At 42.2% G+C, this 288358-nt stretch overlaps 4 protein-coding genes across 10 annotated transcripts; 1 reads left to right on the top strand and 3 right to left on the bottom strand.

Annotated features, from left to right (window-relative positions):
• Nucleotides 1-59849: 59849 nt before the first annotated feature.
• On the bottom strand, nt 59850-73127 carry SPRY1 (sprouty RTK signaling antagonist 1). Of its 7 annotated transcripts, XR_014226434.1 has the most exons (4): nt 69532-70196; nt 67962-69212; nt 60206-65024; nt 59850-60086 (listed from the first exon to the last, which is right to left on the bottom strand). XR_014226434.1 is itself a non-coding variant. In XM_082282505.1 (3 exons), the coding sequence occupies exon 3, from the start codon at nt 69155-69157 to the stop codon at nt 68195-68197; it is 963 nt and encodes a 320-aa protein (XP_082138631.1). In that variant the 5' UTR covers nt 69158-69212; nt 70238-70365; nt 73026-73127; the 3' UTR covers nt 65038-68194. The 7 variants fall into 7 exon arrangements, 5 of the variants coding, with proteins under 5 accessions (XP_082138631.1, XP_082138629.1, XP_082138630.1 ...); XR_014226433.1 differs by having other exon boundaries at nt 59850-65024; XM_082282505.1 differs by lacking the exons at nt 59850-60086; nt 60206-65024; nt 69532-70196 and adding exons at nt 70238-70365; nt 73026-73127 and having other exon boundaries at nt 65038-69212.
• A 16556-nt stretch (nt 73128-89683) lies between these two features.
• On the bottom strand, nt 89684-253287 carry AFG2A (AFG2 AAA ATPase homolog A; the record flags this gene model as incomplete). The annotated part of the gene is made up of 16 exons (XM_082282222.1): nt 89684-89898; nt 123169-123333; nt 204778-204904; nt 216691-216770; nt 217171-217224; nt 228509-228718; nt 232844-232998; nt 244621-244876; nt 246153-246276; nt 246979-247035; nt 247674-247803; nt 249888-250505; nt 250698-250756; nt 251936-252093; nt 252628-252752; nt 253155-253287. 16 exons carry the CDS (start codon nt 253285-253287, stop codon nt 89722-89724), a joined length of 2628 nt encoding a protein of 875 aa, XP_082138348.1. The 3' UTR covers nt 89684-89721.
• Nucleotides 253288-253372: 85 nt separating this feature from the next.
• On the top strand, nt 253373-265698 carry NUDT6 (nudix hydrolase 6; the record flags this gene model as incomplete). Its single annotated transcript, XM_082282223.1, has 5 exons — nt 253373-253532; nt 254470-254673; nt 259460-259515; nt 261910-261964; nt 264937-265698. The coding sequence occupies 5 exons, from the start codon at nt 253373-253375 to the stop codon at nt 265326-265328; spliced, it is 867 nt and encodes a 288-aa protein (XP_082138349.1). The 3' UTR covers nt 265329-265698.
• Nucleotides 265699-265747: 49 nt separating this feature from the next.
• On the bottom strand, nt 265748-285031 carry FGF2 (fibroblast growth factor 2; the record flags this gene model as incomplete). The annotated part of the gene is made up of 3 exons (XM_082282224.1): nt 265748-265989; nt 269522-269625; nt 284851-285031. The coding sequence occupies 3 exons, from the start codon at nt 285029-285031 to the stop codon at nt 265804-265806; spliced, it is 471 nt and encodes a 156-aa protein (XP_082138350.1). The 3' UTR covers nt 265748-265803.
• Between the last annotated feature and the right edge of the window lie 3327 nt (nt 285032-288358).

Raw genomic sequence — 288358 nt, 5'->3', positions numbered from 1 at the left:
CACATGTGCAAGGGGCTAGATCAGTTAGCACAGACTTGGCAAACCACCTGGAGACATCTTCATGACTATGAAATTTTTCTTCAGAAACCACCAAGGCCACATTTGAAAGATCCCTACCCATGATTAAACTTCATGGTGCAACCTGGACCAACAGAATTTGAACATGTACTAGCAGATATTTCTGCTCTGGTTTTCCCTTACCCATTCCTCTGGTATCAAGTATCAGGCCTTGCTCTGTGCCTCAAGGCTTCAGGTAAAGTTACAGATCTAGCCTGGGAATCAGTCTTTCCTTTCCTAGGAGAAATTTCAGAGCCTGTATTTGCATACAACCTGGAAGAACCCAGCCCAGACCAGGGTACCTCCACAGCATCCCCTACTACAAGATGTATGCTATACCCTTCCCTGAGACCAACAGCCAGGAAAAAAACACCTTGGAAAAGCTTTCAGAAGGAATTTGGTATACCTGAGTCCCCTTTGGGGAAGGAGCAATCCAGGGGACTTGCTGCAGATCAAAGCTTCCAGCCATGATTTCTCTAAGTCCAGGATATGCCACAAAATGCACCAAAAAAAAGTGTTCCTGTATGAAGTTTGTAGAAATAGGGGTGTTTGAAATGTTCATGTCAAAATCAAAACCAAGCTGAACTTCTCTAGTTTAAAGTTCTGCTCCGCAGCCAAATAGAAATAGAAGCTTATCATGTGTGAATGAATTCTGAATTATTTGAGCTGGCTTACAAATTTAAAATGAAAATCAAGCACCCCTGTGCAAAAACTAAGAATAGCGTCTAAAGTTTCACAGGAGGAAAAGCTTTACTTCCAAAACTTGGAAACAGCCTTTGGTATTTTTGGTTCTTTTTATCACCTCATGACAAACAAATCCCCTTGATTTTTAATAAACCCAGTTGTACTTCCTACAGTTTGCATGACTGACAATTAAAAAAAAAAAAAAAACAAAACAAAAAATCAACTTCAAACACACAGAGCTCAAAATAGAATTTTGGAGAAGATCATTTTTATATGGAAGTCATCAAATCACAGAGAAGACTGTTTTTACAGCCTGTTGTTCTCCAGGGCTTGTTCTTTGAGCAACTTTTCCAAGAGCAACATTGGTTCTGTTTGCAATTCATCTCTCCAGTGAGCATTTTTAAACTTGAAGAAGTGGCAGTGGGGAGAAAACAAAAAAAAAAAAAAAAAAAAGGAGAGGCCAGAAGACAAAAATGTGGACATATTTAAAGTAGGAGTCCTGTAGGAACGAGAGGGTTCAGCTTTGCGTGCATGTGAATGTATTTTGGATTTAAAGGAAGTCTCGCTTACGAGGCAAAACCGCTGGCGGTGTGAATTATATGAGTCCAACTTCCTCCAGTTTGGCAGGGTGGTGAGAGCCCTGCGGAAGGCAGCCACTGTGGTTTGACTCTCACTGATAATAGGCGACCCTCCCTCCACCCCCTGAAAACTCAGCGCTCTAAAAATAAGAAGGAAGCAAAAGGAGAGCCATTTCCTTGCCAGCACCAGTAGCTGGGAGGCCTGGAATGATGCCATTAGATACCCTGCTATTTATTGCCCATTTCCACCCCATAGGAAGCTTGGGGAAGTAGTTGCCAAAAGAAAAAAAGAAGGGAGAAAAATAAACCTTCCTGTTTGGCTTAACATTTGACAGGACAAAGTCAGATAATTCTAGCTCTACATTTTGCACGTTCTTGCCCACAGTTGTTTTCCTCCAGAGGTTCCTTCTGAAAACAAACATGGATTTTTATACATCACAGCTTACAAAGCAAACACAGGAAGTATCTTCTCCATTCTCCTTTGCTGCTTCACTCTGTCTTCACTGGGCACTTCCATTCTGGACAGCACAAAACCAGGAGCATTAAAATATATATACTCCTTAGTTCAGTTTCCTTCAGAAATTACTGTTTCATCAATATCAAAAGCTTTGCAAGTTAGTTGTGGTTTTAACAAGTTGTCTCAAATCACAGACATAACTCTGGGGGAAGTAGTGGCAAAAGAGCAATTAATTGAAGACAACATTATTTATTATGTCCTCACTGTCCAGATCAGTGAGGATTCAAACTGGTCTCCTGCCTGCCCAACAAAGTCACACCTGCTAGGCTGGAAAGGTACTTCAGCATGTTCTCCTAAACTTGTTCCACTCTATTTAAATCAAGGATTAATTAAAAGGATCAAGGCAGACTATCACCTGGTGGAGCTAAGCTAGTCACCTAGCTGAGGATCTCCAAAGCCTGCTCCTTTGAGGAGCTACGACTTGTACTGGAAATGACAATAAAATAGAAAAATTTTCAAAGCTGAGATTAGGTGAGTGTCTGGAGACCTATTTTAAGTGTCTGGTCCAGACTGAAGCTGGCTCAGAAATGGTCCTGATAGAGCCCACTTCCAGTGCAGAGGCAGTCCAAGCAGTGATGCAGAAGGATAACCACCCAACCTGCTCACCCAAGTTTGAGTGATCAGGACTGGACAGATTGAATCCCTCCTGACCCACAGCCTACAAACGTGCCACAGCACAACAGAAACTGTGTATGGTGGGAACATGTGAAAATACATCATTAGGACAGGGTGGGAAGCTTGTTTCTTGTCCTGCTAACATTTCTAGGATTACTACAACAAATCCTTCTGCACCAGGACACAAAAGAGGAGACAAAGTGAGAGACGTACCCTCCAAGCCCTTCTCTGAAAAAGAGGCATCCACACAGGACAGCCAAAAGCCCAGTAGTCAGAGCTTGTAACAGTGAAGGAACAGGAACCTGAGAATCAAGACCTCATGTTTGGCAGACACATCTCCTGCATTCCCAGGAAAAGCTTTACCCTCCAGGGTATTGGCTATTCTGAGCTCTCTGCTCTGGCTTTCTACAGGAACTCGGTGCCAGATCACAGAAATTTTTCCACGCAAAAGTTTCATCCAAAGCAACAAGTTTCCATGAAAAGTTTTGACGAAAAGAAATGTTTTCTTGGAAAATTCCTAGCAAGCTCTAATCTTCACATTAAATCATGGCCATGGATTTACAGCAGTGTGCTGCACACATGCTGACTGAAGCCTAGTAAAACTCTACTGAGCTCTGGTTCCTCCTCCACCCCTCCTCTGGGACATGTAAAATCTTGTATCCTCTGGGTCCTATATAACCTCCTGGTCAAAAATGCAGTGGTGGGGTTTTTTTGGCTTTGTTTTTTATTTTTTTTTTGGGGGGGGGGGGGGCAGGGGGGGCGGGTGGGTTTGGTTTGGGGCTTTTTTTTGTTTTGTTGGGGGTTTTTTGGTTGGTTTTTTTTCCTTTTTTGGTGTGATTCAAACTTCTGTTATTTCTCAGGAGCAAAGCATTAAGACCTGAGTTTTTGTAACTTTCCCTTTTGTTTTCACCTAGTCACACCAAGTGATTCCCCCAGCAGGGATCATCTTAGATATCCTCCTGAATGGTGTGGCACAGACTTTACAAGCACAGAAGGTTTTCTGTCACTTGCAAAGTGTTACAAGCAACTGAAAATTCTTCCCTTGCTCCCTGCTGTTTTGGAAGAGCAGTGCCATCTTCAAAATAAGCAGGGACAGTTGAAAACAGTGATGAACCTCCCTCCAGTGCAGTGTATAATATCACTGAAGCTACTTCTGTAAATGCAAATGTTTGAATTACAATTGTCAGCTTTAACAGGATTTCTGCTTGCATAGAAATTAAGTTATATTCTCTTGGCAGCTTTCAGTTTCAAGGGGAAATTACATCTTTCTTTCACGAGCAGTAAAGATCAGGAGGCAGCTCAGCCCCACACACTTCAGGTTTCTAGAAGGATGCTTTCCTGTTCTTTCTGAAGCCTGCAACCTTGCCACTCACAGTCTCATTATTTCCTTCTTTCAAAGGACAGCATTGAGGACTCAGCACAAAGCTACCTCTGACTGCATGTCATCCATATTAGAAACTCCAGATCCATGTTAAATTTGGGCTGAAGTACAACACAGTTGTCATACTGGCAACTAAAAACTTATGAACATCATACACTTCTATGTGCAATAGACAAAGAACAGACACTGAGGGCTAATCTGGCTTGAATTATCTCATATTTGGTGCAGGCCAAGTGCAAGTACGTGGACAGTTCCCCTCGAGCAAGTGCTGTGCAGTAATGTTATTTCACAGCAACTCATCTGCATGCTAAACCTTTTCACTTGGAGATATGGCTCAGTCAAGACACAGTGTTGATCTGACCTTGACAGGAAGAAGCTGAAGGAACTGTGAGCCTTTGGTCTCTGAGCAGAGATTTCTTCCCGGACAGGTATTAAACCCAGGATTATTCCTTTTTAACTATATCTCTGAACAGTCAGTGTGCATGTGAAACATACCTAGGAGGGGAATACATATGGGAGCCATTCAAGTTTCACATATAACCAACATCACTGATTCTACACAGTTTTCTCTTACTTGAAAATAATCAAGGCTTGTGATGCCAAAGCTTCAATCCCCGTTCTCTCACAGCACTAAATCCTGAGAAATCAGTGTCAGTAAAGAGCTACTACAATATGCATGTTGCAGATGTATACGGTGAGTTCCAGTGGATTGTAGCACCTCCCAGTTTCTGTGCAGTACAATAGAATATGGGAAAGAAAAAATAATACTTTCCTTTAAGCCTGCTTTCCTTATGCCGTCAAAACATCAACTGCTCTGCCTTCTCACCCTCCCTAGCTGATAGCACCCTGCACTTTTACACTGTTTGTACTTGCTCTGCTAAGAATTCAATTTCCTCTGGTGATCTGCATGCAGGCAAATATTGCCCAGGGCACTAATGTATATTTGTTCTTCTTGAATTGCACACAGAAATATTGTTGCTATGCGGCGAGCACAAAACAATCCAGAAGTCACCTGACATCCTCCATCAAACATTTAGGAGTCATCAAACTTAATTTCCCCTTTGTGCCATAAAACACCGAGAGGAAGCTTTAATAGATTGTATTATGTAACGGTTCTATAAAAATAGCAGGCCAGCACTGGAGCACTTCCTTCCTGAGGCCCAATAACCTATGCTGAAAGGATACACACTGGTTTCCCTGGCAACCATGAGAGATGACACTAGGGGAAAAACAGCAACAAAAGGACCATTTTTTGCTTAGTAAAATAAGGTCTGGCTTCAAGCTTGTGATACAGTGAATACAGAGTGCCTGACAGAGAGAGAACCGGTTAATAATTCTGCTCAGGTCCCAGTGACCTTGCAAGGCTGTTCATGCTTTTCATTTCTTTTTGTACTGCCTATGAAAAAAAAAAAAAAAATACCAAAACCACAACAGCAAACTTACTTCAGCAACTAGTACAGCTTTAAATCTTTTCTTTTTAAATTAAAGAAAAAAAAAAAAGGAAAAGAAAAAAAGGCATTTGATGCAAGACTGTGTCAGAGATTGATCTGACCTGCTAGCATTTCCACTTTTCTCCCCTCCACTTGCATAGATCTTAGCATTTTCACATTTTGGGTAAAAGACTCCTTTATGTTTCCAAGCCTGCCATGCTTAGTATTCCATTGTCTAGCAGACAGCTGTTTTCAAGGCAGGTCCTTTGCAAGTAACCAAAAAACAAACTCCCTCCCCAAAAAAACTCATGGTGATACAACACAGCACTAAAGGCACAACCCAATGAGCTAGAACACTTAACAACAAGATCATCTCTCTCGCCTTATTCAGCCCTTCCACAGCCCCATGCTCCCACAGTGAGCCAGAGAGAAAAGTGACAAAAATGCCTTTTTGTTTCAGTCCAACCATGGGGGCTGGAAGTTTCCTTGTGGCATAACCACATGAGCTTATTCTTGTCACCTTCAGCCTTCCCTGGGCAATTTTTAACCCTTGCTTGTTGCAAGAGTTCCTGCTAAGGCAGCTCCCACATCAAGTTGCTTTCTTCATTGGTCCCCCAAAAACCTCCAGCACACTTAGGTATTACACAACGTAGTGGCAGTAGGCAAACACATGCTTTTGAGAAGATTTTAAAAAAAAAAAAGAAAAAAAATCAGTTGTTTTCACTACAATCTGGAAAGCAGCTGTCTAAGGCTCATTTTCAGCCTTTCTGAAAAATTCCCTTCCTCCTCCTTGTCAGTCAATAACAGGAGGAAACGCATTTGAACAGGAAATGTAGTGGCACATAACTCTCCTGCTGAGCAACTCCACCATCTTGAAGCGATCCCGGGCTCCTCATGCAAGCGAGAAAAATGTCACACATCCTGCAGAGAGGGAAACCCAGGAACAGAGACAGTAAGTGATACATCCACAAAACCTCATTACTCCACAGCAGCAGGCATCCTGGCTGGAATGCTATTTCTGTCATTATACTTCCCTTGCTAAAAGCGTGTCTTGAGTCTTCAAGCGGATATTTGGATATTCCTCTTCATTTCCTCTTGGAAGTGAAAAGGTGTTTGCTGTGGCTGCATTTCAGTGGGGGATTAAGTCACCCCTACGTGTTACCTGCTTCACAGGATCACACACGTTCCTTTAGACCTGTTCACACCAGGTGAAATACTCCCCTATGCACAAGGCCAAGGCATTGCATAACTACTTAAGAGGTTAAACAGGATTTGAGGGGCGTGTAAGGCACTGTAGCTGGATAAATTTCCCTCAAGATGATTTAATTCTGACACACTGACCCTTTCAAACACATACATGAGGCCTTTATGAAGTGTTTGGTTTAGGTGGAAGCTGGGGAGAAAAAAATTCTTCCGCCACCTTCAAGGAAGTTTCATGCAGACTCTCTTGTGCACAAATTCTGCCCAATTCTGACTGGGAACAGGTCACCAGGGCACTGGTGCTGTGCTCTCTGGCTCCCAGTCCCAAGGCTACCACTGACACAAGTCTCCACAGCAAGGTAGCAACAGACCGTAAGGACAACTGTCACAGTGAAGTTAGGCTCCATCAAATCCAATTGCCCAATGGGATATGCCCTAATTTAACACAGAACAAAGGTTCTGAATGGTGCACAAGCAGCTGCAGCAGCAGTGAGGGAACCTGGCACAGAGTCCCAAGAAGTAAAGAGCCCAGCACCAGCACAGTGCCCGTGTGTCCTGTGCTCGTCCAGCGCCACAGTTGGTAGGTAGGGAGGCAGATGGAGTAATCCCTCAGGTGTCCTACAGCTCCTGCTCCTACCTGCACTGGCTGCCTGGGAGCTCCCAGCCCAGCAGCCAGATTTGCTGACTTCATTGCAGGCTTCATTAACTGAGAGAGAAAACCCTCTCTCTATGAGAAGTGCTTCGCTCACTGCCAGTCGAGCAGCCGCTAACAGTGCCCGCTCCCACTCCTGACAGGATGCCAGCTCCGACACAGCTTACTTGCAGCCCGGTTACTTAGTATGCTAATTAAGCACCTAAGTAGGTAGTGCATTAACATGTCAGGATTTCAAAAGTTAATATGAGCTCACTGGGCATTTCCACTTCCGAGTCACAGCAACCAGAACAGGAATAATTCAATCAGCTATAAATGCCTCCAAAACGTAAGGCTCATGTAAGACAGACTGTTCCTCTGGTGTAAGATCAGAGTCCAATGCTGTTTGAATTTTAAGGGCAAAAGCAAACAACATCTCTGCCTCAGAATATTTTAACACAATAAAGGCAAAGTCACAGTCGGAGAGAGTTAAGCCTGCAAAATTACCCCCAACGTACTTAAGGCAACACAAACACGCAGCAGTCCTGAAGCAAGCTGTAACGGGGTGAAACAGACACCTGAGAGCATGCCAAGGCAGGTTAGTGTTGCCAATTAGAGCATGCTGAACTTGCAGCCACTAGTACCTGCTCGCTGCCCTGCAGACACACGGGCTGTTAACATTTAACCAGGGCCCTGGGGCCACTGCAGTACCTTGGTGAGGCTGTGGAAACCTACACGAGCTCCCTGGCTTTAGGCTGCACCTATAGGTTCAACACACATAACCATGGCATTCTTGGAAGATGACACAAGCAACTTCCTACAGGATTTGTCCAGCCAGGAGCTAGGCCTGGATTACAACAGCTAGGCTAGTGTACTGATCCTGGCAACAACAGTAAAAATTAAGGACAAGTATTTTTTTATTCTCAAATTAGCCATTTTCCCAGTTTACCTGACTATGTAAATTTTATCATTTCACCTTTCTGACCACACCAGCGAGAATAGGACCCCCAAAGGCAAGTGAAGCTTTTGATATTTTTAGGTTTGAAAGAGAGCCAGCTTCCAAAATACAACACACGTCAGGATCAGGTCCTTCAGACTTACATCTTAATCCTTCCAGTAACAAGCTCTCAGCTGTTTAAAACAGGTGCCCATGCTGTAATATTTTCTCTTGTGGAGAAGGAGGTTATGTACGAAAACATAAGAGCTACCATGCTGTCTCTGAACAAACCACCTATCCCAACAGCCTGTCCCCAAGTTGTGGTGGAGAGCAGATCTCTAAGAAGGAGCAGAAGAACAGGGTGAGCACACATGATACCTCCTGGCAGTCTCCCAGCAGCCAACCATTTGAGGATCAGAGACTTCCTGTGCCAGACTCCTTTTTATCTATTTAGTCACCCTCAATTAATTTCTCTTTCATGAACCTGTCCAGTTGACCTTTGTACCAATAAAGCACACTATCTGGTTGCTCTAAGTGGATAGACAGGTATCCATGGTATGCGAGGCAGCAGCATTTTACTGCTACTGAAGGGAGGAATCTACAAGCCGAGAGCCTTTGCGAGACTGCCTGCTTAACACAGCTCGTGATTTCCCCAGCGCTGCTGCCCACCACGCGGGCTACGTGATGGAATCAAGGAGGTGGGATAAAGCTGGACATCTCAATGCTACCAAGTTTGTAGGGCCACAACAATTAGAAGCCTGAAAACATCTCAGGGTTCAAGGGGGATTTCTGATGGCTGAACCGAGCCTCTGAAGTATTTTAAAGCAAGCGGGAGTTTGCAGGAGCATCCTTATTTAAAGTGCTATAAAGATGACTCTGCAAGATGCATCAGACAATAACATGGAGAAATTTATTTCCTTAGCTCCAAATCCATGAAGAAGAAACCAGTGACTGAAATCATCAAATAGCAATCTTTAATTAGTGTCTCACTAAAAGCTTGTTGTGGTGACACATTAAATGAAGACAGGGACAGAAATGAAGCAGCATAGAAACACTTCAGACACGCTACCACGACTCTGAAGCCAAAGTTCTGTCGATTCTCATCACAGCAAGAAAGATCTCATAAGACTAAAAATAAACCCACCAGAACCATCAAAAGCAAAGTTACTGTCTCCTGGTACTACTGAAAGATTCACCCATAACCCTACTCACTGGTGTGCCAGCAAGAACTGCGGTACTTAAGTCCTACTTGAGCATTGAAAACAGCCTTTAAGTGGCATTGGAGTGAAGCAAAGCAATTGTGCAGAGCCCTTGGACAGGAGGGAGTTCTGCCATCTGTGCTCAGCATCTGCTCAATGGATCACCTTCTGTTACTGCGTGCAGCAGTGGAGCAAAGCACCTTTCCCTCTGGAGCCTTTTTCCATGGTGAAACTGAGGCATACACATCACCCAAGCTAGTCCTCTGATCGCAAAGAATCGCTGTTCCTGTTATACAGATTCAAAATTAACCTGGGAAGAAGGTGGAACTTGAAAACCCTTTTAAAAAAAGCTTGGAAGATCTCTGCAGGGAAACCCACAGGAGAACAGATTCTTGAAGACCTCTAATTTATTTACTCTGCATTGAGCAACCTTGACTGTAAACCAGAAATGGATAAACCGGGTCCCAGAACAACTACATTATTAAATAAAAACACATCAAAGACACTTAACGAGTCTCCTGAGAATAAAACCACGGAAAATCCCCTAGCATCTTCAGTCTCTTGCCTGGAACACAGGCAGAGAATGCTTTTGCTGCCTGCAAAAGGACAGAGAGGGAAAGGTCACGATCTCACACTTGCTCTGCACCAGAGCACACACTTCATTCTTGGTAAGGATGCTCATGCTGTCTCTCTGATTTACACTCTCCAGAGACTCCTGGAAGGAGTGGAGTCTCTGGAATCCTGTCTGAGCCAGCCCAAGCACTGTAAGGATTCCTACAGCATGTAATCCAGGAACACCATCCCCTACCCTGCCTCCAAAAGCCATGGACAAGCATTCTACATGCAGATATTCACACTCTCTAAAAATAGAAATCCTTATGCCTGCAAGCATATCTCACCACCACGTATTAGTTTCTATCACTGGAAGTGTTGAGGAGCCTGCCAGTTATGTAGCACACTATGAATCAAACCTGAAAGAGGCAGAGAAGATAATGGGGAAAAAATTTTAAAAAAGGTAAAATCATATTTTATGTGTCCAGCACTGAGAACTGAGTCTACCTAAATCACAAAAAAACTCCATGTTCCCTGCTGCTCCCAAGTATAAGCTGTACTCCAAGCAGATCCTGTGCTGCTAGCTGTTACTTCCTTCAGGCAACTCCTGCAGGGCAGTTAATTCTGTTTCCAAGTCACATCTTCAGGGCTCTTTTTGCATGTTTGCTGTCAGGCATCCAGCACATCAAGGCAAACATTTGGAATAAAGCCTTGGGTGCAAGCCACATTTGTTGCTAAATAAACAAAGCCAATGCTACAAAAAACAATCATGCTTCGAGGTATAAAGCAACTGGGTTTTTGGCCAAAGAAACACCCAGCCCCTCATTGTAGCCCCCATTTGGGAAGATACCTGGTCAAGTGATATCACAACTGCCCGAAGCACTGATAAAGGCCAAAGGCTGGGAGTGGCCAGGAGAGGAGATAAGCCATTGGACTGACCTAGCAAATCACACCCTTTGTTCAGCGTGTTTCCTGGGGATTTGAAACAGCTCTTCCCATTCTCTCTAAACCCAGATAAATAAAGAGTGATAGCTTTAGAGCTTTTCAAGTGACAAGAGCAGGAGGAAAGACAGGCCTACAGTAATGGGCTTTAACAAGGGTGCTATCAGCTGACATAGGGACCCACATATTGGCTTATTGAGCAGATTCCTCCCACAAACTGTGACAATAGCTCGTTCCTTCACATACAACTCCAGTAAAGCTTTAGTACTTCCTACATCTATGTTCCTGACTAATTAAAACAAAAAAAAAAAACAAACCAACCCTACCACAACCAAAAAAAGCCAACACCATCCTGAAAAGGCCAACCTACAGCACAGTACTGGGGGGGAAGAAATTAATTGTCAGTGCTGTAACCCCCCCACGAGTCTTATCAGGTGTCAAATATTTGATAAGTATCTGACACCCCATGACAATTTCCAAGTACTGAAATTTCAGTACAATGCTGAAAAAAAGGCAATAATAGTATTGCAGGTTGCGTGGGACAAACACTCTGTGCAATTAGAGGAGCAAAGAGCTGGCACAGAGCACAACAACCTTCTCCATGGCATCTGTTCTTACTGGTGCTAGACCACCAGAAAAACAGTGCTGCTATCTGAGCATTCTGAAGGAGTAGAAATGGCATAACTGAGCTGCAACATACTCTGAGAAAAATGATTTGCAACTTTTCTTTCAGATGTGCCCACACTCTCCATCTAAGCTGAATAAAGCACCCACAAAAAGGTTTGTGGTTAGGGCAAAAGTAAACTCATTATCAAATTTCTCTGAGACTATCCTGGAAGTTTACATTGTAAGAGGAAAGCCAAATTTTATGCATCTGATTATGAACACTGCACACCTCAAAGTAAACATGGCTAACCTGATTTGGGACTATCTGGGATAGAAAAGGTTCAACAACCACAGGAAGAAATGTATTTGACATGGGGAGTATTGTAAATGAACTCTAAATTCTATCAGCTTATTTTCACAGTTCTTACTCACTAGAAACAGTCCTCATCTTTAGTTTGGTTCCTTTAAGTTCAGCACTTGTCTGAATAAATGTTTTGTGCTCAAATATAGCTGTACTGACAAAAATGGGTGCAATATTCCATAATGCTCTACAGATGGATAAGGAATTCTCTCTATGATGCTTCTGACAGTCCCTCTGTGCAACTCAACAGGTGTATCAAATATTTCCAGTTATCCTCTCACAGTCATAAAAGCAGAAAAGAAAATTTAAGGCAAAAATGTAAATGCTACAGCTGGAATACAGAAAGCTGAAGTTATTAATAGATTTTGGACAAAAAATATAAAATGTGTTTTGTAGAAGTGTGGAAGAAATGAAGTCAGCTCTAGACCAAAAGATGTGTGTTTTGGGATCTGCTAGGTTTTTTCCTTCTAGGACTCAAAAAAGACTTCTCATTGTAAAAGAGGTTTCACAACTTCAGGACAGATCAGTCAAGCAGACAAATACATACAGGATGGCCACTAGAATTCCTGGTAGTTTCAACATCTGAAACCAATGAGGATCCCAACAATTATATTAGGAGTTAGGTACTTTCTCCAAGCAATTTTGTTGGTTTGAACAAAATTTTTATTTTTGCTAAACTTTGGGATTCAAGTAAACTGAAAACCTCAGAATTATTCTCAGGTCAAACCCATGAGATCCAAAGAAAAAGGGCTAATTTCACATAGTTTTGGTACTGAATCATATGGTAAAGCTGGGCTCACACAGTAGTTTTTAGGACAACATGTTTTCCCAAAACTGGATAAACAAAATCTGTGAGGAGTTCACCCACAAGTGCATTTCTAGAGTTCTTTCTTGGCACAGACAGGGACAACTCCCATGAGCTTGAATGGAAAACTCACCTGCTTATGCCAGGACTGACTTTGTTCTCCAGCACCTGCAAACACAAGGCAGAGGACCAGCATCCCCACAGCAAACTGAAATTTCACACCTTTGTCAGGTCACTCTTTTTGATGACATGGACAGCAGTGGTCAACAAGGATGTGGGCTGGTGTGTTCTCAGAGATAACCAATATACAACAGACACTGTGCCATATTGAAGCAAAAAAAAAAAAAAAAAAAAAAAAAAAAGGAGCACTCCTTCACTCCTTCTGTCCATCTTAAGGACTTGTTTGGAATTATAAAGACATATGGTATTTTTAGAGGCTGAAACAAACATACTGACTCACACTCACCACTGCCAATTGAGAATAAGGCACATTTACTGATGTAACCAATGTTCCACTTCAATCTGCTTTCCCATCAAACCTCAACGTTTTATTTTAGCTGCAAAAAGGTTTATTAAAACCCTGCAGCCACATGATAATTTTCTCAACAAAGAAATGCAATGCAAGGCTCAAAAAACCCAAACCTATGCAGCTCCACTCCTGTTAAAAATCACCCTAAGTTGCATAGCATTCCACAGAGTTCATATTTTATTGTGCTGTTTAAATGAAAAGAAAAACAGTTGTTCCTCTGATTTTTTTTTTTTTTTTTTTTTTTACCCAAAATCAAGGAAGGATGGGGTAATATCTCCAACTCTGTCACCGAACCCACTTTGTGGATTCCTTTTGCTGTCCTTAACTGGCAGAAAATAATGATTTGTATTTGTCCTACAACAGCACCTTTGCCCTCCTCCCCACAAGCTCAGGTTTTCTGTTACATGAGTTAGACACAGCTGAAAAGCACATAGATGCTTACCCACCCATTTCAGCAAGAGCTGCAAGTTTAAATCCTAGAACCTGAGCTGCATGAGGGGTTTAAAACTTGTTAGATGGAAGGTGATGAACATGTTGTATACATCAATTGGTCACAAAGATACCTCTTACACATGAAGTAAGAATATCTTTGCAAGAAGACACCCAAGATAGGGTATTTTCGTTTTCTCTGTGTTCTGCTCCCAGAAAAGCAGCTGAGTGAATGACACATCACTTTTCTCCTAGATGACAGCAAACAAAAAGCACAGGAAAAAATTATACTGTAGTGAATCACATGCATATTTTGACTGGTGGAAGTTCTGCCAGAGAATGGAAAGAAAGATTAATTTAGTTGGTTTATCCCTTCCTTGGACTTCCACGCAGACTAAAACAGTGCCTTCTCACAAAGGCTGCCCACACCCTGGCGTGGCTCCAGGCAGGCACTGGTGTGTGCCGGCTGTGTATCAGACAGCACTTTGTCCTGGCCAGGATGTGGTCTGCCTTTGTAACGAGGCCTCTGCAAACGGGCGCCCATCGGCCCCTGCAGCCGGCTCTGGCAAACACCACTTGTCCCTTCACTAGACATAAATGAACTGTAACTACCTCAAAGGAGAACAAACAATATAAAAAAAGAAGGGAAAACATCCAGATTTAACCAGATTAACGACAACGGCTCTCCCGAGGGAAGGCTCCCTGAAGAGGGGAATTCAGGGAGTTATTAGCAGCCATTAAGCACGTTTCTGGTTTGTGATGTGCCATCCAGTGAAAAATACAAATCTGTGACTTCCACTGTAGAAGAATTTGGGAGGATTATTAGCTTCACAGAAGACAGATTAGCATATACTGCTGCTCTAAAAGCTTCATATTTGTTTTGCATCCCCAGCATCCTGCTAAAAATAAAAGTGACAGGAAAAAACATCTGTGCTGGGCTTCAAAGCAAATGCACAGCACCACCACCATTCTTCTGTTGCACTAAATACTTGTTATTCATCTTGAGCCCTTATTTTTGTCATTTCACTTAAGCCTGGAACACATGGACTTCAGAAAAATTGGTTCTTATCAGAAATTGCTATCACAAGTTTGTATTAGGAGAAAGAGAAACAATGAACAGCAAGGAACTCAAAGTTTTTCCTCAAACTTTCTTACCTTAGTCCTGCCAGAGTGTTGTTAATGCACGATCTTGAGAAGAAGGATCAACAGAATTTCCGCTGTGTCTGTTTTTCAGGAAGGCAGGACTCCATTTCTGAAAGCAGAGAGATTAGGGTGACTGAAATCTGAAGTACTGATACTGTGCTGGAAGAATGGGTGCTGACAGCAAGCTCTTAACTCATCAGCAGATGCAGGTCTTGTCAACTGTATTTAAACTCAGTCACAGAATCAAAAATCACATGAAAGCAGCGAGAAACAAGGAGCAGCCAGACTGGCCTCTCTCATAATTAACACAAGATAACCACATCTTATCCATCTACAGACTCCATCATTCTGGCTAGAGAAAACACAGTTTCAAGGGACTACTGGACCCAGATATATCACGTTTGGATAGTGGCACACTTGAACCAAATTAAAGCAAAGATGTGTCTAATCAGGTACAGCTGACACAGAAATAAAACTCCTCTCAGAACCCTCAGCTGTTCAGCAACTTAAATATTGGTTCCCAAGTGTTAAAGACCACAGCTCCTCAACTTTCTTCACAGGTCTTAGGCCCAGGACAAATTATGCAGATAATAAAAAGTAGAACAGTTAAGTGTGTTGGACCCAGCATATTTGCAGCATCCTCAAGCAAAGAGATTCCTATTCCATCCTGACCTCATCACAGAAGATGTTCAAGACCACTTCAACTAAATCTCTTCACCAAACTTCAAATCAGCAGGGTGATACAGCCACCTCTCCTGTGCCAAGCAATAAAACAGAAATTAACACGCTTTGGGCTATTCCAGAAAAAAAAAAAAAAAAAAAACGAAAAACAAACAACCTGCTGTTTTCAACTCTTTTTACTCCAGAAGCTTCTTATGGAATACCATGAGTAAGAGCTCCCACCATTAAGCAGAGCTCAGTCAGGAAACCCTGTGTCAGTAATTTAATCGAATTTGAACCTGTGGTCAGCTATTCCTTCTTTGGGAAAATTGAGGACCCTTCATCTTCCACAATTTTTTTAAATGGACGCTCCCCAGGTGCCAGGCAGAGACAGACTGTAAACTGCATCCCAGCTAGAGTCACAACATCCATCAGCATGTGCGTGGCACAAAGCAGCTCCCTGATTCTGGTTTGGGAAAGAGTTTCTCCAGCCAGGAAGGAAATGAAGGGCACAGCAATGAGAGGCCTGTCCCCTCAGGTTGCTCAACACAGAAGGGGCTCAGCAGTGCTCCTGGTCTTCACGTACTGCTCAGCTGATGCTTTGGAATCCCTTTATGTACTAAAACCTCATTGCTTGCACTGCTGTTGCAGCTGAGGGTCAAGTCAGGGGTGGATCCAGCAGAGCCTGACATTATTCCAGGGCACTCTGAATTGGTGCACTAAGAACTGTTGTGACAGAACATCCAGCCAAACCTCTTTTTCTTTTTAATCTCAGTTATATCAACACTGGGGTCATACAACATACTAGAACAACCTTCCAAAAAAAATTATCTTTGGGTTTATAAATCTTACTTATGCACTTACAAATCACCTGTGCCTGTCTACAAAGATTCCAGTTTGGCAATAACACTTGTCTGTGTTATTGCACAGTCTCCAACAACTTCTTGCTTCTCATTCTCTTTCGAATGTTTTTGTCTCCCTAGAACACCACCCCCTTCCCCAGCCAGTTCCACTCTTCTCCTAACGGAGATAGGGTTAAATTTACAAAGTGTTTTTATCCTAATTACAAGTCTTTCAGCTAGTACCTTGCTCTCAGCCTCAGCAGGAAATGATATGCAAAATATACTTTCATGCATCTGACAGTCCCCAAAACTACCGGTCATATAAATTCTGCCAATTTACTCTAATTAAAGCTAAGCAGTGTCGTGTGTGCTTAAACGGTCAATCTGTCTTGAAGTAATTACACCTGAAGGCAGGAATACATCAGTTTCCTTCTCCAGGAATTAAACTCAGATGGGGCAGCTGAGAAACAGTCAAGGGACATTTGCTAATGATTAAATCCAAATCACATCTCCTTTCAGTGCTCTTACCAAGTACGAGCTGCTGCATGGATGCTGATGGATTTGTGGAGGAAGGAAGCAGATGGTACAAGGCACTTGTCAACACAGCACTGCCTACACAAGACTCTCTCACACCCGGTGCTGCAGAGGCTCCTGCTCTGAAGCACTGCATTAGGGAGGCAAAACGAGACTCTCTGGGAGAATGTAAAATATATACTATGCTTGCAACCAGAAGAGCCAGCAGGCAGAGCTCCTGGTGTGCTGGAGAACTCCCACCTTCCACACTTCCAAGCTGAAGATGTCTCTCATCTCTTGATGGTCCTTTAGAGAAGACCAAAGATGACTTCTAGAAATAGCAACAACATTGACTCAGTTAGGAAAAGATGAAGAGGCTGCATTGCTCCATCCAAATCCTCCTTCCTGCTCTCATGTACAGAGCAAGGAGCACAGAAGGCAGAGAAGGAAAGACAAAAAAAGAAATCATTAACCACTAACCACACTTACACAACCATATTTTGTCGTGCCACTCAACAGCAGCACGTAACTCCAAATTCCCATAACTCCTGACACAGTGCTCAAAGACTGTTAGTCAGAAGGATGCTTACTTTGGCCCCCTAGGAGCTGACAAATTCCACTTTATCTCCCTGGGATCTGACAAGCCCATCCTGTCACACGGGAAGACGATTATGAATGACAATGCAATGAGTAACTTCTTAAACAGGCAAAAAAAAAAATCTGACTTGAATATTCTGCTTAGATTCTCATCCTTTGCTGGTTCACTGACATGTGCTAAGTTTCCCAAAAGGAGAAGGACATACTACTAGAAGACAAGTCTACTTCAGCAGGAACCAAATTTACTACCATGCAGGAGATAATGTCATCAACTTACAAAAGCTTATATAGATGCATCACTAAAAGATTAACCTAAATCCATGTTCAGCCTCCAAAAACATAGTTTGAAAGATGCAATAAAATATGAAAGGACAAGCCAAGCACCTGTGCAGCTCTTATCTCTAAGCTATCCATGATTTGCCCACCTTCAAAACAAACCAAAAAAAGCAGCTTTTCGTCAAGTTTATACTTGCAGCCCTTTTACAAGAAGTGAAACTATGTCCCCTCCCATTATCCCATTAATCATCTTCCTTATTTAAACACAAACATGGTTTTATTTGGGTTAGATTAAAATATTCTGAAGGATACCTATTTAGGAGTCAGAATTCTTTATTCCATAATTACAATACAACCCAGCCATACTCCCCAGAACAGGCCAGTTCTTTCTACCCTCTGAACCGGGACCTTTCAAAAATGCTAGAAGCAGATCTCTTCTGGTGTATGTAAAATAATCTACTGGCACTTATCTAGAGATATTTTGGGTTTTCAAAATGCAAGCATAAACATGGAAGAAATCACCCTGTGACTGAATGTCACGGTTTGTGTCTTGTTAAAATATTCCAGAAGATTAGCCTGCTAAAACACTTGGGGGTGAACGGGGGGCTTTAAAAAGCTGCTTTGGCATTAAAAAGTGTGCAGTATTGGGCACAGGAAAGAAGGGAAAAGACAAAAACAAAGAACACAGTTTTCCATTATCAGAACAAGGCAAAGCAGGATCACTGCTATTTGAAGATAATTTGTTGTTGTGAGAGACCTCACAGAGTCCCCAAGGCTGCATTTTTCATTCCAGTCTCACCACGGAGTATTGGTTGCAGCAGGACTGTTAATCACTGCTAATTGTGAGGACAGCACCGGGGCAGGAACAACTGTCCTCAATGAAGCCAGCTGAACAAGTAACTTCATTTTAGCTTTCTTAAGGGCTTTGGATGTTAGTGGTTTCAGGTCACTAATAGATGTGGGTAGGTATGTGCCTGCTCTAGCAGTGAAGGATGTTAGGACAGTAAACCTATTTTCTTATTTTAGCCCAGATAACAACAGAATAAAACTAACTTTTACCATTAAACCTGAACCAAATAGCCTAATCCAAGTGTAAGGCTTCTCACCCACAACTGTCTTGCCCTTTAAAAAAAGGAAAGGAAGAAAAGCCAAGTAAATATTCTCTGTGGAGACATTTAAGATTCCCTTCCTTTCCCCCTGCAGCAGTAATGTATGTATCTTCATCTTTTGGACTTTTTCCAAAGTGCTTAACTTTGGAATTTACATATTATGCTTGCCACAGCAAGTGTCTCTTTAGACTAACGCTCTTCTCCCATACAGGTCTAAATTCTGTCACTCCTTCTCCCCAGAGCTTGCAGTAATGAGTGGACAGCTTCTCTGCAGCAATTGTGGTCTGTCAGAAAAAACAAAGCAGAGGAAGTATGTATCATTTGGCTGTCTCCTTAATTTTAGTGTAACAATTCCATTTTTAGGTACAGAGAGTCCGTAATAGAATGGGCATATCCGAGTTTAGCACACAAAGCTCTAAATAAGACTGCTGCTTTACAAAACCACAGCACAGAATGGCAATTGTTTCTAGCGTGGTAACCGCAGTGATTGAGAGATGCCCAAAGTAACTTGTTTTTTAAAGGGGAAACTTCAGTGTGTGGTGGCAAGCTCTGAAACCACCGATATAAATGGATTAGGCCGTGAGCACAGCAAACAATAGTCCCATTACTTTGGCTTAGGTCTGTTTCCACAGAGCTAGAGAGTACTTAAAAAAAAAAACTCATCTCCTTGGTCTTTCCAATATCACTGGAGGGCTGAGCCGGGACAGAGGCACTTTCTGCAGGCGCACACCAGGATGTGCTAATATTATCAAGCCTTTTGCTTTGTTGTCGTGCTATTCTTACTTAGCTTCTAATGCTCCATGAATGCACGACTGCTGTTTCCAGTCCACATAACAGCTATATTACTGGAGCTTCCAGCCTGTTGTTTTTCTTCGAAGCTAGGCTTCAGCCTTGGTTAATGTTTGCCCAGAAATATGTAATTGCGGACTTCCTCCTCATAAACCGTTCCAGAGCACAGGCTGCCATCCTTCCATGTTATTATTATCTGTGTGCCTGCAGGCTAGAGCAGGGTGTGCTCTCACATTCGAGAGGAGAGATAACCCTTTCCTTGCAGGAAAGGCACTCAATGCCTTGGATTGAGGCAGCTGCTACTAAAAGAGGTGACCTGGAAGTTGTACTGGTATTATTTTCTGCCCTCAGATTATAGAATAAAAATACTTCTAGCACAGGCCAAGTAGGTCACAAATAAGTGTAATGGAAGCTGAGTAAAAAAATCATAGAATTATAGAATAGTTTGGAAAGGGCCTTAAAGATCATTAGTTCCAACCCCTCTGCCATGGGTGGCAGGGACACCTTCACCAGACCAGGTTGCTCAGAGCCACATCCAACCTTGGGCACTGCCAGGGATGGGGCATCCACAACTTCTTTGGGAAACATGTACCAGTGCCTCATCACCCTCACAGTAAATGGACCTTTTAAGCCATTTAGTTCATAGCCACTGCATATACTTATTTGTGCTTCTTAATTTTTTATTTCCAATTGTCCACACATTAAAAAAAAAATCCAAGTTTTTAAAAAAACAAGTTTATTTTCTATTTTTTTCCCATATAATTAAATACTGTCACCTATGGAAGGAAATAAGAAACCTGGAGTAATTTTTGTGTAAACTCAGATTTTCAGATGGGAACATATTAATTCAGCATAAGAAACATTTTCTGGAGAAACAATCAGCAAACTGAGCACACATTTTAATTTTGGGCACAGGTCTTCAGTACTAGAAATGCAGTATCAGCCATGACAGCAAAGCCCCAGGCATTAGCAGAAGGTAGGTAATGTTCAGGATTTACAGTGGTAAACGTGCCCCTGTAAAGAAAGCCTGTCTGATTTTGAGCTACTGAAATAGATTTAAGAACCGAACCTCTCCTCTCCTAGGGATTGCCCACACCTTCCATGGACACCATGAAGAATCTGGGGGTATAATCTTTGCAATATTATGCTGAATGACCAGAAGGTTTGTAATGAAACAAACTCAAGAAACATGAGAAATTAAACAGATGAAATCTCTTCAGATACTTTGTAGGCAACAGGTCTTCTAAGGTCTTGCCCAGATCCCTGCTGGAGATAGCCTGGCATACTTTCCAATCTTGACATTCCCTTTTTGCCCTCAAACCATCCAGATCTGGGACCTGTCAGAGTGTGTTAAAGCTCACATCCAGTCTATTCACCTGGATTGCCTTTAAGGGTAAACAAGGGTAAAGTGGAAGCCAATTTGAGCCCAGAATCTCGCTCTAATATAGACTCAGGGTATGTCTGGCACATGCACCAAGTCCAGGGAAGACCTGGGTGAAGACCAATTGGGAAGACCTCCTGGGTCAAGTAATCAAGCATAGTCTAAGGGGTTCACTGTCCTTGAATAGACAGATCACAGGAAACAGGGTGGATCAGGCAGAACCCGCACACTAAACTAAACAAACCCACGTCCAGCTCCTCTGCTCAGAGAAATTAGTGAATATCTGGAGTGCAATGAACTAAAGCAGTACCTCAGGTGGAGGAGTAGTACAGTGAAAAGCCTTCACTTCCTCCCAGATTTAAATTCTTTGACAAGAGCAACTGCTGGAAAAAGCTTAGCCCTCACTTAAACCAAAAGGTATCTTTATTTCTGACAACTGCTGGGTTTGAAACACGATGTTTTTAGTAGCTTTCAGATGCCTCTTCTTCCTGAGCTCACTGCAAACTGCACAGTTTAGAGAAGGGCTGTGTTCCACATAAAAATGAGATACAGCAGAAAGATATTTTAAAACAAAAAAGTAGTGACAGCTTAGAGAACAGACTTACAGTGACTAGGTTATTTTTGGAAGGAAGGGGCTAAGCAAGTCTCAGGATAACAAGTCAGAGCTCCGGAGATATTGAGGACAGACTCTCACAGAGAAATTACTGAAGGGCTGAGAGTTTACTCTCAAGCCAATTGCAATTTTCCACGCAAGGGAAGTCACCTAGTCAGGCTGAAAGCACACATAAAATGGAAATTATCTTCTAAATAATACTAGAGTAGTAGGTTTCCATGACTGACAAACCCATTGTCAGCTCAGATTGTCAGCTCAGACTAACTCATGTAACGATCATGGACACGTCGTTATAGCCTGCCCTAAGACATCCCCCTATAAACACGAATACTTGGTTTAGCAAAATACTCAAAAAAGTCAGTAGGAGTTTGCTTCAGTAAGGAGTCACTCAAAACTGGAAGATGAGCTACAGGATTGGGCCCTGGCAATCACAATATTAAAAAGCAACTAGAGTGGGATAATTTTTGAGCATGAATTCCAACAAAGCCAGCTTGTTGCTAGAAGGTTGTTCAGCTACTGAAGATTTGTCCTTGGATTCCTGTTGAAATCAATCCATAAAAATCATATTAAAGGATTAGGCATCGAGCATTTGTGTGTTGATGTGCATAAGAAATTCTTCACTCACAGACTGCTGACCTTACATTCTTAAGAGGATCTTTTGGCCCGTAATAAAGTGTTCACTGTCAACAGTAATTCTTGTGCTTCATGCATCTGTTGACGAGGCCTGAACAGGAAGCTTTTCTGCAGGTAAAAATCTTAAATGCTGTCCTTCCACAGGGCCTTTGTCCAAAGCATGATGTAGGATTTGGACGTTTTGGCAGCCAGCAAAGTACCGGTCATGATATTTATGCTACAAGTGAACTGTGAAACAAGGAGATGCTACACATTTACTTCAGAAGTTTGACAGTTCAGGAATTAAACAGCTCTCCTTGCATATCTATCCTTCTGTTACCATCTGTATTCTTCAGGCACAGATACACTTCTAACCACAATTATGCAGAATAACTCATGAGCACTCAGGAGTGCTTATATTATGTCAACAATCCTCGACTGTTGAATTAATAAATTTAGCCTCCACACATTTTTATAAAAATCCACTATTTCAGGTGTCTGCAACACTGATTTCACAAAGTACTGAAATCATCCCTGTGCATAATCCATGCACAACACTGAAGGACCAAAATGACATGCCCAACATAAGCCACCTGTGTTAGTAGGGAACTCCAAGCAAAGATACTTAATAGAGGCCCAGGAGAAACACTTTCTCTCTACAACTGACTGACCAATTCCCAACAGCAAATCCAGGGAAGAATCAGGCACAAAACTGCCCCACAACTGCCTTGTAGGCTGCAGCTACTTGGCCAGAAGAGGAACAAATCAAATTTTCTCACTGCAGACAGGACAGCACTCTCTGCCTTCTTTCTCTCAAATCATGCAGCAGTAATGGTGGCCTGGCAGGATTGAAATCCCTGCAGAAACACATGGGGCACCAAGGTCTGCTGTGGTCCCTTGCTCTCTCACTGTCTTCCATGGGGACAAGTTGTCTCATGTATTTAATCTTCCCTGATCCTTCTGTCTGCTTAAAAAATAAATCTATACTCTGATTTCTTATTGCTGGCATCTCCAGATGTTCCTTTGCTCAGGAAAGCTGCATCAGTTCGGGCTAAAGCTCTCAGCAGATGTGCAGCATTTTGCATGCCAAACACTTGCTTTCTGCCTGCACTTAAACTAAATGCACTCAGATACAGAAGTTACATCCATTGAATTGGTGTTAGGAAGGGTCAACTAAACACAAATTGCCAGCTAGAAATTCTATCTCCAGTGCTCTGCAGAAAATTTCCTAGCCAGCCCCTGGTGAAAAAGTCCTGCTCAATGGTAATTGAATTTACTGCAAGAAGATGGAAACAACAAATACAGGAAAATAACAGTGCTTTGTATCTTTGGGTAAAATGGAGTGCTTGTGGCTTCCCCAGCTCCACAGCTTGCCCTGTTATACCTCATCTATCAGTCCCAAAAGCATCTTTTTCTTTTCATAGAATAGTTTACTTTGGAAAGGACTCCTGGGAGGTCATCTAATCCAACTCCCAGCTCTGAGCAGGTCCAGTTAGATCAGGTTGCTCAGGGACTTGTCCAGGAAATAAGAGATTCAGTATTAAAGCACTGGGAAAACCATGAAACAGTTCAAGGAAATCACATAGAAAAGTAATTAAAGTTAACATATGGAGCCTAAAGAGAGAGGCCCCAAGTTTGACTCCAGTTCCTAGATCCCACTCCTACCTTAGACCACAGGTGCTGAAACCAAGAGCTTTCTATTCTACACACAGAGTTAAGAAATCGAGGAAAGATAACAGTCACAACCACCCCTGCATGGCACAGGGTGGTTTCACCAACAACTGCTTTTGCATTTTGGGAAATGCATTTTTAGGATAGCTTTCTTATAAGTAGAGAGACCAGGTCCTAACCTGATGCAAACCAGAGCCTACCAGCTGACACCAATTGGGAAACTGCCCCACAATTTGATTCTGTCAAGAAAATTCTCAGTAAGAAAATCTTGCATCTTCTATTGAAATGCAAGAGACAAGAAGATTCTATCAGACACCCCCTGGTTCATACTGAATCACTGCTAGCACATACATTGGAGTCTTACTCAAAAACAAAGGACAGAATACAGGGCAACAAGCAATCAGTCACGTCTGACACGCACGCTGTTTCCACAGAATTACTCATCTCTGTGAGGTCTGATACATGTTAAAGGCTTTTTCCTAATTCACACACAGATGCCTTGTAAATAAATGGCAACTATTCCCATGACTAAATAGCTACTTCGTAGGTATTTTGACAGAAGTGCTCACGGAGTTTCCAATAATGCCATCCTCAAAACATAAACTTGCGCACTTCCCCTCCTTTCACTTGTTTTTCAGGAAATCCTATTTTCAGACTTCCTGTAGCTGACACAGCCTGGGTAGGTCAGGCTGTGCTGTATCACATCCCACAGCACGTGGCAGAGTTTGAGCTTCCCACGGTGATGCTCCACGATGCAGCAGGTGAGAGAGTCAGACTGGGAAATGCAGAGCAGCTTTGATTTGTTTCAGTTTTTTCATTCCTGACATGACCTACTGTTAAACAAACTGGCTGCCAAGGGAAATAGGAAAGGGATGCTCTGAGCTTAACTGTGTGGTTAGCACATTACATCTTTCTAGGAGTTAACCTACAAAGTTAAATCCAAATGATGGATTTGGGCATCTCTCTCTGGTAGCACCATCTGCTTTCACACCCTGACCTAGCTAATCCTAATCCTGCAGGGCTCTAGATTTTCATCAGCAGATAAATTCAGAATTTGATTCCTAGAACACTGCTTTCTCAGCTCCTTCTTTATATTTTGATGGGATTTTCAGGCTAACTTTTCTTCTGCCTACTGCACTTGCAACCCTTGCTCCAGAAAACACACTGGCTGTGATCACAGGATAAGATCTAGCCCGAGAAATCTTTCAAAAAGACTTCTTGGCAGCAGGTAGGGAAAGCAGGCATCCCCAGCATAGCCAACAGCTGTTTTCCTACAGTTTCCATATCCCAGAAGACCGGTGATAGGGGAAGAAAAGTGTATGCAGCAGGACAAGAGAAGAAAGATGAGGTGAGAAATTAATATTCCAAATGTTCACTGGAGCAAGGAGCTGGTGTCCCTCTCCAGACAGCTCAGTGTCCTAGACACCAGACCACTATATTATCTCTTTAGCTTCCCTAGTGCTTCACTATGAACAGTAGAACAATCTCCAAAAGAACAAACTATAAGCCAACACCACCCCATGTTTCTGATTCTGTAAGAACCCTGCAATCTGATCTGTTCATCCTCCCTTAACAGCCAAAGCCTGTCCAATACCATGCAAATGGAACTCTACACAATCCTTTTATTGCAAATAATTTTAGCAGAACCATAGAGCTAATAGATTCATTCCATTATTAGCGACAGCTTGGGATAGTGAACTAATCCATAGCCCAGGGTGCCGAGGGGGGAGACAGCAAATCTAATCAAGTCCCTACAGAACTTATACCTAGAATCCTAATTTACAATTAAAAGCTTTGAGAATAGTTTCCTGACAGCCATTTTTCCACCTTTCAAGCAATAACAATATATCACATTATACACATGATCAAATTATGGTCTTACTGCTCTACAGATCTATGCATTCATCAATACCATTTTCTCCCTAGAAGGGTGAACAAATGAGAGAGACAACTCAGAATCCTTTTGCACTTACACTTTGATGTCCACACCCTTGTGTGTTAGATAATAAAGGGGGTTGTGACAAAGGGATTACAGATAGATATCACTAAGTTAGCTTTCATTTATCTGCATATCCCGTTCCTATTAATTACTGTAAAAGTCAGCATGCCCAAGGTCAGTGCTCTTCCAATACTCAGATCCGGCACCTGGAATGGATGCTCTCCACCTGGTCACTAATTACCCTCCCAACTGGCTAATAACACTACTTATCTGGGCCTTGTCTTCCAACACACCAGGAGAGTTGTTTCAATTCTTTCTGTTGCCCTGTATTTGCCAAAAAGGCACCCATGCAAGTGGAAGCTGTTGCTACACCCATGAACTCTACAGCTCTGGAAGGGGCTACACCCAGCGCCATGCATTTTTCACCAACATGGATGCTGCAGAACAAATAATCTGCTCCTTCACTTAGGAATCCTTTGGTTCAACACACAAAAAAATGGCATTCCTTGTGAAGCCTAGAGCATAAAGGGCAAAAGCAATGCAAGGAAAGCCGAGCTTTTCATCTGTTTGTGTAGCTATCTGCTGTGTAAAGCCAGAACGCCTGGCCAGAGCTGGAGAGAAACACAACAGTGGCACACAAAGCAATCCACCATCCAGACTAGTTCAGTCCTGTTTGCTTCTACCCAGTTGTGTTCATGGGTTCCTGCAAAGGGAAAAACTCAAAGCCCCTCTGTGCAGACATTCAGGCTGGACTTGCACAGCGAGAGAAGAGAGGTAAGTGTTCTCCTCTTTCCCCTTCTCACCTTGCTCCCTCTTTCTCCACATATTTCTCCCAAGTAACTGCTGGGATATAATACAGCAGAGTTTTGTTTAAACCTCTCTAACTAAACCATGACTGTGACTTAGGCAGCAAAAGTATTAAGCCTACATGCCTTAGGAGGAGGCAGGACAAATTCTTGCTTAGCCATATGATTTATTTTAACAGTAGCAGACCTGGAAAAAATTTTAAAAGGTAACATGGGCAGACATTATAACAAAGGCACTTCAAAAAACTAATAGTGCAATATTAAACAAACATGGCAAAGGGCACATTTGCCTTCTTACAAGGATTCTGTCCCGTATCTCTCTGCACCCACATCTCACTGGCCTCAAGCTGATCACTACTAGCATAACCATGGGCATTATAGTTTGCCATGCAGGATCTGCTTCAAAACCCCAGAATTAGCTTGAAACGCTGCAGCTCCACTTCTTCCAGCACATGAAATATTAGCAGTCAAGCTGCTCTTAGCACTGAATAAAATGCATAAGGCACTTGGCTTTTGTTAACAATGCTTATTTTGGATGTGCAACTCAAGCAATGGTTTGGATCTAAATTCACAGTAATCTTCAGTACAAAACTAGGCTTAAAAAAAGTTACTGAAGTCCAGATGCTACAATAAAGCCTTCAGGAACAGCCCTGATTAGCTGGTGGGGTGTAAGTGCTCTACCCTTGGAATAGCTTGGCAAGGAATTGTCGGAATTCCTCCCTCCTCCTTCCTGGGGGGAGCGGATGCAGTAACAGCTCCCAAGGGGACGACACTCCCTTCCTTTCGCCTGCTCGGCTCCCTGCGGGGAATGGGTCTGGATTTGTTAGGCAGGACTGTGAGGAGAAGGGGGGGGATGTAATCCTCACTCCTCACCGGATATGGACACAATCCGAGCTCAAGTTATTGACTTGTAACCTCACCACAAAATGAACCATTTGAATTTTTGCTGCACTGTAAGGCTTGTGCAAAGGGCTGTTAGTGAATTGTCAGGGTTTTCAGCGCCCCGTGACGCCAAGATCTGAGAGGAGTCTCAAACACAGGTCCACACCTTCTGCTACAAAATCACTAAGAGCAGTGCATAGCAGCACTTAGGCAAAAATCCACATTATGCAAATAACCCAAAGGGATCATGAAAAAACCTCCAAAAATACCCATGTATGGATTGCAGGGTTTGGGGGGGGTGCAATAATCTTTTGTTGAATGTGTGAGGAACTTCTCCCCTCATTCCCCAGCATGTCACAAACTTTCATCACCCCACCATGGCTGATATAATCTTTTTCTTTTGGCACCCACTGTTTTCAGGTCCAGGAGTCTGAAGCGTGGTTCATCCAAAGCTTTGGCATCACAGCTGTAACTTCAGAAGGGAGATGATGAACTTAAGGGAGGTAACAAGGAGCACTCGTACAGCTTTATCTTGTTCTGACACCGCACACACAAGGCCTGACAGCACCGGTCTTCCCAGGCTAATCAGTGCAACCTTTGGCTCAAGTCCACAGGCATTTTGCTCATCCAAGCACCCTCACAGGGTTACTCATTAGAGCCATTTGATTACAGTGCTGCATTCGTCTCCTCACCATCTCTCAGAGCACACGGAAGAACTGGGAAAGATTAGGGGAAAGGCACCGTGGAAAGTAAGAAGTAAAGGACAAATTCCAGACAAGAAGAAGCTAAATAAATTAGGACATGCCAGCTGGCTAAGAGAGGACAGAATCAACATCTGAAAAATAATGAATGGAATGATGTGGTAAAAAAAGGGAATTATTTACTGTATGTAATAAAGGAAGTCAGGATGCCTGTTTTAAACTGGCAGCAATTTAAAAACAAAAGGAAATGCTTCTTCATAAAACAATTACAGCGTGGAACTCAGTGCCCACAGGAGCTGGTCGAGGCAAAGCAGCACACAGGTTCAAATGGAGATCAAAGGAAGGAACCATGAATACACCCAGGAGAAGGTATCAAGCACATGTCAGTCTAGGAAGCAGCTACACAACTCTTTGTTAGAAGCTGAAAAGATAGAGCAGGGAAAGATAATTTCAAGTATATATCTCTTTTCTGAGGCCCTTTCCGCATCCTGCTCTCACTGGCCTCTGCCAGAGGCAGGATACTTGGTCATAATAATCTTTGATCTAATCTAGCGTGACAGTTGCTGTGTTCTCATAAATTTCACTGAGCTTCACAGATCATTGAATCATTTTCCATGTTTATTGTTACAGTGAACAACAGGACACGTTCCTTCTTTCACAACTTCTTGTTTTGCACAGACAATCTCAAAGGATGAACCTAATTCCCTCAGTACAATCCACATTCGAGCAAATATAATGGAAACCAAATACAGCCTCTTGAATATTATTCTGGTTTCACATATCAACAATGAAGACACAAGGGACTACATAGAAAACTTCCTGTGGGATCTAGTGAGCCCTGCATCTTCCTCAACAGAGTTAGACTGCAGTTCCAGTGTAGTAACCCTTTACAGTTATTCAGTGCAACATCTCTGGTGCTTCTCTTGGCCAAGGAACCACTTAGCAACAAAGTTCACTGCAATCCTCCAGGTTTATGAGGAGTTATTTCATTTGAACACAGCATGCTCTGTTTGTTTACCTGCTGTTTGGTCTCATGGTGCAACCTGACATTCTTCAATCAGTTCAGAGTGCTTGTAACACAGCCAGAGGCTTTGTCACCCACAGGAGACTGTGGGCTTAACAAACTTATGCAGCCAGACGCCGGTGAGTTATTCTTGCACAAAACTAATTTTAAAATAAATAAGAAAAAAGAAACACACACGGACCAGGTTGCAGCCTTCTCCCTTCCACTCCACTCACATCCTCCTGACTAAAAATCCACAGAGAGGGAGGCCAAGGCCTTGCAGCTGGTTATGGAGCGGGGCTGGGCATCCGGCAAGGGAACACAGCTGCCGGCCACATGACACACGCCCTGGTACTAGCGACGCACGGCGCTCATGGGCAAATCAACTCCCACCACAGAGCATCTTGTGATTATTTGCTACTCTGTGCTTTCTCCCACTTCCCCCCAGAGGATTTTGGACTAAACATCGGAAAGAAAGGCACTAATCACAAATAATGCAGTTCCAATTACAGTGCTTGAAATGTTCAGCTCAAAAATATGTCCTCACTGTTTCTTTCTACTTGCTGCTTAGGCTGTCCCATGGATGTCACTGCAGTGGACACACCGGAGTGGATGTGATCAGCACAAGTATAAAGATCAGGATTAACTCCAAATTCCTCTGCTTTCAAGGAACTGTTTAGTTTAATGATTAAAACCTCATGAGTGCTTGGATTGTGTGAACACCTGTCAGTGCTCTCTGGAAGAAAAGGTATTTGCTTGCTTATTTATTTGAAAACTCAAGCTACATACTAGTCAAAGGAATTTTATTTGGTTTTTAAAACAGAATTGAGACGACAGTTTCAGCTGAAAAATGAAGCTCCAGCGCAAAGCCAGCACACACAGCTTTAACACTCAGCTTTTGTTCCTGTGAGCACTGACTTTGCTGCAGGGGTGCAGTTAGAACTGAAATCTGCACCTTTAAATTTCCTACTACTCTGCTTTTGTGGGTAGCTGTACTAGGACACCCACACCCCTGCAGACTTAGAAAGTCTGCACACTTAACCTGTAAAAAAAAGAGAATTAGGATTTTAAGCGTTGAAGTCTGCCCTCCCAACCTGATCTCTGCCTTTACACAGCCCATTTGCATTACCTTTTGCACAAATCTAGATTATTCAGTAATTAAAATAGCATTCCCCAAAAGCTCATCAACAGTTACATCCTTTCTACCTAAAGCTTATTTGGACTCTGGATCTAATTTTCAAAAAAGTCAAGAGCTTTTTTCAAATGGGCAAGAGAGGTCCATTGCCTCAGCTCCCTCCAACATTTGCATCCCTGCTTGGAAAATAAATAATTAAGTTGTGACATGGCAAAGAACAAGCCAGGAAAACATCAGCCCAAAAGAGGCAAGTTTTGGAGAGCTGGAAACAAAGGATTACAATAGGAATGCTTATATAATCTTAATTACAAAGGATCCTTCTCCCATAACCACAATGGCATACACATGGCCTACAACTGCATATGTTGGAGAGAACAGTAGTTATTCCACTGGCTTCTCCCTGTGCTTACCTCCCTCTTACCACAGTTAACAGGGCAAAGGAAATTCATTTACATGCCCTTCCCCCAAAATGGAAAGGTTAACCATAATTCTGAGGGGAGATGAAAGCGTTATCACTACTCCAGAAGGATATCAATCTAAATAACCCTCACACTCAGTAAATCAATAGGATTCTTCTGGTTGCATCAGACCAGCCACACAGTGTTTGCATAGGGAAACAATCAATATGAATGTCATCCAAATACGGAACTGACAACAGCAGGGAATGTGAGCTAAGGGAGGAGATGGGGGGAGGGAAAGGGGCTGCGCAAGAGGAGAAAAGGAAAGCATCGAAGGTGTTGGAGTCAGGAAAACCCTTCCAAGTTTTAGTGCCTCAGCAACCTCCATTCATATCTTGAGAAATGTCAGAAATCAGGAAATATTACTTCGGGTTGCATGCTTCTGTCCTGGCCTATCAAACACACAAAGTAGTAACAGCAAATTACTGGAAACTGCACTTTGAACTTAGCCACTGGCAAGGATCCCAGTCAAACAGAAATGTAAAAGTTCCTTTCCTCCATGGGGCCTCTTGTGTGGGGGTGTCCCCATAGACGTTCAATAGCTGGTTGCAACAGGTTGGAATGAGGCCCTGAGCCAGAAAAACAAGCCCTGACCAGTATTATTTCCTAGTGCCTCCGTTGTTTATTAAAAGATATTTTGACACATCACTCCCAGCTTTGTTGGGCTGCATTAGAGGCTCGAGGCCCATCGAGGAAAAACTGGCACCATTTTCACCAAGTGTTTACTCCTCCTTTTCTTCCAGCATTCTGCCTCGTGCTTCCCTGTGTGCACAGCTATAGGTGCAGCACAAAGATATATTTAAAGAAGAATTGGAAACAGTCAGACTGGTTGCTAAGCAAAGGCTCTGTATTTCCTGCAAATACAGAAGCAATTAGATTCTAAAACCCATCAATATTTCTAGCATAGACAGAAGAAACAACATTTTTCTACATACCAGACTTTTGTAACACAGTTTAAAAAAAAAAAATCCAACCACAGAGTGTTCAGGAACAGTAACTTAATGTTATTAACAACCCAGGGAGTGCCCAGTGAGTGCAGAAAGGCATTGTAGCCTTCCCCCTTCCGGAGGCAAAATGATCAAAAGATTGGCCTCTTTACAGTCTGTTGTATTTCTGTCTAAGAAAACCCAATTTGCACAAGCAAATAAACTAGCTCATTATAAAACTGAGGGGTCAGCCTGAGTCAGATAAACTCCGAAGTCAGACAGCTGAAGAAACAAACTTTTATTTAAGCCACAGCACAGGTGATCCTAAGAGGAAACAGTAAATCCCCATAGAGCCACAACTTCCACATTGGGCAACAGAGAGCACGAGGAATGGAGGTGCAGGGAGTGCAATTTTCTAACACCACACGGCTCAGCACACATTTAATCAGAAACAACAGATCCCAGCCTTGCATTCAAAGGGGGGGAAAGCAAATAGAAAAATCAAACCCTGTCCTCAGAATGCAGGGAGTCAAACATTATTGAAATCACAAGGACTAAGCAGTTTCCTGCCTTTTCCTTCGTTTTTAAGAGACCAAAATTTCTTATTCTCTCCACTCCAGGGAAGAAAAAACAAACAACTCCCTCTCCCTCCAGAAAAATCCCAACCAATCTTGCTCTTTTGGAGATTGTCTAGTTACCAATAAACCATCAAGCACAGGTTCAATCTTTCCCTTCCTGATGAAAGGAATAAAACCTGACTGCATCAGGACCAGGCAAGAGGAGTGACTTGAAAAAAAAAAAAAGAGAGGCAGAATGCCTTACCAGGCATCTTGAAAATATTTTTTTTTTCTCAGTAAGTTTAAATATAACCTTCCTGGTGGCATATCAATAACATTCTGTTGATTTTATAAGCTTGATAGGCATTTCTAATACACTGAACTTCCCAGGTGTTTCTTAGAGATTCCAGATCAATAAATCCTGATTCCATTGAGACTTGCAAAGGTACATGTCCAGACCCAAGGGAAATAAAGAGTGTTTATGACAGCTTCAGCCTGTTACTGTATGTCCTAAGGACAGTTCTGTTCATGCTGTACTCTAGGCCACTTTCTTGTTACCTTGTTGGTTTTTTTCCCTCACTAAGTAGAGTTACAATGCAGGTCGCTAAGAGAGATTTACCCCATTGCACTGTATTCTATGGAAACATAATAATCATTGTTTAACTTAAAATTTGCCACAACTTCTGTAGGAGAAAGTACTTTTCTGTGTAATACCACATAGTCTAATTTTGGTCTAAAAATACATCTCTTTCTTCTGCACTTGCAAACTCAACATATGGAAAAAATGTAACACTTGAACTACCACAGGTGCTTCTGTATGAAAAAAAAATTATTAGATACCACATCTAATAACTTAATGTTATTATTCCGTGACACCTGCTCCAAGAAACAATGTCATGTATCAAAATAAAGGTAGATATTTTGTAATGGCTGTACAATAGAGAACGGACACATTTAGACATTTCATACATAAACAGACAGAAAGATAAATAAATAAATATGTTGAGGCATTTGCTGGTCTTCGTGAATGCAAGAGACGCACCACAGCTGGCAGGAACATGCCTTGTCTCAGGTGTCAGCTACGTTTTCCCAGCTTTCTGCATCCACTTGCTTCAGTGGAGCAAGATTTTGTAACTGTAATCCAGAATCTTTGATACAGTATGCCATTATGACACGCAGTAGGCTTTTAATTTCCCCAAATGCTTTCTCATGCATGAAGTTTTGCTAGTGATTTTCACATTATACACCAGCAAATTGAGTTTCATGCTGTATTCTGCAGAAGGGCTGTAAGTAGTTAATGCCAGTTTGAGGTGTGCTTGGTTTTAAACCATACTAGTGGTCTCTGTTAAATGATGTGGATTTATTGACAATAAACAGAAAGCAAAAACTGAGCACTGAGCTGTTCCTACAGTGTGGAATGACGTGTCCACTAATCAGACCTGGAGCTGCAGGTGAGCAGATAAAGTAGAAGGAACAGACAGGAATTCAGTGAAGCACAGTTTTACTAAAATAACTTTTAAAGTGTTACCCACCTTCTGCACTTCTTGGACTTCATGAATCGCTAAATTTATCCCAGAGAGTTACATGAGATGTCACCACAAATTCCACTGCTTAGCTCATTGCAACACACAGCAGTTGAGAAGTCACAGCTGACACATTGTCAAAGGAGAAAACCCACTGAAATCAGGAGCAAGAACTGTTCTGGAGAATGAAAGAAGAAACAAATTACCACAAAAAGCTGAAGGTTAGGACATTATCCGAAATTATGTCACTAGACATTTTTTGTTATTAATAATAACATGGTACTGATTTAGCACTTTCATCATGGAGACTGTACTGCGTGCCTCATGCAAGGACATACTGGTTTGGAGGGGTTTTCCCCACTTTTTCCCCTTCAAAAAACCCCAAAAGTTCATGCTGAGATTAACAGGACAGATCAGTAGGTAAGCAATATTAAATCAAGGGCTTGATGGAAGTTGCTCTGTCATGATCTTGTTTTATTCCCCCTGCTGCCAGGCTCAGACTTGGGAGGACTCATTTGTTAATCCCACCGGAGCTTCCCCCTTTTTCAATTTATAGCACTGGTTTTTTCTAATGTTATATTTTAGAAGATTTACCAGATTAATGTTTCTTGTCCACCACAACATTTTGGTTCCTACCACCAAAATTAGGTCTGACTCCATGTAAAAACATTCCTATTGCATGGGTAATTTTTTTTTTTTTTAAGTTCTGTTTAAACACTGGGTATGTATCTCACTTGTTCCCTAATTTCCTGGATATGATATATATTTCCTCACTGAAGTCATATGACAACACAGGCCTACACTACAGCTAGAGCAGCATTGCTCTATCCTGTCAGAGGCATCAAGTTACTAGGAATGTCAACGGACTTCTAAGGAGAAATGGGTTAGGGGAGAAAGACAAATAGATATAGTAAGATTTTTCCAGAGAACACATGTTGCCCTGCAGCAAACACTTTAGTATGCAGCTGATTGTGTCTGTATAGAAAATAAATTTTTTTTAATAAAGGGGAATGGTGTTTTTGTCTGAAAATCTCCATTCCTTGAACACAATCTAGGGCAGAAATCTAGGGCTGAAAGTCTCCCCAAAGCAAACATGGAAGAGCCATCCTAAATGCTGGAAAACTACATGTTAACAGTATGGAGCATGCCACACAACTTTCCAATTATTTCACTTTTCATGCAAGGGCAAGGGATGAAATTCTGTTCTTAGTGGCACTGGAAAGCAGATGATGGACCCCTGAGCTGGCTAGGGCTAATCTCAGATCTGAAGGGGAAGAGGAGAGGCTGATTCCCTTCCAGAAGGAAACATTCTCTTCTCCAGCAGCTGAGCAGGCCCTGTATGCTATGCAACATGCCAAGAGGAATGGAAGGAGAATACAGTCAAAAGGAAAAATAACTGGAGGGGGGGGTGGGGATGGAGAATGTATAAAAATCACAGCTGATACCATTTCTCCCATACACTAATACCTTGAGGAGTTCAAAGGTTTTCCATGCCTATGGCATTTGGCAATTATAATCGCACAGTAAAATACCTAAGGTTAATGAGTAACCTCTAAAGGAAGTTACTTCACATAATGACAGCAATTTCTCTGAACTAAATGTTAATAATCAGGCCTGTAATACGGTGAGAAGGAAATAGTGGGCAATTGGCAAATGAAACTCTGTTACCTAGTAACAAGTCCTTGAGGTATGAGCCGAAAAAATTTGAGCAGGCAAAACATTTCCAGGCAGGCAGAGCAGCTTGACAAACACAAAACATTTTGCAAAACCAGCAACTGTCCATGACACGGAAAGTGGAAGCAGATGCGGCAAATTACCTCGTTAACAGGCAGTCTGAGGGACAATTAGCTAATGGCAAAGCAAAGGGAATGCTGTCAGGTAACCAGCAACAAGGGCAGGGCACCAAAGTTCAGGTTACTCTGAAGATAAATGGGAATCCTGTGTCTTATACTGGCGTTGTTCATTCCCAGCTCTGCCGCTCCTGTGCCCTTTCCCTGCCCACCAGCAGATAAGGGGAGCGCTGCCGTAACTCCAGGCACGGTGTGTGAACCAGCCCCGCTGCTGACTCAGCAGATCCACCCCGGTACCACGTTAGAGACGCTGCTGCACGAAGGGTTTCGACACCTTTATTATGAATGGGGCAACGCGTGCTCTGGTCCCAGGCAGAGTTACTGCAGCTTGCCACGAGGAAGAGCACCAGGGTGATTGCCACACTCAAACACACCAAACAGGATTTCCCAAATGTTCCCTTACAGCGACAAATGCACTGTCAAAATCGTCTTAACAAATCCGTCTCCTTTCAGGCACAGTGCAGGAAACCACGTACCCACCTTGCTCTCTATCTCATAAAATCCTTTTGACAGGTACAGGAACTGCACAGAAAAAAAATAAAGGTTTTCTCAACCTCTCTCGTGCATTTTTTTGCCATAAGCAAATCGCAAGTTTTATCTGTAAAGCTGGATAAACCAGCTCTTCACAGAACATTGGTAAATCCCGTGTAAGCCACGACTGAAAAACATTTCCTACAGCAGCCTTACCCTCCCAATGGCAGCCCCGCCCCTACCATGCTCAAAAGCATGTCCAGAACCATGCAAAGTCTTGGATTTGTGCACTCCAGCATAACTCCTCACCAGTATCACCAACGGAAGCACCACAAAGGACATGAGTGGTGCCTCGTTCCATCCTAGCTCACCATAAACACAGCTTTCACTTCCTGGCTGAAGCTGTTCATCAATTTACAAATAATGAGTGTGGCAAGTATTTGCTTGCTTGTTTTAGCAAAACCTACCAAAAATTGGCCTCACCACATTTTCTTGGTGAATAAAATCCTGCTCCTGATTTTTTTCCCTTGTCTTAAGAACAAACAAGGAAATTTGGTGTTTAGATGTGATGCTAATGCAAAAGTAAATCTGATTTTTAAGATTCACAAAGTCCAGGAAATTCACATTTAAGCTTAGTTCTAAGCTATGAGCAAAACCAGCATTTTCATTCCTTGGCTATGATTCTGGACAATGCAAGACACTTCAGTGCTCCTGTATTTGCATAAATTCAGACCCAAGCTAATCCCTGCAGGAGATGACTCCAGGAAAAGAAGCCCCAGTAAAGCAAACGCATCAGCTGGGGAACTGGGGACAGATGAGGCCATTCTTTGGGTGATAAACCATAGGCCACAGCATCTGCTGGCTCCCCTCAATTTCCCTTTCCTTGCAAAATTCCTCAAAAAAGAAAGTTTTACTTAACGTGAAGACAGATCATACCCTATAGCCTAAAGACAGCAGTGAGGCAGAGCTTGATATTTAAATAATCCTGATACTGAAAACTTGGGATCGATCGCAATTTCAAGTCCCTCAGTAAGAACACTTCTCAGGAGGAAACAGCTGGTTGGTTTTCAAGTGCTGTGCTTGCCACACATGCCCTCAATCAATTTGGTCTAATTTCGCTAGCTTGAAGTACTTAAATCAGCTACGTGGCCTCCTCATCATATTTGGACTCAGAAGAGAGCGTAGACAGAAGTGACTGAAGAAAACCATTCCAGCAAGAGTCACATGAAAGCCTTTTAAAACTATCAGATCTTGCTGTAGACATTAAAAAAAAAAGTAAGATCAAATTTGGCAGAACTCTGTGTTCTAACGAGTTTCCACTATCAGACAGAGAATACATGTGCTCATTTAGACACCAAAGCATATCCCTAAATCCTGAAGTACAGGCACAGCTGCAAGGATTGCTAAAAACCATGGGCCAAGTCTGATGGTACTGCTGCAACATTACTTCTAACACTTGAGCAGGTTCACTTTGTGACTTTATCCTATGTCAACAAGCCCAACTTTATCCTAGGTCAACACATATGGGCAGGATGTTTTTTGGCGAACAAAAGCCAACAGCACAGCGGTAAAGCATTGGCTATAAAACCACGGATTAATACAGAAAGAATTAGAGATTTGGCACTTGCCATTGTTCAGATATCTGACTCCAGGGACAGGGGAGCTGCCTGCTTTCCAGGAACAGCCAAGCACCCACTGGGGGCCCCTTCACAGCACCCAAAACTAGCAGCAATCAGAGACACAAAGCGCATTCTAACCTGTCCTGACAGAAGCCAATATTCAACATGGCACATTTGCCTTCAAGGACAGCCTTGCAAGAGGATAGCCAAGAATTAGGAAGCTCCATATGGCCCATGAGCAAGCAGTGTACTCCATGCACCAAGGCTACACTGAGGCGTCTGGCAGCGGGGCTGGATTGGCACTGGGGCCACAGAGCAATCGGATCCCGTGCCTGTGAAAGGTGGCAATACAGCGGAGCTACTGGAGCCAGAGCCACCAGGTCATCCTGGGACACGGCCACATCTGCGGTTTTGTTCCTTTCCATAATGGCCAGAGCCACGAAGCTCCTGTGGAGCTGCTGGCAACACCACCTGCGAGTCGTTCCTGGAACGAGTGCTCTGAGGTGCAAGGTTTGTAGCCCAAGGCATCTGGCAATATCTCGGCTTTGGCAGGCAGCTGCAAGGTCAGGGAAGCTGCCTGCCCCTCACCCAGAGCTTCACCCAGGCAGGCTGGAGGAGCTGGGGGGCCCTGGCTGCAGACAACATCTTTTCACACAGCCAAATTCACGAGATGCAGAGCCATTTGTTAAAGAAAAATGAGATCACTGATTTTTATTTATCTATCTTAACAATAACCAAAGGTGCTGCTAAAAACCTTTCCTCCCTCTAGTACGTGCCCTAAGAAGACTTCATGCCAGAGGCCGGCAATAAAGATGTTTCAAACAAACTCCACACTGGACTCATCATCTGCACCTCCTGCCTTTGCATACGCCACTTGTACAGTAGAAGAACTCTTATCACCAACCAATCTCAAGTGACTCATTCTACACTTGTGCTAGGGAGATCAGAAGGAAGCCTCGTGACTTATAATCCATAGTTAAAACTGCAAGAGCATAAAGACAAGTTATCTGGCAAAATGAAAGTTAAATAAATACAGGTGCCTTGTGGTTGCTACTTGCTGATCTGGCAGCAGTTGTTAGTCATTTCATCAGAAGGCCCATCTGCAAGGATCTAAGAGTCAAAAGCTTTGATTGCCTGCCCTTTATGTTGTCTGGCTCCTCTTCACTCATTTTTGAGAGCCAATGAAGGCTCGGAGTAGTAACAGAAACCTATCCAAACCATGCTGTTCTGCAGATGTTAAAAAGATAAATGCACAAACTGTGAAGGAGCTCACACAATACATGGCAAACGTTTTGATTAACTGCCCTAACTGGAAGTCACAGACTCCAGGCTCTCCTAGCGTGTGTTTTGGCTTTCAAGAAAGGAAGTCTGTAATGGGGTTTTCTGTGAGTGTCTGTCATCCTGAGGTTGCTCAGAGCCAGGCTCGGCAATGGAAGAAGGCTGCACTGTAGTGGAACTGGTGTAGTTGCGCTGCAGGGAGCAGCAGGAATCAGATCCTTTTCAGGGAGGCAGCAACAGCACCATGGAACACTGCACCCAACACTGGGCTCCAGTCAGCTACTGGGGAGCAGCTCCACGACTTCAAAGGAATTCCTCCTCCTTCCTTCAGTCTGCCCAGTGGCCTGGATACGGGGGTCAGGCACACAGCCCTGCGTTTGGCCCTTTGGGAATCACAAGCGGAAAGAACCACAGGGAACAAGCAGAGCATGAGGCTTGCTCCCAAGCACATGGGACTTTCTTCACAGCCCACCAGGGGTTGGAGCTTTGCAGGAAGCCAAGTAACATTTCTCAGGCTTAAAAACCAGAACAATACCTGCTATAAAATATTTTGTGCCAAAAGAGAGAAACCAGCATTGCATTCACAAAATACCTCACGTGTCCAGCAATGAAACTGGCCCAGTTTCATCAGGGAGAACATGGCATCCATACATGCAACTTTGACGCTTGCTGCTGAACTTGTGTCTCTCAAATTTCCTGTCCTGAACAATATGGGACAGCCCCAGAGACAGAGTGTGCATTGCAAAGGGTGTTGGCACAAACTGACCGAAACCAAAAGAAATTCAAATTCAAGGCTGAATCGCTTTCCTTACCTCATCCCATTGTACTTAGTTGTTTCAGCACATAATTGCTAACATCCTTCATTGATCTGAAATTCCTGCGGATACAATAAGGCCAGCCACGGATGGATGCTAGCCTTCACTCTGAGTTTACAGGCCTTTGTCACAGTCCCTGGGCTCAGAAAGTATAAAGCTTTCAGAGTGTCAGTGACCTAAATACATCTCTGAAAGCCCCGAGTGCATCTGTGGGCGCCCCTCATGATGCATTCAGCCCATTTCCTGCAGCCACGCCAAAAGCCTGAGGCTCCCCTGCACACAGCAGCTCCTCTTTCCCAGCCCTGTTGACTTGTCCTTTTTCCACTTACAGTCATAAAATCATTTCCTCTTCCTCCTGGGCTCTGCATTAGCTATGATTAACTGCCACAGGGCATCCTACTTTTAAATTCCCTGTGCAGCCCCATCTGAGGAGTTTGGTGTCGGTGCTTGGAGAGAAAAATTCACTGGCACATAAAGGTTTTATTATTCCGAGAGTGGGGACAGATGTGCAGGTGATTTTTTTTCACTCCCAAGGTGAGAGAGATTACTGTAACACACAAGAGCACAATGTAAAAGTATCGTAATGCAAGTTAAGAGCAACAAATTGGGAGATGTGTATGAAATTTATACACATTGATAGCAACACCAATTTTACACATAGATACGAATACTTTCAATTAACTAAGGGGAAAGATCATATAATAGATATTTCTGACACCTAAACAATTATGAGCATCATTCTTTTAAAAAACTATTTGAAAATCATTTGAACTCATGTACAAAATATACTCCAAGAAAGCCTTCAAGATTACTTCTCATGGTTCAGTAGAAATAAATGCTCTATTGAGCTGGTGTTTGAAAATATTCAGTCCCAACACATCTATTAGAAGCATACCACCCTCGAGGTGAGAAATATATTTTAGGGTTTTCCTGTTGCTTTCCAAAAACAGCTTAGAAGACAGTGGTGAAATCAGTGCAAAAGTGACCACCTGGGGTTTGTCTGAGTGAGCAATAAGATACAGAAGAAAAAGGGGATAAAATACATGGAAACAACAGGTCCTCCTTCTTGTATGCAGCAAGAATACATTTTGTTGGCATGGAGGTCCTTAATGCACAAGTATATTTAATAAATATAATATCCAAGCCTCCAGTAAATCTACAATCAAGATAAGGTAGAGCTAAAACAGGGCAAACCTCTGATTTTCACAGACACTGCAAGAAGCTCATTTTAAATAGCTGCTCACCCCCTCCCTCCAGTAGGATCAGTCTTGGATATTTTAAATATGTCCCTCTAAAATTAGATTTACCTAATTGTGATGGTCCCTACAGTGAGGAAAAAGTACTGTGGAAGCAAATGTTCATTCCAGAACTAGATTTTTGTTTTACTGTGACTTTTTAACACCCATCTCAGCCTCCCTTTGGTTTTCAAATATTATTGACAGAGACACGAGATTCCCCTGCTAAAACTCCTATTTTCTCTTCACGCATCACCATTTTTTGGGACAGGGACACAGCTCGAAGCCCCGGGGCTGCCTCAGGGCTGAGCGCACTTGGCAGCAGCTGGAAAAGTGGGTCACTTGCTGGCAGTCGACTGACCCCGTTCCAGGCGGGATCGCAGGATGTGTCCCAACCTTTGGGGAACGGCAGGGTTTGTTTGCTGTCGGGGAGGTGCGGGTTATCAGCTCGGCAGGGAGCGGAAGCAATCCGGCGGGGCAACTTTTGTGAGAATAAGCAAAGTTCCAGCAGCCCTGGGGCGGCCTCTCCCCTTCCACGGGAGGCTGTGTCGGCGCAGGTATAAAACCTTATTAACCTGCCGAAAAACAGTGACCAAGCCTTCTGGCACATCTGGAAATATATGAGTGAAGTCTGGGGCGCCTTCCTCCCCACAGGGACAGCCGGCGAGGCTCCGCACATCACCTCGGCCCTGCAGCCGGCTGGGCACCATGACACCGAAATGGCACAGGAGACAAAGCTGCAACCGGGCTTTCCACGCCTCCCAGTGTGGTCCCGGGGAAGAAGGCTGCTGGAAAACGCCCAATTCCAGACATTTTCACAGCGGGTTCAGCACGGCCAGGCCCGCCTTGGGGCGCCTCAGGCTGTGCGGGCTCGTGAGGGAGCTCAGTGGCGGGAACGCCGCCGCCGTTTCCTGTCCCCCCTCACAGCCCTGAGGCGGGCGGGAGCCGTGAGGGGGCACCTGAGGCATCGCCCACTGAGAGGGGAATGGCGCCAGCGCCCGGCGCCATCGCCCTCCGTCCCCTCCAGCGCCTGCGGGCACCTCCACACCCCTGCCCTGAGAGGGCTGAGGGCAGCCCTGTGAGGGGGAAAACCCTGTGTCACCTCTGCGTCCCCTCATCGCCTTTGCGGTGAGGTGGGCTTAGCCCTTCAGACAGAAAGTGGGCAAAGAATCCCCCAAGTGCAGCCACTGACCCCCATTTCTGTTATCTCAATACCCACTTTCTTTGCTATGGCCATTGCTTTCTAAAAACTGGGACAAAAACATCTTTCCAGGAGGCTGGTGGGTGCTTTTGGCACACCTAGGCAGTGTCAGAGCTCCATTCCAGCCTCTCAAGGCATTGGCCACATGGAAGTGTACTTCCTACAGATTTCAGCGCACTTAAAATCACCTCAGACCACTTAACTTCACACAGATAAAATCTTCTAGCCATAGTGGCACTATGTGCAGCATTAGACCTTACTGCCACGAAAGGGAGCATTAACATGAAAACAAACCCCTTCAAGTTATCCTAAAAAAAAAAAAAATTAAAATCTTTAAAGAGCCAAAAATGCAATTCAAGCATCCAGAGATCATCACTTAATGGTTGCACATGTGCATGCTGTGCTGCAGCCTGTGATACTGGGTTGTGTCCTCAGTGACTCACAGCATCATTTCAAACCCATCAGCATGCCAGGAGCTCCTTTAGGGGAGATGCCAGTGATTTTCACCATCATTCTTTCCTCTTTTCCTTTCCCCACCCTCCCCCAAAGAGCCAACTTTCACACAAGCCCCATTTTTTCTCAGGTCACTCTGAAGAAGACACTGTTTTGACAGCGTTGTGCGTTTTCCCTCTTGCGAGTCCATGGAAGCCCTGCCAAAGAAAGTGATAAATGACCAGAAAGAGACCCTCACCCTAATTAGAAGCCTTCACTATTCAGCAGGGTTTCAAGAGGACAGAAGCCTGAGGCAGCTGGGTGGGAATATGAACCATACCATGCTCCAGCAGCTTTCTCATATTCATCCAGTGACTGAGATCCATCTGTTTATCATCAGCTGCAATACAGTTGGAGACAAAGTGCATTGTTAATAGGGTGTGTTTGAGAGAAAAGTCACAAGGAAGTGCCCTAAACTAAGTGATTTCTAAAAGTAATGGCTACGGAGCGCATAACACACAGTAGCGCTGAGCTAATGGATATTTTTCTTCAGTCATGGCCATTAATGGTGTGGTTTTGCCAGAAAGATCCAAAAATAAAATAGAAGGCGTGGCAAAGCACCTTATCTAGGTAAGATATTTCAATTTCTAACTAGTTCTAACTGTGATTCCTTTTTCTTGTAAGGAAGACAGGATTTGCCATGCGTTATCAGTACAACAGCTCCTTTTGGCCACAAGCTTGTGTCTGACAGTAACCCTGGACAATGCTTCAGAGCATGCTGAATGTTCTCCAAGTAACACGATTACATATAGCAATTCCCAAGCGTTAATTAGGTTGCTTCATCACCCTCACTCAAGTTCCTGTCTCTAAAATAACAACTCATGTATTATCACATATGACTGTTATAATATATGAGTAACTATTATTACATATTGCATGTTACTTAGAAGCTGGAGATTGTGCTTTTAAGGCCATAATCCTATTATTTTCAGCACTGTATGGAAAGGAGAAGGAACCAGGAGATGCCACCACATTTCACTAAGGCACTGTGAAAATGCAACTGACCCGATGCCACTGAGGGATGCCCCACTCAGAGTTTGGATATTGGATCACTGGAGAGCAACAGATTCTCTGCTGCTGAAGAAGCAGTGGCCACCAAAAAAAGTAAATATATATATATATATATATATTTTTTTTTTTTTTTTAATTAATGACAATGTAAGGGGATGTCAGAGTTCTTCCTACAGTCACCCGCCTTCACAGAGCTACTTGGACTTATATTGATTAAGTGTGGAGCCCCTTGTAGATGGGATGAAAAGCTGGGCACCAGAGAAGCAGAGTAACTGGGGGAGACTATGAAGCACACAAAATGCAATCAGGTCAGTAGAAGGCTTGCAGTCCTTGAAGCCTCTAAAATTCAGAAATAGAGACACCTTGCAAGCAACACACCCAGGCTTAGTTTAAAATCAAAGGTTATAGGGTGAATTTCTTTTTTTTCCTGTTGCCCATGTTTCAGCTTTCAGAAATTTATGACATTCTACGCTATCAAAGCATTCATTCTTCATCTTGATTTCTTGCCCCTCCCATTGTAAACTCTATTCTACCACCTTTTGCTCACTTCCATGCAGTCACTCTTCTTAGCAGGCTCACAGGGAAGATTATCTGGAGGCAAATAGACACTCCAGTAACTCAAGCAGATTAGTTCATCTGGTACAGGAGGTTTTATAAGGATGCTCATTTTATAAAAGTTTGTGCACTAATTTCATAAAAGGTAACTTATTGTAAAAATTAGCAGTTTTCTTTTCTATACAAATGAAAGATGACTTTGTTTGCTAATAGAAGTTTGAATGTCTGAGTTTGAAGTCAGGGCAGAAATAAAAGCTCGAGCTGGACCTCTTCCAACAGGACCTAGACCCGGAAGAATTACAGTAGTCTTGTGATCCAGCGAGGAATTATATAACACTTGCCGGTGCTGTGTGGAGTTATTTCTAAGGATGATGTCACACTTTGCTCTGTGGTCCTGTTCTGTGAGGTGATTTTCACAGCAGGCTCGGGCTGCCATCTACTATTGGAATGCATGACGCCAGCAAGGGAATCACTTTATTTCCTGCACTCACGAAGTCTGTACGAGAGGTCATTTAATCACGGTCACCTCTCTGCTCATCCCAGCAGCTCATGTTTGGTTTAAGCACTGCTTCTAAGTAGGGCTGCAGCCCTGACCTGAATAAATCAGGAACTGGGGAATTTATCACTTTCCTTGGTAGTTTATTACAGTGCTTATTAAACATCCCTGCTAAAGATACATGCCTGTGCTCTGAGTATTCTGGTTTCAAGTTCAGTCTTGTGACTTACCCAGCTGAATTACAGAGCCCTTTAGTACATATTTCCTCTCCACAAAGGTGCTTAAAGTGCTGTAATCAAGTCACTCCTCAACCTTTGCTTGTGATAAGCTAAATAGATGGAATTCTCTATCTCTTTCTCTCCATGCAAAACACAAGCCTTTAAACCAGCTCCCAAGCTTCCTGCACTCTCCCATCTTTTAGCACCCTCTTAAATGCACAGGCAGCTAGAGGGAATGCTGTACTCCAGTGCATCAACTATTGCATGAACACTTGTGTCCACTCTGAGCTCCAAATCCTTTCCCAGATGTTTTATGGAGTATAAGTCCCATTTAGGAGGCATGAATCTGGCTCCAGACTAGCAACCTCTGAAATTTGTGTATCTTGTTTTCTGACAACCAGGAAGCCTCCTTCACACCCCTTCCAACAGTAGGAGCACTGCACAGAAGTGGCGTGGCCAAAAGAGGCCTTTGAGCTCTCTCCCATTGCAACAGTCTTGACACTTTTCCCTTCAGCTTCCACTGGAATTGCCACCAAAACCACCATTAAATGGCAATACACTTCAGATTAAAGGAAATAATCTCTGATTTAGATTGTGTTGCAGATGACTTTGGGAGGAAAAGCACATTCTGACAGCTGCTTCCATTTCATTGTGCTTTTTTGTTTTTGAAAGAGAGAAGACCATTTGTTTTCAATTTGTCTATAAATAATAGAGGAAAACACAGCTGAGGGGCCCAGTGTGATTTTTATAGAATGCTCATTTTTAGAAATCTGATAAGCTTAACCACATATGTTTGAAATCATAGTAATATAAAATACAGAAATTTTTTAAAAACCCCTACTTGTCATGCAATCTATTATTTATTTTATCTAGTACTTAGCAGCATTTGTCAAATATTGTGTGTTGGGGGCAACTTTGGACCTAAATTCTGAACATATGGAGAAGTATCTTGCGGATGGAATTAACAGATTAGGGCTTAACCTTTATGAGGTCAGAACTGTGGGGTTTTTTCCCTGGATTGAGAGTGACCTCACAAGCCAGCATGGCAATTAATTAGCTCCTGTTTATCCAAGTGAGTCAGGAAGGCAATGGGCTACACCTGAATTCCGCTCAAGCTGTGTAGGTACGGGTCAGACCTCGCAGGTTACCAGTGCCATTGGTGATACCTGTTCCTCAGCCAGGGTACAGCAGCAAACCCCTTGTTTCTAGTCCCCTTGTTTCCTCAGAAAGACCATATTTATAAATAAATAAATAAAGGAGGTGAATTATGCCACTCATGTACCAAGAGAAAATCGCCCAACTTGGAGTATTTAGTGTTTTACCTGACCATTCAGAGGACTGCTGATTTACAGTGCTGATCTATAGTGCAGCAATCTCAGGAAACCGGAGCAAAAGGGGAGGGGGACAGATATGTAGCTCAGATGTAATACTATGCCTTAGAATGTTAAATTCTCTCTTCCCATTCCTAGCACTATAAAAATTGTTTATGACCCTATTTGTCTTCTGGTCTCCTGAAGTAAAATCACATCATGTCGCACCCGTGCCATTTAACTGATATATCATGGAGTGTTTGTTAGTAATGCGGCATTAAAGAATATTTCTGATCTGACTTGAATTTTTAGTGCAAGTGGGTGAAGCCAGTGGGAATGGTGTTGGAGAAAGGCTGTTTCAGTTGCAGCGTAGCGTGTGAATGCTACAGGAAGCCATTAATAAGCAGAAGGGTTTTATTACAGAGGCTCTGGCCACTACCTTGTAAGGTCTCCACAGCATCAGAAACCCAGCCTGTTTGTATCAGCACAGTGCCTGGAAGAGATACAGCAGCCTGGAGAGACTCCTAAATCTTCACAGGAGGTTGCACTTCTAAGTGCAACTTCCTATATAAGGAAGCAGGCTCTGTGTTAAAGGAAAAGCGAGACTTACGGGAAGATTTGAGGACGTGAGAACACTTCCCATGAGACCAGTTGGCTGGAGCCATCTGTCCAACATGGGGAATACTCATAAGAGCTCGTAGGAATGACCAGGCAGCAAAAAGACAAGTTTGCCAAGGGGCTCAGGGCACTGCAGCAATCATCCCTGTCCTTTCCTCCATGTCAGATTCCTCCAGCAGGAGCAGTATGGGGTACCAGAGGTGGTTATGAGGGAGTCTGAGGGGAAGAGAATGGGACAGCAGCCATTCCCACTACTGGCTATGCAGGATAAGCTCAGCTTTCAAGCCTTTAAGAATTCCTTTCTCTTGTGTTCCTGTCTTAGTAAAAGCCACAGAAAGACCTGTCAAACTAACAGTGGTATACAAAGATTCCTGCTTAAAAATAAAAAGGTATTTCCTCCAGTTTTAATGAGCTGGTGTTTGCCCAGTACACTCAGCTATGGTGTGTGCTGCCCTGTCTAGCTGATGGTACAAATTGCAGATCCGTCACATCCAGACTTTCAGAGAGACAGAAGGGGAATTGCCGTGTCCACTGTCTTCTCAGACTTCCCTCCAGGTGCTGTGCTGGCAGCAGGCCCTGTTGCTCCCCAGAGAGGCAAGCAGCACTCTTGACTCAGAAAATTTTAGCAGACAATAACTAGTCATTTCAAGAATATGTTCTGTTTTCAGATAAACACACACAGAACATGATGAAACAATACTTTTTTCACAAGGGAGACTGCCCTGCTCTCCCTGGACTCAGTCTTGATTGCGCTTGCTTAGACACTCAGCCGTTACTGGAACCTAAGGGGAGTGCTTAGCAAAGTGCATTAGGGCAGGAGGTTGCTTAAAGACCTTGGCTTTAGCCCCCAGTGATTTTGAAGCACTGAATTTAAAGCCACCCACCATGATGTCTGTGTTTGTAATATATTGATTCACATTGCCCATGTACACACCCTGGGAGGACATGACGGATTTGTTCCTGTCATCTTCTACCACTCCTTAAGGAAAATATGTAACCAGCATCCCACCTGTCACATATTGAGTCACCTCCTGGTTAAATACATTTCTTATTTGTATTTTTTTCTGTTCAGCAGATAAACATGCTTTACTTGTCAGTACAGTCACTTCCTGAGGAAAAGCACTGAAGGTTATGCTCTATCAGAATGCAGATCACCCACCAAAACACTTGCTGCAAGACAAACGCTCAGACCTTAGGAACAATAAAGGTGCTGGGACCGATTTCAATCAGGTGCTGCAGGAAGGGGATCATCTTAGGCTGGAAAGGGAATAGCTGAGTTGGCATGGTGGCCAGTTTGGTCATCCAGAGTGAACATCCTGCTGTCACGAAGTAATTTAAGCGTGGTGGTTTTACACACTGCAGTGCAGTGTAAACCATGGATGGAAAGCTGTCCGTGAGTCACGGGAACAGATAGGCTCCCTGCGGACCTAAGCAGCTCACAGCATCCCATGGGCACCAGGTCCCCACCCAGGCCAGGAGGTCCAAACCAGGAGCAGGAGTGGGCTGCAGGAGTTCTCAAAAGTATTACACAACCTACTATTGAGTTTCATTTACCAAAGTTAATTTTTTTTCCCTAAGAATCTCCATTCACCAAGCCTCCTCTACACACTACAGGGAATTTTTTTTCAATTCATAGAGGGGCTCAAAGTTTAGGGATCATAAATGGGTTGTTTGCTACAGCTCATGGGGCAGTCTGGCAGCAGAATTAGGAGCAAGTTTGGCATTCCCACTATCTTGGCTTTGTGCTTTAATCAAACTTTATATAAGATGAAGGAGGCCCAGGAACTGGCCGTACTATCTCTAATGTCAGGAACTGATTACAAAGGCACCAGTGCTTCTTGTTCTTGCCAATACAGCTCCAGTCTGATAGAAAATTATTTGACTGAGGCTGGTTCGGAAAGGAGCCATAAACTGATAATACCCACATGACTACAGGAACCAAGAACTTAATCTCTGGTGGTTATTTCCCAAAGTAAATATTTAAATAAACTAACATCTAAAAAATAATAAAATGTAATTAGAGATAAGCAAGGTTATAAAAGTTATTTTCTTGTAGGCTGCAGGAAATTTTACTTCCAAATCCCCTCAGCATACAATGGGATTATAAAATCACTATGATAGAAATAGACATTATAACCCAAGAGCAGATTTCCTCTGAATATCAAAAAGCACTTCCTGTAATGGGAAATTGTCAACAGACCTGCGTAGTGGCAAAGCAAGGGTTAGTTTATTACATGTGGATATCCTGCCAGTGTATTTGCACCTGCTTACAGCCTCCAGACTGATTTACAGCCACAAGGGAAGGCTTCAAGTCCCTCATCAGGAAAGGTGCATCTCTTATCCAATAATCCAGGCAGGAGGCATTATGAACCCACATATATCTTTACTCTTGATTTTTTTTCTTTTAACATGAAAAAAGCCTTGTTTTTCTGCCCTGAAATTTCCAAGTCTCCACTCCTCTATTTCAAAAGCAAGCAGTCACCATTAATCTGTCTGCTCCATCTCTCCTTTATGTTCTTTAAACCCTCCAAAAAAACCTTGCCAAGAAAAAAAAAAAAAAGAAATTCATAAAAAGCATTTTAGTCCCATAACTGGGGAGTAGGGATCGCAGGGAACTGCAGCCAGGTCGAGCATCAGCCCAGCTCTGCAGGCTGCCAGCTCTGTCATCGGAGCTCGGGGAGGAAGAGGAGGAGTGGAGGCTGCAGCAGGTGCTGTGCCTGAATTCACAAGCGCAGTGACCCTCCCTAGGAGCATGGCAGGAATTTCAAATGGGATTAGCCACCCGGACAAGGGAAAGGTCATACTTGACATTTCCACTGGAAATTCTGATGCAAATAGACCTCTGATACTCATGACATTTTTTCACACACATCTAACAGCCATACATGTGTAAAAGGAAAATGATAAAATGTGATGACTAATTTATGTAAATCTCATAAAGGCAGCAAGGCTGAGGGCTGAGCACATAGAAACATTAGTCAGGTGAAGGAGCACATGATTGGATTCCTCTTTTATTTGCTACCATTTAAAATTGGTTTATTTTGATAGGGTTATTATTTGTTTAGCTTTCAAAAAGTGCTCGGTGCCTGTACGAGGAGTATAGGACATAGAGCCCTTGCTCGTAGTAAGGAGCACAGTGATCCCTCGGCTTTATTTGGAATGGTGTTGGTTACTGCCACGAGGGTGGGAGCTGATCGAGGCAGAGGGGCTCTCTAGGAAGCCAGGGATTTTTACAGCCTACCTCAAGCTTGCATATTTACACACGGAAAAATCCTGGCTGAAAACCCAAGGAACACATGAATTTTTGGAATTAGATCCCAGTGCAATTCAAGTAGGATACTTACAACATGAAGATTACATGGAATATAGTTCTACAGCAAAGCTTTTCTCACCTCAAGGAGCCTTAACAAGAGCATGAGCATTGCAACATGTTCTCACACTTACAGCTATTTCCACCATATATCTTGATAAGCAAATTTCCTTATCAGATGTGTTCTGAGGTCACCAAATTAGACAGAAATAGAGTGCTTGGTTAATCTACCCAAAGAAGAAAATTAAAGATATCAGGCTGAAGGACAGCAGAGTGGATGGAAATTTTGATTGTCGAGCTTTTGTTGCTGTTTTACACAGCAGACCACTCTGCTCAGCAAACCTGTGGTGAGCAGAGCTCTGTGGTATCTGCAGGTCACCCAGTACAGGCAGGAATATAAGTCAAAGCTAAACTTAAACTGAATAGAGAAAACCCAATTCTCTCAGCATCTTATTCAACGTTTTGCTTTCAACACAACCAAGGGTGGTTTTACCCCACTCCCCATCATCTCCCGTTTTATTTCAATATGTCTATTCCTGCACTTTTATATTATTCCAAAGGAGAGTGCCTCATTTTCCTCAGCTGGGGGGCTGGGGAAAACATTTATTAAACTCCTTCAAGCTTGTTTATTTTTCTTAAGGCTAATTACCTGCCTGCAATGACTTAATTTCGTTTATTATGAGTTTTAAAATGACAAGTTCATCTGCCACCAGAAAGCAGCGATCTTTTAGCGACAATGAAATGCCAGCGTCCTGCAAGCACTTATGCATATGCTTCACGTTTTGCATGTAAATAGTCCCATTGACTAAATCCCAGTTCTTTGAAAGGGAAGAAAAGAATGAAAGGCAATCATTGTTTTCCCAGGCAAACAGTGCTGGAGAAGAAAGGAACAAGTTAGGAATATAGAAAATTAACTCATTTCCCGTCGCCCACCACATGCATGCATATCCTGAAACTCCTGAATTTACTTCAAGTACCTAGAGTCTCTTCTGTATACAGCCCGGTTTTTCAGTGTCTTAATGCTTTATTAGTTTTCCAAGGCAATTTATTTAAGCAGATCTAACATGGCACAAAAAACTTCTAAAAGATAATTCAAGAGTGATCAAGAGATAATTCATTGTGAGCAAGCAGAGAGCAGCTCTGATATTCAACCTCTTCCATAAGGATAAAAACAAAAAAGGAGAATTCAAACAGCTATCAAGGAAGGAAACATGTATTCAAACACTGTAGAAATTAAATAATTCAATGCTCTCTTCCCCTGAGCTTCCCAGTTAGCTCCATCTTCATTTCCTCCATACTGGATAACAGCAGGTGTATTGCTTCAGTCATCCTAGGTTTAGACCAGGCAGGACTGATCATAGAATCACAGAATGGTTTGGGTTGGAAAGGACCACGTAATTGCAATCTCCTGTCATGGACAGGAATACCTTCCACTAAATCAGTTTGTTCGGAGTCCCATCCAGCCTGGCTTTGGACACTTCCAGGGCTGGGGCATCCACAGCTTCTCCAGGCAACCTGTGCCAGGGCCTCACCACCCTCATAGTGAAGAACTTCTCCCTTGTGTCCAATATAATCCCACCCTCTTTCAGTTTACAACCATCTGCCTTTGTCCTATCATGTGTTGTGAGCTCGAAGTGGTCCTGGACCTAGCAACATCCTAGAGGATAAGAAATCTCCTGGCTTCCCTCTCTAACCGAGGAGGAGAAGCAGCTCACAGCCTTGACCTGAAGGCCACCTCCTACAAAAAAGAATGGAAAAGACCAAGATTTTTTTCCCCCATCTCTGTCCCCCAACACCCCAGCCAGAAGTGCTGAGGTGTGTTTAAGCCCCCTGACACTTGAGCATAGCTGAGAGCCCTGTGCTGCAGCCCAGCACAGGGACCCACGAGGTGCAGTCTGCGGGCAAAGAGGTGTGGAACAAATCTGAAAACAACATTACTGACGGTTGTGGGCAGCTGATTAACAGCAGCACTGACATTAGCAAGTGGAAATAGTCCCCTGTTGCACACACACACACACTACACGTGGGCTCCTGCACTGAAAACCAGATAGGCTGCTTTGCCTCAGACTGGCTCATGTTTTTTCCACTTGATTAAAAGTCATGAGTTATTCTGAAGTTTCTTCTATCACCGACTTCTTTCAAACCTGAGTAACTATCGTACCACCACCACTGAACCCACATGAGAGATGTGACAAGTGGAAAGAATTAAAATAAATTTGCTAGTATGAATTTTCCTGTAGTTGTTCTTCATCAATTCTCATTAAAAAAAAAGTATCCTGAACTTGCACAAATTAAAAACTTTACAAAAGCAAATTAGGCTGGAACCACTGCTTTGAGGTTCCTTCCAATCGAAAATATTCTAAGATGCAAATTGCTTATCATAGCAATAACTTTGGCACGGGAGAGAAGACAGAGCAGCAGTCATTGCTCTGATTACAACCAAAAGATATGGGGACAGATATGGGTTCAATTACCACAGCCTGTGTTAATTGAGGAGTTCTTGTAACCTGGAGAACTACAGCTGATACAACCTCTGCTTCTCAGGTGCCCTCAAGTTACCACCTGACAAATCTTCCAAGCAGGGCAACAGAATCTATACAAATATTTCATATATGAAAGTTTCTTACTGTCCAAAGATAACACTTATAGATAACCAAGTATAATTGATAAAATTACGTAAGATAACCAAAGATAATGAATAAAATAGGGGTGTGAGGGAAAAAATGCATGGAATTAATTAAGAATCATAAGCAAACTCTTCCTCACAGAGAAGTCGTGTGACATCTAACAGTGACAAAACCAACAGGCTTGTGGAGCAGATTGCTCTGAGAGCCAGGAGAACCCAGGTGAGGGTACCTGCCATGGTGGCACCTTGGCTGGACACCATTCCTCACACAGCCCAGGATTCCAGCAGCTGGAGCCCAGACAGCCAGGGAACAGAGCTCCCAAACTGCCTTCGTGACACGGAACATGTCCAATTCACACCACAGACATTTGTGTGATTTGCCAGATGAAGGGATGGCCTTGACAGAATTAAAAGCTGCTGATGAACAGTGAGGCCAAGAGAGCTGATGCATATTTTTTTTAAAGGTTACTATTCAAGAAAGCAGTGTAGTGTACAGCAGTAACAAAAGGATTGTGGTAAACAACAAATTATTCCCTGGAGAAAATTCCTTCAAAATTGGGTAGTGACAGAATCCAATCGGGGGGGGGAAGCCAGACAAAAAACCCCATCAGACCCAAACACAAAGAATAAAAACCTTGCAGAACAAGGATCTTTCTCCTTTAATTTCTGCAGGACTGGAAACCAGATGTACTTACTTTTTTTTTTCTATTTAATTCATTTTTTATTTTGTGAGACTGCCTAAGCTGTCTTGAACACATTGAATACCTAATTCAAAAAACACCCCAAAAACAGCTTTCTTGATTTTAGCTTACAGATTACTAAGTAACCCACAGGCCACCAGCTTCTCTCCTGCTATTTGTAAGTCAGTCCAGATCAAGCTGGATGGGGAGGGGAAAGGCAGGTTTGGGGTTTGTTTGGTTTGGTATTAGGCTAAAGCTCAAGGTCCGTTTATTTAGGAAAGAGATTCCCACCCCCCAAATGATGCAGTGTATTTTATGTTCAATAGAAAATAATACAGGAGCATATAATCACTATGCCAAGGGAGGTGTAATGTACACTCAGTTCTAGGTTTTGGGGTTAAAATTTCTCTAGAAATGCCTATTTTTCTCTTTTACTACATTTTACAGAATTTCCATGACTTTCCTTAAATGCTGACTTTTTTGTCTACAGGTAACTGCTAGGATTCCTTTCTAAAGCTCTCAAAACTGCCCTTTGGAAAAGGATCAGTTATTTCCTCCAGGGCCTGAGAGCATCTCCCCAAATAACTCCTCCAGCCACCCAATCAGTAAAACACTGAGCTCAATGCCAGCTGGAGGGCTTGGGAGCAGGTTTCAGCTCACCTGCCTGAGCAGCCAGGCACAAAAACCCCGTAGAAAAGGAACAAGGAGCAGTTTTGCCCCTTTGCCTCCAACGGGGATCCAACGGCTTGGAAAGGAGCTCACATCAAGCGGTTCGCATCAGTGCGCAAGATGAATATAAAACCCAAACCAAAACACGATTTGTTTTTCAGTTTATTAAAGGAAATGTTTTCATATAATTAATCATGGTCCGCGAGGCCGCTTTATCCAACGCCGTTCCTCCCTACCCCCGCCATCCCACATGGAGCCTTAGCCGGACTAAAATTTTGCAAAGCCTTGCATTGTTCTCCCTGACACCGGATCAGCGGACACAAAAAAGCAACTGCCAGCTCAAAAGCAATCCGGCGATAGAGCCTGGTGCTATCTAATCAAGGGCAAAAGGTCACTTCCGAACAACTGGGCAATAAAAGATTATTTCCAGCCGCAGAACAGAAAGGCCCAGTGGTGGATGCCTGAAAGAGGGGGGTGGAAGGAGGGCAAAAGGGCTCCCGTCTGTGGGAGGAAGTGCATTGAATAAAGCCAGCAGACGGGAACCATCTGGCTTTGTGCGTGGTCTGTTCTTCAGAGGAGAGAGAAAGCCCCCTCAGCGGGGCCAGTGACTCCATGCAATGATTCAAGCTTTTCTTCTTTTATATTTTTTTTTTTCCTCTCCCCCCTCAATTTTAAAGCAGCTTTCCCAGGCACCAAAAAATTGGAAACGGGACCTTTCCCAACAGGCAGATGGACCCATCTTATCAAGTGCAAGCTGCAAGATGGAGCCCATGTTTTAATTTGGTCATGGAGAGATGGCTCTTATCAGGGAGCAAGGCCTGTGGATGACCAGACATGGCTTTTTTTGTTTGTTTTGTTTTTAAGGATGGCTTCAGAAGAAGCCTCCCACGGACCCAGCAGACTCAAATTCCCAACCCACCCAATACACTGAGGTTTGGTTGCATTTTTAAACAGCAAACTGCATTTCCAGCAGTATCACCTTTATTATGTATACTTCATGCATTTCTCCCCTTCCTCTCTCTCCCCACTTGAATGAAAGCAAGAAAATAAAAGGGCCAGATTACATTCAATCCAGTTGCCATGGCCTGTGGGAGGGCAGAATTGCAAACACTTGAGTACAAATGGTACAATCCCTCCTCCCTCCCCTCAGCCCTGCAGTTGTCCTCCATGTCCTCACTTTCCCTCGCTCTGTGGTTCGCACCGGAGGCCTTTGGCACTCGGCGGCGAGGAGCTGAATCTATTCAAGCGCCCAGACACCTCCTCCGTTCACCAGTGAATTAACTTTAAGCATGCAAATCACACTAATCCAGAATTCACAGGAGAGGAAGTCAGGAGGGTTCCCAGTGGTCTGAGAAATATTTTTCCTTTCGGGAAGGGAAGGGGAGGGGGGGTCATTGCACTCTTCTTTAGAGCTCGCTGCAGGTCACTCTGGCTCATCTCAAAGAGAGTTTAGTTCAGAGGCTCAGCTTGACATTCATTGGTTTCTAAATCGGAACCTCTTGAGCGATTGTCCCAGCAATCCCAGGGATTGGGGCTTGAGCAAATAGCCCCCGACTAATTCTGCTGTAGTAGGGGGGAAACGAAGCAGTTAAATGTCCAGTTTATCAACAGAAAACAACAACTGAGCCTTTGTCCTAACAGGGTGCAGGAGGAAACCGTTTTGCGTGACTCATCTGCATGAGAAACCCAGGCAGATGGGAAACACCAACAGACGGCTTGGAGGGAGAGCCACGAAGACATCGGAGGAGAAAAATATTCCATCCATCGATTTTCTGTACAGCCACCTTCAAAAAAGAAGCAAAACTCTGGAATTCTGAGTAAGTCAGACACAGCTTGACAATTGAGGGGCTTTGTTTTAAAGGGAAAAAAAAAAAACCCACACCAAAAAAAACCCACAAAGCAAGAGTTTAAATAGAGAAATGTGACACAGCAGGTCCTCTGCCACAGCCTACTTGTTAGAGGACAAAAAAAAAAACCACTACCAACAGCAAGGTGACCAAATGGCCAAGCCAACAGCTATGGTATTTATTCTCTGCAAGTGTTTCTGCTATAGCCTCACCAAACAGACATGGAAACACAGAGTGCAATTTGGAGATGCAAAGCCAAAAAGGAAAACCATGGAGTTGAAATGGACCTACTATAAAGTGGGTTAAAAAAACCCCAATGTCACTCCTCCTGCTCCTCACCTTTTTTTTTTTTTTTTTTTTTGCCACTCAGTACTGATCTAACCTCAGTTTTACTCAGCAAAGGGTTTCTTAGCAGTCACAGGCATTTTTCTCTAAGGATTTTTAGACACCCAGGAGTGGTTGGAAAAGCACAGGCAAAGGACTTGCCCACATTCCCTGTCTCTTCAAGAGCTGAGCAAAAAACCTTGCCCTATCATTGCTCAGGGTGAGGTCTATAACCTATCTGGCAGACATGGAAACTGCATTCCACTTGCTCATCAAACCCAGTGGGAAAACAACCTGAAGGTGGGAGAGAAAAATCCCAAATGTAAAGCAGGTGAGCCCCAGGTTAAGGCAGCTGCTGCTTTAACAGCCACTTTCAACACTTGAGAAAGTGAAACCACTTACTGGAACAACAAAGCTCTGTGAAGGAGGAGGGGACAGCTGAGAAAATGTGTCCCTGGTACAGACCCTTTAGGGACAGGCCAAGGCGAGGTGATGAGGTTATCACCAGGAAGATCACAGCCCCCAACTGCAAGGTCATAACCCGCAGGAACTTAGACAAAGCTTTTAAAGAGAAGCAAATCCAGCATCTTCTGGAGTGCCCCAAAAGAGAAACCCACCCAAAGGGACGCTTCCATAGTCCAGCAGCACAATATTCACATTCCAGCCACAACAGAGCCAAACTGCTTCACTGCGGTGAGGGCAGCTCCTACTCCCACGTACCATGATTAAAAACCTGGACACTCACGGTTGTTTCAGAGCTTCACCGGCATTCTTTGAGGCCAGAGCATGTGCTACACTGAGCAGCCACCCTGCTTTCCACTCCACTTAGCATTAATTACAAGCCTCTTTCTTGGATAGCTTGGTAGCTTTGTGGTTCAAGGGGGAAAGGGGGAAAAAAAAAATCTCATCCTATTAAGTGTAGCCCAGAGACCAAAAGACTCTGAAAGATAGGAAGCCCTTCTCAGCGTGAACAAGCAGCAGAACTGCACTTTAAAAAACAGGTTTTAATTGCAAGTGGTGTTTCCAAGCTATCCTGCTCCTGGGGCCACCTCGATGAGGGCCAGACGTGCTATCAGACAGTTAATACCCTCAAACAAACAGCTTCCCATTCCCAGCCACAAACAGGGTTTTAAACATGCCCCATTTGTATCACAAAAGGCAGTCAAAGCCCCTGTCCTTGCAGGAGGCGCAGCTCTAGTTAGGCACCCAACAAAGACTAAGTCGGTAAAAACATCCATTTGGTCTCTCCGGCTGACTCAAACCCAGCATTCTACTGGGAGCAGATTCTGTAATTCTGGTACCAAACCCCTGTAGCTCGATCACAGATCTCGGGCCACTTGTAGCTGACACCCTTAGCACCGACTCACCAAATCAGTGCAGCTCCAGAAGGGATGCAGGAGCACAGCACAGCTCTCCTGTCATAAACCCTTGGGTTTAAGGCTGCAGGTCTTAGGACAAGTCTGAAGGGGATCAAAACACATACTGTGACCTGCCTGAAGAAGAGCAGACCTGCTTTATACCCCTCTATAAAACCAAAGGCTCTTGTCCTGGGTGTCCCCTCAGCTGTGGGGAATTTGGGCCCTCATCATTATGTGGAGTATCCAGGTGTTCTCAAGGGGCAGAAAGGAGTTTGCCACCACCTGAGTTGCTCAGAGCTTTCCGGGCAGATTTTTTTCGTTTTACCCTGAATTTACAAACTCTGTAGCATTAGTCTGCCATGTTCTCAGCATCCTAACTGGCTTAGCCAACAACACACACACACACACACACACACAAACACACACTGCAGCGTCGTGCTGATGTGGGATCCTTTAGGTTTGTAACCAAAGGGAAATATATGCCAGTAGTCTACTGTGCAGATGAGGCAAGCAATCGCTATTCCTTACATCCAGTTGTAAATCAAATGGTTTCCTGCCTAAGTCTAGATAAGAATATAACCCCCAGGCTATGGACCAGCTGACAGCACCGAGTCCTTTTGTTAAGGAAATTATCGCAGATGACTCACTGCTTTCACCTGTTCTCCTTTGCCAGGTAGCATCTCCTTTGTATGCCTGGACTGAGCTGAGGCTTCAGCAGAACCTTGAAGCTGAGGCTTCTTACACATGAAATTCCATCTGCGGTCTGGCTTCACAGGCCATCCCTGCATTTCCAGCACAGGAGGGCAATGGAGACAGAGCCACCTCCACCCAAAGCATTCCATTTGCAACCATATCCTGGTGAGATCTGGCTCCTTCACTGGGGGAAGTGCTTAACTCCAGGTTTTGCTGAGCCTGGCAGCCTTTAGCCTCCAGCCCTTTCCATGCCCTGTGGCAGTCCTGTTGCGAGAGACTGCTTCGAAAGCAAGCTGGTGGCAGAAGAAGGACATAGGGAATTTTAAAAAGCATTTTCCATTCTGACTCTGGTGTATCACTGTACAGCCTTGTCCAACTCCTCCGTTGCTTTGTGGCTGTTGTGGCTCACACTTTTCCTGTCTCACTGCTGCCCTTACTACCCAGCGAGTGGGTTCGCTCCGTGGGATGCTCCCACTGTCGCTGCAGGCACGAAACCGAAAACTCTGATGTCATGTCTCGTAACCCATCAAAAAGTGCCTTGTTTGAAACAGGGAGATGGGATGAGGTCATCAGGAGTTGTAACTATTCTCTGGTTTTGGCACACCACCTCCTTATCGGGGTGGCATTGCAGGAGGGCACTGTAAAGGTTACGTTAAAATCAAAACAGAATTGTCAGGCGTTCCTCTCCCCATCATTTGTTTTGGCAAATTTACATCCTCTGAAAAACATGAGGGAGGCATCATTTTCCGCAGCAGAACATCACGTACGAGCGGGGCCGACACAAAGTCTGCCCAAGGGTGCTGGGGAGGCCTTAGAGGCAGGAGAGGAAAACCTTTGGTGTACACTGAGTGCAAATATCCCCACGTGTGTCTGTGCCCACAGAATGCAGGAGGAGGAAAGGGTTATCCATCGTACAGCTCCTGTCATGGGCGACATTTTCATTATGATTTTATTATATTCTATAATTGCATTGTCCATAAGCACAGAAGAGCCAGAAAGGCCCTTTGCATTGGCACTGGCATCTCATGGAAGTGCTGCTGCAGAGTCACAGGTGGGAAAGGCGATAGGCACATACCTTGTTCATTCATAACTCCTCTATCTCCCTAAATTACCTGCAAGGAACTGGAGAAAGGGGGAAATTATCATGATCCCCTGACAAACCTACCAGTGAGGCAGTTTTACAGCTTGGCTATAAGCCTCTGCTCAGAATCTCTTCCTCCTCTTTTTCAGAGCTCAGTGGAGATGAGCAACAGAGGGCATGGGCATCCTTCCATCTGCTCCCGCTCTGGAGAAGAGATACATCCAAAATGTTACAACTGTGCAACCCTTTCCTCCTACTGGGATAAGCTTCTACGGTAAGATTTACAGCCTAAAAGATACCACTGAAGTCATAGTAGCAAGAGGGGCAGCTACAACAGGAAGGAGGAGAAACAGACGTATTTTACTGAGTCAGACAGTTTTTCCAAGCCTTGCAGATGGTGAGAACAGGATACAAAAATCATGCTCACAGTTAAAGCTAATGAAATTCTACAATCCCCATGGGAAACTCAGAAACACAGGCATGAAGTGCAGAACTGCCTCTTGTTTTAATTTATTTTTTAATACTTTGTTTACATGTTCAAATGCAACACGTGGATGGAGTGCAGGGACTGAATTGCCTCAGGTGCTGCTGGATACATGCCATTTTTGGTTCATAGCCCTGCATCCACGTCGGCAGTCCCAGTAGGCACCTACAGTGATGAGTCTTCAGGCAGGGAGGAAAGGAAGAAGAGCACATCTAACACAGAGAGGCATGAGCATCCCAGTTTAGACACTGTCCATCTGCTCCAAATAATTTTTTGATAAATTTTAATAACATTGCAAGAGCATCTCTTTTTATCTTCTTTGGAGGCATCCACAGCTCTCCATTAGCAAGATAAGATTAAACAACAGCCACTTACATCTTTATGTGGTAAAACAAGCTTCTGTATTTAAGATAAACTTTACAGGACAGGTGGTTTCCTAGAACAGAATATCCACAAGAAAACATTTAACTATCCTACATAAACGTCAACAAGGTATGAGAAGAGTGCACCTAATAAAGGAGATAGAGGCTACAATAAAAAGGGGCCCTAAATCAAAGAGCAGGTTCACACCAGCAAACACTCACACACACTGGGCTGATTGAAACAGGGAGCCTGTCCAGGCTCAGCGCTCAGCATTGCTGGCAGCCCAGCAGCTCTTGTGGTGTGTCTTTCCGTGCCTTTGCTTGGAGGTTTGACCCACACCATCACCTTGCTGGGCTTGTGGCCAGGACTGCATCCACAAAACTGCCCCGTGCGGGTTCTATATTGGGAGCTCGGTGTGTACTTCTACCTTTATCAGCTCTTAAAAAAAAAAAAAAAAAAAAAAGAAAGAAAGAAAGAAAAAAAAAGAGGAAAAAAAGGGAAAAAACGCAGAGCAAACATTATCTATTGTTAATTACCTGTAAAGTAGGGCTTTTGCCACTTCCCCAGTTTCTAAGAGCTCTGAAGTGAAACCTGAAAGAAGCCACCCATTGTTTCCAATTGTGCAAGAGCCAGGAGCAAATAGGGCTCAAATTGCAGCTCTGAAAGGCAGCAGGAAATTGGCAGCCCGGTAATCTGCTCCCCACCATTCAGGGGAACAAAGGCGACATTCCTCCTCAAGTAGTCACCATTAGAAACCCAAGGCTGATCTATTTAGTAAGGCCCACAGAATAAATCTGTGGAAATAAAGAGTTTTAATTAGAAGGCCATAGGATATGGCTCTAGTTTCCAGCCCCGCAAGTAACATCTATTAGTTAGGCTCTTACCTCGTTTCCCACATATCCAAACGCTGACACCCAGAGAACAGCACCGCTGCCATTTTCAAATAGTATTAAAAAGAAACCCCAAGAAGTAATAAATGTGGAAACTGTTCATTACAGATGGATCATACCGTACAGTCTGCTGTACCAAGAACATTTCAGATTGGTCTCTGTTTTGGGATTATATATTTTCCCCTTAGAGTATTAACAAACCTTCTAACCCACCACACATGCCCCACCTATGGCATGTTTTAAATATTCTCCAGAAAGTGCTACAGTTTCCAGCAGGAATGGTTTTTTCCTTCCCCCACATCCATCCATCCATCCATCCATCCATCCATCCATCCATCCATCCATCCATCCATCCATCCATCCCTCTGCACAGAATGACTCAGTAATTAGACACTGCTGGTCAAAGGCTCCTGGCTGTGCCAGTGCCACACAGCGTGGCTCCACACAGCCCTCCAGTCCCAGTTTTCCAAGCAGCCAGAGAGAAGTTTCCTTCAGAGCTGTTTCATCAGGCACAGTTAATTTTAAAGAATTTAAGTCCAAGTGCAAAATGCTCTGAGATACTTTGCGATTTTTGCCACCTGAACAGATAAAGTTCTCCCAACCCCAGTGTGTTAGAGCTGTCAGCAGGAAGCACAGATTAGGTTAACTTTCCCAGGGGATGTTATCTGCCCCTGGCAGCAGTGATGGATGACTCTGGAACTACCATGGCATGCACTCCAGCTCCAGTACAGGGCAAGGGATGGAAAGTGGGGAAACAAGCACACAGGGCCTAGAACTCCAGGTTTGAAAGCCCACACAAAAGTCTCTGCGGAGACTCCAGAAGGGCATCTTCTATCTCTACCACTTGCTCCAGAGAGACCCTCTGACTATTTAATGCAGCAGAACTGATGCATTTTCAACTCTAACAGTATTTCCTCACATACCCTTGGCAGATCAGTAAACTCGAGCCCAGGTACTGCCAAAGTTTGGCAAAGTTCATACCTGGAGTTGAATTTCAGAACAAAACAAATTCGTGACATCCAACTATCCTGTACAACATCCTGACTAACCAGGTTTATCCTCACCTTGATTTGGATGAGATACAGGACATGTAAAAATGTATTAATCAACAAATACCTCAGTGACAGCCCAGGTGCTCCTGTAGTCAAAGCACATTTCATCCAGGAGAACTTTGCATGCCATGTAGAAAAATGAACAAGTGGACAATTATTCCCTAAAAAGAAGGGGTCAGGTAAATAAGACTAGATTTAGATAAGACTTTGCTATAAAAAGAAGGCACTGTGCAATCTCCCAATATCTGGGTTAGAGGAAACCTCCAGCACTTTCCCCTTCCTTTCAGGCAACTAGTTTCTTCCTTTTCATCTGGAAGTGTCCCGCTCATAAGTGCACAGATCCAAAAGCAACAAATCAGACATCACACAAGAAACAAAGCTTTGGAGAGAACCTTTACCAGGTCACGTAAATTCATCTCTTCCTCCTGCTTGGAGCGTGGAAGAGGAATCCTCCCGGCACTGCAAGAACTCTCAGGTGGTTTGGAAATTGAAGCATGTGCCAGAAAACAGGAGGTTTCATTTAAAATAGCCATTAAGTAGTTAATCAGTTATGTAATTTCAGCCTGTGTTTAGGGTGCTCCAGCTACTTCTCACAGTCACTTTATCCCACAAAGAACATCCTAACACGTAGGAAACCTGGGCATTCCTAAGGCAGTGCAAGCACTCTGTTGCCTGGCCAGCTCATTCACTGCTGTAAATCCATCAGCTCATTCAGAAGAAATATTCCATGGAATAAACCCGGTCATACTACGGCAGGGGGTCAGGCAGGATGTCCCATTGTGCTACTTCTTGCACAAACACAATGGGGTTCAGCCCCTGGGGGCAGAGCCTCTGTCAGGCTGTTTGTGCCTCCTGCCATCGTGTTCTGCAGGATGTTTGTTTTCAGGTCGGGGCACCGTAAGTGTAGACAAAGGTTCACAAAACAGGGCGTGCTTACAAGGCCAGAGCCACGGCTATCAGGCACACCTTTCTCAAGGGACTGACCAAATGTATGCTTCTCTGCTCCAAAATGAAGAGCAACTACACTTTCAAGCTAATTTTGGAATATGCACTTCTTCTGCAAGTACACTCTTTCTTTTTTAATACTGTCACATGCATGTGTCAGGAATATTGAAAAATCCAGGTGAATTTCTGGTTCTTCTTTGATGCTAAAAGGAAAAGTTATTCATTGAGACTAGTGTTTCACCCCTATATACGTAAACTAAAAAGGCAGACCATGTGTGGTTTGCAGGAAATCTTTCCCAAATTAGTATTTATTGGTAAGTAAATGAGGGAGTATCTCATCTCAAGACATCTTCACCAGGAGTGGGAATGACAGCTACTGGGAAAACCAACAGCACTGCATCTCTTTCTCACAAATATAAACTGAGCTGTAAATATCACTCTGGAAATCACGAAGTTTTTGAACAGATCCTTCTGTTCAAACAGGAACAGGAAGCTCATTACCTCGGGCTCCATATGGGGGTAGCCAATGCCGAGGGGAGAAGCCATGCCTTGGCTCCTCACACGAACCAGAGGAAGGTGGAACACAACCACGGGGAAGAACTACAAATGATTAAGAGCTGCCCTAAAAGCAACCTGCCCCCCAAATGAAGGGTCATCAGAAGGAGACCTGTGCAGCCCCATGTGCTGTGTAAGGCTAGGAAATCCAGCTGTGTGACAGCACAACAGCATTTTATTCCAGGTTTTTTGAAGCACCACCATGACTGACACAAATGCACCAGCTGGAAGAAAGCCAACAATTAATCAGGATTCCTTAGAATTTGGAGGTAATTTTAGCAGAACAAGAAATGCAGAAGTATCAGTGAGTCCTGAACATTCCTCCAGGACAAAAATCTATTACTTCATATAAGTCCATTAAAACACTTCATCTAGCCCCTTTAATCCCTCTTAACAGATTTGCTTTATCACAGACAGAGGAGCTAATCCTCTCCCACCTGTCTTTTGGATATGGAACCATAAACAAGAGCAAGTACTTTTCATTTGTTAGGCATTATCCCCCCTTGGATAATGCCCTCACCCACTCCAACATTAGTGTAATGGAGCCGTCTTTGGAGAAACACCCCAACTCTGAGGGCAAGTTCTCACCCCAGCCATGGATTCCTCCAGTATGGAACGTGGAAACTTTATCTACCTACTGTTTTTATTGCTAAATTATTGTTTCCTAAACTCCATCTCTTATCATACGGTTTGAGACACTAAGCAAAGCAAGAATTCCAGCTTGCTGGACTTCCCTTTTTCCTTCAACCGAGACCTTACACATCGGAGGCCTCCGCTGTTAGAACCAGATGGCAGCTTCAGCCAAATCCATCACCCACCCATGCAATTAGGTCAGTAGGTCAGCTGAACTTACTGCCTAATTACACCATCATTTTACACAGAGTTCTCCTGGCTTCTCAAAACATCTCAGAAACATCAGAAAAAAAGTACTTTTTATGGCCTACATTGCAACAGGCTCTGATGGTCTGGCACTCTGCAGACATGGAGGGGTAGCCTCGAACAGCCCCCTGACAATTTTTGAGTTGAAGGACTGAAATCTGCACTTCAGTGCCCTAATTGCTGGAAATCCCCTCAGCAAACCCCCTTCCAACAGAACACCGCATCCTTGGATGGCCATTCCACTGTGGGAAGTGGAACACACTACAGTGGCTGACCACTTGGGGCATATTTAAAGTAACCTGTGTCTCTTCAGGCTGTGGAGGCTTCGCAGCTTCACTTCATCCATCTGTCAGCTCGCTCTGGTCTCTTTCAGCTGGAAAGACATTCATGTGCCCTTGTGCAACCCTGCGTGGTTCTACACCACAAAATCCATCTGCCTGAATGAATTCCCAGTCATTTCCATGACATAACAGCAATGACCTTGCGTTCCAGAGAGTACCTGAAAGTGAACTGAGATACATTTGTACGTTAAATACAAAGCATACAGCATCTAACCCAAGAGAAAAACATTATTCTCATTTTTCTAACACTGCCTGCTCTACCTGGCAATTAGAAAACCATGTAAGACCTGCAAGGAACTGTTTTCTTCTCATTGCTCTGTAGGTCCAAGTCAAATATTTCTCCAAAGGAACTGCAACCTCAAGTTATTCCCAAAATCTGGTTAGTAAAGGGAGCGTTAGCATGACTAACTAGATCATAGCTTTTGTGGATTCTGTTTTAAAAAAAGAGATCTGGATCAGTGCCATGAGATGGCTCCTGATGGAAGACAATCATTAAAGGATGGAGAACACGTGGGTCCTTTGGGATTTCTTCTCTTCTGCTAGGAACCAAACCAAACCCCTGGATGAGTCATCTGGCTGAAAAAAAAAAGACAGAGGTACAGAGGGTAAAGTTTTCCTTGAGGAGGCACAAGCAGCACCCTTGGAGCACACGCCCTGAGCAGGGAGCTGGCTGTGATCCTGCTGTGAGGAGGCAGTTGGCTCCGTGTTCCCGGGTGTCAGCACAGTTACCAGTGGACATCTCTGGCCAGCATGGGACAAGGCCCCCATTGTCTCTGCAGGGCTGCTTGCAGCTGTCGCCGTTAGAGACGCGCGGTGATAGTGAAGGAGTGCGAGTCGCTGCTCCTCAGGAACATTCTTCTCCTGCATTTGCTTCCTCTCAGGAAATCCTGGACAGCAGAATTCGTGTACATCCACTGCTGCCCCATGAGCCCCCCAGCCCGTCACTTCTGTCACACAGAGAGGAGCAGCAGCACCCGCATCCTGCGGAGCATTCCTAGGAGTACTCAGGTGATGATTTCACTTTATATCTCTCAGGGGTCATCTGTGCTGTTTAATAAAAATGCAGCTTTTCAGTCAGCTCCATTCCATGACACTGCATCAGCTGGGATGGAATTAACTACAAAAAGGCAAGCTTACTGAAATCATCACTGTGCTGGGAGTCAGAGCAGCTTGAATATGGCAATTCAAAGCAGCACGACTTAAAAAAAGCAAGATATGACACATTTGTCAAGTCATTGCTGTGTTCTGAAGTGGAGTTTCTCTAGAACCACTTAGTCTGAACACCATGTGAAATTACATCCATTTAAAACTTTTAAAGTTCAGGAGAATTGCTATGTAACCTTGACCCATATGAGGAAAAGAATGAGGTCTCCCCATTCACTCTTAATGAAAAGCTTTTTCTGTTGAATGTGTGTTAAATGGCCACAAGTAGCTGTGACACTTAGGTCACCCTTAAGAGCCTTTAATTTAAAGACAGAAGATTCAGTTGACATTGGAAAATGTATGGGAAAAGAACCAAGTAAGGCAGACATAGGCCCAAACACACACACACATTCCCAGATTTCAAAGCTACCAAACTACAGCAACACAATTGCTACTTTTCATCCTGCCTCTAGCTTTTTGTTTAGAATTGAGCTGGGGAGATGAATTTCTTCAGCTGCTGCACCATTTAACCAGCCAAGAATTTCTATATAGGAAAATTTTAAATGGCTTTGCATGTTAATGTGGTATTCCTTAAGAAACAACAAAAAATAAACCCCAGCTTGGAAGTTGTGGTTTCCTCCTCCACAACCGTATTTCCAAATGCTTTGGTAAATAAATAGAGCCTCCATTTCTTGGCACTGTTAAGCACAACATCGATTCAATTGTATTAAACATCCCATAGCAAGAACTTACTTGATATATAGTTGGCTTAAACTTAAAATTAAGTAAACTAAACTAGAGCACAGACTAGTGGCTTTGAAGTATCAATAGGAGGTTATTTGCCACCTGACAGACCTGAAGGAGGGACAGCCCAGCAATACACACACGTAGCTCACAAGCTGTCATTGTAACAAAAGAACTCCAGAGCCATGTTCATTAATTAATATATTTTCTGCATTATAGTTAACATATGTACTTTCTTCGTGTCATCCTTATTTCGTTAAGTATTGATATTTTGTTATATTCAGACATGAGTACATTTTTGAAGTCTTTTGCAATAAATATCATAAAATAATAGAGATTCACATAATAAATATTCTTTACAATAAAAAAAGTTTTAACAGACTTTTGTCTTAAAAATAGTTGGGATTCAACTTTGTGTTTTATACATAAAATATACAAAAAAGGACCACAATTTGTGGCTAAGGCAATAAAACAGGGACAGAATAAAATTATAAAGCACAGAGCAGAGCTAAACTCACTAAGCCAAAAGATCACAAGAGACTTGAAGGATTCAAGAACATTTAGGTGACTCAATGACACCTGAAGGCCGTTTGGATATATGAACACCACCAACTTTAATATCAACTGATACTGACAGACTATAAAAACAGGATTAGGAGGGTGGAGTGAGCAATATCCTTCAAAGATTGGACAGCAAAAGAAACAAATGAGTATGTTGCAGCCACAATGTCTCCAATGTGAAGATCTACATAGTGTAGCAAAAACTGAAGTTATATTGAAAATGTAATTTAAAAAGAAAAAAAAAAAAGGAGGCAGGGCAATTCTCAGGTCTGAGAACGTTCCAAAAGTTAAGACAAAAAGAGAGGGGGGAAAAAAAAGATGCAAAAAGAAGCAGGCTGCCTATGGAAGAGTCAGGCCTTTCATTTGGTGAAGCCTTTATTTTACATCCCTCTCCAGAAAGAACACACACAAAAAGTTAGTTCACAATCCAGCTCACTCAGGAAAGTAATTCTTCCTTGGCACCTGGGAGGTTAAGGAAAAAACCCATAAAATGCTGAGAACAACAACAACAAAAAAACATCTTTGGGAAGATATTCACAGAGCAAGAAGCTTCAAGAGCCCAGTGAGCCCTGACTGTCTCTTTCAGGAGTGGTTCAGTTACAACCTCAAAGACCCTGCCCAAGAGAGTGGCAGGTGCAGATACCAGGTCCACACTTACCAAAGAGCAGCAACGACTGCGTGAAATGCTCCACACTCAGCCAAGTCAGTAGGAGGAGAGCAAAGATGCAAGGGGGAGAACTCATGTATCTGAAGCTGGGGAGACAGAAAGGAAAAGAACAGTCCTCCCAAAATGGGAGAGGAGGGGGGAAGAAGAAAAGATGGAGAGGGGGAAAAAAAATCAGCTACAACCTGAAAAACTGAAGTTGGAGGAAGAAAACCTCCCTCCCAAAATCATGAGGGCTTGCCCTGACCCCGGGAGGGGCAGCTCTCCAGTTTACAATAGACCGTGTTGGAGTTCTTGCACCGGCACCCCGGACGATTGACGCGGTCGTAGCACCCCCGGCAGAGTTTTAGGCATCCTTTGGCCGGAGGGTAGCAGAGCAAGCAAGGCAGGAACAAGGACATGGCTCCCATGCACAGGTACCTAGAACAGCAGTGTGACTGGGAGCAGGAGCAGGGATTATCCGCGTACGAGTCCCCTTCATCGTCGTTGGAACAGTGGTAGAAGATCCCTTTGACCAGGCACATGCAGGTGCCGTACTCCACCATGCTCTCGGCCGAGCACAGGCACTGCCGGTTGCAGGCCAGGCAGGAGGGCAGGGCCCGCGGCGCCGTGCACTCCCCGCACTTGCACTTCCCGCACTGCTCGCAGATAAACTTGTGCTGCGTCAAGTCCTCTTTCAAAGGCCCCTTCAGATCGTCCACGATCAGGGCCGACTGCTTGGGCTGCGCGCGGATTGTCCGATCGGATCTGTGGCCGGAGCCCGGCCGGGACGGCGGCGAGCGCCCCAGCAGCCCTTGCTCCGAGGAGGCGCTGCTGTTGCTGCCGGAGCTGGCCGCGCTCCCCGTGCTGGTCGATCGGCTCAGGACGGGAGCCCTGGCATTATGCTGATGTGCCACGTGCCCCGCATGGCCGGGCCTGTGTTCGTAGTTATTATTCACATTAATTGGTATAATCTCATGAGTCCTTTCATGCTTCTCCTGCCTCGGTGCCGTCCGCGGACCCGATTTTTTCACCACAGACGGTCCTTCGGTGTATTCGTTGCTGCCCCTGATGGCCTTGATCTGGTCCAGTGACAAGATGGTCGTGGGCTGGCTCTCCCTGTCATAGTCCAAGCGCTGCCGGCTGTCCAGGGAGGGCTGCTGAATCACCACCAGGGAACCGCCGCTGCCATGCTGACTTTGGGGCTCCATCTGTAGTGATCTCTGCTGCTGGCATTCAGCAGGAACCTGGCATGCATCTGAAATCCTAAAATAAGAAAGGAGACAGAAGGTGTAAATAAACACTGCGTGTGTACATATACACATGAGATCAAGGGCAGCAGAGGGATAAAGCACGGGATACTTTCTGAAAACAGAAGTGATCTGGCAAAGCCCAAACTGCCCCAGCCACCTGGTACTGATCACTTTCAGCAGGGGATTACAGCAATGCTGAGGATCTGGCCAAAGTCCAGTAACGGGGAGAGTCTGGGTATGGCATCATAGATGAGGAATGCAAAGGAGACCCCATGCCATTTAAAAAAAAAAAAAATTGAAAAAAAAAATCCAGTATTAACTTGTACGCTTACTTGGCATGCCATGGGAAGTGCCTCTCCCTTGCTACTGAACTCAACATCTGTCTCTAGCAACAGCAATTCTGAATGCCCCCGAAACTGAGCTGGAAACAGCCAGGAACACCACCACGTTCGTGTTCCGTGTGGCAGAGTGAGGAACATGCCCAATTCTCACTCTTCTGTCTGAATCGGCAGCATCAGAAAGCTCCACAGACTTGCTTCCTAGTGCGCTTGGAAAGTCTCCCTCTTAAAGTGACGTATGTGCATTACAGAGTCCTGAACTAAGTGCTGTCAAGTGGCCAAGACATTTTCTATGAGAAAGTAACTCGGCCTACAAATCTAATATGCTCCTTCATAAGATTAAAGCAAGGGTGCAAACAACCTGCTTTCAAATGTTTCCTGACCACAGGCCGGAGTGTGAAAGAAAAATGGGGTAGAAAAGGCTGAGATGAACTAGGTGTCAGACAAAAAGTACCTGAGGATTCATAAAAATGTTAAGAGCAGATAAAAACCCCTCAACAACCTCAAAACACAAACAAAGAACAAATCCATTTTCACAAGACAGATTAAAAGCTTCTCAAATAAACAGAACATCTGCTAGTCTATCTTTTAAATAGTAGGAGAATAGTAGAGATGTTACACATTTCCATCCCCTTCCTAGCTAGGGACATGAAGATTGCAACACTGACTGAGGAAACTGCAGTGACAGTTCTGTACCTACACAAAAATGTAGCTGAGTATCTAGGTGCCACATTTATGCAGGGAACCAAGACAACAAATCGCTTTTCTTTACTGTCAGCTGAAGGAAAGTCCCTTTTTCATCCCCACCGAGATGCCATAAGTGTTTACCTGAAAGCAGAGAAAGGTAAGTGCTATCAAGCATTTCCAAAACTCTTGCCTACCACAGCTGGCATGGAGCTGTTCCCCACTCCAGAGAGAAAAGGGCATCGTGGTGTGGAAGCACAGAAAGAACAAGAGGAAAGGTTTCTAACAGGCAGTCACCATGGGCAGAAAGTGACAGCTTCTGCCGGGACACAAAGTCTTTGTCCTCATCCAGTAGTCAAAGATTTCATTTTACATCGAACATCACCTGTGTGGGCTTTGTGGTCACCAGATTAAATAGAAACCCAGACACTCCCACTTCTAATTGACAGAATAGAATCACAGAAGGGTTTGGTTGGGAAGGGACCTTAAAGACCATGCAGTTCCAAAGCCCCCGGCCATGGGCAGGGACACTTTCCACTAGAACAGGTTGCTCAGAGCCCCATCCCACCTGGTCTTGGACACTTCCAGAAATAGGGCATCCACAGCTTTTTCCTGTGCCAGTGCCTCACCACCCTCCAGCAAAGAATTTTCTTCTACCCCACACAACAAGCTGCCTTCTTCACGAGCACTGAATACAAATCCACAACAGGCCAAGGGTGAATGAATGCGAAAAGGGAAAGATTTACAGCTGTACCAGCCAGGAGCTGGGCTCCCTAGGGGACGGAAAACAATATCGCAAGAAAATGCGAAAGACATCCAGTGCCATCTTTGGGGGGAAAGCGCAACATCAACGCGGCGCAGACTGACAAGCCCAGCTGCAGACCGGGGCGAGAGTTGAACCAGCCACCTCCACCCCCGCGCAGATCGCTCGTAAACTGCTTCCCCCCGGACAATAAAATAAAAACGAGTAAAACAAAATAATAAAATAACGTACGGCGCAGGCGGCGAGAGCCCTCACGGTTCTGCACCCGGGGCTGCGCTCCCTCACCGCACCTCCGGGGTGGGATCCCGCTTCCCTCCCCTTCTCCACACCCGCTCGGACACGCCGCCAGCCCCCCCGTCCCGCCCCGCTCCCCGCAGCCCCCAGGCGGGCAGCGGCGGCGCGGCGCTCTCTGCGCCCCGAGCGGAGCGGAGCGGATCACGGCACTGACGGAGAGGAAGGAAGAGGAGGGGAAAAAGGGTAGAAAAAAAGTTATGAATGAAAACATGGGCTTTTTTTTTTTCCTTTCCCTCCTTCTCTCCCTTTTCCACAGGGGAAGGCAGATCTCAGCCCGGCACTGCCTCTGGAGGGCGGACTGCCCGGCACTTAAAGCAGCCGAGCGGCCGCTCACTCCCGGGGCTTCCCCGCAGCAGGCACCCCCCGCCTCAGCCCCTCTGGCCCCCACCTGCGAGGAGCATTGGGGGGTGTTTTTGACGTTCTGCTCGTTTGCAGCCGGTCGCGGCCCCTAGCAAGCTTTCCCGCAGCAGCCCAGTGCCTCCATTCCGGGAGAGGGGCGGTGGGAGGGTGGTCGGGGCCGCCCCTTGCCGGGCGGGCGCCGCAGCGCCCCGCGGCACCTGCTCGCCGCGGCAGCGCCGGCCCCGGTGTGAGCGCACGGCGGGTCCCAACTTACTGATGTGCAGGGAGCCACGGGGAACGGCAAATCCAGCGGGCGGGGGACAGCGGGGTCCCGGCTCCTCGCCCTCCCGGACCCCGGGGCGGGGAAGCCCGGCGGGCTGCGCTCCTCGTCCCCGAACAGCTCTCACTCGCCGATCTTCACGTCCTATTGGGCCAGCGGAGGAAAGCCCCGCTCTGCTGCTCACCGCAGCCCCCCTCTCCCGGGGGTCAGCATGCAGCGGGCCGGGCCGCCCGGGGAAGCGGCGCTCTCCTTCGGCCGCGGCTCTCTCGGTCCGGAGGCGACGGGGAGGAAATCCAGCCTTTCCTGCAAAGCGGAGTGCCTGGATCGAGCCTCAGGCGGCTGCAGGCTGCGGCAGGCAGCGGGGCTGTTGCGATGCACGTCTCCGGGAAGAGGCGGCGGGTGCGCGGCTCCTGCTCCGGTTGTTTGTTATTTCCCTTTGCGATCGCAGAGTGCAGGGCTGCGGTCCCGCTCCAGCGCTCGGCTTCACCGCATGGTCCTTGCCGCAAGTCCCGTCTGGCAAAGTGCAACCACAACCTCTCGTGCGAAAGATTTGGTCGGGTTTTTTTTTGTTTTTCGTTTTGATTTTTTGTTTTATTTTCTTTTTAAAGCAATCACGAAGCGGCTCTGGCTCTCCAGGCAGAGCTCAGCGAACTGCTAACGAAGCGAGAGGGAGCGCAATGCAATGGCCCTGCGAGCTCCCCGCACACAGCCATGTGCTGGCTGTCGCTGCCGGGGGCCGAGTGACAGGCTCGGGGCAAGGGCAGGACGCGGCAGGGAGAGGTGGCCCCGCACGCCGCAGTCTGGCACCGAGGTCTCCGCAGGCTCGAGAGGGTCGCGCAAGGCTCCGAGGCGCCGGAGACCCTGCGTCGGGCGGGACGGGCGAGCACCGACCCCGGAGATTCTCTATGAGCAGCGAATCGCGCCCAGCTCAGTGCTGCTGGCCCGGGAAGCCGAGACCCGGCTCTCCCGCCCGCTGCCCCGCAGAGCAGCGAGCGCGGCTCGCCCGCACCTCCCGCACGCCTCGCAGCGCGGCCGCCCCCAGCGCGGCGCGGGGAGCCCCGGCCGCCCGCCCGCACCTGACCCGGCGGGAGGGGTGTGTGCGGCGCGGCGAGCGCCGCCCGGGCTTACCTACGGCCGGGGTGAGCGCCCGCCTCCCGCGGCACATTGGCGGCACGGATCCAGCCCGGGCAGTGCCGGCAGCCGCTCCGCGCTGCCCCGCCGCCGTTCCGGAGTGACTCGGGCCGCGCCCCGCCGCCTTTCAGCGCGCAGCCCCCGCCCGCCGCCGGCCGCGCCCCCCTGATGTCAGTGCGCCTCCGAAATCCCGGCGTGGATTCCCCGCCCTCCCGCCGGGAGCCGCTCCCGCGCGGGCACCGCCGCTCCCGCGGGCCGGCGGGAGGGAGGGAGAACCTGCTCCTCTCCGGCCGCGGGCACGGCTCCTCGCGGCCCCGCCGGCAGAGGGAGCGCTCCGGGGGCTCGGCCCGGCGGAGCTCGAAGGTGCCCGGTCCGCACACGCTGCCTGCGCTCGGCCGGGAGGGCAGAGCCGGGGCCGCGCTGCTGCCGCGGCACCGCCGGACACGGGACTCTGCTGAAGGGCTGAGTTCTGCCACGCTCCTTTTGACAGCGTTAGAGAGAGATTCTTCTCTTTTACCATCAGCGCCTTTCAAGCCAGATGGAACAGTCCTTCGTTTATATTCACAAGATATTTTCTGCTTCTTTCAAGCCTATCTCAGAGGCAGCTGAGGACCTCGGGAAGCATTCACTCTTGTCATCCTGCCATCGGATAGGAAGCGGCTCTTCCCACCCTTTTACAGCTGGCACTGCAGCATCAAGAGATGATACGGGTTATTGACCCGGTTGTCTCTCTCCCACCTTTCCAGTCCTGCCTCGGCAAGATCCCATCCAAAGCCCATCACTGCATCTCTGCCGTGGTGCCAAAGAGATACAGGGATGCTTTCCAAGCCAGTAGTTTTATGGCCAGATATTATCTTCGACGTATGTTTTGGGGAGCGGGGGGGGGGGGGGGGGGGGGAGGGGGTGTTTTGGTTTGATTTTTTTTCACTGAGTGGAGTATTTTAACAAATAGACCACCAAAAATAGGCCACGAAATAGGCCACCAAAAGAACATGGGAAAGTGATGTAAAGCACATCAAAATTCTGAGAATTATTTCCTAACAACATACAAAGTGTTGGAATGGTTGAGACTTCCAGTACTTGGTTAAACACCACTGCAGCCCTAAGTTTATCTGAAACATACTAACAATCCCTTTCACAAAAACCCCATATTCTCCCACCTTTTGTCCCAAAGAAAAGTATGTGCTAAGAATGCGTGGAGCTGCTTAGCAGGAACATTCATCCAAAAGCAAACAATCCCAACAAACAGGAACACACCAGCACAAAGGTGGTGCTCGATGACAGTCTGCGCACCACGCTCATGGATGTAGCACAGTTGTTTTTCATTAAACTTCACTGAGCTTGGAAAGAAATCACCTAAACTGCATTTTTGAAATTTTCATCACTATGCGAAACCTTTACCTGAACCACCTACTTCTCTATGAAATAAAATTTGTGTGCATTAGAGGTTCTATACTGAATACTAGAATATAGTACTAGTGGTAATATGACTTCTAATACTTCTGAGTTTGTAATTAACAGATTGCTGATACAGACAAACCCTAAATACCATCTTCCAATGACAGAGGCTCAAAGGACAAACAATGGCATAAAAATCCTTGGTGTGGAATAAAAATATTCCAATTCAGCATTAATATTGCTGGGGGATTTAGAAAATGTGGTAGTCCACCAAAAGCATTCTTAGGCACACCTCGAGCACAAAGCACAAAACCATTTTCAGTGAAATCCCTCTGAAAACCTTGGAACCTGTAAGAGTTCAAATGAACAAAAAATCCAACTGAAGAACCAAAATTACTAAGAAAATGAAAAAAAACCAAAATTCCTGCAGAGTAGTCTTAGTGGTGCAAGTTCACCTCGGAGCCTGTGGTGGTAGCAGGGCTCTCTTCCACCACTGAAAAACACATTTACCAATTGACTATGTTCTCACAGAAGTCTGTATGCATTTTTCTTAGGATATTACCATAAAAACACCTCAATACCTCTCCTTTCTCATCTCTAAAGCCAGTACCACCTTAAAAAACTATGCCAAGTGTAAGAGCTTGATTTCAGAAACATAATACTGGGCTTTAATGGGTCAGTCAAATAACCAGGAGTAGGGGCAGGTGTTTACTATCACCTGGCACCTGAATGAATACTTCAATGAAAGAAGGGAAAACGCTCCAGTGATATCCAAAGGCTCTCCACAGGCTCAAGCAAACATTTCTGCACCTCACAAAAGCCCATCTCATCAGATTATTCCTGGAAATGATAGCAGTGAGAAGTTCTGATTAGAAAAAGGAGAAGTACATTCTGGAGAATAAACTGGCACTTATGGGTACATCCTGGCACGACCTTGAGGAGTGACAGGCAGGAATCCGATGCAACCAAGTTATTTTCCATCTCCAAACCATCATCTAGAGGTGCCCCGACTGACAACAGGTCAAGAGAGACCAGCCCTCTACATCTGAAGTAAATCCTTCTGAAAAACCTGTCAGAATGGTGTTCAAGAGACTGACTGATGGCCAAGAGCAGTGATCCAATCCCTGTTTCCATTTTCACTTTGAGGATCACATACTGGAAATTATCCCCACCTTCTGCAGTCAGATGCTACTTCCCCCTCATGGCAGCCTGAGAGTGCCAAAAGGTGGACTGGACAGAATAAAAGCAAGTCCTTAGCTTTTTGTTTGGTTTTCTTCCTTAGCCACACCTAGAAGCAACTTTTTTCTCTAGGTGCCTTAACTGACCTTTGTAAAGATGCACTGGATAAACTCTGATCCTCCCACTATCAGTAACAACTACTTCCATGGTGCACCCCACCTGAGAATATTATTCTGTTTCACCCTAAGCAGCATCTCTTAGCCCTTGCTAGGGCACAAATCCCAATCCAGAAGGAGGACACACAGTCAGCCCCAGTCACAAAGCCAACATGGCTTTGAGGAAACTCAGCAGAGAAAGTATTTCCCTTTATGCAAGTTACTTGTCACTTCATAACTAATCTTCACAGCTGCAACAACATTTCTAAAGTTACAGAGGAATTCAAAGGCAATTAAACACCCCCCTCCATTAGCATTTATAACAAAATTATTAGCCAAATTGTTTTGCCAGCCTTACCTGCAGCATGTGTAAGTCAGGTACTTCCCCCACCAGTGATGATCTTGCAGACGTGGTGTCAGGAGAACTGACTGGAACATGCAGCTCCCCAAAGCTTTGCGTGTCAGCGACTTTGAGGTTGTGTCAGGTGGATCTTTGCAGTTGTCAGTGCTTGAACAGTCTCAGAGACTCTCAGTACTTGTTGGGGTAAGACCAGCATAACTAATTTTTTAACACACCACTAGGCCTATATACATACTACAAGGCATGAGGAAAAGGCCTCAAGTTGTGCCAGTGGAAATTTAGATTAGGAATCAGGAAAAATTTCTTCACTGAAGGCATTGGAACAGGCTGCCCAGAGAGCTGGTTGAGTCACCAACTCTGGAGGGATTTAAAGGTGTGCAGATGTGGCACTTGGGGACATGGTTTAGCGGTGACTCGGCAGCGCTGGGTTGATGGCTGGACTCAGTGACCTTAAAGGGTTTTTTCCAACCTAAATGATTCTGTGATTTAAAAACCCCAACAAACCAACAAAATCTAACAGCTATGAAACACTGCTGTAATAACAAGTGCTGTGGGCAGTTTCTCAGCAGCTCACATGAAATCTTGTCGGCCCTGGGTTAAGCTGGCACATGAGACGAATAAAGCTGTCCCAAGAGCCAAACACCACGGATGTCGTCGTGAAGGCATACCCTGACAGGTACAGTGAATCACTTCAGGACAAAGAAGAGAAAGCAAAGGCTGATGTGCTAGCGTTTCCCATCACACTTTCTACCAGACAGGTTGACCTTTATCTGAGATCAAAGGCACCGGTGGCTGGGGATTTCTTCAGCTCCTGTGCAGGGGCTGTTCTCAAAGCTCTCTGAAGACGCGCAGCCCGTGCACCGCTCCCTCTTGCCGTCACTGCGAGGGCTGCGGAAAGGCACACAGGAAATCCTCAGTTACAAATAGAACCTGCAGTTTTCACTTCAGGAGATAACATCAGTTTTTCTTAGAGGCAGAGGAGACAGTAAAAGGCGGCAGCCAGGCAAACCTCCAAGAACAAAGGGACAAACCTCGACGTGAACCTGCCTCATGAACATTTGAATGTGGAATCAAAGCAACGGGGAAATGCTGCAGAGAGAGGGGTTTGGTCTGTGCCCAAATTCACCACAAATTAAACAGAAAGAAAATGCCAAGGTCTGTAAAATAGGTCGAGAGTCTGAGAACACACCTTCCCTTTGCCATCTCTTGCATTGTAGCAAAGAAATTGGTATTTTCCTTGGGTAACCAGAGGCAAAACTTCACTCTCCTAAGGGTAGGCCACAGCAAGTCTCTTTATTTTCCACTACTCCTTTGCCGCACAGGCAACTGGTACCTTTTCACCTCTCCTTCAGGTATCTATAGTTATTGTTTTCTGATCAAGCTTAATTTTCCTTGGAGAACTGCCTCTGTAGCCTTCATGTTTAGTTGCTACACAAGTTGTCTGCACTTGCACAAGATACTCTGATAAGCTACTTGACCATGTCTTCATTACTTTGTATTAATTGTTAACTATTTTAGCTAATACGACTTCATCTGCCTGTATAAACAGCTTTGTGAGAAAGGAAAATTGTCATTATTGCTGAATACCATAATAACTTACTCCCATCTACCATAAATTATCTGCAACTCCTTGTCTCTTGTCCCAGCACTGAGCATGCTGCCTTTTACCATCCACTGAGACAATTCCTCACACAGACACAAACCCTTCCCATTTCTGCTGCTCCCCAGGAGTGGGCTGCTTTACTGGGGGAAGAGGAGAAACTCTCTGCTAATTTAAATACACAGCTCTGTGCATGTTTCTATTACCTAAGCACTTGTGGCGACTCGGGTGTTAGCACAGCTCCAGGAATGCCTCCTGTTTATCAGGTTGTGCAATCCGTCACTGTCAGCTGAAGGAGGTCTCAGCAGCAGCGTTTCTAATTTGATTTGAAAATATACATGGAAACCTGAGCCTGCTTTTAGCAAGAATGATGGGGTTGGCCTAATGAACACAATCTCTCTTGTCGCTCTCAAGAACAGTGTGTCAACAACCAAAGTTTAGGTTCCCTCCGTGGCTGTAGCAGCTTCTGTGGGGAAGCAGTAGCTTCCCATCTTTGTCACTTTCTTAGTTCTGCTTTACCATCAAAAGCCATTTCAGTAAGATTTTAACAGGCAAATGCAAACAGGGAGGAAGTTTTTCCATGGATCCCTTGAAGAGAAGTTTGCAACAGGCAATTATTTTTCATGGCAACTTCTTCCTCTGAGCCTTCATACACTTGTGTGCTACCAAATGGTGCTAAGTGTGTATCTAGAGAGCCAGTTCTCAAATAGCTCAGCAGTTGTCATTGCTTTCCCACCAGAAACTGGATACAGGAAAAGGAATATGCCACAGGAGCCACATGGATTTCTGGCCACAGTATCACCCACTTCAATATATACAGATTTTAACTTCTCAGGGGAAAAACCAAATAAACAGTCCCACACCTTTCTTGTACTCTGTTATGGCTGAAAAGATAAATCTCTTACCACAAATCTACAAGACTACAGTGATGTCACTTTGCCACATCCCAACGAGAGAATGATAAAATATAATTTGCTATTAACCCGTATTTTTTCATCCTTTTCCCATTTTCTGGGTCTTACTTCTCTGACAGATTCTGCTCTGCATGTGGCAATTCAAGTATAAAGTGCCAAGACACCCCCTGCATGTTTGATATGGTTTGTTGTACTCCAGAAGAGCTTGCCAGTGACATCTTGGAATTTTGATCTGCAGTAACAACAACGACCTGCCAAGGAATATTCAGTGCCAAGGGCTGGATTCTGTTCCTGGGGAAATCAAAGTTAACCTTCATTCCCTTTGAGATTGAGGAAGTCAGGAGACTTTGGTATTTTGGAGACAGTGTAAAAAATATTATCCCTCAAGAGCCTTTGGGTTGAAAAGGCCAGATTTCTCCCACCAAAAAGGACTGGGAAAACCCTTGACAGTGAAGAACAGAAAACACACATGCCCCTGCACATACTGTCACATTGCTGATGAAAACCCCCCTCATTTCCATCGGGGTGGGAGACAGGCTGCTCTAGTTCCACCCAAGCCATGGGGAAAGCTTGCACTGCCTCTCATGCTGGCTCCCACCCAGGAGGACATGTACAGACACACACTTAACACAGGGAGGTTGTGACACCAGAAACTGTGTTTGTGTGTGTTGGGGGGGGTGGTCCCTCTTTTAGATTCCTCAATAGCTCTCATTTTGAAACCATTCCCGTGATTCTTGTTTCTTTCCCATATCAATTAAATGCTGTCCTTGAGAAACCAGAGAATTTCATTGTACAAGAACCACATCTACTACTGAAACATTCCCAGGTTAAAGTATCTCAAACCCTAGTCAGGATCCTGTATCTATTGCCTCCCAAGTTCGGTAGTTTTAAAATTAAAGCAGAAAATGTAATTTCCTCCTAAATTAGCCTGCCCACTAACCTCCCAAAACACTGCAGTGATGCTGCTGCAAGGTGACATTTCTTGGAGCAGCACTGTAATACCAAAGCATTCCCAAGGGAGGACTGCACTGTTGCCTACAGCAATCTTTCCATAAATTTACAGCAGTATAATCCAGCCTAAAAGAAGCACCTGAATAAAGATAAGAACACCAAGTGTGCCCAGTTGAAAATTAGAAAACACATCTTATATTAGCTTAGAACTGATATGGACATCATTGCCTGGCTGAACTCAGTGTTTGCAGCAATTCCCCGTACTGTTTATTAAATAAAATTTTTTTTTAAATCCCTGACAACAATTCCCTACGGGGTTCTAGTCTTTTCTACATGGAAGGCCAGACAGAGACCTCAGAGTATTCAAGAAAGGTTGTCTTCAGCTCCAGCAGATATTGAGGTCAACTGCTCAGCTATTATTTATGTCCATACCTCTCAGAGTAGTGAAATAGCTGTCACCACCTGGCTGGATTTCAGCTCTGCAGATTCATCAAAACCCATTATCAATTATCAAAACCTAAACATCAATCTGCTAGAACTTAGACACCACTCCGTCCTCATAGCAAACTAACACGACTTTTAAAATTCCCCTCAAAATGTCCCATTTCCAGAAAATTTAAACCTTTATGCACCTAAGATCCTGTTTTCAGTACATTTTACCATATTGCGAGTCTTTGCTGCAGGTATTGTACAGGGGGAAAAACAAACAAACCAACACCACACCTTTCTTTTACTCTTCTATGGTTGAAAAGGCATGGAAAAGATCTCTCACCACAAGCCTACCAAGAGCACAGCGGCTCAGCAGTAGCGCTACTCATATTTCATCACACACAAACAGTGTGAAACATGGGAAGTAAATGGAAAACAACATTTTTGGAGCTGGACTCATGTCAAGAATTACCTTTCAAAACCATCTGCTGTTTTTTTTAGAACTTGCCACATGAAAAAACAACAACTTTGAGTCAATTACAAACACTCCTGTAGACTCGTTAACTCCTGCAGACTTAATTTTCCAGGGTGCCAATTGCTATAAAGTGCTCAGCACTTCTCAGGAAGACACAGAAAGAATCATTTGCTCAGAGAGTTCTTTCTAAGACAGGAAGGGACAATTCCCATTGTCAGACCTCCCTGGGCAAAGAAAAGAGAGGCTGAAAGGACAGACCATGTCAGGAAAACCAGGCTGAGATGCTGAGAATTTCCAAGGCATGCATTTTCTAAATCACATCTCTCTTTCCTTGTGCTGTTAGGTACTTGGATACCCAAATGTATCCTAGTTTGTGTTTATAAAGATGCAAAGTAAATGTGAGAGATGTAGTAAATGTGGAATTATTCCCTGTTTGCTCCTTGAGGAACAGCTAAAGCAGCTCTACTGTTCCTGTTAAAGGTAGTTTAGACAGGAGACAGCTGGTCCGTCAGCTCTGTTTTAAACTTAGGCTCGGAGTAAAAGGAAAAAAAGCCTGAAAAAAATATTTTCCCAGTGTATTTCATGACAGGATAGCTCAGCCAAAGCTTATGAATGTTACTGCATTACTTGTTTGTTTGAGGAAACTTGCCATGTTCCAAATCACCTCCACACCATCAATATTTTCAGCGCCAGTGGCTGCTCTGCTGAATTGTGTAGAGGAAAACAATCCTTCCTGGAAGGTAATGGGAAGGAAGCAGCACAGCAACACCTCCGTTAAGAGATATGACTTCCAAAGGTGTCACAAGAAGAGCTGACTAGGATAGTAGTTCCAGGGAAGGAGGAATGTGGAAAGGACAGAAGTTGACAAGAGCTCAGCAGGAATAGATTGATACAGTCAGACCGATGTTTTGTCAGAAAAGTGTTAAAAGCTTCTTTCACATTTCACAAGAGGATTTATCACTATAATTCCTCTGTTGTCAGCACCTTTCCCCCTGTATCCAAACACCATGCCTGAAACCACTTTGTTCCAAGTTATTCTCTGCTGGGAGGTAAGTGAACACCATCTATGGTGAGACAGGCAGTGACTGAGGTCCTGGAAAACAAACAGCTCTGTAGCATAGCCCATATCTTATTATATATACTACTTATTAGCAGTCATTAAATGAATTGTTGTATCTGTTAGCAACTAACAGAGGCTGATAGCACCTGCACCAAGGGGTGGCTTGGTGGGAAGGCCCAGGAAGGAGCAAACCTCCCTCTGTCCCTGCTCTGAATGAGCCATCGCAGAAAGGCTTTGGCCAGGCTACATTCTGTTCTAACTTTGTCTTTCTCTGTTTCCCCACCCAACTTCACACAAATTCTTACAAAGGTTATGTACAGACTTGTACAAAATGGAGACTGACACTGGCTCTTGGAGGGTTTCCCAGAGCAAGTTTAACAGAGATTATATAACACGTTACATCTGTGTTGGTTAGTTGGGGTTTTTTTATTTTTAATATAGATGTTATTACACTACCAGTTTGTCCTTCCTAGCTTAACCCTCCAACCACCCTTTCAAAATAGTTCATTATGTTTTGCAAAGATTAAAAACCTGAGGTGATGATGTGAGTTTTGTTTCCAGCCCTCACTTAAGACAGGGCAAGTGTGTTACAACTGGAGGGGCTCAGCAAGTCATAACCACCATTATTTTCCTTCCACAAACACTCTACTATCAAAGTCATGAGGGGGGATGCTTAATTGATGTAACAGCAGAATTTTAGAGCTAACACAGAACTTTACTTCTATATCCTATTTTTAAATTGGAGATCTTAAAGTAGTCTGCACAGCTTGGGCTCAACTTCTGTGGCTGTGACCCTTCCTCCCAAGACAATCCAGCAGGATAAACCCATCTTAAAATCCAGCATAGGGCACTTGTTAAGGATATTGAGGATGTTCAAAATATCAGGCTAAGTCACATCCTAACAGAACTGACTGTAAGACATAAAGCCCACCTTTGTGCAAAGCCATCCAAGATGCTCTTCTTGTTATTGTTGCTGTGGGTTTTCCTTCTTCTCCATCTCATTTTTTTTTCTTGTGAAGTTTAAAAATAAACAATGAGCAGACTTAGAGGAAAGGAGGAAATTTTCCATACAGGCTTTCTAGCAATTTCTTTTCCTCCCCACTTCTTCTCAGATTTCTATTCCCCCAACATCTCCTCTTCTCATTGAGAAAAGGGGCAGAATTCCCTTCCTCCCTCTTGATACCACTACTGGACACTAAATTTCTGAAAAAATCAGAAGAGCAGGATCTTTGTCTTACCTTTTTTTTTTCTGAAGTAATCTCTACCACTTTTCTATGCACCTTAAGTGCCTGAAAGAGTCAAGCTCCAGAAACACACCTGCTACTCCAGTGCTGATGGGGTTAATGAGATCAAAGCCAGATTCCACTTTGTGCTTAGCAGTGAGACACTTCCTACCACAGGGCCACGGTGACTGCAGCCCTCCTTCAGTTCACCTAAAGCAGCATCAAAATAACACAAATCAGCCCCTACTCTGATTAGAATCAGTATTCCCACTTCCTATCTTCCAACTCCATCAACCCCCCCCACCCTTCCACATTAAAATCAGTCAGTGATGAATTCCAGGGTAATTTTTCTAATTCACATGCTTATTTTCAAGCATTTTCTCCATCTATCCCCTCTCCCACACTCCCCTCACTGTCCTTAATCAGTAAGGGCTTCATGTGCTCTGAAGCCAGCACTTACCTCCTCACCCAGCAGACAAAGTGATCCCAAAATTCAGCTCCCCAACAGCCAAGTAGGTAAAGAACAGCTCTCTCAACATCTTAAGCCTTCCCAGCCAGCCAGTGCAGGAAGGGGCCTAACAAAGCTGTATGCAGCCAATTGTGTTATCAGGGCACTTGGCACTACCAGCTGATCCTTGATTACTATTCATCCCTCGGGAAAATAAAACACCCCTTTGTAGTAAAAGTGTAACCGGTTACTATGAGGCATTACACATTAACAAAAGCAGCTTTTTACCAAAATCGCAGATGATGAAAGCCTGGAAGTGGAATCAGACCAAGGTAACTGGTTGTTTCTGCATGTTTCAGATAGAAAGCTGACCGTATAACCAATATTTTCACAGTGCTAAGAAGAAACTGCTGGGTGAGTTGTGTCACATATTTGTACATAAAGTGGTAGGGAGTTCTGTAAAACAAATTTTAAGGATAAAATTGTAGCAACCTTTGTGGTGTAGCATCCTACATATGCTACTGCCAGCACTGCAGCAACCTAGGTTTTCACAGGGTCTTGAACATTTTTAACAGCTCTTTTTACCATTTTTGTGCTTTTCTTGAAATCCACACAGACACTTCCAATATGCTTTCAGATTTTCCTTTTTTTAAAACCTAAGAGTACTGCTCATAAAAGAACACAGCTCTCTGAAAGGCAGAATTTACACTAGGTAGAAGGATAGAATTTGCCGTCTTGGTGGAATAATCCCTACTTAGGTGGTGAGGAAACATTCCAGAATATTAAAGGATTTGTTTGTTTGCTAATCTACTTAAGCACCTATAGGCTTTAACACCCACAGCTTGTGTGCTTTAGGGATCTTCCATGTCCATGGCCACTCTCACTGCCACAGTGCGGCATTAAAGCTGCAGATTCAGACCGCAAGCTGCTGATGGGACAACTGGAAAGAGCTTCATGGCTTTGGTCCACCCACCCACCAGATCCTGCTCCACATTCCTACATTTTAGGTGCAGTCGCAACGTACAGGTCACTCTGCTTCTCACATCCTGTGCTCCTGCATCCCACCCACCCAGCTCTGGGACAGGACAGCGATCCAAGCACCAGGAGCCCCCTCACAGGCCCTGCAAACGAGGCTGTGTGAGCACGTTTCACACCCTCAGTTTGGGAAGAACTCGCTGACAGGGAAGCAGGGTAGCTTTAAAGGCATTAAGCAGAGCAGGCTTGGTGTAAGCAGCTGCCCCTGTGTGAAATCCGAAGCTCTTGCCAGCGGTGTGGAGGAAAGACATGACCTCATTATTCCACAGCCCAGATAATCCGTTCCTGGATAAAGTGAGAGCTGACAAGTGTTTCACCTTGAACGTTATCAAAGCCCTTTCCACACTTGGCTGATGCAGAGCCATTTTACCAAACAGGGATGTGAAAACTCCTCAGTGTTAGCAAAGGAGATAAAAAAATCCCCGGGGTGTGTGGTTAATGCCACACACACCGGTATGAGAGGAAAAGACCAGCAGCATTTCCAGAACCATTTATGCAAACAGGATATATTTGCACAAATTGATAAAATATTTTACTCAATATATTGAGGGTCGCTGCTCTCAATTCCTTCCATCTACCTCGAGGCGCTTTCTCTAGGTAAGTGCTGAGGGCCTCTTCTGACATCAGGACCTCCAGAAAGGCAGTTCAGCTCTCAGCTGGGATAAATCACTGTCTGGACCATCTTCTAGTATCTTCCCAATGGTTGCCAAGAGTGATTCCACTCCCCTAATCTTCTAGTTAGAGGAACCCAAGCTTTCACTGCCATGGATTTTACACAGGCACATGCAAACAACATGCTAGCCTCCAGTTTTGTTGGAAGGGTATCACAGAATCATTTACATTGGAAATGAACCTTTAAGATCATCGAGTGCAACTGCTGGACGCACAGTCAGTGTGAGCAATGGGGAAGGAGTTCAAGGGGAAGGAATGTCATCTGGTTGCCATTGCCTCTTCTCACAACACCTGCACTCTCGCTGGAGTCCTGCCATGCAAACACAGAGTGGGGCTCTCTCCCCCTCACCCCTCCTGTCCTTGGCAGGCCAGTTAACAGAGAAAACACACATCTCCTTCTCCTATCAGGGCTCTGGAGCTGTTGGATTTGAGTCTGTGTGGAAGAATGACACCATTTAAAATGTTTAACACAGAACACATAAAGCCCTGGTGAAAACGCATGGTAAAGTTTCCAGCAGAGGAGGTTAATAAATGAGCAGGTAGCACTTGCAGAAGGAGCAGACACAAACCCCAAGATTACGAGGAGGTTTCAGCTGAAATATTTGTCTTCCAGATGTTGACCTGCCAAATGGACAAAACATGTCCAGCCACAATAGCAATTCTGCCTCTTGCACCTACTTCCTCAGGAAATCTCCTTATCAAACTGCACACATTAAGATCAGTTGTGGTATTGTCTTCCATGTCAAGGAAAAAAGGGCATTAGCAAAAGCAGAAGATTTTGGGGTTCCTAGAAGACAAAAATTACTGCACTTCACTACAACCATAGCAACAATATTAAATACAAATACAAAAGGGTCACAATGCAAAACCCATTTTCCAAATGTATCCCACTGCAAACCACTTCCTATGCCCTAGAGTGCATCAGCGCAGGAGCAACCCCAAGGCTCAGGAGTGTGAATGGAAGCACAGTCCGTTTTATCCCAACTTTGGGATCACAGGCAGCAGGGCAAGTTCTTTGTGCCTACTTTTTACTAATTCTTTCAGGGCCTTTTGCCAAGGCTGTGACACCTTCCAGTGGTGACTCTTCATCTTCCAGGTCCAATTCCTCCCAAGTTCTAGCACTACATACTAGGATACCACAACCCTTGGACACTGGCATTTCTAGTGCTGGCAGTTCTGTTTCACCCGCAGATCAGCTGCTTTCTCTGGCAGAGCCAGAAACAACCAAAACCCTTCAGGGTCAGGCTCCACACAGCCCTGACTACAATAAGCAGAGACAATTCTCCTGCCCACCAACCTGTGTCCATCACTGAACTTCATCTCCCTGGGCACTACAGGGCAAAACACCAGATTTGATTTCCACTTTTCCCCTCTCCACACACCATCAGCAGAGTCTGACTCCTCCTTCACCAGGAATCATCACTCCCAACCTTCCATGGATGCTCAGTTGCAGGAGCATTGTTTGGCACCTGCCCAGTTTCTGGAGGGGAATCCCCACACTTTGACATTTAAAATGAGTAATGAAGCTGAAAGGAGAGAGCCAGCATACAGAATCCACAAAAATCAGCTTTAAGGATATAGTATTTGAAAGGGCTGACAAGGCTAAATTCAATGATTTTGAATAACCATCTTTGAAATAAATGATCTTTATTCTGTCCCTGATTCTGTCCCTTTGCACCTGAGCCTGGTAAAACTTATGTTCTGCTCTCATTTAGAGGCTGCAGGAAAATTATCCACAATAAACTTCATTCTTTTTTCCAGGATTAAAAATTGTGTATCATACTTGCAGTGAAAATCTGTTTTATGCATCAGGCAGAACACAGGACTGAACTTTTTTTTCAAGTTAAGTGAAGACAATTTCGCCTTTTGATCATAAATTATTCTCCTGGTAATTTCTGGCCAAACTGTCAAAAGACATTTTATGCCATTTTGCAAGAGCTTGTTATTGGAGGAAAAAGGTAGACTTTGTATTTAAACAAAATGTGCCTGAAACGTTGAAAAGTTGATTTAATGTTAACAATTCTGCAACTCAAGCAGTATTTGGGCCAAAAACCAGCCCCAAAAGATAATAGCAGGCAGGAAAAAGACTGTGTTTCTAAAGAACGTAAAGAAGTAAGCCTAGGAAGTTTAAGCAGTTAAACAGAGGATGGGACAGAGATGTTCTTCTCAGATGCTTTCTCTGCTGAGGTTTACTGAGCCTCAATCCTTTCGTTAAAATGAAATCTCATGGAAACACAACAACAAAACCGATCAGAAGAGAGAGAGCTTCTGTCTTTGAGTTGCTCTGCAGCACAGAGGTGTTGAGGCTTTTATGGGCTCGCAGTGCAAGAGATCTGAGTGGGTGCCAAGGCACGAGGTGTTCAGCAAAACACGTTGTGAGGAGCCAGCTCTGAAGCAAAACTCGCTCCTGTAAATGACAGGAGATGCTCCTGGAGTGCTCTGTCCTACAGTGCCCTCATCAGTAAATTCCAATGAGAGGCTCAGGGTGCAACAGCTCTCACCAAGCTGGATTATGAAAGGGCTATGCTGCCCCTGTGTTTTGACCAAAACCGAACTTTTGGTCGTTTTCCAGAATTCTAGTAAGCAGGTTTCAATTTGCAAATCCACAGTAACAGTGATCTGTCTTTAGGAAAGAGACAGGGAATCATCATACCTTCCTTTAAATCTCAATTTATCAGTGGCTTGGGATGAAGTAAGATCCTGACTGGCATCAGACTGGCAAAGTTTTCCAAAAAGAATTTTTTGGGAGCAACAGACACCTCCCAGGGACTTCGCAAATTTGTCATTGCTTATTTTTTTTAAAAGAATGTCTTACTTTTTTTAAAAATCAAATTCCACAAACCCAAGGATAAAAAAGGGAGCTTCCTACATTTAAAATCACTTCAGGCATATGGGTGTGTATCAAGAGATTTGGTGTCCTGTGGATAAATGTGGTACCATACAGGTACAAGAATAAATGTTTGCAGGGATGGGATTTTTCCCAAGGCACAAGCAGCAGACATGGGCCAGCATTCTCTCCTAATGTCCTAAAATTCAATGCGCAAAATTTCCCTCTGATGGCAGCAGGATTCCACAAAGGGACAGGGCAGTCAGCTCCTACCTGCCCCTCTTGTAGTTTCTCAGTCCACATTCACTCCTTGGTGCATGTTCCCAATAAACCTGAGCACTTCCCAAGGAATGGCCATCTAGTTTTAACACTCATCTGGAGCACCACGTAGTGTTATTTTTAGGCTACAAAATCATTATTGGCAGTGAAAACTGCAGTCTCTCTTTCCTCCCTTCAGGAGCAGACACTGGAGTGAAGTGCCAGGGGATAAAGGTATGGCATTTAATTTCTGGAAACCTCAAAACTGTAAGGGTTATGATGAATGGTTCACATCCTGAGCTCCAAGCTGGAATATGTAGAATTTAGAAAAGAAGGATAAAGTAGTTTCAGATGCAGTCTTGATGCCCAAGGCAACTTTTCCAGTTTATAATTTTCTTAATTCCCTCTGTCTGTTGGACTATTAAAGAGTCAAACAATGAAAAAAAGAAAAAACCTCACACACATCAGCTGAACTAAGTAAAGGACCCCCTTTTCCTCATCCTCTAATCCTTTACAGCAATACTAAAATTAAATGCTAATTACAGCAACAATAGGTTAGAATGAGAGTAATAAAAAAGTTGTCATTTAAAAATAGCAGATTTCTGTTCAAAAGCTACAAAATGCCTACAATGTGGAACTAAGTAAGGAGAGGAAAAACCATAATCAAGGTGAAGAAATTACCTTTCTGTTGAAGTTTGTGTTGGTTTTCGTTTACTTTTCCCTCAACTTTTTATGTCTGGACTAGAAAAGCTCAGTCTTTCTGTTGTGGGGAAAAAGCTGAATATTAGTTTGCTTAACTGCATTTCATCCTGAGTGTAAGAGCAGAGAGCCCACAAGGACCTGTCATCATTTCAACAGACGATATAATAAAGAAACAACTTGAGAAGATTTTATCTGTCCCTGAAGTATTTTGTGGTCATTTATAACAGTTTTTGCAAGGAGGTTTTCTCATTCATTAATTAGGATTCATTATGGATTTCCAGTGGCCAGCTTTAAATTACCTATTTATTTATCAACATTCCTATTTATTTTGATGGAAACAAACGTCAACAACAAGAATCTTCTGCTGACATGTGGCAGTGGGATCAGGTTAGTGAAGGGGTGGACAGTTTTTAAGGTGCCTACCTGCCAGCATGTCTAAAAAGGAGTTGGTGAAGACCAAAGATAAATGTTTGGCTGTAATCAATCAGGATGCCTTGGCTTTATCTCAGAGAGCCTGTTTGGCAGCTTTGCTGGAGATCATAAATCAAAAGATTCACAATAATTTTAAGCATTTTTTGCAATGAGGCCACTCCAGAGGTCTGTACCTCACTGGGATGGTCCCTGGGCTTAAACTGTGGTTGAGGCAGGAACAAATCAGGCAGTAATGGCCTCTGTTGCTTCTCTATTTAGGGCCAAGAATCTACCAAAAATTCAGAATTTGATCCTTTTTTTGGATATATGGATATACACTGAGATAATCTGACTTAAACCAGAGATCTGACTACCTCTAAAAGGCAGATTATACCACTGAAATGGTAAAATCTAAAATTTAGGATGATGTCTATGACACTCAAAACTCCCACAGGGACTTTTATTACAGCAATTCTGCATTCAGTTAACTCCAGACACTCCACTCACTCACAGTACAAAACTCTTTGGCTTCTGACAGCTTTACAAAGGAAATCTGCCATTCACACAGTGAATGGGGTATGTATTAATTTGCCTTTCAGAGCGCGTGCAGTCCACTTTGCTGCTGGTAATCTGCATAAAACTGGATTAACGAGTCAGGAATCCTCGGGCTCACAACCGTCAGCGCGCTCCGGAAGTGCCGGCCCGTGATAGATTTGGCATGGATGTCTTCCTGAAGAGCTAGGAGGGCTGCTTCCCTGCAGACTGCTGTTATCTGCAAAGAAACAATAAAAAACCAACCACGCAGCATTATTATTATTATCATTATTATTATTATTGTTGTTGTCGTTATTTACATTACTTGAAGAAAGAGAACACAAGAACATCGAATCACTCCAAATGCCAAATAATCACAAGTAGAGTTTTTCCAAAATTTTTTTTTAAATAAATGAGGTTGTGGGTGATTAGGACATCCAAGAAACAGGATATAGCTCGAAATTCAAACCACAGTTACACTACAATTCACATTACAGCATGCTGCAAATTAACTCGCTAATCATATTACCTTGTGTTAAACTCCCCACAACACCTGATAAATTCAAATCCCAACCACCAGCGATATATTTTTCCATCCCCAAAGTGCAAGAGCAGATATTCCCAGGCTCTGCGGGCACTTTTCTTTCCCAGCCTTGCACTGGGAAAGAAATAAAAACAATTAATTCCAAAAGGAGGCTCGGAGGAGAGGGTTGTGTGGAAGGGGAGGAGGGTTAAGGTCTCATACTCTGCAATGTGTTTTTAAGCTCTCTGGACTTCAGACAGCGGAAACAGACTGATGCCAGTGTCACTCTAAAGACACATTACTGTGGTGAAAGGAGCTTGTGGAATGAAAAGAGATATTGTGATTTCCAGTGCAACAGGGAAAACAGTGATTGATATTGACTGCTCCCTTATATCTGTAAATGAAAGAGCCAGCTGAAACACATTTGTCCAGCTATTCAGCATATTTTCTCTGTTTGTTCACTTACTGAAAGGAGTTCCCCCGCTTATGCTCTACTAATGGTTGCCAAAGCCGTTTAGTAGCTTTTTAGGGGATTTAGCAGCATGTTTAGGAAGCTTTCACAAGAAAACATGCATGGATTTAGATGGCTTTGTCAAGTTACAACAATATTACTATTAGTTCTGTGCTGCTCTAATGAGCACCAAAGCTAAACACTGCTGTTACGCATTTTAATGCTTTTCAGGACTTCAGAGACAGCTGAACGTGGAAGCACAGCTGAGATTTAGTGCACCAGCTTCTCGTGGAGATCAGTAATACATCACCCAGAAAGTTAACAGAGAGGCCCTGGTCTTTCTGTGCAGGTTTTTCTCTAAGCAGACATTGTGACTATGTCCCCATCTCTAACAGGAATATTAAGCTACTTAAAGAAAAAACCCACACCAGATCAAACTCCCCCCGCACTCCCAGCCTGCCACTAAACCCAGAATTCTTTCACAAGGGAGAAGTCTCTTGATGGAAAAACAGATCCCAAGCCTCCTAGACTCTGAACCCATGCTGGCCTTTGAAGGAAGGGTCCACTTCCCCTTGATAAATATTGCACTAAGGCCACAAAATTAAGAGACCCTCTGGAAGTTCTCACAGGCATTATTAAAAAATCCCCAAATGTAGTCCAGCAAGTTTTGAGTGCCCTGTTCTTCTCACAGAGACCTTCACCCATCCACAGCATGAAATGCTGAAGCAGGGTGTCACTGACAAGGTGTTCACTTGTCAGCAGTTGTTTTACTGAAGGAGAAGCTGAATGAGACACTGTCAAGTCGCCACATCCAAAACCGAAGGAACACCACTGCCAATCCCATTTCTTCCCATTTCATTTGTACACTGATACACTCAGGAGGAATTCGCCCAGAGGCTGATAGTCCTGATGATGCTTTCACCTGTTCCCTATGCCCTGCCAACACCATCAGTAACAGCGATGATAATTAACCTCCAAAGGATTTTTTTTTGTTTTAATTTTATTCTTGAAGACTGAGCCACAAGTTCTGTGATAACTGAAAATCACTAGACATGAAGAAGCACCAGAAAACTGTTTATTTTTGGCTTCTCAAAAGCATTTCATCTGGTTTTAAAGCACGAAGAAAAAATTTTAAGGCATGAATTATTGTTCTCCCTTTTCCTGGCTGCACTCAGAATTTTTGTGGACTAAATCTTTTCTATATTATTGAGTAATAAACAGCAGGTGTTATGGCACAGTGTTGAAAATTTAGGACCTTGTGTCTGGTCACAGAGTCACATGGAGTTGCTTCCTTTCCTTGTCTAACCCAGGGGATCAGGTTTCTGAGGTAGGAGATTCAACAAGGCGAGTCTGATTATTTTTCTTTGTTCAAGTATGCAAACTTTAAAAAAAAAAAAGGAAAGAAAAGTCCTTACAAGCATTCTCACTAGCTGGTAAAACTAAATCACTCGTGGAAAGCAAACACAGTGCAGCCACAGTGACAGGAGAGTGACTTCATGTGGTGAATTAGGTATTATTGGCCTTAGGTCACCGGTCTGTCGTGGAGATTCCTTGTCACAGCCATGTTAGGACATTTCTTACCAGATGGAGCAACTGAAGGGTTTTTAAATGTCATTTCTGTGGATTGAGGCAAAAAGGGAAGGCAGCAGAAGGGGCTGTAACTGACAGCAGAGGAAGGAGACCCTTTGCAGCAAGACATGGATCTTTCCCAGGCTTAGCAGCACTCCAAAGCCAGAAGCTGCATACAGATCATCAGCTTCAAATCCATGCAACAGGCCTATCCCCAATGAATTTCTCCTGTGACTTTCTTAAATCTCTTCTTTTGGCCTCTACAAGATCATCCTGTATCAACTGCCACAGTCCAATCATGCCTTATATAATAAAAGCACTTTTGTTTGTATTAAATCTGGCAATTTCAGCAAGTCCTCCTAGCTCCTGTGTTATGAGAACGGTGATTCATCTGCTCTTCCCTGTTCAACTTCCCTGTACCATCGATGATTTTACAGAGTTTTATCTCATCCCCTCTCAGTCAAGTCTTTGCAAGCTGAAGAGTCCTCAGTGACTCAGACCTTGCTCCTGCCCAACCTGTCCATCCCTCTTCCCATCTGCCATTGTTACCTTGGCTAGTTCTGCCCTGAACTCTCACTGCTGAGTGCCTGAAGGGCACAGAGGGGGCTGTACCAGGCCATAGCTCTGTCCCTGGCTTGCTTGCAGTTCCTTTCTTATCACTGTATTTGTGTATTTTTCTCAGAAAATTATCCACACTGCCTCCAGTATCTTTTCCCAAGTACCTAATTTAGGCCAAATTATTTGAGAACTTGAAGCTTAGATGAGATTCTTTTTTCTCCATTGCATTTAGTAGGATGAATAGCCTCTGCCTGTCTCCATAAATGAATGCTGAGAACCAACACTACCTACCTGCAAGGCAATTCTTAATGAGTTCCAAACACAAATACAAGGAATCATGATTTTCACCTTTTCAGTATACAAAAAAGAAAAGACAAATAAAAGCACACTCTTTTAGATCTCTGGGTTTTGTGAGGAGTAGGAATAATGTCCTAGTCCTGTTCCAAAGGCGAAACTGCAGCTCACTGTATGGAGGGACAAAATAGATATTTTGTGACTGCATCTAAATCCAGAGTGGCTTTCAGCACCCACTGCTAAGGCAGTAATGAAGACATGAAGTGATTGTCAGACATAGCAGTGATTAAACAACAGACTAGGCACCAGGTAATTACGCTGTAACTACTGTAACTACATGGGTGCTACTGCAGCAATGAAGAGCCAGCCACGTGGGGTAAAAAGCTGCTGAATCTATGAGTACCAGAATATCCCCTAGTTTGGTTAGTATTATTATCATTATAAATGGAAATTTAACAAACAGAATCCTCATTTTCAGTGGAGTCAGAGCAATTTACTGACTGATGCATTCATCTGCTGCCTGCAGCCGTCTCTTAGCATGGGTATAGTTTTGGATTCATGTATGAAAAACAGTACATTACTATCTTAAAGGACTGATTTATCATCTCAGTAAGTGCTTTAAGATCAGAAAATAAACAATGAATCTAGAATTGTGCTTCAAAGCCAAAAAGGCACTACTATCAAGCTTTCCTGGGAAGAAAGGAGAATTAAAATTTGCTGTCTGAGCCACCACACAGAGATCAGTAAGAAGCAAAGCCACATACCATCTCACAGCTATGCTGCAAACAATGATGAGCGCCCCAGAAGAAAAGGATTTACACCTAGTCGTTCCCTCCTTCCCCATTTCACTCCCAGCAACAATAAAATGCCCAGTGCCAGTTACTGTTCCCTGAATAAACAGCATTTAGCATAGCCCATCTTTCCCTCGAAACCAATGGTTACACTGGCTGATTCAGCTGGGCAATCTCCCCCATTCTGGCATTAAGCACCAACTCTTTCCAGCGGGCTCAAAGTCCCTTTCAGCTTCTTTGTATTTAAAGTGTTCTAAAAAGCTTTAAAGAATATCTAAAAAAAAAAAAAAAAAAAAAAAAAAAGGCGCTTCTGTGTTAAAGCCCTAGGTATTTTCAAGAAAGTGGTTTTGTTAGGGCCGAGTGTGCTGGGAACACCTGTGAATGTCGGGTTTAATTGGGCTGCAGCTGGTGTCGATTGTGTATGCCGTAACTGGCAGCCACTGCCTGGCCGTACATTGTGTTTCATTTTCCTTTTTCCTTCCTTTTTAACTCGCTCCTCCACCCCGCCAGTTAAAGTTGTAAGGGACTGTGTGTGAGAGAGGGATTAGGAGCCTGGAAACAAGAACAGTGCCCTGCGGGTTGTGAATAGCGCAAATTGGGGCGCTTCCTGGCGGAGCAGTACCTGCGAGGCTGAGCGCCCGCCGGGCACCTCAAAGGGAGCCGGGACCAGGTCTGGGGACTCGCCTTTCCCGCTTTCCCGCTCAGCCAGGGAGGGATAAAAGCTTCACACACGGCATTTGAAAAAAGACATGAATAACCCCCGGGTCTGGACATCTGTGTCTCACTCGGGCGAATTCCTGCCCTACCCCTGTGCCAGGAGCTGCTCTGTTGGAGCAAAAGACTTATCCCCACAAAACGGGTAGAGTCGGAAAGCTCCCGGGACCCATCTGAGACTAAGGAAAAAGGAGGGCATGGATGCCTTTCCAAAGCGAAAAGCTGCTCCGTAGGCAGAGAGTAGCTTGGGAGAGGCTGCTGATTGTACTCTAAAATCCACATAAATAATTCAATGCAGCTCCAGCAGCGCACGACTTCCCACAAGGGATTTGTAGGGGGCTCAAAGCAGCGCTGGGCAGAGATGTAAAAATACCTCGAGGTTTGTGCCACCCCCAGCAGGTCACTCCTGCTCAGTGTGGGGCGCCACGGCTCCGCTTTCCCCTTTCTCCTTTGTGTAGGCACCACCCGCTGCCGGCTGCGGGCTCCCACCCGGCTCTTGTGCTGGCTCCGGCGCTAAGCTGGCCCTTTCATTCACCGATTCAATGCACCAGACCATCACAAAACTAATCCAGAAATTAAAAAAAAAAAAAAGCCTTAGCTTGCTGCTGGGGTATTGAGATGGGTTCAGGGGGGATTCGACAAGTCAGCATGGGAGGAGTGGGGAGCACAGCAAGCGAGACCTGTTGTGCTCCAGGAGCGGAGAGCTGCTGGGGAGACCTGCCCTAGATAAGATTGCTATTTTAAGATGTCACAAATATCAATTTTTCTCTTTAAAATGGGCTAAACTGAGAGGGTCTTAGCTGCTGACAGGTGAAGTGTTTGATGTGTTTCAAAAAGGCTTAAATGCAGTACTTCTCTTGTGTTTTGACTCCCCTGTTTCACGTATAAACCAAGGAAAGACAAGAAAGCACGGGTTTTTTCTCTTCTCTGCACAGAGAAATTGTTACTGACTGCTACAAATCTTGTTCTGTACAGAGGAAAAAGTTTCCAATACTATGGTATTATTGATCAGCTTGTGATAAATTTTGACCCATCTTTAAAAAGACGAAGAATCACCCTGTATGTGCATCTCTTCATTCTGCTCACTTCTATGATCTGTAGATTTAAATGGCATGGATCACAGGATCAAAGAATGGTTAGGGTTGGAAGGGACCTTAAAGATTACCTAGTTCTAACCCCTCTGCCATGGGCAGGGACACTTTCCACTAGACCAGGTTGCTCAGAACCTGGCTTTGAACACTTCCACAGATGGGGCATCCACAGCTTCTCTGGGCAAAATTATACAAATTATACATTTGGGCATTTTGCAAAGGGAAGATAATAATTTTCTGCTTAGAACACATTAAGTGTATTAGCATCGTGCTTTTCAGACAGTATCCATTCACTCCTCAGATTCATGTACTGAACCATGGAGTGGATTTGCTTAGGACATGATTGTTGCTCCATAAAATTTTCCCAGCTGAAGTGTGCAAGGCCCTCATAGGCCACACAAATGCCTCAGTGAGACAGAGGCCTCTTTGATCTCCAAGCAGCTATGTTGTAAAATGTTATTAGCTTTCCTCAAGTTAAAGCACTTGCATCTCTATGGTTCTGTATTTAGGAACACTGCCTTGGAACAGATGAGTTCCTACCCTCAGCAATGATAGTCTATAATTAGATATTATTTTTTTATAAAAATATAGACTTCTTTCTTCCTTGTTTATTAAAGAGACATTTGGTGTGAGCAGACACTGGACTGCGTACTTTAAAAGAGGTCTGCACTGGTGAAGCAGCATCTTTGCAATTCTTAATTGGAAAGGACAGGTATTACTTTTTGAGTAACCTGGTCTAGTGGAGGGTGTCCCTGCCCGTGGTAGGGGAGTGGAACAAGATGTTCTTTAAAGTCCCTTCCAACCCACACCATCCTGTGATTCTATAATTATGTGTATCCTGTGTCTCTGAGCAAATGATCTCTGCTATTCCTGATTCCTTTCATGAGAAATTGTTAAGCACATGTAATTGAATAAAACCAGCTCCTTTAATGATGTCTGTAAGTGACCTTAGTTCAGAGCAGTCTGCCCCAGATCTTCACAATTTAATGTACCATTTGCTTATTTGTGTAATTTTGTGGCTTGATGTGCAGGTGACCACGCATGTGGGTGTCTACAGCTTACCTGAGGTGCTGCACAGGGACACAAAGCCATCCTGCTGCCTGAATACATCTGATTTGACCAGGACGGGGGTTCCCACTCGCCCTTTCCATGGTGGCCACAGCAAAGACCAAGTCCTCCTGCTCTCTTCTCCTGGTCTCAGCCAAGCTTCAGATTCAGCTGAAGGTGAGCCAAGAGCTGAGCCAGACAACTGGTCAGCTGCACTTGTGGGTCAATCACGGCAACAATTACTGAGGCAGAGTGACCCCAAAATGCTGCTTTTAATTGCTCTTCCAGTGCCAGAAACTGAGCAGGGGCTGTGCCCGGGCAGCAGACAGCATCACATGTATCAGTAGCTCCTGTTATTCTATAAAGCTCACACATGCCCAGGGAAGGGAAAGATGAGGTATGTAGCCAAAATTAGGTGTATGTATCATAACTCCAGCACATGATGACAGCTAAGGGGAATAAAGCAGCTCTCTCAGTGGTACATGCTAAGTGTCATCACACATACCTCTGCTCATCCCGACATGTTCTAACAGAGCGAAGCCTCAGCTCCATCTGCAAGCTTTCTTTTTTTCTTTCTTCCACTCTCTTAAAAATATTACTAGATGTGGTATCCTTCCAAGCAATGTATAAAACATGTAAATTCCGATTTCAATTTTGTAACTACAAGCCCAAAACGCAGCTATTTTCCAAGAGGCGCTCTGCCGATATGGCTCCCATCACTTTGGCAGAGACATGGCATAGCTACACCTCTCACAAAGGAATTCCGTAACAAAACGAGTTTTTACATGCTGGGACTGAATATTTTTAAACAGCACTCTCTGCCAACTTCAAGTTTCATCTATATTTATGTAACTAAAAAAAAACCCCAAAAAACCAACCTCCCCAAAAATCTCATGCATGTTTCTATACAAGATTAGGCTGCATTTCTGGTTAACCTCAGAATTATTTCATTTTTATATAAACATTTAATGGGAAAGTTTAACTTCTTCCCTTCAATGAGGAAAAGGAAGCCAAGCCACTAGAAAACCAGAGTCTTTCTATGTGTGTGTGTGTGTGCACGCACTCATTTTAATTAAAAGTAATTAAGAGAATCCTGTGTTCTCACTCACAGTCTGCTGGTGCTGCAGAGGGCCGGGACACAGAGCCAAGGGTATTCTGCTGAACGCCACCGGCAAGAGAGATTGGATTATGTAACTAAAAATTTAAAACTAGAAGACTTCATCATTAGCTGTGGCTGTCATGAGTTTCTACCTAGAAAAAAAACCTGTACAAAACAGATTTGGGAGCTCCTACCTTATGAAACCTATCAGGATGGAGGTGTTAAGTGGCTGCTGCATTTGCTTGCTTGTTTTTCAGAGTTTGAGGCACTTAGGAGGTTGGGGAATATGTTCAGCATATTCCCTATTTCTTGCACTGGAAAGTAATTCTTGCTGTTCCTTTCTCAAGTTTAATCTGAGCAGAGGCCTCAGACTCCTATCAAAACAAAGCAAATAAAAGCAATTCTGCAAAAGGAACTGGGAGAAGTGCTCTCCCTTCCCTAAAAATATTTTTTTTTTGGTCAATAGAGCACAGCCAGTCTCTATTGTCTTTCATCTCCTTTCAGCTCCAGCTGCATTTCTATTATATTATATCACCATTTAAAGGTAGCTATAGCCCTAAACTTTTGGATCCAACTAGCAAAGAAGGAAAGCAAAAAAAATTGTTTTTTCATGGGTTCATTTAAACTCTGCCTTTCGCCCTGTCTTTGGAGCCATGGTGAATATTGTCCCGATTTGGATTTTACACAGCAGGTTAGAAATAGCAACTGTAGTTACCTACATATGAGCTATCATAATACAATACAGTAAAGGCAAACTCACTAAGTTAAGGATAATGATAAATCTTCTAGAAACTTAGTTTTTCTGTCAATTTGGATAGAAAACACAGAAATCCTACAATAATAAGACTTACACTTTCTATGTCTCCCTATGACACATGCATACACATCCTGAGTTGAGGTAGGAGGTGAGAAAAGACATTTGGGGAGAACACACATAAGGCTTTTGGATTGCAAAATTAGTAATGCCCTTAATGTAAGCTCTCTAGCGTTTATTTATTGGGTTCTCAGTTCCTGGAAGGTGCGAGATGTCTCCTGTGGAGTATCTATTTCCTCAGCAGAAAGCTGAGGAATTTCAGGCTGTTTCTAAGTTTACCTCTTGGAGCTTCCCATAGCACCCAGCTGCTCATGTTTCCCAGGAAAATCAGGGAGGGCTACCACATGCCTGTATTCCAGGGAGGCAGAGTGTATCTGGGAGGACAGGAAGACCTAGAAAGCAATAGCATTAAGCCCCAGCAAAATGCCTTTGTGTATGGTTGTTACTCCTAAAGGAGGAAGCAAAAAATGCTGTAAAGAACTTATTCGAGTTTTAATGCAGGTTTTGCTTCTGCAAAAAAAGAAATGAAGCAATTATGGCAAGAAAAGAAACCACAAATGATGCAAATATATTGAACAAGAAAAGTGGGGTATCAACTATTACCTTGAGTTAAGGATTTACGGAAGGGGTATATTTTAATGGAAGAGAAAGTCCATTACAGTGTCTGTTTTTGCACCATCAACATTACAACTTGTCATTTGGGTGCCCTCCTCCAGCTGAGGAAACTGAATCCATGTAATGTCTGAAAGTCATCCAGATCTGCTTACTCCATGGTTAACATCTAATTTAACAAACTCTTCTCTTTCATATTTGTGAATTCCTTCTCAATTTGTGCCATGTTGTTGCAAAAACCTCCTTGGTCTCCTGGGTTTTCTCCCCCTCCTTCCTTGTCTAGGCAAGACAATGTAATGCAAATTTCCAACGCTGTGAAGACTTAGAAAATGGGTCACTTGAATTTCTCTTCATAAAGATGCTTTACATTCAAAATTTACCCTCAGCATTTCTGCAAATATGCATAGGGGGATGCAGAGGAGTCTCCCTTCCCCTTCCTCCACATTGTGTGCAGCTTTGCTTCTTAATGTTAACACCATTTCAGCTTCTAAGAATTTGCAGGCTAGCACAATACTCAAACAATATAAGGCCAGAAAAGTATGAAATTTATGCTTAATAGTGTTCAAGGGAGGAGGGGATGATGCCCAAAGAAGGATGCCACAAGAGTGAGCTGAGAAACTGTAATAGAACTAAAGACCACAGCTGAAAGACCCTAAAAATCCACAGAGAAACGTTAGTGAAACCAGCAACAGGACACTCCCAAAGCGATCCCAAGGGATACTTTGAGGGACACTTACAAATTGAAGTCACCAAATTGAAGTTTTTTGCCTCCTGCTGTAGGGTTGCTTTGCCTACCAGAACCTAAATTCAGTAGGGAAAAAAATTCTGCTCCCCATCCAGTTTCCACTACTAAAGGAAGGAGTTGTATCCAAAGGAATTGTCCAAACAGCTACAGAGAGAAAGGAAGAAAGAAAGCTGAAAGGAACAACTATTACAGCGAGCAACAGGAAAGACAGACAGGAGCTGGGAAGGCTTTTGGCAGAAGGGAAGAAGGACAAAATGAGAAAATTAGAAGAAAAACAATCCAGTACCATGGGTTGTACAGATCTTAAACATCCCTCAAATCTATAGCCTGAGAAGTAAGAATGAATAGCAGCCTTAGGCAGTACTGCAACCCTCTACACAAAATATGCAAGCCTGGATCCTCAAAGTATCTCCCAGTCTTCTTTTGGGGGAAGCTGAGTGAATACACAGGAAAAACCATCTGCTCCTCTTACCTGCAGTGCTGTGGGTGCACTCCTCTCACTAGAGACTGCAGCACACATATGCCTTCTCCTGAACTTCCATAAATATTTTACTGTGCTGAATTGTGTGGCCAAGTCATATAATGACACGACAAAGCAAAACTGCACTCCCCGGAGTCATTCCCGCCTATTTAACAGGCTCAGGAATCACCCAGCAGCCCACTTTGCGTGCCACAGAGGAGGACTCTAAGGATGACAGCATCCAACAGCACATGCCAAGTGGCCATGAGTCAATGGGGTGGTAAAAAAAGGACACCTTAATTGTAACACTGACTTTGTCCTTAGCAGATGCTGCTCTGTCTGCCTTGTGTGGATATCTAAAACCGGAATTGTTTCCAGACCCTTGCCAAGAGCCGAGTTCAGAAGATTTGCTCAGGAATTGCTTATGTGCATGAGAAAGTGTGAACTTTCCACTTCCTTGCGTATTGTATTTACTCATTTCATGTTAGAGGTACAGACAGTCTGTAGGACTCAGATAGAAAGTCTTAACCCCTCTGCAAACACAATAAAAGGCGACCAAAAGAATGAAGGCAGCACATACAGGATATGCCACAGAAGCAGTTTTCCATACTGACCCAAAAACCAAATAATATTTTCTCTCAGCTTTGTAATTGTTCAGTACCACAAAGATCAGGAGATGTTCTTAACATTTCCCATGTGGTATCAAATTTAATACTTTTCATGCTATCTGGAAGGTTCTTTGATATCAATCACTTGGTTTTTATGGTGTGAGCAAGTTTTAAATGCATGAAATCTCATGGAGAAGCTGGTCTTTATTCCTTCCTTTCATTTTGCATGATACCACACGACTGGTACTTCCCTCAGCAGCCCAGACTGGGGAAGGTGCTTGTTTCATCCCAAAGGGCTGTGATTCAGAAAGCCTCTCTTGTGCTGCAACGTGCACCTCCTGTTTATCAAGTGACGTACAGATCAAATGGATAACTCTGAGACTTGGAATGGGCACAGCCCCACACTGACACTCTGGCACTGAAGCCCCTTTCCTCCCCCACACAACCATGTTGGGAACAGCAGCCGTAGCACCAGGGAGCCTGAAACAAGGTGGGACTCTCACTCTGTCTCATTAAATGCTATTTTGCTAAATTGAAGGCCACAAATAAGTCATATTGTATCCATAAGCACACGTATGCCACAGGCCTTTCCCCTTCCCATATTTCCCTCAGCTGTGGATCATTCAAAATCCCATGGAAGACACATTTCAAGTTTTGGGTTGGTTTTTTTTTGGGTGGTTTTTTGTTTTTTTTGGTTTGTTTTTTTTTTTTTTTTTTTTTTTTTTTGGTGAGAGGAGGACCTTCCACCCCTCAGTGGACACAGCACTCAAACCACACTGCCAAGTATTATATGATGTCCTTTCCAGAGTTAATTTTTAATTTCCTGACTCCACTGCATGAGAAATTTTCAAATTGTCTTGGCAGTCACTTAGAGGCATGTGCAGACCTAATTGCAGGAGTGAATGCAGCGTCAGCCCAAATGCAAACCTCCGGACTAAGTGAGGAATTTCTGTAGAATTAGTTTCTTGGTTGAATTAAGTTCCAGAGAGACCCACAGTCCAAGGAATGACTGCAAATGTAACGAAAAGGGTGCAAGCCTTTCTTGCCCTAGCCTGCAGCCAGGGGAGGCAGGTGTTTTCAATGTGTCACTCAAAAACCCGACAATTTTCTATTTTCATTTTTTAATGCCACAATTCATAACCCACAGATGTTGTGCACAGCTATAAATCTTGGCACCCTCTCCTCTGCAAAAGAATTTCTCTTGGTATTCAACTTTCCTTGCTTTACCTTAAGTCACCCTAATCATGCTGACATCTACTATCGATGATTATATTAGCCCTAAAAGATCCTTAAACAAATGAAAAGGACTGACTTCCACTCCTAAAGTTCTGCTTCCAATTTTCTAAAGGAAATTAAATAATGTATAAATCAAATGCTGGGCGCAGGCCCAGGCAGCTGAACATCGCTTTGTCCTTTCAAAGTGAAGACGAAGTGTCTGCTACGGAAGGGACAAGCCAAGAGAAATAAAGCTTAACCTCAGCTCCATGTGAAAGTGATTTGGGATAATCGGGGGAATCTGCAAAGAGGTTAAAACAGGGACCACATACTAACAGGAGAACTTCACACAATGATCACAAATATATCAAGAGCCGCCCTTCACCTGGAGGAGCTGCACAACCCTGACAGTTGGTTACACTGGAGCGGAGTGCAAAGGGCAGGAGAAAGAAGAGAGGAGCAGGAGATCAAAAATCTATTTATAGCTGGCATTTGTCATGTCTTGGTAATCTTATCAGGGTGGGTTTTTTTCAGTTTTGCAAGATTTATAACTAAGTACTGCCTGACAGCCTTGCAGTAAGTGTACACGCTACTTCCCATTTCTCCTTTAGCTAGTACATCCTACTTAGATTATTAAATCAACCACCAAGGGACTTCTTAATTTATGTGCTATTGATGGACTGATGATCCTTCTCTTTAACACAGTATATACATCCAGAAAAAAAACCCAGTAAAATGTGCTACATTTCTTCCTGGTATTATTTTCTGAGCAAGCGATTGCTTTAATTGCCACAAGGCACTTCTTAAAACTATTGGGAGCAGATGTATTTTGTAATATGATTTCTCGATTAAAAGAAGATCCTAATCAAGTGTATATTGCTTCAACATGAGCTCACACTGACATTTCTGCACACAGAAGAGTGGGTTTGAAATCTCTGATCAGCACTAGACTTCGTGGTTAGGGTCAACTTAACCATATTCACATACCCCAAACTTTGGTGGAGAGAAAAAAAAGTGACATGCAGCTCTCAGTGCCCCAGCTATGTACACTCATATTCCCAAAATATTCCTCTCCTCACCTTTACCAAGCACAGAATATTTCAGATGTGATGCAAATAGCCCTTAATCTTAGATGGTGGAGAAGTCTCATCATTACACTTTCTTGAGAAACCTGCAAAATTTTTTTCAGCACTGTCACTTAGCAGTTGTTTGGTCTGTCACCACACAAACTGAGCAGCTGGCAAAGCAGGGACAGCCATGTAACACTTAGGTGTGAATGTGATTTCAACACACATCTTGCTTAGCTGTTGCAAACCCATAAGGAAATGCTTCGCCGTTTAAAAAAACTCGTAACATAAATCCTCAAACAAAATTCCTATAAATTTATTTCCCTTTTAAAAAGTAGAGTCTGTATACATGCTCTGTTATTGTAGAGTTGAAGTATACAATGAGTGCTACTGCCATTTAATGGGATACAAATTCATCTGAACGTCAAGCACACTTGATTCAGAAGAACCAACAAGTTTACTGGGTTCACAGATTTATAATTTACTGACAGGTATCCATGTCTTTCATATAAAAAAGCTATAAAATATTAGAACACGCTTCAGGAATGTTATTACCATAAAAGAGGCAATTCAACCAACCTGTGAGCTGGGACATTCTCCCATCCATCTCCCTGTCTCCTGACAGACCCCCTGCAAATGAAGCACCAACCCAGGCTACGGCTGTGTTTGAAAAAGCAAAGCAAGCAGTGGAACTGAGGGGGATTTCATGGTACCACAGGGCTTCACACAAACACTGCCAGAATAAACTCCTCTGTCAGACCTCCAAGTTTCGCATCACTTTGTCTCCACAGGTTCCCAAATATCAATAGCAAGAAGAAAAAAAACAAACCATAAAAAAGGATGGGAAGAAGTAGGAAGTTTTCACAGAGTGTGGTTGCTTGCCATCCTTGGATTTAAATGAAACCAGGCACACAGTGTGTTACTCACACATGAAAAGAGGAGAGCCAAGAAGGGAAGGAGAGACTTCTCTCTTTTCCTCTCCCCCTGTTTCAAGAAAGCATCCCTGAGATCACATAGGCATCTGTTTTGGGTTCCTCTGACGTCAGCAAACACGACTGAAGTAAAGCACATGTTTAAATATGTTCCAAACCCCTTATCTGCTTTTAATAATTGGAAGCTAAATGGAAGCTGTAAGACATTGAGCAGGACAAGTACCATGAACAAACCCTTTTTGCCTTTAAGGTGATGGTACTTACTGGCTCTGCAAAACTTTGGACTCAGTAATACCCATTATCAGAAGCAGAGACAGATTTTAATGCAGGATTCAGTCAAATTATGAAGGCTAAAATTCATGCTCTGGTCACAGAGAGAAGCTGTGATTAATGCCAGCGTGTCACATTCCTTTGGTGCTTTATATTTCTACCTATTTTTTGTATCTTGATGTCTCCAGTAAAAGGAAAATAGGAAGAAACTCTGGTACAAGGCTACTCATCCCTGCCAGGTCATTTTGCTGCAGTCAGTAGCTCAGGCAGCGTGTGGCTGGTGCTCTCAGAGAATTTGGGAGGGGGATAAGAAGTATGGGAGAGGAGTAAGAAATATGGTCTCTTCCACCAGGGTATGTGAAACATTACATGCCAGGGATCCCAGCAGGGCTAGGCAAAAGTCACTCCAAACAGGAGTCAGCCATTTGACAATCCTTGAGAGGGACTGAATGTAGGTTTACAGGTCTTGGGTCTATCACAAATGTCATTTGTCACCACCTAGCAAGCTGTGCTGACACCTGGGATGAGCTGCCTTCCTCATGTCAGTGCTCATTCACGTCCCAAACCTCACGGACCATCAACAGTGGAGGTGTTACAGCAGCCACTGGGGTGCCTGGCATGGCAGGGACTGGTTGCAGGGACTGGTTCCAGGGGCTGCCATGGGAGTTACTGCAGTGGGATCTAATCCCTCGGTAACAGGCAGGATCAAGTTCTAAATTAGTGATTCCCGGCTTTCATTAAGTTTATTCATCCTTAGGCCAATTTACCTGCTGGCATAACTACCCTGAGGATTGTGCCAGCAAAGACTTTGGCTTAATAATTTCAGATTAATTTCTGTAGCATCGTCTTTGTGTGGCTTTGGGAGGGCTATTTGTATATCCTGCTACAGACTTTGTAGAAACAAACACCAATCATGAAGGAAAAATTTTGACTACACAACTACTCTTCCAAAATTTTAAAAAAAAAGAGTAGTCTAGACCATGGGCAGAAAATCCAGATGGAAATATGTTTAACAAATATGGAAAGCGAATACTTTCCTATATATTGCTTTGTGAGTTATTAGCACCTAAATACTCTCCATGGTCAAAAGTGTATTAATGAGCTGGAAGACAAAGTGATGTAATCAGGAGGGATCAGCAGTAATTTATCCTGCAGAAAATTTACATGCAGCAGCCATGTGTGTTTGTTTATGATCCCTACATCTGGTAATGAGCTCTTGACGCGATGGAAAGCTGTGGTGGAATAATGCACCCTGTTCCTCACACACACTAATTAATGCTCTATTTAATCCAGGAAAAGGCACTTTAAAAATAAACACTCGTTTCCAGCAGACCATAAAGGATAGGTAACAACTGAATCACACCACACAGGCCTAAAAACTGGTGTGTAGCAACCTCTCAAGCATTAAAAAAGGTGAGTTTTAACTCCCAGAGCACCACAGGAAGAGTGTGTGCACACATACACCTCTCCAGCACTACAAATACACACTAACAGACCCTAGATACCCACAGAAATGATCAAAACTGGAGTGATAATCTGTAGGAATTAAGAGATGGCAGAGATAAAATATTCCCCATCACACTGGGTGTTAAACTACATTTTGTGTTCACAAGACACCTACAGTAACACCATTTGCCATCACCTCATCCACCTCTTTCTGACAACTAATAACTTGAGCAATAAATCATGATTTCCACAATGACAGGGAAAGCAGCCAGTGCAAAGATGGTTAGATCTTGTATTTCAACTGAAAAAAAAGGCCTGGGAGACGGTGTCCAGCCTGTCCTCTGCCCGCATGGTTGGCTGCTGAAGGGGGAATGCAGTGTCCTCAGCTTCCACTGGAGTCATTCCACTGCTTTTAGTCACTTCACCAAGGCCTTGTCTCCACAGGATGTTATGCTGGAACATCTACTGCATTTACATTCACACCCTATCTCATTCCAGGATAACTTCCTCACATTGACGTGCCCTCAGAAGTACAAGAACATTCATCCGTCTGTGGCTGCATTTAGCCCTAGGCTGGAATCTCACAAGGTAACAGAGAATAGAGATTTGGCTTTATCTTTTAAACTGTGCTAATCTCACCACCCTTTGGATTGGAGCCAACTTCTTCCCTCTAATCTCCCAATCATTTCCAACAGAAAACTTGTACTTTCTTTAGCCCATGAGAGAAGACAAAAATCAGGAAAATCAGAGGGATTGCAGAGCATGGAAAGCCTGTATCCAAGAGCAAATTTCCCAGCCTGAGGTACCAGAGCTATGAAATGGCCCCTTTCAGAGACAGAGAGATTGCCATGATGGGTAAATGAAAACCTGCTTATGCTACAAGTATGGAGGAACAACACTTCAGAGCCTTGGGATGGATTTAAAGGTAAATCAGGTAAAACAGATAAACACAGATCAAATATGTGAGTAGAGCTTGAAACTTTCCATGTATACTGAAGTGACAGTGTCAAAACAGGGTTTCTCCTGCCAGGCACAACTCCTATCCTCACACTCACACATCCAGTGTACAAAGTTTGTAACTCAGGACTTCTTGTGTGCTCTTCAGCTGCAATAAAAAAAGGCATTTTTGCAGTGCTTACAGCTCAGACCCCAATCCACACCCACTGAGACCATCTGACACATCCCTGCCTTCCTGGTTCAGACTTCCCAAAGCAAGCAGAGAGGACCAAGGAAGAACCTCATGTCTAACAGGGATATTCTGTCATGAATGCTGAGTTGTCAAAATGGAACCAGCAACTCCCTAAAACTAGTTTGGTTTCAGGAGAAGAATGTGCAAGCTGCCGTCTGCAGACAACGTGCTGGGCTCTGCCACAGCAGCGAGTGTAGATGGGCAAATGGCAAGTCATTTCTAGAGGTGGCCAGTCCACTCTGCACTTCCACCAAGGCTCTCCTGATAAAAAAAGTTTATGTTTTTTTGTCAGTGCCTGAACTTCCATGGGTTCCTAGATCTCAGAGCATCTTTGTTCTGCTTAGACTAACTCTTTCTTTTTTTTTTTCCTTCAGAGACAAAAGAAGCCAGGGCTTCAAATCACGTAGGGTTTTAATGCTGCAGAATCCCCATGTACCCACTTCCTCTCTTTCCTCAACTCTTCTCTATCTGATTTACTGTTTACTTACAGACCATATGGGAAACATGTCGGGAAAGCACGCATCCGGGTTCACACTCACAATAAATACTTTTTATGACTATTCCCATGACCTGCAGCAACAGACTAGATTAGTCGCCCACAACTATGTATAATCACACAATCATTTAAATACATTTTCAAAACAGAATACATTCTGAGATACAGATCAACTAAATATTCCTCTTTCTAAAAACTATTTCCTACAACTTCACCATTTCCACCTGAGACAGAAGGTCTTATCTTTCAAGTGTGGAGTCAATATAAACAGAAGAACATGAACACCTGGGTCCATGTGAAAGTGCAGCCTGCAGATTATTAGTCTGGGCTGCTCAGTTTTCTTAGCAAAAGAATTATAAAGTGAAACAGGAAAAGAGCTGAAAATACATGTTGATGCTGAAGTCAACATGTATCTATCAAAATGTGAAAAAAAACCCTCTTTTTTATTCTCTGTTTCAGAAAACCAAACTCCCTCTAATTTTAAGTTGATCCAAAAGTGGAATTGCAAAAGCATTCTGTGGAATAGAGAGCAGAATATTTCCCAAGCAGAATGTATTATTTAATCCAAAGCCAAATAAACAAAGGGTCAAATTCAACCTCACCCATTCCACTTAGCAATAAAATTGAAAGGAAATCTTGAAAAAGTAATTTTGAATTGAAATACTTAAAATATTTTCAAGGTGAAGCATTCTAAATTCTATTTCTAATGTAGAAAGTTAAGTCAATACAGAACCAAAGAAATTATTCAATTTAGTGTTTCTAAATAATTTTTTATCAGAAGGAAGTCTAAAGCAAAATTTATAAAAGTAAAATTAATATCTACATTTTCCCCCACATAAGTAATGAGACAGCTATATCCTATACCACTTCACCTCATTCAAGATTTAAATTTTTTTTTTAATTTCCCCTCAACCAATGGGTTGAAGAAAAACTCAGTGTGTCCCTTTTGCTTTGGGAAATGGTTCTGACAGTCTTTTAACTCGCAACTGGCAGGAGCGAAGAATGCTTGTAGCTCTCCCCCACCTCCTCTCCCTGCGGAAGCTGGCAAGCTCATCTGCTGCAGGAGAACATCTCCTCGGCCAAACTGACTGATTGCATCATGTTCCAAGACTTAACCAGAACACATGGAAATACTCCTTTTGTTAAATGCATAAAGATTTAAAAAATAGAGATTTCACAAGGTAACTTGGCTTTGTAGAGCTCTTTGGCTTTATGAAATGGAAGTTGGGTGTTGTTTCTACAGGCAGATGTTGGGATACTGTTGTAACCCTCTAAAAATGAAAAAGGGGGTTTGTTTTCTTTCTTTTTAAGGAATGCTTTCCCCACAGGTTTTTGAGATGAAGTACAAAGCATTGTGAAGTGTTTCCATCTCACTGCAACACTGGGCTTCAGCAAAGCACTGAGCAAGGGCTCAGCTGGAAGCACCGTCCTGTCAGAGAAGGATCCTGCAGGAGGAGGGCCCAGTGAAGTAGCTGGTGAGCAGCTTTCCCGGGCAAGCCGGGCGCTCGCTGTCAGGCACGCGCGAGCCCCGGTACTGACCCTGCTTTGCAAAGTCAGGCTGTTCCTGGAACAGCCAGCGATCCATCTCTGCCGGCCTCCTCTGCCAGCTCCACTCCAGCTCGGAAAAGGTCGTATCTGGAAAATGGTTTAAAACTGCACACTTCCATTCAACAGGCCCTCTTGTTGTTCTGCTTGTTTGGGGGCAGAAGCAGGAAGGGTCATTACATGGTGGAAAAGCAAAAAAACAGATTTTCATGGGCAATTGCTATATTAATATGTATCACTTTACATACATAGTACATCTACATATGGAACCTATTATTATTGAGGAAACGTTTTTTTAATGAGGAAGACTGAACAATACTTAAGAGAGAAAATGTTCAAACCAATGTTAATTTGCAGCAGAAGTAACAAAATATTTTAATAAAAAACAGTAACAAGAACTGGCCTTCCTATCCAGGATCAGCCCAGTCCCATGTTCACACCTTGAGAATAGAATTCAACTTCCATGGCTTTTTCAAACTTTGAAAACCTCCTAAACTGAAACTTAAACTCTGACTCAAGGAGTTTTAAGAGCAAGACCTGCTTCAGCTCTACACAGAAACAAAGATAGCTCATTATATTTCTGTTTTCCAGATGCATGGAAGCATTTTTCCTCCCACCCTTTTCTTTTTACCAAGCCTGTGCCTGCCTTGCCTACCTAGCCCCCAAACTCATCCAAAAATAAAGAAAAAGGGATTTAGGTAATACAATTATTTCTGTATAAATGTAGTTAAATATAGTCTCAATTGCTGAGCACTGTTTCCTTTCCCTCTCCCTGTATTCTGGGGTTAATTAAGCTTTCCTTAAATGTTGCATATGAATTAAGAAGAAACAAACAGCAAAAAAACCCTCCCTATTTTCAAAGGGAAAAATCTGGTGCTAAAAGGTCCTGGCAGGCTAAACATTAGTACAATAAAACTGCTGGATTTCAAATGGTAAAAATAAAGTGACTAAAAGCTCTGTTTGAAAAATGAGGGACTTTCAAGAAAGACTGTTTCTGTAGGAAACAGATACTTTCCTTCAGGAATCATCCCAAACCCAAGGATGAATTATTAGTACCAAATATAAACCTCAAAATAGACTCTCCCTGTTATCATAATGCAAATATTAATGTGTATTTGCTATTCCTGTCAAATGTTATCAGCGTTGTTCCGACTCGCAGGGAACAACCTGTTCCCTGCGGATCCTGACTGGGCTACGACTGGACTTGGTTTATCACTTTAACACCAGGATCATTGTTTTGTTCACCTTGGGAAACCACAGCAGGAGCAATGATCACAAGGAGATCCTGCACAGCTCTCTGTGCTGGCTCTGCTGGAAAAGCCTGGAGAGCTCCAGGATTGCCAGATGAGCAGAGCAGCTCCTGCAGTCCGGGGAGTCATCACTGGTCTTGGCTCCCACCACCACATGAACTGACCCCCCCTTTTATTTACTTTATTTAGTTAGCTTTAAGCCCTTTTTAAATAGGTTGAATGACTTCTGCTGTACAGCACAGGAGTGGAATGACACCGAAACCAGCACCAGCCATTCCAAAGTGGTTTGATGCAACCTCCTGGTAACAACCCTCAGGAAACAGGTCCCAAAACAAATGGGTAGCCATGAAACACACCATCTGTAATAAAGCCCTAGAGGTATTTTGAATGTAGCTCCTCATTTTGAATCTGCGCACAGCAAAACCAGTCCTAGTTTGTATATGGCAAGCAATAAGGTGAATTGTAATTTGCTCTGCTCCCTAGGTTGCACACAGACACTGAATACAACAGACTGAATACAGCACTGAATGTCAAGTCTTATGTAACAACGGATTTCAAATTATAAATGTCACCCAGGCATCATTTCAGGCTTTGAAATAGTTTACTTGTTACCAAGTATGATGTGTCAAGTGATTTATCAAATCCATAAGAAAGAAGAAACCAATGAGACAATCCAACAATCCATCCTATCTCCCAGCAAGTCCAGGACTGTCCCCAATCAAATGTATGCTGGCAGAAGAGAGATTTATTACCTCAGTTTCTTAATACTATGTTTTGTATTTAGCAAGTGTTCCTATCATGCTCCACAGGGTACTTTCACCGAGCACAGCAAGCCCACCTGGACTCCACCACCTGCCCAGCTCAGTAGGTCACTCATTACCCGCACATCTTTGATGCTACATCTCTGTGACAAACTTCTAGAGACTAAGCTGCCACTGAAAGAACTTATTGTGTGACAATAACCTCTTTATCTGCTCCAAAAAAACATGGTAAGAGCAGCAGAGTTGTTCTTAAGGGTCAGGCTGCTCTTTCACATGCCAACATTAGCACTGAGGACACACTGAGTTTTTCAAAGTGCTGATTAAAAGGAGAGGGATTCCTCTGGCCAGTGCTCCTCACAAACACGTGGATTCATGTTTCTCATCAGAAATCTGTAAAAAGCAATACGGAAAGACCTGGAAATATTTAGAATGGCTTCGCTTGGGACTAAGTGACAGTGAAAACACACCTTGTCTTTCATGCCATTAAAAATCAAGGGGTTTTCTTGGATATGGAAAAATAATTGTACTAAAAAAAAAAAAGAATTCTGGAATGGTTTGAGTTGGAAGGGATCTTAAAGATTGTCTTGTCCCAACCCCCCTGCCATGGGCAGGAACACTTTTCACCAGACCAGGTTGCTCAGAGCCCAATCCAATCTTGCCTTGAACACTCCCAGGGATGGGGCATCCACAACTTCTCAGGGCAACCTGTGCCAGTGGCTCAGCACCCTCTTCTTCCATATGTCTAATCTAAACCTGACAAGTTATTTATGAAATCCTTTGCACATGCAGAACTGAAGGAAGCTGACTGCTTTAATTCACATCTAGTCATTGGTTTGAAATGGCTATAAAAAGTAGTACATCCTCAGGATGAATTTCTGAAAATGCTTAATATTAGAGAAATAATTAAATATATGATAAAAGCTCCTCCATGGCTGCATAAGTAAGAAAGGAGACACAAATATTTATATACATTTACACATTTGTAAAGAAAGGGTAAAACAAGTAGGACACAAACCCCAAATGAGCAGCACCTGAGTGATAATACTACCAACTAATTTCTAAGAAGTCTCTAATGAAAGTTGAAATCTTTTTCCATCACATGAGAGAGATGTTTTGGCTGTATTTATACAACATCCTGAGCACACTGGCTGAATTGCAAAACCAGAACACTATGTGAGAATAATGAAAGGAATGAAAAATACTTCTGCCTGGGACTGACATTTATCAATACAAAAGATCCACTTTTGCCATTGTTTGAAGTAAGGGAAGCAATTAAAGTGCACAAAACCATTTTGATACCAGCACCCTATTTCCTGCACATGTTGGTAACCACGGAGCTCCCCCTCCCTCTTTTGGTGCTGTTCATTAACTCTCCACAATAAACACCATCCTCCCATGTCACACGTTCGAGAGCACTCCGAAACTGGGAGATTGGGCAACAGCACTGCTCTATGCAAAACCAGCCAAGTCCAGTCAGGAAACAGATTAATTTGAAAGCCTTAATTAATGACTGAACGTTTATACAGCCAAGATTTATGAGTTACAAGGAAGTAAGTCCAAAACATAACACACCCTCCAGCATGCAAGCTCTCTCTTTAATGGTAAACAACTAGCCTAGGGTAAGATACTGTCTCAGTGCTCCAGTTCCCTTTCTTATTCCAACTTCCAAGCACTGACAAAAGACAAATTAATTTCATATTTCTTTTTTTTTTCTTTTTTTTACTGCTCCTCTAGAAATATTGTTATTAACAAACATGGTTCAATGAAGAGAAACTAGGGATTTTTTTTAATGAATAAACCAACTATTTTTTTTTTTTTAGCTCGTGTGCAAAGAGTATATAACAAAGAAGAGGAAAGAATAGAATCTTTTTTGTATGGGTAAGTTCACAGAACTTATTTTCTTGTGAAGAAAATCATAAACAAGAAGAGAAAGGTCTTTATACATATAACCATATACAAAAAAATCTCCTACAATGCCCCCAAGCCCCAGGTTTTTCAGCTTACTTCACAAATACTTTTGCACATTTAGTAGCAACAAATGTTAAAAATGAACAGCAAGTTTTCAGCTTTTAACATTTTGACTATATTCCATACTCCACTTCTGAGAGCTGACTTCTCATTATGATGAGCTCTTGCTATTTGAATACTAAAACAAGACTACCAACACCACTTCTTTGGAAGTCCTCAGGCCTTAAACTAGAAAAGTCAAAATCAAGAAAAGTTTTGTTCTCTCTTGTTTACACTAAACTATCGCACGCATTTTCTTGCCTTGCAAATTCTGTTTCACTAACAAAGGAGCGCACTTTGGTTCTCTGCCCCTTGGTTTATATAATACAGAAATACCCAGAAATGACCACAGAAATGGCAAGATCCCATGAAATGAGGAGCCTGTGATGAGCCCGCCAGCCATACTATGCCCTCCCTGGCAAGGGGACTCCCCAAAATCCCTCTCTCCAGATACACAGCCACAACCACCACTTGCACAGGTAAGCAGAAACACAAGTGGCACGTGGCTTTTGGTTTGGGGTCTGAGTGTTTTGCTTGCTTGTGGCAGTGTGGCAGTGCTGAACACCCAAGCTCCTTGTCCTTGCTTGTCATGGGAAAAATCCCCAACAACCTGTCCGGCTGTCTCCTGCTCTTTGGTCCCTCATCCCCAGCTCAGCAACAAAAACCACGCTGTGCAAGGGAAATCAACTGCTGAAGAGACTGAGCAGAAAGAGTTCTCCTTACACAGACTCACAAAGAGTTCTACTTACACAGACTCACAAATACTTGCAAACCCACAGAGTCTGACCTATGAGCTGGGTAAAATTTTTTTTTACCCTCTTCATTGGTTTCCATCAAATGAGAGCTCACTGGGAGCAGTTCTGGAAAAAGACAAAGTTGGTTTATCCCAGTAAAGAGCACGAGAGGACAAAACAGAAGACAGACTGCTGCTCTCCCCCTCCTCTCCTTCCAATGGTGTGTTTCACTGTGCAATGTTAATATAACAGTAATTTTCCAGTTTTATCACAAATTTATTTTGTTTGCTAGGAAATGAAGTAACAAAGACCATGTCTGTAAGACGCCAATTACTTTGAGAAAGAAACTCCCACCCCCAACTTCCCTAAATAGGAAAATAAACCATCAAACAAAACCCAAAGCAGCTCTTTTAAACTGGACAAAACGCTCTTGGTTCTCCTCCCCTGACAATGGGGATGTCAAAACCAATTAGCACTTGCAGTCATCTTGGGGTTTGCTCCGTTTTCTCCCACTGCAAGTGGTCAGGCCAGATCCGATGGCTCCCTTCTATACACGCAATGCCATGGACAAATTACAGAAGACTAAGACCTGAAAGGTTTTTTTCCTACCCAGCTATCCTTGACATTTTCATTACTCAAAGACAGGAAACAAAAAGCCTAAGCTGGGAACTAGGTGATAGTTTGAAAAAAGTTTAATTAAAAAGTAAAACAGGCCATGGAATTGCTTCTAACATAGCTAATAATTTGCTGCAGCGTTATTATTGTGCTGCTTCCATCTGCCAATAACCTTTTAATCCTTTTGCCAAAGGCAATCCAAAGCTTTTCCATATGTATTTAAGGGTAACCATAAAAGATAACTTGGAAATAACAACTTCCAACTTCTGCTACGCAAAAATCCGAGCTACAGCAGTGCTTGTGCCCATCAGCTTTCCAGCAGGGCTCTGGAAAACAGAAGTTACATGGCAAGAATGAAAATTGCCCTGTTTGATGATGTAGGTTTGGCTGAAATACTTGAAAGATTCCCTGTTCCCACCTTCAGCATCAGTGACTATTTTAATTACTAACAACTTCTCAAATGGTTTCAGAATTAACACCGAGCAGCTTAATCTCACCAGAAAGCCACCAGCTCCAACACTGCCATTGCTAAAGTTTGTGGATAAAAAAAGAAAGTGGAACAAAAGCAGACATTTCAACTGTTCTATCTGCAAAAAATCTCACTTAGGAAAATAAAATTACACATAATCAAAACCTCTTTGAAAGGAATATAGCAGAGTGCATTTTCAAACTCAACTTTCTGGGATGACGAGTGCATAAACCTGTGCCTTATACACATTTTTAAGGAGAGGAAGTATCAAAGCACATCATAATTAAAATGTTAAGGAAGAAACCAAACCCCACTCCCCCTACCCCACCTCCAAATATTTTATCAGTAATGATCACCCCTTACAAAATAAACTCAAAATTCACTTCACACAAGTCAAATATCATTTCTATCATGGGAGAAAGCAATGAAAGCAGAATAGTTGGTGCATGTACTACACAATGGTAGTTTTACCAGAGAGGGCATTTAAGCTTAAAATTAGGTACATTTATTGTTCAAGAAATTCACAGTCTATTGTGATTTGATTTTATTAGATACTATTATTCATTATTAGGTTCCAAATTTTTGCAACAGAAACAATGACTTTTTGCAGATGACTGCCAAAAGCAAACATCCTATTTTCCCTGCACACAAAGATACCAATATATGTTCAAACATTTTAATTCACGCACACCCCCAGCTCTCCAATCTTTGCAGTTCAGTGAAGTGTAAACAGTCAGTGCTGCCATTAAAATAACATGTTCTTCATTCACAGCAACAATAGGCAGGTAGATTAATAGGCTTTTACACCTGGGCCCTATTATTCCTCTGCCATTCATTAACATTTCTTCTACCATGACAACAATTTAACTGGCACAGTCCCAGAAACACAAGTAGGTCAGTACAAGGTGTTCCTCTGGATGCTTTCATCTGGTAAAAACATCCTGAATTAGCCTTCAGGTACTATATCTAAATATTCCTAGTGCCAATTAAGATCATAATCAGAACTATTTCAGATCTCATTGACCAAGTACAACCCATGGTTTTGGAGGGCTGATTCTATTAAGGATGGAAGGTAATTTCACTGCAGAAGTGGGGAGCCTTCTGCGGCTCTCCTGGCCAAGCTGATGCTGGAGATTATGCCTTGGTGCTACCTCCTTGAAATCACAGAATCAGGAACAGCCTGGGTTAGAAGGGACCTTAAAATCCTCCAGTTTCAACCTCCCTGCCATGGGCAGGGACACCTTTCACTAGACCAGGTTGCTCAGAGCTCCATCCAGCCTGGTCTTGGACACTTCCAGAGATGGAGCAGCCACAACTTCCCTGGGCAAGCTGTGCCAGGGCCTCACCACCCTTACAGGGAACAATTTCTTCATAATAAGCTAATCTAAACTTATTTCCTTTCAGTTTGAAAGAAATTGCCCCTTGTCCTGTCACTACATGCCCTTGCCAATAGTCCTTCTCCATTCTTGCAGGATCCCTGCAGGGTCCCTGGAAGGCCACAATTAGGTAATCCCAAAGCCTTCTCTTCTCCAGGCTGAACAATCCTGATTCTCTCAGCTTTTCCCCATAGGAAGGGTGTTCCATCCCTCTAATCAACTTGGTGGCCCTCCTCTAACTCAGCATATCCAAGGGGAAAATGAATATACATGTAAAGAAAGATAAATTGAACACTGAGGATGGACAGTCAGACATTGTGTACTATTAAAATTAATCATAACAGGCACATAAGCAAGCCAGACACTTGCTAATCTTAAGGGCATAAGAAATAGCAATGGGTATGTAAGATTATTTACTTCCCCCATTCACTCCCACCCTGGTTTATGAAAAATGTGGATACAAATCAGTGATTTCATGGAAAATGAAACAAAAAACTTCAGACTTATCTTTTGCTAATGTACTAAGACATACTCAGTATTTACAGCAACTTGTGTATGTCGAGAGGATCTGGCCCTGAAGTTGTCATGTAAGAGTGACAGACCAGGAATCAGTTTTCTCTGAAGTGCAATAACTTTTTGGTGACTTTCTCCAATTTGTATGCCTTGTCTTATACTTTAGGACTAGAGTTGAGCCAAACTCCAAGCAGCAAGTTTACTCCTAACCACATACCCCATGACACATCATAACTTACGAGATCAAGTGCCAGCACTACAGGTTTAAATCAGAAAAACAGGTCAGTGTGAGGAAAAAAATCACTTATTATTTTTTCTTTTCCTTTTTTTTTTAACATAAAAACCAATTCTACAACTCTGAGCCGATATAAGCATTTGTATTACGCCAATGAAAGTACTTCAAAAGGCAGAAATAAGCCAACACTTTCAATTCCTTCCTGATCACTGCAAATGCAATTTTCACTCTGAACTTTAAATACCCCCACTTGTGATCATTGCTATACTGAGACTGTGTGCTTTAAGACACTGAAGAATAATCCCCACTGTCTGATTCAAAAAAAAAATCAAAAGTTGCTAGAAATAACTCACAGGCAAAAAATAAAACTCAAAGAAAACAATAGCAGTAGCCTAAAGAGACATATTTTTTCCTTCAGGAATGAATTCCCATCTGCTTTTAAAGAGCAACATGTTTTTCCATTGCTGGGAATTACAGCCAAACCCAGGACAATAAAGCAGCAAAGCCAGAGGCAAAAGCAGAGGGCAAGTGAAGCTGGCTGACAGAGGCTCAGCCTAGGTCCCTCTTTTATAAGCCTGTGTGACAGTGGCAGTGCCCTGCTGTGCTGGCAGCACACTCTCCTCTGCCACCCTCAGCAACCAGGAGCTCCTGGTTACTCTGCCACAGGTGAGGTTGTGGGGAAATGGGAAGGAAAAGACAGGGAAGGAGGCAAACAGCAGTTGGTGCCTCAGCTGGTTTGGTAAAACTACAGCTGGTTTGGTAAAACTACAGCTGGTTTGTGCAAGCTCATGGGAAGGGAGCTTGCTCTGACACAGGTGATGCTTCTGCTGATGTTCTTTCTCCAAACACTGGACACAACACAAAACAACTCTGCAAAACCACAGGGAGAACAAAAGCAAACACAAGAGTCCTCACTTACAGAACATGGGTGGATGATATCTTTAAAGTACTTAATGAAGAAAAACATGTTGAAATCAGCTGTAAAGTTCCTGCATCTGAACTGTTTCAGCATTTAAAGAATCAAAATATCAGCCCTTTGGGCTTTATAGGGAAAAAAAAGTCAGGTTTGAGAAACAAGCGAAATTTCATACCTCAGCACTGTTTGGTGCTCATTCAAATTCCCTCTGGCTTTTTTCCCCAAGTTCCCCTGAGGATAACTGTTCTTAGAGTTACTTAGGAAGCAGCTTCGACTGTGTCCCCCTGGGCTGTTAATGCGTCTGACCTTTTCGGAAACACTAATGTCCCTTCATCCAGATGCATTAAATCTCCCTTGCTTGATTAAACTATTAGCAAATCATTATCTCACTGAAGGAGAAAATGTTCTTTCCCAGATGAGCTTGCCATGCATAAATTTCAGTGCCAATACTCCCCTCTACACCAAACCTTATGTTTGGCATAAATGTGCTGATTGCCAGCCATACTCTATACCCTCACTAGGTCAGAGCACACAGCTCTGTGTCAGCTGAGACACATGATGAAAATCCATCCACTCCAGGCAACATCTCAGAAAAATGAGTGACGGAAATCAGATCTTTCTGAAGTGACTGAAAAGAGCAGGGAGAGGCAGAGTAATGCCCCAAACTTCTGTTTTCAGCACTGCCACACCAGTGCCATTCTAACATCCCCAGGTGCTCACACTGCCCTCATTCCCAGTCTGCTCAAGCACATTCTGCACGTAGGAGCCTCCTGCGAGACCAGCAGCAGGCAAAATCCCATGGGAAGTCCTGTGTAGTTATTTCCTTTCCGGTGATTCATCTCCTTTATCCCAAACACCAACATTTGGAAAACATTCCCAATGCCAGGTATTTCCTCACCTTCCAGACACCTGTGCCAAACACATCTTTAGCACTGTGTAGGAAGGAGGTGATCCCATGCTACCCATATTGGATGATGGCAGAGACTTTTCCTCACCCACCCACACAAAAATGTTCACTTTTCAATGAGCAATATAAATTAACAGATCCCCTGCAACGTTCCAAGAGAGACATCAGAGGTTCATCTGAGGCCTTAATCTTGCTGCATTTCAGTTTGATGGCATTCCTCACCTTGAAAATCACATTTCACTGTAATACTTCAGGCTACTATATAGGATTGAATCCACTGTTCTTTAATAATGTTAAGCAGAAACACTCTTCCTTAAGTCTGGAAGATCTTTTCCTTCATGGAAAGCTAGATGGAAAGAAGGTAACACATCCTTATCTTTTGAATGTCCTTTTTTTCTGCTATATCTAAACCCTCTCTCTCCTTTACTGTAGATATTCTTTACTAAATAGACAAATTTTTCCCAATCTCTTAAAAAAGTCTTCACCCTCCTGTGCACCTAGGATGGAACACATCCTCATTCCTTTTGTACTTAGTATCTTCCTCTATAAGAAAGAGAGGAATTTGGAAAGGGTGTGGTTTTTTGGGGTGTTTTTTTAATTAAAGTTACTAGTTTAAATATGTCAATATCTGGTAAACAAGAACACGCATGTTTTGAAATACATATTTTAAGAGTCAAAGACTCGAGTTGATTTGAGCTAGTTTGCTGCTGCAAAGATCTTTTTGGCATCACATCTGCTCTTATTTGAGCCAGAGCAAACCTTCATCAGCTTGCTTTTCTTCCCTTTCATTTTCTGTGCTCCCATTGCGAGTTATTGCAAAGTGAGAAAGATATTTTTTACGTTAACTGTTCCACTTCGACTAAGAACCAGTGAAAGATTTACAGGTTCCAAGATTCCCGCTCTACTATTGTGTCCTGTAAGCATGGAAACTGATAATACTATAGAAACCATGCCAGCCTTGGCTTTCACCATGACCTGCTTTCCACCAATTTAAAAGTAGCCAGTCCCATTATCTTACTTTCATAAGCACACTCGTCTGAGGGGTACTGTCATCATACCCAGATTATTTAATTTTTTATTAATTCCAACCGACTTTAAACTCAAAACAACTCAACACTTGATTTCAGTTTCTGCCTAAAACCTCCCTCTCTGCCTTGTGAATTGCAACAAAAACATCGTCTGACTGTGGCTCAGACAATAAAAGAATATCTCTCACTCTGCTGGGTTTCTTTTCCTTTTTATCACTTACTTTCTGGAACAAAATATTTCTCCAGTGGGGAAACAGTCTCTTCATGCCTTGCTTGTCTAATCCCAAACTGAAAAATGGAGCACCTGAGTTTGTGGAAAGCCCATCTTTCCTAAGGCAAGCTGGCTGTGGCAGCACCATGAAAACAAGCAAATGAGACTCAAAGAACTCACAGTGCTTGTACTTAAAAACATTGCTTTTAAATACTTCTGTGGTCAGATCTCTAATTATTCCTACTTCAGTGGGAAATGAAACAGATAAAACTTCCCAGCATGAAGTACAACAGTGAAAATGCTCTAGGAAGAGCTGTGATCAAACTGTGAAACAACCTCTGAGTGAAGACGTTCTAATCATATAAAACCATTAAAAAATTATCAGTTTTATAAAAGCTGGACCTCCTGCAATTTTGGCCAAAATAAAATGCAGTATCCCTGAACAAGAGCCCAAGCACTACTGCAGAGCACTACTTCAGAAAGGCCTAGAAATGAAGACTGAACCCGAATATTTTCAGAAAGCTGAGGATTTCTTCGACCTAGAAGTTAACTGTACAGACATTGCTCATCTAATGGGTTTTTTTATTACTTTAAACTTCACTTACACACGAGAGAAGGAAATTGTAATTCACCCTCATAAATTATCATCCACCTTCCCTCACATGAAACAGTGGGAAGTAATCACCCTATTTTGCTATCTTGATGTATCTTTAAAGGTAGTCATTAAGAGAAACGTACATCCAGCAGGTGAACAGAGATAACTGGTCATAAGTGATGACAGGCAAAAATACACAACTATCTGATCTGAAAAGGGGCCAAGTTGGAAGCCAGATGCACACTGAACTATCCACTTTCCTGGCTGTTTATTCAGCTCATGTCAGGATGATTCAACGCATCTTTACACGCAGCTCCCTATTCATACAGCATCTTCTAGTCACAAAACCAGGCATTTTCCATTTCTTTCTGTGAACAAAGGCTAGAACAGTGGAATGGGAACTTGCCATTCAGCAGCGGAAACTATTTGTAAAGCTGGGAAGCTGGAGACACTGGGAAGAAAAGGCTTTAATGAAACTGGCCACTGTGTGTGCCAACTGCCAAGACTATATATTCTTCCAAGGAACCCTGACTGAGGCTTTTTCTGTATTTACTCTTTACATCCCAGTTATTATAATACTTTGCATGATGCAAAAGAACAAAATTCGTGAGAAATACCATATTAGAAACAGGCAGCTTTTTTTTTTCCCCCTGCAACCAGACTGTAGCTGCACTCAATGACCCATTAACTTACTTTTGGTTCCGTACAAAGCCAGCACCAAGACATTTGTGACTCATTATCAACCAGGCACTGGAATTCACCACTAGCTTTTCAGCTGATCCAGATCCAAAGGAAATCCCCATATGCTTGGAATTTCTAAAATACAAGCACGCAGTTGTTGCCTGGTAAGGCGAGAGTTGCCATATGCAACAGAGGATATGTGTATATTTATGGTTTTGGAGGCTTGTAACTCAGCCAGAGGCAGATAAATGTTCCCAAGTTGTGTCACTGTCCCCCAAATATAAACATAACACTGTTTCAGGTCAACTGCTCCAAAATGTGGAAGCAGTAGAGCTGTGACAGTTTTCCAGATCAACATTTAAGCCTGAAATTCTTTTTATTGTTGCTTTTTTTTTCCATTGTGAGAGCCCACATTCTGGGCAAAAGGATGTGCTACACAAACCAGCTCTGCTCACTACATGGCTTTCATTCATTCATTCCCAGAGTGCAGTCTGCCCTGTGCTGTGGAGGAGGAAAACTCTCGTGGGTTTGGCTTTGGTGTCTGCTGTGACACAGCTTCCCAAAATGACCCCACAGCACACACAGCAGTGCCCTCCTCAGCCAGGGTTTAAGCTGCATATAAATGCAGCACAGCATTTTACAACCTACCAGTATTTAAGTGACAGCTAAATGAGGAGAAGCCTTGCCTGGAAGCAGCATGTTCAATGAGCAGTCTGTTGAGAAGGACCTTCAGCACTACAGCAATCACACAAATCCTCCACAATCACCAAAGACAAAAGTTTAGCTTATTTCCCTGCCCTTGTAAACAGCACACAGAGATGGGGAGCCAAGGCAAGCACATGACATTTTCCATTCTGCTATGGAAAAAGCAGAAGGTGGCTATGTAATGAGACGGTGTGATAATGCAGACACTAGGGCTGGCTACAGCAAGGTGGAAATTCTGGTATTTCACACCTTTCAAGAGCTTGACTTGGCAACCTTATTAACATTCTTTGAATTTTTGAATTAATATAATTACTCTCAATTAATTAAAATGAGGAAATATCCTTTCATGAAACACTGATATGAATAATATTCAGGGAGCAGAATGGTGACCACTGAAGTACTGACTTATAAGTGCCAGGCAGCAGCATCTGAGAAAGTTTCTCCTTCTACCTAGGACAGGAAATAATTGTCTGACATCCATTGTCAGAAGCTAACTAATAGCAACAAGCTATAACAGTAAGCACTGCTGTGAGGTCTTGATTACATGGAATAGGAAAATACAAGCTTTAAAGCGATTCCTTTGCAACCCCCCTATACTGTTCCCCAACTCCATCTCTCCTTTCTCTACCTGAGGCTCTCAGTCACAAACCTACATTCAGAAGATTCCCAGAGATGTGGAGGAATTGTTTGGGAAGTCTGGGGGAACTTGCCTCCACCTCTCTCCACTCCTGGCAGCACATCCTTAATGAGGCCATCTGCAATTGTACAAAGGCTTACCCTAAAAGAGACCCTTCCCCTAGCAACCCTCCTCTGATGCTTTTTTGAAAGTTAAAAAGCCCCAGCCTGCAAAAACACAGGAATATCTGAAATATTCCCTTTCCTAATTCTGACCACCACTCTGAGAAGGCTCAAGAGATATCTGGATGGTATTTGAGCTCAACTTTAAACACCAGCTCCAGGAAGTTTTACCTCTGCCCCCGAGTACTTCTGTGTGTGTTCCACGAGCTCAGCCAAGCAGACATCATCGCTGACTGGCATGGACTGGAAACGAAGCTTGAAGATTTCCTGGCGAGTGGCTGCATCTGGCAGTGGCACGTAGATAATTCTGTCTATTCGCCCCGGCCTCAGCAAGGCCTGCAACAAAAGCATCACAGTAAAAGTTACAGCACATCAAGGAAGCAAAAAAAACCACAACTCAAAAACAACACCACCACCAAATAACCAATAATTTCAGCAAAAGCAAGAACCTGCACAAGAAAAGACAGTAAGCTACTTAGCTTATGAAATACCAGTTTATGGAAAAAAGGAATCATAAAGAAACCATAGTCATTTTCCTAAAATAATACTTCTAGACTTGTTGCAAGGTGTGCTGGAATGTTAGGACTTGGCAGAAAGACAGGTGGCAATGGACACATCCCAAGTTCAGATCTTCCACCAAGACAACAAGTGGAGAAAAGAAGGGTTTTGTTGGAATGAATCTTGCATTCTGCATCCATGTTGCTTTATTAGAGCTGCACATACTTACAGAAGAGCAGATTACTCTGACAGGTTTTTTTATGCAAAATAAGGTAACAACAGAGAGAGGCCAGTGATGCTCAGCTTCATACACATGTGTTTGGCCTTGCACTTTGGGTGTTCAGGGTTACTCAGATTATATTGGAGGTGGGAGGGTGACAGAGCAAACAGTGACAGACAACGTAAGAGGGGACAGTGGCCACGAAGGGCAGAGTGGAGGGTTCAGACTGGATGGGAGGAAAAAACGTCTAGAAGAGAAGCACAGCCTCAGGGCAGGTCATCAGGAAGGCTGTGGAAACTGCTCTCAAGGGTTTTATGGCTCAGCAGAGGAAGCCACGCTCTCCCCGATATGGTCTGGTGAAAGCCCTGTGTGTGCAGGAGAGGGATCACTGGACCTCTGGAAGCTCCCTTCAGCTTTCTGGACACGGTCAAAAAATAAACTTTATCTATATATAAAACAATTATATCCGATAGAGAGGAGAAGCCAAGCTCTTAAATTTATGAGAAGGGAGGAAGCTCATTTCCCTATGTTTATAAAAAATCTCCAAGATTTTTGAAAACCATCTACAGTAAAAAAAGTAAAAACCCTCCCAGCCTTTCTTACTTGACATTTGGAAAAAAGAAAAGTGAAATACAATAATCCCATGCACAGCGAATGCACATAAATAGTATTTAAACTATTTTATAAAAACTGAACAATGTTTATAAGATTCAGCATGTAACCTAAATTGTTTTTATGTTATGGTTCTCCCTTGGGTAGACTAGTTTGAGTTCCAGATGACTAGAGATACTGCATGGCTGTCCTGGGCTGTCAGCCAATAAGTCTTTTCCCAGCCTGATCATGTCAGTGAAAGTCATGCTGAAAAAATAGTAGGAAAGAGCTTTCCTTCCTGCCCAGCATTGATCAAGTTAACACCCTTCCTAGAGTTTCTTTAAAAAGACTGTTGTGGTGCTTCAGAGTGGAAAAATGTATCCTGAATGTTAAGAGATGTCTTGTTATTTTTAAAACAGAACATGAAAATGCTCAGCAGAAAGCACTGTGCTGTGGTACTGCAGGGAGCTGTGCAAGGATAGAGTAAGGCTGGGAAGAGCACAGATCCATATCCAGTCCAGTACCCTGTCCCTGCAGTGGCCAGTGCTGGATCCCTACAAGAGTACAAGAAACAAGCTGTCCACTGATACTTGTTCAGCAGACTGTGCTGTTTTCCACAACTGGTATCTCGACCAGTGTGCAATCCAGCGTCTAAATCATGCGTGTGTGTCAGGATGTTGCCATTTTTTGCCAACATACTTGAAAGAGAAATTTGCATGTTTCAAGACTAGGCTTGGAGGCTGAGGAATTAGACTGCAATTGTGTTCTGTGTGCTCTTAAGGAAATGCCCATAGCTAATTCTATTATTTAGAAGAAAAAAGAAACGTTCACATGAGCACAGTGGTGTGCCTCTTTCAAACCAAGGCAGGTTTCATCAGGACATCCAGGTAATTAGAATGTTTTCTACAGCCAGCTTAGCTTCCCACTGATGAATGACCAGGGCTGTGGTGCAGGTGGGACAGGGAAAATGCTCACTGTCAATCAGCTGGGAGCAAGTGCTCCATTGCCTGGCTCTCAGTTCCGAGACACAAAAAGCACAACTGCAGATATAACACAATGAACGTACTTTTTTTGATCAGTGACTAAAATCTGTGTTTCTTCCAGTTTGTCCCCAATGCTTTGCATTTTACTTATGGTGGTAGTTGGAGGCCCAAGTTTTAAGCATGCTATCATTACTTTTTTGCTACAATCAGGCCCAGGGACCTTATCCAAGGCGACCAGATGTGCTGGTAACTGTACAAAAAAAGCACAAGTCAGTCGCAGCAGCACCTGCTCATTACATCAACACAGACAAAAAGGAGAGAAAATATTCTGTAACCTCAACTTGAGACAAGAGTCAGACTCCCTCCAGCCCCTGGAGACAAAAGGAGATTGAACTGAGAGCTGGTCTGTGAGAGCCCTCCTAACATGGTGACCCTGGGAAACCCTGGGCACAGCCTGACTGCTCCTCGCTCTGCTGTCATCACCTTGGCCCTTTGGCAAGCCACCAGTCTCCCCCTCTCCATGCTCCTGAGGAGCTAAAATCAGCAGGAGAGGCGAGGCCTTGACCCATTCTGTGTTACTGGAGGACAAAGGCCTGGTGAGGAGCCGCGGGTGGGCTGCAGAGCTGCTCTGCTGCCAGCTGCTCAGAACGCAACCGGAAAGCAACAGCAAGTTAAGGCCTCTCTCGTTTGCAGGACATCACACTGCCCTCTCAGGTGTTTGGTCTCTGCACGCTTCTCACGGAGATGCTTTTCCTTTCTGGCCAAAATAATTCAGAATTCAGAACTGAGCTGCACACAGAGGTCAGCAGTAAGGGAACAAGACATCCCTCATGACGTTTTTGCTCACTGGAAGGACGTGAGCTCTTCTGGGTTGCTTAGGGAAGCCTGCTGAGGCACAGGATGTGGATACCTGCAGCAGTGGCGTCACTTCAACCCCGAGGCCCAGGTCATGCTTACCAGCATGCCGGCAGCAGTGCTGAGTTGGATGGGTGCTTTCTCCTCAACACCACTTTTTGTACAGACCTAGAAGCCACTGTTTTTCTCAGTGGGATGCTGCATGATCCAGGCTTCACTACAGGTAGGGCTTTGGAGGTGGCTGCTCCAAGCACACCATGACTTTCACAGGCTCTTCCAGAAGATGGAGCTTCAATCTTGCAACGTGCACTTTGAAAATGGAGAGGAGGGCAATAAGGACAACAAGGTCACCTCTGGGCCAGCCTCACTGCCCTGGGCTGGGTGCACTGAGATTAGGTGGTGACCCACTGGCAATGCACAAGGATGGATCCACACTGTGGAGTGGGAGGAGGAGGAGGAGGAGGAGGGATTCAGCAGGAGCAGGCAGTGGCTTGGCTGAGCAGGAGCAGAGGCAGGAGGGGGAGGGTGAAGAGTTGAAGCGGGGCTGCAGGCCCAGGCAGATGCGGCTGCCAGGAGCGCGAGATGAACCGCTCGTGGCTGGGAGAGGCAAACCCGATTTGGGGCGAGGAGCACACAGAAGGTGGGAAGTTGATGGGGCCAAAATTAATTGATGTGTGCACAGAGCTACATAACTCAGTGATGTCAAGATGCGAGGGTTGCATAATTTATGTCGGCCAGGAAGGGCACAAAATTAAGTAATTGGGGTTTTGGTAGAAACCAGAATACTTTCAAACCAGAATACTTTGTACCACTGAGCAATTCTTCTGCAGGTTTATGTGATTTTTGTTGTTGTTGTTGTTACCACAACAATTATGAAAGGGGTCTAAGTGCTCATGCATTGAAAGGTTATGAGTGCTACACAGATACAGGGCTCCTCTGGGGAACACTAGCAAAGTGGGATAATTGTCATGTAATGCAGAGTATCATCAACAGCAAAACCACAGTTTTTTAAGGAGAAACTGCTCCCCTCTCAAAAAGAAACATTTCTCTTTTTTTATAATTAAAATGGAGTATTTCCTCAAAACATATAACTGGAAAAGACAGCTAGGTCAAAAATGTGTATTTTGTGCACAGTTATGAAGATAATTATTTCAGGAAAGAAAACTTAAACAGGTAAAGATTGAAAACTATTTGTGGTTCTTGTTAATGGAACAGATTTAACCTTTGGGCTTTGCTAATTTCCCTCCTCCTCTTTCCCCTTTTGTTTTTTTTAAGCATTTACCTTCAGTTAGCTTTCTCAAAGGATACTTGGCGATTTCAAAAATCACACTGTCAAAGAACGTAGAACTACAATAGTGGCAGAAGCATAACCAGCTGATGAGCTTTCAGTGGGACAAGAAAAAAAAATAGTTTTTCTACTGATGTATCTCCACAGCCATGCTTAATTCATCAAAAGCATTCTTAATCAGATCTTATAACAAAAAGTCACACATGAACTGTGCAAGAGGGTAACCTAACATTAGAAAAAATAAATACAACTTAAAAACTCCCAAGCCTTCCTGTAGTCTGGGTAAGCAGTAGCTGTTTGTGAGATGCTTTCCATGGTTTTGCCCACATGTCAGGACAGATGCGTTGCAAGTGTGGGAAACGTTAAGGCCTTCTTGTGCCATCATTTATCGCTGGCAGGAGTGAAGGCAGCTCCCATAAAGGTGCTTTCTCCTACGCTTTTGAGGCTCACCTCAGTGCCTGATGTTTTTGTTCTCGGTCTGTGCCAGAGCAGGTCATGCTCCCAGCCCAACAGATCAGGAAGCGCCTGGCATTTTAGGATCTTTGAAAGTTTCAAGTACTGGAATCCATCCTGTTTGCTAGAGAGATTGGTGGAGGCTTTTTTACAACCACGGGTTAATTACAGAAATTAGAAGGTGCTGAGGGGAAAAGACACAGTGGAGTGTCACTATTAAGGACTTAAAAACCGCAGTCAAGTGGAGAGCTAAATTTTATTCTTCCACAAGGTTTTTATTCCCACTCCATCTGGCATGAGCTGCTTCGGGAGGCAACCCCAAATTCCTCTGTTCCAGGTGACACGCTTATTCACTGTGTCACAAGGCTGGAGTCTTGTAATTACAGGCTCCCGAGTCAAGTGATACTGCTTTGTTCCTGCCAAGAGCCCCTTTCCTCACACTCTTCCACCTCCCCACCTTCTTCCTTCTGTGCCAATGTCTGTCACCACCGTCAGCACATGCCAACACCTCTAACCAGCTCCCCTCTTTGATGACTTTTTTTGTTGGTCACCACCCTTGTACATCTCCCAGGATCTGCGCAGATTACTCTCTGCTGTCATTACACAACATCTACGACTCCTCTCAGGGTGGAGCACTTTGGTTCCGTAACCTACAGTACATCCACTACTTCATAAAATGCATTTGCTAACAGAGTTTTATCAAATATTATTAGAAACCAGCTCCTAGAAAATGCTGCAGTCCCCTATGCAAAGGCTTCACTTTCTACACAGATTTACAAAAGCCAGGCTGCACAACCCTTCTGTGGTGTCAGTCTTGCTCAAGACCCAGAGCGTTGTGCAAGTTGACAAGAAGGGACATGATAGTTTGACAGCAGGTGTTCAGCAGGAATGTGCTACCGAGCGGCAGCAGCGCAGCAGGAACCCTCTGCTCAGGCATTCACCAGAGCACAAATTGAAGACAGGGAGCAAACATGTGGTTTGATACAAACAGCAAACCAGCTCCAACTGGGAGACAGCTGATATGATGCCAGTCCAAAGCAAGACGAAGCGATATGCAGAGTGAACCATCTCCAAAACAAGAACATTATCTGTTCCTCAGATGCCCCTGCCTGTGTAACAACTACTCCTTTTGTTTATCCTCCAGGTACACACCTTTAGTTCATCTTTTCCCTTCAACCACTAAGCCATACCTGTTTCCAGTTTGTCACATCAACAGTGGGAAACTTCTCCATGTAATTCAATGCATCTTCTGGAACTGCTCTCTTTGCTGGCTACCCACAGAAACTAACACCTTCAGCCAGCACTACAGATCAGTCTCTTTGCTATTACAGCAAAACAGTTTATCCTACAGTGTGCCAGTGTGCAGGAAAATAGCAAACTCATCTTTCCTTACAAAATGAAACCTGGGGAAAGAATTGCCTTGAATCAATAGAAACCACTGTCATCTCCTGCTGGAACGACATTCCCTGCTTCTGCATGTTTCACAGCAAACCAGTCATTTCCACTAAGGATGGTGATTCAAAACAGATACGAGTATAACTTCAGTAACTACAAATAGGCAGTGCTTGAAGTGCTTCAAGAGAGCAAAAATTTCCAGAGTTGATGAGAAAGAATATCGAGCCTCAAAAACCCCTAAGGAAGGCCAGGCTTGGCTTTCCAAACCTGCACAGAGCTGGATGCCACAAAATATTATCATCTTTTTAATCAGACTAACAGCAGTGCTCTGACCACTGCACATCACCATCCTGCCGCTGGCAGAGTTTGATGTTTGATTAATACAGCCAATTCACAGGGAATCACAGAGAAAGAAGACTTGAGGAGACTTGTTCCGTTGCAATGAGACCGTGCAAACACAACTGTGAGGAACAGTGTGCTCCTTGGCCCATGCAGACAATACCAGGGCACGTTTTTATGTAGTTTTATTCAGATAGAATTAAAATATCTCAAGAAACCAAGTTTCAACCACTTCTCTTGGCAGAAGCATCTGCAGGCAGGTACTCTGCAGCTGCAGAACCAGTATCTCTGTGCTTTTTTTTCCCACCTGATATTTCAAACAGTTAAATTGGTCAGTTGGCACAAATCACTGCAGTGCTCATTGGGAGCCAAGCTTTGCCCAGGCCTCCATCTATGAAAGTCTAAACCTGTCAGAAACACGGCTCGTTTTCAATGCAGTAAAAGCAGTGCAAACCCAAGCAACCATACTGATACAATTCCAGGTTTTGGCACCACAGAAATTCAGCTCCAAATTACGTGTGTTTAAACCCACTGAGGCACCAACAGGGAATCAGGCTCACAATCCCCCCTGCTTTGTCAATATGGCCTCAGAAAGGCAATTTATTCTTCACAATCTGCCCCTACCTTCAGGACACTCAACCACACATTTTAAAGCCACAAACTTCCTTTGCAAAGGGGGTGTCAGACTCAAGGTCTTGTCCTCTCCCCATGTCTAGTCTGAGCAGTCTTACCACAGTGGCACAGAGGATGTCCCAGTTTTTTGGCAGTTTTCCTGCAATTTTAGCAAGGAGCAGGGATGATCTAGTCCTTTGCTATTTGCTGGGTCTCACAGTGAGGTTTTAATGCAAAGACACTGGATGTTGCCCACTCCATGAAGCTTTTTCTCGCCCATTTCTAATAAAATGATTTTTAGTAAAGTTAAAATTAAGTGAAGAGGAAAAAAAAAATCTATCATCAGCTAATAAACAACATAACACACCCTCTTCAGTGTATGTTTACATAAGAGAGTCCTCCATGCTCCTGTCTAAGAGGTGCAAAACCTCAGGAATGCCAGCTCTTTTTTTTCTTTCCCTCTTTTTTTTTTTCCCCTTTTTTTTTTTTGGTGGGGGGGAAGGGGAGGTGGGAGTTTAATAAAAGAACCCCTTTAGAAAAAGATAACAATTACATGTAATGGAACCTGGAACCAGACTCTTTTGGCAATTAATCACCCAGGAGCCGTTGCAATCCTGCAGGCTGTTTCTGACAGATTTTGAGAGCTTTACAGGAATCACTGGGATAAGATGTGCCTGGGCTGGCTTCTGACAGGGACTGATCATGTACAAAGTATATTGTTGGTTTTGAGTTTTGTAATTTTTTTTAGCTTGTATATTCATACACACACACAAATATATATATATATACACACTCATACACACAGATGTGTGCACCCATATCCATATTTCCATAAGAGTCTTTCTTTAGATACATGGAGCAACTGCAGAACTCATTTGCTGGCCCAGAGGCAAAAAAAGAAAGAAAAAAAAAAGAAAAAAAGCCTTTTCTTCCTCTCAGCAAAGTAGAGCTATCCATCACTTAACAGAGATACTTCCTGTTTTCAAGCAGTTGGGAAGGCATGACTTCCAACCCAAATACTTGACTTGGCAAACCATTCCTGTGTTGACAGATGCTTTTATTACCACTTCATTCCACCTGAAGTTTCAGTATAAAAGGAGGTGGTTTTCGTTGTTGGGTTTTTTACCTTTTTTTTTTCTTTTCTGAGGGAGGAGAAAGGGAAAGCAGAAAGGAGAGGAAAGAGAAGGAAAAGGAAGGAAAATACCGCAATTATAACAGCTGGATGACAGAGGTTAGCATAGCTCTGACAGATGTTACCATGTAACCTCAAAATGACATGTTAGAGAAAAAACAAACCACCAAACCTGTTCCTTGTAGGAAAGAGAATTTTGAACTCCTGCCAAAATAGCACAATTCTCCTCAGAAGCTTTCTAACACTGCAACAATAATCTACCACATAATACATTCTTTTCCATACATAAGCTTTACCTTCATATTACCAGTACTCTGATTAAATTACCAGCATGCAATGAGATGTTTTTTCTGAGAGACAACTTAGCTTCAAATGACAAAAACTGACAGCAGGTCAGCTCCATCTGGACCTGCCTTGTAATAGCTTTTCATCTCCTACTTTCTGTTTTCCTACGATTCACCCACAGGACATGCTCTGAACACTTCTCAAGACCGAATACTTCAGTGTGTGACAAGAAGTTAAAATGTGCTGCAGACAAGATGCACGATCCATTTTACATAACCTTTTGTAATACCAGTTTCTGTATTCCTTGCACCTGGTTACTTCAGTGACTACCCTACCACAAAAATCTTCATGACTTTTCCTGGCCTGTGACCAAACTTTAGGACCTGTCTGTAGCAAACTACAAATAAACAAAGTGTAAAAGAAATGTTCCTGGAACAAACCAGGTATGTGAAAGCAGCTGCTTCTAAAGAAAGAAATCAGAAGAGAGGTAGGCAACATCAAGGAAACAATTCAGAAACAGTTTCAAAAGGAAATCAATGACTTTCCGTCATTACTGCCAACGCTGTGGCTGAAAAAAAAATAAATTTCTGGTTTTCATTATTTGAGAGATCTTATTTTACTACTGTGGTTCTGGATGACCATTTTAAGCAATAAAGTAGATATTGATCACAATAACTGTAAGCTAAAGGAAAATCATTCAACTCAGAGAGAGAATAAAGCCACAATACACTAAATACCACTCATTTGTACTTGAAATTGGAAACCAAGGTGATTTTGCCTTTTAAAAGCCCATCTTGAGGCTTATATTCCAGGGAGTGAAAAAACCAAATCCCGGTTTAACCCCCTCTCTTTGGGAGACACAGCCCTCCTCTGCCCACTCACAGCTAACATATATTGGGTACAATGCAGGTGCCAAGCCCATCTGAGGCCGACTAAAGCAAACTTGGATCTCTCCCCAAGGCTGCCAGGTGTTCCCAAGGGTGCCTTCTCTCTGCCAAGGGCATAGCTGGTGGCCAGGCAGGAGCCTGCTGAGCAGAACAAACAGCACAGGATGCCTCTGTTCATCGAATGCCAACCACGCTTTTGATACAGAACAACCAGAAAATACGCTATGAGTTTTAACTCACTACACAGTAGCAGAAGAATCACAGACTGAGTTGGAAAGGACCTTAAAGATCATCTCCTTCCAACTCCTTTGCTATGGGTACATGCCTGAACACCAATGAAGCCCCTTCCTCCTTTCAAAAGGTGCACTCTTAACCTGTGTTTAAGTTATAAATTGAGGAGAAAAAGAGAAGCAGGTGGGTAAGAAGCCTCTAACCAGCACCCACAAAGTGATGCTCACATAGCAAAGCACTATCTGACATAGAACATCTAGCAGTAGACATGCAACATGAGTCTTTAAGCAGTTAAGGAACTTTCTTGGGTCCAGATGAGCAAAAAAACTTTGGGAACAGCCAGATGTGGTCACCAAGGCTGCAGCTGGTGCCACAGAGCAGGTGACACGGTTCCACAGACTGAGAAAGTCCGGGTAACACTGAAGAACTGCACACTTGACTCCAGAATCCCAGATAGATGCATGCCAGGATATTAATGGAGTCAAGACACAGCTAATTAAGAACAGCAGTGCACTGGCTGGGTCAGAAGCCAAGACACTCTGCCTGGAGAAAAGGCCCCACAGACATGCCTCCTCTTATTATTGCAAGCAGACAATCACTGACTTCCTCCACCCGGATGCAGGAAGACAACCTGGTGGTTTTCTCCCTCATACCGGCAGAAACCACTTTGTGTGTTGATCTTAGAGACTTGTGGGTGGTACAGAGTTTACATAAATTACAGAGCTCACTGCAGCTGCCAGTTGCAAGCGACAGAGAGAGCTGGAACTCTGGGGTTAAAATACGTCCTTTCTGCCCACTGGGACTAGAGCGGTGCTGATAAAAGTCCTGAATCATTCTGCCAAGCATTTTACATCTCACAGATGTAAAATATTAGATGAAAACCTTTGGTGCCGCTGCACTCACATTTTTTCCCTACACTGCCGAGAGTTCCCTCAAACAAATGCAGGATTCTGCTGATTGTTGTCCATCTGGTTTTCTCCTTGACTGTCCCCCACTTTGTGAAGCCACCTGTGATGTTTCTGGTTCTAAGCACTTTCCAATGGAGGAATTATTTTGGTCAGCCCCTTTTACGCCTGAAGGCATTCCTGCCATGGCAGACAGTCTGGCATCAGATCCGGCTTCATTCTTACCACATATCCTAGATATTTCCATCTTCATTTCTGGATAATTTAGGAGATTAAGTCTTGTTCAACTCCCTGACGAATCTCAGTATTTGTTATAAATTCATTCCATTTAATACCTACTATTTCCCCAAGGCATTTAATTTCAAAAGCTTTTAGACGTCTGTCTGTACCTTTGGTGGATTTCCAGCTTTCACATCCAACTGTTAAGGTGGAAACAGAATTTCAGTGGAAGACTCCTACATCAGTTTTAAATTGTAGATTATCAACACCTACATCTTCTTCATGCTGGCCAAATGCAGCTGCTGCCTCGTTGAGGTATTGCACTGCTTCCTTCTGGACACCCTGTTCATTCCCATCTTACTGCCGTGCAAAGAGAAGATGCCTGGTTTTGCATCATATTATCAGGGTTGAAAATTACTGTGGTTCTCATTAAGCCTATTTGGTTTTTAAATCACCTTCTCTTTTTTCTCTTCTTTTCCCCCCTTTTTTTTGCCCATGAGTGTCTGTTGGAAAACAACCCAGCTGTGGTTTTCGTTAAGTAATACAATGCATGTTCCGCCTGAGTTACGTTTTTTATCTCCCACTGTTTCCCATTTAAATGAACAGTGGCTCCAAACAGCAGGGATGAAAGATTGCACCTCTACTTGTCTGCATAAATGAGTATTCATCCTGTCAAGGTGTACTTCAATCAACAAAGCTGCACCTTGACCAAAAACCTCAATGAGCCAATTACTTCCCTTAACATACCCTGTCATTTCAAGGTGCTCCAGTACCAGTCCTGATGGACAGACTCAAATACGTCTAATCTGTGAGTACAACCTAGATTATAAAACCCTGGGGGAGGTATTTCAAATAAGGGTTTAGTTGAGTTATAGTTACGATTAAATTTGGTCAGCATATGACCTTCTGTTCCACTGAACTTCAACTCATCCCTTTATCCTGCCTGAAACAGCACAGGAGAAGACTTTTCCACCAACAGAAAAAAGCACGGAAACATATTAATTACTACAGTAGTTCAGGCCATCTTTAATTTCTGCTTTATTTTTTTTTGCCTTTTTTTTTTCCTCCTTAATTACACTTTTCTAATGACTCCACAGTAAAAATTCAGCTACCTTTACCAATTTTTATTTTCTGGGTCCATATTCATTTACAGCTCTCCCTGTGTTTTGCTTTTCCCTCTATGTTGTGAGCTTTATGATGATCTACTTACAGATGATTTATTTGCCAAGACTGACAGATCATTGCCCTGCTCGGCTGTTTAATATTATCATTGCTTATTTCCTTCCCTTCTTGTTATAAATATTTAGTTTATTTCCTTAGTAAGTCTCCTGAGGTGTAAAACCATGATGGTAAAGTGTTCTCCTCTCACCTTTTTAAACACTTGTTTATGCTCCTTTGATACAGTCAGCAATGTATCTCATTTTAGACTGCATTTACTTGTAGTATAATTCACAGAAATTGGGTTTTCCTCCTGAAAGAGTATGTTTAACAGTTAATTTGCATAGTTTCAACAACTTTTACATATATAAACTGACTATGATTTATTAATACTTGGCTGTCTGGAAAGCTGCATTTATGTGCCAGCTATGAAGCTGCTGGGCAGAAAGGCCCAAAAGAAACCATGTTGAGCTCCTGAGGTGAATTTTTTCCTTCAGCCAAACTTTCTTGTGAAGTGTTGAGGGAGGTTTACTCTCCTTCAGTTTACAAGTGTCCAAATAGGTGTGAGTTTCCTAACTGAACAAGTCCATTCTCCTTATGGGAGGCAGATTTTGGAAACCATAAGCAATTTCAAAGCATAAATAAGTTCTTGCCATACTGAGCTGTACATTTTCTCGGCTATTACAGTAAGAAGCTGCTGCTTGCCAGAGTCACAGAATCCCACCCTTCAGCACCGGGGAACTGCAGTGTATTAGATAAAATACTCGATTGCCCCATCATTTAAAAGAAACATTGTGTTTTTCCTACCAAACGCCAGTGGTGAGTTACTGCTCACTTGCAACTTGGAAACAGGAAATATCTTCAGTGTTCATGCTAAGGTCTTCCCAGAATCTAGCAGCGTTTGATCCTGAAAGCTTAAGTGACTTGCTTGGGAGTCACTTTGAACCACCAGCTTTATCTTGGGCTCTAATCACTGTTTAGAGGAAGATTCAAACCATAGTCAATTTAACGTAACTATCTGATTACTCCTCCTGACGTATCATTTAAGAAAGACAATAGCCCAGTTCAGGATGCAGCTCAGGAATGGTGTGCCCAGAGCTTGATGCTGCCCGAGGGCAATGCGGCTTGTAAGGAGACACCCACCTCTATTTTCTATTGATCTGGAACTTCCCGAAGCATTTGCAAATTGCAGGAACCGCATTGAGACATTTAAAATTTAAATTACTCTAACTTACTTCACAGAGCCATCAGTACTCAAAGCTGCCCTCTAACCCAGAGGAAATACGAATTGCCCTTTGAATAGAGACAACTCTTGGGCTCTAGGGTTAGAATTTATCAAAGGAATTTAAGGGAAAAAAAACCCTACTTCATGTAGCTACATTTCTAACATAAGAGCTTCACAACTACCAACATTTCCTCCCACGTATTATTTAGCTTTCAAAATTATATTCATTCTTCAAGTTGCTGAATTCATAAAGCCATGCTTTGGCTGCAGGCCAGAATACGCAGGAGGAAACAGAATTTCATTTTACTCAAGTTGCTCTGATGGAAAAATCAGAGTTAGGATTCTTTCTGGGGATGCAAAGACAATCTTTTTGTACCAATAGCATATGCACGCAAAAATTATTCTATGGAAAATCTGTGCCAGGAAATTCATCTCCTCTCATGATGAGCACCATCACAATGGTCACAAACGGTGCTAATAATTAATCAAACCCCATTTTAAACAAAAAAAAATGAAGACAATTAAAATGTAAGTGGAAATAACTTGCTCTCTGGACACAGTTAGGGATTGTGACTGTCAGATTTTGATGACACTATGACTTTTCATCTGCTCAAGGCAAGTTAAAATTCAGTTGTTGATACACAACTCAAATCCCCCTTTTGCAAACACACTTAACATCTCTTTTTCACAGGCTGATGTCTCAAAAGCAACACTTTAAAAGCTCAGAAACCCTCCAGTCTTAAACTGCAACTTCAGAACTGCCAGCACTCAAAGGTAAGGGAATAAAAAAATTGCCATACCACAATAATCTACACAGATGGGCCCTGGGGTCTGTGTTGGAGACCTGCTTAGCAGCACAGTCAGTCTCCAACAGCAGCACTCAAAATCTCTGCAGGTTTTACACTCACTTCTGGTATGCCTGCATACAGCCCAACAAGAGTGTTCCATAACTCACAGGGTTTCAAAATTCCTGGAAGATTTATTAGCCAATATGACAGCTTTTGGCCCCTCTGAGAGCACAAACATCCACAGACAAAAACTTCAGGGGGGTTGAGGGGGTGGAAATGAATCTCCCACTTAACATTGCTTTTTCATCCCACCCTGCTCATAGGAAAAATCCTCCCAGTCTTTGAATATAATGCAGAGTTGCACAGTCCTTGATATTGTATTTCCTTACGTCAATGCAGTCCTAGGATGGACAAAAGCCTGTTTGGCCACAGCTGTGCATAACTGCAGGGCTCTGCTGGGTGAGCATCCGTGGTCCTCTGCCTGCCAAAAATGCCAATCAACGACAGGGACACACTTTATCTCCAGGAGTTCAGGGAGCTCTACGTGTTCTCTCAAGCACGAGGCTTCACCTGTTCATAAATTGCTGAGATTTCATCATGAAGTGTCCATTTCCCCCTCCTGTCCAGGAGGAGCTCCTCTCAGTTCTGTATCCACAAAACAGCTCAGCCAGGCAGACAGAAACAAGCCACATCCCTGCCTGCCCTGTCTGTGCCAATGAGACAGAAAACTGACTGGAGGAGAGCAAAGATAAAAGAAAAAAATTTCCCATCACCTTTACAATAATCACTGCAAAACTGCACTGAATTTATCAAAATGAAGGACGATTCCTCACTTGTTTTTGAATTACCACTTGACAAACCTGGAATAAAATAAAAAGAAGTCTTCTAAATTTCAATTCATTACTGTACACTAATGGATGCTACTATCTGTTACTAGCTAATGTTACTATTCATATTGCTGAAATGAAACTTGATGCACTGCAAGCTGTATCAGAGACAGTTCCTTTAACTTCCTATTTGTATTTTCTTATTTCCTGCTGGTTTCTTCTCCAAGTTTGCTTTCTTATTAATTTCAGTGAAGCAACTGTAAGAGGTAACAATTAAAGCAAAAATGTTTAATTACCCAGCTAGCTTTTAAACAGTACCTGTGGGCACATACACTCCTTACGAGAAGTTACTTAAAAGCAAACCCACAGGAATTATTGTTAAATAATGGTATGATTATCAAAGAAAATTATTCTCTCTGAGTCATTTTACATTAATTACAATGTATTATTTGCAGGGCAATGTACATGCAGTTCATTCTGCAGTGCTCCTAGGGGAGTTTAATGAGGAGTTGGTCCCATCAGGAACCAGTGGCAGGAACTGGACTGACAAGGTCCTTGCACAGAATCTCTGCCTGCAAATCCACCCCACCAACACCAGAGTCTGCAGCAAACTTGGCAGGAATGGACTGAAGCAATAAAACTAATGAAAATCAGCTACAAGAGGCTACAAACAGCTGTAAAATATTTAGAGAAAACCATGGAACTGAAGACCTGACCAGATTTCCAAATCCTGTTTTCTAACACTTTTAAAATACCCACTCCACTTTTAAAAAATCTCTCCAAACGAGTCTGAATTAACAGTGTGCTCTAAAAACCTGAGAATTAACTCAGAAGAAAGCTATTCAAATACCATTTATAACTGATGAGAGAATATCACTCAGGAAATATTTATAAATGTATGAAGCAGAAAAGTAGCTGTTAATCTCTACAAATTTTGTTCTTCTAATAGGAAACTGAACCATGCATGGGGGTTTTTTTTTTGGAAGACAAAAATCTCTTCTACAGCAGCCACCATTTCAATGAGATTTAATAACACACATAGTTTACATATCACACATACTGTGTTTTTATGCATCAAGCTCAGCTGGTGTGCTCACAGTCAGTTCTATGAATCAGATGAGCAGTATCTTTTTTCAGAGCCTTCTCTGAATTATATTCACAGTACCCTCCCATTACCTTTTCAAATTCTTCACTGATGAGTCCAGCCAAGGGAGAATCACTGCAGCAATGCACACTTACATTTATTAAGACATTAGAGCCCTAGCGTGCTGCTGTAAACCAGTGCAGTTCCTCTGTTGTCTCCTGGCACTCTGCTAATATTTACAGCAGCAGAGGCTGATCCCAGAAATTAAACAGTGGCCAGTGGCTTTCTCATCGTATGAATCGGCAAGTTTATAAACCTCAAAATCCTGAAACTTGGGTGGTTGAATCTTACTCATTATCCCGTCATTGAGTCCTCCTGGCCAGCAGGGAATTCCAGAATTCGGAAATTATCTCTAACCCACAGTGATCAACACCCAAGGATTACAGATGGCTCTACTCTGCTCCAGGGAATTGAAGTCTAGGTAAAGAGCTTCCTTACTGAGGAACTGCAGCTAAAAACTAAACCAGCACTAATTATTTCTAGCACAGAGGAAAAGCACCTGGAGCTGGAGCCAGACCACGGAGGAAGGAATGAGAAGAAAGTGGGAAAAACAGAGGAGAAAGAAGGTAATAGAACATGTCAGAAAGAAGAAAGAGAGAGTATTTTCCATTAAGGTAAGTGAAAGATGTCAATAGGATTCACACACAAAAGCAGTTCTTGGAAGGATCTGCCCCAATCAGCACTGCAGCTTGATGGTGAATGGGAATAAACACTGGCAGCTAGAGCTGCAACGATTTTGCATCCCTCCATTTTCTGCAAAAAACTTCAGGCTACAAATTTTTGGGTCAGAAAAGCAAGTTAAAGACTCAGAAACAGTCATATAGTGTCTCCCTGGAGCTCTGCCTGGATACCATAAACTTCGGTGGAAACATGTTCTGCAAGCACAACAAGAGCATTTCCAAACCAAAGTATGTCCTCCCATGAACCAGGTGTCTCTTGTAAAAACCCCAACTGGTTACCAAAAAAACCACTAATTTCTGTTAAAAGAAACCAATCAGAAACATTGATTATTCATAAAAAAGCTGATTATTATTTTTTTTTAACTAAGCAGCATCTTCAAAAAGCTATCTTTTTCAATCCAGGTCAAACAAGCTTAGAAATTATTCTTGATAATTTTTTGAGCATGAAAACCATTTGCTAATATTTCGCTGAAAATTATTCTGAAAGACTGAACACAGTAGCAATGCCTATTCTTTAAATTCCTTTGATAAGCACATCCTAGAGCTCCTCCAGGGAATATGCCCAACCTTCCCTACTGCCTGAACATGTCACCCTGAAGTCTCTACTATCATCCACACACAGCATACCGTGACGGGTTACCCTTGTATGGTTTGACAGAGCAGTAGAAGGAGGACTTGGGAGGGCAGCCAAATACCTGAGGCTAAATTCCTAGCACATTAAAAGCCTATTTACTATTGCCCATAATGCTATTTCATATATAAAAATACAAAAGGAGATCCATGTGGAATTAGCTGTATTGTTCACTTCTGTGGTTTTCCCTCTGCCTTTTTTTTTTTTGTACATGAAAGAACTAGGTCAATATTTTCCAGAATTACCCAACTTGCTTTATTCAGTGAGAAAGGAAAATCATTCCTACTACGAACATTGTTTGGGTGAAAACAACATTATTTATGGGAATTTTTCCCATCTGACATTTTAGAAAAGAAAGCATAGCAGAAAACCCCTCCACCATCTGGAATAATACAGTTTTTTATGTGAAATATCAGTACAGACATCTACCACTGGAACTGATACAGCAGTAGCACTCTGTTAGGTGGGCCACTCAGCAGAGAAAAATGAAAATTATACCATGCCTTTGGGTTTCACAGCTCTGTTTTGATTTCATAAGTGTGCAGAGTAATCTAGATTCTCTGTGACATTTAAAGTACCCCTTACAAGATCCATCTGCTTGATTTTCCCAGTTTTGACTTCTACATCAGTTCTCTCCAATTTGTTTAGCCACCTGATACCCAGCTACAGGGATGTTGTCACTCTCCACTCTTCTCCTTCACCTCTAGGTGCCCCACTCTCATCTTTCAGCCCTCTGAGTGATAGGGGTGAGAAAACCAAAGTGTCAGCCATGCCAGAATGGATCACACCTAATGACAGCTGTTTAATTTAGCTGTCAAACTCTGTCATGTGTAGAAATCAAAGTTTACTAGAAGTAAAATCTGCCCAAATCTGGACAGATCTTTCATAAAAGCAAGAAAAGGTACACACATAACAAAAGCTTGAAGTCTCCCCTCTAGTGCTCAAGGGGTGAGAGAGTTTCTAAACCAAACCCCAGTAAAAAAACCCAACAATATCAGGTTTGGGCAAAACCATTGACTGTGGTAAGAGATAATCTCCTGTTAGTTTTTCTTAGAACTTAAAAAACAGAAGTGGTTTTAGTTGACATAAAGAAATGTTGAAGCAGGAAATGGTCCCAACAGTCAAAGAATCATCATGTATAAAGATTCCTGTAACTGATCCATTTGACAAAGAGCTGGACAACTTTAAGTACAGACAGCACTGTCTAGATCACCTATAATAATTTTAAAAAGCATCTAGGACCTGAGCTTCACTACGGCAGGCTGTGTGTGTGTGCCATCCTACCTTGTCAGCAAAGACAATAATTTCAGAATCAGCTGACTGGCTTCTTTTAAGGTATATTTAATTTCTTTTCCCAGCAAACTGGCATTCTGGCTGATAGCTCCAGAAGCGTGTTCACATTCCACTATCTCTACTTAAAATATTTAAGAGGTCATAGGCAGTGAGGGGAAAGGTAACAGATACAGATAAGTGCAGTGAGTCACATACTCACCCCAAAGAAAAGTATTGCTTACCTTTGATGAGGTAAGTAAATAATTAGCTATACTTAGGGCACTTCTCTTCCAGTCTCAGAATGTTACAGAGGCAAAAGCTTCTGAAACCTTTAAAAAGGGCAGAACTCAAAATTCATAATCTCCCTGTGCAGGCAAAATGCTGTGCCTGCCAAATAGAGCATCTAGACACTTGATCTTGACATATTAAACTCATTAATGATGGTAATGGTTTTCCTTGATAGACTGCCACAGTAATAAAATCGGTAACTTTGCTACACCCAAAAAATATTTTTCAGGAATGTACTCACTTTGATGAAAGACTTCTACCCGATGTTTAGGGTCTTTGTCTCTCTGTTGGTGAGAAGCAATGGCATAATCATGTGAGACCAGGCCTAAAGAAACTTCTCTTTAGAATATTCCAGTGTTTTCTTTTCTTCTTTCTTGTTTAAGAGGAGGGTAAGTCAGACTTATGTCATGGCCATGAATATTTTAAGTGTCTGATAATGAACCTCAGTGAATTGGGGTTCCACACAGATACTTGTCCTGAAGTTAATCACTGCACACACCAGTGATAGTTCAAGCTATAATTCTTCCTTTTTTTCATTAAAAGAGATACCTAAATAAAATTATTTATGCCTTTAAACTTGCAGTTGACTACAAAAGTGCAAAAGACAATAAAGGAAATAATAGAATTACAGTTTGAGATGGAAGGGACCTAAAAGACCATTTAGTTCCAACCGCCCTGCCATGGGGAGGGACACCTTCCTCAGACCAGGTTGCTCCAAGCCCCATCCGACCTCGCCTTAAGCACTTCCAGGGATGGAGTATACACCAGTTCCTGGCCAACCTGTTCCAACCTCACAGAAAATAAAAAACCAGTTTGGTTAGCTTAGATAAATCCTTTTTTGCTCTTCACTGTTGGAACATTTCTTTTTACCCTCATCAACACCATTACAAACCCAAGGTAAATATGTAAGAAAACCCAGAACCACTTAGCATTATGTACTTTTACACCAATAAAATTATCTTATTTGTGTATCCCTTAACACTTACCCTACAAAATTATTCTGGCCTCTGGGTATTGAATTATAATATATAATAAACAGCATAACCAAGAACAAACACTATTTAAAAGACCTGACTAGTGGCAAAATGCTAATGTAACAACAGATATTAAGCAGGTGCAATATTTTAAATTGTTTGGTATGTTCTATATGAAAATATGGATGATGATAGTCCAGAAGTACAATGAATACAATTTTATTTTGTGTAGTTATAAGATAAATGTATATAATGAAGCTGTCATAAGGGTTTTTTCTCATTTTATTCAAATTACTATGTCCAATCCTCTGGAATGACCATTCTTCTCTGCTTAAAGGTCATTATCTATAATGGCTAATTTAAGGAAATTCTACTGAACACAAACACTCTATGTAAGGTTACAGAAAGTCTAAAACTCTGTGAAAACAAAAGGTGCTCTGAGGATGGGAAAAAAATTGTGTCACGAAAGAAATACTGAAAGATTCACAGCAAACCCAAGTTACAGAGCACAGATATTTGCTGGTAGGGCTTTACAAACCCTGTGCCACCTCTTAACCTTTTGCCTTGGGTGGCTCCCAGCTCTCTAGGACCTACTGAAAGAACTTTTCAGCTCCTATCAACACTTGGTACTGCAGACCCTAAAGCTGCTAAAGAATTTCTACTGATACTTGTTCTGCCTGTTACTGACCGAGTTCTTGTGTAAAACCCCAGCTTTCACACAGCATCTCTAACCTCAAGTAGCATCTCACCAGTCTGCAATATTTTGGTGTAGGCAAAGAAAATTATTTTATATATACTTGAATCATTAAATGATTAAAAAAAACCAAACCCACCCCACCAAACTAATTAACATCAGAGCATGATTTAAGACCAAGAGAGAAACATCAAAAGACATTACAGCATTGTTTGATGCTCCTCTCTTGGCAATAAGCCTCCCCCAGTTTCACAAACAGAAGGAAAACGAATGTTTCCAGTTACATGTAGGCTCTCACACTCGTGCCTAAGCAAGGCCAGAGCTCTCTCTGCTAACTGCGTTGGGGTGCCTTAGTTGTCAACTGGCTCCATATATTTCTCTGAAATATGAGGTTCCTCCTGCAGCAGGGCCTAGATAATCAGTGACAATTATGAGATGAAAACACATGGACTTCCAAAGGAAAAGAAATGGATATGAATACAGTTCAATAGAGTATGAAGGATTTTATTGCCAAGGAGGCAATCATATAGCATAAAATTAAGGTATTACATAAAATTGAGGGCTGGTTGAAAATCTGAGATTCGTCCAGAGGAAGGAAAATCAAGGATTACCTCCCATCATTCACATAAGGGAAAACTACCAATGAGAAATGAGAGCCAACTCTGTAGAGCATCCCATCCCTCTTACAGCCCACTCCCAGCACAGTCACATCCAGGAGGAAGGCAGGGACCTGTAGGAATGCAGGAGCAGGGCCCTTTTTGTGCTGTTGCTTCTGAGATAATGTGAAAGAGCTGGTATCACATGAAGGAGAAGCAGCATGACTGTGCTGACAAAATTATTCCAACGAACAGGTAGAGATCTCAACAAAACATTTTATGCTTCATTGCATCAAGTCAAAGTCTCACACATCAAATGTTTTGAAATTATTTCTTACAGAACCATCTTTTAAAATGATTTCTGGCTATAAAAGTGTGCCTAAATGAAGTGAAAAAACAAGCAATTAAGGCAATATAGATATTTGCAAAAAAAACCCAGATGTAAACAGATCTCCATGGCAGAAGAAATGCATGCAGAAAAAAAATTCTGCAACATCTCCTCCTCCTCTGGAAAAAAAAAAAAAAAAAAAGAAAAAGTACTTTTGGCCAGTTACCAATGATGTCCCCTCACATCACCTGACACAACACAGCAATTCCTTCTCCTCTTTTTGTACCTATGATGAACTTCGGTAATCACCTCTCTCTGTGTACAAGGGAACATCTTAAGGCGCCTGGAAGCCACAAAAGTTTGGCAAAACAGAGTTGGCTCTGTTTTAAATATTATGTAGATTATAGAGGACAGAACAAGTTCTACTTTGTAAATACAATTAACAACTGTTACATCTTTACCTTTGCACTCAGGTTTTTCATTTTAACAGTTTCATCTCTGAGCCATAAAAGTGTGTCTTCATTTTATTTGTCAGACACAAAAACCCACACTCTTTTCCTCAAAATGTTTGGATTCCCAGCGGGCAAGACACACACTTGCTATTCTGGTTTCCAGAATAAATCAGCAGACAGAGATCAGGGAAGCTACTGCCTGCTCTTAACTAAGGAGACTGAACTGTTTTTCTGTACAGTCCATGTCTGAAAGCCAGTGAATAACCACCTTTAAAATAATGGACTTAAAACACTTTCCTTAAGCACTTCAGTTAACCAAGGCCTAAGACTTTAGACTGCAACTTTGAAAACCTTTTGTTGGGGATTAGGATTTTTCCTTTCCTTTCTTCCTCTCATGGAATTTTGTCCCATCTGTTGCTAAGAGACAATACTGACTGGTCCTTAAGAGAGAAATGGCCAGCATGGGGGAAGGGTGCAGCTGGTTACCTTCTTACCTGGGGGGATTTTCTCTTTGGAAGAGCAAAGATACCAGGAGATTTTGGCGGGGAGGTGAAGGGCTGGGTGCAGGTCCTCTCCTTCTCTCTCTGTTGGCATTGGAGGGGAGACAGGCTGCAGTCACTGTGGGAAGAATTCACTACCACCGCAGGGCTCTGTCTCCTGCTGTCCTCTCCTACCAAGAGTGGAGCTTTGCTCCTTAGCACAGTTGCTGAACTGGGACCTTATTAACACCCGATCTGACTGTAAAGGACCCTCACCATCTATTGGGGTGCCTCAAGGGAAAAACCGGGGACCCCGACCCCCTCCCCTTCCCAGAGGGCGCGTCTCCCGGGCTGCGTGCGGCAGCTGCTTCGGAGGAGCCCGGCTGTCACTGCCCAGCCCCTCTGTTTTCTGCCGCTGCCTTGGGCTTTTTTGCTGCCCTCTAACCCAGCACCCTGTGGCTCCTGCTACAGCTGAGGAGTTCTCTGCTACATTTTATTTGTCACCCAGGGGGGTGTGCCCGCCTCTGCCATCCCAGCCACCGCTCGGAGGTTCCTGCTGCAGCCCATTCCACCACCCACCACGTGAGGGAGACGCGGCCGAGCTCTCCCCACAGCGCCCCCTGCAGGCGCAGTCATCGCAGCCGCCCTGCCCGGCCGGGAGCCACCAGCGCCCCTGCCGGCTGTGAGCGGAACTGCAGCCGAGGGGAAAGGGCCCGCGGCCCAGAGAGGCTGGCACTGGCTTCTGGCTCTGCTTGTTGTTTGTTTGCCTTGTTATACGTACTTGTAAAGAACTGTTATTCCTTTTCCCATATCTTTGCCTGAAAGCCCCTTAATTTTCATTATAATAATTCAGAGGGAAGGGGATCCTGTTGTCTATTGCAAGGGTGGTTCCCGCCTTCCTTGGCGGACACCTGTCTTTTCAAACCAAGACACCTTTTCCGCATAAAACAAAACAGAAGACACTTCAGAGAAGGTGAGACTGCAACAGGCAATGCCAGAAAAAAAAGGCTCTCAAATGCATCTGAACCAGAGGTGGAACTACTTGTTTCAAATTAAGTAATGGACCTGTTTTCCCACTAATCAAAGTAACAGTTAATTATTGATAACTTCAGAGCAGCAATCAGTTGCTTGAAAAAATGTTCTCCAATCAAAATCAAGTGCAATTGCTTCTAGATCTTTCCATGCCCTTGCATGTCTTTTTGGAGAAAGGAAGAAAAGTATAAGCAGCTTTTTAAGGATCCTGTAGATGTTGCTACCTTTACTTGCTTTCTAATTTAAAAAAATTCTGTTGACATATTAAAATAACAACTTATTAATCATTTAAATTCAAGTGAATATTGGATGTGACATGCAGGAAATGTTCTACATAGCCTTGTCAAAGAAAATGAACTTCTCACCTGGAGGGAGGCAAAGGCAGGGGGAAAAAGTGTGACAACCAATAGTATTTTCTGCTATTTTATATCTGTTTTCTCTAAAGCATTCCACCAGAAAGCCAGCAGGGATCTTTGGAATCATGACCACAGTTTGCTTAACTAGAATAAATCATAAAACACAAATAGCTAAGTCAGTGAGGGAAGGTGTATTTGGATTTCATATTACATTGCAATAAGATTTTTCAAGGTGCTTTCGAAGTGTGAGTCTCAAATATGTGATTCTTTCATATTTCCAGTGACAAGTCAGGCCCTCCACTCCGAAAAAGACTGAGCAAAGTACTTTTGAGAGTTTCACCTACAGTGAAGTCACGTCATACTGAATTAATAATATAGTATTATATAAAATATCTATACTACCTAGAGAAATGACTACAGCTCAGGCAATTTTCTGGGACACCTTCAGCACAGCTGCTAATAAAGTTTCATCAGCTGGAGGGCAAGGGGGAAGAAACAAAAAGAAGAGTCCTTTCAGGAAAAGCAATTTTCAAAAAATTGTTTTGGGAATAACTCACTCTTGAATGCCTGCAATCCAGGATGTGCCACACATGATCTTGTGCTTAAAGTGCAATTGAATTGCAAAGAGGAGATGGACAGAGGCTGGAGAGATTTATGTGGCTACAGACTTGTTGATTTTACTGTTGGGTGCTGTGCAGCTCTGATTTAAGATGTGCTGAGCAGGCCTTTATACAAAATAATAATAATGAATTAGTGATACACATGTAGATTTATGTGTCAGGAGTCCAGAGTGCAGAATGCATGCTAAATGAGTTTTAGAAATCTGTATAAATAAATATAACAGAAATCACACCGTGGATGTCCCTGTCTTGTGTCTCTCAATAGGATCTAAATTAGATATGGTCTGTTTTCAACATGTATATAAATATGCTCACAGAAACACACTAATTATCAGCCTGCAAAATCAGCTTGGGTTTTGAGAGCCAATTAAGATCCCTGTGGGTTCACTTTTTGTCAGGAAATTCAGCAGAGACAACTCAAAACATACACAGGAAGTCTATCTGCTGCCTAAGATGAGATTTCTACAATTACTTTTCTGACCGTTACTACGCTTACTTCATTTCTTTTTGCTAACTTTACATTTCCCATATATGATTCATGGTGTTATGCCAAGGTCACCCAGGTCCCTGGTATTAAAAGGTTATACAAACACATCCCTGGAGGAACTAAAATTAATCAGATACGCAGAGGACAGACTGCAGGCCTGGACTTGGAGAGGGAGGGAGTGTGAAAGCCAGACCCTTGACAAAAAAAAAAAAGTAATAATTTCACTTTCATTTGCAACTTCACACAAAACACACAGAAATGCATCATTACTGGGAAGAAAAATCAGCAGAAAATGTTTCCTCTGGGGGAGAAGTAGGAAGGCAAAAAGGTAAAACCTCCAATATTCGCACTTCTAGAAACCACCTGAGGACCTCTTGCTGCTCTGCTTTCTCATGCTGCCCCCAAACCCAGCACCCAGACAGATCCATACCTTAAATTCTAGCACTGACAAGGGCTCAAGGCTGCAGCCTTTCTCAACCTGCTGATTTGCAGCTGATTTTTATAGAATCACAGATATGCCTCGAGTTGAAAGGGACCTTAAAGATCACCCAGTTCCGACTCCTGCCATAGGAAGGGATGGCATTCACTAGACCAGGTTGCCCAGAGCCTCATCCAGCCTGGCCTTCGACACTTCCAGGGATGGGGCATCAACAGCTTGTCTCATTTTCTGTCAGGCAAGATTCCCCACAAGTGAAACAAAATAAGAGCGTGTAAAAGTTGCAGACAGGACTGTGCAAGAATAAAACAAACTGTTTCCTTTTCCATGGTATTCCTGTTAACTCTCCTGCACTTAGCTACAGTCACCAACATTATGCATAAAAATTCTGGAATACGGATGGCATGAAGCAGTATCAGATGATAAGACTAATAATTTATGACTCTACATCTTCAAAATACTGTTATTAATGCTAACATTAACATAATTTCACATGCCTGTGAAACAAGGCACATCAGAGTTTTACAGGTGTGCAAATTGCAGAGAGCAGACCTCGAGTGGTTTATCAGAAGCATCGTAGCAATTCTGTGTTCAAATTAGAACTAGCATAGAGTTTTTCACTTCTAGTCTTATCACTGTTTAGCTTTTTAATCCTCCTAGGCCTCAAGCAATTCCTGAGTTCTTACAAACTTGTATAACACTGACACAGAGCAATCATAAGCAGCTCCAGCTCCACAATAAAGACAGGTAGTTTGGACTTCAGCAGTAGACTGGACCAAAGAAATTCCAACAAAAATTTTCCTGATTTTGTTGGTTTATGCAATGGCACGGTTCTGAGCACAACTCCTTGAACTCTATTAACCTGCATTTCTTCTTGCCCCAGTACAGTCCTGCTGTGAGTTCTAAAAATCTCTCTCCCTCAATCCTGCTTCACTTTGAATGCCCGTTCTTTCTATTACTCATCAAGTAAGATTTAAAACATAAATGGAACAAGGTGGCAGAAACTTGCTTCCAGCTCTAAATTCCTGACAGTACAACCCAAAGTCTGTAATTTATAGTTGAAAAAAGAAACAATAAGGCAATGACTTCTTGTTATTGTTACCTTTACTTGAGAGGTTACAGCCAAAAACTGTCCAAATTCCAGACAGTGCAGGAACAGTCACACCTTCTCCTGCCAACTTACAGCATGTTAGGACAGGAATAACTTTTGTAAGAGGACAACACGGCTGAGGCTTTTTCAGAGCAACAATTTTCTGAACAGTGACTTAAGAAACACTATCTATACTCACTGACACATTGACAGCCAAACACCTGGCATGGGACCTGCATGTTCCCAATAAACCAACACCTATTTCCTCTGCTCCTGTTCTTGTGCTATGGATCATCTGGGCTGGAAGCCTCAAGATCCAGCTGATGCCCTCCACTGCAAGTTCATCTTCCCTCTAGTTTTTCCACAATCCTAGCTAAGTCAGATTTGTTTCCCCCACTTTAGCACAAAGAACTCCCAAAATTCTGTTTTACCAATTTTTCATTTCATGCTCCTCCTTGCCTCTACTTCCTTCCCCCACTGCAACACCCACATATAACCTGGAAATTTTCTTCTGATAGAAAATATAAAAATATAATACTTTAATCTTTCCATTTTCCATCAACATTTATATCTCCAAGTCTTTCCTCTTGTATTTGTGTCCTTGCTGCAGTTTCCCTTTGCTCATTCAGCCTCTTCCTTCTCCTTTCAGTCCTCTTCTTGTCCCTCTGAATTCATCCAACTCATCTTCTCAGGTCCTTCAAATCCACATCCATTTTCCCCCTATTCTCTGACCTCTTATTCCATGAAACACACCCTTGGTTCCTACCATCCTAAAAATCCCACTCTTCACTCCCTCTGGCCCAATCCCAACCCTCTTCCCATATCTGCATGACATCCTGGTCTTCCTGTCTTGATTGACATTTCCCACCACAGTCTCTTTCACGCAACTCATCTGAAATTATGTTCCTCACCAGTATTCAAACTATTTTTCCCCATTTTCCAATGATGTCATCTGACATCCAGATAGGTATGCATATTTGTCTTCCCAAAACATGGATGGAGATTCTTTACCTATTAATACTGGTAAAACAAACTCATTTTATTCAAAAACAGAGTTACTGAGAATAAAGTCCATAGTACTGAGAATATTCTCGATGAAGTTAGAGGGAAATGAAAAACTTTTGGTTTTAAGGGTAGGCTTATCACTAAGAATTCAACATTACAAGCCATGGTTGTGCTTTTCCATCTACCAGAAAAAACTGGACCTTGTGTAAATAACTGCACAGGACCCAAGAAAAGTACAATGATGCCTCATTTCACACCAAGGACTCCTAAAGCAAGAGGTAGTGCATCACTGCATCCAGTACTAAATCCCGGTCACCTCCAGGGTGGAACCTATGTCAACAAAATTATTCTGCACAGGTAATATAAATTAATGTTTTCCAGTGAAAGAAGTCACCTTCCAAGACCAGTCCAGGTGAGACTGTCTGGGGCCCACATCACTGGACTTCACACACCTTTAGGCATAGACCTGTCTCTCAAACCAGCCCAGGAGGGGACATCAGCTTCTGCCACCTTCCACTGCCCTCCTCTGATTTGTGCTGTACTTTAAAGAGAAGCTTTGAAGTCCTTCCCTCCCTGACAGATGCACACAGAGCATCGCGTGCACAAAGCTGCGCCGGACCCAGCCACAGGCACCGCTGTGGAAAAGCCTCCGGCTGCCTCCCGCCAGTGCCACGAGGTGAAGCCGGCACTCGGCGCCCTGAATAAACAGAGCGGGACAAGGGAGGGAATTCCTGACATTTCCGGGTCTGAAGGGAGCTCTCCAGAGCCTCGGCTCCTTTCCAGGTCAGACTGGCTGCCGCCACCAACGCTGATGGCATGAGGGAGAGCAGTGATGCTGTCCTTAGGGTGAGTGAGGGCCGGGGAGACAGACAGGAACAAGGGAAAACATCTTTCCAACACCTCACAGACTTCTGAGTTAGAGAAACCTGTCAGCCCAGCCTCCCCTTTCCTTTTTTCCCCTTTTTGGTTGTTATCTTATTGACAGGATTAAGATTCTTATCTTGTAAGCTATTTTCTTAAAGCTGAAAAATCAAGTCATGGAACTTGGGAAGGAGAAATGGACTGCAAAGCTCATGGTTGTCTTCTCGCCCAGGATGCCAGTGCAGGGGTGCTCTCTTTTGGCTGGTGAGGTAGGTAATCTCCTCCTCTGCAGGCAATTATCAGTTTGGATCAAGTCATTCAGAAAAACTAATGAATGAACAGAAGATCCTATTCCACCCAAATCCAATTTCTCCACAAAAAATGCAAGTTTCACAGGGCAGACAGACCAAAACGGAGGAAAATGAAAAAGTTTAGAGTTGTCAGGAATGCCCCCCCCAACCTATCACATAATTAATTTTAACAGCACTTTCAGATGAAGACAATGGTATCCAAAGGCTTTTCAGTGCTCCTAGGAACCTTCAAACTGTACTGCCCCCATTTTTCTGCCTCTGAGCATGAAGGTGGAGAAGAATAATTCCAGGAAAATATTAGCACTTCTCATATACAGAGATACATATCCCTAGTCCTGGAGTCCTAGACTTCCAATACAACTTACTCAGCAGATGCAAAGTTTCATCAAGCTATAAAGGATTAAATGGAGATAATTTCACCTTTCCAAAGTGCCCTTTTCTCCCTATTTCATCTGTGATATTCCTCCGACTGCTCCTTACCCTGGGGACCTGAGCACAAACTGTGATTGGGACGCCAGGCACATCATGCCCTGGGCTCTCTCCCTGATGACAAAAAATTGTTTAGCAGGAATCTTTGGCCAACTTAAGGTCCTTAAAGAACCAGTTAAAACCTCTCGTCTCCCAGGGAGAGGTTGCCAAACTCAAAATGCACAAAGCATCAAAACCCACTTTTAATATATTGAACTACTGAAGTGTTCAGATGTCATTAATAAACAGCCTGTTTATTAATAAACAAGCAAGCAAGACAGCTGTCAGACTCTGCAGAGCTTGTCACAGGCATCAAGGCTGTCCCAGTGCTTAATTAACCCATTAGCTCCTTGAACTGCAGTTTCAGCTGAGTACGTACCTTAATTTCAGATTCTGTTTACAGCAGCCTAATCGTTACAGCTTTAACTAATGGTAAGGATAGAAACCATGGGCACATCTTTGTATAATAATGGCTTTTTTTTGTCATATTACAGGTGTGGAACCAATTCTTTGGTTTGGTTTTGTGCTGTTTTTAACATACCATCACTCATCTATGGTTTTCCCCTCAGAGCTGTCTTGACTTGACAGCAGTAGTAACACTGCTATTTTTTTCAACAACAACAAAAAAATGCGATCTCCCATACTCTTTCTCTGACCCAGTGAACCTCTTCTGTAACTTTACACCAGAGAACAGCCCTGCTCTGTGTTTCAATCTTATTAAATGCTTTTAAGATTTTAATCATTCATTCATTGGCTGCTAAGTGAATATTATATCCCTTTCCTGTAGGCAATCAGATACCGTCATGCTTTAATGTTAAAACTTGTTGCTGCTGCAAACAAAAAGGTAACAAATAGTTTCTTATTAAGTGCTGAATCAGTACCCTGAACACCACCTCACTAGCTGCAAATACCCTGAGGGCACCTTTATTAATAGAGCTAATCTGACAATATTTGAAAACACAATAGCCAAAGAATGTTCATAATGAAAAAACAGGTAGAGCTGTAAAACAATGACTTAGGGTTGTGACTTCGCATTTTAGCAAATGCTAAAACTGTATCAGTGCCGTCCAATGATATTTTTAAGTCTTAGTGAAAAGCTTCCATTGGGTCTTTTTTTGGAGTTCTCTCAGTCAATAAACCATTTGGTTGTGTGTATTTTGTCAGTTACTCTAACACACAGGAGAGAAAAAGCAGGTATATTCCTGATAGAGGTTCTGGTGCTCTGTACTTTCAAGGAGGAGCAAGCTGGGAATTTAAGTCATTCTGTGTTCTTTCTTAGGCATCTACTTTTTGCTGACTGCTAGAGACTAGAAATTAGACTAGATGAATCCTTAGTCTGGCTACTCTGCTGTTCCTGAGATTATTTAAAATAATCTGATAAACTGCATGACACAAAGTTTTCCATGTCATAGTTATTCAGCAAAGCTTTCTTTTACGAAAAATGTCAAAATTATTTCTCTTTACTCAGGGCTAAAATGCTTGCTCTGAACTAACCTATAGTTTCACACAGCAATCAAATGACAAATTCTTTTTCAAGCCTCTGTTTTTCTTCTCCTTTCCTGGAGTTTTTTTCAAACTCCAAGGATCTGATATCAAGCATAATAAAGTCAACAAAAATCTTTCCAGTATCTTCATCAGATTCTGGGTCATGACCAAAGCTGACTTCCTCCCTTTCCCTGTTCCTTCCATAACAGTTACAGGCCAAACAGACAGAATAACAACCTGTTGACAGGTAACACTAATTTACAGTCATGTGAGAGGTAGAAGCATCACACACAGCTCTGCTGTAAACTGAGCTCCGTGCTGTTTGCAACTTATATAACTTCACATCTCAGGTTTCTCCACAATCATACAACAACTTTTTTCTTTAAAGGCCATGTATTCCTCCAAATTGGTACGTCCTTTAAATCACTGGGTATCTCCCAGTCTGACATCAAATAATAAAACCCACAATAGATGTATAAAAAGTCAGAAATGAATTCTTTAACGGGCTTTTACCTGGATGGCTCTGTCAGTTTTGCAGCTCAGATTGTGCACTAAAAGTGATGAGGCATGTGACAATTTTGGAATTATAATATCCTAAAAAATACTGTTTGAAAAACTTTCTTGCTACAAAAACACCTGAGTTTAGAGAACATGGAGGTTGGGGGACAGGAACAATTCTTGCCCTACCAGCAATTCTAATGAAGGTTTTTCTTCCAACACACCCCCCAAGCCTATTAATTCCCACACCATTCAATATTCCATGAAAACAAACAAAGTAATGCACTGGCTGATTGTAAAGTCTCAAGTATTTCTTGGCTATACTGCATACCCCCAACTACCATTCCTAAATTCCAGTATGCACTACCAAATTATAAAGGAGGTACTGCTACTTACCATTTTATACTCAAAAATAATGCCCTCCATAACAGATGTACCTTTTTTTTCTGGTAGTGGAGCCCCTTTATCCTTCAATAAGCTGTTAAATGATTACAACCAGAAAGGCAACCATAACTTCTGGGAAGGTTACAGTTTCACTTACAAATTAAAACAGACACCATCAGGCTTCTTCCTTACACCATTATATTGATTTTTGTGTGCATGTGTACAATACATAGTTCTGCTACTTGGAGAGCTGTATATACATGGAAATCACTAAGATCAGTCTGCTTAACAGGAAAAATTGGCAGGGAGGGTAAGGAGGAAAGCTGAAATACCTGTAAACTCAAATGTAAACACCTTTATATCACTGAGAGTCACAAGGCTTCTCTTTTACACCAGGGTATTGCATCAATGTATTAATTTGCATTAATGATCAGAGAACCTTGAACAGGGCCATGAGCTACACAATGAAACAAGCTATTGGAACTACATGCTGAAAAACCTGAAGTCAAAAGGCCAGCAACATGGAATTAAATCTAACCTCTCAAAATAAAACCAGGGAAATAAGACACTTTTTCAAGGTCACTTGACATAAAAAAAATTTCTCATTTGCTTTCACTGAGAAAGTTTCACTAAACATTCTCAGCATAGTGTTTGCCTTTCTGACATCAGTGATAGTAATATTTTGAACTTAAACATCCAAACATACAAATACATTTCAGTTAATCAGGAATCATATAAATCAAAATGGAAATTAATTTGGTGAGATAATAAGACGGCAGCTCTCACCAATAACTACACCCAGCCCGCGAGATACACACCAGTGCAGAATTCCAGATTTATTATTTATAACTGAAACTCACCTTGAAACAATGCAAGGGAAAGATGCAAACCTAATCTGAAAAACAGATTTTTTCTGAAGCACAAACTCCACTTCTGCTCTTAACAAGCTGATTTTGCAGGACATCCTTCTGTAAAAATACACCAAACAATTGCAGCAAAAGGGGGCTCAGGAGAATTTTGTGGCTTAATTTTTCTACCTGTAATTGTCATACTGCCAAAGTAATGGGAAAGGTATGAGCAATTCCTGAAACAGTTGTGTTTTAATTCTGATGCCAAGTCTTTTGGTTATGAAGAATTTTTTCTGAGTTGAAAGTCTATCGCAAGTACACAGAAAGTCCTAGGGCAAGAACAAAGGTGCAGGGCAGAAGCTAGTTTATTCAGGCTTGTCAAGTTAAATCTTGTAAAATATGTACACATTTAATCGTTTTCATCATTTATATATGTTCCAAGCATGGAGGGGGCCTCCTGAATCTTTTAAGTAGAAGGCAAGCACCAATTCTGGAAGTCCTGTTTGATCAGGGAAGAAGTCACTAATTTCTGAAGCTTTAAAAGATTGGGTTGCTTTGGGGTTTTTTTGGTCACACTAAACACAGACAATTTGGAACCATTTCATTTATTTCAAGCAAAAATATCTCAAGAGCAGCCTGACCTTTGCAAGCAACCCTAAGAGTGGGTTAAACACATTATAAAGGATTAAACAAAGCAATAAAGTAATGAGGAAGAAAATGAGGGGCAATGAGTGTGTGGGAGACCCTGTAATTGAGAAAGCATTATAAAATGAGGTACCACTTGCAGTAAAACACTTAATGAAAGCACAGCACAAGCCTGGCTTCTCTCTCATCTTGTCACTTAGTTCTCTGAATGACTGGATGTACTGCCTCTTCTAAAAAAAAATGGTGAAATATTACAAAAGGGACACCTGGAAAAACACGGATGTGGTCTTTTTAGCTCCAGCCTGCCTTCCTGACCCTCCCACATACACTCACCACTGCCCAGGCTCCTCCCTATCTTCTTTCTTTCCTCAAAAGCAGCTTCTCTCAGCTGCAGGAATGCCAAGCCATTCTTTCAGGCAGCTCAGCCCCACTACTTCTTTCACATGTCAGGATGTGCCATTCAACAGAGCTTTGTAGGTACATGTTGGGAGGGGTTTTTTCAGGCTCGGTACCAGGAGTGCACACAAATGGTTTAAGAACAAAACAGGCAGATCTCTGTACCAGTTTACCAGGTCCCCCCAGACAATCTTATCGCTTTTACAAGTGTTGACCAATTTTAATACTGTAAAAAGTAAGTGGAAAAAAATATACAACACATTCAGTATGTCCCTTCTACCAGTTTTTTCCATGGTATAGAAGATTGACTGTTTTTACATAACCCAAAGTTCTGCAGCAGCCCCACTGACAAGAGAATGCATTTTAGGACTTCTCCTATTAGGGATGAAAAGAATGGCCTGACTGAGAATTATTCTGCAACAAAAGAAGCTTCTGTACAATCTTCTGCTCTAAGAAAAAGTATTACAGATGTTTTGGGGAGGTCTGATTTGGTGAGGATTGTGAAGCAGCAATTAGGAAAGCATCAGAACTTTCCAGGATATTCTCAGAGTACACTGGGAATCCTAACAGCTCACTAAAGATGCTCCTGGGACATGTGTTTGAAACAAACTGTTCAAAACAAATCTCTGGTTTTGAATGATTCCAAGGAGAACTGAAGGCCTCTAAGTCTTTCCCCAAAAGCACAACTCATAGGATTATTAGCATGCCATGTTACCCAATAATAAATATCACATGGCAAGCACCAACAGCAGCAGCACTCTCCTGTTAATTGCTCGCCTCGCAAAGAAAAGGATGGGTCTGTTTTCTTTTTCCATTTTAACAAAAGAATACTTAAAGGGGATCCTTGTATCATGTCCCTCTTCCAAAATTCAAACTAGGTGCCAAAAATAAAATCTGCATATCGTTAGTGGGAAAAAAACTTCCTGGGGGAGAAAGGTAGTGGGCATGGAGTTTCCGCTATCTACCACACGGAATATTTAGGAAACATTCTTTTCCCTGTAACAGCAAAACAAGTTAGATGAGCAAAAGATGAAATAATCCACAAGCTTGGGCTTTATTCCAAACCCTCTATATATGAAACCCAACCATCAGCTGGATCATCCTGCCTGTTTTCTGAAGAATATAATAGATGGAAATCTGCTCCTTAAACTGTTTTTCATACAACAGGAAACTGACAAAACAACATCGCAACAGCAGCGCTCACAGGGGCTACAGAAAGTCCTGATCCTGGGATCAGAGCCCTTTCTTGCTGAATAATTTGCCCTTTAACAAATATTGGAAGTATCTACAGATTAAAGAGAAAAACTTTTCATTATGACTTGCTACACAAGGCTTTTAAATTGGTCTAAACACACACAGACAATGTATACACAGGCACCTATGTGCAGGAGCACACACACACACAAGGCTTAAAGTTTTAGGATGTTCTAAAATATGTTTCTAAGAAAAGTAGTTGCTGCCATTTATGATGGAGAAATATAAACTATTCCTGTATGTTCTCTTCTCCATTATTTAAAAGTCATTTAAGAGAAGGTAGATACGTAACATTAAAAATAAAAATATTTTTCCTCAGAAATTTCATTATAATGGAATCAGGTGATCAAAATATGTCTATCACTGAAAAACACAGATCCACTTGCCACAACATAAAAACTGTGCAGTGGACAAAGATCAATGAACTTATCAAACACAATCTGGTAACTTCTTAGCCTCAGCATTTAAGCTACCAACACTATTACCCTCTTAAACAAACACAGCTTTTGGAAAGGTTAAACCTGTGAGGTCCTCATCGGAAAGTCCCTGAGTAAATTATAACATGTGATGATGACATTCCTGTGTCTTTTGGAAGCAGCGAGGGGAAGTAAGGGTAGGTCATTATAAGCCACTTGCCTTTACAACCGGCTGTAAAAGACAATGAGGACAGGAAGCTTCCCACCGAGATCAAGGTGCACAATCCCCAGCTAAAAATAAACAAGCCCCGAGAGTCACATCTGCTGGAAAATATCATTGGAGCCTGAATTTCCAGGTGCCGAAGCAACGGGAAGAGAATGCCTTGGTACAGCAGGCTCCCAAAGGATCACAAAATAGTAATTACAAGGATTGGCAACGATTACTATTTGTGCTAAGGCTGTAGATAAAAATATCAGAGCACGCTAACTTATTAAACTATGGGAAAAAAGGAAATTAAAATAAAAATCAGATTAAAATAATTTAAATTTACTTCAAACTTATCCTTGCCATCCTTTAGCTCCCAGACACAAGCCCTGGAGTCATTCTACCACAAAACCTTCCTATCAGAAACAACTGGAGCAATAGAAAAAAAAAAACAAATTTCCACCCTTTCTCACCAGGCCTCACCCATTAGACATCACCACCTCCTGCACATGTTCCCCACTCCCAGAGACTCCCAGGCCAATCCCAACTGCTCTGGGGATCAACAGCCATGTCTGTGCCAAGTGATATGTACTCTTTGCAGAGGGAATTGGGTTGCTGGAGCTGCTGAGACCTCTTCCCACTAAACCAGCCACACGCAAATAGCCAGGGTATGTGTGGGTAGTTCTAGCACAGCTGATCAGCAGGGGGGAAAAAAATGGACTGCCTCATTCCTTAAGGACAGGGAAGTTCTCTATGCTGGCACAGCCATTTTTTGGTTGAGGAATGGAAGAGTGTTTTCTGCCTTCAATATTTTTTTTTTTCCCCCACAGGCAGGCTTCAGCAACGTGAACAATGCGACAACAACTTGAGTCATGTAATTCTTTCCTATTCTGATTTTTTGGCAGCTCCCTGTGCACAGAAAGGCCTGGTGAGAGTCCACAGTCTAGAGACTGCAGTGGGAATAATCGAAACCCAAAAAGCTCCAAAACCTAATGCTGATACCATTAATGAGTAGATTTATTGGACCTGAGGCAGTTTCATTTAATTCACAGGTAGCCTAGAAAACTTCTAAAAAGTGGATTGGAAACCATTTCTGGCTGTCAGTATTAGGAAAATCTACGCACAGGAACAGACCCTGCAACCTGATATAAAGATTACCTAAACAAAAACAAGACTTGGGACTAAAGCACAAAATAAAAAATATTCCAGTTGTGGGAGGGCAGGAGGAGCATCTTGTTTCAGGCCTTTATGATGTTTCAATTCCTTACATTTCTTACTGCATTAAGCCTTCTGCTCTAAAGAAGACCTTTTCACACTCCCAGTTCTTCTTCCCTCTATGCTTGGTGGCTTCACCATTTCTTTTATTTCTTAAAACAGCTTTTAAAAACCACTCTGTTTTCCAGTGCCACCCAAGGACAGCTACAACTGGTGTGGAAGAACTACTTTAATGACTGGTGGTAACCACACGGTCGCTATATAATAATAGAATGGCATAATTACACAGATAAACTCTTCTTTAAAACAGAGTACCTACATTCTAAGAATCAGTAGGAATGGGTGAAACATAGAACTAGTGAGGAAAAATAATTAGCCTTCTTTTTTCCCTCTTTCCAGTCAGTAACTATTTTTGCAGGACTCATTTCTGTAAAGTGTTAATGGGTAATACATGTCCCTCTCCTGCAGACTCCGCTGCACTCTGTAAGCCGAGAGCTATCACACACTCATTCTCTTGGACACATTTTCCACATTATTTGAATATATCCTTCCCTTAAAACTACTCTGGCATGACATTAAGGAAGTTGTGGCTCAGGTGGTAAATCCAGGACCATCTTGAAAGGCAAGCTGGTGAATTAAGCTATATTCAAATTAAACGGGAAACCACGGGTTGTTAAGATTTTATAAAAATACCCCTAAGAACAAAAGGCATTTAAAATTTTTGTTGACTGCCTAATAGCAGGAGTTATATTCTGGTTCCAAAGCATTCCTATTACAATAGAAGCAGCCCTCACGTATTCTCATCTGAGACATAGTTCAAGCTGAAGCAGCTCTAAAGCCTAAACCACCTCAATCCAGTCCGCTAAAAATGAAGTATTCCAGGTATTGACCCAAAATGAAGTTCACTAGCTGAATCTTTCAATAGGTTTGCTTTTCTCCCCAATAACTTTACTTTTGCAAGATTCAAATCTGCTGCACATAAATGCACAGAGCATCACTCCATTGCTTCCAGCACAGCACAGGAATGCTCGGATCATCATAGCCTGAACCCCAGGTGAGACAAAACAGAGGGGCAGTTTCGTGGCCTCCACAAACCAAGATTATTACCCAGAAAAGAAAAAGTCCATGGTGTGAAAATGCAAGTAACAGAAAAACAGGTGAAGTTCTTTTTCTAACACCTAAGATTTTTGCAGTAAAATCTCTACAGAACAACTTTATGTGTGAAGCATCCTGGAGGTTTTACAGAAAAACCATTGGAATTTATTAAAACAGTACTTCACTCCAGTATTTTCATGCAAATCACCTTGGTTGCCTTCACAGCCCAGTTATCTTCTCAGCTGCTTTCCCCCCTTCTTTTTTCCTCCTAATTTTAAAACAGATTAATATTAATACATATTAATACATATTAATGCAGATTAATACATATTAACACAAAGCATGGGCCAGATGCAGGAAGAAACTTCCCTAAGCCAGAATGACTTGGAGGACAGGCCCTTGAGTCAGATTGCTGCAGTGATGGAGATCAGACATACAGCTTTGGGGGAAACATCTAATTTCACGTTTTAAACACCTGCAAAAAAAAAAAATCTCACTGTGATCAGAGGAATCAGGGGACTGGGATTTATGAGTAAGACTGTCAAGATTATAAGAAACAGAATACAGTGTTTCCAGCTCCCTTGCCAAATATGTATTATGAGTTCAGTTCATTTTACATAGATTCAAGCAAGCAACAAAAAAGGAAAAAAAAGAGAAATAAAGAAAAAAAATGTTCTTTCAATCTACAGAAACATCAGGGATTAAATGTCAATAGCAAATCTCTCAGTGCTTCCTGCCACCACGCCAAATAAAGCCTGCTTCCAAGCCAAACATCTGCTTTGTCTGTCCCAAACAGGAACTCATGAGAAGGAAATGTAGCACCCTGTACACTGTGGTCAAAAGACCACACTTAAAAAATTCTACTCTATTTAAAGGTTTACCTGTAAAATCTCTGAAAGAGTAAGTATTAAAAAAAAAAAAAAAGATTCTGCTATTTGCACTCTGTTCCTCAAGGGCTTCATGACCGAGACATCATTCATCAATCACACAAATGTGGCATTGGCAAGAACATTCACCCTGCTAATGCCTTTTACAGAAGTTCCAGTCCCACATACATTAATTCTGAAGGAATAAACCAGACTGACATTTATTATGTGCGCATATATAGAGCACCCTCTCTCTCTTTTACTCTCTAATATTGGAGATTATACAAAATTCAGGTGTTTCAATGATATTAACACTACTTTGGGACTACAGTTTTCTCTGTGTCCAATGCTATCAAACCTCCACAAAAGCTACAGAGCTTTCCACAGCGGTCGTATTTTCCTGCACTTACCTCCAGCTAACAAATAATATTGTAAAGTGGAGTACCTACTGAAAACTGAGGTGGAAAATTAAAATACACAAACATTTTTCTGGGCCAGGATTTCCAGCTGATGGCATCAGAGCCTGTGGATGTCTCACATAGTTGAGGCCTCCTGGGAACTGCATTCAAAACTCTATGCTGAAGGCTGATGACACATTTGGCTGATGGAGAATAAGGCACCAATCTCTAATTTTACAATTCCAGGTAACAAACGACACTGCTCCCTTTTAGAAAGAAAATCCTAATTGGATTGGATGGCAAAACAGGTGCAGGCAAATCTTAAAATCTGGTATGTATTTTGAGCAGAGAGATACAAGTGAAATTGTTCCTGTGCATTTTACAGGGCTAAAAACATTTCAAATCTATTTCCCTCAAACAATTACATAATTTTTGTAGCAATATGCACGCTTCTGCTTAGTTCAGCTGAACTGCACCACCTTACACCATTTGAAAATCTTGGTGAAACATTCCCAGGAATCCATGCAACAATTTGTGTCTGCAGTTAATCCTCACCCCACACCTCTGAGAAATTCAGGTCAGCTCTCTCGTTTTGCAGGCAGCCTAAACTACACAGCCAGGAAGGGGTAAAACCCAGATTAGCACTTCTTGTTCCTTAATCCTGTGATGAGTCTTACAGATCACAGTGCACTTAAGAGCCTCGGAGAGGAAGGACACAGGAACTCTACCGCTGTTCAGAAGAGAATTAACATTTAGAACAGTGGTATTTGGCTAGGGACTTCAAACAGAATTCCAAATTGTGGTGAAAACACTGCCATGGCATGAACATTAAAATAAGGGAGGGAAAGGACACAACACTGAGATAATCCACACGTGCACACAACCACACACACAAACCTCTCAACAATAAATAAATCCAGAGTATAATCAGCAAGTGAACAAAAAAGCTCAGTAAATTTGGCATCTATTATGACTGCGAGATCTCTTTTAATAGCAGACAGTGAGTTTTCAACCACAGAGGCAAGGGACCAGAAGTTCAGGCCACATTATCAGATATGGATATGTCTGTAATTGAGTTTTTTTCAGTTTGAATAAATCAGCAACAAAAAAAGAAACTCTGAATTTTTAAAAGAGATACAAAACTCAGATGATTTTTTTTTTTTGTCTCCTAGAAAATACTATTGGCTTTGTTATTCAGATCCTAGAGAAGTAAACAGCAAAAATAGACTCTAATAGGGAAAATGTTTGCAATAAACAATAATATTTACTTAGTGTGCATTACTTCAAGAGTATTTTGTTAGGACTTGCTGGAGTTTTCACATTTTTTATCTTGTAAATCTGTTGTATCAGTTTCAAGCCAAAGTCATGTTTCCACATGAAATACTGATACTCTCATTTTACACTAGTGGGCATAGTGCATTTCAACAAGCTACAACTTGCTGTCACATGGAGCTCACATTGTGGGGAAATGTTACATTTCTAGGTCAACATTTGAAAGGAAAACAGCCACTGAGGATCTCTATGCAAAACAGAATCAGCAGATGGTCACCTTCTCTTAAAACATAGCACCATACTTGTTAATATTTACAGAGATTGAGAATTCAAGGATTACTGGGAGATATTCCTTCTTAACAAGGAACTACTCTCTGTGAATCTGTAGGCTGTTGGTGGGAGTTCTTTGCTCTTTATCTAGATAATAAAGAAACAGGTAGGAAATAGAAGCTGAGATTTGTACAAGAGCTGTTAAAAAATGAAACACAGAGGAAAAAAAAATAAATCCTTCAAGACATCAGTGTTGTTTCCTCAAATTTGCTGCTACTATGGACATCGGAACATGGGGGACTTAGCTCCAAGTCAGACCACCTGGAAGGCTGCTGAAAAGCCAGGAAAGCCTGGGAACTTTTGTATCTCAGTGAAATGAAAGCCCTTTTCCCATCCAGCCACCCTTAATTGCTCAGTGTATTTCCTGGTGATTGCAAAGGAAATGAGTTGTTGCTCAATTCACTAGAGTCCTGTTCTATAGCTGACTTTTCAAAAAAATCCAACAGGGAGGGGGAAAAAGCATAAAAGAGTAGTTTAAGCAAAATTGGTTACCGGACTTGAAGAAACTTGGGTGTAATTCTTAGTTTGCTCTGAGTTTCCCATACAGTTTAGCCTGCGCTGCCGCAGCTGCTCACTGCTTCACCTGTTTCTTAGATGTATAAACACCATCCATGACTGTATGAATGTAAGCTCCTGAGATATTTTGGTGGAGAGAATCATCTGTATCTTTAGGTACTGCTCACAGGATTTCCACTATGGCTTGTATTTTTTCTGCTACACACATTTATTTTTTCACAAAGGTATATTCCAGAATACAGCTCCACAGTTAAGATTGCAAGTGTAACAAAAAACAAAACATCTGCAATCTCTTTAAAACCTGCAGGAGAAGTATACAACACTAACCTGGCATGTGCTGGAATTAAATCAGGGGTGTATTTTGTATTAGAACCCCAATAAAATTTCCAAGGCCCAAGGGACCAGTAGACCTCAAGAAAAATCAAGCAGTTAACTTACTTTCTAATGTGAGACCAATCTTTATCAATTTACCTTGCCATCAATCAGTTCCCATCGTTTATGGGACCTTTTTTATCACAGCTCATTTTTAACCTGGTCTTTGCATTATTTCCCAAGAGCGGTCCCTTGTAAATTGAAAGAAAAAGAAAGAAACCAAAAAACCCCCAACACAAACAAAAACTTTGACCAAATTGGAAGTTAATGAGACACCCTTTATCAGTTCCCTGAAAGTGAGAACTAAGTGTGTAACTGGGAATAATTAGGAAACTTGTACATCTGAAATGAAATTAATTTCTGTGCACCTTTTCACATGGTATATAAAGAAAGACTTCTTTTTAGATGTGCCAAACTCATAGAGGACTCCACTACTATAGACCAAATAAAGAATTTTAAATGATACACAGCTACTCCTCTGAAGTATCTTCATATGATGGCAAGTAGGAAGAGTCTATTATTTTCTAATTAATATAATTGTAAGTTAATTTATTGAATCTATTTGTAGGAGACAAAAAAACTTCCGAGGAGGAAATCTTTCTAAAGGCCCTTGGCACCATTCACTTGATAATTCCTCAAGTGTTTGAGTAAAGTATCAACCACAAAACTGTTAAATCAAAATCTGGCCTGTCAGTGAAGAAGTAATGAGAGGAAGAAAAAGGGAAAGAGGGAGACAATGGAAGAACATTAGGGAATGAGGAGATGCAGTAACTTAGAAAATATATTAGAGTGAAATACTCATGAAAGGGAAAAAAAAGGGAAAATGTGAATGTGTTTAGTTAAAGCTAACAAGTAACTTAAACCATGTCACCAATCACATCCCATCCTCTACAGCAACAACAGTAAATGCTGATGCTTATTTTTGGAGGAAGGATTTTCTCCAACTGTAATAAAAACCTGAAACAAATTCAGTTTGAGGAACATGATTCTTTTGCAGCTGGACTACCAAGAATGCCATCCACTGACTCCATACACAAGGAAGCTGCAATGGCAGAGCATGGGTGATGCTGAAGTACAATAAATAGTTAAGCGTTAGGGTTAGCTTCCTCCCTCCCCTGGTGAGTGGACAATTTCACTCTCTCAGTTAACCACCCAGGGCTGAGAGAAAGGGCAGCTCCACATCCTGCACTGTTTAATGACAAGTAATATACACGCAATCCAGCACCCTGGAGTGAAGAACAGACACCCTTGCATGGCTGTCTAGAAGTTTTGGATCTATCTCATTGTCTAAAGGAGAAAGGAAACAGTTTTCCTTGATTTGCATCTGTTATTTTTCAGTTAACTGATTGATGAAATAGGAATTAGACATTCTAACAATGACCTTCAACTGGTTGGAAAGATTTCCAGCAGAAAACTCTGATTTTCTTTGGGCTGCCTCTGTGGTCTGTGTACTGCTGTCAGGAGCAAATAGAGAGATTTTGAAGCCACCAAACAGCTAAGAATAGACCTGTCTTGTGTGATCCTCTAGTTATAGTAATTTCTGAAATACAAATAGAGCTAATCCAGCAATACATCAGCAGCTGCTTCCATGCATCCTTCTCTCATGCAGAGTTAGGATTACACCAATTAGTTCAAGTATTTTTAGTACACATAGAATATTTTGCATTAACTTCAGTCGTCTAATACCGACTATGATCTAAAGATACCACTACTGGACTCAACCTCTGGGCCAGTTGCCTATATAATAAATTAAAAGTCCCAACACAAGAGATGGGCACATGAAGTTATTCACTCTCTCCAATTCCTCTGCTCATATACAGGTTCAAGGAATTTACAGGACAACCAGAAAAAAAGCCAACCAAACTGCAACTAAGGCATGTGGAGCAGGGAAGGAGGAATGGTTATTTTACACTTCAACCACCTTCTAGTCTTCAGTTTCTTACAGATAAGCCCACCATGGCTGGACAAGCATCCCTCCCTTAGAACCACAAAGTGCATGCTCCTACACTTGGCTACCTGCAATACTACCATAAGGGTAGTCCAAGCTTATCCCACCTATTTATCAGTATTAATTTTATCATGCCAAAATGAGGACAGCTATTTTCTTGGGGAAAAGAAGCTTGCCTATGCTTGTACTGATAAGAATCTAGCTTAGTTTTAGGCTTTAACAAAACATGGAAAAAATATAGTGACAACACAAAAATACACATTGAAAACCTAAATTCCATTTGTTTACAAGGACTGAAGAGTGTGTCGTTTTTTTTTTTTCCTATGGTAGCAGACAGACAATAACAAGAAAAAGACATATTTGTAAAGATTTAGTTAGTATTTCAGAATAATTAAGATTAATGGAAAGCTTCCAAAGTAGCTCACTAATGTATCATGCACAGCCTATTAAAGTTGACACAGCAAGCTTTTTCTCATGGCCTCGATTGCAGTGACTATTTAATGTATCTGCTGTGTGCTGTCCCCTAGGACCACAAAATGGACTTTATAAACTGTTAGGACAAACACTGACGTGCATCTAAACTTTGTTTATCGCTGAGGCCAAACAGTGCTAATTGGAGTTCTTCTGCTAAACAATGTTTACGCGCTAATTAGTCCGCTTCCTAAACTGAATGTTCCGAGAAAAACTAAGAAAATATTGGCAAGCCGCCACTGGGTTGCAGTCTCATCAAGAAGTTACTTCACAGACAAACAAGGACAGGTAATGGTAAATTGGAAAGGTAAATTCAAAGGGATGAACCAATGCACGTGGCTAAACATCATTAAAAAAGACCACTGTCTGAGAGAGAAAGCTGTTGTATGCTTTAATTTAGATGGAACCAAAACATTCAAACGTGAAAAAAATACAGTGTTGTACACGACGAGACGGAATGGCAGCGGTGAGAGTGCCTCCAAAACATAACATGCTGTACTTTGACTGCAAATGCGTCTTACTACTACTATTTGTTATTTGGACTGCTAACAAAAATCTGAAGAGGATATGTCAGCCACATGATTCAGAAAGCCAAGTCATTCAGATCTTTGAAGCCAGTAAACTGAACCATTCAAGAGACAAACACAACCTGGTGGTGGTTTACAGACCAACAACAAGTCAATTTTGCAGGGGAGTGGGGAAAAGAGGCTAAAAAATGGTTGAAACTCCAATAAGGGCAAATGCTCATGTCCCTGAGGTAACTCCTGGGCAAGGAGAGGACAGAAGGTGAAGAAAAGAAGCCATTGAGAGGGAGACAAATCTAGAAGAGCACAGTGAAGAGGGAGAAGGAGAATGGTCTCAAGGAGAACATCCCCCTTTCCTTTCCAGGATGGTTTCGGTTATGAGACAGTGGGCTCTGCAACATACAGGGTTTTGCTCACCCTGCATATGATCAATTAATTTTTTATTAGGTAAAATAATTTTAAAAGAGAGTAAAAAAATTGCAATACCATGGTTTTCAATACCTTTTTTTTTCTTTAAAATATGTCCATTTTCTTGCACAAAAACCCAGGGAATAATGTTGTAATGCACCAGTCTCAATCCCAAGAAAGTTCTTCAGAGCACAGGCAGCAGGGCAAAGCCTAGTACAAAAGGATCTGGATCTCTAGATTATCAGTATCCCTGGCAATCAGAAATGCCTTTTGCTATGTTTAATGAAAGGAGGAGAAACTTTTGACCTGGAATTTCAAGCTAACTTAGCAATTTTTGTCTTCTGACCCCATAGTCTCTGACCTGCGTTTCATTTCACTCTGATGACGAAGGACTTCCTCGCGCGGCTGCAGCCCAGTGCCAGACATCCAGTCTGATTCGGGCCGGATCTTCAGAAGCCTTATCTCCAGCCAGCAACTTCCTCTGCAACTACAAAGGAGGCCTGGGCCATGGCTGATTCTCTGCTGTACCTCTAGAAGGGACTAAGAGGAGCAAAACCCATGAGCGTGCCTAACCTGTGCCAGATGGCTCAGAAGTGCCACAGCTTCCTCCACCTGCGGGCTGACTTCTTGCCCATACACCTGGGGCTAAAAGGGGCTCCCTCCTGCTATCCATGACTTCAGAGCCTGTGGCCATGCCTAGGAAACACACACCAGAGTCCCAAGAGGGTCCTTTCTCCTTCCTACACACAACTTCAAAGGCGTTCCCCTTCTACTGCCAGGTACTGTGTGAATTTCTGATAAGAGCAGCTGGCTCTGAACTGTCCCTCTCCTAAGGAGCGAGGTGCAGAGAAGAGGAAGGGGAAAAGACATGTTCCCCGAGGAGCTGTGAGGGGTAGGCACCCATGTAACAGAAGATAAAGCACCCCGCCGTGAGATAAAACTCTCTTCAGGATATGAAAAAGTGCAGGGTGGCAAAGGATAAGCGCAGTAGACAGGAGTGAGACAGAAATAAGGTCCATTAGCCAACATCTGATTGTTTCTGGGATGCATCTGGGAGCTGTGTTTGGTTTCCCAATTTAAATTTCCATGTGGCTGTATGCCTAACAGCTAAAGAGGCTCACTGAACAGTTAGATATGGCTTCAAAATATCCCTCCTGCGGTGAATCTTTTTATACTACTCTAGAAAAATGGGTGGTTTCTCCTCCTCACAGCTTGATCTTTTCTAAACCACAGGATCTTCACATGATCTTTCCTAAATCACACATTCCCACTTCTGGAGCTGCCTACTTTTTTAGTTCAGTGGTTTCTCAGTTATGAAAAACTAAGGGCACAGTATTCCTTAGATGTTATAACCATAAAAAAGCAATCACTCCCAACAATTAAGCACTGTGAAAAGAAAGCAAACACCTCATTGGCTATTAAAACTGAAAAGACCAGTAATTTAACTTATTTATTAACTGGTTTTTGTATCAACCCACACTTTCCCTTTAATTCAATCTTTAATCTCCGGTCTCATTAAAGGAATAAATTGCTTTTCCAACAATGGGGAAACTCAAGTAGAACCCAAGGCTACTTGGTTAATTCACAACACATCATGCTGCTGGGAGAGGAAAACATAGTGTCTGCAGCTTTGTTTATGCTCCAGGATGCCAGAGGATAGACTCAAAAGGTACATGTAATCAACAGCCTGCAGAGTGTAATAAAGAATAAAGGACAGTGCTCCATAGATGGTGTATGGATTACAAATAGAATCAGCTTCAGAAGAATCCTTAAAACATGAAAACCTGGGAAAAATATCACGCCCTCAATATAACTGAATTTGTCACACAGGTTTCAGAATGCTCCCATGACTGACAATTGAGGTCTATTCTGCCAATTCTTTATAAAGCAGGGATATTGTTTTGCCTGTATGTGAGTTTGGAAAAATAATTTAAAATTCAAGCTGTTACTGTTAAAAATCCAGTATTCCTAAAAAACTAGTACTTGTGCACAAATTAGAATGTCAACTATGAAGCAGAGTGGGGACTACTTCAGAGTAGTAAATGCTCAAAAAGTGAACAGTAAATTCCCCATTAGCATAATTTTGGGAGGGGAAAAAAAAAAGTAAAAAACATTACCAATAAAATAGAGCACCTTTTTAACACTCAGGATATGATTTTCAGAATTCCACTGAATTCCACAGAACTACTTTTGGAAAAGCCACACTGCTCGCAGAGAATAACAGCAATTAAAAAAGAGCAGTAAAGCTGTCAGCAGCTTCCTTCTTATTCAGGCCACAGTGATTTCTGTCCTTAAGAACACGTCTGCACTGATGAGCAAAACAAAAAAAGCAAGTTGGGAATGACTGTACATGCTACATAACCCCGAGCTCTGGAAGTGAGGCAGCACAGATCTCGTCTTACCCCACCTGAGAGCAAACACTCCCTCCCAGCAGCGCCTGTGACTGGGACAGGTGAACAGCCTGCTGCAGATTTTGGGTGTGACACCTCTTTGTGATACCGAAGGGGCAATGAATGGCAGGTACAGAAAAACACTCACAACGAAGCATCCCTCAACTCTGAACTTAGCCTCGGGCATGGCAGTGAGTGTTTTGAGCTTTAAAAAGAAAATTAAGAGAATACAGATTGCTTTAACTCTCTCTCTCCTCTCAGGTTTCTCCACAGAGACATTAATGGCTATGCTAATCCTGTTGGGACACTTGAATTCCAGGATTAATGCTTCTTACTCTCTTCTGCTTGTATTTTGTACACAGAAAAAAGGGGAATCTTCATCCTGGAATACAAGTGTCCTCGTAAGGAGTTACACTGAGATAGCCACGACAGGATCAAAGAACTTCCTTGGAGGATACAGCCTTTATCTCCACACATTTGTTCTTTTCCTGTTAACTTGAAATGAAAAGGAAAGCCAAGACCAGCAGTTCTCCTGTGTGCTACTTTGGGAACCGCTGGACAGCTCAGGGACTATTCCATCTATCATGAAAATTTTCTTTCTCATTAGATAACACAACTTTTGATGATCAAGCATATAGTTTCTGGGCCAAATTCACCCACAGTTTTCAGTGCAGACCCAGTAAATCCAAAACATCTGAGTGCATAAAACAAAGACTTAAAATTAGCCTTCTGAGTCTGAGAAATACTGATATTTATCTCCTCGTGCTTATGGATCAAACACTTAATACAAAATTTTTAACAACCACAACTTACTTTAAAAATTCAGATTGTGGGAAAGAGTTGATTTTTTCCCCCCATTACATTAAAAAAAAAAAAAAATCACAAAAAAACCCCACCCAATAAAACCAACCAAAAATTTATCTCTTACTTGCAGTGGGAAACAGCTACTGTTTCATTCCACTAAAAGAGAAGTTTGACTCTACCATAAGCTGACAAGACATAGATTATTTCTCACCATTGCAGCTCTAATGCTGCAAATGTTCATATCCATCAGATTCCTGCTGCAGCTATCTGTCAGGAACTAAGACATTTACTAACACAGAACAGGAGTTGCCTAGCTGGGCCTTAAGCTAATAGAAGTACTGAATTGTAAACAGGCAGTGCTTCAGGACAAAACACATTGAAAGAGCAGAATTTAAACACTGACATGTAAGGAAAAATGAAAAACCAATCACTTGCAATTAGACTCAAAACGTGTTTAGTCCCCACTGCTCCCCACCATCAGCTACAATAAACATGAGGCATAAAACCCATTGTAAAAAGTCACATGTAATAGAAGGGGAAGCCTCATTTGATGCAATGGGTACAAGCAAAGTAAGGGAGAACAATGTTCCATGACCTAAATAACAGGTTATTTTCTCAACTGCCAATGGAATTTAAAAGGGTTTAAATGTTAGTTATTTCCGTAGGAAACTTGCTCACGGTTTCAAGCTGCCTTAGAGCTTGTTCATGCAGCTGTGGTCACAGGTTTACATGAAAACTCTTATGTTGGTGTTCCCTGACACTCACTGGTACAGGATGATATTAAAGAACAATTAATAAGCTTTGTCTAAACTCACACTTTCTTCAACCATTCAGCCTAAGTTTTAACCTTTTTATTTCTACAAGCAACAACAGCAGTCAGCTGGGATCAAATTTTCTTTCTTTCTTTTTTTATTAAGTACAGCAAATGCTGCACAATCGAGCAGAAAAATAACAGGGCTTTAAATTAAAAATATTATTATATTTAATACTCTGACTTGTAAGCACAGAAGTAAAAACAAAGAAGTATTCACAAACTGAAAATGCTCCTTCCATTCACAACTTACTGAGTAGATTAGATTAGAAAAATAAATGCTTACTTTAATATTATTATGTCATGACAATATCCAGAAATGCTTCCTCTGTTAGCAAAAATAATGAGTGTAAGTAAAAGAAATACAGCTCAATATCAATAGAAGCAACATTTCCATGAAGAAAAGAAAAATCACATTCTGAGAGGATGCACTCTCGAGTACATCTGCAAACAGCTGCAAATATCCTCATCAACAAAAAAAATTATTTCAGAAGTCACCCTAACAAAGCCATCATCTCTGCCATGGAATACATCCATAATATTCCTACCAGGTTTTTAAAGAGCTGAATATCTCAAGTATGAGAAATTCTGAAAAAGTTACAGTAGCAGTAAGTAAGAAGTAATTCAGTAAGTAAGAAATGGGCACTTTACAAAGTGATTTTCATTCTGTGGTTTATTTTTGAAGCAAGGATTTAGCTGTCATTTAAAAGTGATAAAATTAAATCTGTCATTTTATTCTTCTCCAAGTATATTTATCCTATAGACCAGGAGGGTATCCATGTAACTAATAATGTAATTTTCCTGATATTTACTTTTTCTTATATCTTTTTTCTCCTTTCACTGAGAGCCTGTGCTTGCTCTCTGTGCAGGGGTAGCTGTATTTTCCTCTCCTGACAAATACATTAGTTCCATTAACACTTGCAGAGCAAGCACAACAGCCTTCTGTGTACCTTTATAATACACATTGTCCATAAGCACTTGTGGAATTAAACAGTGAACTTTACCCTCAGGGCTGTCTCCGATTGGAAGGAGCCAGTGGATACAGAATGTTTTTGCAAACAGGTCAATCAGGAAGGTTAAGAGAGCAGACAAAAAAATCCCAGACAGCTGAGAATAACCCTGCAGCCCTGCTGCCAGCTTGCAGGAAACCCACACTATATTTTAATGGATGTCATTACTTAAATCTCTTGATGCTCGCATGCCAAAATGAGCAACTTCATTGCTATGGCAACCAAAGCAACGCTGCTGCCCACTTGTGCCATCACAAGTCCTTTTCCTTGTCTCCCTTTGTTGTAACTTTAATTCACTGGGTATCACAGGGAGGGGGAAGGAGAAGCGGGGTGGCATCGCTGCTTTTGTTACTGAAGAAACCACTTGTTCATTTCAGAAAAGGATCTGAACAGTCAAAAGACAGTGATAAAGTGAATTCAAACCACGATGACTTTGTTCTAGTAAGCACTAGGGAGAAATAAGGAAGAAGTCAAAGAATAGAAATTATAAGAAGGATAAGAAAAAAACTCACCAGAAGAGTTTCAGAAAAAAACAGAAAGGTTTCCTATATAACACAACAACCATCGGTTCAAAGCAAGAAATACCAGGAAAGGGAAATCTGGGAAAGAAATGCAGAGGTGAGGAATGGACGAGTCAGTAAACAAAGAAACTAACTGAAGAAAACATTCAGAGTGTGCAACAGGAATCAGAGGAAAATAAAACTTAGGAAAAATACCTAAAAGCCTTTACATTTGGAACAAGATACTAAAAAATAAAACCAATACCAAGCAACTACAACAGCAAACAAACACATACCCAACATATATTAGTCTTCAACTTTCTGAATTTTATTTTGCCAGATCTGGGACCACTGACACATGTTGGTCTGTTTTAACCAGGAAATCATGTCCATGTCAGCACACCATGTCCAAGGCTAACAGAGCCAATACCATCTCCACATGAATTACCCAGTGTCCGCACTGGCAATAACTCCAGCTAAGGTTTTATCCCTGGCTCACCGGGCATAATATTTCTTTCCTGCAGTGAGTTCTATGGTATTTAATAGACCAGAAGTTCAGCTACAGCCCTCCTAAAATTCAGCAGAAGTCAGTCAACCAGCAGACATACAAATTTATCAGAAGTTTCATTAGTTTTGCAGCTCTGTGGAAGCTCCTATTTTAGCTCAGGGAGGAAGGGATGTTGATGTGAAAAAGCTGATTCTGTTGCCATGGATAATTTTCAAGACATTTTTTAATTTATGATGCATTTTCACTTTTTGCGAATAACTCTTTTGAGTCCGTACATCTCTTGCCACTAATCAATTTCTAAACCTGAGATAGTAAATGACTCTGGAAAAGGGACAGAATCAGAGAAACCATTTACAAAGCAAAGAATTGAAAAGGAAAATCCAATATAATTGGGAATTTCCTTACCAAGGTGATTGATTTTGCCAGAAGTGACAAAATGAGAGGTAGCTAACATGAACAGGAAGGGTGGGACACACTAAGATGGAGAAATACAGTGCCAGGGAAAAGACAAGAGAAGAAGAACAAAAAGATAGGGAGGAAAAGCAGGCAAAATTTGAAGGCATGAAGTCAACAAAATGAAGAAAGGTCAAGCTGGGAGCAATGAGAAATTCAGCCTTGAATAGGCCAGTGTTCACAAAAGGAGCAAGTCAGAAAAAAAAGCATCATTAGTGGTGGAAAAGGGCAAGTTGTGGTTCAGAGAAAAACAATTGAGAAAGATTTGGAGGCGGAGGGGGGGAAACCCACGCAGAGTTTGGTAAAGACTGACTCAAGTGAATGAACTGAAAGAGTGAACAGGAGACGCCATCCAGAGAACAGCAAGATGGCTCCAAAAGGAAAAAAAGACAGTTTCCAGAGGCACTGGAATCTAGCTGGTTTTGACCTTGAAAATGGAGAATTTGTCTGCCATATTTGACAAGAGTCTCAGATAACTTTAGGCGTTAGAGTGCAACTTGACCTCCCTTTAACGGGACGTAATGACATCGCCCAATTTGGGTTTTTTTAAAACTTACAAGACAAAGTGAAGAAAGACTGTGAAAGAAATTAGTTTTCAAATAAAAACAAAAATTTAGGAACTTTGTATCATCACCATTATTGTTGGCACCTCTAGTGTTTCTAAAAGGATTCTGCCATTCCACGCCTTTTTGCTTTGCAAGCAAACGTAACAATACAGACCATAAACAGAAAAACAAACAGATGTTGAGTATGTATGTGGGGAAAAGGTGAGCACAATGAAAATTATACAATGTAATTACATTTATACGTACATAAAAATGCAGTCTCTGAATTTCAGCATGGAAATTCAGCATTCTGTCTGAGAAATGAAAGAACACGTCCTTCCACCAGTGCACAGAGCATCCGATAGGATGAAGGACAGTGCAATACCAACACCAATTTTTCATTACCTCAGATTGCTGCAGTCATCCAAAATGCAGTTTGTAACCCTCTTTCCAACAGGATACAGGAAAGCATTATCTTTTATGAATCAGCTGGCAAAGGGAAAAAAAGAAGGTTCCTGGCAAACACACCGCTCTCCAGATCACGGTAACCCATGCCTGAAACTTCTTCCATTTCTTTCATGTATTTCTCTACAAGCCTGGCCTCTGTTACAGAGCCAGACCACGATGACCACAACAACGGGATTACATCATAGGACATAACAGTAAATAATCTGTTCCCATAAACTGCCCCAATCTTCTACTCTGCATTTGGCGCTATAACAATTCTTTGGCTTATCACTGGAAACTGCTATCTTCTGGAAGAAAACAAATAAAGTAGTAAGACTAGTTCACAGCAGTCCTTAAATCATGAGCAATATTTTAGGAAGTGAAACTGCTCTTAAGCACTACTGAATCTTCTGAGTGTGTAACCTTATTCTTGTTTCACAGAAACCTGACGAACTACATAAACAGGCTCTGGAGACAGATGACAAGACTGAGAAAACGTGTTATTCCCCAGAAAAAAATGCTTAGTTAGCCGTAAAAGAGGCAATTGTAAAATTCTAACCCAATTGGTTCAAATATGATCTTTTACTCTACTTCAGAAGCATTTACTGATGTGCATTGAATACACATATTTAAGACAGCCAAAAAGAAAAAAAGCATATAGCAAAACAACACAAGTAAAAGGTGGAGTAGTTGAGGAGATTCTTAAGAAAGAGCTGCAACAAGAAGTTTGCAGCTAAGGTCTAATTAATATTTCTGCTTTTTTTTTTGCTTGTGAACTTCAACATGGCACCAAAGTGTGTTTGAATTACAACCTGCTGCCATTTAGGTGGGCTTTCATCCTGGTGAGCTGCATGGCAGACACAAAGCCCTTCTGAGGATTTCACTTCACTATGAATTAATGTCTAACATTGAGAACGCCTTTCATCATCGGCTTGTATTGCCTTCAGGTGCCTATAAATTCCTCTCAGTCTTTATGTAGCACTTGTCTATCAGACCATGTCATCAATTTTACTGCAGGCAAGAGGCAGACACACCTCTTCCTGAGACACAGACAACACAACAATTACCACAGCCACTCTTGCATTATCATTTCATATCAGCTCATTGCCAACTGCTAATCACCCACGACTTGGTATGGAAAACACGTCGCACTTTCCATGCTCTCCTCACCTCAATGGAGCTGAGAGCTGCAAGTTTAAGATGGTCTCATCATTGACTATGCCAAGCTTCCATGAAAAATCCCAGGCATCGCATGCTATGTGAATAGAAATGAACAGCTAACAAATACTTATAAAAAACAACAGGGACTTTCAATTTTTTTAGCCAAGTCTGTACTGCACTTGTGTGTAACTTAAGTTATTTTGTTAGAGAAGAGGTGAGGTGGAATTATGTCTTTTCTTCTGATTTTAAAATAAAAATACATGGGCATACCTATCCCTCCAGGAGCCAGGCAGCTCAAGAGGTGGGGTAGGGAGGGTCTGATGTTGAGGGTCAGCAACATATTCTTACCTGTGGTTAAGAGTAGACTAAAGTTGCAACCTTCCCTCACAGCTGTTTGGTTAAACGTGCTGAGCTAATATGAGTGGTTGTTCATTCACACCACCCCTGCCATCAACCCATTGTGATACTCCTCACTGAGACACAACAGTCAAAGGAGAGGAACCAACCAAAGTCTACCTGAAGATTAAAACCCTTCACCTAAATTCACATTTCAGGGCTTAGTTCTGACCCCAGTTAAAATCTGCACTTTGAAACTATGAGTAATGGCTCATGGCTCAAGTTATGTTGTTTGGCACAGGAGAACCCCCCACTCGTAATTCAATTACTCCTTCTCCGCAGCAACTCCTGTCTCAGGGGTAGGAAAGTCACACAACCTGGGAACTCTGCAGCTTGTGATTGCTGACCCACACTTTGAACACACTGCTGTAGCCACGAGATGCAGCTAATTTGTGCTGCCAAGCACCCTTTTTTAATGGTATCACAAAGTATTTCAAGGAACTGAGTTCAATACAGCCTCTCACATTTTAGTAGTGACTGTGTCCCCCGCAGAGATGGAGCATCCTGCTGCTTTCCCACTTCCTGAAGAGCACACCCCAGCAGCTATTCCTCTCTGGGTTCCCACTGCACAAGGGAACAAATGCACACCATCGAATTATTCTTACAAAACAGTTCAGTCTTCAAACTGCAAAATCTCATCCAAATGTGTATTTTGCTTGTCACTCCTTTTATTCTGTTTTCATAGGAAGGAAGTAATAATAAACAAATTACTGCAAAAAAGCACGCGAGCTGTGACAGGCAGTTTCAAAGCTATTGACAAAAAACAGTCTATTCACTGCAAGCGTCCTACTTTTACAACCTCTCTGATCAGGATGCAGAGGACTAATTCAATGGTTCCTGATGGAAAAATACCTAGTGGGCGTGTTCCATTTCCGGAGACAATGGCTTGTCATGCAGAGCTTTTCTCTTCCTCCATCCCTCTACTCCCCTGCCTTTATTTTTCTTTTTTTTTTTAAAGATCTGAGGTTTCTGTTCTGAAATACCACAGTGATACTTCACTTCCACAAAACCTACTTAGAAAAAAAAAAAGAAAAGAAAGAAGAAGAGGAGAAAGAAAAAAGGTGTGGGAGGGGGAGAAGCTTTTCAGGAAGGCTGGGACCTTACTAAGTACTATTTAGTCAGGGCAGGCTGCTTCCCACGGACAAGTCCACATTACGTGGACTACATATGGTAGTGGATGTCAGAAAGATTCATGTTAATCAATTCAAAGAGAATCGGGACTAACACAGGACTACAAGTATTTCAGATTTCATTCTGGAGTAGCAGGCTAAACACAGCAGACCGTGCAATGTGCTGCTGAGTCCACAGCCATTCACATGCCAACTGAGGGCTGACTCCCCAGCATTAGCAAGTCCATTTGCTCCCTGCTCTTCCAGCTATGACAAGGCTTTTATACATGAGCCACCAGGCACATAAAACGAACATGTGAAAACTCATAGCAGAGATCACATCTTCCAGGGTTTGCATCTCACAATAGCACTGACCACAATCACAGTTTCAGTACCATTCGCAGGCCTCTGACAAAGCAAAATTTCCATGTTTTATGCAAAGCTATTCCAGTCACGGATTAGAATCTCATTAAAACAACACCCTCATTGTCCTCTTTAACAGCATTGTTTGTAGGGAATGGAAGAACTATCCAATGCAGTTTATTTATCAATATTTCTCTTTGGCTCCCAAAGGCATGTGCCTGCTCTCACTTTGCAACTGAACCTAATTGACAAAGTAGTCTGAGATTTAAGACATATTCCCAGTCTGAGCCCAAATTAGAAGACCTCTCTCATATTTCTGAAACCTGTTTAGTTAATTTGTTTGTTTTGGTTTGTGTTTGAGGTTGGTTTTTTCTTTTCTCTTCTTCCCCTTCTATGGTACTTTAATGCTCTTCCAATTAAAGTATGTTTCTAGCCATAGTATGTCCTTTTCTTCACTCTGAAGGGGACACTCTCGGAAAGGTGTTCCAGAGCCCTTTCAGAGTGACAGGTGTTCTGCACTTGGTGAGCCTCACCTCTCTGGAGAGATGTTTGCAACCACAGCATCTACATATTCAACCACGGGGATGAGCAGGCAGAAAAGGCTGAAAAGGTGAGTGTAGCTACAATAGAAAAGAAAGAATTCTCCCAGTACAAAGGCCATGGCAATCCCATTATCCTGGCAATCTTCCTAGCATGTCAGAGTTAGAAACACTGAAGACACAAAAAGGCTTTTTCTAAATTGTTGTGCATAATTTTGAGACTGTCGTCTTTCCCATTATCCTCCTAGATCACCAGTGAGACACTAACACAGAGGAGTGGTGCTCATGCAGGTATTTCCTTAGCATTACTCGTGCAATTTTAGACAAGTGTATGTGGATGGAAACCTGTTTTGGCTGTATAGTATTTATCAGAGCAAACTTGGGAACAGACCCATTTCAGAAAATGGGCCTGAAAAATGGCCCTTATTCAACCATATATGTAGTGATCCTAAAGAAGGAAAAGCCTGACTTTCTATTCAAGATTATAGTAAATAGAGCTAGCAAAATTTATGTTTTTGAGTGACCTGTGACAGAGAGGAAAAATATGTCATGTGGCAAAATTATATTATCTATCAGTGGAGATATCAGCATTAGGTGTGACACAGAATAGGCTACCAGCCATTTTGAATTTTATCTTTCCCCTAGTTTTGAAACCTGTGAGGACACCCCAATGCATTGCACCACCATTGACTCTTCACATTAGCTAAACCAGACCTGTGACTTCACTACCAGAGGAAAAACTAATTTACTTCATGCCACACTATTTTCAGATTGACTTTTACATCCACTTTGCTGGGAAATCCGAAGTTCAGAGCTCTTACTATCCCATCTCTGCCCTCCAAACATGCACATGCATATACATCATCAGAGGACTTTTTCCACTTTTGCAGCTTTTCTTGGTTTCAACAACAATCTGGATAGAGAAATAACAAAGCTCACTCCTCTGTCCCAAAATGATCTGCTTTTAATCACAAGTAACATTTAAAACTGTAAAACAGACATTAGAAAGGAGAAGCTGCCCCTTTACAATTACGGAGCTTGATAATTACCTGGTGACTTGTAACAGACCCGTTCTCAATGCATCTTCCTTCCTCTCTCTCTTGATAATGTAATCTAATCTCTTGACTATGCTTTCATCTGGCATCCAATGCTACACACTGTTTATCAAACAACAATCTTTTCTTAGGTAATGACAGAACAAAGGCAAGGAAGAGCAACTCTGGTAATACTTCAGCACTTACCACTTCAAAAGTAACTGCATCATTGGTATAATTGGCATTGCCTGTGTGCTTTTTCTCTTCTTTTCCATCCAGTATTATCTCCTCTGTGCAAGACCATGACCCACATTCAGCCTTTCACTGGACACTCTCGATACTGACACCTTACAGAAGTTATTGGGCAACATGTCAACTGTGCAAGTCAAAACTGAAAACACATACAGAAAGCTGAGATACTCCAAATATGTCTTTGTATTTGAAAGCACAAGCATTTTCTTTGACAAGAAAATCATGTGCCTCAAGTTCCTTTCCTATCACAAAGTCTTAGCAATAACATGCAACAACTATTTAAACACAGATCTTAGCCTCTCAATATCACATTCAAAAATCCTGATAAGACTCTAAACACAAATTTCTCAAATTTCTTTTATACCTCAATGTTGATGAGGTCAGGCTGCAGAAGCTTTTGCTTTGGATTTTCTGGGGCCAATGATCCTGTTTCCTAGAGATGCCTGTACTTCATATGCCCTGTGTGCCTTAAGTTCAGCAGTTCCTCACATTCACAAATCAAAACAGGATGATCCCTGCAACATCCCACCTGTGTTAGGTTCAAGACAACAATTGTGATGTAGTGAAGAATGAGGGCCCCAAAGCCCCAATATTTTGACAGTTCACAACTACAAGGACAACCAAGGGCAGCACAGTAGTAAAAATAACCCTGCCACCAGAAATTAGCAGTTTGGTATCAAAATCAGCCAGAAACAGCTGGGGCCATCTGTATAAGTGGTATCTGGAGATCTAAAATAGCACTAATCTCTGAATTCCCAGCCTGATCACACTCACCAGGTGTCTTTTACCCCCAAAAAATGTATAACAATTATAAAATAGATCCGGGTAAAGGAAGAGGTAGATGACTATAAGGTATGCAGATATTTAGTACAATATTAAACTAAGCTTTAAGATTTTTATACCAAAAGAAACTGACTACATGCATTATTTTAAAAGAAAGCCCTCAAGTACCACTCTCAGAGTCACACCCTTGTATTTATGACCTATTATCAAAGCATAATAGCTTTATGCTGCATGACACTGACCCAAACTAGTGCTACGATAATAATAATACACTTCCCCTGCTCACTTTCCCCGTGATTTAAACAGATTCAGGGAGAAATTCCATCTTCCCTAAACATAATTTGAAGAACATAGCTCTGGTGATGCTCTCTGAAGACACAGTACAATCACCTACTTAAATAGGTATGAACAAATGAAGGACTGAGGTTAACAAGTCAAAAACCACAGAAAAATGTGGTTGTGTGGGTGTGAGGATGCTGCCAAGCTGTGATGCTGTTACAGTCTCTGACTGAAAACACTAATCTGTAACAGGCAAATCTGGTCAAGGTAGGGTAAATGGGGTAACAGCATGGCACATCAAGCGTGGGTTTGGTATATTCCTCCATAATTCATTAGAAAATGCTCACAAGTTTTTTCATGCCTACTTTGTGAAGTGAAAAAACAAATTTAAAAGTTGTGGAAAAAGTGATTATCCCTCATCACAGCATGATTTCAGAGGCCTTTATAATAATGGTGTTTGCAGACATGCACATGGTTACATGGAAGTTTATGAGGACAAGCCAAAAAGAGTTAGGTCAAAGCTTTGCTGACAGAACAGAAGACTATTTTGATTGCCTAGCAGGAGGAAAGACCCCAGGATCCAACAAAATTAATACCGAAATAACTCACAGAACTCCCCCCGTGTGCAGGGGAAGTTGTTATGACACAGAACAGGTGTGGAGCTTCAGCTCAACAGGCATGCACGACTTCCCATTACAGACCTATTGCTTCTGGGACCACTTACACTGTCTTCTGCCACGAGGGTCAGGCTGGAGGTGAGGGGAGCTGGGCCACATCCCATCAATCCAGTACAAAAAACCCATCTCTTTGCATTTGCTATGGGAAGAGAGCCTAAACATGCTGTCCTTCCCATGCTTTCCTGCTCTGGCCTCTTCTGCTCAAGGGAAAAAGGGGAAAAATGGTGACTCTGAGAAGCTTTCAAATAAACAGGATAGTTCCGCCCCCACGGATGCTAATAATTTAATTTCTTCCCAATCACCTGCATAACAGCAGTGAATAATTACATGGATTAGGCTGTTCCTAATGGTATTTATTTTTAAGCAGTTACTACCCAGTCCAGATGGCAACAACAGGGCTGTAATTTGGCCTTAACATCTTTGAACCTGAACCTTGCAGTAACATCCTCTCACAGCAATTCCACTTGTATCCCTCCTGGCAAAATAGTGGGTCATGAGAAGAAACCCAGGATAATTCAAACCCAATTAATTCATGTACCAGTTCGATTAATGCAGCCCTCAGACTAAATACATTTCTCCACACCCCCTGGGGAGCAGCTCGGCTGGTTTTGCCACGATACTGTTTATCAAAGGGAAAATAGCTCACAGCAATCACTGCCATACAGTGTCACTGCCTGGTGTGGCTCATTCAGATCCAGTTTATCCCCAGGCAACCCCAAGGCAGGTCAGACAAACACATGGATTGTCCTGCTTTGAAGTCAGCTGGTTCTCCAACTGAACTCTAGCTTCTCACACTACTGCAGATAACAAAATAGTTTATACAAGAAGTGCTGCCAAACCATCTGTCAATCAAAAATGCCACAGTTATTACTACGTACCCACCCCTTGTCCAGTGCACGCTGGTTACGACCAATGGAAAGCTCAATTTTGGAGCAGTTGTGAGTGTTAAAGTAACTCTGCATCTGTTTTTGCATCTAAATCCATGGCATTTTAGCAGCTCCAGCTTCAGGTCAGTCTTGGGCAGGGCTGACAGGGTGGGAAGGCAGCACACACTCTGCAAGGGTTCTGCAGCTGCAGAGGCAAAGGGGAGGGAGGAGAGGTACCCAGACCACATCTTCAGCTCCCTTCTATAATTCCATAATTTAAAAAGTCTCTTAGTGATGAAACAATTTCCACAAACATCACCCATCCAGAAAATCACCACTATTCCTCATAACCTACATCACTGCCAATAATTCTAGGTAAGCACAAAGGTTAACACATCTGCAATATTATTGGATAGCTCTTGTAAAAAGACAAACCAGGAATGAATCACAGCTTTATCAGCCACTGATTACCCCAGTCTATAAGAAAACTACATTAATTAACATTCCCACTGCTGTTTCCCACCTTTCTTACCTTCTGTAATGAAATCTCAGCACAATTACTACCTCTATTTTATTATAAAAGGGGCACACTCTGATTTTACAATAAGAATGTTTATCAGTTTAAGTGCATGGTTTTAAAAAATTTAAATTGTAGTTATTTTCTCAGTTTTCTAAGAAAGTACTGTAACAGCTGAATAAGGAAAGGTTATTTTAACCTCCAAAGGCTATTGTTCCTTTTTTTCTCCCAAAATTTGTCTGGAGCCAGACAACACAAGGCTGCTGTGCCCTGGGCTAGAATGGAAGGGGGAGGAATGATAGGAGGGGGGTGCCTGTTTACAATTACTCCATTCCTGTTTTTAATGAATCTTTCTGAATGACCACTAAGTGCTGGTTTTGTTCTTTGGAACAAGGGAGCTATTACTGCAGGACTAAAAAAAGGAAGGAAAAGGGAAAGCAAACGGAAAACTGCCAAACTCCAGGGCGTTTCAAACACTTCAGCTGCATGTCCCGGAGGTAAGCTGCTCCACAGGCACAAGGCTGTCCCCACACATTTGCAGCCTCTTTTCTTCCTCTTCCTTGACATGCTAAAATGAAACAGCTGAGGTAAGGGGAGACAGGAGATAGCCAGAACTAAAGTAAGAATCAACAGATAGCTACTAGAATACGAAGAATTACATCATTCAAGTTTGAGTAACTAGAACTTAATCACTGTCTGCATTTGGCTACTACTGTCGCTTGCAAAGCGGAATCCTAGAACCACATAAGGCGATGGGGTCACTCTTGCACCATCATCTGCCTGCCCTGCACGCCATCTGATAGTTGCCCTTCTCAAGAATCTGCCAGTCCAGACAGCTGCCAATAAGCCAAAAAAGGAAATTCACCAAGAAATCTGGCTTTGTGGGTTTTCCCTAGGCTGGTAAGGTTGCAAAGCATCAGACCTTCTTCAAGCGTAGGCTGGATGGGACTCTGAGCAACCTGGTCCAGTGGATGGTGCCCCTGCCTTGGAACTAGCTGATCTTTAAGGTCCCTTCCAACCCAAACCAGGCCATGATTCTATGATTATTTTAGATATTATTAATTATGTATTTTAGATTTACTTCTTACCATATCCTAATTAAACACTGTCATTTCTTACATGCACAAGGAGGAACAAATCCCATGATTAACCAAAAAGTACTACAAGGACAGTCAACACATTTTCATTCAACAAAGCTTTTTCAAAAAACGATACAGCACAGACATATAAAAATGGCACTACATGAGGGGGTTTTGCGTGGTGTGGTTTCAGTACTGTATTGACAGAGATTTAGAGAAAGCTCCTTACAGCCACAGTTTGAGTAATGCAGCTACATCTAACTTATGCCAGAGAAACCATCACATACCTCAGTAAATTACTACGTTTTTCTATATGCATTATTGAACCTGACATCAATCCACTTTATTGAAAATGTTGCTTAGAAGAAAATAGTTTCCATCTACTCATCAGAAAAAAAAATGTGCAGCCCTCTGACTTGCTAAATGGCAGTCCATTTATAAAGCTGGCTGGGGGTGGACAGTTTCAATTAGTTAACTGTTCATCATGTATGACATTTGTTTATTTACAAAAGGTACTGGTCTGTGGAGGGCTGTGAGCCCATACATATGACCCCCTGCAATACTGGTCTGCTACTGTGTGTTAAACTATCCAGGTTGCACAGGGATGTTAGAAAATCATGGCTGTGATCACACCTGTCTGCAGTAGTGCTCCTTACTGCACTGTTTTAGTATCTTCAAAAGCTGTCAAATAGATCTGGGCATGTAAAAATGTAAGCTGTACATGCCTATACTCTGTAGAGGTATTTGCACCTACGAGTGCATGTTAATATTCACCTGCTGCATCCAGGGCAAAGAGGACAACAGCTCTGCATTGCTTTTCTGCTTGCCTATTCACACTGTATAAAAGGAGGTTTTATTTTTGTCCCAGTTAATTGACAGCATGGTGAGAAAGCAACCAAATAAAATTCCAGCTACCTTCAGAGTAAAGCGTTGGATTTTTAAAAATGCCAACTATAATATTACTTCTACTTCTGTGATAAGTAGCAGTGCAAGAGAAAGGTTTCCTTGAACAAAATTCACTGGCATGCACACATCGGATTCCTACCCTATAAAAGTGAAATAATATATATTATTTCGCATATTGATTAATCCCATGTGTTTTTGCTACAGCTCACCACGAAGGATTTGGCAATATTTCCACAGCCAACACGATAAAACCAATAATAAAAATAAAATAATAATAAAAAAGCTTGCAACAACATATTCTCTCATAAAGAACTGTATAAAGCAGAAAACTGCTCTAAATTAGAAAATGAGCAACCATTATTATACAAAAATTACCTATTTTGACATGTCATTTCACACATACCTTTGTCAGAGAAGAAATATTACTTGTATATCTTCCATACTTTAAGCTGAGCATGTACTTACAGACTTGGAACCACCATGACCCATCTGATGACAAGAAGTTGCATTATTTATAATTTTATATATGGCAACCACATTTTATCTTTCAGGTTCCCTGCCATGGTGGCTGGAACACACATTTTCCTTGAGAGGCAGCGAATGACTCATATCCAGATGAGCAAATTACCACACATTTGCCGCAGCAAATAAAGAATGTGCTGTGCAAAGGAAGAGTTACCACAACCTTGCTGCTGTTTGTGTGTCAAAACCTTCAGCCTCCACTTGGTGAGGACCCTCCAAACTCCAGGAAGCAGAGAGTGACTAAAATAACCAATTTTAAGGACTTAGATTCATTTTAAGACACAGACATGACAAAACACATTTATATAATATTTCTTCTTAAAATCTGGATAATTTAATTACCTGAACAAACAGAAAATCTATTCTGTAATCTGGCTAAGACGCTTACCTCAGTGACACTGCATGGCAGTGATTGCTATGAGCTATTTTTCTCTTTGATACCTTTTTGAAGGCAGTTCTTTCATTAGCCACTTATGCCCGTTAGACACCAGGTAGCCGCTTACCCACTCAAAGTAATTATCTCCTTCAATTTACAAGGAATACAAATAGATACTTTTACTCCATCTTCATCCCCCATTCACTTTTGCCTTCTTTTTAATCAGCCAAGTTTAAAAACTGTAACAATAAAAGCCATGTTCCCTTATCTGACAGTGGCTAAACTCCCTGAAGGACTGATGCTGATCTCTGAGCCTCCTCCACAGCACTGTGTGGGCACTGGCCACATTGTTCCATCCCAGAGCAAAACACCAAACTATTTTTATGTCATCCCCATACTGCTCAGCATATACCTTAAAACACTTTGTTTGGGTTTTGATTGTTGCTGTACTCAGAGTAGATATTTTCACTGGCACTGGGCCATCCATAAGTAATCCCTCAAACAAATACTTTGCGCTTGGGAAATCTCCAGCAGGACCCTGTCACACACACACACACAAAGGAGAACAAAATCAAGCTGCAGCTGCCCATGCAGGTCTGGTTAACTCCCAGCATATGCCTTTACAACCTTTTATCAGATTCTGTGTAGGTTTTATTTCTGAAGCTTAAAGGAAGAGCAATCTGCAAGGAAAACCAGAGAGTCTATCCCACGGGCACACTGATGACAGAAGTGCAACTTGGGGTCCTCACCTCTTGGGGCTGGCAGGGACAGGCTTTTTCCTGTACAGTGCCCAGCATGGTGCTGGTCTATCGCCACGGCTCCCAGGAGCCATCCTGCATTTACTAACATAAATAGTCAATCCACAGCCCAGACACTTTTCATCTGGATGATGAGAACAATTTGTGGTAGCAGGAGGATGTTACTCTGTGCATTGACCAGCCACCCGAAAACCCCACCACAGATATGCAGCCTGGGGATTGCACTACTATTTGCAAGGCAGCAGAGAAATTCTTTCTTTTAAGACCTGGCTTCTTTTTCTGCCCCTAAGGAGGAATGTGGTGCAGTGGGTTACCAGCATCACAACCAAACACAGACTTCTCTCAAAGTCTGGGTGACTAAATGGATGCTATTTAAGAGTTCTGGTGCAGCTACAATTAGACCTCTGCTTCTCCACAAGCATCTAATATGACCACAAGCAACATCTCAATAATGTCATTTGCAAACAGGGCGAGCGTTCCCTGCTTGCCTTCTGTCTGCAGTACTGTGCCATGACAACCATAAAATCCAGAGAACTAACACCCACTCAAGAAACTAAGATTTTTTTCTGGATACTTTTGCCCTTTTCTTTGCCACAAAGGACAGTGAGGGGACCTCAGAATTCCCAGCTCTTTCCTCTGCCCAGGCTCAAAGTCCAGCTTCGTGCTTTGCAGACAAGACATCATGGAGGATGAGGCTGCAGCTACACAGAAAGCAGTATGTTGTCCAGACTACCCAAAACACAGAGAAGATGCTTGCAGAACTTTGTGATAAGCTGATTAAATTTGCTGAGCAAATATATTTTCCATGGCCAAATCTAGGTGAATCCTTCCAGGGAAAGCAATCCTCCTGTTTGGATCATCACCAATGCTCCAAAGATAAGAGAGCCTGGAGTTTTTCAGAGCCTTGATTTAATCTAGACAAATTATTCCTTTTTTTTTTTTTTTTTAATTCCCAGAATCATCTGCAACATTGTCATGAAAACTTCAAGAGACAAGTGAGCCCAGAACTAAGAGCAAGCCCAGAATGTCTCAGTCAGAGTGGTTAATGTTGGGCATTATTTCTTTAGGAGTATATAGGTTTTGATACCACAGCAGTCAAAGAATCGTAAAGAATTGAGGCTATTTTTTTTTTTTGGCCTTGCTTGGCTCGCATCGTTCAGAGAAAAGGTAAAGCTACATCAGAGAAAGTCTTCACCAGAGCCTTCTGCCAACTTAGCCAGAGAAATGCAGCTCTTGGACATTCAACTACACCAGCACTGCCACAAACATGAGAACCTTGTCAGCAGACCAGACACAAGCAGGGCTTCAGGCAGGCAAATCAAAACTGGTGCATAGGGGAGAGATGTCACCAAGTTACTTAAATTTCTGTGAATTCAGGTTTATGTGTAATTTGATTGAATTTCTTTTCAGTTCAGGGCCTGCACATACAGCAATTGCCAGCTGACACTTCTCTGGGAAGCATATCTTGTATGGAGATTAAAGAGAAGGCAGGAAACAAGGGTATCTTAAAAGGAAATTCCCCACATTTTTTTTTCCCCCTCTCAGACTATAAAACAGGATGAAGACGATTTCAGGATTAAACACACAATATCTTTGGGGTGTCACTTACAAACCAAATGAACATTGAAGTGAAACTGAGAGCACAACAACACAAGACTGGGGTTTTTTCTACAGTATTTTCATCAGCGATTTTAACTGGCAGATATACAAAGCTGCAGCTTAAATTTGAAGGAGAAAAAAATATCCTCCTATTTGTTACTTTTTCCACGTATTTTGGAATGTAAGAAACTACTTCACACATCCTGGAGAGCAGTGGTGTGCCTACATAACATGGTAAAAACTAATTAAGAGGTAAAGAAAACAGAACCAGTGATCCAGTTCAGTATAAATTTTGTGCACTTTAAACAAATAAATAATAAATATAAACATTATCAGAGGGCTTTCAACCCCTTAATAGAGGCTAAGTGTTTTTTAATAATTTCAACTTTCATATAAAAAAAAGTCACTATTACTGTTATCTCTAATCTTTTTCTCCTTCTCTAGAGACTCAAAATAAATTTCAGAACTAACCAGATGGCCAGTAAGCATTAGCAAATGAGTTTTGATAATAAAACCTAATCAGTTCTGACCTGATCTCCATCATGTATTATCAGCTCTGGCCATCGTAAGAACTCTGCAGTCCCACAACCACTGCAGACAAAACTTGGACACAAAGTCTGGTGGAAACCTTCACTCCCTGGGCTCCCCACGGCCCCCTGATTTTTCACAAGTGACTTTAAATGGGACTAAGAGACATATAAGGAAATTTGTACTTGCATTAATAGCTCGTTTGTTATTAAGTTTTCACTTCCTTTTAACATTAACACATTCTGCAGATTTGCTATTCCATGTGACAGTATTTCAGGCTTCCTGGCAAAGCACTCCAGGTGCAGAGAAGATTCCTTGCTGAAGCCACAATTTTCCCTTTATGCTTTACTAGAGCAAATTCAAGCCAGAATAACATAAAGCAAAGAAACAAAATCATTGCAGAGCTGTCATTTTAAAACACAAGATTTTTAAAAGGCTTTAGGGGTATCATTTATGAAACACAAAGAGATTTCCTTCTTTAGCAGTGTTCCAACACATTACTCTTTCGTGCTTACTCCAAGACATGAACATACTTGCCTCAAATGTCAGTGAGGTATTTATACAAAGGCAACTCTTCAGAAACCTATTATTGTGAATACAAAACAGGAAGTACAGTAATTCCACCAGCATATGTTAAATAATGCTCAGTATAAACTGTGCTTTTCAATTAATAGGCAGTGTTAATCCCTCCAGGGGAAAGGGAGATGTGAAGTGTGAACTGAAAATACTGACTCATGATAAAACCTTTGAGTCTTTTTCCCACAAAGTTTTTTGTTTTGTTCGTTTGTTTTCGATTAGAGGTTTTTTTTTTCCCTCCCCTCCTAATAGCAGACAAGAGAAAACAGAAGACAGAATTTGCAATATAAATGAAAAGAAAAAAAAAAAGCAGTGGTTGAAGTTCAATGACATTGCAAAGTGAAAAACATGGAAATATAATAAAATAACAGTACAATAAATGCATAATGATACTTCAAACCCTACAACTCCTTTCAGTTCTCACGCTTTCAGTAACTCAGCCTTGGGATAACTGTGTTACATGGAAGGTGCAGTTCTAGGAAACTACTCCATCAACAACTTAAATACAGCTGCACTGTTTTACAAGTGTCTCAACTATTTAGAACAGGATGTAAATAAAAAGACCATATAATACTGAATAGTCTTCAGCCACTTAGCTGATATCCTTCCAAAAATAATTAAAATACAAGCAAGAAGTGAAAAAAAATTTATTTTCTTTATAAGCATTAACCACCATGAATTAAAGAAACATACGGTTTTTATTTAAAAAAAAAAAAAAACAAAAAACCAAAACTGATTAATAAAAAACAGATTACTCCCTAGTGAGACAGACAATCCAGGTATAAAATTAAAGCTCTTTTCTCACACATGTTGGATAAGAAAATATTTTTAAATAGACAGATCTCTAGAACTCTAGTGAGACAACCTAATCAGCAGTTTGGTCTTTTCAAAACATTCACAGATGCTGTAAAAAAAATAATTCAAGAGCTTCCCAAGTCCAAAGACCCGAAACAAACACCCTATGCAAATCCCAGACAGACAGAAATCAAAGCTCCTCTTTTCTAAGGTCTGACAACAAACCTGTATCTCTTTACAAATGTGTAAGAACATCTCTTCTGACACAACTCTGCCAGAGTCTCACTTCCAACTTTCTCCTACAGGCACAGTATTTGGAAATCTCCATGCAAGCTAAGAGATGGAACTTTGGTTTGACTGCCATCTGCTGATCCCAAGTTTTGGGAACCTGAAGAGTAATTTGAAAATACGTGCACAAAACTTTCAAAATGTTCAGTGTTTCTTCTTCCAGTTCTTGGTACCAAAGAAATTAGGTAACTAGAGATAACTGGCATCTTTATTTAAAGAAATAAAATTAGACCAAGTGTCTAGATATCTATCATCCTTTAGCTGATATTCAGATAAGCAAAACCAGAAAATTTAATAATTTCATGTGCATGAATAAGATGACTGTTTAAACAAAAGCATGTAATGCCCAGGACCATGGCAATAGTATGAAACAGAGAATCAGGTACAACAGCTAATCCTTAGAGAAAAGGGAATCCCAGCTGAAGCAACCATTTAAAAAACCAAGGAAAATATAGAATAATAATAGACTACCTTTATACTCTTCCACAAGGGAGAAGACCACAACAACCCATTCTACCACAAAAATATTCAATATTATAAAAAGTCTTTGTTTCATTGTACCCCAATGAAACACATACACAAAAGAAAGCAAATTCACCTTCAGGACCCTGACATTTGTTGTTTTATTTCCTGCAAGAATGTAAATACTTGGTGAGGGGGTGAATGGGCTGGTGATGCTGAAATGATGAAACCACGATGTGAACACAATTACACCAACCACCCCTGTGGAAGAGACCACACTGTGGATGAGGTCAGGACTTGAAGTGGGTTTTTTTCTAACCCAGAATGGTTTTTTTATCAGTACAAGCCAACATTTAGACGTATCACTGCTGCTCAAAGCTGAAATTGAAGCAGCAAGATATTTATTCTAGTGTTCCATACAAGAATAGTTCTCCTGGCAAAACCAGCTTTATCTGGTGTTTCTACAAAAGATGACTGTGCACCCTGTGCATGTGCTGAAAGTTATCAGTCCAGGGCATCAGGACCATCCGGCTGAGAAAGCACCAGGTTCATTTTCACTCTCCCTCATCTTTGGTGAGGTGGGAAAACTTTTATATCCCACGTTTTTTCTCAATTTTTTCCTTCAGCAAAGTTTAGTTCTGTCACTCCATTATTATATGGGAAAAGTAGAAAAACAAGTGACTATATTAATATAATTGTTATTTAGATATATTATATAAATATATTTTTATAATCAGACAATGTTAAAGCATTCAGAATTGCCAAAATAAGCATTGTTTTAGCCCAGTTTGTATGCATGGTGTATTTCTGCTTAATCAGATACTGACTTTAGCCACCTTCTTCTAGTTCCTAAAATTCCAATTCTGCAAACATTCAAATACACTTATATACTGAGCTTTACAGTAAAGCATACACATATATTATTCCAATGTTGGAATCAAATGCAATCCTCAGCATGTGGGAAAAGAAAACAGTTTGAGCGCGGACTGAAGGAGTTCCAGGTTAAGATCTTTTGTATTGGTATTTTTATGAGAATAAGATCCACATAAATAAAATGTGAACCCAAGGAAATCCTACCACAGAAGAAAAACAAAAAAACCCAAAACAAATCAGGCTGCCATTTGAATAATGAGTTTGAATTTCTCTGTGAGCCCAAAACTTCAGGTGGCACGCCAGGTTACACAAATTCTGGCGATTTTAAATCAAACCACAACTTCTTTTCTCTTAGAACAGTACTAATTAAAATAATTCATTTAAAAATGTATTCACTGTCTCAGAAAGTTAATGGTTCCAATTAATATTTTTCCTTTTCCAAGAGCCTACATTATTTGTGTTCTGTCACAGCATTACTGGCAGATGACGTCAAAATATGCCTTTGTTGTGGAAATGCGTCTGCTTAAACAGTTTCTTTATTTGTGATGTGGCATCTCCTGTGAAACATACTCTCTTTTCACATGAAAAACAAAGGCAGGACAGAGTCCTATTACCTACAAAGCCAGTAATGGTCTTGTACAAGTCTTTCACATGATCTAGGGCCTTCAGCGGTGGCTTCTCTCCTTTCCCTGCTCTGTCCACTAGAAAGACAAGTAACTGAAAAAGAAAAAGTAACCCAAAAAAGAGGAAACACAAGACTTTCCCTTCAGCCATAATTCTGAAATCCCTTCACATGCAGTGGGGTTGCACAGAGGGAAGAATTTTGAGCTCTGTGGATGTTAATCAGCAATTTCTGGAGAAGCAGTGATGGAACTGCACCTAATGCCTCAATTACAGTGCCTACAGCAATTACAGCTCTTTCACTTTGTTTCCATCACGCCTGTTCACAATGCACAGAGGAGACAGAGGTCTTCAATAAGGAGGTGTCAGTCTTCTATAGGTAGTACACTGCCAGAACTGCAGCAAGGGGCACAACCTATTTCCATGTCACTCTGATTCTTTGCACTCTTCCACCCCTTGATGACACTTCTGGAGAGCAGGCAGACAGTTGAAGCAACATCATAAAATCCCTCCCTGCTCATACACAGAATCAAACCATCATTTAAGAGTAATATCCTCTGAAGCCAGTACTTCTGGGTGAAGAATCAGGTTTGCACTGCAGCACCCCTGGGAAATGTATTGTTTCTAAGTACAGGTGGGGAAGCTCAGAGGGGCACAAGGAATAGGAATTGGGGAAATCGAGGATGAAGTCAAGTTACATTTCCTCACATCCACTCAAATGGAATTGTCAGTGCATGAAGACAACAGAGAAGCTCAGATATCAGAGTAAACTAGTACTTAAGCACTAAAACAGGTATTTAAAGACTTTAACACACTTCACCATTAAATGCATGAAAGAACAGTGTTTCAATTTTACATATAAAAAAGGGAATTTTGTAAGCTAGCAGAGGGTATTTACATTCCTTAATAAAACTAAAATAAATGGCCATTTTATAGGTGCAGGAACATGTTCCAAGGTGTGTGTTTGCCAATTACACACACCCCACATGCTGACTGATGAACACACACACCCTGGCGTGTGTTCTTGCTTACATAGCTCACGTGCCTCCCCGTTAAGTAATGGAATAAGACTTGCCTTGAAAACTGGCTAACGCCGCCTCTCCTCGCTCAGTGACTTCTGCAGAAAGCATTCACTGCTAAGAAAAACAACTTCTGAAGCAGAGCTAAGCCCTTTGCAGTCTGAAGAAGACTCACTCTTGTCTCAAGAACCAATGCTGTGGTCCCTTCATTTTCTGTGCCACTCTCAGGAGTGTTTTCCCCCAGACTGGGCTGGTACCCAGCACTTTTCTTGTGCATTGCTGCCTACTGTAAAGACACAGCCCTCCTTACAGATTGCTTTTAAATCTCGATGACTGCCTGTTTCACTGTCTTCCTCTTTATAAACACATAGGCAGGCTTAGGCTCCCCACATAACATTACAAGGTACACTGTGATATGGAGACAAACTTCTTTTAGAATGATCATTCTCTTTAAGATTTTTTTTTTTTTGCTTTGCTTCTACTTGCTTATTTTGAATAAATCTAGCATAAAACTAGTGTAAAATAGTTCTAACTAAAGCATGCTTCTCACAGAACAATAGATTTTTCAGCCTGCTTGAAATCAACCTGCAATTTTTTTTTTTTTTTTTTTCCTTCTCAGTCATATGACTTAACTCCATGGGGATATCAACACCCAGGACCTGCAGCTCACCTATCATGGTCATTTCTGACAGACCAGAAACAGTGCCATGCTTCTTATCCTTCTCCCTTTCCTTTTCAGAACCAATGCACTACAGTGCAAAGGAATACAATTTCCCTCAAGCTCATTATATTGTGTGATGCTTTATCTCTCATTCCTCTGTTTTCAGTAAGAGTCCAACTGTGCTTGTCAGGATCTGTCTGTAGATAACAGCATGTACTGGCAGGGGAGAGGCCTTTCCTGTTACCTCTCGATTGTGACACAATACAGACCCCTTCATCTCATCTATTTTTCCTGTATAAAATTTACACCTCCTTTATGAGGTTTAATACCAAAGAAATTATGTCATACAGGAGCCATAATTTCTAACGATAGAGTTATTCAAAGAAACAGGGATGAAGACTGATGGTAAAGAACTGTCCAAGACTCTCAGGAGACTCAGCAATTGGATAATGTTCAATGTAAGTAAAGGCAAAGCACTGAACATGGGAAATTCAATATTCTCCTCATAAATAAACGGATGTGCCATGAGATGAATCATTACCACCTCTAGTCTTAATAGACAGTGATGAAAACTCTAGTTTGGTTCTTGGCAGCAGTCAAAAAAGCAATTCTAGTGTTAAAAATTCAGAACTTCTAATAAAAGAGTAAAGATCAAACCAGAAAACATCATTATGCACCCACAAACACCCATGGTGCACCCACACCTTGGATGCTGCATGCAGTCTTGGTCCCCTTCTTTCCAAAAGGATATAATAGAGCTGGAAGAGGTTCAGAGGAGGGCAGCAAGGATGATCAAAGACATAAACTAGTTTCTGTTTAGGAATAGCTGACTCTCCTTTCATTTAGCACAGAACAATATCACACAATCAACAACTAAAAAAAAAAAAAAGGGCAGTTTCCAAAACGATCTTTTCCAGCACCTAAATGGGAACAGTACTTCAAGAAGATGCTGTAGACAGCAATCAGAGTATTGTTGTAAAGTGTGTTCAAAGCCCATATAACTGGTATATGTTTCTCTGTAGAACAAAGCTTCATTTGCCATGGAGGGAATACACGTAACACTTAAAGCAAAGGAAGAAGTGACTACATCCTCTTTAATTAAATTCCTCAACCAGATAAGAATATTTAACAGACATAACCCCCAAAAAGAAGCAGTCACTTCAGATTTCCAGAACTGCTGAGTCCTGCCTGGCACCACTCAATCAAAATACCTGCTTAACTTCCAGACCCTTTGCTCACAATCAGCTTGTCATTTCCACGTTTTTCTAGGTTATCCCAAGAAGCATCACAAACTCTCCTGAGTCTGAGACAACTTTTACAGTTACCTATACATCAAATCACACATAGCCTCAAACAAAACCCAAAGTTTTGTTATTACGCATATCCAATCCAAGCCTGAGGTATCCAGCAATCTAAGCAGCCATCTACCAAGTTTGTACTGTTCACAGGAGATGTTAACATCTCACATGGACAAGGAGAGAGCCCTAGCTTTGCACTTCGGTGCACATCAATCCTTCTGCACATCTTATGAAATGATACATTATCAGTCACCTCCAGATTGCTCCCTTTCCTCTTATGCTTCATTATTACAGTACCGCATTTAGCTTTATGTCAAGAATTTAACAAAGATCTTACAGAAAGAACCTGTCTTTCCTGAACCTATTCTCTTTCAGTGTTAGATGTACTGCACATGAATGGTATTTCCATTTATGCCTAAAAAATACATACAACACATGTGCAAGACATCCAGCTTTCATCACTGATGGGGCAAATAGAATTTAAAGTTGGATCTCCTCTAACACAGTAAAAATTTTCTAAAAATCAGCGATTGGAATTTCTGCCTGAGATCTCCTATTTTTCCTTCTCCCCACAGAAATTTCACAAAGAAATGGTTATAACCAACTGAAAGGACTAATGATGGCATCTAATACCCATAAAGAACCTTGAGTAAAAGATTACTAACATCCTTACTGAGAAACAAGTGCACAGCAGCTAATCCCTAAACTCAGCAGCTCTTTGGAGTCCTTTACTGATGTAAAGAGCTTGACTGTATTCCAGCTTGCTCATTATAAAGCTCTGAGGTTCAGAGGTTTCCTAAACCTAAAATGAAAGTGAAAAAGTCACAATCTTTAAGTGTGCAACCAAACAGTGACACTGTGCACTGGCCACCTCATCCTCCCAAGCTGCCCTTGGTTCTGACTGACACTAAACCAGTGACCTGTACAAACCTGGGCATTCCATTTCACCACAACTTCCCTTTTTACTGGAACAGTTCCGTACCCTATTAGGGGAGAGATAACTATCAACAGTTAATATAGTAGTCACTCAACATTTCATATTATAAAATAATCCATTTAGTAGCTTATACTATTCCAAGCTTTGACCTTCTTGTCCTTTCCAAGCTGGCTGGCTGCCTTAGACTGATTTGTTTTGTAATGCTCCAGTCAAAACATTTCAGCTATTGCATGAGAAGGAGACCAAGAAATACGTCACTTTATTTACAGCTCTTAAAAATTAATAAAAATAAAACTCTTTCACCCTAACCTTTGGACAGAGGTCTTGAGACCTGACCACATTAGGAGGACTTGAAACATCTCAATTTGAAAAAGCTTTGTGGGGCTTCTTGACATTTTGTAGATACATTTTCCAAATTTTGCCCACTCAAAGACTGATCCTACCAAGGCTGAAGGAGTCTGCAGGCCATGCTGGACCTAGGCTCCCAAAATGACAGCAGGGAAGCAACCTCTCCCCTTATTGGAGTTGTCTGAGTACAGTCAAGCAGAGGAGAAAGAAGACACCAGAAAGAAAAGCCTCCTGATATGAAGAGTGAACACACTGAAAACCAAGAGTATGGACACTGGGGCAAAAGCACTCTTTTGTTGTCAGAAAATATCCTGGGTAACAGACAAAAGTCCCATTCTTGCACAGTAGACCCCACAAAAAAAAAAAACCAGCAAAGGAGTTGAATGTTGTCAATTTATCACCTATTTCAAGTGAACAAGTTCTGTGGCAGACCCAGAGGGTGCTGTACTGCTGATAACCATGAAGATCTCAGTATGACACAAAATTATGTAACCTGATTATTCCCCCCAGAAACTAGTGATGGTTCATCTGATTTTAAACAGTGTTAATCAGAGCCTGCAAAAGCAAGGAAATGTGAGTATTAAGGTAATTAAAGTAGAGGCAATCATAATGACTTGCAAAAATAATTTTCTAAATGAATGCAATTTAATTAATCACTCACAATGCACACATCTTTAATTAATGTAAATAAAGACTGCACTATGATGCACACACAGAAGATGAATGAACTAAGATTGTACACACAATCTTGCCCATGCCAGTTCTTAACCCATGAGTGCTCAACAAACACAATATCCTCTATAATGCTATTTTAATATAGTATACACGGAAAGCTGGACAAACACTGTGCATTTTGCATCCACAAAGAGGAAAGCTGGGCAGAAGACCAAGTGCAAAGCAAGCCCTAAATGTGTCCGTGGTTACAGCCCAAGCACCGTAACTGCAGCCCTTCCTTGAGCTTCTGCAGCTCTCAGTATTACACTTACATCCTTTCCAGCGTCACTCCCACAAATATTTAAAACCCAAGGCTGTTTGGAATGTCTCTCCTCTAACTGTTACCACTACCCTAATGAAGCTAATTAAATATAACTAAGACTCATGCCATCCAGCACACTGACTATAGAATATGCCTTGCTGCACTTTGCTTCTCTGACATAAATCCCAGTTATCCCAGTTACAGGCCACCACAGCCCTGATAGCTCCTGAGGATGCTCCCCTGGGAACAGAGCCAAGCCACCCATCTCTGGGGAGATGCTCAGCTGTACCCATCCCCTGCACAACCCAAACACTGACACAAAGTGAAAAGAGTGAATTTAAAGGATTTAAAAGGAAGGTGTTACCATCACATACACTGTTTTCAAATAACTCAAGCAGGAAGTGAAAACCCAGACCTTTACAAGCACACCCACAAGTTTTTGCAGATAAAAGCTGCTGTACAGGTACATGACAATTAGTCATAAAATTAGTGTTACTTCTATAGATAAAGTTGCTTGCTTTGTCACTAAACCTACATGAAGAATAGACTTGATCTAACCCAACACTTAAGAATTTACACCCAATCTACATGTACTGCTTACATGCACCTAATTTTTAGAGGCATTATTCATTTTAATCCTAGATGTTCCCATGTTATCTTAGAAATACAGCATCATTTCCATGTCACTGTTAAAAAAACCCCACACACAAAAGTAACAAAACAAAAAACAACAACAAACCTCCAAAACCATGCCTGGTATCACAGTTACAGACTCATTGAACCAGGATGACATTTACACAACAGACATGAAACTGAGAGCCTTTCCAACCTCCTGCTTTGTCCAGAGGCCTGCTAGCACCCTGTGTACCTTAGCTGGACTCTGGGACTTCCAGGCAGGAGGTCTGAGTAAGAACAAATTTTGGCCCATGGCCTTTACCTTTCCATCTCTGTACTTTCCAAATGAAATAAATACACATTGATCCCTTCAAGTAAATTTTCTGGCATGTGCTGCAGGGAAGTTTATGAAAGTATAAGTGATGCTAAAACACACAACTGAGCCAACACAAGGAATGCTTTCCGCTATAAACAACAGGAGAAGGTGTATTGACTTTTCTGTTCTATTTGAAGTAAAACTATTGTATTTTTACATACATTGTTAAAATGTATGTTTTCACAGACAAAATAAAACCAACTTGTCCTGTCCCTATAGTATACCTGCTAAAGGAGAAAATATGCGGCCCAGCAAGTTTTCCCAACAACCTTTCTTTTCAGGCAAGCAATAAATCTTGAGTGAAAAAGTCACTGTGCTCTTCTTCAGCTGTCACCACTAAGATTTTGTTTTTTAAAACCATAGCAGCTTTAAGGATGATTTACTACTCAGCCCTCCACACTCTGACAATCGAATAGTTGAAAACAAAAATCACTTCTGCACACCTGGAAATATTTTATTTGCTGTGCTCATGAGAAAACAAAGTTTTCATCTGTGAGGGAGGCGGGGGGGTGGGGAGAAGAGAAAGGAGAGAGGGAGATTCAGGTGACTCTTAAAACCTAGTTCTTGTCTTAAAGAAATATGAATATATATATAAGAACCCCAAAACTATCTCTACATAGTAAGAGTGTTCAGGATCTTTAGAAACCATGGATTCACTATGTAATTCAGCCGCTTGAAAGTCTCAGCCAGTAAACAGCACTGCTCATCAACCGTGCCCATTCAGCCATTTCAGTCTGGCAGGTGAAAAGAACATGTGAAAACTTTTCAATAATTTCATTTTACTCTTATTTCTTTTTTGGTTTTTTTTAAAGAAACATAGTAAGTTTCTAATCACCCTAAAGAGTAAAGATCTGATGTTAATAAAGGCAAAGTTGAACCTCTGAGAAACTTTCCAGAGCACCTCTTTGCCCCAGTCAGAGTTGTAGGTTTAAGAAAATTAAGAGGAAAAACTCAAACACATACCAGAGAAAACCGGTTGATGGAAAATGTGTTGGTGCCAAAATTGTGGAAGTATTTTAGAATATCAGATCCTCTTTTCCATGTCATGTAGTTTGATATCATTTTTCCCTAAAGCTTCATTTTCTGAAAATTTATTATATGCTCCAGAACAATCTTGTCTTCAAAAGAAATCCCACATCTTCTGTTATTTCAAAGAGCCATACTTGCACCTGGGCAAGATGATGTAAGTGCTCTAGGTGCTGGCTGACTGAAAAGGAGACCCACAAACTCTCACTTTCTGTTTTTAATCCCAGGGCTTTACAAGAATACGAGGAGTGTCCTTTCACAAGCAGAGAGGCATTTCAGCATTTAAAGTAAAAAAGTAACAATGAATTGTTTGGCAGTGTGGAGAGCCGTGGCGATTGCATTCCCATACTTTGATTCCTACTCTGAAATACTGCATCACAAGAATACAACAGGTGGGAAAGTTAAATGTTTCTGCACCATTTCCTTCTAAAAAAGCACCCAGTCTTGGGTCCCCTGCCCTCCCAGTCTGGATGAAATCTGCACTGCTGAGAAATGGCAGCAAGACCCTTATCCCCCTTTCCTTACTCTGCTCATTCCCTACCACTGCAAGACACATGATGGATTATGTGGCTTCTAACTCTACATTCCTATACGACATTTGGGAGAACTGAAATCCTACCAAGTCAGAGCTGTAACACAGGAATAACCTTTGGCCAAAACAGAAATCGCAAATAGGCAAATATGTAAATAGAAGAATATGTTACGTGGTACTGAGGTAAGATTGTGCCACTGCATCTGACTGCATCACCTGCTTTGTAACAGCACATAGACATTTCTAGACAATAATGAATAAATGTGCAAGATTCTTTCCTATTCCTTTTAACTTGTAAAATTGCAAACTTAAATATTTGAATTTCTTCCACAAGCCTTCAGAAAGACTGAACTTTGATGTTTTTAAAGAGGAAAGATTATTCACTTTTGCTGCAGGCAAGAAATTTTAATTTCTTTGCTGATTCTGCCAAATGGTTCTATCACGCATTTTTTATTTTCATCAAAACAAGCCCCTTTAAATTAAGATTGTCCCATAACTACATAGTAATCAACATTTGAGGGGCAGATCAATTTGATAAACCTCTGCTTGATTTCTCTGCCCAGAAAACTCCTTCAAATCCAATTGAACCATGGGGGAAGGGAGTTTTATTCCCTTTCCTCATGCTTGGCAGTTGCTAGGAAGAATATCAGCTGCAGTTCTGTTTTATTTTGTTCATGCAACCAGAACAGAAAACTCAGTGTTATCCATGTGACTCTTAAACTAAATAAGCTGAATTTAAAGCCAGTGGTTAATAGAATGAAGTCAACAAAGCTTATGTAAGGAGCAGCAAAACTTGCAGGTGATGGAAGAAGAAAAAGTAAGGAGGAAGACTAGGGAGCAGGAAGTTTTTAAAAACCAAAATAAACATGCAAAAGGAGGCAGGAAAAATCCCCTGCACCCGCACAATATACAAAATACATGTTTTTATAGCAACAAGCAGGATGCTTGGAGATGAGGAGCCGAGCACTGCCCTCCTGTGCTAACAAAGCATTTGTAAAGGTTCAGCTCTTCAGTATTCTGGTACCAGGACAGCTTCCAGTTTAAACTGAAACCCATGAATGCAGACAAAATCCAGACCATCATCAATCTGGAGACAATGGGCAATGCTGACAGCACAGCTTCCCATTAATCTTCATTTGTCCTATCACATCCTGTCATTCTTATGCAAATAGCATATTTGAGGATACGTCTTTTCTGCACCCCAAGATAAGGAGAAGTGAAGCTGTCAGGAGCAGCAGGATGTCATCCTGTACCACGGGCCATCCCTTCACTCAGCGCCTCGTGTTTTACATCACAGCTAATGTGTTTGACATTCAAACTTGACCCAGCAGGAGGTAAAATCATCCAATTTCGAAGCAACTGTGTACCTTGCTACCTGTGCTAAAACATTCATCCAAGTCCCTGGGGATCTGACAGTCCCCCTTTTTCCCCAATGCACCCTTGCTAATGGAGTTTGAAACGCTGCTTAAGAGGGAAAAAAAGATATCTGCATGGGTAGGTAATGATAGCAATTCACCCTTCTCACACCAGAAGTAAGCCAAGCACTAAAAGACCAGGAAAACAGATTCCACTGAGAAAATGAAAAACAGGGCACACAAATCCTGATGAGTTGGTCTAGGTTTTCTTCCATGGAAATCTGTCACACCACATCTGAAAACTTGTTCACATGTATGTCTGGACAGAACATTTCATTTCAAGCTGAGCAATTTATACACAGGGTTCAAAATATTTTATGTGGAAATGAGTGATCTCTCATTAGGACAACTGATGCATAGGAAAATACAAACAGGCTTTGAATCATAAGCAGCTCCATAAAGTTACTGCTACATACTTTAGGCATGAAAAATCACTCCTGAGTGTGTAAGTCACCAAAACCAAAAGGCAGTTTTTCCAGTTACTGCTCATCAATTCGGCTTATAGAATGAAGAAGGAAAGATTTTACTATTATTACTGACTCAGAGTGTTTTGTTTCTGTATCACTTTCAAAGAATGTTCAGAACATCTTGTTCCAGAATATTTCCCTTCCAAGAGAAATCACTTTCTGTACCATACATGGCTGAAAACAGGACGTACTGGGTTTGTATTCTCACAGAAAATAGAAACTATTCCAAAGTCTCTCCAGCATCATATGAATGAGATGCAAAGTAGCTGAGACACAAACATGAGACACAACTTTAGGCTGCAATAATATTTCGATGCAATCATCTTAGAGAAATAAGTTATTAATAGACATCTGCGACAAGTCAAAACAAGTTTACCATTACACATAACTTTGTAAAAAGTCTGACTCAAATCTATTCACTATCCGAAAGCAACGTGCTGTAGTGTTTGCAGGAATAATGAAGTCTGCACGAGGCTCTGGGGAATACCCTTACATTTGATATCCCCACATGCTATTTGCAAATTACGAGTTTCATCATCACATAACTGTCGGTTAAGCAGGAGCCACATAAATTAAGATGCTGGATGGATTGTTAGCAATTCTGCAGGCATATAAACCTTAGAAAACACACATTCCCCAAGCATTTCTTGCTTTGAAAATCTAGAGAATAGTCACAACGTATCCCAGACGTTTTCCCAGTCCTTGGAAGCAGAGAACAGAGACTGCCTTATACTTTTATGCCATATGTAAAGCTCATGCATTAAAAAATTACTGTATAGTCACCATACAAACCTATGAAAACAGGACACTCACTTACTGTCATACAGAACTATTTCCATATAAAATATTAATTTAACAAAACCATACCTTCTCAAAGGGATCACCAATCGCTGAGCAAACTAAAAGCCCCCACTGAAAGATTTCCCATAAGTGAAGTAGAAATGCTTTCTGGTGTCATATCTTCTTTCTTCCAGGGAAGGGAAAAAGTACAACTCTTGCATTGCAAATATTGCACAGACCCAGGAGAAGACGGTGGCCAGGTACAGCCTGTCTGGTCTGGATGACAAAACTGTGTTGTGCATTCTTAAAAGCCCACCACCCTTATAAAATTCTTATATAGAGAAGACACTGAATTTTTATACATCATATCAAAATGAAAACTTTCAGTCCCAGGCTAAGAGGTCTGGATTTGCATCAGTGATGTAGGTACAGTACATAGTAACTTAGGTTCTATCCAAAAGTTCTCTGTATATTGCAGGGTGGCACCCTTAACTCAAGGTAGTTCTGTTCCAATATTGCCAGTATTTCAAATAAAACCTGAAATATGAGAAAGCAGCATTCACTGTGTGCCCTGGAGAAATCCAACAAAAGGGAGAATGACAGAGAACTCAATTCCCATCAGGTGGTAAAGGAGACAACATAATACAATGTTGAACTGACTCCGAAGAGAATTTCCCTGCTGTTCAATCAGAATGTTTTCAAATTCAGCTTAGTCTGACCCCAAAGAACAGTCACCAAAAAAACCCAAAACCAATTTGACAAAAGTGACATCTTGAAAGTTTCAATTTTGCACAAGCACACTTTTCACTGATGAGTTTTATTAACTTCTACTGAAAACTCTTCGCTGGCTCTGCTTTGTCATGGCAGGCTCACAGATAAATGTACAAGTAAGCTCTGAGTAAGCCTTTGTCAGGTCTCCTTCAGCTGTGTGGCTTTCTCCAGTTCAAAAGGGAAGAGGCCATGTTCTGGAGCCAAAATGCAAGTTTTCTCTCAAGACTTCATGTGCATACAAACCATACCTTAAACATACACATTTCATACGTATTTTATGCCTGAATGCTTCAAGACAAACAGAAAAGACTATTCCAGAAACAGCTTAAAATGTGAGAATTAAGAAACTTATGAGAAACCCTAAAAAGATCATGAAAACTAAATTCATTAACCTGTCATCAAATTAATTAATGTTGTGAAGGCAAAAAGCCGTGGAATAACCCTACCAACACTACAAAACATACCTTAAAGGAAATCACTTCAGACTGATCTGTCTACTGCACTTAGCTGTGAGAAGACACAGCAGTGGTAAACAGCTGTAAAATGGATTTTCTGGAGGGCTGCTGGGTTGGGTTTGTGTTTGGAGGTTTTCTGCAGTAAGTGTTACAACCCTACAGATTTTACAAACTTGAGATGTTCTTGTCACAGAGCTGCTGTGGGATCTGAGGAGAAATTGCCCTGTTTACAGCTGGAAACTGAATTGCTGAGACATTTAATCCTTGAAAGGAAGTAACTAATGAAACCAACAAACTCCAGCAAACTCCCGCATAAACAAACAGAACAGAAGCAAAAACCACAGCAGCAGTTTGACAGAAATGCTGCTGTTCAAGTTCAATGAGCTTGACTTAAGGATTATTTCTTCTAGGAAACAGATATTTAAGGCCACCATAAAACTTTTCTGTTAATAATACTTTAGGGGGGGGGGGGGGGGAGTGAGGGTCATGAACCACTCCTCTGCCTTGTCTTCATTTTCAAACTTCTACATCATTAAATTGAACAGACAACAGTTTGGAGAGTAAAAGAGGATGGAATTATACCAAAATCTGGTCTTTTCAAGAGGAACAGGATCTAGAGAGTGCATCTATTTGTACCTTGTCTATCATGTCCGGTCTGTTTGTAGCTGCCAAAATTGTCACGTCCTTCAGCTGTTCTATCCCATCCATTTCCGTCAGCAACTGAGCCAAGACACGGTCTGCTACATTTCCAGCACCTGAAGAGCTGATTTACAGGAAAAAAAAAAGTCACAGCATTAGTTTTCCCTTCCTAGAAACTGGAGAAAGAAAAAGATATGATATTCTTTCCAATTTACAGGGATGCATCTTTTTACCTTAATTCTTCACAATATTTATTTTTACCTTCAATCTCTGAAAGAGTATAAGCGATATGAAGTGAGCAAAACCAAACCAGCGAATTTGGCCTCCCTAGGTTTTCTTGGTATGCAGCAAAGCAACTGAGATTTAGGGGTTTTTTTACTTCTTGCCCTGCTATGGAGGTTGTAAAGAACTTAGCACAATGTCGATAGCTGGAATAAACATTTTTAAGAAAACTGAATTCTTGCAGCTTCTTTACTATTACTTTCATTTTTAGCATCATCCAAGTGAGAGCTTACATCACCCTATGCAATATAAAAAATTAGGCAGCTGCATTTTGCAGAGTTGCTCTATATTTTTATGTTCTCTCCATCACTTGAGAATAAATTGAGTGTTGACCAACTGCCTCATAATAGCATTGTCAGTCCTTTAACTCAGCTCATTGTCCAGATTACAGGAAAAAAACCCAACACTGAAAAAACTGAAAACTCCAGTTTTGAAGTTACCAATATGTGGAAAACCTAAGCAGACAAGCATAAAGTATTCCCTCTGCTGAGAAGGGGCAAGGAAACTGAAGCAGGCTAGGGACAGCTGCTGGAAATTACACCAAAAATGTGAGTTTTATCCTCCTTTGCCAGAAATTGGGAATCCTGCTCTTGGCACACACCAAAACCTCGCTGTTTCCAACACAACCTTCCCCTGTGGATGGCATCCTCCATTATCTTTCATCAATGGGACTGCTCTTCCAGGGCTATTCCCTGCTCTGCTGCACAAGGGAAGGTTTCACTTCTGTACCCTTAAATAGGCTCTTTTCAATACAATTTTAAAAAATTAATCTCTCCAGTTCTTCTGGATCCCTATAAAGTAAGAAGCAAAAAGAAGTCTGATACTCAAAACAAGACCAAATCTACAGAAGATTAAAATAATTTTTTAATCTCCAAGTTTTTAAAGTTCTTTTCCAGAAGTTCTCTTAAATTTTTACACAGGTATACAGGGACCTCTACACACAGAGAACTGCAATACAATCATCGTGACAAAGCTAGTTTCCAAACATAAAAATATTGAATATATTAAAATGTAAGTGCTCCAATTACTTCCATCAGATAGAGAATGCACAAATGGAGTTGTACAGTTATTATACATACATATTGCTGCAGCACTGCCACCCACCACCAGCCTGCCTGCGACCACAGTGATGTCCCAGAGCCACAGCAACAGTAATGGCTCCATCACTGTTGTACAGCTCTCCTCCAAATAAATTCCCCAACTTTCCTGTCCTACAACTGGTTCTGCAATTTTACAGTGCAAAACAGTTAACTTATCACACCCAGTCTGGAAAACATCTTTAAGGAGCTATAATAAATGTTGGCTAAGAGAGTAAAATATTTAAGTTGCCAAGAAATATTAGAGAAGGGACTTGAGTTACCTGCTCGTCAGCTTTTGGGGTTTCTGCAGCCACACTGGAAATTCCCAAGCCGTATCTGAGCATTTCCAACATACCCATGGGTCACAGTCCCACTGACTTATAGAGGGCTACGTGTGATAAAACACTTCAGGTGTTGGACATGGATAGCATATGCTTTTGGAAGGACACACAGCTTAAAGGAAATTAAAAGCAACTTTGTAACATTACCTAGTCTCAATAGGGATCCAGGCCTCCCATCTTGCATGAGTTTCAATTTTACTCCACTTTATACCAAATAGACTGAGCACAAAAAAATGCTAAGCAAAGTAAAAAATAATTGTAAAACTGGGACTAAAATGTTAATGTTATATAAAATGATCTGAAGCTGGAAGACTTTGAAGGAGATGCTAAACTTTTCTCTGTTTCCTTTAAAAAAAAAAAAAGAAATACTTAGTTTTAGAGAGAGGTGGCTAGAACGGATATTACATCTTTCCCCAACATAAACATTTCTCTTACAAGCTTCAGACTGCAAAAAAAGAAAAAACCCACAACACATTAAAGAAGTGTTTATTCTAAAGAAAATCCCCACAGGGGAATGCACATTGCAAGGACTCTCATGCAATTAGGGCATCATCAGAAAACTGCAGTTAGGCAATCACAGATGGTATAATACAGCTCAAACAATGAGGGCTTCCACGACGTTATTAGGGGCTTTATTACCACCTCTTAAAAGTGAAGTAAATAATTTTAAGTCCATGCACGCGAAAAGTATCAGTAACAAAAGTGAGGAGGGTGCCTGGGTCCTACGACACCATAGATTTCTAATGTCAGTGCTTTTATTTACACAGTTCACTAAGCTATCACACGCTGCACCGTTTTAGCACAGTCTACACTAAATTAGCTTTTGGCTTAACAGGACACCCTATAAAAATCCCAGGCAGGCACAGGGAGAGATCTCTTCCCCAGCTGCTCGGAGCTGCCTCAGAGCCACGGTGAGATGCGAGAGCTCCGGTGCTGCCCGAGCTGTTAATTCCAGGGGTGACACGCAAGGATGCGATTTTCCATTTTCCCATGGTTTCCCAGCAAGGCTTCCAAATTAACACAGGCAACGTTCATTAAGGCTGCCCAGAGTTTTGACGCAAACAGCAGCCAGAGAAACAAACCGTGATTAACCCTCCAGTCCCATGGAGGCACTGCCAAAACCAACTTCCAGCCAAGGGGCTGCCTTGGCCCCCCCCCCCCGCCTCCACCTGACCTCCACACGTTGATGTCATCACAACTGCCTGGAAATGGCCTCCAAAGGCACGTCCTGGTACAAACTAATTTCCTGTCAACACGCTGCCTGCAAATCCAGGCAGCCAGAGCTAAGCCCCTCACATAATCCACGCAGGGCCATGTGTGTGCACGGGTGTGTGCACGTAGGAGCCGTGCCCCAACCAGAAATACCTTCAACATAAAAAAACGTGTGAGCAAAGAGGAGCCTGCCTGAGAATTTCAAGTGACTGCTTGTGTTGCCCTAATGAAATACATTAGGCTATGCGTTATTTTAATTTTTTGCCAACCTCACTTTATTTACAATCCTCAAAGAAGTTTTTAAAGGTAGAGAAGGTCATTACATCAGTTAGAGACAGAAATCCTCCTCTATGTGATATGCCAGCTAATCCTGCAAGTGTTCCACCAGTCTCAGACAAAGCACAAGTGCACTCCTGCACAGGCACTCAGCTTGACCTTCAGAGAAGATTCCTGAAGGCTGTCAGGTAAGACTATCCATGGTGAGTATGAAAGGCAAACCTGCTCTTGGTATTTTATGTTTGCTAAAGGTATTCCCAATACACATTTTGGCAGAACAAATCATGTATTCTACAGTTTAAAAAAGACTCACAATTAATTTGAATTAATTCTGCCTTTGTCTGATAAACCTGAGAGATCAAGAGCACCAGCTCCAAAATCAATACAGCAGGAGAGGACTCTCCACAGCTTTTATTTCTATCTCCTCCGGCTTTATCCAATGACTGTTCAAACCAGCTGGATTCATGTATCAGTGGGCATTGAAATTTCCCCCTGGACACCTTAAACCACTCTCATACTTCTTCCAGGGGATATAAAAGCAACCACAGATCCATCCTATCACTGCACCAAGGAGTACATACAGTTCACTAGCTTATACAGATCTTCCAGCCAAGAAGATTTTGTTTCCAGACATAACCAGATGTACAAAATCACATTTAAATCTGTTACCCTTCCTGCTATAGGCATTTCTTGGACAGCTAATTCTTGTTTTGTACATTTTTACTTATTTAGCTTCCTTTTCTTTCCCCCATCCTTTTTCTAACAGATTTTTTAAATATTTGAAAACTAAAAACAGTCCGAGAATGCAGTCACTGCGGTATCACCAAAATGATGAAATTTGGTAAGCATCACCACTGCGAGCTAAAGCAAACATACATTTGCATCACCTATCTAGAACACTTCTGAAAAAATACTCACTTCACTGGCTTTCCAACACCAGATATCATTTTCACTGAAAAATATATTTAAGTCTCCATCACCACTTAAATCTCATAAATGAGAACCAGTGACTCTCCATCCCACCACTGACTTCAGTGGCACTGTCTGAACACCTTGGCTTCAGAATCAGGACCTTAATTTAATGACACTGCTAAACTGTAGACGTGGAAATGCAGGAAAACTTCACACAATAACATTTTGAGAGCTGTTAAAATCACAGCCACTGTGAAGCTGCAAAAGCAGAAGTAGTCTGGGAGGACCCCTCTCCTGCACAACTGACCCTACCTCAGGCAGAGCTGTGAGGTCGAAGAGGCAGACCTCAGGAGAACTATCCAGGATAAATTACTGCAGACGGATTAATCGCCACATAGCTGAAATCTATAATGCAGGTTTTGTGAGAATGGAGTCAAGCCCACCTTCTCTTCCAAAACATCCCATCAGGCAAGATTTACATATGGATAAAAACTGACTTTATTATTTTTCCCCCCCTAACAAAAGAATTGCAATCATACTCAAAATTTATAGGTTTTAAAAATACTTGTGGATGTGGCATCATTTCAAATAACCCTTTCACTGAAACCCCTGGAAATAATTTCCTATCAAAACAAATGTAAAACTCATTGACATGACAAAATGCTCAGTATCAAAAAAATTTGAACAGGTTGAAATAGACCTTCCTGGCAGGACTCTCCACCTCTCCGTGAACTACAGAGCTAAAAGGTTCCTGAAATACAGAAGCCCCCTGCCAGCAGACTCCCACGCGAGAGCCGCCTCTCTCGCACAGCCTGAAGGATTTTTATTGAGTCTGACATTTCTGTCAGGGCTTTGCAGGGGAAACCTGTCAGCAAGGAGCACCTGCCAAGCCCAGTTTTTCAATCTGGCTGCTGCAATCATAATTAACTGTCACACTCCTTTATTGCCCTCCCTCATGAGCTGGGGTGAAATATGGCTTTGGCCAGTTAAAGTTTTCCACAGCATCTGAAAAAATAAAAAATGCAAATAATCTACTCCAATAGCATTACCAGAAAGACACTAACTGCAGGATGGTCGCAGATATCAAATTTCGTGCAAAAATTCCATCACTGGGGCATTTTGTCCAGTAGAATGGACACTGGCATGCCAGTCAGGAAAAGCAGGCTTGTCCAATATTAAAACACTGGGCCAAATTTACTTCTGTGAATGTTCTATCATGTAATGGCACAACTTCAATGACTGTTATTTGGACCACTACAGACACCACAGGCTTGGATGTTATTAAAGTCTAAGATATATAGCATGCAAATCTTTTACATTATCACTTATATAGTTTTGCTACTCATTAAAAAAAACCAAAACCCAAACCACACTAGTACACAAGCCGCTTCAGTGCTCAGAGAAAAACATTCCCCATAGCAGGGAATTTTCCTGCCTATGTGATCACAAAAACCCTGCAAGAAGACGATCCCAAACCCTTCCCTCCATCAGCACCCTACAATTAGATGCTGTTGGATTCTGTACGCACCTGTATCAACTATTACCCACTATACTGTTTCATATCTTCCCTGTTTTCTCAAGCACAAAATTCAAGTACCACAGAAGGAAAATATCCAGAGGGAACCTAGGCAAAGTCTGGGAAATTCAGTCTGGGTAGAATATTTATCTTCATGGTTACCTCCACGGCAGAATGATGTTTTGCCAACCATCAATTCACTGATTAAATGCCGTTCATGTAATTTGGTTTTGAAGGCATTAGGAGAGCACAGAAAAATAAAAGAACTCCAAGTACTCCTTAAGTGGCCTCCAGCTTGCAAGCAAGCACTCCTAAAAAGATGATGAGCTTTGTGAAAACAGGAAACAGTGCTCAGCTGTCAGCAGGTGACTTTGAAACAAATGGCCTGTAGACAGCTGCAGACACATCCTAATTATCCTTCACGGCTGTGTAAGCAGCCTCTTCCACTTGCCTAAATTTCTCATTATTGAAGCTTCCAAAAGTTAATGAAGTAGGCCCATAAAAATGCAACACAGTGAAAGGAGAGAAAAGGAGGAAAGAAGCCAGTTTGAGACAAGTTTGGAATCAACAGGCTTTCTTCCAGAGGGCTTTCCCCAAGCCCATCTCCAAATCCCTGAGCACCTAGGTCATGATCCATCGCCCATTTCCATCTGTTTGCAATTAATTCCAGATGCACATTCATGAAATATGGGCATTAGCCCACACTTCCAGCTGGCCCTGGCACTGTCTGGGTGACACAGGAAGAACGCTAACATCATGAGCTCTCTTATTCTGCTAACGCTGATGTTGCCTTAAAAAAAAGGCAATAAAACAAAATAAAAAAACAAGCCCAAACCAAGCACACACCTGATGCCCAGTAAATTTCCCACTTCCCTTCATTCTGTTTTTCTCAACATTTCTCTGCTGTGCATTCCTGGAAGTTAATCAAGTTTAAATCTGTAATCAATCATGTCTACCAGGAAAGCAAATACAGTTTAAGTTGGAAGCATTATAGACCTAGAAGTAACTAACTAGACTGGATTTCATTTCATTACAATAATATTTATGTATAATAGGTTCACTGTTTATAAATTTTAGTTACGATTATGTTCCTCCTGCATATCATTAAAATGATGTCTTCAAGAAAAGCGGTTTTGTATCCAGTCCTGCTTTCACTGATGTCAATGAAAGTCTCTGTTGACTTCAAATTATCTTAATTATAATGCAGGCTGGAAAGTTACCCATTATTTGGGTTTGTAAACAAAAAGGAAGAAACACATTGTGAGAAAGGATTCTTGATAGTCACAAGCACTAACAAGTTTAGTTTAAAATTAAAGGGATGCAGACATTTATTGTATACATACCCAAACTATGGGTAATGCTATTTGTTAAAATTGCTCTTTCAAAACCAATCACAAGCTTTACTGTACAATACAATTGTTTCAAAACTTTCCTCTTTCACCACTGAAGACAGCTAGGCCTAAAATAAAAAGCTGGCACCAGGCATGCAGCTTTTTTCCCCAGACAGTATTTGTTTGGATACCAAATTCCAAAACTTTAAAGAATTCATACAGCAGTCAAAAAAGTTTGGAATGCCTCAATTCTCCACCATGTGCAAACACAGCTCAGATATTGCAGGGAATCAGCTGATGCTCCCCAATTCAGGGGCACCAGTGCCAACAGAGGCCAGAAACACAAGGTTCTTTATCTGAGCTGAACAAGAACTGGCTTCCTCACAACAATCATGGCAGAGGGAAACCCCATTTCTTCCAGGTATACTTTGTTCACATTCTTCTGTCTTTGCATGAGAAACATTAGGGGGACAATACCTCCTCCAGCTTCACTAGCGCTCATTTACCTTGTGCAAGGTGGATTCCTGCCAAGAACCTCTATTCTATCTACTGTAACTTTGCTGTATTCCTGCAGGGTCCAGCCCAGGGGTTTCATTACTGGATGCAACACACTAACCTCCTTCATGACAGAGGCTGCCCATTGCACCAGGGAATTTGCACAGGCACTAAAATACAATGATAAGTGTGGAGGATAAATAAATATGAGCTAAAATATTCCAGGAAGATATCTTGGTTTAAAAAGAGATTTATCACTGTCCCTGTTCAAGGCAGAGGTGGCACAGTACAGAAGCGAAGCTGCTGTACCTCACAGCTTCATCTATAAGCTCAAGAGCCTCAAAAGTTAAGACTGCAAAGATTTTAATAACTAAAGTGAAAACAGTGTGTTTTTCAGTGGTTCTGACTATTTTAAATTGTGGCTTAGGAATCTATCTGTCCTCCCCCCAGCATACAGGATAACGTACTTTCCCCAAAAAAAGCATCATCATGTTGTAGTTTAAGGGAATTAGTACAAAAGACCCTTCAGTTTGTCACTTCTACCCTCAGTCTGAAAAGGTTAGCAACATTCATCTACCAACTTTTGGCCTCCACAAGTCAAATGCAAGGTACTGACTTTGTCTTTCTTTTTTTTTCCCCCTTAGAAAATAGAATTTATCAGTGTCATTTACAGCAGTCTACAGCATTTCCTATCCTACGTTATAGAGATTTGCAGTTAAAGGGGAAATGCTTTGCTTCTGAAAAACAAGAAAAGGATGTCTCTTGCCCAAAAATCCTAAAAATCCTACTTACATAAACAATGTTCCATTTCCAAAGCACGGAGATTTCTGAAGTTCAGCAAACAGACTGTCTGCACTGCATTTACACAGACCCACATTCATTCATCACTTTCAAGTCTAATTACCAAGCCATTTCCCTCCTGGCAACCCCTAATGGCCAGAAGAATTAGGTTTTACATGGTCAGGATACTGAGGGTAACAAATACCCATAACTCTCTACAGCTGTGCAATTTGTAAAGCCTCCCAAGCTTTGTGCAAGCATGGGATTACTCTGAGGCAAACTTTCCTGCTCAAACTGCTGTATCTGAACCAGTCCTGCTTCAGTGCAATCTGTCCTACTAAAAGTCATAACTACATCTTTCAAAAGTATGGAGAAAAAAAAGAAAGTTATAATCTGCTGGTGAAAGTAAATGCTAATTAGAACCATGGAGAAGTGGAAAAGGCTCCATGCACCCCATGGTTCACCTCTCCTGGTGCACGACTGCAGAAGTTTCTCCTTTCTCAATCATTTCTCCTCTTCAAACCTCACTGTGACACCTCTAACTTTCTACCATCTTTTCTGCTGCAGGTTTGTAATTTGTTCTTTAGAGTCAGACATGGTGAATGCCTCCCTCCTTCTCTAGGGTCAGGCCACTGAGCCACTAATTCTTAATTTTCAGTTCTCTCTAAACTTACTCTTAACATCTCAACATAAATCAGAAGGCGATGGAAAAATCCTCCATGAACATTAGAAGCTCAGAGTAACAGAACAAAACACAGAAATGAACACAGCTCAAAGTATCTTTATGTCTTCACCATCACACTGGAAACCCAAATCTATTCAGAATCACCCTCTCGACTTCTTGCATCAAGGATAATCAGATTTTTTTCTCGAGCAATTGCTCCTTACATTGAACTATTTTTCTGCAGAGTTGCAGGACTACATTTTCATAAACTGTCTTCAACACTGGTATGTATCCAGCCCACAGTCTTAATTCCTTGATTAATATGTATTAGTGGGTTGCCTACAAGCAAAATAGGGCGGTTGTGGACAGACAAGAAAAAAAATCCAGGAGCTTAGTTTGTATCAATAAAACATACGGAACTTCTAGGCAGGTGGGATAAGAAAGAATCTTTTCCAAATAATACATTTTGACAATACGCAAGGTCAATTAATATAATTTTTGCTGACTTCAAAGTATTACTTGTTCTAACCAATAAACACACAAATACATTTTGTAAAACAAAACTGCTACATGAGACAGTTACATTAGGTAGTGTGTTAGATGTATTACAATTATGGAATGAATGATGGCTTGGGAATGTGCAATAAATAAAACACTGTGGCATAACCAAGTGCAGCCACAGTGCTTGCCATGGAGTAATGGCTTGTGCAGTGACAGAATCCACTACCTGATGCAAAGGAGACAATGTAATGAATGCTCCAAACAAGAAAATTCCTCAGCTTTCTTGATCTACCTGTACACTCATTATTTACAAAGGCTGTTAGCTCATATGTGCCTGCTGCTGAGAAGGGATAGTCTTGTGATCTCTACAGAAGGTTGGGAGCAAAACACTTCTGTTTTAAACCCACAAGCTTTAGTCAAAGCTAAATAATGGGTTAACAAATACTTGGCATGGTGCTTTGAAGAACAAAAGCATTAAGTGATTTACTCAAGGTTATTTCACATCTGTATTTCTGATCAGAATTATATGTGAAATTACTCTCGAACTTAACAGTTTCAGCTTCTCTGTGTCTCTGGACATGTCCTGGTAGGATCAGGAGAGTTTGCCTACCCAGGAGATAGGGAATGTGGCACATGGTGCACAAAGCCCACAGCATCCTAACAAAGATTTAAACCAAGACGAAAAACCTCTTACGAAGCTGTATCACAGAGTGTTTTTCACTGCCAAGGCAAAGAAAACTAATTCAGCCAACAGAGGGAATGGGGAGACAATATAAACAGGTGTTTCCTTGAAAACTTCAGCATGGTCAGTAATAGAACAGGAAATGGATCTCCAGAGGCCACAAATCGTTAGCATCTCTAGTGCATTTGCAAATTCCTACTGTGCAAAGTCAGCCTGTAAAAAAGGGCCATTTCTAATAAGTGCCTTGTCTGGTTTCCTACACCATTTAATTTCAGATGAATTTTATGAGAACTCTGCTACATATTTTACCTCCCATCTGGTTCAGATTTGACAATGAAATATTTGTGTGTCCCACCCTGTTCTTTTTAAAGCTCCAAAACCAGATGTCTCCAGCATAACACGACTGCAGCAGGTCACACCACATTCTTCAGCAAGCTGTGCCAGGCCTACTATCCCCCATGGATAGTTCTAGGTAAGGTAAAATCAAGTTGTTTACTCCCTAAAAGAATAAAGCAAACAACCAAACAAACTCAACACCTCCAGGGCACTGTGTGAAAAGGCTGTTTAAAATGTGTTATGGCTTAATCTTCCAAGAGGTTTGATCTTGATGAAGTACTAGTTCTGAAAGCTATACACATTAACAATTGCAGCAGGGGATGATATTTTTTTCTCCTCCACTGGCTTGATTCAAGCAAACAATTTTGCAATTTCTCTGTTGTAATAAGCAGGCAGGCGTTTCGGTGCATACCACTTCTAGGAAGCTCACAAATTTCACAGCTGCATACATTTCATGTGAGAAGGATGCTGAGGAAAACATCTTCCATCAGATTTTGCATTTCCAACAGCAAGAACGTTCATTTCTTAGCAGCTTCACAGGGCAGTTCTATGCTACACGTGATGCCACCTCCTGTGACACAAATAATTTATTTGTGTCACTGAAACATCAAAATGACACCTGTTATCCTTTTCTAAAGATACAAATGCCCTTCTTGCAATACAAAGGAATGTGTAAGGATGTTGAGGGAGCTTTTTTTCCAGAAAAATGTTGAAGTTTTGACGTGCTTTTAAACTGGACAAATACTTTCTAATGCACCAATTTGGTAGCTTTTCATACAAAATAAAACAGCATAAAAGTATTTACTGCAACAGCAAGTAGCAGTTTTAACATTTACAAGAAGGTATCCCACAAGAAAGTCCACTTACAAAGCCTGTCAAGTCTTAAATGCTATAGTAGCAACGAAAAACTGCAATAATCCTACTTCAGACATGAGCTAAACATCTCTTGGAATCATCACAAAGGAGGATATAAAAAAAAAATAATACTAGGTGTTTGCACAATAATCCCTTCTTAATGTCACACATGAAAGGACACAAGTGTTCCAAATTCTTTTCATGAAGTTTTTCCCAGTCTGGCAAAATGTTTAAATGTAGGTGTAAATTTATGTATATGAGTAGTCTCCTTGGAAATTTGTTTTATGTAGCTTATGATCATATTTTTTGCTTGATGGAGACACCAAATTAGGCCAGTGCAACAACCCTGGGAAAAGAAAGGAGTTAAGTTACTGGAAATAAAAGGTAAAACCACAGAAAAGAGCCAAAGAGCATGAGAACCAGTAGAATCATTCAGGCTAATGAGATGAGAAAGGAGGAACTCCACCAGCTTACCTGTTTATGCCAAGTTAAACAGGCTTGAGTAAAAGTCACACATTACCCTTCTGTACAAAGAACGAATATGTTTAATAAAATAATTCTAGAAAGGTAAATAAATCTGTGATTGTACAGTGTAAGAGTAATTTATCAGGAAATAATGTCTGTTATTTTTGTAACAGAATTACTTACTTTCCCCTTTCAACTGCCAAGGCATCTATTTCATCAAAGAAAAGAATTGAAGGAGACACTGCTCTGGCTTTCCTGAAGATCTACAAAGAAAACAACAATGAAACACCCAGTTTTAACGGATGGAAGCTGTTTACAGTACACTATCACCCCCTGCACACCTCAAGAGCTACACAGCTTCACATAAAAGACATGAGTCCTGTCTTGCTTTGGGATGGTTTCACTTGAAAACAGATTTTTATAAGTTTTTCATGATACAGGCTTGCAGTAAAAGCTGCTACAGGATCCCCAATTTGACATGAATCACTAGGCTGATGCAGGAGAAAGCTAAATATCCCTGCTGCTTCACTTTTTTCTTTTCTTTTTTAAACTTACACCAGAAGGAGTTTTTCAGAAAGTTTAAAGGTACCTCATAAGCAGAGAAGAATAAGAAAGCCAAGAAAGTTTAGCATCTAACATTATCCATAGCTTGCCCTTTCTCACCTCTCTCACTGCTCGTTCAGACTCACCAACGTATTTATTCATCAACTCAGGCCCCTGCAAAATAGAAAATAATTAAGCATGATACATTTGTACACAAAATGACTGAAACCATCTGCCAGTGCTACACTGGTCATGCTCTGTTACAAAAAATTCTGAGATTTTGTCATTTGCAGGTCTTATGGGTGCATTTTTACTTACCCTCTACCTTAACCAAGTTTTCTCCATTTATTTTAGTACCTATGCACGTTGGTTAGTCCTCTCATCTTAATACTTTCCCAGTACCTTCATGAGAAATGGAATTAACAAAAAAAAAAAAAAAAAAATGCTTGGAGGTTCTTAAAAGCGTTCAACAACAGCACCAAGGGGCTGCAAATCAGCCAGAAGGCCAAATCACAGTAAAGCATTTACTTGCACTCTCAACGTGCATCCTGTCCAACCAAGCACCACAACAGTGACTTAAACCAATGTTTCACAGCACTTCCTTGAACTTGGCACTCTGCAGGTGAAGCAAGAAGCTCCACAGCAGCACACCTGAAACCCATCCCTAGCAAGGAAGCTGTTCAGTATCTGAGCTCATTCACATTCCTGCTCCTCTGCCGAGGCTGCCAAGCAGGATTACGAGCGCCAGCTGCTGTGGTGCCTGTTTATCCTCACAGCCCTGTCCACCAGGAACAGGCTGGAGACCACAGGGTCAGCACTGGAGTCTTGAACAAGAACTTACAATTATGAAAAGTAAAACAATGGCAAATTCTCAGAGTATTTTCTGTTCTGCTATATCCTGTAGGATAGGCTGCTTAAATAATGCTTCCTAATGGGCCTCAGCTTCTCCTGGGATTGATAATGTCTCATTGACTTCAGCCTGGTTTGCATCAACATTGACCTGCAGCCACAACCAAGGATGATTATCTGCTACCCTGAACAAAAAGAGCCAGTGGCTTCAATTTATTTACCAGGGAACAACAGGTGTCCTTGTAATTTCCCCAGCGGAAACAACATCCATCCTTCACAGTCAGAAAGCTGACCCACCCTCTCCCAGCTGTGGGTATCTTCAGGTAACACTCAGCCCAGAGCACAAGGCAGCTTTAAACAACAGGTATGTCACAATTAAGAATGTGTGGCAGACACACATTTATGCACTGGCAGTGACAGAGCCTCTGTTACAACCCCTCTTTGAACGGGACCATCTGGACTTTGTTCCCAGGTTGGTGAATGGAACACAAATTCATCACTCTAAAAATGCAGCACACTGGTTTTTACAGTCTCCCCTCTCCACGCTCATTTTCATTCCTGCAGTAACAGTTAATGCACTGACTTTACCTTAACACTGGAAAACACCTGTGCTAATGGGGGAAGAAAAACATATCCTCTGAAAAGCAAAGCACAAGTTATCTGATATCAGCAAAGCATCCAGGCATAGCCACCATTTTAATTTCCTTGTTTGCAAAAAGAGTTGTCCATTATCCAAAGGACCAGGTGAGACAGTGCAGCAGGCAGACCTAGAGCACCACACGGGCCAAAGCCACAGTACAGGGGTTGATAGTGCCAGCACTGTGTGCCTTGTCTGTAGGAAAGGTAAATGATACAATTAGCATTGCTTCCTTTCAGCAACATCCACCCTGAAAGCAACTGCTGTGGTAGCTGGAAGTGTCAGCTGGAAGCCTCCAATGACTGCAAAACTGAAGTCTAGTGGGTACTTGCACGGAAACAGAATTATTCAGACACAAAACCAAGGAATGCGGGAAAGAGAGAAGGCAAAAACAAGGCGAGAGAGAGAAACACAGCGCCTTTTGCTGCTGTTGACACCGCCCATGAAGCGTGTGCAGCAGGCAGTGAGCAACAGGCTGCAGCTCCAACACAGCTCAGCTGCCCCGGGCCGTCGCCATTCATCACGTGCAGGGCAGATGAGCAATCCGATAGCACAGCCCTGACAAATCCTTAAGGAACAAGAGCAGAGTCCTCTCTTTCCATTCAGCTCCCTGTTACACTGAGAAACTGCTGCAGACTCTACCCACAATTACAGATTTCTCTCACTAACTTTTCCTTGAAGCCCGTGGACCTTCTCTTTCGTGCCCTTATTCCCATAAGTAATCTTCATTCACATCAGTATTCCCATGGAAACCAACATCACACAGATCAGTGCCCACCAGGTGCTCCTCTCCTATGACCCAACATCAAACAGACTGACACTTTCTTTTGCCTCAGCAAAAAAACAAAATAAAACAAAACAAAAAACACACACAAAAAAAAAAAAAAAACCAGCTTAAACCCAAAACTACTCTATTTGAGCTCTAAGGTACAATATAATTTCAGATGCTTGGAGTTTTATTTTTAATTAAGCATTAAAATATGAGGCAACATCAAAGCAATAAATACTGTTTAAAATGTTTCCAAAGAGAATTATTTTGAATGCTTTTTGCTGTAAGCTTCGACATGAAGTTTTTCTCCATTTTTCTCTCCATTAAGCAGCAACTGCAGCTGAAAGACCACTACATGTTAATGACCTGCGCCTCTTTGTGGAGAATTTTCATGGAAATTGATTTGGAAGTCTTTTAACTCACCATTCATGAGAGATACCAGAACTGCATTTGAGTGTCATGGTTTTTATTGCGAGCAGCTTGGAATCCGTATTATACATGGCAAGAAAGGAAGAAGCTCCAAAGTAAGACAAAGCACACACAGAAGAGGAGGAATCTCTGTACAATTCATCTCACACAAACACTGAAAACCACAAAAACTACAAATGTTCAAAGCAGTTGGAGGTAGCAACCGAACTGGGTGAGCTCTGGTCCCACCTGAGCTGAGCCTCTGCCTTACCCTGTCTGCACCTGTGCTGTCCTTTAGCTCAGATTGATGGCAGTTCTTATTTTGAAAAATAAATCCACAGGACAGGCAGTCTATAGACCACCACAAAGTCACCTGCTGGCAGCTGACACAGCTTCTCATTTTCACAAAGCTCACCTTCAGCAGGCTTTCTTTGGCAGCCACTGAAGAGATACCAGGAGAGATTTTATTTTATATTTCAGTGCTTTTCTAAATGCTTTAAAAATCAAACAACGTGAGCTTAACTTAGTCAGCAAGCTGACATTTGTTGAAAGATCATTGCTGGCCCAGGGATGAGCATAAGGATTCTTTTAAAAGCTTTTTATAGCTGTTGATACACTGACCAAGAGGTGCTAGTAACAAATGGGCTAGTTTAATGCTGCACAGCTCTGTTCTCATCTGCAACAAGTCATCTTCCATACAAACAGACATGAAGAAACAAAACCTGTTTCTTGTGGTCATTTGCACAGTGACTCCAAAACCAGCAAAAGATTTGGAGCAGAAAACTGGCAGAAGTAGTTGCAGCTTAGCCATGCACATAAGTATTTGTGAGCTAGAATCCAGACTGACAGTAAATTCCAATTCAGGCCCACTGGATACTGCTGAGGGTTTTTTTATTCAGCCTCAAAGTAGAGAGAATTTCCAGGCATGCTTTGCTTAAAGACTATTCCATCCCCATTTATGAGATATATCCCCTTGTATTATGAAACCTTCTGCTTTGCTTATGGTCTGGTGAATTTTAATTTATTTATTTTAATAAAAAAAGAAAATTCCTTACATTTAAAATATTATCAGAATCAACTCTTGAAAGATTAACTGTGCAGAAGATAAAACCCCTGCATACATGCAGCAACATGAGATAAGCTTGTATACACATGGTTCTGACAGAAGTTCTCAAAGTGATTTTAAACTGCAAAAGGGACATCTGCTATCCCTGAAGTTAAAGAGTATCAGTCATTTTTCTGAGCAGGGCTTAAGACCACTTGCAGATTTTTTCCACCACTTGCATAGGAAATTTAGACAGTGACTTCTCTTACAGTTTTTTTTTTTACTATTTTGGCAATCAGGCAAGTTATGCACTTAGGATTTCTGAGTCACATGGGCACAGCTCCAGATTTCTCCAGCATACAGCTCAGTCTAGACTCTTCAGAAATAGTGTGATAACCTCACATAGAGGTTCTGGGCTTTTACACAGACACATTAAACTATGTTAGCCACAGAGTACAATTCCTATGTTCTAAAAATCCAACTAGAGAGTTTTATGACATCCAATGGATTATTACTCTAGATTATTACTACAAGATAATGCACAATTTCATCTTTGCCATATTCAAAGCAGAAATGATCAAACAGACATTAAAGTATCAGTCATAATTAGTATGTGATTTCAAATGATGTCTCTAGAAACTGAGCTCCATACTGTGAATCTCAGAAAAGAACAAGAAAAGAGAGACAGGAGGTGCCAAAATTACTTTTCTACTGTTCACAATGTGTTCCTAGGGTAATGTTCAGAGCCCACATTCGCACACCTGCATCTGAGTTAGACATTTACATTAACTTATTTGGACTGGCAGACATTTACCTCTAAGGTGCAAAGTGCTAATTTCTCTGAACACTGTCAGGAGAAGCTTAGACATCCAGATGAGAGGAGCAAAGCTTGATCCCACCCCACCAATACACCCTTCACAGAGTTAAAACCAGCATCATTTTTTTTTTAGTCTTTCCGGTTTTGACACTGAAGGTGAGATAAAGTCACAGAATCACAGAATGGCCTGGGTTGGAAGAGTCCTTAAAGATCATTTAGTTCCAACCTGCCTGCCATGGGAAGGGACACCTTCCACCAGACCAGGTCGCTCAGACACGGCCTTGGAGAACTCCAGGGATGGGTAATCCACAGCTTCTCTGGGCAACCTGTGCCTGTGCCTCACCACCCTCACAGTAAAGAATATTTCCTAATCTATCTAATCTAAATCTACTCTGTTCCATTTTAAAACCATTCCCCCTTACCCTGTCACTACATGCTCTTGGAAAAAGCCTCTCTCCATCTTTCTTGTAGGCTCTGTTTAGGTTCTGGAAAGCCACAATTAGGTCACTCCTAAGCCCTGTCTTCTCCAGACTGAACAATCCCAATTCTCTCAGCCTTATGCTCTATTCTAATAACACTGAAGAGACTCAGAAATTAGTTATTGAGTCTTTTGGCACTGTAATCTCCATGGCAAAATGCTATTTCATCCCTCCCACAGTCCAACCAAAGCACCACATGACTCAGGGCGGCTGCAGGGAAGCAAGTTAACAAGATAAACACTGAGACTTCCTTTATTTTAACAGTAAGGCTCTTTCTAAGGCAGAGGCTGTATGTGTGTGATTTGGTAATTGGTTACGCTGCACAGAAAAATATTTGCTCAGAAAACGCATTCTATTTGCTTGTTAAGAATAAAGCCTGCTTCTTCTCTTTCAGGGCTGGGTAAAGATTTAATCTGCATCACTCCCAGCACAAGGAAACCTCAGGCTGAGCACCGTGCACCATTTTAATCACTTCCTCTCCCTCTGCCTTGCATTCCAGAGGACCTTAAAAACTTGTTGACACCTGTCTGGGGTTTGAAAAACTTCAATTTCAGCAGGTGCTTGTGTGATCTAACAGTATTTAAGGGGGAAAACTGGCAAAAACCCCAATCCTTGCAGTGAAGTTGCTATAAGCAGCATGGTCAGACTGCAAAGGCAACTGTAATACCCAATTTTCTTTACTGGCATGCCTCAGAATCCACTTGTTTGCCATTTGCCTTGACCAGCAAACTCCAGTGACAATCTTTTGAGGCTTCTTTACACAAGACAGAAGCCAGGATTTGCACTGCAGAGTGAACTGAGTGGAAACATTGAATTACACTCACTGCATGCACCAGTGCCTTCAGAGTGCCTTTGGCACCATCAGGGCAGGATCCACGTGGGATCAAAAAATCCCACAGCAAAACCACACAAAATCAGCCACCCCTCCTGCAAAACCTATTTGCTGAGACTTCACACCTCCAGCAACATCCCATTCCATCACTGGTAACTTGATGAGAGAGAGAGAGAAATTAAGTGCTAATAAAAATTAAATTTGCAAGGTAATTGAGAAGGGACAAGGAAACAGAGGCAGGGGATTATATTTAATAAATTTCTGTTTGCACATTCACTTTTGGTAAGCTTATGGTGAGAATGGATGAATGATTTCTTTTTATTTTTAGTCGAGTAAAATATGCAGATAGCTTCAGGATTAAAAGAACTCTTCAAAGTATCTCAACTTGTTATCCCTTGTAAAAAATGTCAAATTTCAAACAGAGTTATTTTTACTATCTGCTAATTAACTAATAAGTTACTGTAAATGCCTTACTGTGGATCTTTTTAGAAATTTTATCAAATGTTTGCCAAAGTTTCTCATAAAACCACAATGCTTCTGCATTTATCATCTGAAATGTTTTGCTTATAACTACTTACAGTCATCAAGCTTTCTTATTTCAGGCTTCTGCTCACTGAAATCCCCATCAAAAGGCTAAGCTATCTCCCCAAAACTCAGTGACAGTTCTTCACAAAGCAATGCAGTCGACCTTTCCAAGCCTCATTAATCTGTTGGAGCTGCCACAGCCAAGAGCTGAAGGGAAAAGCAGAGGAAACTTCAATTGGAAAATATTTTGACATAATTGACCCAGATGACAAACTAAGCTTAAGCACATGTCAAGCACGGGGAGTGGTACAAAAGCATCAGCTGGGTGATACAGGAAGTTAAACCAAGCCAAGGTGAAGTCAGAGTCCTGGGAACAGTGTATATTTTTGTAATTACTGCTAATTGAAAAAAGAAAAGATTCCTTCAGCCCAAGCTCTTAAGTAACAGCAAATAAAAGGTCAGGAATATTTCCCTTTTTTTTTCTTTTAATCTTTTTTTTTTTTAATCACACTGTAGTTGGAGCTCCTTACTAATGTTTTAAATTAAAGTTTTAGAACAGTATAGTTCCCATCATCTGTACCAGTGGTCTGCTCAGTGCTGACATCCTTAAACACTCCTTACTGTCACAGGTGGGTTTGGTTTTCTTTGTGTGGTGGGGTTTTTTTCAAGTATTGCTTCATCCTGTTTACAACAATTACTGCATCTCACTTAGCTGAACTCCAAGGAATTTAATTTATTTAAATTTAAGCTGGTTTTTGTCATTATCCCTAAGCGAGGTTTTGCCTTATTTTTGATTTTCAACAGACACGTGTTAAAAAGAACTAAACAGCAAGAGGAAAAATGATGCTCCCAAAACCTTTACAAGCATATAGAAGTTACATAATTTTTCTTGCTATCTATTTTATAAACTCAGGTAATCCACTTGTTGGACAGAAAAACAGAACTCCAAGTCCCCACGGATCAGACCATCACAGCTGGTTGATGGAGTTTATCTGGGTGGGTACCCTGATAGTCTCACCCAGCCTGACAAGAGCAGACTCCAGTGTTCATTCTGAAATAGGTTAAAACCAAAAAAAGCACAATGGTTTTCTTATTCGGTACTAAAGTTAATGACCTAAATAGCACAACAACAGGAGGGGGGAAAATATTCCACGAGATTCTCTGCAAATTGCTTCCCAGAAAAGCAACAGAAAATCTGTAAGGAAAAGTAATACTCATTTGATTCTTAGCACAACACAATGACACAGGATTTCCTAAAAACAAAATAAACTAAGAAATTAAAAATCCAAGAGGGCAGTCATAACACATCTAAATAAACTAAAATGCCAGACAAATGCAGAGATAATTATCTATGCCCTACAGCAAGATAGGTGAGCTTCCTCCAAAAATATTCTTATAATGTCACCACAAAAATCCTGCTGGTCTCATAAAAATATAGCTCAAAAAAACAGCTAGTCAAAGCTGACCCTAAGTGCAGGAACTGTCAAAACAGTCCACAGAAATACCTACCACATAAATAGTCAAAAGAGGGAATACAGTGACAAAGGGTTTAATTTCCTTTCTGTTCAGTTTCAGAAAGCTAGATGACATCTAAAGCAAAAATGTCGGAGAGACAGGTTGTATATAGCAGCAAGGTGTCATCAGCCTGGCAGAAGCTGAAAATTGTATCCCCATCATATTCATATGGATAGGTCCAATACCTGTATACAAGGGGTTTTTCTTACTAGAACAAAAAATGCATAAAACACATTTCAGAAGAAAATTACACACTTTGGAGAAAGCACAAAGGGATTGTGAAGAAGGACAAAAATGCAGAGAAGGCTGACTAAAATAAGTGGTCAGTCAGATCAAAAAATATTGATAAGTCAAGACTGACGTCCAATCCTGCAGAATGAAAAAATTATCCTAATTCATTCCTTCATGCAGTCTTACATTTGCTTGTATCCATAGCTGCAAAACACTGAAAAATCTCCAAGAAGTTGAGAACAATTCAGTTGCCTTTTCTGTAACAGAGGTTTGGGAGGGGGGAATAATCCAGATGACCATTCAAACCCTGAAAAGCCTCAATGCTACAAGAGATTCAGAAAAAGGGGTTGGCAGGAAGGAGCAGGAAGAGCCATCCCCTGGAAAGTAGTTGACAACCTCCTCCCCAGTAAATTTAGCAGATACATTGTATTAGAGACAAAGAAAGTCAAGAGAAGGAACAAAAATAAACTATTCCCCTTAGGAATTATATGCAAGATTGCTTTGTAAAACAAACCAACCAACGAGCTGCTTTGCTCTGGAAAAGCAAAAGGTCGCCAATCTTGGTGAAAATACAGCTATAAAAAGGTTTTGGCCAAGTATCAAAGAGCATGTTTACAAAAGCGCCACATTCATTGTAACACTAACCATTCAAACCTCACAATAGATTTCAGGAGAGAACAGGATGCAACGTCAAACATCTGTTATCACATTATTTTCTTCAGCTCCTCTGCCCAGAAATGACATCGAGACTCTGCCCATCTTCCAAACCTCCTGAGAGGCCAGTCAGACGTGGGCCAGAGGCTGCCTTGTGACAGCTCCCCATGCCCAAGACAGATGGAAAGGTCACATTTTAACAGTTTGCTCATAACCCAGCTGAAACATATCCCTGAACAGTCAGCTGTCCAAACGGCACAGACACATCTGGCAAACAAAGCCTTCTTGGAGGCAGGCTGGGCTGGGGCAATACCTGCTGCACTGAAGCAGGACAGCCAACTCAGACAAGGACAGTACATTCAGCTCTTGCGGGAGTTGGGATTTACTGTGCCCGTGGCTCTTAAATGTAGTGTGCAGACACAATAGGTCCAGCCTTCCAAAATTCACTGGACCGAGCAAGCACTGCATGTAACAGAATCTATTTCCTCTCAGCCTTCAGACAAAGGGAGAGACAGCATCCAGCAGCAGGCTCCAACAGCTAGAGCTGTGCCTCCTGCCTGCAGCCCCTGCTCCAGAAGGGCCCAAGAACCTCTGCCCCCTGCACTGTCCCGAAAGAGTATCCTACAAGCTGTACAGCAGACACTTTTCATCAGAATTATTTACTCAAGGCAGGAGAGACTGGGAGGAAAACGCAAGTCTGAAAAGTTAATTATCAAGAATTGCACTTTCATTTCAAAATGCCTGATGCCAGTTCCAGGGATGGACATCCGAGACACAATGTAGAGAACAAAAAAAAATAATTGGGCTATAAGCAAGAAAAGAAAAATCCCCTCTCAAAAAAACCCCAACAAAACAAACCAAAACCTCACACATTAATCTACTTTGGATTTATTGCAGGAACAGTTGCAGTGGAAATTAATTCATGCCTGTTGTGCTTAAAAAAGTGCTACAGACAATGTTTAATACATTTAGTACATGATGGATGCTGCCTTTTTCTGTCCAGGAAACAAATGTGAAGTTAGAGAAAGTGGGCTATGTTCCCTTCCGGGAGTCAACATGTCCAAGGCTGGACATGCTCCAGAGATGTGCTTCTTGAAACATCTGTACATTGAATATTTGACCAGTTTCAGGCCAAGAGATTTAAACCAACAGGAAATCACAGGCAGTTTCCTCGAGCCAGACACTTCTGCTGCAGCTTCTCAACGATGGAGGACGTTGCACATGCAGAACTCCACCATGGAAAAACGCTGCATTACTGTACACAAGCATTTCCCATCATTGCACCTTCAGATACCTCCTGGTCAGCATGAGCCACCCTTCACTTTGGACAATTACCTGCATCAGTAAAAATGTCTGACGGTGCCATGATTGAGGGATACAAGATAGCAACAACATCCATTTTTAACTGGGGCTTTTTATCCAGACTGCTACCTTTTTTCCCCCCACCCTCTGGGGCACCAGTGCTTGGGGTGAGACAAAGAGGAATGTTTTCTTTTAAGCAGAGGAGAAGGAAAAGGTTACCTTGTTTACCAGTAACTCTGGAGCACAAAGAACTACTTTGTCTTTATGGAAGAGGCAGTAAAGGCAGTGTTTCTTAAGGGCTGAAGTTTCCAAGGCTGCCCTTGTTGATGTGACCATGACCCAGAGGGCTGTCTGCAATCCCACTGAGCCCGGGCAGTGAAGCGCTGCTGGTTTCAGGGTCAACACAACTGCCTCAGCTCCCAGAGAGGATCCGCAGCTACAGCTACAGCGTGCGTGAAAGGATGGGAGGAGGAGGAAGCTGTGCAGGAGCTAACACAGGAGGCTTTGTGAGCAAAAAGATGGTCAACAGAGAAGGGGACGTGATCTTACTGTAGAGAAGGAGATACTTTTAAAATACTTAAACAAATGTTTTTTCTTGCACTTCATTAACATTCTGACACAGCTGCAGGACTGCCCCATGTGGAATCACTCTGCTATCTTTTTTTTTCTTTCCTATGCAGTGAAGCTCAGTATTATTATTAAATAACTCCTATTCATGTGTTTTCCAGACAACCCACAGTGATCAATTACACTGATTCATAGGCAACAAAATCCAAAATTTTTCTATACTTAGTGTTTCTTAACGCTGAGAGAATATCCCATTTATCCCAGAGTATTCAAGATATAAGTGACTTCGCAAGCTTTCTGAAAACTGATGAAGTAGAACTATTTCCCCATAAAAAAAGGCAAATAGGACAAGAAAAACCTGCAACGAAACATGAACAGTGAGATAAAGAAAGTGACCTTCCTGAGGAATGAAAAGGAGTGTAAGAGATTAGATGATAATACTTTCATGCATGCAAGTAATTATTCCAGTAAGAGTGGCTACCCACTATCCAGTCACTTTTCCCTTTCCTGCTTTAATTGCAGTTTAAGTATTGTTGCCACTTTAGAAAGACTTTAAACAATGCCAATATTTAAGATGCCACTCCACAGCTTACCCGTCCATCAAACATCTGTGCTGTGATAAAACAAATAACAATTTTTTAACAGCATACAAGAAAGCACTACTACTTTTCATAAGGAAACACAAACCTTACTTTATATTTACAAGGTGTTTGCTGGAGCATATAGAGGGATCAGAAACACCATGAGCTACTGGATTTTAATGCTGGAAACTGATAAACTACCAATTGTTATGCAGGAGTTAAGAAAATATGAGTCTGAATGTCTTACCTTCACTGCCAAGAAGTTGAGGCCACTTTCATGAGCCAAAGCTTTTGCTATCATGGTTTTTGAGCACCCAGGAGGTCCATAAAGCAGGACACCTTTGGGAGGCTGGATCCCCATTCGGATGAAGGACTCGGGATGTTTGAGAGGCCATTCAACTGCCTGCTTCAACTTCAGCTTGACATCTTCTAGTCCTCCTATGTCTGACCAAGATACCTGCAGAACAGAGCACTTTGTTGAATTCAGACTATGGAGCAGAACTATTAAAAAAAAAAACAAACAAATCAAAGATGCTCTGTAGAATGTGTACTGGTTGTTTCATGAAGCTGTTTTTAATGAGTCACTTCTTCAAAAAGTCTTTATTAACTAAGAAGCACAAGACAGGCTTGTCAGAAACACATAAAGGCATGTAATATGTCCTACCCAAACCAGCAGGCAGATCTAAAACCTGCTACACCTCTTCCTACATCACTGTCAACAAGCCTGAGACTTTTCCCCACATCTCCTCAGACTGCTCTTTCTCCAGTCACCATCCACTCCCATCCACCTCAAATATTAAACATGTCAAGGCACACCTAAATCAAGTGATCTTCTGCCTTAAAATACACTTCCATAAATTTGCTCAACATAAATCATCCTTCAGCTCTGGAAAGTCAGGTCCATGTGAGAGGCAAGCAAGTGTTACTGAAAGGCAAGGTATTGCCTTTCACCTGAGCTGAAAACTGGTGTCACCCTTGGCTTGTCCTTATTTTCTCCTGATGACAGGACAAGGAGTGGAAACTAGAAGCAGACAGTCCCTGAAAAAGGTAATTCAGTCTGCTATTGAAGTGGATGAGAAAGTGCATTTAGATGTGGTGCAAGTACTTTTGTTTAAGACCAACCAAACTTCAAACCAAATAAAATTTCTCGATTGTCAGACTTTGATGTAGAAGAAAATTACAAAGACAGCGGAGAGCAACCAGCAAACACAATAAGTTTATGATATGAAATAGTGTGGTTTAAATTTCATTTTAAAAGATGTATTACCTATCCCTACAACCCCTGATTCTATCTAGGAGCTTTGTAAACTGCACAGAACTAAATCTTGGCACTCTTAGGCAACTTTTTTTAAGGAAGAAGAAAACATAGGCTTTTTCTCCTTCTTTCAAGATCAATCCTTACTCATACCTGGTAAAGCACGGACTAGTCATTCCTATCATCATGTCTTTCTATCTAGACAAAGATTTTGACAAACATGAACAAGAACATCTTAAAATTAATTAGGCCATCAGGAATTCCCTATAACTTTCAGCAAGATCTATTAGCAGTACCTCACATACATATAAAAAGCCAGGGAGAAAACACTTAAATGTTATTTTTACCCTCTTAAATATTCAGTCTTTTACCCTCTGCCAATATTCAGTCTATTGTGTAAGCCTTCTGAGGCATTATTCAAGTGATTTTTTTTAGACCCACTACATGTAATTTAACACCAGCACAAGTGACAGGATTGTATAGAAAAGGTGAAGTAGGGCCACCTTACATGAAGGTTGTTTCCAGCAATCTGGAGACTTATTCTGACTTTGCTTACATTTTAAATTCCTACAGTGAAAGGTGTAGAATTGGTGAGGCAAAAGTATTAAAAGCAAAAATAGCTAATAAACCTCTACCTTCACATTCTGGTGAAGTTCTAAGCAGAACAAATTTGTATTTCCTCATTTCAAAAGGAGAGAGCTAAGTGTGTGTGGGGGCGGGGGGGAACAGTCCACCAGCAATATTTACACTGCTCTCACCTGCACAGGAACTCAAAGGAGAAGTCTTGCAGCACCAGCAATGAGGTGTGATGTTCTGTCACTGTGGAAATGGCTTTAAAGATTAGCCTTGGGGCTGGGCTCACACATACAAAGCCAGCTCTCTGCTACAGCGTGTAAGACACCAAGATTTCATTACTGCTGTAATCTTTAGCTCTCCCCAGGTCAACAGAGCTCAGAGCTCAATGCAGAGCAGCAGCTCCCCAGAGGTTATTAAGCACCAGTAATAAAGAAATAAAGCAGACAGGCAAAGGATGTCTCATCCAGAACTTTTTGGCTGCAAAGACACAAATCTGAGTGTTGAATTACAGTAAAGGGAGTGAAAGAGGCAAGCAAAACGCACAGCACTCTGTGAAAAAAAGTTTCAGAAAAACCCATAGGAGATGGAGGAACGGCAACTGCAGTGCAACTCTCCAAAGAACAGCAGTATTAACTTCCTGATTTATAATGTGCATCCCCTCTCTCCTGAATTCCTGCTGCAGAAAAAGCAGCTTTCTAAAAAGGTTATAACACACATCAAAGTTCAAAAAAGGCTCTGTAAAAATGGAAGGCAAGATGCACACAGAACCAGGCAGCAAGGATTTTACATTTGCCTTGGTCACAGCCAACACACAATCCAGACACAAGAGGAAGGACTTGTGGCTTTATTCAGAAGTTACTTTGAACACTTGTCATTTGATTGGCATGTGGCTACTGCAAAGCAGTGAAATATGAAGAAGCCCCACCATCTGAAAAATGAAGCTATAAGTCAAAAAAATCTCATGTATGTCAATGGTTTTACTTTTAAGTTACTACAGAGGCCAAAAGTCCCATCCACACCAAGGGGGCTGCCAAGTGAGTATATACCTGCAATAAAAAGCTAAAGCTGAAAAGCTGGTATTATTAATGTAGCTCAAATTCCTGTCTTCTCTTTGTGAAAAAATCTCACATCTTATGATTTATGTAGTGTTTGAAGTTATTTTTCGCAAGGATTTTTTAGATTATAGCATTCACAGAATGTTTTGAGATGGAATGGACCCTAAAGATCATCTAGTTCCAAAATCCCTTCCTTTGGTAGGTGATATGGGAGGACACAAAATCTGTTGCACCCAGTACTTTTGAGTTCTACTTTAAACTCACCCAGGCACCAAGCAGATGGTTTGAAATTTACCCTACATCATTAGAGAATATGCATTACTTTGTGGAAATGCAGGTCCTGTCAGCACAAAAACAAATCTCCACTATGTTGTTACTAAAGGAATGAATTGCAGTAGTATTCCAACGACTCAGTGGGTGTTTATCAAAAAAAATCAAATGACAGTGAAGGAAGCCACCGGCAAGATGGTTTAGTGGACACAGGAGCCTGAGGAGTAGGTTGACCAGGACTGAGAACAGACTTCCTGCAGTACCTCAAGACCTTGCTTCTACCTGCCTGTATTGTGCCATTCAGCAGCATTCCACCTGGCTCCAAAGGGGCTGGTGTGCCTGAGAGGCACAGCACAGGGATAACAACCTGAGCCCACGAGCCAGTAGCACAATGAGCAAGGCAAGAATCAGTAACTCTGGCTCTCAGCAGAACCACTTAGCCTTGAGGATATTGGTGCCACGACACCATTTCCAGGAAAAGCTGTCTGGAGCCAGCCCAGGCAATTCCACTCTGCACAGCATGGACTCTTAACAAGCCAAGTGTGACATCCGAGCTGGCTGCGTGCAGCATCCGGTTCACAGATTTTATTTCCCATTCCTATAAGTTGGGAATAAGGGTCTACAGTTATGCAATCTAATTCCCAAATGACTCATTTTCATGCAATGAAACATAAATGTTTTCTTCTAGGGCTTGGGGAGCTGCTGAGAAACACCAGCACAACTGCTCACATAATCAGGATTTAGTCAGATAAAATACAAAATTCTTTTGCTCAATCTTCTTAACATAGATCAGAGTTGCCTTAAACCAGATCAGTTCCCCAGCCCAATTTATGTTGGGTCAGCTACTAAACTGCTATAATATGTAATTAAGAGGGCAGTGAGCAGGGTAAAGATGAAACTGGCACCACCAAATGAACTGTTCATATAATGACAGTCACTGACAGGTGAATGCTTGGCAGTGATAATCTGACTACAGCACTGACTTCTGCCTTCACTTAAAACCATATGAGGACATTCAGGCCACATTCACATAAAAATCAGAGCAAACTCTTCACAGTTTGGTTTCAACACACTGTGGTTACAAATGCTAACAGTAGTTTATTGCTTTAGTTTGTGTCTGCTTCCCAAAAGGCTCCACAGTTGTTTAGGACCTTCCTTGAACATATATCTGAAGATGTATACTCCATTAAGCCACTCAGCATATAAAACCACAGATCAGGAGATATGCTCCTGCACTACAAACTCTTCCTGAAGCATTAGGAACTTAAGCTTCTGCAAATGGTTCTTCAAAATTATAATTAAATAAACACACAAACAGAAAGATAGTGCACAACATTAACCAGTAACTTGAGGCTTCCACTCCATAAAATTCCTCTCTTAACATGGCTCTGACAATGTTGCCACAGCATTGCACAAAACAACTTACTTTTGGCACATCAATTGCCACCTCCCTCATGGCACTGGGCCTGACATCATTCATCCCCTGCAGGAAGTCATTGAAAGCAATCATCACTGACCCAACCACCTCGGTGTCCAACAGGTTGGGCCTCTTCCCCAGCGCTCTCCGCAGGGCGTACAAACCTAGCAAAACAAAAAAACATGGAAATAGGTAGGCTTGTTCCCAAACAGAGTCTACCACACACAAACACACTGCAGCACTGGAAAGGAAATTATGTTCAAAAGAGTGTCTCAGTGCTGGGCCTGAACTATGTCAAAGAACATGCAAGACACTTCTGATGAGAGAGCACAAAAAAGGGGATTTGACAGCCACAGATAGAATATAAACCATATCTGCTCTAAAAGACAGAATGGAACAAGCTTTGTTCCCATGTTCCCAGATGTAAAGCTAGCAGGGCAAAACATCCAAATGTCCATACAGTGATCTGAACACATTTCTAAACCACAGAGGAGCAAGGACAATGAACATTTAAGAACACGTTAAATCAGCTCACAAGACATCCCCAACCTTGCCCACTTCTCTATTATCAGGACAGTATCTTCAAAACTTTTAAAACAGCCTGATGAGATTGCTTTAACTTCCATTGGAACCCTATTTTTCCATGTAGCAAGATGCCAGACACCTGCATTTTTCTTGATATGGAACAAACATTCCCTGTGACACTCAATAGTTATTTGTTCCCTTCAGCAATCACACTTTCCAAATGCAGGCAGTTACCCTCTCCTTTGTTTGGACAAATCACTCACATACAGTATCCATAAATCTTGATACTAATTCCTAGTTTCCTCCTATAAATCAATCCCTCAAAAGCCACACAAGTCCCACCTACTCACACATCAATACATCACTATTCCTCGGGCAGGACTGAGCGGTACTGTTGGCATCTCCCAGGCATTCCCCAGAGAGCAACTGCAGCCCCCGTTGTGTAAGATGCCCAGAAGCAGGATGGTTTCCCCACTGTATAATTATGCCTTTTAAAGCCTAATATAATTTAGGGTTTTATTGCTTCTGCTTCCAACCCTGTTCTGTGACTGAAAATGTTAAATTTTTTTTTTTGTATACTATTACATGATGAGTATAATTTTATATACAGGTATACACACATCCAGATATGCGGTATCTGTTGCCATGTGTTCCAAAACAAATGAGGCAGTTCATACCCCACCAGTTCACCTTGCATGACCAAAAAAAGACAAACATTTGTTAAGTCTCTTCTATATTTAACCAAACAAAACATCAATTAGTGCTACATGAAAGGACAATAAAAGGGATAAGCCATTTCTGAAAATAGACGTGGTTTTAACTTTCAGCAGATTGTTGTCTTTTTTTACTGCAGAGGCACTGGTAGACACAGACATGCAAAGTTTCTGACAATGACAGGAATTCTGTATTTCCTACAATATATACAACGTGTGAAGAGATATAATATGTCCCCTGTGAAGCAGTACAGCTGGTGTCTCTCCATAAAGTGCCAATTACGGCAGAGTCGGAGCACCTGCATCCAATACCCAGGCTCTTAATACAATAACAGAGAGAAAAAAAGTTTGTAATTCAGGTTTCCCCTTGTACAGAACATCCAAAACTAATAAGATACATAAATAAAAACATTCCATGAGGCCAAGGAGAAAAACGAAAATCTGGTCACCAGAGAACAAGCAAAAAATAAACTGACTCATTTTAACAACCCAGACAATTTTCATTGCTATTCTTCACCCTCTCCTTCCTTCCTCTGAAGGAGTTCATTTTAAGAAAAAAACAAAAAAAAAAAACAATTTAAGTGAGACAACATAGATTCATCCCCCAAATTTCAAATTTACATCCAAACAAATAAACTTGACATATTATTCCACGTCACTGCAGCTAAGACTTTTTGGGGTGGAAGCAGGCACTGGGGTTCAGTCTTATATTTTCTTTCAGGGCAGCCAATTCACACAGGAATCACAGTTTAAAAAAATGCAAGTAAATAACATCACATGAAATTAAGGCCTAGAGAAAGCAAGTTATTGATAAAGATATCTGCTCATTTCTATACTTATCTGCTCCACCAAGTGCCAGTGTAGCCCAACACTCTTTGATGCATTTTAAATGTGTCATGGTTATCTTTTTTTCCATGACATGAGTAAGTCTTAAAACCAAACACACTTATTTTAAAAATTGAGAGAGAACAGCAAATAAAAATGCCCAAGGATACCAGTGCTCTTAAGGTTTGTTACTGCCAGTGCTACGAGGAGTATGAGTGAAATTTTAGTCCTCAGCAGAGGATTTGAAAGGCAACAGCCTTGATCCAGAACAGGAATAAAGAGGTCACAGCTTTCCAAACAAAGCCGGAATTCATTTCAGCATGTGCACGCACACGCCACTGCACAGGTCAGCATTTAATTGAAACAATGTTTTACATTAAAACAATAATAAAAAACAGATTGAAAAAGAAAGCATGATTCTTCCTGTTTCCTCCTGTTATCATAATCATTCTTTCCTGCACTTCAGATTGACCTCTAACAAGAGGGGCGGGGAGGGGGAGCCTCAGTAACAGGAGAAAGATACAGCCAGTGGCTTGCCAGAGGCAGAAAAACACATCCTTGTCTCAAGACACTGAAAGATGGATTTAACGTAAGGCAATGCAGGGTAGGATGCAAACCCTGCTGCCAGAAGCAGTGCAGAGGCAAACGAGGTGGAACCCTACAGCAAACCCACGTTCATCCCTACACAAGTTACAATGCAGATACAAACAGGAACTCCTCAGAAAACATCAGGCACCTCCTGGGTGTCTTTCACGTGGGAATGTTTTGGGTTGAGCATAATGTCATTGCTGTGAACTGACTCTGAGCACAGCACTTGTTGCAGCTCTGCTTGCTCCTTTTCAGACATTACTCCCTTCTTAAGGGCTAATGAGTATCAGTGATCCTTTTGGCAGTGCCTGGGGGGGCTCAGAAGTCGGCAAGTGGGTTTTCCCTGTTTTATTCCAGTCCTGCATGAGGGGAGGAAGGACTGAGATGCAGTTATCCTGCTGAAGGGTCAGTGGGACTGTTCACACAGGCACAGGATACCTATATCTAGCACAGGGCTAGTGAACAACACTGATCCTCAGTGAAGTAGAAATGGAAAATCCTGGTTAAAAAAAAAAATAAAAAGGAAAAGAAAAGAAAGCAGCATAATAAGGCATGCATGATTACAAACAATGGAAAATAAACAGTTTGTTCCAGCCCAGCAACAGTGTGCTCTACCTCACCAACTCATCCTGTCTGTCTAGAACAGAGGAAACCAAGTGGACAGAGGGGAAAAAACCCAGCAGAATGCCCTGTCCTGGTATAGATGGTACCAAGCTATGCACAACGTCAATAGCATTGTTTGCCTGTAAGATTTTCTTGCTCATAGCTTGGCTAAGTTTTGGCACATTAGGTCATAATAACAAATATCTGAGCCTAAAAAAAGACCATACGACACTGCTATATTTGTCAGAGTCTGTGTATAATTATACACCACTGTAAATAATAGGAAGCAGCCACTCAGAATGACCAACATATATACTTTAGGTTTCCAAAACAGAATATATACACAGCACTTGAGGAAATAAACTGAACCAAACAAAATTGTTACTCGTGCATCTTTTACTGCCCATCAGCTATTCCTTTTGCAAATCCATCCTGTCTGGACTTACTCTACCAGAATCCCAATACCACAATTTGTAAGTAGCTTCAAAGAAATTATTATCTTCTTGTAAAGTTGTTTACGTAAGGAAATGTTTCTTCCTTCTCTGCTAATCTGGCATTTCCCTCCCAAATTCTTCTGGACAAACCCAGAAGACACACACTATTTCTCCTTGACAGTGACAGCTGTCAGACCCAATGTGATCCTCTACCACGTGGCTGGCAGTGGAACACTCAACAGAGGGGCATGGATGGGTAAGATCCCAGCTTTCTTATGGCACTGGAGGGGGTATATTCCTCTACTTCTAGATCTTTACATACTACACTTCAAAATTTAATAGGTTTATGCACAGAAAAAGCATTTCATATAACTTAAAGTCAGTTTATAAATATATTTTAAACTTTCTTTTTTTAATTTAACCTGTATATAGAATTCATGCTTATTTGGGGAAAAAAAAAAAATCAGGAAGCATAAACCTTGACTTTTGCTCTCAAAACCATACTCTGCAATCTGTCTTTAGCTGCCAGAGCTATATGGGAAAAATCCCTGAAGAACTTTCATGCACTGTTTGCACAGGAAAGATAATGCCCTTAAATCCCTTGTAACCATAACATTACAAATTCACTGGCCTAACCTGAGCACTAACCCACTATAGGGATTATATCCATGATTTATAGTCCTTCCTCAAGGGCCCTGGCATTTGCTGGAACATGTCTGTGGAGCTCCCTGAAAGCTGCTGAGAGGTGCGATGGGAGGGGAAGGAAGGGAGGAAGGGAGGAAGGAAGGAGGAACTACATTTTCAGAACTTCTTTCGTAGAGGAAACAGTTTATTCACAGATCAAGTACACACGTCATTTATCCCAACACCGTGACAACGGAGGGAAATAAGGAATACCAGACTGCCTGTTCCGAGCCTGCTCCCAGACATAACTGTACCTACGCTAAGGGTGGTCACACATGCGTGAGGAGAAAAACAAGGACTGCCAGGCTACCAGAACAGCAAGGGCAGAAAGACAAGAAGCAAAAGAGCTAGTGGCTAAATGCCCAGTCTAATTGTAATTAGGAATGTTGGCAAGGGATACGGCTAAAAATTAAAGTCAGGAGACTTACAAAAACTCTGCCTGAAAACCTTTAAGCTCTGTCCCCCAATAGTAGCTAATCATTCTACGTACAAATGCCTACTGCTAACTCCATTGCCACACATGAGTAGTATCATTTCTTCCATACCACTCAAGCTGCAGAAGCAAGAACACGGTGCCTTATCAGCCAAGAAGGTTCATTTAAAGTATTAGCTACAGTTATTGATCAACTCCTCTGAAAAATAATCCTTATTTCCTGCTTATATAAATATCAGTAGACAGAATGGGATGTGCTTTAAACAGATTATTAAGTACTCAACCCACAACTGTGTGCATGAAGTCAGCAATCCCGTCATCCAATTAGCTGCAAGTTTTGGATAAACACACACTTAAAATGAGTTATGATGAAAACCAAAAGTTCACATGCCCTGACTGCAGTCAGTGCAATGTTCCTCGTGCAAAAACAAAAATCAAGTACCATGAGAAAACAAACAAAAAAAATGGGCAAAGACTTTCTACAAGAAAAAAATAACTCCAAAAACCAACACAACATGCACCAGCATTGCTTCAGAGAGGCAGCAGCCCCATGTAGCCACTTCTGCACAAAAGCCACCACTCTGAGCTGCTGCTCGAAGAAGCAATCCCAAAACACGTGTTCCAATCAGAGGCCAAAAAAGCCACACTGCTTTGCTATGTGTGTGTGCAAGCAAGGGCCCATTTACTGCCAAGCTGCTCGGCCAATTGCTTTGGTTTAGAAACACCCTCTGCTTCACGGACCCAACTTCAACACCACAGAACGCAGCATTAACTTAAAACTCATGGACACTGAAGATGGGGATTGGAGTTTCTTGCCCTCCTTACACCATAAATTAGAGTGATGGAACACCGTGTCAGAAAACTCAGTTGTCCCAGTCCAAAAATTCATTTGTAGCTTTACTTTTGTATTATGTCTGTGCTTTTCAGTGTATTTCAAAATCCAATATTCTGTCCTTTCTGCAAAAATTTCATAACACATTTTTTTTGTATTGACCATCTGACTAGATATGTTATTAATATTCCCCAAACTCCCACATCTTCTACATGACCTTTTCACAAAAAGGCAAGCAGCCTTTCCCACCTCATTTTGAGCGTCACATGGGAACCAGTACTCAGTTAGACAATGCAATAGCAGATTGTTTGCAACAGCATAGCTTCAATATTTGTCCCTGCTACTAATAAATAAGTAACAACACAGACATGGTATTTTCAGTCACTTTCCATAAGGGAATAAAATAATTACAGCGTGTCAAGCAGCGCTTCCCCTTTCAAATCTGTAACTGCAGTCAGTTAATTTGAAAGCAAAGCAAAACCACCCTGAGAAACAAACAAGCCCATTGCCTTGGTCATCAACTGCCTCTGTCAAAATCTGCATTTCCAACACTGTCTCAAACCCACATTGCTACATTTAGGATTACAATCCAAAAAAAATATCCACATTTGTTGCACACCCCCAGTAGAACCCGGGTGCAGACCGTGCTGGGAAAGGTTCAGACTGAATTTTTATGGCTTAAAGAAAGGAATGATATTCTTGATGCCCTAACACTGGGCTGTTTCATCAGGGCTGTGCCTGAGCTGAAAGGAAGAGCTCGACTGGAGATAGGAGGCTGGGAAGGCACGGATTGAAGGCAGCATTTGTCTGGTTGAAAGAGCAGTCAGGGGCTGCTCCTCGGGGTGCACAGAGCCTCACTGTTAATCACATTAGCCCACACGGCTCATGTTTCCTGCAGGTGGCCAGGCTACCACAACTGCAGGAGCTGGGGGGAAACTACATAGGTCTAACAAAGAGACATTCCTGGGCTTCAGGGGAATTCACTTCCCTGTCAATTACAGGGAAAACCAGAAAAATTCTAAGAGACAGCCCTTCAATTATTATTGTTTTTTAATTCTTACTTTTAATGCAAGGGGATTGCAGAAATTCTGCTTCAGGGTGTAGAAGATACAGCAGGAAGTTTCTCAGCTCCAACAAAAAGCCAGGTACAGTATCCTCCTAAATAAATTACACCTTTACAGATCTGCTATCCACATAAAATCAATATACAGAGCTATAGATTAAGCAGCATAAAGCCTCTCCATCCTGTATTATTCATCAGAATGCAGGGGTAATTAAAGGGGCAAATGAACAGCACAGACAATAAGATCTCCAAACAACAGGTCTCAAAATTATGAGAACAAGACAACAGACCATTATGACATGCCTATGCAAGTGGCTTCACAGATTCAGGAGAGTCATGCTGACTCATTCTGGTCAAAGATGCATCTCAATCCCTTATTTCTCTACGATTTTTTTTTTTTTTGTAACAGACATCTTAAACCAGTAAACCATTCTAATCCTAAAGGCTAAGCAGGGTGATACCTTTTCCAGGCAATTTAAAAACTTCTAATGCAAAACAAAGCCACCAGTGCCTCTTTTACAGAAGTCTCAAAGTCTCAGTGGTTGCAGCATCCTTACTGGAAGCATATCAATGTTCTTGCCAGAAAGACCACTATTTAAACAAAGCCATTTGTTCTTCCTCTCCTCATGATGCTATCTTATCACAGCCCAAGTGTTTTATATCAGCACACTGAAATGATGTGTAATGAACAAGGATGTTCAAGATAAATTCTAAGAGTCACAAAGCAAATACTTCCTTTCTCTGTAAACAATATGACTGAACCCACTCCTTGAAGAAATCAAGCTATATTTATATTCACCCTCTTGAAATGCTACAGGCAGCCATAGAAGGATAAGTTTATAATAAATTGCTATATTTGGAAACCTTTGTTGCTAAGCATCTTCTAACATTCAGTACAGTTTATACCATTCATGTCCCTGCTACATAATTAACATTTCATATGTTTTGGTTTTTTTTAAAAAGAAGTACAGTGCTTATCTTTGCTAATAAATTAAAACCATTATAAATTTTTTTGGGAATTAATAAAAGACCACGTGGCAAATTAAATAAAGGAGAAGAGACAAGATCTCAAGGGCATACAAACACTGACATTACATGCAAGGATATGGCAGTCTATCTCCTATACACTCCTCTGCTTGAGATAAAATAATTCAGAAGGCAGCTGTTCACACTAAAACCAGTCTACTAAATAATTTAGGATACAGTAGACCTCTTCCAGCCTGAAGAATATGATTTTCTCAGCTACACACATAACTAAGCCCTTTTCTTGTCAAGAATTCTCTGTGCGTGAATCCCTTGGATGGTACCCAAGTCCTCAGGAGTCTACCAAGAGTAGCACACTGCAAGTTGATGTCCATGGGATGTGGCCCAGTGCCTAACATGAAATCTGCAGGTTTTCCACACTTGGCTGTTAACTTCATGAAAGCATCAGCTAATTGTGGAAATCACAGCAAATCTTAATATCTCCAGTGCAGTCACTACAGATACTGTAACCTTGGACATGTAGATATCCTATAAAAATCACAGTTTTGTGGTTTCATTTTTTGAGAGGCTAGAACTGTATCTTCAGTAGAGGAAAAGGAGAAAAATCCACTAATACTTTAAAAATTCAGCAGATAAAATAAAAACACTCTTAGTTGATTATTATAAGCACATCTCCATATAAAGGTGCCACAGGTTTTGGCCATAATGCCCTGTTTGGGAAAGGCCAGCTCCCACTGCACAGATTCTCCAAGTCTCTTGTCCACTTTTCCTCTACCTGCCCATCCCTGCATACACCACACCACAAATCTGTACACACCATAGACACGGGGGCCTGGACACATTCAGCACAAAATGGACATTACAGGCCCCAAAACTTCTTCAAAATTCCCGTGAAAATGCAGAGTTACTGAACAGAACACAAAACTTGCCTGTCTGACCCCAGCAGTACCACTAAGCAAATCCTGCACTGGAAAACAAACAACTTCTGCCAAAAAAACAGATGGAATATGTTTAATTCCATAATGGTTATTTACTTTTCATTAACAAATGGTCTTCAGAATTATATAGAAGGCAAACATCAAAGCTTTTACAATGAAGTATCTCAGGAAACCTAACTAGAGATGCAAAAGCCCTACAAATACTACATTTACCATGTTACATTAATTACTACACCCTTGGTTTATATAAGCAGTATATACACAATATATGTGTTAAAAAAACAGAGTTGAAGTAGAAAGATAAGGAAAGATGAGTCCTCTGGAAAATGATCTAAACTTTGTATTAAGAATATAAACATATTTAGCTTGCAATCTTTCAGTCTCTCCAGCCACAAACCCAAGGATATAAATGGGGTATGGCAGGACTTGAGAGTCTCCCACAGACCACAACAGAAATACAGTCAGCAAGCAACAGCAATCCTGTGCCAAAAACTGAACATGTATTCCTGAGTTCTGAAATCCTTCTTCTAAGCTAGTTTCCACATTTCACCTGTACTTACACACACATCAAGTCTGAATGTGGCACAAATAACCTTGAAATTTGTGAAAGAATTCTTAACTCAGACAGTGTCTGAATACAAAGCATTTTGGATATTTAGAAATGTGCATTAGTCACATTAACTATATGTTTATACCATGTTTTATGCTGTGATGTAGACATATATATGAAATATGTTCAATCCTAAACCCTACATCACCAAAAAGGTTATTGACAAACTGGAGGCAGTTCAGAGAAAATCAACACAATTTCTCGGAAGGCAGGAAGAACTTATTTATGAGAAAAGATTAAAAGAGCTAAATATTTATAGTTTGGTCCAGTAATGAATGAGGAGGTAGGGGACATGAGACCAGCCTAGAGATATCTGAAGGGTGTAAACACTAAGGAGGGAGAGCAAACGTGTTGTACAAGGATGTAAATAGAAATAATGGGATAAAACTAAACAAGGAAAACTTGGGCTGAATATCAGAGAGCATTCCTGGGCAGCAAGCTAGCTTGGCCCACAGCAGAGTTTCTGAAGTGAAGCAATAGAAGGCCATGCATCTTGGAACAACACAAAAAACTAGACAAAACACTGGAAAATTTTCCATATGAAGGAATCTTGCTCTACTGAGGAGAAATAGTAGATTATAAAAGTCTTTGCTAAGTTTAACTCCAGTGAAAGCAGTAATATTTTACCAGGTGTTGAAAATGCAATATAAAAAACAGATAAAAAAGCTTAATTGGAAAAAAAACTAGACTCCAACTAAGAACGTTCCTTAATGATGAGCAACTTAACTTCAGTTTATGTAATAGCTCGACTGACTCATGCTTCTGCAACTTCTTCAAGAGGAAAAATTCACATGGCCTGCAAGGAGTTAAGGGCGCTGGACTGTATTTTCCCCAGCAGAGGTCACCCCGCGTTAACAAACAACAGGGAAATTTAACAGCATGGAGTCAAACTTGAGCAAAGAAGAGCAATAGGAAGAAGATATCCTCCTTCCCTCATTCCCACCACTGGCTTTGGATGCAAAGCTCCCGGATAACACCATGTCCTGCAATCAGCCACAGGTAGATGCCCAAAGTTTTTTACCTATATAGTGTTCAACCTGCACAACATTCCAAATTTATTTTCTAAGAGGTCCTCATGAAGTAGGTAAATATAATCTATTTACAGCTGGATTATGAAGTGTCCAGAATCCATCTGCGCATGCACGAGTAAAGCCTCAGCTGGGTCATGTTTGGAATTGAAACCACAACACTTCTCACTGAGAACTTTAGATTACATTAGTTAAGTGTTTACTATGCAAGTACTGAGACACAGGCAGACTGACAGGCTTCCAAAAACACAGGGGAAGGAAAATAAAAAGGGAGTTTATCTTTTTTTAAAACAAATATATATAAGCAGGAAAAAATAATAATGTTTTCTAATTTAAAACAGAGCTTAAAACACAACTGAAGCCGAGAGAAGAGCACTGTAAAACAAATAGTCTGTGTTCATGTATTTCTTTTCTTCTTGATCCATAAAAACTCCAAAAATTCATATTTGAGAACTATCCCTCAAAAATTCTGGAAGCTGGCAAGTAAAATCCTTGCTGTTCCAGGTGCCATCACCCCTAATAAAACATCTGTCATCTTCGCAGTCAATTCCAATGCAAGAATTATCCATGCTCTGTGCCACTGCCAGAGGAAGCTGTCCCAGTGCCAAAGGAAATAAAAGTAACCAGCGCATGCAGCAAACTTGCTTGTGAACCACAAGGGAGCAAATAGGCATAAGCAGAGCTGGAGAGTCATATTTTGACTCGGCTGTTTTACAGGGCTGCTCATGGGCAGATTTAAGCTCCAACACTTAAACAGCGCAGACGCATTCTAGCAAAACCTAGGAACTGATAGAGCGTACTTGCAAAATTTCATCCAATGAAAACAGAAGTGAACTCATGCTGAAGCATTCCCTGGAACATAGTGAACCCTAGCTGCATGATGCATGGATAATTCTTCAGGGCTATGCCCGTTCCCAAGGCCTAGGGCCACGTTCCAGCCCCTGGCTCAGGGTGTGCTCTGCAGCTCTCTCAGCTCTGCTGCACAATCTGAGCCAGGTGCACACAGCACCCTCACCCCTGCAAGGAGCTCCTCATCTGCAGGAAATGGAATACGGGCACAAAATATGGAAGGGAGACACAGGAAACACCACTGAGGCACACAGCTTCCACATCCTGGAAACACAGACCTGCAGGGCAAGCTGTGCAGCCAGAGTGACTTGGGATTTTTGTGTGCAAGGCTAGAGAGTAGAAAAACTCTTTGGGATGTTAGCTAACTCCCTAAACCATTGGTTTACTGAGAGAGAGCAAGCTGTCTAATATCCTAAAAATGGCATAGGGGATTCCCCAGGGTTATTGATCGTAACACTGGATTTTAAAAGTTATTAATATTCAAAGAATTTTTCTGATCTGCCCAGCAGTAGACTGGTGTTCCTCAGATCTCATACCTGGCTGTCTTGTCTTTGACACAAAAATTAATAAAACCTTGTTTTTTCAAAAGCCATTAGTACAGACTGTGGATTTTTTTTCCCCTTAATAAAGACACTAACAGTAAAGTAATACCCTAAATAAGATAAACAAAGTCTTACCTGCTTCCTTGCACAAGGCTGCCAAGTCTGCACCCACATACCCATGTGCACTGTCAGCCAGCTGTGCCAACTGCTCTGCTGTGAGCGAATGGGGAACCTTCTTGAGAAGCTTCAGGAGTATGTCCAGACGGTCCTGGGCATTGGGAATTCCGATTTCTATCTCCTTATCGAAACGCCCTGGCCTGCGCAGTGCTGCATCCAGGGCATGAGGGCGATTGGTGGCCCCAAGGACCAACAGCTGCCCTTCACTGCCTTCCTGGAGGCATCAAACAGTGCAAGATACTATTTTAAAAATACAATTAAATGTCACACAGCTTATAAACATACTTCTTGCTTACTTTTCCAGCTATTACACACACTAAAATCCTAATGCTGGCTCTAAAGGAATAAAACAAGCTTTTCAGAATACGTACGCCAAAAGTGAACCCAACCAACCCATCCCCAACTGCAATTTAGCAATACTACAGGCTACATGCATGTACAGATAGTACAAGAGACACTCCCACTTTAATCCCCAATAATCTGCTTTCCTGAATCAGAAAGTAAGAACCAAGGAGAGAAAAATAAGTGTTTAAGCTAAAATGCAGCGCTTGAACAAGAACAGAATGGTATTAGCAGACCTTGAAATAAACAAGGCTGGGAAACAAATCAGTTCAGGTATCAAACCCAGCAAAGACAGGAGGTTATAAAGCTTCCTGTAGGTCCAGTAGGAAAAGCAAGGTCAAAAATCCTAATCAATTTCCTCAAGCTCTGCTTTTTCACTTTTACAACGGGGCAGGATCAGCTAGGAGGTCTCTTGTAATGTCATACTCTTTTTGTGAATGAAGCACTTTTCCCAGGAAGAATATCCATTAGCCTTTGCCACCAGAAAATATGTTCTGCCTGTGAACAATTCCAGACTGGGCAACTCAAACTGCCATGCAGGGAAATAATGAGAAACTTGCAGATTATATAAACAGAAGAAATTTATTTTCATAATCTGGACAGAGTTCTTTCATCTTTCCTGCTAATAATAATAAAATAATAGATGAGAGATTGCCAAACTTTTTGTGCTTAATCCATAATTTACTCAAGTCAATTAAACTTACTGTGTCTTTATTAGGCTTTTGTTTATGCCCTACATACTGCTCTGGCAATTTTGAAATAGTTGCTGTTGCCTTTAATCATGCAGCCTACATATGACCAGAAGTATTTGGATGACTTTGACTTCAGAGCAATTAAAAATACCTGGTTTAGTTCAGTGATGGGCTATTACTGAAATTTCAGTCTGATCTCCAAAACTACAAGAGGGAGAGAGGGCAAAGGAAAGGCAGTGAATGGAAGAAACCTACTTTCTTTTAAACTCACAGTTATCGTTCCTCTCCTACATCCTCTGCTTAGCATCCAAAAAAGCATTAGATTACTCTATAAAGTCTCACCTGTCTTCTTTCCCCACAAGTGATACATCTAATATTGGCTCCCCCTGTAGAAGAAATACTGTTTTGTTCAGCGATTGCCCATGCACATTATTTGCCTCAATAGAGTTGACTTACTGAGCCAATGCCATCCATTAATGTCAGCAATGAAGCAACAACTCTCTTTTCCACTTCATTCTGAGCCCCTTCTCTCTTTGGACAGAGTGCATCCAACTCATCTATAAATATAATTGAGGGGCGACTGGAGGGAAAAAAAAATAAAGGGAAAAAAGAAGTTAAGGTGCTTGGGAAGATTTAAAGCACTCAAGCAGAGCAAAGCTGTTCACAGAAAATGTCCAGTTCCTACAAAAACTAACAAGCATCCCACTCCTTTAGGTAACTGGAAGTTTCAGTCCTGAATATAGTGTTACTCAAAGAGAAAACTAAAATGAATAATATATTAGACAACTAATCCCTTCAGTATGCAATAGTCTTTTGCTAATGTACTATGAACACCAACCACATGGAAGTCTAAAGTCTGCCTTAGCCAGATCTAATAAATTTGGGCAAGATGCCACCAGAGGCATGCTATATCCAGTACCAACACTGATCCATTTGGAGCTGGCCTCCAGAAACGAGAGAGGAAAATCTGGATCCAGGTGAAACTCTGGCTCATGCTTCCATCTGTTGAAACAAGCACGCGATGCACTAACGACATAGGTCGAACGATCTGGCACCATCCCTAACATACCCTTAAAAAAGGGCAGTGTCCAAAAGGATATAACAGGCATCCTAGAGTTTCACTGCTTTCCTCCTAGCTAAGCTCTACATAAACAAATTTATTTCCTTTTAAAAACCACTGGATGAAAAAAGTCACAATTCAAAGATTCTTGCAAATATTTTTCTTTTAAAAACATTAAGGGTGGAACTGATACCACAGATAAAATTCTCCAAAGGAACTTACCGGAGAGAAGCCTCAGCGAATATCTGACGTAACCGCGACTCAGACTCCCCATAAAACCTGTGAGAATTAAAATATTTTAATAAAAAACTTGGGGCTTTTGTCTTTTCCAGACAACTTGGAAAATTACTGCTCGTGAGTCATAAAAAGCCGTAGCGCACACTTTTGAAGACCTGAAGTCCAGGCAAATCTACAGTAATCTTTATTTCCACAAGGACAGGAAATTAAGGTGAAATGGGGCACAGACAAAGTTAGAATCATCTAGTAACTAGAAAACAAATTAAAGAGAACTGCTTCTCTTCTGTGTGAGAAACAATTTTATTTACATTTTTGAAGAACAACAAAAAATTGCTTCTCTGGATGCATCAGTCTATGCAGTATCACCTTTATTGCAAATATGCTCTGACAAGTTCCTCTTCTTGTTGCAGAACGAACCTACATGCAACTGCAGATGCAGTTTTAATCCCCTCTTTAATTCAGTCCATGCCTTACACAAATTTCCTGGCCAAGTCCAATAAACCTCTTTTAATATGAGAAACACAAGCCCTACTTGAGAGAACCCTTCCCCATTTGTTTTTGACTCTTTTGGGCAGATAACCCAGAGCAAATACTACATCTCTCCACAATGGATAGATGCCAGGGCATATTTTGGGCTACTATATATACAGAATTTATGAACATAAAGAGGATGGACTTACTTGCTTATTATTTCAGGGCCATTAATAACAGTAACGTGAGCGCCGACCTCGTTTGCGATGGCCTTGGCAATCATGGTCTTCCCAGTTCCTGGAGGGCCATAGAGCAGCACTCCTCGAGGAGGAGGGATCCCTTTGGATAAGCACATGCAGACAAACAGAGAAAGGAAGTTACTGGTGATAAATGCCAGACTCAGCCTGCACTTGCACATTTCACTGTCCCCGTTATTACCAATAATAACTTGACCTCAGCATTAATTCCCGTAACAGACATGTCATTATGATGAAATTGTGGGCTTCCAGGGAAAAGATCACTCTTAAATGGGACATCCATCCAATTTTTCAATGTCCAAAAGACTCTATTTAAAAAGCACCTGTTTAATTCATTATATTTTTCAGTAGTTCATTATAAATCTTCCCCGTGTGTTCTCAAAAAAATTGCTAGACTAAGTACCTAACATCCATGAATACACTTTAAGCTATTCATGACTCTTAGTGTCATTATATCAAATTTCCCACATCAGAAAACCACTTCTCTTCAACACTCCAGAAAGTTCTAGAAATACTGTGAGGCTTGATTTAAGAATGCTTGCAAGATGATGAAAAAACACATTAAAAGGGTGAATTTGCCTATTTAATGGCACATGTTAAGAGCCAAAGAGACAGAACATAAGAGATTTTGGAAAAACAAGGTACTGCTGTGTACAGTTGAAGCTGGATGAAAATTACAGGTAAACTGCAAGAAACACTATTATGATCCCAGGTAAAGAGCCCACCAAAAATAGTTTCAGACCAGCAAAGCCAAATTAAACGGGCACAAAAGCCAAAAACAGAAGTTGAAAAATTAGAAAGCAAAAAGCAGACACAAATGTTTGACAAAGGCCTGACCCCAGCACATAAGATATTGGTGAAACATAACCAAAGAAATATCAGGTGGGACTGGGAATCAGGGAATGATGCCTTAAGGGCAAGCCACGAGCCTGAACCTTAGAAACTAATACACTGGAAAAGAGAAAAAAATTATCTGCTGACTGACAAAGGATAAAATGAAAAGCATCTCTACAGACAGGTTCCCTCACCAGCACATTAAAGCACGTGCTGCTCCCTCCTGTGGCGTTTCTGGCACTGGCAAGACACGGGGCTGTGGAACCACAGGCTCACCTCAGCTCCAGCCTTGCTGCCCGTGAGCAGACAAGGACTCCCAACGTTTGGAGAGGGGCTAAAGGTTTGTAACTCCTGAGAAAACATCATCAGCCATCATGTAATTAGTAGAGAATCTGCTTAAGCTTTAGGGACTAGGTATGAAGAACACTCATGATGAAGCAAACTCTGCTGCCACAAAACCATGTGGTGATGCTGGGGTTGGACCAAATGAGCTGGACAACCCGTGGATGCCTCACACCACCCCACTGACACCTGTGGATCATGGCCAGGAAACAGCCACCTGTGTGCTATAGAAACTGCCCCAGCTGAAATCACCTCCTCTCTGAAGCATGTGTGGGGGAAGAGGTCACAGAGAGAAATAAAAGGCCTCCAAGGCATGGTATTAAAGAAATATTTATAGGTAAAAGGCCCTGTCTCACAATGATGCACACCTAAACAAGGTACACAGCCGTTTGTGATAAATACACAGCACAGAGTCGCAAATATCCTTTAAGTTTTCATATATATTACCTATAACTTTATGCATGGCAACAGTAATTGTCTTTGGTTTTCCGCCCTGTAATTCCATACTAAACACACTCAGCAGTTTGAGTAAAAAGCCTCAAAGACCTCCTTAAAATTTGCAGGAACACACAGGGATAAAAATAGCAGAAGAATTAATCTGAGTTCTTCTCCATTTAAAGGATATGATTAACTGACTCTACCAACACAAAATCTTAGGACAACACAAACAATTGCACCTTCCAAATGTCCAAGTACAGAAGTCTTTCCTATGTGCTACAAATTCTGCTCATGCATGCTGGAATTTCAGTACAGACACATATTTCTTCCCTGGTCAACTGTTTTTCACATAGGCTAGCCATAACATCTTCACAGTATCCATACAGTGTAATTATAAAGCAGTTTGACATTGTTTGGACACACAAGTTTACCAGATCAGTGTTACATAAAATTCATTTAAGTGCATAATCCTGGAGCAATTAGTGTTTAAAAAAAAAAAAGTCACGTTATAAAAGAAAGTTAATGAAGAAAGCCAATTCTCAGGCATCATACCGTAACTCTTGAACAGTTCAGGTTGCTTCAAGGGCAGTTCAACAGTTTCTCTAATAGTTCTGAGCTGGCCACTTAAGCCTCCTATCATGTCATAGGTGACCCGGGACTCACACTCGCCATCCTCTGCTACACTGGTCCTTGGTTCTATAAAATTGATTTTAGTTCTTGAAGAAATGAAGTAAAAACAATCTGTATTGCTCATTGCTCCAATTTTGCCAGTTAGTGGGAGTCCCTCAGCGCTGGCTTTCCCAGCCACCTCCAGATCCTGGATGAGGTCTGCACCATCTCCCATGCTGAAAGTTTTGTCTCCCCGCCCAGAGTCTGGACCGCTGGGTGCAACTGGTGAGCCTGGATCCACAGCTTTGCTCGGGGTGCTCATGGAGGCAACCCCTGGACTATCACTGATGCCCATCCTGCCGAGCTGTAAGGACAAATCTAAGGCACTGCTCTCCAAATCAGATCTCTCAAGGTCTGGCTCACTGGAATCACCGGGAATGGCACTGCCCTGTGCAATCAGCTCTGCACCATCACTCCCCTTCACTTTCATCACCACAATGTTGCAAAGTTTGCCATAGTAAGTGAAAGCCAAAAGGTTTCCTGGTAGGACTATTTTCCCATCTATGAGAAGACAAAAGAAGAAAAAAAGACAAAGATGACAACATTTCAATCTACGAAGTGTGAATAAAGTAACATCCCCTATTTTGCCATAAGCCCCTGATTAAGAACACAAAGGGAAAATGTTTGCTCTTGTATCCAGAACTTGATGATTTACTACAAAAATTCTCAAAAGAGAAGCAGCAAAACTCATACCAAGGTTCCTCAGGAGACACACAGACATTTCCTCAGCATTAACGGTGGCATCTTTGTCCCTGTGGTAGGAAGGGAAAAAGTTGGTTTTCCGAGCACTTAAAAACCAAACCAGAGTCCACAACACTTCGCAGTCTTCCTATCATGTGGACTTAACCCTGAAGATATTAGACACATAGTAACACAAGAGGTGTATCTATGTAATCTGGGGCTACTTTTGTCAAACAAAATGCTGAAATTAACAAAATCCCAAGTTACATTTATCATTTCTTAGAATTACAAATACGCAATGCAGGCTTTTCATCTCACCAGGCAGGATAATCACTGCTACGTGCACTGAATTGAGAAGAATTTAGATCAGGCAAGTCTTTTTCAGCCTTGCAAACACACATACACAACTTCTATTGATTAAAGCAGTGCCTTGAGCACTTGCATATCCACTATTAAAACACAAGTTTTCCCCACAAAGCATTTTCTAGTCGTTTATGTAACTGGTTCTCAGATTAGACTCGCTTCATCCCTTTTGCAGATGGAAGTCCCCAATTTTTGTAAGCACTCACACCTGTACGTTGAAAAGCACCACACCAAAGGCATTTAAAGCAGATGCAGCTGCTGCAACTCAAAGTGTGAACAACGGGGGGAGCCCTAAGCCTGCAAATCAAAGCCTGTTTCCTGATTTTAACCAACAAGAAAGCAACTCTATGGAAAACAGGTGTATTCAGTTAATTTAGAGGAGCTCTTAAAATATCATAGCCTTTCCTGATGAGTAAACACATACTCAAATATGCTGCTGGGGCCTGAAGTTAGGGATTGATTCTTTTAACTGGAAGAAAAAGCTAAATTATGCATGCAAGCACTACCCAGAGGTGTTAATTGGCAGAGAATGAACTACACCTGTAAAGCATCTAGAAACTTAGGCAGTACTTGAACAATGGGACTTGAATTTATTCTTTTAGTAAATTATGTTCTTACTTCTTACATGAAACTATGGTTCTCTGGACATCAGGAGGTATTTCTTCATGGAAAAAAAATTCTGCAACTGACTGCCTGGGAACTGTGATGTTAATTTATAAAAATGTAAGTGCTAGGGCACTTTCAAAAGTAGCTGTAAAGTAACTTTATTTAGGACATAACTATAATCAGACTCTGCAATAATCCAAATGCCCACTCTGTGACATGACAAGAGAATGAAGGGAAGTGGGTGAATAAAAACTTCAACAAGGCTGTAACAAGTTCCATACCTCAACTTTACACTGACTTCCTCTGCCTGGATGACGGCACCAGTCACAGGCTGCACAGTGACAGTGTCACCTGGATTTACTTTCAGGCTCTTCTGTGTAGTTTCATCCAGCCCAATTCTCCCCCCTGGAAAGCCTGTGGTGGGCCAAGCAGTACAGACCTAGGAAGAGTTTTCAAAGCCAATACCTGTCAGTTGAGGTTTTGCTCCTCCCATTTCCAGTCAAGGTAAACAATGCTTTAATATGCAGGATTAGGTTAAAACCTGGTTCCACTGAGCAAGACACAAGTAGCACTGAGCTCTTAAGATATGATCCACAGCACTTTTCAAGATGGAAGGGGTTATATTTTGCCTATAAAAGTGATAAAAGAATTTCACCAGGACTCTCTACACAATCTGAAGATGACGCAAAAGCATACACTGTGCTGACTAGAAAATACTACAAATCCATGAAAAAACATGAGTAAATATATAACCCATATATTCACACATGACTTATAAATTTATCGAAAAAAAAAATCAGCTGCATGGATTTTTTCCAGTATTGAGAATACAGATGCAACTACAGTGTAGGAAACATAGAAGAGCATATTCACCATCTTTCTCAATGCATGTTCCATGCTGGTTCTATTGAATACAACAGGAACACGCTGATAACACGAGAAAAGCACCTAAAGGGACAAGAAAGGATCTCACCTCCTGCCGCCCTTCAGCAGAGGTGAGCAGAGCCGGCCGCCCTATGCAGAGATCCGCAGATTTCATGCTGCTCAGCGACAGCTGCGCCAGCGCTCTGCGCAGCATCTTCGGGACTTTGTCATCTCCTGAAGTTTTCGGGAGGAAAGAAAAAAAATCATTTTTTCTCCCCTTCCTGTCAGTAAGTCCGGCGTTTCCTGTGCTCCCCGGGAAGCACAACCTCGCAGCCGTCACGGCGCCTGCCCTGAGGGGAGCGCGCGGACCCCCGTGAGGGGGTGCCGGCGGGGCTGGGAACACCGCTGGTCCCACGCTGCTCGGTACTGCCCCTTTCACCGCGATTTAGCTACCGCCGGCACCCTTCCACGGGAATAAGAGTAGGTTTCATGGGGGCTTGGACTGAGAGACCCCCCGGTCCCGCCTTCGTGAGGCGCCGGGAGCGCTGCTGGGCAGGGACTCAGATTCAAACGAGGCGCCCTCAGTGCGCCGGCTGAAGCAGCGGGGCTGGGGCTGCCCGTTCCCGTACCGCGTACCTGCCTCCACGGCGTCGGTGACGCGCAGCGCCAGCGGCCCACCCGCGGCAGCTTCGAGGGGACCATCCCGCGGGGAGCCGCCACCCGCGGCCGAGCGCCCCTTACTCTTCCTTCTAGCAGAGGAGGCGGACATGCTGCCCCACGGCCGCCGCAGAGTGGTTCCGGCGCAGAGGTTGGCACCGCCCTGGGGGCGGCCGCTCCCCGCCCCGCTCAGCGCCATGGCGGGGCCGTGGCGGGCGATGCGGAGGGTGCGGGGCTGGGCGGCCCTGGCGGGGCTGCGGGTGAGGCCGGACAAGTTCGGGGGGGTGAGCGTGGACCTGGGCGAGCTGCGCGGGTCCCCGCGGCTGGAGCGGGCTTCCTTCGGGCGGTGGCTGCGGGGCAAGTGCCGGGCGGGGGTCCCGAGTCACGGGGCGGGCGGGGGGCGGTGTGTGAGGGGTGGCGGAGGTCCCGCCAGGGGGCGCCCTCAACCACCGCCTTCCCCTCAAAGACCTTGAGCCGCGGCCGTGAGGTGGAGGGCGCTGGCAGGCGGGAGTAGATGTTGTTCACAGAACCATAGAATAGCTAGGGTTAGAAGGGACCTCTGGAGATCATCCAGTCCAATCGCCCGGAGCAGGTGACACAGGAGTGACAAACCACAGCAGGTGGATTTGGAATGTCTCCAGAGGAGACTCCACGCCCCCGCTGGGCAGCCTGTTCCAGTGCTCTGCCACTCAGTGTGAAGAAGTTCTTCCTTGCGTTCAGGTGAAACTTAATGTGTTTCAGTTTATGGCCATTCCTCCTTGTCCTGTCATTGGGCACCAGTGAAAAAGAGTCTGGCATCATTCTCTTGGCACCACCTTTGAGATACTTGTATGGATTGATGAGCTGCCATCTGAGACTCATCTTCTCCAGACTGAACAGGTCCAGCTCCCGCAGTCTCTCCTCATGAGACAGATGGTCCAGACTCCTCATCCTTTTTGTGGCCTCCACTGGACCCAGTCCAGTAGTTCCTTATCTTCCTTGTACTGAGGAACTGTCCAGTGGGACAGTTGGTGTCTAGAAGAGTAGATTCCCCTGTTTCTCATGGCAGACCCGTGATGGAAAAGCCATCATTTTGCACACGAACACCAAGTTGTGCCGCATAATATGTCGAGCTGGCAGCCTCTGACACTGCTGGCAAGTTTCTCCCACCAACAATAGTTTCACCCTGTGGTAAATGAGGTGAAAAATACAGATTTTTGCACATTGCCAACGGCTGTAGTGCGTGGTAAGGTTTAAAACCACACAGATCAAGGGCAAAGGGGTCCCTGACCCTCCTCGCTTCCCTCTCTTGCAGAGTCCGTGTCTCAGTGGCGGGACGAAGGCCGTGTTGCTGTCTGGCTCCATGTCCCCATCCTCCAGAGCAGCCTTGTGGCGGTGGCTGCTTCCCAAGGCTTTGCTTTCCACCACGCCGAGCAGGGCTCGTCCACCCTGACGCTGTGGCTGGGAGAGGGGCCCAGCAGGCTGCCGGGGTTCGCCACACACCAGCTGGGGGTTGCAGGTGAGTTACAGAAGTGGTTGCACCCACAGAAAGTCTTGAAGGAGCCCTTAGGAGCAGGTTCAGTAGGAACTGTTCCTCTGTACAACCAGCATGTGGAAACCAGCTGCCTACTGCATTTTAAAATGAAAAAGTAACCACCAGCTTAAGAGAAAGCACTTCTCTGCTCTGTGTGCTTAATATGTGTACCTGCCTAAACTATGCTCAAGTTAATGTGTTTAAATGGGGAAAACTTGACCCAACAGGATTGTTCAGAAGCTAAAGCAACTATTAGACTAAATTGTAGTGGTCTGAAAGCTGATCTAAGCTGTGCCTAGAAGTCTTCAATCCAACCATATATTTTACGAAAAAAACCAAACAAACACCGTAGTCTTAATCCATCTAGACCTCCCACAACCACAGTAGGAAAGTCGTTCCATAACTGAAAAAATTTCCGAGGAACTAGACAAGTCTCCCCTTTCTTAGTTTTTCATACAGCACAGTACAAGGGACTGATGATGAGCCGAAAATACTGTCAGCTTGGAGTTAGCTTCACTGAATTTGAGTGGTTTTGGCCTCTCACTCAGCAGAGTTCCATTACAGATCTACCATTACTTATCCCATCACTCAGTAATCTCTAATTGGAGCTTGGCTTGGACCCCTCATGTACTGGTTAAGGGTTACATTAATGCACAGAAATCACGAGATTGGGGAGAGCAAATCTCTCCAGTTACAACCCTGACTTGTTTGTACTTGGCTCACAGGGACCATGTGGGATGTTATTTCTTCAGCAAGTGGTGTTGAGGCCCATAAACAGCAATTTGAAAAATCTAGTTAGGAAGAACTCACAAAAGATGGTTTGTTCTGTGTAGCAGCAGGTCAGGTAAAAGGAAGTTTGGGGGAAAAAACCTTGAATTACAAAACAGTGGTACTACCACCGGTAGTCTTCTTCCAAGACCAGCAGAGGGCAGGGTGGATGCTGAAGGCGGACTTGGAGTTTGTCAATGGACATGTTGGAGCATGTTTTCCTGAGGTATGGAAACCTCACCATTAAAATATGTGGCATTAAACTGGAACAGGATGGTGCATCCTACTCGCAAATACACCATGTTACTCCTTGTGAGGAAACCTGACTAAGTGAGATGTTTTCTGAAGTAGAACTTGGACAGCTGAAAGTGCTGCTTGAAAGGAGATCATGTAAGAGATGAGTTGAGACCCCAGTGGGCATCAGAAAGGACTGGAAGAAAAATCATAATTCTGAAAGATTTGCAAATAAACATTTAAAAATGTATTTTCAGAGCATAATTTGCAGTTGTGCTTCGAAGCACTTGGCACTCTGCAAGTAGGAGGAAACTTTAAAGAAAAGTTTGGTGAGTGCAGGTATATGGATTTCATAATTTATTGTACAGGTTTTAAAATTGCACAACATATAATGTATGTGTTCTTTGCTACCATTTTTCAAACCTGTACACTTTTATTCATTATTGGGAATTTCTTTAAAGGCGGTAAATATTTAAGGAAAGCATTTTAGTCAGGTAAACAAGTGTTAAATAATGACTGCTATGTGGGTTTTTTTTCTTTTGTTCCACTCACTGTCAGTGGATCTGGAACACATCCCAAAAACACACTAAGCAGTGTGGATACCACCTGGTAGGTTTATTGCTTTGTTTTCTTTAGGAGGGAGACCCTGGGTAGTGGAAAGGCTCCGTTCTATTTTTAATTCATTTTATTGAAATAATAAATTATTTAAATATGTATATTGGGGAGGGGGGTCAAACTCAAGGCATTTTTATTTCCTAACCAAAAAGTATTTCACAACGTGTCTGCAGTAAATAAAAGCAATTTGCTGGTGAGAGTCTATGCCAAAGCTGTGGCCAGTGAAATGCAGGACTCAGTCCTCTGAACATCCTGAAAATGAAAAGCAGAGATGTGGAGAGTGCTTGGCTGGCCAGCAGGAAGCCAGCACAGGGAGCAGGTAGCAAGTCTCATTGCCAAGTAGACCAGCAGCTGGTTTTCCTCCTGTCTGGAGTTTCCCACGCAGCAAACACAGCACAGCCAGGGCTTGTGCCTCAGGACCATCCAGCCAAGCGATGACAAAGGTGTGAATAAGCAGGGTCAGGTCATGTTTTACCAGACTGGATGAGAGTGGCCAAGCAGAGAGTAGCAAACGTTACTCATTGGGCTTGGCCATTATTGTTTAGAAATAGTGGAATGTGTGATGTGTCTTCCAGCTAAGTTACTGCATCCGTTTGTAGGCGGCAGGATTTTCCACATGTGTAAAGATACAGAGGAGTCTCTGGTGTATGAAGTGATTAACATGTTTTTAAAAAGCATTTCCAAAATTCTCCACCTCCGAGGAGGATGTGGCCTGCCATCCAGAAAGTGACATGTTTGTAAATATGCCATGTACCTGGCATGAGAGGACAAGCTGAGGAAAGAAAGTAAAAGGAGAGGAAGAAAAATAAAAAGCATTTTCTTCCCCTGCTCATGTACTACAAGCCTTACAATACAGCTGTTATTTGCATTGCTACCACCTTAATCCACTTGTTGGAACAAGGTCCTTGGAGTTGAAGGACTCCTGGAAGGAGAGTCTTCACACACAGAGGATCATCAGCCTTGGCCAATCCTGTTACTTAAGGAAATCTAAAATGAGCAACTGTGAAACTGCACAGGAAGATGGAGGTAGATAGGTTTGGCAAGTCACTTATCAGAAGTGACTTAAAAGTAGTTCCCATTAGAACTATTTTGCAAATAGCTATTCCTGTCTGCTGTTGTTTTCAGTGCAGGCAGTTGTGTCTGCACTCATTCTGTGGTTGACAAGTGCTTTTCAACATTGAACATCTTTGCATGCATTTTTACATCAGTCATAAATAAAAGAGGTAGGATGAAGATATTTTTCCCCTCCATTACTCATTATCTGGAGTTGGCTAAGGGATTCTTTTTTTTTAATGCTTTTCTTACCTATTTTCCAAAAGAGAACATTCAAAACCAAGTGGTGCTGTAATAGTGATTACTTGGTTGGGTTGCAAGTATAAACCTTTCCAGAAAGTCATCGTGGCACAAAAGTCATCATGGCACTAGATGATTTAAAGCTCCAGGTGCCACATTTGTAGCAGGAGGGAGAGTTTTAGAAACCACACTTCAGGGCCTGCAGTCAAGTTCTGATCTCACTGGTCACCAGGTGTGGTCCAGCGAGGGAACATGAGACCAGACAGCAAATCCTGCTAGTGTGTTTTCCTTCTTCTTGTTCTGGATTTAGGAATCCTCTAGCAGAGACTCTGATCATCTCACTGGGAATTTCACTGCCAAAAATTACATGCACAGGCTTCAATTTCGGGGGAACAGAGGAGAGCAAACACACTTTCTGTTTGATTCAAATGGCAGTTTCCTGCCTTCACCAGCCCTCCGTGATCTCAGCAAACCCTTTGGCTGAGGAATGACTTTTCTAGAAAACAAACCCTCTAATCACAGAGTTCCTCCTGCTTTTCTTACGTTCCCTCTTTTAATCATTACAATAGTTGAACTTGGACACTGCTAAATATTTACAGGAGGAATGAAATCATAAAGTCACAAGCCACAGGGAGGCAGATATGTGACTACCCTCTTAAAGCACGTCCTTTGACATAGCTTGAAGGAGGACTGGTACTTAATCTTTGAAATATTCCTCCTACACATAACTCTGCCATGTATTACTAAAAAACAGAGGTTGTTTTTAGTTGGACACTCATCCTTAATAATTCCTTTCTGTGGATATACTTCCCCATAGCGTTTTAAATGCACATGTCATCACAGATGTGCCTGTATCCTCTTCCTCTGGCTATAAAATGACATAAGCTTTTTCTTACTGTTAACCTCTAATTTGAAAGCCATGTATGACTGATGTGGAAGAGATCCTGGCAAGATGCACCACAGCACTCTTTAAAATCTGAGAAAAATACCTGTTTTAAGGGAAGGACATTTTTAAAGTATGACCAGTGAGCATGACATAATTAAACATGAAAGCACTTGGAGTTCAGAAAGTAGGAAAACTTGTAACCTGAGGGAGAAAGTCATGGGCTGAGCATGAGGACATAAGAAAAGTGGCACTTCTTAGTCAGACAGGCTTCTTCGTCGAGTGAAAGTGTCACTTTTCCACTTGGAAGCAACACTTTTTGATTAAGAAGTTGGCTCAGATTACAGCACAGTTCCTGTCATGAGTTGTTAGCTGGGTAGTGCGAGTTCAGAAATAGTCACACAGCTGAACATTACTGTACAGTCAGCCCAGAGTACTAAACCTGGTGTGATATTAACCCAAAACCACTCAAATCTTCACTACAGCAGGTGGGGGGGGTTTATCATGAATTTCACTGGAGAAAAATTCATCCCCCTTAAGGGTGGCTTCTCAGCCAGAGTCACTGGAAAATTCTGTTATTTGAGGAAGATTACAGGCACGTCTCTGCTGAAGCAAGCAGCTTTGCCAGATTGTTTGGGTAACCCCTTGATCTTGCATTCTTTAGTTCTGATATTAACACAAGCAAGTTTTTCTTTTCATTTCTTGTCTAATCTGGAACTTAAATGTTGCAATTTTTTATCTTGGTACTGCCAACTTTGAATTTTTATATGGGATATTTAACCTTTTTCTGATATTTTATTGTGCATCCATTTTCCACTGACAAACTACTCTGTGATTCCTCCATACAAACCTTCCTAACTGTACATGTTACCATTAGGGGTTTGTTATGCTTTATCAAAATATGTTAAATTTTGGTTGTTAGGATTGAACATAGTTGTCCCAAATGCTTCATCTTCCTCAATATTCTTTCTATACCAGGTGCTGTTCTAGATGAAAGCACTGGGAAGGTGTTGGTTGTACAAGACAGAAATAAGGTATGTTTGTTACAGGATTATAAAATAGAAAAGTTCATTTAGATAAGCCTATTCTGTAGTATAAAACAAAATATATGTTTCTTTTTATTCCACTCCAAAATTGTGATAGTTGAAAGTTACTTCCTTTTACAAGTGTATTAAACACATCTATCAACAGATTACTGTATTCCATTTTAAGGGAAAAACAACTCTAAAAATCAACAGCTTTGTTATAACTGGTGATTGATTCAGCAGAACTAAGTATCCTTCCTGCTTTGAGTTTTCTGTTTTCTCCTGTAACTGACCCAGGAGTCCCTGATCTTGTGTTTGGATCCATGAAGACCTCTGGAAAACCCCCATGGCTCAAAACAGATTTTGAGAGAAAGATGCTGATTTGGTTTGGTTTCCAAAATTCCAGGCATATCTGTGGCTTTAAACAAGCAGTAGCTTGGTTGGCTGTGACCTGGAGACCACCTTAGTCCAGCAGGTGTAAAGATCTTTAATTTCTCACACACGGAAGCGCTCACCCTCACTACAGAAAATTCCAGACCAGAGCAGTGCTGTGGTGAGGGTGGCTCCTGTGATGTGGCTTGAGGTCAAGGAGCATCAATCACTGAAATGTCTTCCAGCCCCTATCAGGCTAACCCAGGTTTTAATTCAGCTGCTGCAGAAAGCTCTCTGGCTCACTGGCAGCTGGCTGTGTTAGTCCATTTAAGAAACATTTAGCTTCCATTATGCTTTCATTTGCAAGTTAAAGTGTCTCTAGGAGAGTGAGATAATGCAGTTTTAACCTGAAACAATCAAAACCTAGCTAGGTAGACTGAAATACACTTGGATGTATCATTTGCATTTTAAAGTTAAAACTGTCAGTCACTGGCTGCATTCTCCTGTCTTTCCTGAAATAGTTACTAAGACATTTCTCCTCAGGACCCAAAGGATCAGTTCATTAGTAACTACAACACAGATAATGAACTTCAGTGAAAGGGTGTTTTCATAGGCAGGTTCAGTCATACTACATGTTGAGTTTCTAACACAAAAGACAAGGGTGTCTCTCTTCCTCTGAACTTGTTTCCTGTAATTGAAGATGTTTATTTTTCATTTTTGTATTTTATATTTTTACTTACAGTAAAATGTCGAGGACTTGTCTATAGCATGACCTTCAGGCTTACATTCAGCAATTACCAATTAAAGCATAAACCTACCTCTCATGCTGTAGACTCTAAAAGTGGTTCCAGCTCCAGAGAGTCTCCAGGGACACAACAGCACTTTGTAAACATTAGAAACACAACATTTCTTTACCCTTTACACAAAAAAACAAAAATGTGCCTGCTTACCTTTTAGTAAATATCTTAAAAATATATCAGAGTAAAAAAACTTTTAAACAACTGTTGGAATTTTAAGAGCTGTTTGGGTTTAATTGTGACAGGACAATTCCACAGCACACAAAGATTTCCAGGAACTAAAAGCAAATCTGAAAGCCAGTAGACAAATATATGCGGTTTCCATCTGCACTATTTTTAATCTATTACTTTAAATTCCTATCCAAGCCTTTTAAGAATGCCCAGGAAAAAAAAAATTCCAACGTAGTCATTAGGGTTTCAAATCACTGGAAAGCACACAGCTTCCCTGCTATGCTGCAAAGACAAAAAAAGCTTTTTTTGGCGCCAGTGTACCTTTTTACTGCATTTATTTCTAGGTGAAGGGTAACTTCTTCCTACATAAACTTTTAACAAGGAAAGAAAAGTACACAGAAGTAAAGGTAAAGCCTACAAATCTTTATGCTCTTCCAAGAGATGCAGGGACTGGGACTCCTTTAGCAGTGTGAGTAACAACATCAAGCCTGCACTTCATGTTTTAATACTGAACTTTATTGCAATTCAATAAATGTTTCTATGCATAACTCACACACAAGCCCTCATTTCCTGTATTCCATGAAAATGACAAGTTACACTAAATGATCGTTACAGACACACAGAGACATCTTAAAGCCAGTGCAGTACAGAACAGTACAATTGTAATACCTGTTGGTAAGATTAAATATATATACATTTTTTAAAAGCCAAAACCATGGAAGTGGAATACATTAGTGATTAAATATAAGATTATATAGTTATAGCAGCTTTTTTTTTTAATATTCAGCTACTCTATCTAGCAGCAACGTTGTCTAATGACTGTTGGACAGTTTGTACTTTCAATCAGTAGGTGTTTTGTTCCAATAATTCATACAGACTGTAGCTGTCTCTGATCATCATGTTAGCAGGAATGAACAAGTTCCTACTTTGTAAAATAACAATCTTTGTAAAATAACAATACTGCAACTTCAACAAAAAAAAGTTATGTGTTAATTGTCTCCTTCGTATTAAAGAGTGCAGCACAGGCAGACTACTTCATTAATGGGTTTTTCCTCCAATACAGACTGTAAACGCATGGAAATTTCCAGGAGGTCTGTCTAATCCAGGAGAAGACATTGGTAAGTTCTAGGAGAACAGGTCAGACAGCAACGGAGTTTACAAAGACATGAATACCACTGAAATACAGGGTGACCCACCTCGCTTCTATGATCGATTGTTTCCTTGAATTAATGGTGAACAGATGGAGTGACACAATCCTGGGACCGTAATGGTAACAGCATTATGTTCAGGGTAAAGAAGTTTTGCATTTGTAACATTTACTCTTTTCCACACTTCCTTTTAAGTGCGTGCCTGAGGCCAACTAAATTTTTGTAGGCTAGTTGGATATGCTGAAAAATGAGCCAGAAGTGCAGGGGATTAAGGTAATCCATATAGAGCCCAAATAAAACTGAAATAGGGAGTTCTTGGCTCACACTGGAATCCAGGGCAGTGACCTCAGAGATGGACTGAGCAAAAATTTCCAACTCGCCCTTTTTACGTGCAAAACAAGTAAATGCACTTGCTTCCTTCCACCCCCCCTCCACTTGATTAGTTTGGACTAAAAGCTCCTTGCCACAGGGCCAGTGTGAAGTGCAGGGCCTCAGTCTTGTGGGCACCTGCTCCCAACACAGACACAAGGCACTCCTGTGGTAGGAAATAAGGCTGGTTTGAGGAAACTTCTCATTTCTCTCCAACACACCACATGCTGATGATGAGCACTTCTGAAGTTTATCTTAACAGGTGAATGAACAAGGGTGTTTATGAAAAGAGAGAATATCTGGCTTTTTTCTCCTTGTATCTCAGCCCTTAAAATCATGATCCATAGGCTGTTAATTCTTAAGCTGTTGAGCCCAGGTTTCCTGACTGTTCCATACCTTAGAAACACCTACTGTTTTAGAAGTCTCCCTACAACAACATGTGTTAGGGTTGTATTACAGTTGTTATTTCAATACATGGAGAAAGCTCCTGGTTATCAGGATATGGCTGAGTTTAGTTTTCGTAACTCATGAGTCATATTTTAAGTCTTTCTGTCAAACCTGGTGATGGAAATCAAAAATATTTGCTGGACATTGTAATGTAACGTGGTGAAATGGATCTGTGTTTTCAAAAGAATCCCAAACACCATGGCTGTTGTCTAGCCAGGCTCCTTCTCACTTCTACTGCCAGCAGCAAAAGGAATTTTGTACTCAAGGGAACAACAGAATGACAGCACTGGCATTCCAGTGGGATTCCCTGGAGGGATGCTGCTGCTCAGTAAGCCAGTTGCCATCCCTCACTTACCAGGTGAGATTCTGGCTGGAGCCTGGACGGAAAACCACCCAAGAGAAAAGTCTCTTACAGCTTCCCTCCTGCCACTTATAAACTACAGAATAATAAAAGTTATGATTCTCTGCATCACATATTACAAGAAGGTATAAATTAGTGAAACATACAATATAATAGAGCCTGATCTTCCTTTTTCATTCTTACATCAAACCTTAAAAACTCAAGTCACTCAAGGGACTAAATTTTAAATTGCAATTAAAAATTGCAATTACAATACTTAAAATCCTTTGGTTACATGAAGTAACAACATGCATGGCTGCCTACTTAAATGAGTGCCAACTGACTCATGCAAGTAACACCAATAGTTTCATAATGCAGATTAAGCAAAGTGCACACATTTTTGTATTTCTGAAACTCCAGCCGTAGTGTTTCTTCTAGTTTAACTGTCATTAGATATTTATATATATACACACACATTTAAATAAAAGGGAAATGGCACTTCATCTAAAAGCAAAGCTCAAAGCTTAAATGAAATCCCTAATTACTGCATTTTTCTTAACCACAGCCTGTCTCAACACTCCTCATGATCTCAGTTCACTTCTGTGTAAATACAGCCCCCCTGCCCACTAACAAAATCACCTGCCACAGGGAGTTATTTCCAATATCTGAAACTACCCCTGAAATGTCTATTTTGTTCCCCTCTGACATGCCAAGATGCAAGCTTCCATAGGATGGTGAATCTCTACAGGTCTTTTAAAATGCATTTGCTTTTGGAAGCAAGCCAGCACACATTTCTTACTGAAAATGAACTAACAGGAGAAGGTAACATTGCACAACAGTTCTATCCACTGACCACTCAAACCAGACACGACCAGGTTACATTAATCTGGGAAAAGCCATGTTCAACCTACCAGCAGTTACCCCAGGCAAGTAGGATTTGACTTGGCTACAATGAAACTGCAGACTTTGGGGAAATCAGTGGAATATTAAAAAAAAACTTATTTGGGACTCAATTTAAGTTGTTATTGAAGAGAAAAATCATCTCTCTGGAGGAGTTCTGGATGGATGGGTGGTTCTCTGGCTGTAATTGCAGCACGCAGACCCTGCAGACCCTTAAAGTTCCTGCTGCGTTTGTGGTGGGGAATGTTAGGACTGACCTCACTCTGTCTGGGGCACACAGAATGCACATGTGCAGCACAGATGCAGCACGTTTCCTAAGGAACAGGCTCTGTGCTGCACTGGTGCTGTGGCATATTTGAAATGTCACCAGACCCTTAAGGCGCATCTTGAAAAGGACCTGACACCACCTTTCACTTTCTGCAAACAGTTTTACACATTTTGTTATCCCTTGGCATGAAAGTGCAGTGAAACTGATCCGATCAAGAGATCTGACATCAGTGCAGGTGTTGCTGCACAGGGTCTGAACCTGAGACCGGGCAGGGACAAGGAGCGGGATAGGGATCCAAAGGACTGCAAAGACAGTGCAGTGCTGTCTTGGATTAATGGATCAGTGGAGCCAGCAGCCATCAGTGTACCTTTCAAACCACACCCTGTACAGCATTACCAAAGTAATTCTGTAGGATATACACAAGAAAGGCACACAGCAATTACTTTTGTTTGGGGACCAAAACATTAGCTTATCCTTGTGTTGCAAAAACAGACTTACATCCTGAAAACATTATGAAGCAAACAGAATGTGTTGAGTTAGAGGCTTTACACCTTTCCAAAAGGTTTAGAGTGCTAAGTTACTCTCAAATGTATTGCAAGGATTGCTCTTTCCACCCAGGAGACACAGCAGTTCGAGAGGTTTTTGAAGAGACTGGCATCAAGTCAGAGTTCAAGTCCATCCTAAGCATCAGGCAGCAACACGAACACCCCGGAGCCTTCGGGAAGTCGGACATGTACATCATCTGCCGCATGGAGCCCTCCTCCTTCCACATCAGCTTCTGCCAGCACGAGTGCCTGCGGTGTGAGTGGATGGATCTGGAGGAGTTGGCCAGGACGGAAAATGCCACTCCCATCACCAGCAACGTGGCCAAGCTCTTACTGTATGGGTACCGGGAAGGGTTTGATAGGGTTGACATAACCATGAGGGAGTTCCCAGCTGTCTACACAGGCCTGTTCTACAAACTCTACCACAGGGAACTGCCCGAGTCCTACAGAAACATGACATCATAGCAACACATTTCACATTTCCTTATAGTAATAATTTAGAATTATTATTGCAGTGTTGCATATTAAAATTATCCATGGACTTCTTTTTAGGTAATTACTAAAAAGTAATTATTCTCTAATAAGCCAAGATATAAATTATTTTTAAAGGTAATGGTTGCCATGAGTGTGCATCAGGTTTGTTCTCTACCCCGTAAAGCAAGCATAAGCTAAATAAAATACATAGATACCTAGCAGAAAACAGAAGTTACTGATCCTGAAAATACATTCCCCAAGTCACTTTACCTCCACACACACTGGCACAGTGGGTTTAAAGAGCAATATAAAGACAGTATGAAACATTCATGGTTTAATCTGGTATCTGCAAAAGTAGTTATAATATCAGCAAATAATTGCTTATATTCTGCTACTTCGGAGAGGAGTAGGAAAGGCAATGTTTTTAGTGCTGTGTGGCACTGGTGTTCAGAATCTGCCATGGAAATCAGCTTTTAGCAGACATGGGAAGGAAAAGGATAGCTTTCTGTCCAGGTCCAGTTTTTGGTCCAGGTTTGTACTGTCCAGTTCTTTTCAGTGCCACGTACCAGTCCGAGTATTTCCGTGACCGGTAAGTGTTATAGTTATTGGATTCCAAACGCTCAAAAAAGAAACATTCTTCTGTTGCGTATTTCTAAAAGGGAAAAGAAAACACATTACTGGTGTAGCACCACAAATCAATTCTTCACATTCAGGGGAGTAACTTAACAAGAATATGAGCAGTACCTGTGGTTTTAAGAAATAGAGATTAACTGTTTCGCGACTGAAGAAAGATACTTACTGTGAAAATATTGTTAAAACTACCTACAAGAAGAGGTTTTACCTATGGTTCATTTATTGTCTCTAACACAGATCAAGCAGCTTTTAATTTGCTTTTAGTGTGTAATTCTTTGTTCAGATCAGAAAATGTATAAAGAAGCCTTTAAGAACAAAAACTTTAAGCAGAGTATAGACAATTCAGTACAACTGCCCAAGCTGGAAATTCAAGCAGAGACACCATCAAAAAAGGGTGAAAAAAATCCTTATTTTTCCCCAAAGCATACTTGATACCAGTGCTTTCCTACAGGATGCTGTCTATTTTCACATAAACCCCATCATTTAGGTGACAAATGGCAGTTCAGGCTTCATGAACTATGTATTCTTTAACATCTGCCAAAGGTGACATTTCAGGAGCTGGACTGCTTTCCAGCAAGAGCAGGATGCCAGCCACTGCAGTGTCAGTCTCAGCACCTGGAAAAACCCTGGATAGCTGTGGTTTTTTCCTTCAAATACACTTCATTCCAGGCTGCATTCAGAGTGCTGATCTGGCAGCAGAAGCGTTCACAGCACTTCGTGAAACACCTGAACTCCACTAACTAAATGCAGGTTATTCTCACATACATTCTTGGAACACAGTTTTAATCCATAACATCAAAAGACAAGAATTTCCCTTCAGGTCAAGTTCCTGAAGTCTGGTAAAACCTGGCCGATCGCAGCAAAACCACATAGCCATGACAGAACAAACAGGTCATATCCTTAAATAACAAATTATTTATTATAAAATACAAGTTAATCAAAACTCTTCCTTCCATGGGAAGTTTGGGAAATTTCTTCATTAAATGAAATAATCACATTTCATTCTATAAAGTCAAAGTATTTCATTCTTATAATAAACTCGAAAGTCAAAATAAGCCACATCAGATGGGAAATGGTTCAGTTTTTCCATCAAAAATCTGATGGAACAAATGCATTTCTGCACAAATATTTCCAGTTAAAAGAGCATTTTCCAAGGGGAGGTTTTGACTATCTGCATTCATAACCAGCCATTTCCTCCAGTGGTAGAGATCTCCTCTCCCCCACACTGAGTCTGTTAGTAAAGAGCAAGAAAATGCTCCATCAAAGCTGCAGCATCCAGGTTTCCAGACAAGAACATGACCCACTGCACCTCCACATAGATCACCAGGGTGAGCAGTGATCCACAGGCTGTGCAGTAAATCATCTTGCAGAGCCCAGCTCAGAACAAACCCTGCAGCATGTCTCAACAAGTAATTACAAAAACATCCAACAAGACGAAAAGCAGGCCTGAATAGTAATTTGCAAACGTAGTTCCGAAGATGTTGATTTATTTGTAACAAGGATGCTATGCAAATTGATCCTGGACACTGAAGAGTAATTAAAAAAACCCAGACTAAAAAGGACAGAATAGTACTTGAGTGACTGATGGATAAGAGGACTAAATTACGTGTTTAGAAATGAAAGTTCCATAATGTCCTAAATTTCAGCAGTGTTTCACCATGTGCAATTCACCACAAACATTTCCAGTGTACGCTCTTTGCAAGCTCTCGTGAAACACAGCCCTGCTCGAACTGAACAAGAGACGCTGGCAATTAGAAACAGTTTCCTGATTGTGTTCAGAGGCAGAAAATGGTAAAGGCACAGCCAGCCACAGACTGTTGGAAGTCACAGTGCAGCAATCCTCATGGAAAAACATTGCCAGTGCTACAGAAAACAGCCATGAAATTGCAGCAGCGTTTGTTAGGCTGGTTGGAGGAAAAAAAAAAAATTCTTAAAAGAGTAAGAGAGTTTGCACCTATGAATAACAACGTTGTGTGCAGCAAACATGATTCAAGTAATACCCATTTCCGGAAACAACACAAAAGAAAAAAGTTTTATAAGCTCAAGTGAGAAGCACAAAGTGACCCAACTTTACATATTCTGTGAGAGTAAGTCCGAGTGAACGGATGATACATGAAAGCATTTTGCTTTACAGGAACTACAGCTAAAACTGCTGCAAGGGAAGCATGTTCTACAACCAAACCCACCATGCAGCAGCAGGTCAGAAACCCCAAATATAAACACACCCCTGTGTGTTTTGTTTAATTTAACAAATGGTGCTAAACACCCTATTTTGACACTTCGCCGTCGCTCAGGGTACGGACTGCAATTAGAATGGGAAGCCAAATGCCACCGCACCAGCACCACAGGAAATTCCCAATTATCCTTAATTCAAGAATAGCACAGTGGACAACTCCTCACATTTTCTTCAACTGAGCTGTCACACAATATCCAAGTAACTTGAAGCAGGTTCTTTAACTGCATTCCTGAGCCCACACAAAACTCCCTGGAGCCAGAGCAGAGGAGCGCCCCAGGGAGCCCTGCTCCTGTAAAACTACGTTCAGTCTCATTTCATGGAGGCAGAGAAAGGGAATCAGAAGCAATTTCTGCAGCCCCTGGCACAGGTCTTTCATTAGCTGCAGTTCAGTCAGGGTTAGGAATGCACATTGTTAACCCCAGCCATCGGGAGGGAATTGCGCAGAGACTGAATGGGGCTGTGTGAATACACCAAAGCACCAATGATTACTGCAAACCGAAATTCTGGCAGAGTAGATGCCCTGCAGTGGTGCTTCACCAGGCACTGAAGGTTAAAATATGGATGAGGGGTTTACAGTGTCTATGTCTCATAAGCAAAATGAATGTAACTGCAGCTCTTAAAGCAAAATTTATCATCTGGCTCGGAGAGACATTAACTTCCAGAGTCTGCTGCACACACCGGCTTTAAAACACAGCTAAAAAATCAGCTGATTCCAATAAAACACACCAGAGTTTAAACTAAAACTAGTCTCACTAGAGAGCAGTTTAATTTACCCACATTTATATAACTTTTTAAATTTTATCATAACATTTTCAAAAATATTCTTCTTGCCAGTTTTCTACTTCAGAAGTAGAAGTGCCCAAAAAACCCTTGATTCTCTACAAAGGAAAATGAGAAAACAATTTATACAGATTAGTATCACGAAAGTAATTTTTTAAAAGAAATTGGCTTTACTTTCCACTTCAAAGAGGTCTTTTAAAATCACTTTATGTGAAAGTAAGTGAAAGAGGAAAAAATTACTCCTGAGGGTAAAAATACAAACACTCCATTCTTCATTTGTTTTTATAATTTCCTGATCACTGTGATTTTTTTTTTTCTCAGACAAGCCATTCCTCTTAAATTTTTCAGCTCCTGGGTAGGGCAAAAATACCCAACTCCTCTAGCTCCTATTTCAAGTAATTGACAGAAGCTGTGCAGCGCTCATTTTGCCTGATAAATCCCACACTGAGCAGCTCCCGCAGGAAGAGAGGCTACTCCACACAGCGAGGGCAGGACACACCAACACACACAGAGACATCAGGAAAGTGCTGCTTACCAAGGCCAGCAATCTGCCATCCTCCTTCATGGCCAGGAAGCGATTGGCACTGACACCTTTGATGGACACTACTCCTCGTTCCTCTGCCTGAAGCTGCAGCTTGACTGCGAACAAAAACAAAAGACAAAAGGTTTCATAGCCATCGTGGGATCACAGCACTTGACAGTCACTGCTTCAAACCCTGCACCATAGAAAGCTTCAGCTTGCAATGAGAATAAATTTTCAACCTTTGGCTTTCTGAATCCATTTTTATAAATGGCAATGGTGAGATTGAGTTATTCCATCTTCATTTCACAAAAAGGCAACTTAAAAACCCATTAAATTCCTTGAAAGCCCACTTAGGGCACAATCAACTGCTCCCAGAAAATAGAAATTTTTCACGGCAGTTTTTCCAGAGGTATCTCTCAATGTTTGCGCAACAGCATCGGACACTGAACGTACACAGCTCTGTACAGGCTGTCGGCGAGTGTGGGCTGCAGCTGAGACTATTCAGGTCCATATCACTGCCTAAGGGTTCTGGCAGTTCCCAACAGAGAAATATCCGTTAGTTTACCTCATCCATCCAACAAGTGGGTGGAACAAACAAACGGAACTGCAGCAATAGGTGAAGGCAGCAAAGGCACAGGAAACAGCATTACACAAATCAGGAACGTGTTTTGCTTCAATTAAAAGAAATTAAAGATTGTATAGAAAGGAAAACCTGTAAGGTCCTATCACACAGCTTTTAGCTACTACCTGTGGGTTACTTGCACAAAGCCTTAACTGATTTCTGTAGCCACAAATCAAACTCGGTAGTTTGGATGAACATCTGAAAGCTTCCCCTTCTGCCTGCCCTTGCCCGTTGTATACAACATCTCGGGCAAGAGCTCCCTTCACCCACCTGCTTTGGTGCAGCAGGTACTTTATTCTGTTTGGAGATGCAGTTTTAAATAGCTTGAGCTTTTCAGCCACCAGAATAAAAGCCCGAAGTGACTGTAAATTTTGGAGAAAGAGCATCTCTTGAGATTCAGAGAGAGGTTGTTGCGTATTTGGCTTTTTGTGGAAGGGAAAAAGAGACAGCACTGAAGAAACCAACCAAAACTCCAACAACAGGAATACAGGGACATGAAACTGTTGGGGTAATTGCTGCAAACCCTTTTTCAGGGTACAAGTAAAAAGTCAGGCGCAATTTCATCTCAGAATCAAGTATCCAAAATACAGCCCTCACAAGTTATGAGGCCAAAATCAGACTTGTGAACAGCTCCAAACACTTCAGTGTAACTCCTTAGCCTCTGGGGAAGCTACAATGTGGAAAAGTGCTCTGGGCAGGGACTGTGGGAAATAGACTTTTGAGATGTGCCCAAGCACACAGCTTTCACCACACACTTAACAAGAAACAGCTGTGGAACAGCTGAAAATTAATATTAATTACTGTAGTACTGACTTATTATGCTTCATGACTTTCTCTGGACAAAAACACACACGAAATCCTACAACATCACACCAGGCCAGAAGTTCAAATTCTGTGAAAATAAACTTCTGGTAAAGGTTTCTAAGTCCTGTAAAAATTTGTATAGTTTGGAGAAGCTTGTGAGAAGAAAAAAAAGCCCCAAGGTTTTCCTGCAGAGTTTGAAAAGAGCTGCAATACTCAAAGCCCCAAAATGAAAATCAGCTTCACTGGATTTTCCTCTCCAACTCCAAAAATACATGAACAAACAGAGCCAGAGTAATACTGTGAGTTTTCCAGGTTTCAGCATTATTTTATGGCTTTATTAATGCAGTGAATATTTGCCACAGGGTTACACTGAGCTGAAGATGCCAAGATACAACACAGCCTTACTAATCCAACACATTTTGACCACATGATCATCACCAGAAGTGACAATTTTAGGTTTAACCCACTCCAACTAAACTGGTTGTTAGAGAAATGTATCACTTGACACCGATGATCTGCATCTTTTGCAGCCTTCAATCACCAACAGCAACAGTTCAGACTCCATTCATCATTTCACATCTACTCCCAATACTTGTTCTCAGCATAACTGAACCTCAAAACCCGATTCATGAATGTCAAATAATTAAGACATCTGTAGCCCAAAAAAGTAGCAGAGATTGTTATGAAAGAGCTCCTTAACCAAGGGCTAAAAAGGCCCATTTTCCCAGATATTCTTGCAATCCTCTGAGGGCCCCTCTAGCACAGCAGTGAGTTATTTCCCTGTTCCCGTTCATGCCCTGCAATCCACGAGGAACCCAAGCACAAGGCTCTGCCTGATGCCTGCTGGTGTTGTGACAACACAGAGCTCGCCTGCTGAGAAAACATCTCCAGGGCTGGGGCTTCACCAGTTTTTAAATAAATAACTGGTCATCACCAAGTTATTAAATAAAACAGTACAACCAAGTCAAAGGACTGAGGAAATTTACAGCTCCTATTAAAGACTTTCTTTTCTATCATAATAAGCTTGATAGAATCATTCTGCCAAGTAAGAAGGAATGAATTGCAAGATGTACAAACGCACTTTTACACCAGCAGAGAAACTCTGAGTGACGTAGCTCAAGTGAATCTATGGTGCCTTCCAGTACTATAAAAATGGATAGAGAGGGAACAGTTTTTCCCAACAATACACGGAGGTTCTGTTAGAGATTCGTATTCACTGATGTTCTGGCTGAACAACACCATGAGCTACACCGTCCAACCCATATTTCCACTGGAACCAGTACAACTTGTGGCACTAAAGGAAGCTGGACCACACTGCAAAAGGCAGTGAAATGCTCTTTCACAGGATATGTGGCCAGGACAGATGTACAAGCTGCCAGTTAAACTGAACAGTGTATTTAATAGGCTTACAAATGGGCATTTCACAACTCGGAGAGACTTTTCTAAGAATATGGAAGTTGAAAAGTGGTATTTAATAGCATTGTGGTCAGCAAGGTTTCAGATTTCTGTTAAAAAATGGATCTTCCTTGCTTTTCTTAGAGATCTCAAAAAAAAAAAAAAAAATTTCCAAGGCAGTTTTGCACAGTCCAGTGCAGAAAATAATTCTAAGGACAAGTAGCTAGACAGGAAAGCTGTTAGCAAATGCAGAGAACAGAGAAAATATGGACATTTTCCAAAAGTATTTTTATTGTTCTGAGCACTAGAACTGGAAAATCACACGTACAATGCAAACTCTCAGGCCCTTTCACAGTTCTAACAAACCAAAGCTTTAGAGTGGCCCAGACCCAGTTACACTGCACAACTTAAACGGTCCCAAATGGTTTCACTGCTCTGCATCACAAAGGGTTTGGCCAAAAATCTCCTTCAAAAGTGGTTCATTTCAAAGAGCTTGGCAAAATCTCCCAACTTAATACTTCAGAAAAACAGAGCTACACATTCTGGAAGTTGCTCACGGTTGTGCTGGTACTACCTTTTGACTCCCAGTGGGAATCTACTGGTAAGCCCTTCACCCGGGGCAATCCCTGTGAGCAAAACCACGTGCTGGTATTTCACTCACAGCAGCTGCACTTGCTAAGATGTTCTGGGGCAGGAGAATGCCACAGGATCAGTAAGGAAAAGGGAAAATAAAGGTCACAGGGAGAAGAGAAAGCGACAAACACATTAGGAATAAAATAAAATAAAATAAAATAAAATAAAATAAAATAAAATAAAATAAAATAAAATAAAATAAAATAAAATAAAATAAAGCAGACAAAAAGAGCAAAGAGCAGTGAAGATGGGGCAGGGTAAAGGGCAGTACAGGAGGGTGCTGTACTGGAGCATGAGGCAAACACACTTCTGAAGTAGGTGGAATTTGAGGATGTATTAGCCAAAGGGATTAATAAAACCCCCATTTTCCTACTCCTCCACAAGGAAATGGGAACTCTAACCACTATATCAGAGAAACCTTAAAGTAAAAACCAGCTATGAGCCTCTGGCTTTGCACACATTTACACAGCAAACAAAGGTTTGATTACAGCCTCAGCTGCATTTTCACTATAACACACCTAGCAAACAGCCTACCCACAGACAGCCCCAGTAGCAGAATCACAGAAAACTCGGGTCAGAAGGACTCTGTCTAGTTCAGCCTCCTGCTCAAGAGCCTCCATCACTTCACAGTGAGAACTCTGCTTGCCACACTGAAGCTAAGGGAGCAGCTATGGGGAAGAGAGGACAAATTGGATACTATTTCAACCCCTGTTTTCACTAATATTCAGCTGCTTTATTGGAACTAAAAAGGTCACAAGCAAAACACCTCTCAGTTTATGAGAAGGGAGAGTTTCTGTACCCCCCAAAGAACCCAGGCCGCACGTCTCTGGATCAATGACTAGTGTTACTACAGTCTGCTGTGGAAAAGCTCAGGCCCAGCCAAAGGCTCAGGGCCCATCTCCAACATATTTGCAGAGGCCCTGTAAGGAAAATCCTTCCACGAGGCCCCCGAGTGACACTGCAGTGAAGCTGCAGCGCCAGCTCCCATCGCCCACCCTCCTGCACCTACGTGCCCACAGGAAAGCACAAAGCAGCTATTTTGCAGTCTCACTGCAGAGGTGGGTCAGCTCCAGAGGAAATAAGCATCAGAAATGCAAGGAAGTTCACAAAGAAAAGGAAGGGAAAAGTGAGACTCAACAACGTTTCGTTAAATGCATCACCCTACAGCCGAATTTCCGCTCTGCCATACTCTGTGGCTGAAGTTGGCCATTCCTTCATGCTCGGGGGCAACATCTAGTCCCAGACAGGTGTCCAAGCAAAACACAGGGAGTCAGACGTGCTTGCTCCACACCTAACACGTCAAACCCTCCCAAACCCAGGGGCTGCTTCAAAGCTACACATGCATTTACAAACATACCTATATTAACACCCCCATTCTAGCATTTCCTGCCTGCTGGACCAGATCCAAACCCGAGCCCACGAGCTGGTGATGCCTACTGTAACTTATCTCCAGGAATTACAAAAATCTTTGTCTCTCTGTCCCACAACAGTCTCTGACAGTTTCTGATATCTCTTTCTCAAAGGCACACTAAGCAATTCAACATCTGCTATCTGATAAGCGCTGACATACGAGGCATCCTCAAGTCTTCAGACCGCGAACAAGAGAACAACTTGCTCACTTTCATACGCTCATGGCAAAATTGAGCCACTGCCAGAGTCACTGAAGCACACGCTGCCTAAAACCTGGAACACACGTGAGGGGGAGAGAGGAGATACAGAGATGAGAAACAGCCAGCAAATCTTACCAGGAGAGGTGGGCTGCTAATAAACCAAACCATTAGGATTGCAACAAAAACAATCAAGCACACGGAGTGTCACAGTGAGAAACAGTGAGTCACACTCCCATACAAAGGCACATTTCTTTGCTTTTGCATGACAACATTCTAAGTGTATCTTTTTCCTTTTTGCCAGCCAGAGGCATAAAACCACTCGCAGACAGACCCGAGGTCTCCAAAATGTAAACATCTACAACAAAAATACACACTACTGAAACAAAAACACTTCAGGAAGTTCCGGTTACACTTAAGAGTAAACCAAGGCTTTAAGCAGAACAGTAATTTGTGTAACTGTTTAAGCATCGACCCGCTAATCTAATCAACCACATTAACATGAACATTCCCAGATTTATTTAAGAGTTTTCACCTTTTTAAGTAGTACAGATAGTAAATACAATGGAAATTATTTCCCTTTTCAGTTTACTCACCTATTCTGATTTATATCTTGACATCAATTCCTACAAATATCCAGCTCTACCTAACATGCACCTGTGGCACTGGGAATCCTCCCCACAAAACACTGATTACCAAATACACAGTATTCTCTGGTGCTCCCTATAAATTTCATACAAAAGACAGTAAAGTCATCCTGCAGAACAGTAATTTCAGAACAGTGTGACATCCAACACTTCTGGCACCAGTGTGACACTGTGCTCCTTGCCTGTGTGCCCACATGTAAAACACGCACAGCCACGCTTCTCCATTTCTCACAGCTCGCATAATCTGGATGATCAAACCTAATCAAGCCCTTTAAAAATGTCATGCAAAAGCAAATCCAGAGTTTCTGGATTCTGCTTACAAAGCACAACTTGGGCATTTTGCGCTGCCGAGTAAAGTAAACAGCAATTGCTTCGAGTTATGAAAGGATTTAATACGCCAGAAACTCCAAGTCACCGTCATGTAAAACCCTTCTAAATGACTTCTGCCACACTCTTTGCTGACTCCTTGGCATTGCAGATGAACTGATGCATCTTTGGAAGCCAAGAGAGCAAAACCAAACAGAAAAAATACCTAACTTTACCTGAGAAGAACTTCATTCATTACTGGGTACAGGTAATAAAGCTTAGTCTCCAAATTACCAGTATTTTCACCCCAAATTCTTGATTTAGAAAAATGTTTCAGGGTTTCCTTATGAAAATAATAATGCATGCCTGCTCATATGTAGTTTTTTTAAGACTTTTCCTAAAGGGCTTTTCTTAGAAAGGGTAAGGCAATCCCCCATGTTGCTTTCATTTGCTTTCGCTTCATTTAGTATTCACTGAAGTAAATCGTAGAATAACCACTTTTGGGTGCTCAACTTTAGAACAAAGCTGGTGCAATTGTTCAGCCAACTCAGCCATATCAGAAGACACATACAGAACTTGCAGAAATTCGGCTTTATGTGTACTGTGCGTTCACTCATCTTGTAACTATGACCTGTTTTTCACTTGCAGCAAAACAAGCACATAAAACCGGGGACAACCTAAGGCAAACACGGAACGGCATTTCAGAAGATGGAAAAGGTAAAACGTCTCATTTTTAGAAGGTATTTTGTAGTGTCCCTCCTCCAAGTACAACTCACACAACTACTCAGCAGTACTCAGTATTTCAGGGCCGTGACTGATGTCGGAGCAGTAACACATGAGATGAAAGGAAAAGACTGCCAGAGCAGTGGTGAGACACTGCCAACCCATAGGCTCAGTAAGCCTCACTGTCACAGCTGGAAAGGAAAAGCTGGATTTTAGGAATGCCAAGAAGAATCAGTAAATTGGATCAGAGATTCTGGAGCACAGTGGTGAAAGAGGAACTCCATCAGGCACCAGGGTGTAGAGAGATGGCACAGCAGACAGGGGGAGCAAGAAGGAACAACCCCATACAGAGGAGCTCCTGTGAATTAAGCTGCCTTTTAGAGCTGATTGCTCTTAACCTGGCCAAAAGGTTGAGACAGTGACTACGCTGGGTTTGCACTTCCCCTATCTCCAATACCAGTGATACTGATCACTGAGACTCTAATAAATATTTATGCAAAAAGTCAAAAGAAAACCCCAATCAAAAGCCATACATGTGCACATACAGTATTGCACTGGTGCCTGCCCATCTCCTTTATTGCAAGGACAGTGCAAATGCCACATTAAGCCCAGAGTCTTACTTCATCCTCCTATTTCATCCCCTTCCATCAAGCTGTGTGACCACCCTGTGCTGACCTTTAAATAAAGCATCCACAGGGGAACAGCAGGCATTGCAGTGAAGGACAAGAGTTGTCAATCACTGCTGACCCAGCTCAGTAATGGATCCCAGCCTTCACAAAAAGACTCTAATTTGCTTTTGAATGCAGCCTTGCTTGAGTAAAGAGTTTTCTTTATAGGAAACCAAATTCCTTAACTGAAAATAAAACACACCGTGCATATTTGGGTAACACTCCTCACTTTCATTCTGAAGACATTCACCATACTAAGAAGGGACACGAGCACTTTCCTGACAACAAAAGAGAGACCTTGGAAGCTTTCAAGAGAGACCTTGCAGCTTGGAAGAACCTACCTGGCTCCCTGCTGCTTCAGCCAGACCATCGCTAGTGCTCATATTCTGGTTTAGATCTATGTGATGGTTTCAATGTCCACAATGCTCCTGACATCCCTGCAAGAAGATGCTCCTGAAGTACACCAGCTACAAGCACTGGCCATCACACTGTCTCACCCTAACCACATCAAAGCAGCAGCCAGGCATCCCACTCCTAGCAGCGTTTTCTCCTAATAAAACATCACACAGACAATATTGATCCATGGGACTAGAGCCTGATCACTGGAAAACACCTTACCACCACTGATACTTGCTGTAGCACAGTTAAGTGCTCTGGAAGATGCTACTGCTTGAAGCAGTAAAGCAAGCAGAAGGTTAGGACTGAAACAAATAGCACCTGGCAACATGAGGCAGTTCTGAGCACCTCTTCAGCTTTGAGGAATTCCTGCATTTCTAAGGACATGAGAATTGTACATCTTTTTCCTCCATTTTCCTGAATGAACTACATTACCATTAGCAAAACATCCATAGTGAATCTGTAAACATCTGTAAAAACCACAAAATGAATCCTTCCTATTTACATACTCCGAGGCATGGCCAGGAGCACGTTCAACTGTTTATCCCAACTGCTCCACGACAGATGGAATCCACATACTATTTCCCAGGAGCTGCTCAGCCTAACAGGTCTGTGCAGCAGGATTCCCTAGAGACTTCTCAACAGAAGTGCCAGCCTCTCCCATACAGCCCCTGTATGGCCCCCAGTGGCTGTTTCTCCACACTAACCCATGTTCCTCGTTTTGCATCCATCTCTGTTCCCACAGGTACCAGTAGGGCCCATGGAGAAACTGCACACAACCACTCCACAGGTGTGGTTCCCTACACTCAGGAATGTCGGTCTCTCCGCTGGTCTTCCCAGAGTTGTGGGACTGTATGAACATTCTCTGTAATGTAGTCCCAAAATTACTATTCTAACCTGAAATAAAACATAGGTGACAACTGCATGGACTCTTCAAGACAACCCTCTGGGAAGAAGTTGTATACTGTCCTGCATTTTAACAGATGAGATGGGTCAGGACATGGCACCACAGGACAGGCAGTGACAATCAGCTGCCACTGGAGAGGGGCATTCCGTGTCCCTCCATTCCACACTCCCAGCCTCAGGCTCCTACCACCACCCTTGCACCAGCTCTCACACCTCTCTTGACATTTCAGTGATGGGCATGTGGATTAAAATTAAACACATGAAGATTTTTAGCCCAGTACCCAGAAACACCAAGAAAAGATAGTCTGCTAAAAAACTGGTGCCAGTCCCCAGAGGTAACACTCTGACCTTCCCCCAAGCACAGATTGAGGTATTGTGGCAACTGCGCACTCGAGTATGTTAAGGACATCCTTTATCAGCAAAAATAACCCCAAAGCTACACCCCCACAGAATGGCACAGGGCATCTGAGAATAATAGGTACGTTTGCATCAGGCATTGTGGGCCAGCCTGAGAGTGGAAAGGAAAGAACCAAGAAACAGACTACAAATATTTTCGAGCTGTATCACAGCTGACATCTCTCCCTGCTCTTACAAAACACCACCATACAGGATTCCATAGCCACGGGTACCGGGATTTTGTGACTTGCACATTCCAGGAATGCTAATAATTGTGGTTTTGTGAGACCTACTGAAATCCCATCAAAAGGTAACAGACATGCCAGTGATCTCTGCAGCACAAGAGCAGAATTTCACCACACTGCCACTGCACATGGCATCTGCACCCTACTTTGCCCTTTCCCAGTACCCTCAGTAACCTTATCCTTTGAATCATTCGGGCAATGTGGTTTCAAGCTCTAGAAGTCAAACATGAGTGGCAGGCTCACCCAGGTCACTCCACCAACAGAGGACCATGACAGCTCCTGCAAGACGACCTCCACCCAACTCTGCAGACATCATCTCATTTGTATTCTCAGCTGATCCTATCAGGCTCCAGTCAAAATCTGGCCCTACCCTGAACAAACAAAGAACTACGTAAGATAATAACCCTAAAATGCCACCAGCACTCCAGAGAGTTGCCCTTTTAACGTTTTTATTGACACATCTGGAGGCAGCAGAAGAGGCAGACAGGAAAAAGTTTACCCGTATATTGTCACCAAACACTACTGAAAACAATGAAGGATGAGAAAGTTGCTTTGTTTTGAAATGCATAGTCTTAAACAGGTACTAACAAAAGCAAAGGCTATTAACTCTCCATCAGGATTGAAACACTATCTCATTACCAACTTTAAGCCTTCAAAATCAAGCCATAAACATTTCAAATATTGCTTGGCATAGATATTCAATTGACAGATTCCATACACTTATGTATGTTCTTCAGCAACAGTAACTTGAGCATTCTCTGGACTGCATTGAGTCTGGTTTGGTTTTATTAGATAACTGCTCTAAACACGCTGTCACCAACAGTCAAGAGCACCATTAACTCCAGGGTCATTAACCAGTTCAGCACAATCCATCACCGCCCAAGTATCCTGAAACAGATGGCCAGCGATCCCAGGGCAATCTCCTAAGAGTGCTAAAAACCATAATGATCAAATAATTATTTATTAGAACTGCCTGCCATATCTGTAATCCAGGGGAGCTCGGGAAAGCTTACAGAAACAAAGTGACACTGAAAGGATTATGATTTAAAATTCAGGTTGAGTTACTAACATCATTCACTTTCTATAAAATGCTTTTAAATATGACCCCACTACAGATAAACTTTTTCTTAGAATCAGTTGCACAAATTTTAAGCATTTATGAACCAAACAAAAACCAACAGCAGCCCCCTGATCTCACTACATGTTATCTGTATTTGTCTTTTCCAGCTCTGGGTGTGCAGTGGCTAACAGGAGTTGGATTATCATTTTCATGCAAACAAGACTATGTAAGTACCTAAAAACACTCCTGATTTCCAAAGTGACACAATTTAAGGGCTAAATCCTGCCCTCTAGTGTACCTGTGCGTGGTGGTGCCCTTGGAACCTTCCCCACTCCCAAACTGGGCAGAGAACAGCTGAGAGGGACAGGACAGTTCACTGCCCACTGGAGACATCTTGTATTGCTTTGGTCCACCTTTAGAGTGTACCTGCTACTGGATCACACAGCTCCGGGGTGGGCAAGGCTCACTAGGATCCGGGATAGAGGATTAGCACACACATGACAGATGAGAGGGCATCCTCCCCTGAGCAGGACCATGCAGGAACATGATGGTATTTCTATGACAAAAGAAGCAGAACAAAGCACATTCCCAACTTTTTCACACGGGGTGTCTCTGCTACCTCATCCCCTAAAGGCAGCTACATCCAGGAGCCAAGAGGAATTTCTGGGCTATGCCACAACGTACTTGGCAAAGCAGTTAAGGTCTGCGCAACAGATTAAAAGTAATGCAGAAAGAGTGTGTTTCCAGAAGGACTTGGGTAGAAGCCATGTATTTGAACGTTAAGGGGCAGGGTTTTTTTAAAAGAAGAGTCACCTCTCACTTAGTGCTAAGATTTGGAACAGATCTTGCCCTGTCAACAGCTCTGGCTATGTCTTTGGGACACCAAAACGGGAAAGGAGATATTCCAAGTCCCAAACAACATATGCACCTATAAAAGTTAAACACCAGGTACTGAACCTTCTTACGAAAACACTTCCTGACATTTGCTCAGCTTCCTCTTTCTGAGGATCACCATGAGTTTTCTCCCATTGTATGATCAGTGATCAGATTTTCATCATCTTCACTGAGCTGCTCTAAAAGTCAGCCTATATTTCAGCAGAGTCTTTCCACAACCATTTAAATGTTGTGTGAGAGAAAAGTCAAAATCTTAACATTAACAACTACTTATGAAAGGAACCTTCATAAGAAATTTTCCTGGACCAGTACTACCCTATTTTACATTTTCTTCAGATATTTATGGAAGAGGAGAGAGGTACTGAGCAGGAAGAAGGTATTTCAGACATCTGCACGGTTGACTGAGCTCACACAGCTGAATCCTTTCCAAGTGAGAGGCTGGAGCCTTGTCACCTCATTAAGGAGTGGACAAGAATGGCTCGGGATCCCTTGGATACTGTCTTGGGTTATGCTCATCATGAAACAAACCTGCTTAAGAAATTCTGGAAATGCATAAATGCCAACCATTCCTCATTTAGGGGAACTGTGAAAGGAACCAGCTGTACTACTAGATATGTTCTATATGTATGGATAAGTGTTCTCTTTCCATTCCCCATGCTTTTCTCCCCTCACCAGTACTGTAGCCTCTTTGAGGGAAACACCTCTGGAGAGTTTCTAAAAGTCTTTCCAAAAACACTGCGTTCTTTGTACGTTTTCCAGGGCATAAATCAAAAGTTGTTGATCAACAACAACAAAAAACCAGCCATGTTTTTTGTTTTGCTTTAAACAACAAAACTCTCAGCAAGCGCCCTCTGTTTCTTGTTTGCCTGAAAGTACTTCTTCAAGGGAAAAAACTCAGGATGGAGTCCCCAGAGTGTGTCCAAAGGGGCACTTCACTGGAGTCACTGCAGCACACACGTCAGATGTGGCAATAAAGGCCATGGAAGACGCCCTGTCCTGGTTTTCAGCTGCGTGAATCATATGATCCCAATCCTCCAGCACGCAGGACGTCAACTTCCATTCTTAATTTCATTAACCACACAATTATGAATAAATGAATGTGAGTGGGGTGAGTATAAAACCGTGCCATGACATAAAACAGATAAGTATGTCAAATAGAGGAAGGAGGAGGGGAACAAAAAAGGACATGGATCATGGAAATTTGTTTGTAGTATTAAAGCTTTGGTCTGAAACGTAAGGAGACAGTAATTTGCCTTCTAAAATAAGAACTTCTTTAAAAGTAAGGATGATGTGCTACTGAAATGTTATTTTGTATAATTAATTCCTAAGAATAGCAGCAACCACAAGTATCTCTACGAACTGTCCTTTCATTATTTCTAAACCAAATTGTGCAAAGACATGGTATTCTTTTTTCAAAACCACCTTAAAAAACCTTTTGCTCAGCTAAGAAAATCACCCTGAATTACTTGAGGTGTATATTTTCATTGCTAATTTCTTTTTTAAAGTCCTCTCACACTGTCCAAGATTTATTGCCTTCTGCCATGCCAGGAATACCATGAGATTTCACAGGGACTTCCACAGAGCAGCACTCACCAGGTCAGAGTTGAGCAGAGTCGTGTGGAATGACGTATTTACAGCAAAGATGCTAAGGATGTGAACCATGCAATGCCCCAGCAATGAGCCTCACTGATGCTTCCAGCACTGATTATTTTCTGCTTCTCAGAACTAGGGTTCTTCCAGGAAAAAAAAAAAAAAAAAGAGAAAGGAAGAAAGAAAAAGCCACAAGCCAAGAGCTGTCTGATAATGAGAAAAGGAGAGCATGGCAGCAAGGGACAAGGGAGCAGCTCAGGTGTGGTGGCATTTCTGTCCCCAGGTGTGTTCACTGGAAGCAAATCCCAGCAGCTCCCAGGTGTATCACATTTACAAACTACTCTTTTTAAACAAAAGGGTTTTCTACACTTGGCCAGCAAGTGCCAAGCTGAGGGTGCCCGAGGAGCTGACTTGGTGCAGCACAGGGCAGAGGCCACATCACCCACATACAACTCAGGTTTTCCTTTACCTGCTGGCACCATTTGTTCAAGAGGAAAAAAGGTCAGAAAAGAGAGGAGCTTCAGAGAGGGAAGCACCAAAGGAAAGGGGAAAGAATACTTGTGATCAGATAGTACTGAAGAGGCAGGGAAGAAAAAGTACAGAGGCAAAATGAGGAGCCCAAAAAAAAAGACAGCAAAAATACAGCTATAGGTCAAAACAGAAAAACCTGGAAGAATAAGGCAGTATCATCAAGATTAGAAATATTTTCAAGCACAATTCACTACTAGGAAAGCACAGGATGACAGTTGAAAATTTTAATATTGATAAGGCTCAACAGGAAGACAAAACACACATTCAATGGACTCAAGAATGAAAAACAAGTATTAGTTTTACTGAGAGAATAATAAAACAAGGCAGGGAGGAAGAGATGATTAAGGGGGAGCTCCATGCTGAAAAAGGCAGCAGTGATAAATACCACCTCCACTCAGAGCAGCGTGGCTCAGCCAGGTGAGCACAGACCAACACACACCACTACCTGCACTTTTCAAAAGCAGAAACAGGGAATGAGGCAAGAACCCAACAGCCATGACAATGTCTTGGATCCAGCTTCAGCCTTGTACATCCTTCACTCAACATCACCTCCCTTTGTAGTAGGTTTCCAGCACATTTTCATAGTTACTCCGAGGGTTAGGTGACACATCTGATGAACTAATGAGATTTATTTCCTTTAAGGATTCCTGTTACAGGATTTCTTTGGAATTGTTGGGTAAAACTAATTGTTTTGCAAAAGGTGAATGTCCAGTGTGGAAAGTAGTATTAAGAACCTTTGGTCTGTTTCCTCACTTCGTTCTCCCCCAAGTTTAGCCCGGTCCCTGCATCCATTACTCAGAGCACAGGTGCAACGCAGACAAAGAATCCTAGTAAGGCATTTCACCTGCTTCTCATGCCAAGTGCCTGCAGGCAGGCCCTGCACAATAACAGCTTCTCTCCAACCAGGAATCGCACTGGGATGACCTGACAGCTAGGCAGCAACTCCCTGTACCTGCTCTGAAGGAAATGCCTCACAGGCACATCAAAAACTCACCACTACATCCACAAAACCTCCATACTGAACACTTCCAAAGTATTCTGAGCTCTGTAGAAGGCATTTGGTTCATGGGACCAAAAGGAGCCTGTGTTGGTAACAGCAACCTGCCACACGCTCCCTGCAAGCCTATAACCAACTCAATCCATGGGCTGTGTTCCCAGCCCAGGAGCCTCTCCCTCCCTTCAAAAGATCATGTATTGGAGGGACGACCTCCTTCCTGCTGCTGCTGGAATCCATAGGTTTTATCTGTAGCTGAACCGTCGTTAATTAAGTTAGCAAAAAAAAAAAAAAAAAAACAAAAAACAACCACACAATATGCAACATTTTAAGTCAAAAAGATGGTCTGACAGCAGTTTGTTATAAACCCTGCTGCTTCCTTGGCCAGATTTACCCCTCTGTTCCTAAGAGTACCTGTATGCCAAAAGGGCTCCTACTCAGGAGCACCTACCCGCAGTGGGAAAAAGAACAACCTTCTCTGTACCTTGATGCTTCCAACGCATTCACCGCCGCCGTGTGGAGCCGGCAAGTGCCATTACACCCGTTTAAGGGCCACGCAAACAAACTCGAGACCCCTTCAAGCCCGTAACCAAACCTCTGTGCACCTGACGAGCTCTGTACCCAGCAGGTTGAGCGCGAAGCCGCCAGCGAGGCTTTGCCCCGGGACACTCCGCGGGTGCCGGTGGGGGACCATCCGCCGCAGCACGTGTGTATGAATTAACTCGGTATGAATTAACTCCGTCTGCGTACTCGCGGTTATGCACAGAGGAACATTCGGCACATTTACGGGCGCTTTCCAAGCAGGGCTCGCTGCCGAAGCTTCGGCAGGGCAGGACGGCCGAGGCACGGCCCCTCTCGCAGCCCCACTGCCCGGGCGAGGACCCGCCCGCCCTCCCGCCCGCGGTGGTCCCGGGACACACTCACTGTGCGGGTCGCTCTTCTCGCGGACGCCGTCCACCTTCCCGTCGGGGTTGATGCGCAGGAAGAAGCCGCCGTTCTTGCAGTATAGGCGCTTGGGGTCCTTGAAGTGCCCCGGGGGAAAGGCGCCGCTGCCGCCGTCGTCGGGCAGCGTGGCGATGCCCCCCGCCGCCGCCGCCGCCGCCATGCGCCGGGCCCCGGCGGCACCGCGCCGCGCCGGGCCCCCGCCGCCCCCCGCCGCCAGCGTCGGGCGGCCTCGGCCCCTACCGCGGCCGTCCAGCCTCGCCTCGCAAGCCGCGAGCCCCGCCGAGCTCCCGACACGTCCCGTCCCCGCCGGCCCGCGGGAGCTGCGCAACGGTGCTGCTGGATCGGGAGAGCGGGAGGCAGGACAGACGGCAGAGCCGAGCACGCCGGGGACGGACTCCCCACCGGCACCGGGCTGCCCCCGCCGCGCCCCGCCCCCGACCGCCCCCGCGCCGCGCCGGGGGCCGCTCCCTGCGTCTCCACAGCCGCGTCGGCCACAGCGGGGGACCGGGCCAGGGGTGGCAGCGGGTGTCCGCGCCGAGGAACCCCGGCCTGCAGCGCTGGGTCCCGTCCGGCTGAGCACCGCTGCCGGCAGCGCTGGAAACGGGATGCGGCGAACATCGGTCGGACATCTTTTCCTCTGGCCTTATAAAAAAAGTAACTGGAGTTATTTTAGACCAGAAGAAGTTATGTGGCCTCTGCACCATTCTAAATTGTTTAAATCACAATGTGATGAAACATGTGTTTAAAATAAATCCGTAGCAACCGTTTTGTTCCACTGCATTCACCAGAAACCAGTTCTCCTCCCATCCAACACGAGCAAACTAATAGCAAGAGGCAACAGGTGAAAATTCTGGCACAGGCCTTCCACCTATAATAAAACAAATCTGCACAGAGTTTATAAAGTGTATTGACGATCAAATGCACTTTGTGCCTGAGGCTGACAACAAAACTGGATGAAAAGGTTTTTTTCCAAAAACATGCTTTGTGCCCCTAATCTCCTGTTTAACAGTGGGCTGCTCATGCCTGGACCTTGGGAAGCTCTCTGGCTTCAAAGGCAGCACAAGCAGCCCTGGACAATCCCAAGTAGGACTGCAAGCACTGGTCTTTCTTTGCACACAGCCAACATGCAGCAACCCACAGGAACAAACCAACTCCAAGGCAGACACTGCGTGCAGCTCACACAGTTTGTAATATTCTCTTTGCTAGCAAGTACGTCAAGGATATTTTGTTGCCGCTTCACTTCCCTTCCCAGCTCTGACCTCTGGCAAGCCATAAATTTTAATTCTTTACCAGAATCAGTGACAATCACGCTGCTTCCCACACCCTCATGATGAAGGGAGTAGGCAGAGCATGGCCCAGTTCAGACAGGTTCACGCAGTGTCAGCTGCTCCCCCTCAGTGCCACAGGGGCAGGCACCTGCTGCCTTGCTCCACAAATGGGCATTTCAGCCCTGTTGCTCCGTGAGTATCCCCCCCTTCCCTAGGTTCCCCAGCCATCCATCCACTTCAAACACTCCCTCATATTTCTCATGGAAATCCCACGTTACCACTGTAGCTGAGAGTTCTGGACAGTCACAGCCAATGGCAAAGACCCTGCTTGTTTCCTCTTGCAACAGAAGCCGCGTTCAGGGCATTTTGCATCCTTGCACTACGGAGACTTCCAAAGTCCTTCTGTCTTCTTTGGAAGGCAGATGAAGGGAAGATGAAGCTGGATTCAAGTAGATGAAGGGAAGGGGTGAAAATGTAGTTTTTAAAACTCTAAGGAATTATTTTAAAAAATAAAACAAAAAAGCAATCTCAAAATGCTTAAAACCCAAAAAACTTTTCTAAAGACTAAACATCCCTAGTTCCACTCAGCCATTCATTTAACTCTATGTTCCCTACACACACAGCAGCCGTTTACAGCTCTCAGCTGGATGCCCTGTCACCGAGCTGCAGAGTAAACACTGTGCTTTACAGGACAGGGTCCTGATATTTCTCAGAGTCTTCGGAGCCATGACCTCCATGAGGGCGCTGAACCCAGTGGTGGCAGGGTGGGTAAGGCAACCAGCTCAAATTCCTTATCAAATGATCCTTTTGAAAACCAGTAAAATCCAGTTTACCAATAAAATTGTGAGGCTTGAGAACTCTTTAGAAGCTTGTCACTGGGAATTGTGTATGTGGGGCCTACAACTAAAAGATTACAGAGCTAAAATGGAAGCCTTATTCCCTAAGCTATCTGCACTCACCTCAAGATCTGCCAACTTTCTATATTTTTTAATATATTTTCCTTTCTCTTCTTCAAATGGAAAATACGCCTGGTTTTATTTTCTCCACTCTACTTTCTTCTGCAGTCCAACCTCTTAATATGGTCATTAATATTGCTCTTAAACATTGACTAAAGCGATGCTGGCAGAAGCATTTTCCTTTCTTGTGGCCTCTTCCACCACCCTTCCTCAACTCAAATCTTCCACACAATTACACCCATACAGCTGCTTCCCCTCCACCCAGATCATCAGTTATCTGTGCTTCCAACCCCTTCACAAGCCTTCTCTTGGCCTGTGTAAGACACTCCATGTTACAATGCCTTAAACCCTACCTTCCTGCTTCTTCAAAAATACCTCTTAGAGACCCATTCTCCAACCTGTTCCATTTATTTGAACTACTACCATTCTGTTTGTCCTGCACTGTTTTGTAACCAGGTACAATTTTTAATAGAATCAGAGAACATCTCAAGTTGGAAGGGACCCATAAGGATCATCTGAGTCCAATTCCGTGCTCCTCACAGGAATATCTTAACTCTAAGAGAGAAAAAGCTGTTTTATTCAGTGCTGCTCTCATACACAGGGGTCATACTGAACACAGGGCACTCATCTGCACATCCAATCATCACATTTATTCAATATATAATTCTTAAATTTCTGCAGACTCTCAGTAAGAACATCTGGAAAAACACTCCAAATTAAACATAATTCAAACCTGAATTATATTGTAGGAAAACCCTGAAAAATCCAAAAGTAATTATTGAGATACTCCAAATTAAGAGTAAGAAACTCCAACAGCTCCATCAGTTTTTGATTTTTAATCCAAGGTGCAACAACATTCCCAGCTTTCCAACAGTTACTAGTACAAATCGTGCCATTATGACAAGCCCAGGAAATGTCAATCCCCTTTCACAGAAGATGCTTTTAGAGGGGTTTCAGCCATATGTCTGTGACAGTTTACCAGGATGACATCTCCAGTTTGCTCACACAGGAATAATGAAAATGGTGTTTGAAAAGCATCCTAAATTAATCTGCAGAAGAACTGATTTACTATAGAATTAAAATCAAGCAAACAAAAAGCCGCTCACTCTTGAAAAGCACTTAGAACTACAGGAAAGCAAAGACACCGAGGAACAATCGGCTCACATCTTCCCACCACGAGGACACCTCAGCAGGTGGTTTGTATCACTGTGGCAGCAGGGAACGCTTCCAGCTGCTGGAAATGGAACATCAGCCCAGGCCTCC

The sequence above is a fragment of the Coloeus monedula genome (assembly GCF_965178545.1).
Source record: "Coloeus monedula genome assembly, chromosome: 5".
NCBI lineage: Eukaryota > Metazoa > Chordata > Aves > Passeriformes > Corvidae > Coloeus > Coloeus monedula.
The sequence above is the reverse complement of the archived record's forward strand: the minus strand, read 5'-3'. Positions and strand labels throughout refer to the sequence as shown.

Coding starts and splice junctions, on each gene's coding strand:
- SPRY1 (XM_082282502.1), bottom strand. CDS start 69,578: ATGTTGAGTTCAGTAGCAAGGGAGAGGCACTTCCCATGGCATGCCAA. Junction 69,213..69,531: donor CACTTCCCATGGCATGCCAA/GTAAGCGTACAA, acceptor TTCTTATTTTAG/GATTTCAGATGCATGCCAGG.